Source organism: Rhinatrema bivittatum, chromosome 9, assembly GCF_901001135.1.
Source record: "Rhinatrema bivittatum chromosome 9, aRhiBiv1.1, whole genome shotgun sequence".
Taxonomy (NCBI): domain Eukaryota; kingdom Metazoa; phylum Chordata; class Amphibia; order Gymnophiona; family Rhinatrematidae; genus Rhinatrema; species Rhinatrema bivittatum.
The window spans coordinates 200521827-200810184 of record NC_042623.1 but is presented as its reverse complement, the minus strand read 5'-3'; the positions used below and the strand labels follow the sequence as shown (position 1 = coordinate 200810184).

General features: G+C 43.5%; 1 protein-coding gene across 5 annotated transcripts; it reads right to left on the bottom strand.

Annotated features, from left to right (window-relative positions):
* Window positions 1-48414: 48414 nt before the first annotated feature.
* On the bottom strand, window positions 48415-235306 carry U2SURP (U2 snRNP associated SURP domain containing). Of its 5 annotated transcripts, none has more exons than XM_029617276.1 (27): window positions 235165-235306; window positions 202656-202757; window positions 199157-199271; window positions 197727-197854; window positions 179248-179315; window positions 178896-178990; window positions 158718-158753; window positions 158537-158619; window positions 144113-144278; window positions 138425-138636; window positions 137504-137547; window positions 129658-129762; window positions 125542-125608; window positions 125287-125450; window positions 124411-124573; window positions 123426-123505; window positions 122561-122648; window positions 109853-109972; window positions 109397-109553; window positions 107933-108028; window positions 106626-106778; window positions 85034-85100; window positions 84054-84210; window positions 60888-60998; window positions 53893-54011; window positions 51571-51741; window positions 48415-50019 (listed from the first exon to the last, which is right to left on the bottom strand). In XM_029617276.1, the coding sequence occupies exons 1-27, from the start codon at window positions 235207-235209 to the stop codon at window positions 49881-49883; spliced, it is 3051 nt and encodes a 1016-aa protein (XP_029473136.1). In that variant the 5' UTR covers window positions 235210-235306; the 3' UTR covers window positions 48415-49880. The 5 variants fall into 5 exon arrangements, with proteins under 5 accessions (XP_029473136.1, XP_029473138.1, XP_029473137.1 ...); XM_029617278.1 differs by lacking the exon at window positions 235165-235306 and adding an exon at window positions 235080-235123; XM_029617277.1 differs by lacking the exon at window positions 235165-235306 and adding an exon at window positions 234589-235008.
* Window positions 235307-288358: the final 53052 nt, after the last annotated feature.

Genomic DNA, 288358 nt, shown 5'->3' with positions numbered 1-288358 from the left:
TATGCACCCTCGCCCATGGCACCACCTTGAGCACCTGTATATTAGGACCAACCAGTTGGGCATATTGTGTTCGACAGACTCATCTGCACCATCAGCTTCTGAATAATGTCCTTCAGAAGGAACACCTTGCCCTGTATTGTGTCAAATTGAATCCCGAGATAATCTAGCGACTGTGATTGCTGAAGATTGCTCTTGGCTAGGTATGCCACCAAACCTAGGCTCCTGCAACAAGATCATCTTGCGTGAGACTCTGAGGCTCTCTTCCAGACTCGGCCTAAATCAGCCAGTCATCAGAACAAATTTCCATACTGGGTCAGACCAAGGGTCCATCAAGCCCAGCATCCTGTTTCCAACACTGGCCAACCCAGGCTACAAGTACCTGGCATGTACCCAAATACTAAGTAGATCCCATGTTACTGATGCCAGTAATAGCAGTGGCTATTCTAATACAACTTGATTAACAGCAGTTAATGAACTTCTCCTCCATGAACTTATCCAAACCTTTACTAACTGCACTAACCACATCCTCGGGCAACAAATTCCAGAGTTTAATTGTGTGTTGAGTGAAAAAGAATTTTCTCCAATTAGTTTTAAATGTGCTACTCACTAAATTCATGAAGTGCCCCCTGGTCCTATTATCCGAAAGAGTAAATAACAGATTCACATTTAATTGTTCTAGACATTTCATGATTTTAAAGAGCTCTATCATATCCCCCCCTCAGCTGAACAGGCCTAACCATTTTAGCCTTTCCTCATAGAAGAGCTGTTCCACCCCCTTTATCATTTTGGTTGCCCTTCTCTGTACCTTCTCCATCACAACTTTATCTTTTTTGAGATGCAGTGACCAGAATTGTACACAGTACTCAAGGTGTGGTCTCACCATGGAGCGATAGAGGCATGATGACATTTTCTGTTTTATTCACCATTCCCTTCCTAATAATTCCTAACATTGTTGGCTTTTTTATTTTTGACTGCTGCAGGACACTATGCGGACGACTTCAATATATTAGCCATTATGATGCCTAGATCTTTTTCCTGGGTGGTAGCCCACAATCTGAAACCTAACATCGTATAACTAAAGCATGGATTATTTTTCCCTATATGCATCACTTTGCAATTGTTCACATTAAATTTCATCTGCCATTTGGATGCTCAGAATCTCAAAAGGTCCTCCTGCAATTTATCACAATCCGCTTGTGATTTAACTGCTCTGAATAATTTTGTATCATCTGCAAATTTGATTACCTCCCTTGTATTCCTTTCCACCGGTCCAAGTACAGACCCCTGAGGCACTCCACTGTTTACCCTTTTCCACTGAGAAAATTGACCATTTAATCCAACTCTCTGTTTCCTGTCTTTCAACCATTTTGTAATCTATGAAAAGATACCACCTCCTATCCCATGACTTTTTAATTTCCTTAGTAGCCTCTCATGAGGGACTTTGTCAAATGTCTTTTAAAAATCCAATCCACATGTTTATTAACCCCTTCAAAAAAAATGAAGCAGATTTGAGAGGCATGACTTGCCTTGTGTGCCATTAAACCATGTCTTTCTATATGCTCTGTGATTTTGATCTTTAGAGTAGTTTCCACTATTTATCCCAGCACTGAAGTCAGGCTCACTGGTCTATAGTTTCCTGGATCACCCCTGGAACCCTTTTTAAATATTGGGGTTACATTGGCTACCCAGCAGTCTTCAGGTGCAATGGCTGATTTTAATGATATGTTACAAATTTTAACTAATAGATCAGAAATTTAATTTTTTAGTTCCTTCAGAACCCTGGGGTGCCTACCATCCGGTTCAGGTGATTGCTACTCTTTAGCTTGTCAATATGGCCTACTACATCTTCCAGGTTCACAGTGATTTGGTTCAGTTTATCTGAATCATCACCTTGAAAACCATCTCTGGAACTGACATCTCCCCAACATCCTCATTAGTAAACACAGAAGCAAAGAATCCATTTAGTTTTTCTGCAATGCCCTTATCTTCCCTAAGAGCCCCTTTAACCCCTTGGGTACCTAACAGTCCAGGTTTCTTGCTTCAGATATATTTTTAAAAGATTTTATTATAAGTTTTTGCCTCTATGGTTAACTTCATTTCAAATTCTCTTAGCCTGCCTTATTAAAGTTTTACATTTAACTTGACAATATTTATGCTTTTTCCTATTTTCTTCAGATGGATCCAATTATTGAAGGATTTTTTTTTTGGCTAAAATAGCCTCTTTCACCTCACCTTTTAACCATGCCAGTAATTTTGCCTTCCTTCCACTTTTAATGCGTGGAATACATCTGGACTGCACTTCTAAGATTATTTAAATATACAATGTTCATACCTGTTGTACACTTGCAGCTGCACCATTCAGTTTTTTACTAACTATTTTCCTCATTTTATCAAAGTTTCCCTTTTGAAAATTCAGTTTTAGAGCTGTAGCTTTACATATTGTCCCCCTTCCAGTCATTAGTTCAAATTTGATCATGTTATGATCACTATTGCCAAGTGGCCCCACCACCGTTCCCTCTCACCAAATCCTGTGTTCTACTAAGAATTAAATCTAAAATGGCTCCCTCTCTCGTTGGTTCCTGAACCAATTGCTCCATGAAGCAGTTGTTTATTCCATCCAGGAATTTTGTGTCTCCAGCATGTCCTGATGTTACATTTACCCAGTCAATATTGGGGTAATTGAAATTTCCTATTACTGCACTGCCAAATTGGTTAGGTTCCCTCATCTCTCTTAGCATTTCATCATCTATCTGATCACTTTGGCCAGGTGGATGATAGCAATATAATATCATTATACTCTTACCCAACACACATGGGATTTCTAACCATATAGATTCTACTGAGCATTCAGTCTCTTGTATGATCTTTATACCCTACCGGACAAAGTGCTACACCCCCACCAAGTTGATCGTAACTATCATTGCAGTATAATTTGTACCCTAATATAGTACTGTCCCATTGGTTATCCTCCTTCCACCAGGTCTCTGGGATGCCAATCATGTCTATCTCATTATTTACTGCTAAACATTCTAACTCTCCCATCTTACTTCTTAGACTTATGGCATTTGCAAAGACATTTCAAAGTGCATTTTTTGTTTGTATTAGCAACCTTCTTTTCAGTTGATATGGATAATTTGGAATTCTTTAGCTCAGGTTATTCTTTACTTATAGGCACATGGGCAACTTTTGCTTTTATTGGAACCTCTCTGTTGGGATGCCCTAACTTTCCTGTTTCATTAGTACCCTTCAAAGTTACATTCCTCCAAACCATGCACTGCTGAGCCATTGTCTGCATTCCCCCTTGTTCTAGTTTAAAAGCTGCTGTATCCTTTTTGAAAGTTAGTGCCAGCAGCCTGGCTCCATTCTGGTTAAGGTGGAGCCCGTCCTTTCGGAAAAGTCTCCCCCTTCCCCCAAAAGGTTGCCCAGGTCCTTACAAAAAACGGAATCCCTCTTCCCTGCACCATTGTCTCATTCATGCATTGAGACTCTGCAGCTCTGCCTGCTTATGGGGGCCTGCATGTGGAACAGTGAGCATTTCAGAGAATGCCACCCTGGAGTTTGGATTTCAGCTTTCTACCTAAAATTCTAAATTTGGCTTCCAGAACCTCCTTCCCACATTCTATGTCGTTGGTGCCCACATGTACCACGAGAGCCGGCTCCTCCCCAGCACTGCCTTTAATCCTATCTAGGTGACGCGTGAGGTCCGCCACCGTCACACCAGGCACGCAAGTTACCAGGCGGTCCTCATGTCCACCAGCCACCCAGCTATCCTCATTTCTAATAATCAAATCACCAACTATGATGGCCAACTTAACCCTTCCCTCCTGGGCAGTAGCTCTGGTAGACTTGCTCTCAGTACAAGAGGAGAATAGGTCCTTGATAAAGGATCACTTCCTGCTTCACCAGGGTAATGCTCTCCAACTGGGAAACCTTTCTGACCCAAGGCAGCACCAAGGCTGTCAGACAGGATTAGAGACTTGGCTACTATGTCCCTGAAGGTCTCATCAATGTACCTCTGCCTGCCTCAGCACCTTCAGGTCTGCCATGCTAGCAATCAGAGATTGGACACATTCTCTGAGAGCCAGGAGCTCTTTGCAACGGGTGCACACAGACGATCTCTCTCAGACAGGTGAAAAGTCGCATGTGACACTATGCAAAAGACTGGAAAGCCAACCTCTTGCTGTTGGACAGCTGCCTTCATCTTAATTTTGTTGAGTTCCTAGTTAAATTTAGGTTGCTAAGGGAGTAGGAATTAGAGTACTTTAATTAGTGAATACACCTATAAATTTAATCTGCTAGTGTCCTACAAGGGGATGATTAAACTCTCAATAAAGGACTGGTGCATAGTCCGGTAACCAAGGATCCTATCTGGACAACAAGGCCTTTTATAAAGGGCTCATGTGCACTCTTGCCCAAGGCACCAAATCCAGTCCTGCTACCATAAAGCCCAACAGTTAAAGATAAAGCCACACTGTAGGACAATCACTGCTTAACCTGACTTTGTAGTTTCTGAATCCTCTGTTTCATTAACTGAACACAAATTCTTCCTGCGTCAAAACGAACTCCCAGATACTCCAGAGACTGAATAGGCTGCAATTTGCTTTTTGCAAAGTTTAACACCCAATCCAGCTCCAAAATAACTCAGGTGACAGATGTTTCATTCTCTTGAACCAGTTTGACCAAAATTAATCAATCATCCAGATAAACTATTTATTTATTTATTTTATTTATTTGGAAGCTTTTATATACCGATGAACGTTGGGAACATCTCACCGGTTCACAGTAAACAAAAATTCAGCTAACAAGCTTTACAGAGAACAATGAACAATCCATATAATGTTGAACATGGCAAGGGGAAAATAACATAGGGGCGTACCAAACTCCTCCTTGCCGCAAGAATGCCACCACTACCACCATCACCTTGAAAAAGGTCCTTGGAACCATGGCCAACCTGGGTAATGCTTGAAATTGGAAATGATCACCTATTACTGCATATTCCTTGTGGGAATATGGAGATACACCTATGTCAGATTCAAGGAAATTAAAAATTCCCCTTGCTTCATTGCAATCATTGACTGCAAAGTTTCCATCCTGAAATGAGATTCAGAACAGGACGAAAGGTACCCTCCATTTTGGGAACCACAAAGGAAATACTAGAATGCCAAACCTGACCCCATTGAATAATAGAAACTGGTATCACTGCTCTTATGCCAAGGAAATGGTTTAAGTGCCACCTGAGCAGCTTCCTTCTTCCAAGCAGAATGACAAATGAAACCATAAAAGCATCTATAATGAGATGGGAAAACTCCAAGGCATAACCATCTTGAATGATTTCTAAGACTCATAAACTTGAATTAAACTGGATCCATCTCTGGAAGAAATCTGATAACATCCCTATTCTAATCAACCCTATCTTCACCTCTGAAGACTGGGTTCTGAAAACTTCATCAGGGGTTGAAAGAGGTACCCCTCCCACCAAGTTCTATTCTTTCCTCCTCTCTTAAAGAGCAAAAGGATTGAAGCCTACTAATGGGTCTGAACCTGTGACCTCTTGAATACTGATGAATACAGACTTTACTTGCTTCTCTTTGACTCACGAAACAGATTTCTGGAAAGAGGATGACATGAAGTCCCTTTTGGCCTACATGCAGGAAGCCTGGGCATCACCCAAGCCTTAGACATCTAAAGATCCTCACCAAACAAGAGAATCCCTTAAAGGGGAGTTTGGTTAGATTACTCTTAGAAATAAGAGTCTGTTGAGCAATTCCGAAGACACAAATGCCTTGTTGCCACAATAGAGGCCATACTTCTTGCTGACATATGCACCATATCAAAAGGAATCAGCAAAACCAAATGGTTGTCCATGGTTCCATCTGAGCTACCTTCTACAGGATTGATCCAGAGCCTTCTATTGCACTTTTCTGAATTTGTTGTGACAAATGCACACAATATAGCTACATGCTACCACCTGTACATACTGGAAGCCTCAAAAGCTTGCTTCAGTACTGCTATCTTCCTATCCTGTGCATCCTTAAGTACTGCACCACCCCCTTCACACCAACAGTAGTCTGTGACTGCACACATCAGTGCATCCACTTTGGGAATCTCAATTTAACCTTTGGCCAGTGGTGTGATGGCCCCGCCACTGGCTGCACTTACCCCTGATGCAGACATTCACGCTGCGGCATGGATGCTACCATTTTGCCGACTCCTTGAGCCTCCTTAGGGGTACATGCATGGCACTAGATAAGGACCTTGCGACGGGAAACAGCAGCACCAGCAGACGTTTCGAGCTGGCACCTGAATAACAGGCCCTCCTGCAATAAATGTTGCTTCACTGCCTTCTTGCCTTGTCTGTTCTCACCATGTCCTGGTGCCTTGACCTTAGCTTGTCTAACTGTCTTTGCCTGACTTTTGGTTTTGACCCTGGCTATGCCTTGGACTGCCACCTGCCCTGATCTCAACCTGGACCTTGACACTGCCTGATCTCTGCCTACCCTGACCTTGGCCTGGTCCTTAACTCTGCCTGACTTCTGCCTGGACCTAAACACCGCTTGCTTGCTGTCTGCCCTGACTCCGGCTCTATACTCATGTCATCTGAACGCTCTTTTCAAGACTCTCTCCTAAGCCTTGCCGGCCCCTGGAATGCAAGGGCTCAATCTGTGGGGAATGGGGCTGGTATAAGTGAAGTTCCAGTCCCAGTCCTCGGAAGAGCGAGTCCATCTTCTGTCTGTGTGGGCCTAGTGGGATCGCCTACTAGGCTGTGTCAACCATGCCACCACCTAAGGGCTAACATCCATGACATTCAATTTGTTCTTTTCTTGGGAGATAAGTGGGTACAGTTTGGTCTGTGTACAACCACCCTTAAAATCTGCCTTCAGTGAATCCCACTCCAAATCAAATCCTTGATAGATATGGGCAAGAGAAAGGACTTTGAGGGCTTCTTCAAACTAGTCATAATGGGGGTCCTCAGAGGTCTCAGTACCCTCCTCCACCTTTTCTTCAGCAGTCATGGAAATAACAGCTCATCATTGTGAAACAGCCTAACCATGGACAACCATCTTCTTCACCAGGAGGGCATTCTCTATCCTCTAATTCTCTTTCAGAATCAATCCACCTCAGGACCTTAAAACTCCAAGAGAAGTATCAGACTTGGATTTGTCATCACCTCTGCTAGCTCTTATGTCCTGTCTTTCTTGCAGAAGTCCCCGGGAAAGAGAGACCATAGGAGAGGGTCCTGAAGCCAAGTCCTATCATAAACAAAAAAACCTGATACAGGCATTTTTTAAGAACTCTGCTGAAACTGAAGCCCAGACAGAAAGGAACAGCTTCAGAAATAAAAGTGGAAGGAGCTTCTTATTTAAAAACAACTGCCAGAGAGGTCACTGAAGACACAGCTGCTATATCCTGAACTGAGGGAAAGAGGATCTGGCTTCCCCACCATGCTGCAATTCCAAAAGGGTCACTATTCTTGCCACAGCAGCAAGCCTGCCAGCGGGAATAGGCAGAGCCAATAACCCCCACCAGTGAAGTCCCCCCTCCCCCACCAGGATGGCAAACTTGCCTGCTGCCCATTCTTCTGCTCCTCCGTACATGCTCTGAAAATAGCAGTACCTCCTCCCCCTTACTGACACAACCTGCAGGCAGTGCAGACAGCATTTCCCACAGTCAGAGGAAGTGGCCAACTTCTCTCTGTGTCCCTCCAACACCCAGGAGCTCCTCCTCAGGCTCTCTCTTTCCTATTTTTTTTTTTACTTTAATCAGTAGAGGAACAGAAAAGAAACAGGCTAAAAACATCCCCCCATCCCCCCCATTTTTTTTAAGAAAAATCCACAGGAATGCAGTAAACAAAAAAAAAAAAAAAAAAAAAAAAACAAGAGAAAAGGATATGAGAGGAAGACAGACCCAATGTCCAATCAATCCAATTCCAGCATCTGGAAGCCCTCAGGTCCAGAGCTGTGCTCAGAGGGAGGGAATACTGAACTTTCATCTCAAGAGCTGCCCTTCCAATTTATCCAGTCTCTAAATTCAGCCTAACCAGGCCTCAGTTCACAGCACAGGACGCTTGCCTCCCATCTCTGCTGGAGACAGAACACTGGTAGGCCGAGGTCAGCACAGGAGCCTAAAAAGGAGTGATGCCAATAAGCTTGTTAGTTTCTATCTCCATCTGCTGGTTGCTGTCTGGACTGGTCTGGCTGAAGCTGAATAAACAAATGAAATAAATGTATACCTTTAGTCTGTATAATCATGAACAAATAGCTTCTAATCCAAATAGGAAATCCTTCATCTTTTTTCTTACCAAGTCCTATTTGTTTGGAAGCAGAAACAACGTAGACAACCAGTCTGTGGTCTCTTTTCACAGTCATGACTTCCAGATGTTGGCAGTTGTTGATTCCCACTTCGTGTTCTTGTTCCCTTCCTTCTGACTTTTCCTCCTAAGAGAGCAATGATTTTGTTCCATTTTGATATCACTGTAATATGATTGGCTGTATTCTAATTACTTGCTATTGGTATGTATGATACTATTTTTTTTTTAAATTCTTCTAACCTGCATATTCCACGTTAAGTCACAGAGGCTTACAACGTACGTACATAGTAGACAAAAAAACTAAAAACAATTACATATTCAGAAAGAAAAGACTCAGAGCAGAAAGGACCCCCATTACTGAAATGCTTGTTCATAAAAATAGGTTTTTAGCGCTTTCTTGAAAGTTTTTAATGATGCTGTTTATTATATTTTGCTGTACACACTTTTGTCTATACTAGTAAAATGGCCTAGACATTTGACTACCTTGCAACTGTATTTATACTTTGGTATGTGGTTCATTATTTCTGATTTAGCAAGGTCTAATTTTTATTAATATTTGTATTTTGCTTCATTCAAAAAAGCCACCTATGGTACACAAACTACAAGAGAATGTAAGGTACATTAGTTACACTGTTTTCATAAGAGCATATGCCTGTTACAATTCGTGTGCCACCATCCTTCAAGCTTTCAATATTCATGTCTGTTACAAGCTTTGAACAGTTTCTGGGCCTTTGTATTTCTCGCCTTAGAATATTCTTGAAATAATGTAGAAATTCAGTTTCTCTTTGCAGAGGATTGTGGGAGTTTCAAGACTCCTTAGCAGAGTCTTCTGGCTGGGGGAGGGCTGGGAGGGCTCATGTATTCCAGGGAGGGCTCATGTATTCCAGGGTAAAACTGTATATACACCCCTCATCTCAACCAGTATCTTAACCAAAGTATTCTATATTCAGACACCCCCGTCATGTACACTATATCCACAACACCCTGGTCTCTAACTCTATACCCAGTTAGATATACCCTCTTGCCTTCCTCTCTCCACCCCCCCCCCCCCCAATAATGTACTTACTCAGATCCCTCCATATCCCCTCTTCATGTACTCATTTATTCTGTATCTCTTCAACACATTTATTAACAAGCATCCCTCCCCCATGAAATCCTTTATCTTCCAGGTCCAGCACCAAAATCAGCTTTTTTTTTCCCTAAACCAGGACTGACTTCTGGTTTGAAGAGAAGCCACGGTTGCTGGCAGGTATTTGGCCAAGCCTTGATCCTTCCTTCGCCAAAACCCTCCCCCTTCTACGTGGCTGAAATCCACTCCTCAGGAGTGGAGTAGCCACAGGCTACGAACCAGGGAAATCAGGGTTCAAATCCCACTACCGCACCTTATGATCTTGGGCAAGTCACTTTACTCTCCGTTGCCTCAGGTACAATCCCCAGAGGGAAATGCCTGCAGTACCTGAAGGTAATCTGCTCTGAAATATGAAAAAGCAGCATATAAACTGAATAAATAATAGAAAAGAGCAGAGCTTTATTGGAGGAAGAGAAGATCAGACCAGACCAAACTGGAAGGAGAATGGGGGTGGGAAAATTAAGCCTCCTAGGGAGGCTTGAGGTTAACAGAGATCAAACCTGAGAGATGGGGAAGGGTAGAGAAGAACTTGAGGGGGAGATGTAAAGTGGGAACTTGTGGTAAAGATAAATGGAGGAATCTTATGCATATTAGAAGTATGGGAAAGGAGGCAGGGAAAGAGAATGAGGAACCTAGCTGCTAGGAGTATCCTGGGATCCCCTAAGGCCTCAGCAAAGCAAGCAAAACACAGAATGTAGTGTGCAATCAGGGGATCCAGGTCAGAAGACAGACAGGCCGACACAGCTGTTTGACGCACGTCCACAATCCCTTATACCATAAGGGTTTAGCGCGTCCAACCTCCCACCTCCCCAAAAACTAACGGCGCTCATCACATGCAAATGCATGCTGATGAGGCTATTCGCTATTCACCCCAGATACAAAAAAAAAAAAAAAAGTGTGCCCGATCCGCACATTTTTACGCTCAGAAATTAATGCCTGTCCTAGAGTTAGTTTCTGAGCAGCCCAAAAAGGTATACAGAAAAGAAGAAAATACTGCTTTTCTGTACATCCATATTGTGGCGATATTAAGCTGGAAGAACCAAAAGGTTAAGAAAAAAGAAAAAAAAAAAGTGTGCCGGCAGTCAGGTTAGGAAAACGGATACTCAATTAATGAGGATCCATTGTCCTAACCTGTTGGCTGAGCACAGGTTAGGAAAAGAGACGATCATAAAATTGAGCGTCCATTTTCCTAACCCGCTGACAGCTCCCCTCTTGGGTGTCCGCTGTCAAGGAGGCGCGCAATTGTCTCTTTTGCCTCCTTTTTAGTACAACTCATTTAAATATCGTACTGCGTGCCCAGAAGAGGGGGCTGGGCGTGCATTAGGAAAGCAGGTGTTCAACACTGAGCCTTTATTGTATCGGCCTGAGAGTGAGCAAGTACAGGATCAGGGAACCCCCCTTCTCTAGACCCCAAAATTAAACACCAGTAAATGTAGCCCAATTAAAATAAATACTTCTATGATTTTGTACAGGTTTCCACGTGTATAGCACAGGAACTACACTTAGAAAGAAGAGCGATTTGTGGAGAATCCTGTTAGCACAGTTTGAATCTATATTGGTAACAGTATGAAATGTTTCACTATATATTAATTATACCTTCTGATTACTATTATCTAAACACCAACAACATAATCCACTCAGTGTCCGTTTTTGAACTCTTCACTTTCATGTCAGGCAATACAGATGCAGACTGCACAGAATAAGATTTTGGGACCGGGAATTACTGGATACAGAACTGCTATAGAAAGAAACAATGGTAGTTAGGTATGAAACATGTTCCTATTATTCAATGTATTAGACAAATGTTCAATGTATAATTAGACAAAGGAAACGCCTGATTTCCTGCAGTTTTTGCTTGAATGTAAACCGATGTGATATGTAAAATCGAACACCGGTATAGAAAAAGTAAATAAATATATATATAAATAAATAAGCTTGCAAACGTTGCTTAAAATTTATAAAATTCTATAAGCTGAACACCCAGTCAGAGGCCTCCTGCACAAGTGTGTTTTTCAACTAGTGTCTCCTTAATATAAACCTAGACTAACAGCCAGTGAACATTCAGTCTATTTGTACCAGGCTCATAAGTGGCCAGCTTGGATCGCAATGAAGTCTGTCTTTCTACTGCTGGCTGAAGAACTTGGTGGAGTTCTATCATCTACCTACAGTGAACAGGTGAGGGGTGTGGAAAAAGTAAAATCCTTCGGCCAGCATGTAAATGTTAGATCAGGCCAAAATGTATCATGCTTGTGCAAAATAGGGTATCTGATTTTCTCTGCTTTGTGTATTCACTTAAACCTGTGCCGGGCTTTGCTCCTGAATAAGCCTGTGTTAGCATACAGTACCTTCTCTCATAGAAACATAGAAATGACGGCAGAAGAAGACCAAACGGCCCATCAAGTCTGCCCAGCAAGCTACGCACTTTATCCATTTTTTTTTCCCCTTTTTCTCTCTCCCACCTGTTACTATTGGCTTCCAGTACCCTCCAGCCCTAATTCCCCTCCACCCAATTTAGAGAGCAGCTCTGTATCTGCATCCAAGTGACATCCAGCTCAATTAGGGGTAGCAATCGCTGTAACAAGCAGGCCACCCCCTTGCCCCATACTCTTACCCACCCCTGTTTTTAATTTTTTGTTTTGTTTTATTTTGTTTTTGGAAATAGCAGCCCTCCATCCTTCCGCTCCGTGAAGGTGGAACACCAACTACTGGCCACTGGCATCCCGCTCCGTGAATGCCTCTGTGACTACTGCCGCTCCGTGCATGATACCACTGCCTTTAGACTTTCCAGACAAGGTTTATGAATCAGAAGGTAGAAGGAAGGTTTGTTTTTTTCTGGTCTCCACAAACTCATTTTGAAATGTCTATGTGCACGCATCTTCACCACAGCCAGATACAGAATGGGGCCGATGTAATAAGCCACGCTAAGCCTACCACGGGTTAACTCATGTTTTAGCATGGGTTTTCTGCGTTCACCTTGCCCGGGTATGTATTTAGCAACCAAAAAACCCCTCACTAAAAAACCTGCAGCAAGCTTAGCACGTCTGATGCAAATTGCAAGTTAATAAGCCTTATTAGCTAATACTCTGCAAAGCAAGGAAGAACACTAATGAGGAGGCTGCCTAGCGCATCTCCTTTTAGCAAGAGAAATTTAACACCTGGTCAGAGGAAGATTTAAGCTTAGCACAGTAAAAAGGTGGGCACCAAACCTCATGTGAGCAGGCCAGGCCGGCAAATCCTCCCTCCCTAGCAGGCCAAACCTCTCCCTCATGTTAAAATGAACTCTGTCCCTGTGGGTCCAGGTTGGTCCTCTCAGTCCTCCTTTTCCACTTTAAAATGAAGTTGACCCAGGTCCAGATCGGTCCTCCTCCTAACCTACTTCTCCCCTAAAAAAAATTTAAATTGGACCTGGCCAAACTCACGAGTCCTCCAAAACCCCCTTCCCCACCCAGGAATCACTGCCAGAGACCTTACCACCCCCAGCAGTACTGTTCCCTCACTGGCAGTGGATTGGTCCCCCCTCCACTGTCACATGTCAGTGAAAGGACCAATCCCCTTTTAGGAGTGCCCAAACTTTCAGAATGAAAGGGGGATTGGTCCTTTCAATGGCATGTGACAGTGGAAACCACAATCCACCACTGGAGGGCTCAAATTCGGCAGGACTAAAATTAATTTTTTTAAGAAGAGGTGGCAGCTGAAAGGAGGGCCAATCTGATCCCAGCATGCAAAAAAAAGACGAGTCAAAAAAAAAAAAAAAAAGGTGCATTTTCAATTTAGCATGTTTTTTATTTTATTGCTGGTCTATTTGCAAGTGATTAGCTTCCTCCATTCTGTGGGGACCACTTTTTTTTTTTTTTTTTAATGCGCACATTAAATGAAACCCATTCTAAAATCTAACTCTAATTTTAGCATGGATTTTATTCCATCAGCCCCTACGTCTGCATCTCCAGCGCAGTCAGAGCCAGGCATACATGCTACATGCCTCCCTAGTCACAAGGCAACACTGTTGCCTTGTGACTAGGGAGGCAAACACTAGCCAAACACATCAATACCAAACACATCAATACCAACTCACCAGCGATCCTGCTAGGAGACTTCAACATTCATGTTGATTCCCCATCCCCTTCAGCCAACTGCGAAGCCCTCCTCTCCTCCTTCATGGCCATGGGCTTCAAACAAATCATTAACAAACCCACGCACAAAGCAGGACACACGCTAGATTTAATATTTACGAATGACCAGATCTTGACCACTTATCCTCCTACCTGCATCCCCATCCCTTGGTCAGATCACTCGATTATTGAAACTGAAATATCCATAAAGAAAAAACCCACCACCAACAACACCAAATCCACGATCCAATTTAGAAAAACATGCTCCATGGATGCTCTCAGCAACACGCTCACCAAGGAACTAACTAACCTGGACCTCACAAATGCGGACACCGCCATGAACTCCTGGTTAACTATCACCCACGCAGCAGCTGATAAATTATGCCCCTTGACATCCAAACATATTAATCCTGCCCGTACTAACAAAAAACCCTGGTTCTCATCAGAATTAAGAACACTTAAACAAAGCCTTCAACACAAAGAACAACAATGGCGGAAGAATCCCACCACCACTGCACGGGCCTCCTACAAAACCACAATGAGCTACTATAGGGCCACTATTCTTCGTACCAAAAGGGACTTCTACGCCAAAAAAATACACGGCTTCCTGTATGACCCAAAAACTCTCTTCTCATATGTTGCCACACTCACCACCCCTATTCCTCCAGCCATCCCGGAAGAAGAAGCACAAAACAAATCCTCCGAGCTGGCAGTCTTCTTCGACAACAAAATAAAAAATTTACTTATCCCGCTATTATCTTCCAACCCCATTCCCAACTCCCAGCCTCCTCCTGACCAAAACCATGCCCCACTGACACACAAATGGTCTCTAGAATCTTTTGATACTACATCATCCCTGGAAATAGAATCTATCATCAAGAAAATGAAGCCCTCTTCGCACCCTATAGACCAAATCCCGACCAAACTCCTTCTCACAATCCCTAACATCATCGCCAAACCTTTGGCCGACATCATAAACTGTTCACTCTCAAACGGTACTGTCCCGGATGCTTTAAAAACAGCCTCGCTGAAACCATTACTAAAAAAACCCAACTTGGACCCATCTAACCCCACAAATTTTCGCCCTATCGCTAACCTACCTTTCATAGCCAAGCTAATGGAGAAGCTGGTCAATACCAGACTCACTGACTACCTCGAATCCCACAACATACTATATCCATCGCAATTCGGTTTCAGGAAATGCAGAAATACAGAATCTCTCCTTCTCTCATTAACGGACAACATCCTGTTGGGTCTCGACAAAGGTCAATCATACTTACTAGCCCTGCTAGACATCTCGGCAGCGTTCGACACAGTTAACCACACAATCCTCATCAACCGTCTGATGGAAATAGGCATTTCAGGGGCTGCACTCCTCTGGTTAAAATCCTTTCTAAGCGACAGATACTATAAAGTTAAAATAATCAACAAAGAGTCTCACCCTGTAGCTGCCAAACAAGGAGTTCCCCAGGGTTCCTCTCTCTCGCCGACCCTATTCAACATATATCTTCTCCCCCTATGCCAACTCCTCAATAATCTCAACCTCACATACTTCATCTATGCAGACGATGTGCAGATCCTAATCCCCATCAAGGATCCAGTTTCAGACACCCTAAACTACTGGAATAGCTGCCTCCACACCATCAACCTCCTTCTCACAAGTCTATGCCTCGTACTCTATACGTCCAAGACCGAACTGCTAATCATTTCCCCTAATGATAATAACCCGCTAGCCTTCAATACCAACACACCACTAACAAGTCAAGTGAGAAACCTGGGGGCATTCCTAGACTCCAGAATGAACCTCAAAAAATTCATCAACAACACCACCAAAGAAGGTTTTTATAAACTACAGGTACTAAAACAGTTAAGACCTCTTTTACACTTCCACGACTACCGTTCGGTCCTTCAAGCCATACTATTCTCAAAGATTGACTATTGTAATGCTTTGTTGCTAGGTCTCCCGGCCTCTTCTACCAAACCTCTTCAAATGCTGCAAAACGCTGCAGCCAGGATCCTCACAAACTCTCGCCGAATGGACCACATCACCCCGATTCTAAAAATACTCCACTGGCTACCCATTCGCCACAGAATTCTCTTCAAGACACTTACTATTATCCACAAAACCTTATTTCAGGAATCCTCGCTCCAGCTTACCATACCCCTCAAACCACACGCCTCTGCAAGACCCACCAGATCTGCATACAGAGATTCCCTCCAGGTTCCCCCAAAAAAGTCCATTCTCCACAACACCATTGAAAAACGTGCTCTATCAACTGCCGGTCCGCATCACTGGAACTCTCTTCCGCCAGATCTCTCTTCCGCCAGATCTCCGCCAGGAACATTGCCATATCACCTTCAGAAAAAAATTAAAAACTTGGCTGTTCGCCCAAGCATACCCCTGAAGAAACCGCAGGATCACCCCCACAGTTACATACCCCGCGGTTGCGGCCTCCTTCAGCAACTCAAAAAAGGAACTATTTCTCGGCTAACTGCACTTTAATATAACTTGCCTTATATTACACACCACGTAATTTTGTATATAATGCTTACCATGTAAACACTCACGTTTCTGCTTATTTGCTTTGTTTCTCCAGTTAGAAATTGTTTAACCTATCCTTTTCTCTAACAACCAAGTTCCACATTCCCTGTTATAATGTAATTTCTTGCTTCCATTGTTAACTGGTTTTTTCCCCCTAGTTCATTGTAAACCGGTACGATAAGACCTGGTCTTGAGCATCGGTATATTAAAAGAATTTAAATAAATAAATAAATAAACTAAGGGAAAAAGAGACCTTAATTTCACACTGAAAAATACTAAAATAGGGAATGTTTGGGAGGCACTAGTAATGCTTTAACCAAAGTAGGAAAAACATGGCATCACTGCACTGAACAGCAGGAATAAAAACATATGTACTGTGCTAATCTCTTAAAACAAAAAACCAAAAAAAAAATGAAATGTGTTTCCATAGGACACCAATGCAAATTATAACCATATTTTTCACTGTAATTTCCAGCACTATTTTTAGGCTGTCCTCTGTTGTTCCAGCACAGTATTCTAAAAGCAAATTTCATTACCTGAGGCTTCGGTGACAATCCCGTTTTCCACACTGATTTAAGACAATCCTGAGGTGCAGGCTAAATGTTCTGAAAAATTACATTTATATAGTTAGTCATTTATTGACAGCTTGCTATGAAGGGACATATGTCTAAAGTGCAGGTTTAGGCTATAATCATTTCAGAGTTTGGATTATAAAAATGGTGCATTATTAAAATCCAGGTTATTTTTCCCAATGTATATAGATTGCTGCACCTTTTGAAGTATCTTACCGCATGGTATAATAGCAGCTACTTACCAAAACTGTTAAAACCACCCCATTTCTGTCACAAATTGATACATACTGACCAAACACACAATACTGCTCACTTGCATACAAAGTACTCAAACACCATTTTGTTCAATATTCACTTAACTGAAGTAGTGCTGTCAACACTAAGATATGAGTTTTTTTACCAAATGAAAATGAATTTTTATGTTTAAGACCACCCCACCCCACACACACACACACACACACACTTCCCAAGGATCTGCTTATAAGGTGAAATTACTACTTACCTGATAATTTCCTTTTCTTTCTTGAGGACAGGTTAATCCACACAAGTGGGTTATGCACCAGCAAATGGAGATGGAGCAACGCTGATGTCACGGTATATATACCCCTGCACTAACATTAGCCTGCCAGTATTCTCTGCAAAAGCCAACTGTGGACAACTAAACAATACATAATCATAACTATTAACCATTCACTCAGTTAACAAAAACTCAGTTCAGACAAGGAGTGTAATATCAATAATCTAGGGAATGGATTTGACACTTACCAGTAATTTATTTATTTATTTGCTTTCATATATGACATTTGATCAAGATATCACATCGGTTTACATATAACTGAATAAATAAGGCAAGATCTGCTTATCTTACATTGTAACATGGTAACTTGTATAAAAGATGGAGTGAAACATTTATATAGCAAATGTTGCTTACCTGTAACAGGTGTTCTCACAGGACAGCAGGATGTTAGTCCTCACATATGGGTGACATCATCAGGATGGAGCCCAATCACGGAAAACTTGTGTCAAAGTTTCCAGAACTTTGACTGGCCCCTACTGGACATGCCCAGCATGGCACTAACCCTGCAGCCAGCAGGGGTCCCACTTCAGTCTTATTTGATAGCTACAGGTAGTGCCGAAAAAATAAAACAACAAAACGTTACGAACCCAACACCGCGGGGCGGCGGGCGGGTTTCGTGAGGACTAACATCCTGTTGTCCTGTGAGAACACCTGTTACAGGTAAGCAACATTTGCTTTCTCACAGGACAAGCAGGATGGTAGTCCTCACATATGGGTGAGTACTGAGCTGAGGATATCCAAACATGCACCAAATGTACCCAACGGCGTGCAACAGGCACAACAACTGGGGTGGAATTTGGTAGAGGGCATCCAGAACCCCACCGGGAAGGCGGAAGGGTGTTGATACGTCACGTTGGAAATAGGTTACGCCGGACAGATTGGCCAAAGATGGAATCTTGTCTTCCAGCTTTGTCTAGGCAATAGTGGGCTGCGAAAGTGTGGAGAGAACTCCAGGTGGCAGCCCTACAAATGTCAGGAAGCAGCACTGATCGTAGTTGTGCTACTGAAGTCACCATGGCCCTCACAGAGTGTGCTTTAACACAGTCTTGGAAAGGAATGCCTGCTTGCTGATAGCAAAAAGATATGCAGTCCGCCAACCAGGAGGAGAGAGTCTGCTTACCCACAGGTTGCCCTAGTTTGTTGGGATGGAAAGAGAAGAATAACCGAGTGCTCTTCCTGTGGGCAACTGTACGGTCTAGGTAGAACGCTAGAGCCCGTTTACAGTCAAGGGTATGCAGAGCCTGTTCCCCTGGGTTGGAGTGGGGCCTGGGAAAGAAGATAGGTAGTATGATGGATTGATTAATGTGAAACTCCGAAACTACCTTAGGCAAAAACTTAGGGTGAGTGCAGAGTACCACCCTGTCCTGCAGTAGTTTAGTGTAAGGCGGATAGGTAACTAGGGCTTGTAATTCACTAACCCTGTGAGCCGAAGTGATAGCCAAGAGGAAAATCACTTTCCATGTGAGATATTTTAGGTCACAGGAGTGAAGAGGTTCAAACGGTGGTTTCATGAGGCGCCCGAGAACCAGATTAAGGTCCCAAGAAGGGGCTGGAGGACGTAAAGGAGGCTTGATATGGAGTAAGCCTTTAAGAAAACGAGTTATGAGGGGTTGTACTGATATAGGGACATCCCCGACACCTTTATGGAAGGCAGCTACCGCACTGACATGCATTCTAATGGAAGAGGTCTTTAGACCTGATTCCGATAGATGCCAGAGATAGTCCAAAAATCTTGGGATTGGACAGGAAAAGGGATCAAGGAACTGTGAAGAACACCATGATGTTATCTTTTCCACTTATAGGAATAAGACTTTCTTGTGGAAGGCTTCCGTGAAGCAATCAGGACACAAGAAACCGTATCTGAAAGGTTAGTTCTTCAACCACTTAACCTTTCAATATCCATGCCATCAGGGACAAGGCCTGAAGATTGGGATGGCGTAGACATCCGTCGTTCTGAGTGATCAGAAGCAGGTGCGTTCCCAAGGGAATGTGCCTGCGGATGGAGAGATCCTGGAGTATGGGAAACCACACTTGGCGTGGCCAGTGAGGTGCTATCAGGATCATGGTTCCCTTGTCCTGACGTAGCTTCACGAGAGTCTTCGAGAGAAGAGGAAGTGGAGGGAATGTATAAAGCAGACCGGTTGCCCACGAGAGGGAGAATGCATCTCTGGGCTGAGAGCGCTCGCTCTGAATGAGGGAGCAGTAATTGTCCACTTTGTGGTTCTGAGGGGACGCAAAGAGGTCTATTTGGGGATAACCCCATTGCTGGAAAAGAGAGGTTGCTACCGAGGGGTTGAGCGACCACTCGTGTGGTTGGAAGACACGACTTAGTTTGTCTGCCAAGACATTATGTACTCCCGGCAAGTAGGTGGCCCTGAGGTACATCGAGCGGGAGAGTGCTTCCGCCCAAATCTGTGCAGCTTCCTGACACAGAAGGAAGGAGCCTGTGCCTCCCTGCTTGTTGATGTACCACATGGCCACCTGGTTGTCCGTCTGAATCAGGATAATGTGATTTGATAGGGAATCCTGAAAAGCTCTGAGAGCATATCGAATTGCTCGAAGCTCCAGGAAATTTATCTGGTGTTTGGCTTCCTCTGGAGACCAAAATCCTTGTGACTGCAGATCGTTCACATGAGCTCCCCAGCCGAGGTTGGAAGCATCGGTGGTGAGAATGAGTTGAGGATCTGGCAGATGAAAAGGCAGTCCCTGGAGGAGATTGTTCTGATCTTTCCACCAGGTGAGAGACAGACCGAGTGCGTCTGTGATGTGGACAATGGTTGACAGAGGCTGAGTCGCTTGAATCCATTGTGACCTCAGAGTCCAATGCGTGACTCTCATGGCCAGGCGGGCCATTGGTGTGAGATGGACTGAGGATGCCATGTGTCTGAGAAGGATAAGGAATTGTCGAGCTGTTGCTGTATACTGAGACTGCAACTGGTGAGCGAGAGATACGAGGGTTTGCACTCATTGATGAGGTAGAAAGGCTTTTTCCTGTAAGGTGTCCAAGTCTGCCCCAATGAACGACAAGGTTTGAGATGGGACTAAATAGGATTTCTCGTAATTGACGAGAAATCCTAGAGAAATTAGAGTATGTAGGGTCAAATCAGGGCCCCAACCCAGCAGCTTGCTGGGTTGGGGCCCTGATTAACCAGTCGTCTAGATAGGGGTAGACGTGAACACCTTCTTTCCTGAGAAAAGCTGCGACAACCAGGAGACATTTGGTAAAGACTCGTGGTGCCGATGCTAGGCCGAATGGAAGCACTTGGTATTGATAGTGCTTTGGGCCTACTAAAAACCTGAGATACTTGCGATGAGCTGAAGCTATCACAATGTGGGTGTACACGTCCTGGAGGTCCAGAGAGCAGAGCCAGTCTCCTCTTTGTAGAAGAGGTAGAAGCGAGCCCAGGGTTACCATCTTGAACTTTTCCCACTGGAGGTACTTGTTGAGGGCATGAAGGTCCAGGATTGGACGAAGTCCCCCAGATTTTTTGGGGATCAAAAAGTACCGGGAATAGAACCCTAGGCCTTGTTGTGAAAGAGGGACAGGTTCTATTGCTCTTAACTGGAAAAGATGGGAAACCTCCTGCTCCAGAGGGACAGAGTGGTCATTTACTCTTCACGCTTGTAGAGGTGGTGAATCCGGTGGAAGAGCAAGAAAGTTCAGGTGGTAACCCTGAGCAATGATTGCTAGCACCCATTGGTCGGTTGTGATTGATTGTCACGTGCTGTGAGAATGGCACAAGCGACCTCCCACTGGTATGGCTGGCAGAGGGATTAGGCTGCTGCTCTCCAAGGAAATGTTAAAAACCTGAAGCAGGCCCCGGTTGGGGAGCTGCTTGTGGCTTTTGCTTCCGGGGCTGGCGGGGCTGAGATTTCTGATAAGGCCTCGTAACTCGGGTCCTTGTTGGTGGAGGATAGTACTTCCTTGGGCGGAAGAATGACTTCAGTGTCCTTCTTGAAGGGCTGTCTAGGAGGGAAGTCGGAAGGTATCGATGAGAGCTGTTTAAGGGTCTCATGATGGTCCTTTAATTCAGCCACTATTTGCTGAATCTGTTCATCGAACAGATTATCTCCTATACAGGGCAGGTCAGAGAGCCTGTCCTGTACTTCTGGGCGAAGGTCTGAAGACTTGAGCCAGGCCCAGCGTCTTACCAAAATGGCAGTTGCAGACACTCTAGTGGAGGTGTCGAAGATATCGTAAGCTGTTCTTATCTCATGCTTCGCTGCCTCAAACCCCTTGTGGACAAGGGTTTGAAGATGTTCTTGAAATTGTTCAGGCAGGGTTTCAGAGAAGTCCTGTATTTGCTTGAAAATGACCCTGTTGTATTGGGTCATTATACAGCTGGTAAGAAGCAATCCTGGAGATAAGCATGGCCCCTTGGAACACTCGACGACCAATATTGTAGAGGATCTTGTGTTCTTTGACAGGAGGGTTAGAAGAGTGTGGTTTTGTCCTTTTTGCTTTCTTTTGAGTTGATTCCACCACAACTGAGTGGTGGTCAAGCTGAGATTTTTGAAAGCCAGGGGCTGACTGTACCAGATAAGTAGTGTCAGCCTTTTTGTGTACTGGGGCAATGGATCCAAGATTTTCCCAGTTCTTTTTGAGGAGGTCAAGAAGAACTTGATGAATGGGAATAGAAGAAGTGATCACCTTAGGGGCATCCAGGAATTGGAGAAGCTCCATCATCTGGTGCCTATCATCTTGCTCCGTCTGAAGCTGGAAAGGGACCAATTCTGACATTTCCTTCACAAAATTAATGAAAGAGAGGTCCTCTGGAGGAGAACGCTTTCTACTTTTAGTAGGAGAGGGAGGTAAAGGTAAGTCATCGGTGTCTGTGGAAGTATCATCACCCCAGGTGTCATAAGGATCAGTAGGCTGACCTGTAGGACGAGAAGGGGGTTGGATACCTGAAGGCTCCGGCTGAGGCTCCGAGAAAATCTAAGGAATCGCCGGGGGCACCGTGGACAGCCTGGAAGGCATCGGTGCCGGTATCGAAGGCATCGATGGCGCCGATGTGCGTATCGCTCCCGATGAATGATCTTCTCCATTCTGGCTTTGCGACCTTTTGGTGTCATGAGGGCACATTTGGTGCAAGTCAGGACATCATGCTCACGGCCTAAACACATTAATAATATTTTTCCCCTATTATTCAGATCCAAGTTTTATGCCCTGTTCTATGTAATGGCATTCTTACATGCTTGTTTTCAGTTACAATGTAAACCGAGATATGTAAATTTTACATGAATCCCGGTATATAAAAATGTTAAATAAATAAATTACACAGACTCTGAGCGTCTGTGATCGACATGGTGCGAGTACAATCCGGGCACCGTCGAAAACCCGACGCCATGGCCATAGAAAAAAATCGAGCCGCGGTACAGTCGACGGCCAGTAGGCCGCGAGGGCCAAACTAGACTGTAATCGACAAAAACGGCGAAAAAAAAACTTATCGGAGTACTGCTGCCAGAGAAAAGTTAGAGGGGGGACCCCTGTGGGGCAAAGTTATTCTAAATAAGTCCGTGAGGAAAATTCCTGTCAGGAATGCGTTCAGAGCTCCTAAACCGTGAGGCTACTGCTGCGCGGAAAAAAGAAGACTGAAGGGTGACTCCTGCTGGCTGCAGGGTTAGTGCCATGCTGGGCATGCCCAGTAGGGGCCAGTCAAAGTTCTGGAAACTTTGACAGAAGTTTTCCGTGATTGGGCTCCATCCTGATGATGTCACCCATATGTGAGGACTACCGTCCTGCGAGAATATAACATTATAACATTTTAACTGGGGAAGATAAGTTATAGATTACAATCTAAATGAGGTCTTAGAGTGGTTAACTGGGGGTGGAGATATAATCCCCGAAGACGCAGCCACTCAGGAGGTCAACACCACTTATCCAGCAGCCAAGTGCAGGAAGATGGATTAACCTGTCTTCATTAAAGAAAAGGAAATTATCAGGCAAGAAGTAATTTCTCCTCTCTTAGCATTCCGACAGGTTAATCCAAAGTGAATCCTGAACAGGGTGGGAGGGCGCGGTCCAATCAACACTGCATGTGTGAAGGCTGCGTCTGCCTGGGTCTGCACATCCAAGCAGTAATGCCTGGAAAAGGTGTGTAAGGAGGACCACATTGCAACTCAAACCTTGATGGGAGACAATCTAATCTCAACCTAATACTGCCTAAATTCTAGTGGATTGAGCCCTCACCTGATTAGGTGACTGCTGTTCAGCATCCATATATGTGACTGAGATTACCTCCTTAATCCAGCAAGCTATCATAGCCCGCGACGCCGCCTCATCCTGTTTACTCCCACTGTGGAGTATAAAAGCTGGTCCATCTTCCTGAGATGCTTAGAAAACTCCAAATACCTCATGAAATGGCTCGACATCCAAGGTCCATAATAAGCATTATTCATCGCATCTCTCCACCTGTCCAGAGTCAGCAGGGAAATTGAATTAAGTGAAAATCCAAGACCATCTTCAGCAAAAAAGATGGGATAGTACATAGCTATATCGCCCCCAGAGTCCATCGCAGAAACAGCTCCCGGCAAGACAAGGTCTGCAGTTCAGAAACTCTATGTGCAGAACAAATTGCCATTAGAAACAGTCTTCAAAGTATTCTCAAGGAGAGGCTATACAGTGGTTGAATGGTGGGACACGCCAAAAAATCCAAAACCAGATTAAGACTCCGCAAGAGCATCTGTAATAGCAAAGAAGAACGAAGATGCTTCACACCCCTTTTAAGAACCAGGTCACATCCGGATGAACCGACAAGGGTTCACCATTCACCTGACCTCAGAAACAGGTAAGAGCCGCCACCTGTACCTTCAAGGAATTAAGGGCCAATCCCTTAATCAAGCCATCCTGCAAAAAATCCAAAATGAGCGGGATCTTAACCAAAACAAGGATGAACCCTTCGTTCCTCACATCAAGCCTCAAACATGCGCTAAACCCGAACATAGGCTAAGGAAGTGGAGAACTTTTGTGCTAGAAGCAAAGTGGCAATCACAGTAGTGGAGTATCCACACTTCAGCAACCGAGCCCTCTCAAGGGCCATACCATAGACAATATTGAGTCGGATCTTTGTGAAGAACAGGCCCCTGCTGCAGCAGATTACTGTGGACCGGTAATTGGAGAGTCCACCAGCTGCCTTCATAGATAGGCCCAGGAGGCCCTGGTATGCACATTTGGCACCACCAGAACCACCATCCCCTTGCGGCTCTCGATTCTCTGAATCATTCTGCCCAACAAGGGCCATTAGGATTAGAATAAGGAGAATAAGGGGAAAAAGGGTTAGAAGGGAAGGGGGGAAAGATGGGAAAGAGGGCGTGAAGGAGGAAGAGAAAGAAATGAGGAGGAAGGGAAAGAAATGATTGGGGTTTTACCCGTATTATTGTATTTTAAAATGGTTTTAGTTTATGTAAAAGTATTGTTTTATTAATTTAACGTTTTTGAAAAATGATGTAACGTGTATAACGATAGGTTCAGTATAAGTGTGTTTTGAATGTTGCTACTGCAAATTCTATCAGTGTAAACCGCCTTGAAATTAAGTTGAAAGCCAGTATATAAAGCTGAATGAATAAATAAATAAATTAGGGAAAGGCATATAGAAGTTTGCCTTTTGGCCACTCCTGCACAAGGGCATCGATAACCAAGGAGTTTAGATCTCTCCTGCAACTGAAGCAGCGATGAACCTCCGCACTGTGTGATGTCACCAGCAAGTCTAGAAATAGGAGGCCCCAGCAGTCCATTATGAGCTGGAACACTGACAATTCCCATTCTCCTGGATCCAGATTGTCTGCTAAGAAAGTCTGCTATTATATTGTCTTTTCCTGCAATGTGTAAGGCTGAGATCTCCTGAAGATATACTTCTGCCCATTTCATGAGTTGAGTGATTTCCTGTGAAACTTGCTGGCTCTTGGTTCCTTCCTGGAGATTGATGTAAGCCACTGCCGTCGCATTGTCTGATATTATTCGGACCGCTCGACCCTGCAAGCGGTCGACGAATCACAAGCATGCCAATATAATGGCACAAACTTGCAGCAGATTGATACGGAGACTCTTCTGTACTCCAGTGCCCCAGCGTTGTCAATTCCTGACAGCGAGCCCCCCAACCCTGGAGGTTCGCATCCGTCTTGAATACTAACCAGTCTGGTGTTCGTAGGGAAATGCCCTTCCTTATATGATACACTTGCAACCACCACTGCAACTGGATGAAGATCTCCACTGGTAAGTGAAGCTGTATCGAGTATTTCTGAGAGACTGTGGACTTCAACAAGCAAGCAGTGTGCATTGAAGAGGATGCATATGTACCCTTCCTTGCCCATGGAGCCACCTCTAGAGTGGCTGCCATCAACTTGAGCACCTGTAGATAAGACCACACTTTCGGGCATATTGTTTCTATCAATAGTCACACATGTGCCATCAGGGCCACGACTGAGCCTGAAGAAAAGACTTCAGCCCTTGAAAATTATCCTAAGGCAGAATACATACCAAAACCAGGTGTCAATCTTGTGCCCACTGAGCTGCATTCCCCTGCTGACGAACCAGTTATGGGGAGCCCCAAAGCCAGGCGAAACCTCTGGCAGTTCCCTCTCCCGTTCCATTCCCGCATCATGCTAGGAAGAACCGAACTTAGCAAAATCAGTCAGACACAACTCTCCCAAAGCCTCCAAGCAGCACTGACACATGTTAGAGGGGATGCCAGGCTCTGATTCCCGAATATGGCAAAAAGCATGAAGGCTAAGGCACTTAGGCTTCTTTGCTACTGATGCCATGGATAAACACCCACTATCAGTATACTCCCAAAAGCATCTCATATCTGTGCACCCAGCTGCATGGCCACCTAGGCAGGGTATCCAAAAACCAGGTCTGTCCAATAAGCATATACTACAGATCCCCAAAATCTAGGCACCCAATATGCTTGCTCAGGTAGGCACCCACCTGAACACCTACCTAGTAGCCCCTTTAAACACTTACCCAAGCGCACACCCAGGCGTGCAGGCAACTGTGTACAAAAAAGAACACAAAAGCCATCACAGCCTATCACGCAGTGTTTAAGCAAAGCCTGAGAGCGGGGCCTAGCCAAAGACTGTTCAACTCAAGCCACCCCAGAAATGGGAATGGCCATCAGATGTGCGCACCAAGCTCGGAGACCAGAAAGAGGATGGTATCCCTAAAATTAACTCCCCTCCCATTTTTTTTAAATTTTATTTTATACACTTTACCTTAGCTCAGCCCGTTTCAGCCGAGTACAGACTGTTTCCGGCTGTGGGAGGAAAGGGCAAAAGCCTTCACCACCGCACTTGGCTCCCTGCACCCGCTAGCCTCTCAGCTGTTTCTCTACAGACAAGTCCATGCCGGAAAATCAACTACCGGACTAAGGCACTCTTCTGAGGGAGGGGTCCGCAGATATCACCTCAGGAATACTCGACTGAGGGAGTGACTATAATATATCACCACAGGCGAGCAGAGCAAAATTTCCTTCTTTTCTCCTTCTACAAAAAAAATTATTTTAAGCAATCCCCAAAAGAAAATTATTCCTTACCTGCTAATTTTCGTTCCTGTAGCAGTGGCGTAGCCAGAATTGATTTTTTGGGTGGGCACAAGGTTAACATAGGTGGGCACAAGGCATGCAGGTCTACTAGTTGTTTTCTTACTGATAAATAATGCCATATACTGCACCCTAGAATGGCTTTCTAAGTAGTTTGCAACAGCCATTATGTGTCATGTATGAAACTTTAAAATAATTTACTTCAATTATTTCAAGTATAGAAAACAATCAAATCCAATCATATAATAAAACAAAAATTAATGTATTCTTTCATGAACCATCTTTGCAGAAACCCAGAAATCTTCATAAATACAATAAAATATAATTAATCATCAGAACAGGTGCAGCGCAAAGCTAGGGCAATTCACATTACAAGTAACATGAAAAAAAAAAATTCAAATTCTGGTGTAATCTCAGCAAAAAATAACCCTCCACTGCTATTTTGTGAAGTAACAAACTCTTGCAAAGAAAGAGGCATCTGGAACCTTGCCAAACAATCACAGCACTGACTCTCAGGATTCAAACAGCAACCTTATGAAAAAGCAGCAATGCAAACACTACACCAGGCCCTAGAACATTAATACATCACCTACAGGAATAACAGAACAGGCTGGACTACTACTACAGAGAAACTATATGCTAGAAATACTCATTTCTGTCACAAACAGGCAAAACTGAGACCGACCCTTACCTAATATAGAAATAAGAGACTATAAATTAGAAACAGAAACATGCAGATAAAGCCAAAATAGAAAGCCTGAGAAACTAAAATGTCTGAACAGTGGAATACTTAAGAAAGAGCAAAATACAAAAATATAAGAATGCACATTCCCAAAGATGACATATTTAAATTGCTAACATCTCTCTCTCTCTCTCTATATATATATATATATTTATTTTTTTTTTACCTTTGTTGTCTGATCTTTGTATTTTTCTAATCAGTTGGTCCTGGTCTCTCTTTCCCATTTTTTCCCTTGTCGCTCATTTCCTAATTCCTCTTCAGTGTCTTTTCTACTACTGTCTTCTTCCCTTCCACACACACACACACATATATACATAAATGCTTTCTCTCACAGACTCCCTCACACACTCAGGCTCTCACTCTCATATGCTCTCCTCCCCCCCCCCAGCTCACATTCTCTGCAGACACACATACAAGCTCTCACTTTCTCACCCCTCCCCAGGCTTATATTCTTATGCACACACAGACGCACATCCAGGCACCCATTCTCATCCACACACACAAACCCATTCTCCCCCACACATACACACATTTAAGGTCCCATTCTCACCCACACATACACACTTTCAAGCACCCATTCTTACCCACATATTCAAGCTTCCATTCTCACCCACACACACAAACCCTGGCTCCCATTCTCACCCATATATATACACATTCAAGCTTCCATCCTCACCCACATATTCAAGCTTCCATTCTCACCCACACACACAAACCCAGGCTCCCATTCTCACCCATATATACACACATTCAAGCTTCCAACCTCACCCACATATTCAAGCTTCCATCCTCACCCACTATTCAAGCTTCCATTATCACCCACACACATTCAAGACTCCATTCTCACTCCCATACACACCCAGGGTCCGATTTTCACCCACACACACACAAGGCTCCCATTCTCATCCTCACATACACATTCAAGCCTGTGCACAGTTTCCGCTTCCTCCCCCCAGAGCAGGAAGATCAGCTGGCCTCTCCTGCTGCCACTGGCCTCCTGCTATCTTCGGACCGTATGGCCGACCGATCTTCCTGTTGGGGGGGGGGGGGGGGAGGAGAGCGGAAGCGCCGCGCACAGTTTCCGCTTCCTCCCCCAGAGCAGGAAGATCAGCTGGCCTCTCCTGCTGCCACTGGCCTCCTGCTATCTTCGGGCCGTATGGCCGACCGATCTTCCTGTTGGGGGGGGGGGGGGGGGGGGAGGAGAGCGGAAGCGCCGCTCACAGTTTCCGCTTCCTCCCCCCAGAGCAGGAAGATCAGCTGGCCTCTCCTGCTGCCACTGGCCTCTCCTGCTATCTTCGGGCCATATGGCCGACCGATCTTCCTGCTGGGGGGGCGGGAGCGGAAGCTGTGCGCGGCGCTTCCGCTCTCCTCCCCCCCCCCCCCAACAGGAAGATCGGTCGGCCATACGGCCCGAAGATAGCAGGAGGCCAGTGGCAGCAGGAGAGGCCAGCTGATCTTCCTGCTCTGGGGGGAGGAAGCGGAAACTGTGCGCGGCGCTTCCGCTCTCCTCCCCCCCCCCCCCCCACCAGGAAGATCGGTCGGCCATATGGTTGTAGGACCGCTTCGCCACGTGTGCCGTGATGGCGCGCCAGGCATGGGTTCTCCTCTTCACTGTCGCGGGGATGGGATCCCGCGACAGCTTTGCAGTTCTGGTGTCAGTTGGGTGGGCCTGGGTCTAAATTGGGTGGGCAGCTGCCCACCCAGGCCCACCCGTGGCTACGCCACTGTCCTGTAGTACCATGGATCAGTCCAGACGGTGGGTTATGTCCCCCGTCCAGCAGATGGAGTCAGAACAGAGCTCGAGAGTGTCACCTCATATGCAAGCGCACCCTCTGCTGGAGCTCAGTATCATGAATAACAAAGCTGAAAATAGCAAGGTAAAAAACAAGTTGGATCAAGGAACCTGACGTAAGTGAAACATCAAGAACAATAACAGAGACGACCTGCAACTCAGGTCGTAACAGTCAACTTGTGAGGAGCTGTAACCCCAAACGAAAAGTAGATGAGGGAAAAGTAGCAAACAAGACAGCCATACAGTCGAAGACCAGAGCAGGAGCTTGAAATCCCAGAGTGGTGGGCGTCTGGACTGATCCATGGTACTACAGGAACGAAAATTAGCAGGTAAGGAATAATTTTCTTTTCCCTGTACGTACCAGGATCAGTCCAGACGGTGGGATGTACCAAAGCTTCCCTAAACCGGGTGGGCCCCTGAAAGCCCTGCTCGGAGAACCTGATCGCCAAAGTGACCAGATCCCAAAGGTGCCAGGTGCAACCGATAATGCCTGGCGAACGTATGCAGCGACTTCCATGTCGCCGCCCGACAGATCTCCTGAGGAGAGACGGAACGAGACTCCGCCCAGGATGTTGCCTGCGAGCGAGTAGAGTGGGCTCGAACGCCCCTGGGTGGATCCCGACCAGAACCTATGTAGGCCGCCGAGATGGCATCCTTGATCCAGCGGGCAATGGTCGTCTTTGACGCGGCGGAACCCTTCTTAGGTCCCGACCAGAGTACAAACAGATGGTCGGAAACCCGGAAGTCATTGGTAACCTCTATGTAGTGGAGGAGCACTCGCTTCACGTCCAGATGTCGAAGAGCTCGAGAATCCTCTGGAGAGAATGCCGAGAGCTCAACCGTCTGGTTCAAATGAAAAGGCGACACCACCTTCGGCAGAAAGGATGGCACTGTACGAAGCGAGATCCCGGCATCCGAAATACGCAGGTAGGGCTCCCTGCAGGATAGCGCTTGAAGCTCCGAGATACGCCAGGCGGAGCATATCGCTAAGAGGAAGACTGTCTTCATAGTGAGATCTTTAAGGGTAGACCCTTGGAGAGGTTCGAATGGAGCACCCGCCAGTGCCCGGAGTACTAAATTAAGATTCCACGACGGGCAGGGATCCCTGACCGGAGGCCGGAAATGCTGAACCCCCTTCAGAAACCGGGCGATGTCCGGATGTAGAAGAAGCGAGGTCGTGTTCCGTACCAGGACATTCAAGGCCGCCACTTGTACTCGGAGAGAATTATAAGCGAGGCCTTTATCCAGTCCGTCCTGCAAGAACTGAAGGATTAGTGAAACCGTCGCCTCCGTGGGCCGGGCCTCATGACCGGCACACCAGGACTCGAAGACTTTCCACACTCGAACATAGGCAACGGAAGTGGAAGACTTGCGGGCCTTAAGCATCGTCGAGATCACCGCCTCCGGGTAGCCTCTGCGGCGGAGGCGGCGCCGCTCAAAAGCCATGCCGCAAGACAAAAGAGTTCTGCCTGGTCGAAAAATACCGGACCCTGGTGCAGGAGCCGGGGAAGGTGACCCAGCCGAATCGGTCCGTCCACCGCCAGGAGTAGCAGGTCCGCGAACCAGGGACGTCGGGCCCATTCCGGAGCCACTAGAATCACGAGGCCCATGTGGTTCTCTATCCTGCGAATGACCTTGCCCACTAGGGGCCAGGGTGGAAAGACATAGAGCAACTGGTCCTCTGGCCACGGAAGTACTAGAGCATCTACTCCCTCCGCGCTCCCTTCTGCGACTGAAGAAGCGCGGGGCCTTGGCGTTGGAAGCCGTCGCCATCAGATCCAACCGCAGCATCCCCCAGCGTTGAACTAGGAGTTTCATCGCGGCGGAGAGAGACCACTCGCCGGGGTCCAGCCGCTGCCGACTGAGATAATCCGCCTGGATGTTGTCCACCCCGGCTATGTGAGAGGCCGCGAGCCGCGCGAGATGGAGTTCCGCCCATGCCATCAGCAGCGTGGTTTCGGCGGAGACGTGCTCGCTCCTCGTTCCGCCCTGACGATTGATGTAAGCCACGGTGGTCGCGTTGTCGGAAAGAATCCGCACCTCCCTGTTCCGAACCAGAGGGAGAAAGTGCTGGAGCGCTAGACGTACTGCCCTGGTCTCCAGTCGATTGATCGGCCACCGAGCCTCCTCTGGAGCCCACAGTCCCTGTGTGGCGCTGCAATCGCAGACGGCGCCCCAGCCCACGAGACTGGCATCCGTGGTCACCACCACCCAAGTGGGGACCTCGAGCGAAACGCCGCGAGCCAGGTGAGCCGGAACCAACCACCACTTTAGGCTGTCCCGAGCCGCCGGAGGAAGAGGCAGAATCACTTGATACGCCTGTGAGACCGGTTTCCAATGAGAAAGCAGGGACGCCTGCAGGGGACGCAGGTGTGCAAATGCCCAGGGCACCATGTCGATCGTGGAAGCCATCACTCCCAGGAGCTGCAGATAATTCCAAGCGGTGGGCTCCGACAAGGCCGCGAAATGCCATATGTGCTCCCTTAAGGAGAGGGCCTTGTCGGAACGCAGAAAAACCATGCCCTGTTGAGTGTCGAAGGTCGCGCCCAGGAAATCCAAGCGTGAGATGGAACGAGGGAACTCTTGAGAAGGTTCACGACCCAGCCCAGGGAGCGCAGGACCTCCAAGACTCTGGCAACCGAGGCCTGACCATGGGAGAAGGACTTTGCCCGTACCAGCCAGTCGTCCAGATAGGGATGCACTAAGATACCCTCCTTTCGAAGGGCCGCCGCCACCATGACCATGATCTTGGTGAAGGTCCGAGGAGCCGTCGCAAGTCCGAAGGGCAGAGCCCGAAATTGAAAATGCTGTCCGAGAATCTTGAAGCGAAGGTAACGCCGGTGGTCCGGACGTATGGGAATGTGGAGATACGCCTCCGTCAGATCCAAGGACGCCAGGAACTCCCCCCGGTGCACTGCGGCAATTACCGACCGCAGTGTCTCCATGCGAAAACGGCTGACCCGCAGTGACCGGTTGACCTCCTTTAAATCCAGTATGGGCCGGAACGATCCGTCCTTCTTGGGAACTACGAAGTAGATGGAATAATGCCCCGAGCCCACCTCGGCGAAGGGGAGGGGTACAATAGCCTCTATAGCCTGGAGTCGGTCTAGAGTCTGTTGAACCGCCATTCTCTTGAGCTCGGAGCCGCACGGGGAGAAAAGAAACTTGTCCCGTGGCGGGCGGGCAAACTCCAAGGCGTAACCGTGCCGGATGGTGTCCAGGACCCACTGGTCTGAGGTGATATTTGCCCACTCCTCGAAGAATTCCGTGAGTCGGCCCCCGATGGGCGGACTGGAGGAGTGGGCCGCTCTGGCATCATTGGGTGGATTTGGCGGGGGGATTCCCCTGCCCCGAGCCCTCTCTCGCGGGCCTCCGCCCGCGAAAGGAACGCGACCAAGGCTGTGGTCTGCTGGGGGCGGCGCGAGGGCCCGGCTGTCGGTACGACCTGTAACGTCGCTGTGCCCTAGCTCTGGTTCTGGTGGAGGCAAACGTCCGGTAGGGTCGCTGTCTGTCTTCGGGTAGACGATGCACCGAGTTTTCTCCCAGCGATTTGATGATTTCATCCAGATCATTGCCAAAGAGAAACTTCCCCCGAAATGGAAGAGATCCTAAACTCGACTTAGACGAGGCGTCCGCAGACCAATTCCGAAGCCATAGGAGCCTACGAGCTGCCACCACCGAGACCATGGACCGGGCCAGCACACGGAAGAGGTCATACAGCGCATCAGCCCCGTATGCAATGGCAGATTCTAGGCTGTCGGCCTGAGCGGCCTCATCCGGAGGCAACTGCTGGGACGTCAGGAGCTGCTGAACCCAGAGTAGACTAGCCCTCTGAGTCAACGAAGTACTCATGACGGCACGCATGCCTAAGGCCGAGACTTCAAACACTCTTTTGAGGAACGTTTCCAGCTTGCGGTCCTGAGTGTCCCGTAGGGCCGTACCGCCAGTGACCGGGATTGTCGTCCTCTTCGTCACCGCTGAGACCGCCGAGTCCACCTTAGGAACCCGGACGAGATCTAAGAAATCCTCCGGCAACGGATACAACTTTTCCATGGCACGGGTGACCCTCAAAGACGCCTCAGGGGCGTCCCATTCTCCCGTAAGTAGCTGCAGAAAAGACTCATGAACCGGAAAAGCCTTCGCCCGAGGTCTGAGGGCGGCCAGGACTGGATCCCCTTTTTTGGAGCACGTCGCAACTGCCAGAGCCACTGGTGCCGGAGGATCCGGCGGCGGATCCAAATCCAGCTCTTGCAGCGTCTGTTGAAGCAGATCCTGCAGCTCCTCCTTGTGGAAGATTCGTAGGGCGCGCGGGTCGTCTCCTTCCGTCTGTCCATCCGCGTGCGCCGGATCCGGAGGGTCCGAGGGGTCGAATCCCGTGGTGGAAGCCGCTCCCACAGCTCGAGGCGGGGATGGCAATGCAGAGGTTCCTGGGACTGCCCCAGCCGGAATCAGAGACCCGGTGGGCGGCAATGCTAGCTTAGGGATCTTTGGAGGAGCAGGTCCTGCTGTAGCACCCCCCGGATCTGCTAGGCCCTGTAAATATGCCCTGTGCATTTTTAAAATAAAATCTGGGGAGAAAAACGGCAGACCGGGAGGCGCGCCAGAAGTAGAGGGCTCCTGAGGCAGACGATTCGGCAAACCCTCCTCAGGGCAACACTGCAGGCGGGGGACGCCCCGAGCCGCAGCATCCTCCTCCTGGTCATTTGCCGCGCCAAGATCCCTCTCCAAAATGGCCGCCATTCCCGCCCTTGGCGAGGAAATGGCCGGCCCACGCTTCCCGGGCAGCGGGGAGGGGGGCGTCGGGAGAGAACCCGAGCCTTGCGCGGCGCCTTCCTCCTCGGGAAGGCAGCGCAGGCAAACCCCCTCCCTCGACAAACGAGACCCCTGCTCTCCGCAGGTCTCGCAACGAGAGAAACGCGGCATCGAAACGCCGTGACGAAAAAGACGCCTCGGGGGGGCCGAAACGGATCGCACCGCGGGGGGGCCGAAGTGGCCTTCACAACCCGCCCAACAAGTCCCCAGGCACCGGCGGGCAAACCCCCAGCCGGTGCGCCCAGGCCCGAGGAAGATGTGCCGGGCCGCGGGACTGTCAGTGACCACGCGCAGGAGCCGGCTCCACCGGCTGACACAGCTGAAAGGCAAAGGCGCAAACCAAATCACACTTACCCAAAAGCGTAAGGAGAGAACAGCAGGAGGAGGCAGAATAGAGCTAGAAAGGCACGCCTCCTCAAAAATCAACGTGACAGAAATTTGTCTTAAAAAACTTTTTTTTTTTTTTTTTAAACTAACTTGATCCAAACTTGTTAAAAGAAGAAAAATGACAGGAAGAACTCAAAGAGGAGCAAAAAGAAAGTCGAAAACCTGTCCCTCTGGGAAAGCCTGATTTCCCCAACTCATATCTGCTGGAGTCAGAAAGATACTGAGCTCCAGCAGAGGGTGCGCTAGCATATGAGGTGACACTCTCGAGCTCTGTTTTGACTCCATCTGCTGGGACGGGGGACATAACCCACCGTCTGGACTGATCCTGGTACGTACAGGGAATAGGGAGATGCACATCCACCATCTGCTGGAGACTGAGAATATTGGCAGGCTGATGTCAGTGAAGGGGTGTGTGTGTGTGTGTATATATATATATATTTTATGTTTATTATCTTGGATCTATGTAAACCATTGTGATGGAACCTTCTAAATGACAGTATATAAAATTTTCTAAATAAATAAATATCATCAAGTCAGCTTTACTCCATCTCCTAGTAGAGTTGCATAACCCACTGGTGTGGATTAACCTCTCTCTCAATGCTAATACAGGACTGTTGGCAAACCTATCCACAAGGTAGTTCAATATATGCAGAAAATATAACCAAAAGCCTAACCCATTTGCAGTAGCAATTCTAGGTTAACATGAAAAATCTTTTTTTTTCTCTTGTATCTTACTTCATTCTTACATAACATACACAAGTTGAATCTTCGGTAGGCTTTTTATTTTTTAAATTATAAGTGTTTTAGTCAGACAACCAGATGTCAAACAGTATGCCCTAATTATATCTAAGGAGCAAGTAAATGAGAACTCCAATTATAGCCTGATTTCAAGTGAAGTACTTTTCCAGGTCACCAGCAAGGACTGAAAATAAAACAGAAAAATTAAATTCTTAAATATATTTTATATATACATATGTATATATGAGCTAACTCAACATATGTGCTGGTCACAAAACATCCTCAGTGTAGACACACAAAGGAAAAGTGCAAACAATGGGATACATTTTAAAAGGTGTGTGCATGTTATAAAATCTGTGGGCCACGCGCGGGGGGGGGGGGGGGGGGGGAGATTTAGTAAATTACACATGGTGACGTAATCAGGCCTTCCCCAGATCAGCCCCCCGTTACCCCTCAAAATCAGCCTCTTCAAATCTAAAGCTCTACAAATCCTGCTGATTTATACCCCTTTGGACGTTCTCAACAAGGATCCCTGCCCCCTCCTTGAAACCATAACATCTTACATCAACACCAATCACCCCACCATCATCCTAGGAGATTTCAACCTCCACATTGACAAATCTCCCCATTCCCCATCATGCAAGCTCCTCAACACTCCAATTGCTATGGGCTTCAAACAAATAATCAACTCTCCCACACAAAAATCAGGCCACACCCTGGACCTGATATTCAGCAACAACCAAGTAACACTCAATTCCACACCCCCCCCCCCCCCCCCCCCCCCCCCCGGTCAGATCACATGTTAATACAAACCAAGCTCCAAGTGGACCACACCCATCTCCACTCCCACAAAGACAAAAAACTCATTGAATTCACCAAAACATGCTCCAGTGAAGTCCTAGAAAAACCCTACTGGAAGCCCTAAAACAACTGGATACCTCCAATACCATTACTGCAGTGAACTCATAGACCACAATCAACACGGAGATTGCAAAAAATATGCCCAACCATCAAAAAAGAAATAAGTACCTCAGCAAAACACAAAGCACCCTGGTATAACCAGGATCTAAAAAACAAATGCTGGTTAAGGCAAGCTGATAAAGCCTGGAGAAGAAACCCTACAAACCAACTATGAGACCGATACAGAACACTGCTCTACATATATACAACAGTCATCAACAAAGCCAAACGGAACTTCTACTCCAAAAGAATTTACGACCCGAGAGTCCAATTTGATTATGTCACAAACTGACTCGCCCCACAAACAACCCACCTCAAACAGATACCCCAACAATATCCAGTCTTAATTTCGCCCAATACCTTAAAGATAAAACATCCGAACTAAGTTCAAATAGCCCACCTATCAACCCTGAACCCCCTTCACCATCATCCCCTTACTACACCCAAGTGGTCACAATTTGAGACCGTTGCCTCCACCGAGGTGGAAACTTATCTGGAAGATAAACCCAGCAGCACACCCACTCGACCCCATTCCAACGAAAACTCTCAAACTAATCCCCAACTGCCTAGCAAGACCCATTGCTGACATCAACCTTTCCCTCGAACAAGGTTTCCTCCCGGATTCCCTAAAAGTGCTGTGGTAAAACCTATTCTAAAGAAGTCTCAACTGGATCCGACCATCCTGTCCAACTACCAACCCATCTCTAACCTGCCTTTCCTGGCCAAAGTCATTGAGAAAACAATTAACCACCAACTCTCAGAATTTCTGGAAAACCAAAATATACTTGTTCCTGCCCAACACGGTTTCAAGAAATTTCACAGCACCGAATCACTACTACTCACCCTCACAGATACCATACTTCGAGGTTTGACAAAGGTACTTCCTTCCTCCTAATACTTCTTGACATTTCTGCCGCATCTGACATGGTCAACCATGAGATCCTAATCCACAGACTACGAGAAATTGGTCTCAATGGCACCATTCTCCAATGGTTTCAATCATTCCTGTCCAACAGATCCTTTAAGGTAACCTACAATAGTACATTAGACCTAATACCCCTATCACAGGGCGTCCCACAAGGCTCATCCCTATCCCCCACCCTCTTCAATGTTTATATGCTGCCATTATGCAACTATTTGGACAAAGCTGGCCTTTCCTATTTCCTATACGCCGATGATGTATAGATTATGCTTCCCATCAGAGATAGCATCAATAACACACTAAGCCGATGGGAAACATACCTTACTGATATAAAACGTATCCTCTCCCAAATGGCACTCAAGCTCGACCAGAAAAAAATGGAAATTCTTTACCTTTCGAGCAAAACTTCAACTCCCCCCACTACCCTACATCACCGCTCAAATATAAACTGCTCACAACAGAGATCTCTGAGTCACCTTGGACAAGGAATTAAATTTTAAATATATCAACACTCTGATAAAAGGATTCTACAAACTACAAATCCTTAAACTCCAACCCTTGCTACATCCTCCAGATTACCGGACAGTGCTACAATCCCTCCTCTTTGCCAAGTTAGATTACTGCAATTCCCTCCTAATAGGCCTTCCCGCTGCTACCCTCAAGCCCCTCCAGCTCCTCCAGCTCCTTCAGAATGCAGCCGCAAGATCACTAATAACAAAAAAAACCCCAAAAAACACAGATCACATCACGCCCCTACTCAAATAACTCCACTGGCTACCTGCCCCATTCAGATCTCAATATAAAATCATCATGCTCATCCACAAAGCAATCCACTCTGACAAGACCAGATGGCTCCAAGAACCACTGCATCCCTGCATCCCGACAAGGAACCTCCGCTCATCCAACACAGGTTTACTTACAACTAACTCCCTCCATTAAGGAAGTTCGAGTCTCCACAAGAGAACGCGCTGCATCAATAGCAGGCCCCCACATCTGGAACAACCTCCCGGCTCCTTTCAGAACTGACTCCTCTACACCTTCCTTCAGAAAGAGTCTCAAAACTTGGCTCTTTAGAAAAGCATTCCCCTACAGAAAACTAACTCCCGGCTCCCTGTCCCCCTTCCCTGGCAATGCCAACTCCCCCCCCCCCCCCCCTGTACATAGCAAGTTTAAACTCAGAACTTATTTACTGTTAGTAAATTTATTATGTAAAGCCAAGTTTTTCTTTATATTTACTTGGTTAATTTGTTATACTGTAAGTCACCATAAGGCTCACCCTTTGACATCCTGTTGTCTGTAAACCGGTGTGATATTTCGAATTGAATATCGGTATAGAAAAATAAATAAATGTATAAATTCTCTGGAAAAGGTAGCAATGAATAAGGTGTTCACATATACAGATGACACAAAATTATTCAAATGTGTAAAAACGGAAGTGGACTGAGGAACAGTGGAAGGACCTTGCAAGACTGGGGAACTATGCTTCTAAATGGCAAATGAAATTTAATGGACCAGGTGCAAAATGATGCACTTGTGAAAAATCTTAACTGTAGGTATATATGAGGACTGCCACAAGTCAGTCAAGTTTTCAGGAGATCCACACTGAATATGCATAAGATGCATTTACACGCAATGGAGTGCATGTAAATGCATCTCATGCATATCCAGTGTGGATCTCCTGAAAACCCAACTGGCTTGCAGCACTCAAAGACTGGAGTTGCCTACCATGCATTAGGAGATATCACTCAGGAAGGACCTTACAGTCACTATGCGGACAATACATTGAAATTCTGAGCTCAGTGTGATGGTGCTCAAAAAAACTAACAGAACATTAGAAATGATTTGGAATGGAATAAAGAATCAAACAGAAAATATAATGTTGCTGCTGTGTCAAACCATGATGTGACCACAAAAAATATTGGGTGCAGTTCTAATTGCCCCATCTGAAAACAGAAATAGCTGAACTAGAAAAGATACATAAAAGGGCAAAGGTTAGTGCTCCAGTCTGGAGAAGCAATATGATAGATATTTATAAAATTACGAGTGGGGCAGAATAGGAAAATAGGGAACCATTAGTTATCCTTTCAAATACTATTAAGACTATAGGGACACTGTGAAACTAACAATGGAGAAATTACTCACCTGATAATTTTGTTTTCCTTAGTGTAGACAGATGGACTCAGGACCAATGGGTATAGTGTGCTCCTGATAGCAGTTGGAGACTGATCAGATTTCAATCTGATGTCAGCCCTAGTACATATACCTCTGCGAGATGCCATGCTCTTCAGTAGTCTCTTCGAAAAGCAATTGTGGATATATGTGTGACTGGATAACTTGATTAACTTGCATAACTTGGTTAACTTGAACTGGTTGATGTGGTATAGCTGGAGACCGCCAGTGTACTCAACTGAAAAACGCTGACACTCAGTAGGGTATGAGTGTCCTAATTAGAGAAAGGCTTGGCTTACCCATGTTTGTCTTGTTCTCGGGGATTGTCCCCCAAGGGTTCCGTGATTATCGGCAGCCGTGGACGGGATGCTGAGTCCATCTGTCTACACTAAGGAAAACTAAATTATCAAGTAACTAAATTATCAGGTAAGTAATTTCTCCATTTCCTAGTGTGTAGCAGATGGACTCAGGACCAATGGGATGAACAAAAGCTACTCCTGAACCAGGTGGGAGGCTGCCCGTGGCCCACTTAGTACTGCTCTTGCGAATGCTGTGTCTTCCCAAGCCTGAACAGCCAGGCAATAGAACCTAGAGAAGGTATGAATGGAGGACCATGTCGCCGCCCGACAGATCTTGGCAGGTGACAGCATCTTGGTTTCCGCCCAAGACACTACCTGGGCTCTAGTGGAATGGGCCTTGACTTGTAGAGGTGGAGGTTTGCCTGCTTCTACGTAGGCCGCCTTGATAACTTCTTTGATCCAGCGGGCTAGGGTTGCCCATGAGGCTGCTTCCCCTTGTTTCTTCCCGCTGTGAAGGACGAAGAGGTGGTCCGTCTTTCGTACGGATTCAGACTTTTCTAGGTATCGGATTAGGAATCTGCCGTTAAGATGGCGAAGGTGGTGAGATTCCTCCGAGTCCTTATGCTCGTCTGGCGATGGTAGCGAGATGGTTTTGTTTAGAAGGAAGTGAGAAACCACTTTTGGTAGGAAGGAGGGGACCATACGTAGCTGTATGGATCCCAGTGTGAACCTGAGGAACGGTTCTAGACAGGACAGTGCTTGGAGCTCAGAGATGTGATGGACTGAACAGACTGCCACTAGAAATGCAGTCTTGAAAGTTAGTAGTCGGAGGGATAGGCCGCGGGTGGGTTTGAAAGAGGCTCCTGCTAGGAAACCTAGGACTAGATTGAGATTCCATAAGAGTACCGGCCACTTTAGGGGTGGTCGGGTCTGCTTGACCCCTTTCAGGCAGCAGGAGACATCTGGGTGAGAGGCTAGGCTTCCGCCCTCCACCTTGGCTCTGTAGCAGGACAACGCGGCCACCTGTACTTTGATGGAGTTGAGGGACAACCCCTTCTGTAGGCCGTTCTGCAGGAATTCCAGAATCGTGGGGATTTTGACTGTCCGCGGGAGGATGTTGCGGTCTTCACATCAGGCTTCGAATATTCTCCATATTCGTATGTAGGTTAGAGATGTGGAAAACTTGCGTGCTTGGAGCAGAGTGTCAATCACCGCTCCCGAGTATCTGCTCTTCTTCAGGCATGTCCACTCAATGGCCAGACCATAAGAGAGAATCGAGTTGGATCTTCATGGAGGATCCCTGTCAGTAGTCTTCGCATGTCTGCATACCACGACCTTCTTGGCCAGTCCGGGGCCACTAGAAGTACTGGCTCCCTGTGGTGTTCTATCCTGCGGATGATCCCGCCCAGTAGCGGCCACGGAGGAAAGGTATATAGCAGGACTTCCTGTGGCCAGATCTGGACGAGGGCATCAATCCCTTGGGATTGTGGGTCCTGACTGCGACTGAAGAAGTTGGGGGGCGTTGGACCGGGTTGCCAGGAGGTCCATGGCTGGTGTTCCCCAGCGGTTTACTATCAACTGGAAGGCTGTGGCCAACAGCCTCTATTCCCCTGGGTCTAGACTTTCTCTGCTGAGGTAGTCCGCAGTGAAGTTGTCTTTTCCCGCGTTGTGGGTGGCTGAGATCTCCTGTAGGTTTGATTCCGCCCACTCCATTAGGGGTTCTATTTCCAGAGACACCTGTTGGCTTGATGTAGGCCACTGTTGTGGCGTTGTCAGACATGATTGACTGATTCGTTCCAGAGTCTGTGACTGAACCGCAGGCAGGCTAGCCTGACTGCCCATGCTTCCAGTCGGTTGATGTTCCATCCCGACTCTTCCTTGTTCCATTGCTCCTGGGTGGTCAGTTCTTGGCAGTGGGCTCCCCACCCTCGTAGACTCGCATCCGTGGTGAGCAGGATCCAGGTCGGTGGGGATAGCCTTATTCCCTTGCTCAGGTGGTCTTCTTGTAGCCACCATTGTAGCTGGGTTCGAACCTCCTCCGGAAGCTGTAGTCGAACGGAGTAGTTCTGGGACATGGATTCCATCGTGACAGCAGGGAACGCTGTAGGGGCCGCATGTGCACTCTTGCCCACAGGACCACTTCCAGTGTGGATGACATGAGGCAGAGGACTTGGAGATAGTCCCATACCTTGGGGCGAAGACTGATTAACAGGTTTTGCAATTGGTTCATCAGCTTTGTTCTCCTTGTAGGAGTCAGAATAACCTTGTCTTGTCTGCTGACGAACCTGACTCCCAGGTATTCCAGAGATTGGGAGGGCTGCAGACAGCTCGTTTGTGTTGACCACCCACCCAAGGTTCTCCAGTAGAGTTTTGACTCTGTTGGTTGCCTGATGGCTTTCCTCTGGGGATTTTGCTCTGATCAGCCAATCATCCAGATATGGGTGTACGAGGATTCCTTCTTTCCGAGTGTCGCCACCACTACAACCACAATTTTGGTGAACGTGCGGGGAGCTGTGGCTAGCCCAAAGGGTAGTGCCCGGAACTGGTAGTGGTGGTCCAGGAACGCGAAACGTAGAAAACACTGATGCTTGTGGTGGACCGGGATGTGCAGGTAGGCTTCTGACAGATCCTGGGATGTGAGGAATTCTCCCGGCTGTATCGCTCTTATGACCGAGCATAGGGTTTCCATGCGGCTGCAGGGGGAGAGGGAAAAAATACCTTCACCATCACGCTCGAATTTGCACCCACTGCCTCTCAGCCGCACCCGATGCCGGGGGCTAAGTCCACGCCAGGAACCGGCTGCCGGACTGAGGCCTACCTCTGAGGGATTGCGGAAATCACCTCAGGAATCTCGACTGGGGGAGGAACCCCGTAGGTATCACAGCAGAAGAGCGGGGCTCGTCTGTAGATGTAGGTTTTCTTCTTTGTTTTGGATTTCTTTGGTTAGAATACTCTAACTCTGTGCAAGCATGTATAGAGTCCCGAACTGCTATGGAGATGGAAAATACTGAAGAGCATGGCGTCTCGCAGGGGTATATGTACTAGGGCTGACGTCAGATTGAAATCTGATCCGTCTCCAACTGCTATCAGGAGCACACTATACCCACTGGTCCTGTCCATCTGCTACACGCTAGGAAAGTACAAATTTAAAACAAGTTGGAGAAAGTACTTTTTTCACAGAATGCATAATCAAGCTGTGGAACTTGTTGCCAGAGGATGTGATCAAGGGATCTAACACAGCTGGGTTAAAAGAGGTTTTGACAAGTTCCTGGAGGAAAAGTCCATACACAATTATTAGCCAGGTGGACTTGAAGACATCCTCCGCCACATATCCCTGGGAGTGGGCAACAAAATAGATCTACTCTTTGGGATTTGCCAGGTACTTCTTAATGAACCAGATTGGCCAGTGTTGGAGACAGGATGCTGGGTTCAATGGTATTTTGGTCTGACTAAGCAAAGCATCTCTTATGTTTTAACGTAGAGCTGGAGTTTATCAAAGAACATTTTTGCAGTTAGTTGGTGTTAAACATTTTTCACTGTGTATGAAAATAAAAATAGTGAATGGTCAATTGAGTGCATACTTAGCAGCAGTGCTACCATTTTAAAAGAAAAATATGTCTAGCAGTTAAAATTAAGAATTCCGATTTGATTTTACATTTTTATACTGTATGTATATAACACATGGAAAATGTGTCAAGAGTTCCTGAAAACTACAGAACTACTTGTCACAGTGAACCTGTTGCTCTTAGAAATCTGTGCTAGTACCATCCACTGTGCAGTATAAATAACTACAGCACAGATAGCTAAAGACCCATCTCAGGGAAAGGAATTTTTTAGACACACATTTAGCTTCTTTTCTTTTTACAATGAAAGTTTAACACATTTTGGCACAATATAAAACTAAATGGAACAAGGCCAAAAGGAAGAGGGGATCACATTTGCAAGAGTGCTGGGGATACTACTACTGCACTAAGCAAGGTGCATCTACTGCAAAGCAGAGAAGTTGTTCTTGAAGGATCTCCAAGGTGACACTCCTGAATAATCATTAAGAAACTGTGCTGCCAATATTTGTATTTTGTAGATTACATTGTTTCGGTATAGACTTGTATTATCTTAACTCTCTGCAAGGCTTTCTTGGCAAAGTATATTAGGCACGCATTTCTTGGCAAAAAGTGCATGGAGAAAGAAAAGTCACAGTTTGAATATCCCCAACAGCATTGATCAATATTGCAATAGTGCACTGACATACAAGAAGTCCCCAGTTTGATTCCCAAGTTGAGTCTTCTGTTACCTGCATCAGCTTGGGGGGGGGGGGGGGGGGGGGGGGGCAGTTGTGATCATCAGTCAAGAGTGACAGTTAATGGCAGGATTTAGGGCTCATAACTGCAGTATTCCAAGTATTCCAGGAGTCACCCTGGTGCATGGCTCCTGGCTGATGACTGTCACTGTAATGACTGAACTAGGCTGCGGGTGGAGCACACAAAAAAAGGGGAAAAATCTTCAGGTAGTTGCAACATGAAGGCTCATGGGGCTAGGATCCCATCCTTGCTTCCAATAGAGCTGAAGACCCAAAGGAGGAAGAAACAGCCAGGTCCAAAAATGAAAAAGCCCTAAGAGTGGGCATTTCGTCAACACTGAAAATTAAGAGGCAATAAATTGAACCTCCAATAAGCTTTGCACATTCTCAAGGTCACATCATATTCAGGTTTCATGCTACTCTCATCCACAGAACTAGATTGTAGGAGATTGCTACTTGACAAAAACAGGATCCAAACATGCAGATCTGAACTTTTAAAAAGAGAGTTTTATTTTGTATACTAAAACTGGTATTTGAAAGCTAATGTCTTTCAATTATGCTCTAGAATTCAGAGGATACTGCACAGCAGGTTTCAAAGTAATAAGGCCATAAACACATTATCTTCGAATGGTTCAATACTTAGGATGTCATGATTCCTGAGGCTACTATGAGAGATAGTCACAGGAATTTTAAAAAGATAAATGCAGCAGACTGCAAATAGCAAGGTTTTAGACCATTCTATTCATTACAAGGAACACTTTCAAGACTTTACTTATTAGAAAGCCAATTTTAATACAGAGCTGAAATACTTAAAATTTAAACAGTATTCAGAAATTGCATACACAAAGTATTTACATGTTATGAACACCCCTTTTAAAACAAACTGTGCAATATTTGAAAAGTAAATCAAATAGTAGCACTCCCCTTCTAAGTTACTTTCTAAATTAGTGAAACTGTTCCCCTGCAAGCCTTCTGAAGCACTGGTAAGCAGTTCTGTTTTACAGAGCAGCAAAGGCTGAGCACAGAAACCCGGCACATCCCAGCTGTCAACCTTTGCATCAAATACAGCACATGAGGACCACATGACCACACACTGAATAGGATTGGTCTGGTTCAGGAACTGAGTGCGATGCCGCTTGATGCACCGCGGCCACGCCAACCAAAAAGATTGTTTGGGGGTCATAATTTCAGATCCTTGCTGTTGGAGTGGCTTCCAGAGATTCAGAAATTGCTGGGGCACAGTTTAAATAAAATCAACATGACAACTTTTACAGTAATATTTTCGTTAAATAGGACTTACTAGTCATTCTAAACTCTCGAAATATTTGTTTTAATGGTCACAGTTTCTGTATTAGCTTTTCCACCATTGCAGATAACTAGGGTTATTTTATGAATCAGAACATATTGCAACAAATGAATCGATATGGCTTAAGACTGACATGCAAAAGCTTCGTTAATCAGCAATTATGAGAAATGAACCCTAGAAACACGTGCCTATTAGGTTTGAATAAACTGCTGCTAGGGTGGTGATGGTATTTTGTTCCTACAGCTGCATGTTACAGATGTGTCAGATGACAAATGCAGAGGGCAAAATAGCTATCATTTCCATATGAAATAGCTGTTAAACAGGACTGGCAATTATTACTATATGCCTTCTGTACAGAACTGGTACACAAAATGTGGGAATTCATCAGAAGAAAAATGCTAAATATTAACTATATTGTACATATACAGCTTATATAACAAAAAACCCCAAAACGAAATCCAACTCATACAGTAACTAATTCAGTTGTTTACTATAGCTTCTAATATAGAAGCTGAAATAAGGCCTATCTTTGACACAGCTGAAATAGGAGCAAATCTCTTGCAGTTTCAAGATTTACACTAATGTTTATGACTACCTATGGTCTTAAGAAAGGATACAGCATATATCAATGACAAACCCCACATATTTAGAATAGCAATACTAGATTAAGACTAACAACTTACCCATTTCTAGTCTCTCCTACTTTTCTGGCAGTCTTTTTTTTTGTCCCAATACATTTTCTTCTATTTTCACTCTGAATATAAGATGGGCACCTTTTATAATGGCCATACTATCTGTTCATAATGTCCTCTCTCAAGTATGCTACAGGCGTGCTTTACATGCAGCCATGCAATGCCTGTATGTGATTTGGAAGAGGATCAGCATCCCAATATAAGATGTAACATGATGGGAGACACTAAGAGATGTGTTAAAAAAAAAAAATAAAAATAAACAAAATACAAATTGGTATGAGAAACGGAGATCAATTAGTTTATTTTAACTGCCATCTGAACATTCAAGTTTTTCTAGCACTGCTGCTTTTACTGGAGGAGATAATAGTGCGGCATGGATAATCAGTAGATTACACTTTGTAACCTGCTTGACCAAAAAATAAAATGGGTAAGAAGTCTCAGAGAGCACTGTGCTTACTTCCCAGTAAATGACAAAAATACTGAAAGGATTGGACAGTCACCCCATAAATAACAGGAGAAAGAAACTTGTACGGCAAGACTTTAAATATTTAAGTGGAAGGCTACCTATCAATAATAGTTAAACTACATTTCATGAGATCTGACAGATACTGACTTCTTTAGGGTCTGCAAGCCTCATGAGATTTTTTTACTCCTCTGTTCTCAATGTACTGCCAAGCCACACATTATATCTAAAATCACAGTCTGCCAGGTCTTTCCAAAGACAGTTACTTTAAAACAAGCATGCACAAGCGGACAGAAGCTGGAATTTTAAATTGCGTGCGCATGTTTTAAAATATGCCTACCGTGCACAAGTGTGCTAATTTTAAGCCATTACTTAAGCAAATAATACTTTGCGTATCTTCCTTAGAACTTTGCCGGCATTAACGCTCGCAGGTAAACAGATTTTAAACCAAGTAGTCCACCAGTTTGCCCAGTCTCTCTCGAAGTCATCCAGACCCCTCTAGTACTTCAAGCCTGCACTCCCCCTCCAGTTGATCCGGACTCCTCCCCCTGTCATTTTAGGCCTAAAACATGGATTTCTGCAGACTTGCATCTACCTCCATCAGGAGCAGCAGTAAATATACACAGCAAACAAGCTATCACACACTGTGGCCCTCTGGTTTTAAAATACGGATTGCCATGCCATTCTGGAATGCCCATACCCCTTATTCAAAGCATCCAATTTCTATGCATGTAATCCAGCTGGTAGTTACAACCCTTAAAACTTTTCACTTCAGACTTTTAGTTAATTCCTGGTAGTTCACAGTTTCTGAAACTGGGGTACTGCTGTGCTGATCCTTATCAGAATCCAATACATGCGCCATACTGACATGTAAAGCAGGATTAAGTAAAATTAACTGGAAGAGTGAGCCTGAAAGATTTTATATGCTTTATTTTCCATTTAACAGCTTCAAACTGAATTATAATCCACTTTGAAGTACCCGAAAAGCAGAAAATAAAATAAAAACTTCCATAATCCAACATCCAATATCCTTTTAGTAAGTTTACAGACAAGAATTAAAATCTTATAAATCATTTTGCTTTCCACTCTATCCTACGCACAAACAGCTTGCAGGCAATGTACAAAAGGCTCCAAATCCAAAAGGTGAGGCCATAATAAAAAGGTCTGCCTTTCATTCCAAATTGTAAAAATAGTAGCTTGACAAAAAGGAAAGAAGTAGGATCAACGTCAGAAGCTATAAAACCAATAAACAGGCAAGTTCACATTTTGAAGAATGTAGTTAGTGCTGTTGCTTTAAATCTTAGAAAGTGCTCATTTCCTATGCACTTGTGCCTCAATCCTGACAAACATACTGGCTGCTTGCACTTAATGTACGCTTTGCAACTCAGTACATGTGATTTCTATTTTAAAGACTGCTGCCAGAAGCATCAAATTAGGTGGGGGAAACCTGGCAAATGTAATGAATCAATAGCACAGTTTACGACTTTTAAAAGGGAATACTGTTATCCTAATAACTAACTAATTCTATTTTAGCAGGTTAACAGTTTTGCCTCCCTACTTTCTAAACAACATTGGAAGATGAACCTACCAGAAATCAGGCCTGCTAAAATGCTCAAATGTGTAATATAAATTTCCACCTCTCCATATATACATAGACAAACGCTTTTTACGCTGCTTCTTTCAACTGAATAAATACATTTTTCCAGCACACATTTTTTTTTTCTCTCAGTCACAGCTGCTGGTTTGGTCTTTCTTAAAATCCTACGCCAATGACATTCTGAGCAGCTTAGGAGGCAAAGACATGAAATCATGTTCTACAAGCAGAGGCAAATATTGGTCATCCTACATACTTACCCCCACGTCAGATGGCCAAATTCTCAGAGTACTTTGTTCGGCATGCTTAATCACAGTACAGCAAAACCTCTCCTCCAAGTGAACACTAACCCACTGCTAAAACCAGATCTCTACTGCTTTCAACTTCAGAAGGGAGCCATTTACATAAAACAGGTATCACACTTTTAACTGTTGCTCGGAAAAAAAAATCCCACTAAAACAGTGGTCTCTTTTGCAAGAGATGGGTGATTAAACTTTATTCTTTGTACACAAAATGTTATTTCAGCTCCTCCAGCGTTCCAGGAAGCATATTCATGAATTTCCACTTGCACAGTTCATGAACAGAAACGAACTGCATTGGGGGGGGGGGGGGGGTAAGCTCAGAAGAGTCATTGGACAGATGGTTTCTGCTGAACAGGGCACAAAATTTATAGCTTTCTTCCTGTCCTCAGCAAGAACAATTGCTTTTATAAATGACATGAGAGCAATGCAACATGGAAATTGGTCACAAGAGGGTGTCTTTCCCTATTCCTGCTGTTTGGTACAAATACAAACAATTATGGAAATCATCCCAATTTTCTAAGACTTATAATTTTTTTTTTTCTTGCTGCATTATTCCTTGCCAACATTGTAAAACTCACTTTTAAATACTTGCGCACACTGCACATGATTCTGTGCAGGCTGCGATACGTTATTGGACCAACAGACCGTCATATCTTTGAATAAATTCTTACGCTGGTACAATAATAGCTACCTCTACCTGTACCGAATTCAGTTCTCTCCAGGACCAAAATGGCTACTAGAACGTCGCACTACAGTACATCACTTTTTTTTTTCTTTTTATTGCCAGTTTGCAGCACTGATAACTTTTCCAATTTTGCGCCTATAGGAAAATACTTTACATATAAAGATCAGTTATAGCATGTTATCAATCCTGATAGCACTGTAGGCACCGAAAGTAAAAAGAGCCATGAAGTTTGTACAAGTAAAGGCTGCACAGAAGCATGAAAAAAAAAAAAAAAAAAGGCAGAGAAAGTCACAAGTTGTAAATACAAGTGCTGGCAGAACATCTTATGCCAAAAAACCAAAAGATCAACAGCTCTTACCAGTGTGACATGATATCTAGTGCCATAGTTGGTCTTTCAAAGTTTCCTTTATACTGATACCTATACTATTAAGTGTAAGAGCAACATATTTATAAAAAGACACATGATTCATGCAGAGAAACTGAAAAAATAAATACCCAGGACCTCCATTACCAGCGAGTTAAGAAAACAACATCCTTAACTTTCTGTTCAGATTTTATTTGAAATCTAATTCAAGTTGTCAAAGCTACAAAAAGAGGGGGGGAAACATCTGTGTCATTTTTGCTATGTCACAACATCCTAAAACGAAATACCACTACTGCCAGCAGATAAGCTACACACATTTCTGACGACGTGTTTAAACACAAAATGTTTCATTTGGGGGAAAATAGCCACAATGAAGATATCTTTTTTTTTTTACAATATAAAACAATGACAGGTCTAGAGATGCAGTTACTCATGAGTATACACGTGCATTCACAAAAAAATTCAGGAATGCTTTTTTTTGTTAGATTTTCTTTTTTTAAAACAGACTGTTCAGGCACAAAACAAAACTGCATTTCCAGTAAGTGACAGCGTCATAAAAAAATGTGAATGAATGTTTTTGTCAGTGTTTGCTTTTCTTTGACTTCTTGTGAGATCTGTGGGGTGATCTGGACTGGGACCTGGATTTTTTCCCTGACTTTTTAGGGGTTCTGGATCGTGACCTTCGTGATCTCTTAGGTGTCCTTGAACCAGATGGGGATCTAAAAAATACAAATGTTTACATGTTATTGCACATCCAAAACTAGTAGGCAGTTATTCTGAACCAAAGTCACTTAAGGCACATAATTTATTTGGAGACAAGACAAAAGTCAATCTGTTATCTTGCTCTTATCTCCCTGGTGTGGGATATCAGGACGCGCCAGGCCCTAAGGCCAACATGCAACTCCTATAAGGAACTAGCCATGGTTTCAACTCAAACACCTTCAGATTTTTTTAAAACAGTTGTTAGTTTGCACGACATAGCTCAAACCAAATTCAGTACTGCTAGCATGAGAGCAGATCTAGAAGAAATGGCACCATGGAGTACTGCAAAGAGCACACTTATTCCTCTTCCTGTTTTAATCAGAAGGGGAAAAAAGTGAAGAGCATAGCAAGTTTCCATGGAACAAATTTTATACATTTCAAAATCTCAATTTCTGAATCCAATGTTTGGATGCTTAGCAAAATGTACTGTAAACCACAGACCATATCCATTGCTGCAACTATGGGGGAGTAAAGGTGGTCTAGGAGTTACAGCATTGTACTTCAAATTATGATAAATTCTGGGCAGTGAGAGACTTCCCTACGTTCGGTTTATGCTGTATTAACTGGGTAGCCAACCACATCATTCCTCATCCTTTTTTCCCCTCCAGTAATGAAACAAAAACCCAAAACATCCCGAAAATAGCTGAGGAAAAGCCTAGGACATGGTTAAAACAGGAAGTGGAAATCTAAGTCCTTGGAAAAAGTAGAATCATGTGGCAGATGACATTCTGCAAGCCATGTAGTCGGAAAGAATTCTACCCCAGGAAACCTAAGAGGAGGGTGGGCTACAACTTCACCCCATCTATAAAAAAAAACAACACATATCCCTAATTAAAGGAATTCAAAAGCAGTCCCCGAGTTGTGGCCTTGGCAAGCGGTAGCTTGATGTATGAGCTTTTGGCTATCCAGCATGCAGGCTTGATTTGGTCTGGCCTGTGGTCAAAACTATCTGATGACAATTTGATAAGATGTAAGTCTGGAAAGCTGTTTAGCCGTAGATCTTTGTGGGAATTACAACTACCCCTCGTGATTACACAATCTTAAGAGCCAGAAAGCTAAATAAAAACAAAAGAAAACAAAGCCTCAAGAGGGTTGCATGAAATAAAAATATAAACATTCCTGATATATAAGTCTGAAGTGTTCCTCGCTCTCTCACACCCCCTTTGAAATGAACACATTCCATGCATCAGAATTATAGTATTAGGTCATCTGCTCCTAAAATAAGTGTGTGTGTGTTTCAGAAATAGTAAAACTATAATGTGCCAGGTTTCTGCTCTGATGATGCATACATTCAGCACATTATTTCATCTAAACCTCAGATCAAGAATAAGCCGATGACAAAGTTTATAGTCCCACATCTCGTAAGTCTACAATCTACCATCTTCTTAATCACTCCTCCCACAGAGGACTAAATCAGTAAGATTTTTAAAACTATTGAACTTCATTTTGCTTAGTGATAAATGACTTTTGTTAAAATAAATAAATAAAAAAATCAATGGATATTTTACCTTTTGGATTTTTTAGTGACTTCTCTGGGAGAATCTTTATGAGATGACCGGGACCGTGAACTCTCCTTATGGGACCTCTCCGACCTCTCAGAACGCTCCGATTTTGGCGAGGGGGATTTTGCTCTTCTACTGCTGCGAGGGGGACTGGGCGATGTGCTATGTCGTCTTTTCCTGTGTGAAAAACCCACAAACAAGTCCACAATAGTCTCATAATACTCTTACAAATCAGTGCATGACCTGCTTTGCTGGGAATAGCAGTAATAGCTAAAGGAATCTATGACACTATAAATTGTCACTGCTGCTGTTTTAGGGCCAGATGTATTAGGGTGTGTTCAGCAAAGCATTCAGTTCTACCTCCAGTTGTGTATACAATTTTTTTGAATGCAAATATTACTCCCAATGTAGCAAGGAGTTTTGAGCACTAAAAAACATATAAAACTGTACATTCTGTTTAGCACCTTCACATGGAAATCCCCATGCAAATGAAGGCATTAGCAATTACCCTCCAATGCAGAGCAGTAAGCTGGCTTCACTTGGGTTTTGTTTTTTTTTTTTTTTTAAAGTGCTGGACATTTTGCTTCTGGTCAGTGGTTAAGTTTCCAGTGCTGGTGTCAGTCTATGGGCAGAAGCCAGAGTTCCAGTGCTACCTGTAATAGGGATTTATGCACAGAAAACATGCTTTGCACACACAAAGTATATTTTATGCACATATATATAATGAGCATAAAAAATGTTTTCAGCGCCAAAGCATTTGTGTGCATAAATCATGTTTTGTTCACATAAAAGTCTTGAAGTGCACAAAACACAGAGTTTTGTGCACATAAATCACTTATAAAAAAAACTCTCTTCGTTAAAATGTGCAATTAACCTGTGCAGAATGCACATTTTAACTCTGATTTAAGCACATTTTCCAATCAGTCCACTTTAACTCCCAATGTAGTAGCATCGGGGGAAGAAAATGTTTTTTTAGCCCACTCAACCCAACTATGTGCTGAGTTTCAGCACACAGTTTTAACCCATGTTATTTCATCGAGCCCTTAAACAGCAATAAAAGAAAGTCAACCATTTAATTACACAAATTTACACTACACCCCATAGTCAATACTCCACAAATACTGTAGTGATTTAGTATATGGACACTTCAAAAAGGGAAATCAGAATTCAAGGTTATGAGGACAGTGGATGCAAAATCTACAGCTAAAATTCTGAGCAGAGCTAGCTTATTATCAAGAGAATTTCTTTTAGTAGAATTGGATTTTCTTAAAAAATATTCTATAGGGAAATCACTTTACCAGTTCAGATTTCAACTTGTCATAACCAAAACATGATATAGTGGTGTGTCTAAAAAAATACACTACACTAACTAGTGCGCTTAGGACCCATACTACTAAATATTTTAACAAAAAACATATAACCCTTACATACTAAATGTTCCATTATCTGGCACTTTACCAACCAGAATGCTCTATTCACCATCATCTTGCCCAGGCAGCACTTTCTATGGGGTGAGGGGAAGGCAGGATGGCAGGAGGAGAGAGGTTGGACTGGGAAGTAAAATAGTTCTCTGACCTATAGGCTGTCTACTTTAGCCGTACCCGTTCCTATTCCCTATTGTCTGGGAGCCGGAAGCAAAAAGGTTCTCAGATAACCAGCATCTCGTTTTTCCCATGGATCCTGGATTATGGAGTTTTTAGTGTAACATAGTACATGAAGGTTGAACACAGACCAATTAGTCCATCCAGTCTGCCTGGTTATTCTGGTCTACACTGCTAAGATATATCCCAGCTACCAGGCATAGAAGCTTGACCGATAGTAGGATATCACTACTGATTAAAAAAGATCAAGACTATTTTATGACACCACTGCGTTTCCTGGCTATCACTCCTTATCCAAGTCATTTTTTGTTTTCTTCTTCCTTGACTCTCTATCATCCTAGATAGATGAGCATACAAGATCCCAATGCCCACCCCATTTGTTCCCATGGAGCTTTGTAAATCTAATCAGCTGTCAAAACTAGTGAGGCTGTTGACAGAACATCTAGCCTCCTAGGTCCCTGTGGCCTTCCAGCAAGGCCACATGGACCACTATCAAATCTGCCAACACCAACCCACTTGGTTTCTGGAGAATTGTGGGCTGCTGCTATCAAATGGTCTCTCTCATGACCCACAGGGCTGTCATCTGTGTTTCAAAACAGTTTCAGAAACTCATGTCTCGAAAGCAATGATCATGTGGAGACTTAGAAAAGCACTGCACTTGGGGGGGGCGGCTGAGAGCCAATCTTCTCTAGCAAGGCGTCATCTGCGTCAGTGAGAAAAGCATTACCTTTCTTTCCTTGTCGGCGTAGAATCTTCTTTCTCCTTCTTTTCTTTAAATCTGAATTCAGATTTCTCTTTCTCCTTTTTATCTCGTTCCCTCTCTCTTTCCATCTCTTTTTCCCTTTCCTAAATCATTCACAAAAACTCTCAGGGACTGCATATATCAAGTTACACAATTATGTATTATATTATATATATATATTGTGATTTTGCCCTTTTATGGCAAAAAAAAAAAAAAAAAGCTAAATTTTAAAACACTTTATATTAGCTTGCTCTGCATTATCCATCACTTGAGTAACATACAAATATAAAAAGGGCTCACTATGCTATGCAGTTACTTTTTCCTACCAGACACCGAGCTAGCAGGAACTTTAGTTGAATTTGAAAAAAAAAACAAAACAAAACACCAGATATATAAAGTAGATAAGCCAAGAGGAAAGCAACAACCAAATCTGTTCTCGGACTGGACCCTTCTACAAGTCACTGGGTATCTCAGTAGTCTGTTCTTAACTACATAAGCAGACTTGCAGAATGTGTTTTATGAGATTTTTTTTTTTTATTTTATTTTTTTTTTTTACCTGCACAAAATGTACCAGGAGAACTATAACAGAATTATACCTACATTTACAAGCTATAGGTTTTGCTTTTTTTTTTTTTTTTTTTAAGCATTATCTCAAAATCATTAAATTCAAAATATGCTTTCAGTTCAGAGCTAAACTCAGAAATCACAAAATGGAAATGCAGAAAACAAACAGTGGTAGCCACTAATGCAGTACTATTGAATTAATGGTCCACTATTCTGCAGCCAAGTCAGAATACATTTAGCACAAGCAGTGTTGTGTGCAGGAAGTGTATAACACAAAAACTGCTCTACAAAACACACATAGGGTTAAGATGGCATGAATTTGTTTACAAAATAAAAGATTTTAATTCAGATCTTTGCAGGTTGCGGTACCTTTTTCGGGCCAACGTAGCCACAGATAATGTACATGAGAGTTCGAGAACACAGAAATCTTTGCTTCAGATGACATTACACCACCTGCATGCAAAGCTCATATACATTAACATCTTCTCATGGTTTTCATGTTGGCTCAAATCAATAAAAGGCATCACAACCTGTAAACAATCCAGTTTTCTCCTTGACCAATAATGTAATATGACTGTCCACTGTATACATGATAAACCTGAGTTAACATCCATGATCACAGTAAATGATGCCTATAAACACCAAAATGGTCCATCCAGTCTGGTGTCAACTAACACTATATAGCGAGGTTTTCTTGGTTACATTTTTAATGAGACTATAGGCAAGATACTCTGTGAAAAACATGGTATCAAGTGTTCCCTGGAAAAAGATGAATTTAAATGAGACAGAGCAGAGGAAGGGCAAACATTGAAATATGACATCATAAAGCAGTAAGAATAAATCACTTAGCTGAATTTTCTTTCCCCATAAGTGGGTTATGCACCTCTGCCAGCAGATGGAGCAAAAGCTGACATCATGGCCATTATAGTAAAACTGTGGACAAAACTGATCAACATCATCATCAGCCAACCATTCATGTTTCTCCTCCAACAGGAATACTGAACTCAGACAGAAGAAGGAACATCTCTTAGCAAACCAAGGGCTAGAGAAGCCACTTGCCAGTTTCAACAAAGATCAGGAATCATATTCTGCACAGCTTGTCTGAAGAAAGGCTACCCACAAATTGGGCAGGTCAGTCCCAATGAGTGGGATGTACCAAAGCTAAATGCGAAAAGGGCAGAAAGCTGCCAGCAGTCCAGTCAATACTGCCCCCTCAAACATGGTGCCCTCTCTAGCCCTAACATCCAAGTGGTAACGCTTGGAGAAGGCGTGCAAAGATGACCATGTCACCACTCGGCAAATTTCAGCAGGCAACAACGAAATGCCACCTTCGATACCGCCTGAGCCCTCGTGGAATGCGGTCCAACCTACTTCAGTAAGGCTACCTCAGCAGCCACATAGGTTAGCGTAATGAATTCCTTAAGCCAGCAGGCAATCGTCCGCATCGCCAGTACCCTGCTTCCATAATGGCGCACACCCACGTGCTCAGACTTCTAAACAGCTTTAGTCATCTCCAAGTACCTTAGTAAATGATGCTTGATGTCCAAGGAATGCAAGAGATGGTACTACACTTCATCTCTGTCCCTGTCCAAGGCAGGCAGAAAAATGAACTGATTCAAATGAAACTCCGAAACCACCTTGGGCAAAAAAAGGAGGGCACAGTCCAAAGTTGAACTGCACCTGGAGTCATATGGACAAAAAAGGCTCACGGCAGAAAGAGCCTGCAGCTCAGAGACCCATCGTGCCGAACAGATTGCTACCAGAAAAAAAAAACTGTTTTCAAGGTAAGCTGTCACAAGAAAAGTACGCAACGGTCGAAAAGTTGGACCTGCTAAAAACTCAAGGACCAAGTTAAGGCCCTACAGTGGCACCAAAAGCCGCAACGGGGGGCAAAGATGCTCAAATCCCTGCAGCATCCGAATGGGAAGACAAAAGGTCGTCCATTGACTTTCCCACTAAAACAAGCTAGGGCTGCAACTTGAACCTTGAAGATGTTAAGGGCCAAACCCTTAAGCAAGCCATGCTGTAAAAATTCCAAAATCAAAGGACATAAGAACATAAGAAATTGCCATGCTGGGTCAGACCAAGGGTCCATCAAGCCCAGCATCCTGTTTCCAACAGAGGCCAAAACCAGGCCACAAGAACCTGGCAAGTACCCAAACACTAAGAAGATCGCATGCTACTGATGCAATTAATAGTAGTGGCTATTCCCTAAGTAAACTTGATTAACAGCAGTTAAAGGACTTCTCCTCCAAGAACTTATCCAAACCTTTTTTAAACCCAGCTACACTAACCACATCCTCTGGCAACAAATTCCAGAGCTATATTGTGCGTTGAGGAATATCCACTTTGAGCGGTTGAGTACCTTGCTTAAAACACCAGTTCTCAAAGACTCTCCAACCTCTAACACAGACTAGAAGAAGTAGAAAATTTCTAGGCCCGAAGAAGAGTAGAAATAACTGAAGGCAAAAAACCCTGCTTCAAGAACCCAAGCCCTTTTAATGGCCAGATCAAAAAACAGAATTGATCCAGATCCTCATGCCAAATGGGCACCTGACGTAACAGATCCGTCCAAGATGGTAGCCTGAGGGGACTGCACACCAGAAGGCTCTGGAGATCGGTGTACCACGGCCTTCAAAGCCCAAACTGGAGCCATTAAAAGGACGGTGTTGGTTTGACCTGCAATCTTCTGGACCAGCCCGTCTACCAGAGGCCAGGGATGAAACACATACAAAAGGGCACCATATACCCATCGCTTTTAGGTCCCGCCTGCAAATGAAGCAGCATGGAACTTCTGTGTTGTGGAAGATTGCCAACCAGTAGACCCAGCGGTCCACCATGAGCTGAAGGGCCTCGTCTGCCAGCTCCCATTCTCCTGGGGCCAAGTTTCTCTTGCTGAGGAAATCTGCTCCTATACTGTCCTTTTCAGCAATGTGAAAGGTGGATATGCTTAGGTGATACTGATCTAGCCACTCTGCGAACCACAGGCATGCCAACCGAATCGCTCGTGCCACCAGTTTGTTGACGTTCCACTGCTGCTCTGCCGCATTCCAGTGCCCTTGCATTACCAACTCCTGATCATAAGCCCATCAGTCCTGGAGGCTCACATATGCCATGAGTACCAACCAATCCGGCAGAGTCAAGGAATTTCCTTTCTTGAGACGATCCGCCTGTAACCAGCAGTCCAACTCTAATGGGATTGCACCTCTAATGGGAGAAAAAGCCTCACTGCTTAGTTCTTCGACCGCGGACTCCATCGGGAAAACAACTCACCCTGAAGAGGGCACATGTGTGCGCCCTCACCCAGGGAACCACCTCTAATGCAGCAGCCATCAACCCCAGGACCTGCAGATAAGACCCCACCGGACAAACAGAGATCCGCAGGGATCGAACTTGCAGCATTAATTTGAGACTCCAGAAGAAATATTCTTGTATTGAAATCGAACCTTGAGATAATCCAGGGTCTGAGACAGCTGCAAATTGCTCTTGGACCAGATTCACCAACAAACCTAGTTCCTGTAGCGAGGAAACCACACTGCGCAAAGCATGAAGACCTTTCTGCATTCCTAGGAAAAAGGTCCTGGGTGTCACGATTAGCCAGAAAGACAAGACCTAAAACTGGTAATGACAATCCAGAACAGCAAATCATAGAAACCGCTGATGTTCCCAATGGATGGGAATATGCAGATACGCCTCAGTTAGATTCAGAGGCATAAGGTACTCCCCTGCATGAACTGCCATCACAACAGAGCGCACAGTTTCCACCCTGGAATGCGTGACTCGTAAATGTCAATTGGTACCCTTGAGATCCAGAATGGGTCAAAACAACCCTTCCTTCTTGGGCATGATAAAATAAATGGAATAACTGCCTGCGATTCAGGAACGGGAATAACCGCTTTCAGGTTTAACAGCTGTTGTAATGTCGCTTCCACTTTTACCCACTTCTGAGGGGAGTTACATGGAGAGATCATGAAGGCATCCGGAAGAATGCGAAGAAATTCTAGTGCATAACCATCCTGAATAACTTCGAGAAACATCGATCCGAAATATGGACCCACCTGTGAAAAACAGGATAGATGCCACCTCTCCCCTGAACCAACAGGTGAGCCTGTGAATCTTCATTGGGAAGACTGAAGGGTCCCACATCTCCAAAGTCCGCATCCTTTCAAGGTCCTTGGAGCAAAAGGACTGAAACCTGCGGAAGGAACAGGACCTCTGGGAAGAACCTCCCCTAAAAGGCTGAAAACGCCTCAAAAGGATTTGCTTTAGGATAGCTTCAATCCTCCATTCCTGAGAATCCTTCAGTGCTACATCTCCCTCTATTGGGATGGTGGTATGTTTCATGACAGAACGCACCAAAGTATCCACCCCTAGGGAAATGCAACTGCTCTCTGGTCTGCGGATCCAAGGGGTATAAACCCAAGATGCTTCTTCCTTTAAAGGACACCAAGGTGCACTCCATTCCAGATCAAACAGCTCCTAGATTGCATCCAGGAGGGGAAGGAAATAAGAAGCCTTGCGTAGGGTGACCGAAATAGGAACCTTCTTCTGCGTCCCCAAGAAGTCAGGCCCAGGTCTTCAAGATCAAACCTGGCAACTCATCTCTATGAAAGAAATGGAGAAGAGTTCGATATAGCTCCAACTCTGAGAGAATGATGCCCACCACCATCCGTATCATCCTGATCCACCTGCATTTGAGCTTATTCAGGCTGCATTGCGCCATGGTGCTTGACCACAGAGACAGGCAGAGGAGCATTTGGAGCGCACGGACCAACCTTAATAGGCAGTGCTGATTCAGAAGACTGGCCCTATAAAAGCACCTGTAATCCCTGGAAGAATTTTACCCAGGAAAAGGACGAAGAGTCCATTCCAGGCCAGACAGGGCTGAACCTGATGTCCTGAGAGCCAGAGACTTGTGACTCAATCGTGGATCAATCATGGGAGGGGACACTCCCATCGTGTCTCTCTCGGCCCACTCCCCTCAGACTGAGGAGATGGACCATTGCCAGCAAAATCTGAAGGGGGTAAATCTCCAGGCAGCGCTGACAGACTTAAAGAAAGCTCTGGCTGAATGTGCTGCATGCTACATCAGGGCCAACCAGAAAGTGCTCAGGCTTCTTCGCTGTGGGCGCCATAGTTGTAAGCATGCAGAACAGAAAAAGCTCACGCCTAGAATATGCATGCATAAACCCATGTCCAAAATGGATGCACAAAGACTGCGCATAAAAATGGGCGTGCAAGTATACGTTCCTAGGCTGCACATCCAGCTAGGCAACCAATCTGGGTGCCCAGTACATGCAGGATGCTTAAATGGGTGCACACATGCGCACCAATGACCCATAGCATAAAACGCATGAACACACCTCGCGGCCTACTACGCACCCAAAAAATGAGAAGCCTGCAGCAGGGTCTAGCCAAACAGCTACTCAACCCACTGTGCCTACACTGCCTCCTCACCTCATGGAACTCCCCAAAAATGTGAACGGGACAGCCAAACGCCAACAGACCCCTTTCTCCTACTATTGTTCTTCTCTGAGCTGTTTCTCTCTTTTTTTTTTTTTTTGAAGCAAGAAAAACATTTACCTGAGCTCAGCCCTCCCTGGCTGAGAGCAGGAATGGGTCCAGACCACAGGGGGAGAGGACTAAAGCCTTCACCACAGAGACTCTCGGCCCGCAGTCGCTATTGAAATTTTTTGTCCATGCCAGTCAAGGCTACCGGACAGAGAGTACGCTACTGAAGGAGGGGCCGCACGGTATCACCTCAGGAGGCAAGAAGTGCTATACAGACGTCTCGTCTTTATCTCCTTTCAATTCCTTCTTTCTTGTTATTTTTTTTACTCACAGGTAATCCCCTGAAGGGTAATGCATGACTACCATCTGTTGGAGACAGAGAATACTGGCGGGCTAATGTTGGGGATGGGACTATATGGCCATGCTGTCAGCTTTTGCTCCGTCTCCATCTGCTGGCAGAGGTGCATAACCCACTCGTTGGGATTGACTGCCCAAATGCTTACGAAACTAAGCATAAGCAAGTGCTGCACTCTGTTTTTATGACTGCTTGATGTCAAACAAACAAACAAACACACACAGAAAAGCATAGACAAACAATAGCTTAGAAGATAAAAATGAAATGTCATTCAACTGATGCTTCTAGTTCTAAAATCAGAATTTCATCAGGGGTTTCTGACAACATGAAGCAGAGACTTTCAGGCCCAAATTCATACCAATTGCTGGCTTACCACTATAACTAAATGGGGCCACAAGAAATAACTGATCTATTACCAAATCTAAAACTTAACTGAAATTACATTGGCTAATAGAAGCACAGATGTAACCTCTCACCATAGCAGGAAACCAAAACTAAGTAAATCATAATCCTCTTTGGAAAGATAGAACTTGGTAGGTACATTTCTTACCCTTTGAAGCAGCTTATCCCTGTAGTGTTCAACTTGTTCCTGAAAGCTCTGACCTGCTTTCCTAGGCCTCTTTCCAGATTCCAATTCATCCTGAAACTTCATTACTTTTAACTGAAATTATATGAAGAATAAACATTATGAACAAAAACAAAAAGAACAAACCCTGAGAATTCTACACTGCTCAGTCAAACCAGCTATTGTAACTTACAGAGCTATTCCTACACTTTGCCAAGAATTCACAGAGAGCAGTAAAACTAAATTTCAAAGAAATTATTTAAATTTTTTTTTTAACCACACACTCCTACAATCATGGCAAATCACAAGCTTGAAACATACATAATAATCAATGTTTATGATCAAGCCAAACTATACATATGGCACAGAACTGAACTTAAAAAAAAACTTGTCATCTGCTTCCATCCGGTTCTCCATTAAAGCTTTTATATTTCCTTACTTATGGACCCAAAAGGTCATTGAAAAAGCCATGTCTAAGGCTTTTTTTTACTCGTGAATCAGTCAAATATTCTGGCATTGTGTTCCATAGAATCGGCCCTGCTATGGAGATTGCACAGGCTCTTACTTTGACTAAATGCAACTGATGGTCAGTGCAACTGATGGTCAGTGAAAAGAGAAAAGTTCAAAGTGGTATAGCGAAATTGAAAGATGGAAAGGATCAATGTGTGGAGAGAGACGAAGAAATGGCAGAAATATTAAATGAATACTTCAGTTCTGTGTTCACCTGGAGAAGGACCGTCACTAGTTAACAAGAAACTGGAGGGGAGTGGAGTAGATGTAACTCCATTTACAGTAGAAAATGTATAGGAAGAGCTGGAGAAACAAAGTGGACAAAGCCATGGGGCCTGATGAAATTCATCCCAGGATACTGAGGGAGCTCAGAGATGTGCTGGCGGGTCTGCTGTGTGACTTGTTCAATAGATCCCTAGAAACGGGAGTGGTGCCGAGTGATTGGAGAAGAGCGTTGGTGGTCCCGCTTCACAAGAGTGGGAACAGAGAAGAGGCTGGTAACTACAGACCGGTTAGCCTCACTTCGGTGGTGGGAAAAGTAATGGAGTCACTGTTAAAAGAGAGAATAGTGAACTATCTACAGTTGGGAGAATTGCTGGACCAGAGGCAGCATGGATTCACCAGGGGAAGATCCTGTCAGACAAATCTGATTGACTTTTTTGATTGGGTAACCAAGGAATTGGATCAAGGAAGAGCGCTCGATGTCATCTACTTAGATTTCAGCAAAGCTTTTGATACGGTTCCGCACAGGAGACTGGTGAATAAAACGAGAAGCTTAGGAGTGAGTGCTAAGTTGGTGACCTGGATTGCAAACTGGTTGACGGACAGAAGACAATGTGTGCTGGTAAATGGAACTTTCTCTGAAGAGAGAGCGGTGTTAAGTGGTGTACCGCAAGGATCGGTGTTGGGACTGGTCCTGTTCAATATCTTTGTGAGCGACATTGCGGAAGGGATAGAAGGTAAGATTTGTCTTTTTTGCGGATGACACTAAGATCTGCAACAGAGTGGACACGCCGGAAGGAGTGGAGAGAATGAGACGGGATTTAAGGAAACTGGAAGAGTGGTCGAAGATATGGCAGCTGAGATTCAATGCCAAGAAGTGCAAAGTAATGCATATGGGGAATGGAAATCCGAATGAACTGTATTCGATGGGGGGGGGGGGGGGGGGAAGGCTGATGTGCACGGAGCAGGAGAGAGACCTAGGGGTTATAGTGTCTAATGATATGAAGTCTGCGAAACAATGCGACAAGGCGATAGCAAAAGCCAGAAGAATGCTGGGCTGCATAGAGAGAGGAATATCGAGTAAGAAAAGGGAAGTGATTATCCCCTTGTACAGGTCCTTGGTGAGGCCTCACCTGGAGTATTGTGTTCAGTTCTGGAGACCATATCTACAAAGAGACAGAGACAAGATGGAAGCGGTACAGAGAAGGGCGACCAGAAAGGTGGAAGGTCTTCATCGGATGTCATACGAGGAGAGATTGAAGAATCTGAATATGTACACCCTGGAGGAAAGGAGGAGCAGGGGTGATATGATTCAGACCTTCAGATACTTGAAAAACTTTAACGATCCAAAGACAACGACAAACCTTTTCCGCCAGAAAAAAATCAGCAGAACCAGGGGTCACGAGCTGAGGCTCCAGGGAGGAAGACTAAGAACCAATGTCAGGAAGTATTTCTTCACGGAAAGGGTGGTGGATGCTTGGAATGTCCTTCCAGAGGAAGTGGTGAAGTCCAAAACTGTGAAGGACTTCAAAGGGGCGTGGGATAAACACTGTGGATCCATCAAGTCTAGAGGGCGTGAATAAAGTGGAGGCAGCAAAACACTGCACGGAGCGGCAGTAGCCACAGAGGCATTCAAACACTGCACGGAGCAGCAGTAGCCACAGAGGCATTCACGGAGCGGGATGCCAGTGGCCAGTAGTTATTGTTCCACCTTCACGGAGCAGAAGGATGGAGGGCTGCTATCTCCAAAAAAAAATTTAAAAAAACAAACAAAAAATAATAACAGGGGTGGGTAAGAGTATGGGGCAAGGGTGTGGCCTGCTTGTTACAGCAGTTGCTACCCCTAATTGAGCTGGATGTCACTTGGATGCAGATACGGCGCTGCTCTCTAAATTGGTGGTGGGGTGGAGGAGAATTAGGGCTGGAGGGTACTGGAAGCCAATAGTAACAGGTGGGAGAGAGAAAAAGGGAAATAAAAATGGATAAAGTGCGTAGCTTGCTTGGCAGACTGGATGGGCCGTTTGGTCGTCTTCTGCCGTCATTTCTATGTTTCTATGTCAGAATCACTAATAGCCCCTTATTAGCTGATCTTAATACGCGCTATGGAGTACGTATGTGTAGGGTAGATCCCAACTAGATCATAGCAGTGTTATTAATTTTGTGTATCAGCATCTTGTATTCAGTTCTAAACTGTATAAGTAACAAGTGTAATTTACATAGTACAGGTGTGATATGGTCATATTTTGAATAACCAGTGAGGATTCGTGCAGCTGAATTCCTTATTTGGAGGGATCTCAAAGTGCTGTAAGGGAGGCCCAGCATCAAGGAATTACAGTAATCAATTCCTGAAAACAGTAGAGTCTGCAAAACTGAGCAAAAATCGTTCGATTCAAGAAGCAGTTTTAATCCTCTTAGGATTTGCAGTTTGTGACAACCTGATTTAATCATTTTTTGTTTAGGTTATCCTTCATGGTTAATTTTGTGTCCAACAACATACCTGGATCACTTGCATAAGTCATAATCTGTATTTTAATGCCACCAAAACCAAAATGTGGGACATGCGCCAAATTAGGATGTTTTGCTAATAGCAAGGTAACAGTTTTAGAGATATTCATTGATAACCTACTGTAAAGCAACCAGGGCTGAATAGTAGATAAGTAAATCAACCTGCTTTAGTGCATAAATAAGTGAACAGTTACTGGCATGAAAAATTGTATGTCACCAGCGTATTTACCAAAATTTCACCCAAGACATCCTAACAGCTTACATAATGGTGGCAAGTATATACTGAACAGTGATGCAGACACTGCAGAACCCTGTGGAACTCCTGTTTTAATTGGATGATTTATAACCAATTTGGACTTGTTGAGCTCTCCCAGATAGAAAGGATCTAAACCAGTTTAGCACTGTTCCTGTAATGACGAATTTCCTCTAACTGCTTTACCAGTATTCTCTGATCGATTGTATCAAAGGCTGTTGATATAATCGATGAGAATCAGAAGGTAATCTTGGCCCATATCTATAACATTCAGATGTGCATTACGGTTATCAGACAAAAAAAAAAAAAAAAAATCAACATAGCAAAATCAAATGATGTCTTAAGATAAAACTGTGACCAGTGCCACCTCAATGCACCGGTGCTGGTGCAACATACAGTCACCAAAAGATAACGAAAAACAGAAAGAAGACTGAAAGGGGAAAGGGAGGACTAGAGGCATTACTATGTGGCTTCCCCAAGGCTCCAAGGGTCCTGACAGAAGTTGGTGAGGCCATCTGGGCGAGCCGCTGATTGATTTAAATATCTTAGTTTCAGACAGAAACTTAAGACATGGCTATTCACACATGCCTATTCCTGATAAGCACTCAGTTCCCTCCAATCGCTCTTTCCTCCTATCCCTCCTTTTATTCCTTAGCAGAGCTTCCCCTAGCCCTCCCTGTATCTCTCCTACTTGACCCATTCTTTATATAGACCTTACTTAATGTTTCGATCCTGTATACAGATTGTACTTTACCGAATGTTTCAATCCTGTTTATAGACTGTACTTATTGCTAGCTCGTTATCTGTATCCGTACATAAAACCCCATTGTTTTCCTGGCCCCTCCCCCTCCACTCCCCTGCCCTAGTTATATTATCAGTTACTATGTAAAGCCCTGTTGGCTGAATTTCTTGTTATCTGGAAACCGATGTGATGTATTGTACGAATGTCGGTATATAAAAAACATTAAATAAATAAATAAATAAATAAATAAATGTAAAGAGCTGAATCTAGCAGCATTCTGGGAGAGGGAGGACTAAAAGTGTCATCTGGCTTCCTGAGGTTCCGTAGCTCCTGGCACAAGTTGGTAAGGTCATCTGGGTAAGCCGCTGATTTAAAGAGCCGACATGCCAAAGGGGCAAGCCTCTAAGAACAACTTTACCAAGAGGTCCTCTTATGAGCTTCACTCTCGATATGGGCAAGAAACAAAAAGGCACTGTTCAGACTCTCCTCTTCTTCCATGTAATCGAACTTAGACGCTTTTCAGTTTATCACATAGAATTATTCAGAACCTAATATAATAGGGGCTTCTAGTCCCACTCTTCAGAAGACTGTAGAGCCTGAGTCCTGGTGGCCTCGCTCCTCTGCAGGTCATCTTTGAGCACCCTTGGAGAGAATAGGTGAAAGCTGGAACTTCTACACCAATTTCTCAGCCAGATAAGGTTGGGTCTGCTCCTGGTAACTTGGAATTAAGCTCCGCTACATCTTTCAGAGCACATTCTATAGAGCTCCAAAGGCCTGCAGAAGTCATACTTGATGTGCTGTGGTCAGCAATTACTAATTTGGAGAAAGAAAGGTTGCTTACCTGTAACAGGTGTTCTCTGAGGACAGCAGGATGTTAGCTTGCACACATGAGTGACATCATTAGATGGAGCCTGGATACTTATGACAAAGTTTCTAGAACTTTGACTAGGCACATGGAGCATGCCCTATACCACACATCCACATGAGGTCCCTCTCCAGTCTTGTATAATAGAATTATAATTCAAACAAAAAATAGGGAAACCCAACTCCATGGGGTGGCAGGCGGGATTCGTGAGGACTAACATCTTGCTGTCCTCTGAGAACACCTGTTACAGATAAGCAACTGTTTTCTCTGAGGACAAGCAGAATTGGTAGTCCTCACATATGGGTGAATCCCTAGCTACAGGTTGCTCTTCAACACAAAAGGGGACTAACAGACACCTAACCAGGTGCCGACGGGCACAACAAGACAACCCGAACCCAAACAACGGGCCCTAGATGGGGAGAGTTGGGTTCTACACTTCAAACAGGTTTCGAAGGACAGACTGGCCGAACCTACTGTTGCGTCGACCATCCCTATCCAGACAATAGTAAGATTTGAATGTGTGGAGAGAACTCCATGTCACAGCCTTGCAAATGATCTCCATGGGAACTGCTTGCAAGTAGGCCACCGACATTGCCATGGCTCTGACAGAATGAGTCTTAACATGACCCCCAAGATGCAGTCCTGCCTGGGCATAACAGGAGGAGATGAAATCTGCTAGCCAACTGGATAATGTCTATTTGGCAACAGCAACACCCAACCTATTCCTATCAAAACAAATAAAAGGTTGGGTGAACTGTCTATGGGCTTCTGTACACTCCTGGTAGAAGGCTAAGGCTCACTTGTATCCAAACTGTGCAGTGCTCATTCGCCTTGGTGCGAATGGGTCCTGGGAAAGAATGTTGGCAGGACGATGGACTGATTAAGATTGAAGTCCATCACCACATTAGGTAGTATGCATACGCAAGTCCACTCTGTCATGAAGAAACTTTGTGTACGTTGCATAAGTCACTAAGGCCTGGAGCTCGCTGATCCTGTGCGCTGAGGTGACGCCACCAAAAATATGACCTTCCAAGTCATGTACTTCAGGTCACAGGGGCACAGCGGTTCAAAAGTAGCTTTCATCAGCTGAGCTATCACCACATTGAGGTCCCAAGATATAGTGGGAAGCGTTAGGGGAGGCTTTAACTGAAGCAGGCCTCACATGAATCGTACAACTATAGGCTACAGAGATGGGCGTACAGTCTATACTTTGGTGGTTTGTGCCAACTGCACTGAGATGAACTCAACAGTGTTGTCTTTAAGCTAATCTCTGATAGGTGTAGAAGGTAATCAAGCAGTTTGTGTGTGGGGCAGGAGAATGGATCTAGGGCCTTCTGCTCACACCACACGGAAAATCTCCTCCACTATAGTCCATAAGACTTTCTAGAAGCCACCAGGACCTGAGTCATATCCTCTGAAAGATCAAGCGCCTGCAGGATTAACCTCTCAACATCCAGGCTGTGAGTAACAGGGCCTGCACATTGGGATACAGCAGCTTGCCTCGATCTTTCGTGATGAGATCTGGGGAAGTCCCCAGACTGATTGGTCTCCGAATGGACAACTCCCATAGGGGCAGAAACCAGATCTGTCTCAGCCAATGAGGGGCTATAAGGATCATAGTCCCCCTGTCCTTGCAAAACTTCAAGAGAGTCCTCGCCACTTAAGGTATCAGAAGATACACATACAGAAGACCCTTGCCCCAATGAACTGGTAAAGGCATCTGAGGCTAGTTTGCCATCTGACCTGTATAGAGAGCAGAACGGAGGCACCTTCCTGTTGCAAGGGGATGTGAACCCTTGAGATCTACGTCCAGGTTCCCATTTAAGTTTATGGATCGCCTAACACTAAAATAGGTCTAGGCGATGTACAAGGGTACAAACAAAATTCAATAATAAAACAATGAACATAAAAAAAAAGATTAAAACATCATACTGAAAAAGTCAAACATAATAAAACATACACAATAAAAATAACTAAAAACAGGCAAGTAAAATCAAAACATACTTAAAAATACATTAACAAAAACATTTAGAAATTTTCTGAAATTCTTTATCACGTCACACTGACAAAGCTCCAATCGGAAAGAGTTCCAAAGGGCAGGACCAGCAACTGAAAGAACACTCAACAGTAATGTGCAGTTGTGTGACTCTAGGAGATGGAACATCTAACAGCAGAATATCCGATTTGCTACTCCATAGTCCGGGGACCACTCGTGCTGTCTGAAGGCTCGACTCAAGCCTATCCGCTACCATGTTCTCCTCTCAGCCAAGTACCTGGCCCTGAACACCAGCCTGTGGGACAGGGCCCACGACCAGAACTGGACCGCTTCCTAACACAGGAAGTACGATCCCGTGCCTCCTTGTTGACATACCACATGGTTACCTGGTTGTCTGTTTGGATGTCAACTTTGTTGGCAGCCAATTTCTGAAAGCCCATAGCATATACCTGATTGCCCAAAGCTCCAGGAAGTTGATTTGACAAGAGCCTTCCTGAGCGGACCAGAGACCTTGGATGCTGAGCCCATTTATATGAGCTCCTCACCTCAAGGTGGATGCATCCGTGGTTAGCACAATTTGGGTAGGGAGACCACAAAATGAGATCCCTTGTTTCAAATTTGAAAGTACCCGCCACCAGGACATTGAGTCTCGGAGCGACTCGGATGCAGTCCTGGAAGCACTGAGTGGCCTGGCACCACTGCAACTTCAGGATCCATCGGGCTCTGCGCATGTGTAAATGTGCCAAGGAGTGACATGATCGGTTGTGGCCATATGGCCCAACAGCCTCAACATGTGCCAAGCTGACACCTGCTGGCTCTGCCATGATGGTCATCCCTCTGGTGAGGTAGGAAGGCCTTGGTCTGAGCCATGTCTAGCAGGGCTCCTATGAAGACAAATTGAAGTGATGGGCTGAGATAGGACTTTGGGTAGTTGGGAACTAACCCTAGTGACTCCAACACCCGCATAGACCGGACAGTCCTGCCTGAGATATGCTCAACTAGCCAATCATCCAGATAAGGGGAAAACATGCATTCCCAGCCTGTGGATGTGCGCCACCACCATAGCCAGACATTTTGTGAAAACCCATGAGGCTGACACTAGCCTGACTGCAACACCCAGTACTGGAAGTGCTGTTTTCCCTCTACAAATCGAAGATATTTCCTGTGACCAGGGAAGATCTCGATGTGAGTGTATGCATCCTTTAGATTGAGGGGGCATAGCCAGTCCCCTTTTTTGTAAAAGAGGGATTCAAGGTGCCCAGGGAAACCATCTTGAACTTTTCTTTTTTTTTTAGAAAAGTGTTCAAGACCCTCAGGTCTGGGATGGGAGGAGTGCTCCTCATTGGAATCAGGAAGAACCTGGAGTAGAATCCCTGCCTTCTTTGCGCTGGTGGTACGAGCTCAACCGCCCTGGCCATTAAGAGAGAGGAGAGCTCTGCCAGGAGTACTTCCTGATGCACTACCAGCCCCCAAAACGAGCATGGAGGGCAATTTGGCAGGACACTCACTAGATTCTAGTACTCTTGATGGAAGATGGAAATAACCCACTGGTCTGAGGTTATACTGGGCCACTGGTTTGCAAAGAACCGCAGCCTGAGCCTGGAGGGTCCAATGTCCCGGGTACGGGCGTCTGGCCTATGCTCACTACGACCCAGTCAAAACCCAGTCCCAGAAGTTGACTGAGGAGCTGTCTGGAGCTTAGGGGTTCTCTGCTGTCTGAGATGGCCACGGAAGCCCTGATGCTGTCAATGGGAGCGAGGGGGGAAGAGGATAAGACATCCTTTGGTGAAAGACTTCCTGGGCCCCTGTCTCGCCAGCCTCCTAGAAGAGGACAGGTCGAATGATGGTAGAGAGCTGTTGGAGGGTTTTATGGTTGTCCCGAGATTCTCCCCAGTACACAGAGTGCCAGAGTCGTTCCTGTACCTCTGGTCGGAGGTCCGAGGCCCACAGCCATGCCATTCTGCGGGCACCAATTCCCACTGCAGAGACTCTGGATGCCATCTCAAAAACATTAGGTTGCTCGGACCTCGTATTTTCCGCACTTCAGGCCCTTATGCACCACCAATGTGAGGGTGTCCTGCTGCTATTGAGACAGCTGCTCGGCCACCTCCTGCACCTGCTACCAGATGTCCTGTGAGAACTGGCTCATGTAGAGCTGGTAGGCAGCAATGCGGGCAACAAGCATGGCACCTTGAAACACCTTCCTCTCAAGAGCATCCATCGTTCTATGATCCTTCCTCGGTGTGCCAAGGAATGAGTCTGAGAATATTTGACCCTCTTGAGGGCAGATTCTCCCACCACCGAGTGGTGGGGCAGCTGACGCTTATTGAATCCAGCAGCCTTCTGGATGAGGTAGACTTCATCTGTCTTCTTATTAACAGGAGGCACTGTGAGGAGGTGTTCCCATATTCTCAGCAGCAGCGCCTTAAGGATCTCATGCACAATCTCCTTAGGAGGCTCCACGAACTGGAGGATCCCAAGGATTTTATGCCCTGGCATCCTCCTCTGTTAAAAACTGAAATGGTATAGCTTCTGCTATCACCCTTACAAACCCTGTGAACATCAAGTCCTCAGGAGGAGACTTCATTCACTCCTCTGGAGAAGAAGAGTCTGATGGGAGATCCTCTGAGGACTCCGAAGCATCACCCCCAGGGGGTCACAGGGTTCCTCATCCTCACTGTAAGCAACAGTGGCTGGGTCCCTAGGTGCTCTGCCTTCGTCCAGAGGTGCAGGCACTGGTAAAACTGAATGGGTACGGCAAGCCTCAGCATATCTGCTGGTTTCCGTGGAGCTTCCTCAGAGGAGGAACCAGCGACTACCACCATATCGGTAGGGGAGGCCTCTGTGCCCCACTGGGTATCAATGCTGTCCCGGGAACTGATGCCAACTGGATCGTAATGCACAGATGAGTACGTTGAGCTTCTACAGAGGCGGTATGAGGACAGGTGTAGCAGATCCAGTGCCACCATCGCCACAGAACCAAAGCCCTGCAGTGCCTGGTCCACCGCTAGCTGGAATTGGTGCTCCAGCTCCTCCTCAAGCATTGCCAATACTGACTGGGCGGAAGAAGGGGTGGCCACATCCTCTTCAGATCCACGAGATGGATCAGTGACTTGCAACAGGACCAATGGAGACTGTCGTGCCCCCCCCCCCCCCCGCCCCAACACAGATGGAGGATTGTCACTTCGCCATGGTGCATCCCCGTGCATAGACTATGATGAGGAACCCGAAGTTATCGGCCTGGAGGAGATTGACTGTGGTCGTCTCCAGCACCCCTATCTGCCGATGGCATTTACGGAACCAGCCGATGTCGATAGCTTGGTGTCCATCTGTGCAGCTCCTTGGTCCTTCGATGCCGATGCCAATGCCACCAATGCTGATAGCTCAGATTTTTTCAACCCGAAGAGCTCCTCCATCTTTTTGAGTCGACGCCAACGTCCCACTGGGGTCATCTGGGCACATAAACGGCAACCCTGGACGTCATGCGATGCCCCCAGGCAGAGGGCACATATCTCATGCGATTAAGTGATGGACATGGTCCTCTGGCACTGGGTGCATCGCCAAAAACCAAACATGGCCATGCTGGACAAAACAAAAGGGGCATGAACCAAAAATGATGGTGGTGGGGCATCTATGGCCGGCAGGCACAGATGCACTGCTACAAAGGGGAATCAACCGTGAAAGGAAACTTACCAAATTTGCTGAAAACCTTGATTAGGAGAGGGACCCAGCGACAGAACGGCATGGGAAAAAAATACCAAACAAACCATGAGAAAAAAAAGTTTTCCACAAGGCCAAAAAATAGCCAAAGTGAGCTCACTCATACCACGAGGTATGAGTGGTATAAGGCATGCCGCACTTGCTCAAGAGTGCCTAGTCAAAGTTCTATAACCTATGACATAGGTTTTCCGCATCGGGGCTCCATCTGATGTCACCCATGTGTGAGGACTACCATCCTGATTGTTCTCGGAGAAATGTGTTTCCTCTTAGATTGGCTTTGTTTTGGGCTCTGAGTGGGGTTTCTAAGCAGGTGCAGGAACATTTAGTACCAATTAATATTCAGAGGAAAGATATAGATATTGAGAAAAAAAATTTATATGAAAGTAATCTAGTCCTTTTACAAGATAATCATTTGATACATCAGAAATTAAGAGCACATGGGACATTATGAAATAAGATTTAAGGTTTCTAAATTTTCCTAAATGAGCTCTTATTCCTCCTTTAGAAATGCTGGAGGTTTGGTTTTTTTTTGGTTTTTTTTTTTTAAGAACATCTGAAATTATCTAAAGAGGCTATTCCTCAAGTTAACAAAGATTATTTGACTGATGAGAGGACTGATTCTTTTGATGAGGTAAAAAATTTAGAAGAGTACAAACAGATTTAATTTGACAGAGATAGTTAAGGCAACCCTATTGGTCACCTTCACTCAAGAATCAGATAAACAGATGACAATGTGTGTGTTTTTTGGGCTAAATATGTTCCCTTCATGGGGAATAAAACTGCTGTGTTCCCTGGAGTTTTCATAGAGACAGCATGGAAATGTTTCTTGCTAAAAGACAGTACTTGATTTGGGTGCAGTTTTCCTTGTAAATGTGTTGTGAAGTTAAGAGGAAATAAGCACATTTTCTTTGAACAGATCCAATTAGAAACATTTCTTCAAAATCAAAGTTGTCCTGTGGTTTTAGCTACCCCTAGCATTGCGAATCAGATATAAATAGAAAAGTGTGTTTTTCTTATTTTTGTTCTTTTCTTTTTTGTATTCTTCCTTGATGAGGACTAAATGGCAGTTGATGGATTTTTTTGTCTTTGTTTATTACATTGTATCTTCTAATATTTCTTTCCATTTATTTGGCTATGCTTTCTGCATATCAAGATTCTCTTGATTTGTGACTGGAAATTGAGAGAAATAGAAAAATAAATTAATAGAAACAAGGCCAAAAAACCTACCTAGGTGATTAAAGGGAGACAAAACACTTCTAGAACAATTGCAGCTAACAACCACCTGTGCCCAGACTTTTTGCAAGAAGCTAAAAGTATCTGTTTTTACAAACATTTGTTTGCATTAGCGCACACAGTTATCAGCGCCTGTATAATTCCAGATGACAGGTTAGTGGCTATTGGATATAAGTAGTGTCAGTATGAGTAAACTATTTGTTGTCTGTTTTTGTTTCTTTGAATTTCTATGAATTTTTTTTTTTTTTTATTGTACACCACCTTGAGCAGTGCATTATAAATGGGATACAAATGTTTTAAATAAATAAGACAAAACTGCAGGACTCCATGAAGAACAATTCCTGCGCTTTCAGGAAACAGATGATTACTTAGCAGTAGACACAAAGAATTGCAACCCTGTGGCTCAACACAAGAGAGACTGAAGGGCCCCCATGTGGACACATGGCAGTATACATGTCGCATATGTCCAGTACAGCATACTCAAAGTTCTAGAACAAGGATGGCCAATTCTAGTTCTCACGAGTCACCAACAGGCCTGGTTTTCAGGATATGCACAATGAATATACAGGACATATTTGCATATAATGGAGGCAGAATATTCAAATCTATTTCATGCACGTTCATTGTGGATATCCTCAAAACCAGGCCTGTTGGTGGCTCTTGAGGACCAGAGTTGACCACTCCTGTTCGAGAAAGTTTGAAGTCAAAATTTCTGTGCTGGGTGTCATCTGATGTTATCACTTATGTGTGTCATAAGTGTGTGTGTGTGCCATCCTGCTTGTACTCAAGAAAATCTCTAAATCAGTGCTATAATCCTATAAACAATTTCTTCCGATGTCTTACAAACACATTACTAATTGCAATTCAAACACATAGGGGCCCGAATCACTGAGACTTTTCTCTTATTCTGTGTTTATGAGATAAGACCTTGAAGAAACAGACATTTTGAAAGAGAAACTCCCTAAATTCAAACTACTAAGCCAGGGGTCGGGAACCCATGGCTCGCGAGCCAGATATGGCTCTTTTGAGGGCTGTATCTGGCTTGCAGACAAGTGTCGCCACACTTTCCCGCTGACCCAGCTGCTCCCCGGTCCTCCTCCGCCCGGGCTTAAAATGCTGTCAGCCCGGGCGGAACGTGGCAGGACAGCTGGAGTCAGCGGCACCGGAGTGCTCTCTTCTTCCCGCCCCCCCCCCCTCCCCGCGCGGCCCGGAAGAGGAAGCGGAGAGTACCGGGCGCGTGCGCGGCAAGAAGAGGCCACGCTAGTGCGCTCGGCATCGGCCCGAAGAAAAGAAGACTGCAGCGCGGCTCGGAGGAAAATGAAGAGCTTCAACCGCGGCCGATGGGACTCCGCCTCCGCGAGGGCTGAAAATGAAGAGGTTAGCGTTGGGAGGAGGCTGCTGCTGCCGCCGCGAGTTCCCGGGTTGGGGGTGGGGGAGAGAGTGAATGCTCTCTCTCTCCCCCACCCCCAACCCGGGCGCGTGCGCGGCAAGAAGAGGCCACGCTAGTGCGCTCGGCATCGGCCCGAAGAAAAGAAGACTGCAGCGCGGCTCGGAGGAAAATGAAGAGCTTCAACCGCGGCCGATGGGACTCCGCCTCCGCGAGGGCTGAAAATGAAGAGGTTAGCGTTGGGAGGAGGCTGCTGCTGCCGCCGCGAGTTCCCGGGTTGGGGGTGGGGGAGAGAGAGAGTGAATGCTCTCTCTCTCCCCCACCCCCAACCCGGGAACTCGCGGCGGCAGCAGCAGCCTCCTCCCAACGCTAACCTCTTCATTTTCAGCCCTCGCGGAGGCGGAGTCCCATCGGCCGCGGTTGAAGCTCTTCATTTTCCTCCGAGCCGCGCTGCAGTCTTCTTTTCTTCGGGCCGATGCCGAGCGCACTAGCGTGGCCTCTTCTTGCCGCGCACGCGCCCGGTACTCTCCGCTTCCTCTTCCGGGCCGCGCGGGGGGGGGGGGGGGGGGGGGGGCTGTGTGTATGTGTGTGAGAGAGATTGCATGTATGTGAATGATTGAGAGCCTGTACATGTGAAAGAGAGTATGTCTGTGATTGATAGCCTGCCTGTGAGAGAGAGAGCATGAATGTAAGTTTACCATTGGGAACCTGTATGTGTAAGTTTGTGATTGAAAACCTGTTTGTGTGAAAGAGTATGTGTGTATGATTGAGATCCTTTGTGTGTGAGAGAAATCATGTGTATGTATGATTAAGAGCCTGTGTGTAAGTAAGAGAGAGACCATGTGTGTCTGTGTGTGATTGAGAGCTGATTTAGGTGAGGGAGCATGTGAGTATGTGATTGAGAGCCTGTGTGTAAATGAGAGAAAGAGAGGACATGTTTGTAAGCATGTGAATGAGAGTCTTTGTGTGAGAGAAAGACAGCATGTATTTATGTGATTGAAAGCCTGTGTGTGTGTGTAAGCGTGAAAAGATAGACAGCATGTGTGTAAATGTGTAATTAAGAGCCTATATAAGTGAGAGAGAAAAAACATGTGTATATGTGAGTACTGAGAGCATGTGTGTATAGGTGTGTCATTGAGAGCCAGTGTGAGAGAGAGCGCTGGTATGTGACAGAGGAGAAACATAGAAACATAGAAATGATGGCAGAAGAAGACCAAACGGCCCATCCAGTCTGCCCAGCAAGCTTCACATTTTTTTCTCATACTTATCTGTTTCTCTTAGCTCTTTGGTTCTATTTCCCTTCCACCCCCACCATTAATGTAGAGAGCAGTGATGGAGCTGCAACCAAGTGAAATATCAAGCTTGATTAGTTATGGGTAGTAGGGGAAGTAGGGGAAGTAACCGCCGCAATAAGCAAGCTACACCCATGCCCATCTGCTTTACCCAGACCGTGCCATTCAGCCCTTATTGGTTGTTTTTCTTCTCCCCTGCCGTTGAAGCAGGGAGCTATGCTGGATATGCTTGTAGTATCAGTTTTTCATCTCCCCTGCCGTTGAAGCAGAGAGCCATGCTGGATATGCGTGAAGTATCAGTTTTTCTTCTCCCCTGCCGTTGAAGCAGGATATGCATTGAAAGTGAAGTATCAGGCTTATTTGGTTTGGGGTAGTAACCGCCGTAACAAGCCAGCTACTCCCCGCTTTGTGAGTGCGAATCCTTTTTTCTTCTCCCCTGCTGTTGAAGCAGAGAGCTATGCTGGATATGCGTGAAGTATCAGTTTTTCTTCTCCCCTGCCATTGAAGCAGAGAGCTATGCTGGATATGCGTGAAGTATCAGTTTTTCTTCTCCCCTGCCATTGAAGCAGAGAGCCATGCTGGATATGCGTGAAGTATCAGTTTTTTCTTCTCCCCTGCTGTTGAAGCAGGGAGCTATGCTGGATATGCGTGAAGTATCAGTTTTTCTTCTCCCCTGCCGTTGAAGCAGAGAGCTATGCTGGATATGCGTGAAGTATCGGTTTTTCTTCTCCCCTGCCGTTGAAGCAGAGAGCTATGCTGGATATGCATTGAAAGTGAAGTATCAGGCTTATTTGGTTTGGGGTAGTAACCGCCGTAACAAGCCAGCTACTCCCCGCTTTGTGAGTGCGAATCCTTTTTTCCACATTTCCTCTTGCTGTTGTAGCTTAGAGTGATGTTGGAGTCACAGTAACCATGTGTATGTTTATTGAATAAGGGTATTGTCTCCAGGCAGTAGCCGTCATTCTGGCTAGCCACCCACTCTTTATTGACGGCCTCTTGATTTTATGGATCCACAGTGTTTATCCCACGCCCCTTTGAAGTCCTTCACAGTTCTGGTCTTCACCACTTCCTTCGGAAGGGCATTCCAGGCATCCACCACCCTCTCCGTGAAGAAATACTTCCTGACATTGGTTCTGAATCTTCCTCCCTGGAGCTTCAAATCGTGACCCCTGGTTCTGCTGATTTTTTTCCTATGGAAAAGGTTTGTCTTTGTCTTTGGATCATTAAAACCTTTCAAGTATCTGAAAGTCTGTATCATATCACCTCTGCTCCTCCTTTCCTCCAGGGTGTACATATTTAGATTCTTCAATCTCTCCTCATAAGTCATTTGATGAAGACCTTCCACCTTTTTGGTCACCCTTCTCTGGACCGCCTCCATCTTGTCTCTGTCTCTTTGGAGAAAGTTCCAAGCAAACCACCCCACCTCCTGCTAATTCAGAACAATCTCAGGACACCTGGATATCAAACGTTCCCAGGTATGCAGAGCAAAAAAATTTTTGTATCCTAATTATTTTTCATTACTGGGTCTTTGTGTCTGCTATTTTGAAATATTTTGTTGGTATCTGGAAATGTTTTATATGAGTTTTTAATTATTGGATATTCCACTCATCAGCTGTTTTGAAATATGTTCTTTTTGTTAGTACAGTTTTACTGCTGATGATTTTATATTTCTTGATTTGTTTTATAAGGATGGGTGATGTTTCTTTTTTCCTTTGTTACACTGCATACAGAGACTCTGGCTTGTTGCAGTTTCTAATTCAGTTTTTTCTGCATGCTTCTTGTTATGCGTTTTGGTCTCTTTATTCTATGTTAGGTGAGGGACAGCACGTGATTCAGGTGAGGTTTTCTGCTGGCGTGTAGTTTCTGTGTAGGATTCTATAGCAGCCTGACTTGGTCCGTTTTCCTAATAGGAGATGTATTGGGTGTCTTAAGGCCTGGTGTAATATTTTCAGAGACTTATTGTACTTTAAAAGTGTGATCTTACATAAAATGCACACATTTACTTGTATTTAGTTTTAAACATATTGTATGGCTCTCATGGAATTACATTTTAAAATATGTGGCATTTATGGCTCTCAGCCAAAAAGGTTCCTGACCCCTGTACTATGCCCTCATATCACCAGCACAGGTTGAGAAAAGTTGAGGGACTGGCAGAAATGCTTGGCCAACAAATTTCACAGAGCACTTTGTTAAGCCACTTTCTAAACTCTACTATAAACTGGCATCACCGTCTCTTAACGCATGTTATCTTGTTCTCATTTCTAAAGTAAGCAAAGATCTCTCCCTTTTTTTCAAAGCATACAACGGAGGTGAAGGAAAGTACCTGTGTATGTAATTTTAATTGTGTATACTATTCAGAATGCAAAAGGTGTGAAATCTGTAAATAAACCTGCTGCATTCATAGCCAACCGCAAGGCAGAGCTGAGATGATCTTGTAATCTAATGCAAAAATGTTTTATTAAACAGACTTAACATAAGAATTGCCCTACTGGGTCAGACTGAGGGTCCATCAAGCCCAGTATCCTGTTTTCAACGGTGGTTAATCCAGGTCACAAGTACCTAGCAGGATCACAAAACAGACAAATTCCATGCTAACACCCGGGGATAAGCAGTGGATGTTCCCAAGTCTATCTGGTTAACAGTTTAAAGACTTCTCCACCAGGAAGTTGTCCAAACCTTTTTTTTTTAATCCAACTACACTAGAGCCTTTACCACATTCTTCTGCAATGAATTCCAAAGTTTAACTGTGCATTAAGTGAAAAATAATTTTCTCTGATTAGTTTTAAATGTGCTACTTTCTAACTTCATAGAGTGCCCTCTAGTCTTATTATTTGAAAGAGTAAACAAATTCACATTTACTTATTTTAATCCACTCATGATTTTAAAGACCTCTATCACATCTCCCCTCAGCCTTTCCTCATAGGGGAGCTGTTCCATCCCCTTTATCATTTTGGTTGCCCTCTGTACCTTTTCCAGCTCCAGATGTGGTGATCAGAAGTGCACACAGTACTCTAGGTGCAGTCTCACCATGGAGCGATATAGAGGTACTATGACACACTCCTTTTTATTTTCCATTGCTTTCCTAATAATTCGTTTGCTTTTTAACTGCCACCACACACTGAGCAGAGGATTTCAAAGTATTGTCCCCTTACACTGCTGACACAGAGAAAGGCAATCAAACCTGTTCTGTATTGCAGAAACTTGGCTGCTGGATTCAGATATTTATTTTTAATTTTTATATACCGACATTCTTGTATAATATACAAATCATACCGGTTTACATTAAAACAGGAGATGCAGGAAAAAAAAGTTACCTTTGTCAAATACATTTAAAATTAATGACAATGAAAATTGTTAACAAGGGATAACAACTATGAAAAAAGAGAAAGGTAAACAAAAGTGGAAGAAACATAAAAGTTAAAAAGAAAAAAAACGAAAAAAAGGTAGCACCAAGGGTTGCACAAAGGGGAGTGCCCCTTTGTCACGCCCCTTCGGCGCGCGACGCCAGGTGGAATGGCGCAGTTTACTGGCTCGACGCTGGGCTGGATGACATCACAGGGGGGCGGGTCTCATGCTCACTGTTTTTCTTCACAGCGATCTCCATTCACATTTTCAAGCTGATTTTTTTCATTTTTTTTTTTTTTAGCTTTTCTCTTCAGTGATATAGCCTTGTTGAATCAACTGTGTGCCTTCATAATGTTTTGTCTAAAATTAGACCCAAGAGAAGGGGTGGTAGTTTGCCAACTATGGTAAAAGATTGTTTTGGTATGTCGTTTGTGTCTGCTGATTCTCTCCCACAGGTAGACGTGCTCCTTGTTGCTTCTGCCTATTCGGGTGTATATTTCTATTTACCTTTTTGAACCTATGGTATTCTACTTTGATAGCATCCTTAGTGGCTTTTCATGCCAATGAAACATTTTAGTTTTAGGTGATTTTAATTTGCACAAGGACTTGATACCATTAACATTGCTGAGAGGATTTATTCCCCCCCCCCCCCCCCCCCCCAGAAATCATGTATTCTTTAGGATGGATGCAGATGATTCATTCCCCTAACATATACAATTGGCAACATTTTAGATTTAGTCCATCTTCGGGAATCTTGGCCTTGCATTAGTGATTTCAAGTATGCTCCTAGGACAACAAGCAGGATGGTGGTCCTCACATATGGGTGACATCATCAGACGGAGACTGGCACAGAAAGCTTTTGACAAAGTTTCTAGAGCTTTGACTGGCACACTGAGCATGCCACTAACCGCGCAAGCATGCGAGGCCCCTCTTCGGTCTTTTTTTCCGCCAAATAGTTGCCTCGCAGTGGCAGAGCTCTGCTCTGTAGTGTTTTTTTTCCAAAGTGTTTCCCGGTCGTTTTTTCCTCGACTTTTTCTGCGACGGGTTCCTCTTCTCCAGTCGGTGCCCCGTCCAGTGGCATGATAGGTGTTTTTTTCCCTTCACTGCGGTCGATTCCTGCGTGTCACTCCTCAGTGGCTGCCGGCCATTGACCGCTCGCCAGCTATTTTTTATGGCGTCGTCTGGTTTTCGATTGTGCCCCCAATTCCTGCGGACCATGTCTTATTACTGATCCGCATGAGGACTATATCCTCTGCTGGGGGCGTCATATGACATCTGTGGGTGCCATCTGTGCAATTAGCTGAACCCCAAAGGCTGTTGTGCCTGTGTGGACAAAATGTAAAAGCTTTTTGGGTCCAAAAAGTCTGATCCATCTACTCCAACACAGACACCTAGAGGCAGAGGGGAACCGTTAGATACGCTGTCCCTTTCCACTCACCCAGCGAGCCCATCTTGAGAGAGGAGCTGGAGATACGCCGTCCCCAGTGTTGTCGCAGTTCAAGATGTTTGGGTCTTCACCTTACTTGGTGCCAAGGAAAGATCGGACCAAGCATCGCAAAAAATCCCGCAGTCACTGGTCGGAGCTCAGAACTCCCCTCATGCGCAGAATTTCAATTTTTTATGCAGAATTTGGAGCAGGCCCCGGCATGCCACATCGCGGTGAAGAGGGAGACGTCCTTGGCGTGCCATGTTGCAATGAAGGGGGAGAAGGACCCAGCGTGCCATGAGTGAAGCTCCTCCCGCTCACAGCGAAGATGGAGCAGGCCCCGGTGAGACTGTGTGGGTAGAGGTTGTTTACGTGAGACACTGCGATCCTGTGTGTAGAGGTGTATGTGTGAGCCAGAGAGAGGGAGTCTGTGTGAGGAGATTGGGAAGGAATGTGTACGTGTGAGAGAGACTGGGAGCAGAAGTGCGAGTTTGTGAGGGAGTGAGGGTGCTAGTTTGTAAGAGAAGGAAAGTGTGTTTGTGTGTGCGAGAGAGCCTGTGTGTAGGAGTGTGTGTGACAGAGAGGGAGCCAATGTGCAGGGGTGAGAGAGAGACAGGCAGCCTGTATAAGGGTCTATGCATGAAAGAGAAAGGGAGCCTATGTGAAGGTGTGTGTGTGTGCGAGAGAGAGAGAGAGGGAGCCCGTATGAGGGGGTATGTGCACGAGAGAGAGGGACAGAGGGAGCCTGTGTGAGGGGACGTACTGAAAGAGGGATCAAACTCTGGGAGTGGAGATAGGGTGGAAGGCATTGAGCCTAGCGGGGAAAGGGAGAGATAGTGAAGGCTGGAGGATTTGGGGGGTCTGAGAAGGCAAAGTGAAAGGAGACTGGCCAGGGGAGCAGGGAGAGAGTGTGGAAGGGACATTCTTACAATCTACTTCTAGGGAAATTCTTCTCAAAATATTTTAAAAAATCTCTACCTTTAATAACTTTTTTGTATTACATTTTTAATTACTTGTCATGCATATTGTGTTATTTTGACCACTATAAAGGTTGTAGAATTTTCATTTTTTTGTATGCAGAATTCTCCCAGGAGTAGTTCATTAATATCTGCTTCTTAAATATTTTTAGATTTCCTTCAATTAAACAAGTGTGTTTAATAGAATCCTGTGAAAACCTTTTCTTTGTTGCTGGATCTCTTCTTTGGAATTCCTTACCTGCTACTCTGAAGGCTGATGGCTCACTGCTGAATTTTCAAAAGAGACTTAAGGCATATCTTTTGCACAAGCATTTAATGATCTTAATCATTTTATATTGGGAACCATTCCTGGCTAGTCCAAGGCTTAGGTAAAGTTTAAGCTTACTGTCCAATGTGGCTTATCAGGTATGTTTGATGCAATCAGTAGATTTTATTTTCTAATCTACTTTGTTGATATATATGTGAATGTTTTATTGAAACCCTTGTAGAACTGCAGACAGGAAAGCTAGAAATTTTATAAAATAGATCACCGTATTAAAATGAAAAAGTGGACTGTTAAATGATCGAGGGCGAGAGCCAAGATGGCTGCACGCTAAAGAGATATGCTCCGACTCCCTCCTCACATCCTATTTTCTTCGGCGCAAAATTCAAAATACATACCTTATGGGTAAAAGGAAAAGAAGGCCCAGAGTGTTCCCCGAAAATTCAGAGGGAACTCCTCATCAGGGTCCGATGGACCAACATGATGTGCGGAGCCAGGGGCCCTTGCTGAGCGCCGTGAACGAGTCCTTGGGCGGCCAGCAGAGAGGCATTCCTTCGTTGGCAACCCCGGATCTAGATTCATCACTATCTCCGGAGCAGAGTCGGGTGCCTCCACAACCTGCCCCCCGTGGGAAGTGCTGACGTGCAGCACATTCCCATCGCACCCCGAAGATGAGCAGCCGGCAGTGTCAGCGTCGGGTGCAGCCAGCCTGGAGTATCAGACCGAGGGAGCTGGGTAAGGGGACAGAACCCCTGCCGAATTTGCTTTCGATTTCTACAATGGCTGGACTTTCTGTAAAGGATACATCAGAGGTACCATCCGTCCCTTTAGCTAAACCTGCAAATATTACCTTGGACATAATATGGGAAGCTATTGCAACCTTGCCAACCAGGTCTCACAGTTACTTTCTCAGTGTCGGGACTGTTCAAATTCTTTAAATGCTTCTCAGTCACAAATAGTAGAAATAAGATCTTAAGTGGACTCTTTGGAGTCCAAGGAGTTAAAGATTCAGAACTCAGTTAATACAATTTTGGCTGGCCATTTGCATCTTCAGAATAAAATGGAAAATTTGGAAAATGTTGTAAGGCGCTGCAACCTTAGAATTTTAAATTTTCCAAAGAAGAGATGTAACACCAGTTGAAATGCTGCGTAGCTATTTCACAGAGGTTCTGGCAATTAAAGAAAATCTACTGCCACCTATTTCTAAAGCTATCTGCCTGGTATTAAGGTCCCAAATTTGAATATTATACCAACAGAAGCTGTTTCTACTGATTTGTCTCATCTTCTTTTCTTGAAAATTTCCACAGAAGAAAATGTTTCCTCCTCTACTTTGATCGCTACTTTTGCCTTGGATTCAGACCGGGACTTTGTGCTAAAAATTCTTTTTCCGCAAAAAAGATGTATTATTCTTAGGGTTTAAGATACGTACGTTCCCTGATGTGTCCAAGTTAACACAATCTATGAGAAAACGTTTCCTATTAATGTGCCCTGCTGTTGTGAGTTTGGGAGCTTCCTTTTGGTTATATTTCCCCTGTAAATGCATTATTAAATATAGTGGGGTCAAATGTTTTTTTTTTACCCTACCCAGCTAAATACCCTACCCAGCTAAATACCCTCCTGTGTTACCCTTCCCCCCTCCACTCCCTACCTCTCCCCCTCCCCTTCTCACCTCACCTCTCCCCTTCCCTGAACTATTGTTATTTTATATTATTCCCTATAATTGTACATTTTGTATATACCTGCAATCTTCGCTTACAATAATTTACTAATCTAATTTTATTCTTCTGTCACTTCTTCCCCCCTTTTCTCTGCTTTTACTATCTTGTAATCATGTTATTCTAATTTTAGTTTAATGTTTTATTTCCCCTTCCTTTCCTCTTGCTCTAGTTATTATGTTCCAATATTTTTTTAATTGTATTATGTTAAACCTGTTCGATGTAAAGCGCCGTCACTGGCACTAGTTTCTTGTTACGCTGTGAACCGATGTGATATCTTTGATGAATGTCGGTATATAAAACCGTTAAATAAATAAAATAAATAAATAAAATAATGATAAACTTAAGCAGGCTTCGTCTATCCTTACATCCAGCCCATAGGTTAACCGACCAATTGGAATTATTAGGGCTTGAATCTCTTTATGTTGTGGGGGTTTTTTTTTCCTTAATTGTAGTAAAGTTTCCTCACAATTTCATAGGCTCTCCTCCCAAATTGTGGTCTGACAGGGATATATTGAGATTTATATGTATAAGATATTTTCCTGATTATGTGCTCTCTATACACCATTTCTTGTCAAGTTTAACTTGTTAATTTGATTTAAATATTGATAAAGAATTAAAAAACTGAAAATGACAGTAAAAAAATAAAATAAAAAATCACATTTCTCCTAAGGAAGGTTTATTTCTATTCCAATACTGACCTCAATTTCCCGAAGTTTGGCACGCTTTTCTTCATTCATTTCTAAATATTTCATTGATTTAGATTCAGACATTTCATCTTTGATTGGATTTGAGTAAAAATGCTCTTCAGACTTGGAGCTCTGTGTATCGTCTTCATCTTCGCTTTCTTCTTCTTGGCTTTGAAATTGAACAGGCAAGGTTAATACCAAAGGCCTCAACTTAAGGAAGTAAATCCATATCTTACCAATTAAAAATTTGATATCCAACTATAACAAATGGGTTTTCAAATGGAGAATTTGTTTAAAAGAAAATATTACAATATTTGCAATCTACTGGCCCAGTAGTCCTGTTAAAGCAAAATCTTTATTGTACTGCAGGACTCTGAGTCCATTAGTAAAGTAGAAAAAATGTTGTGCTGAAAAAAAACTTATTCAAATGCAATAGAATATTTGACCATGTACAAGGTTGAACTCTGCATCTGAATTTTTGGTTTACACCATCATGTAACCTGTAATTCCTATCACATACTTTTACTTACAAATTCCAGAAAGCTTTTAATGAACTGGGTACACAGCAGAGAGAGCACAAACTACAGCTTGGGCTAAGACACTGGCTATCAGCTACATTAAAAGGCCTGCACCGCCACCACCAAAGACGGAAGAGATCAAATGCCTCATGTTATAGAAAATGCAGATCAGAATGAAACTGGTTTGGGAGAGGAAAAAAGACAGACCACAAATACTCAAAACTAATAGGAAAGCAACAAAAAAAAAAAAAAAAAAAAAGAGATATAGCAGCAATGGATTTCAAGAGTTTGTGAAGCAGAAAGTCCTAACCCTGCTGTCTCTAGTGGCTATTAACTGATACAAAATGCTACAGTGGTCTCAGCCTTCAACAAGAGTGAGGAACTTGATCTCTCTTCATTTGTAGGAACAAATTTACTGCAATTTCTTTTACTGCCTCAGTGGCAAAATATTTTTGACAAAGAAACACTCCTTACTTTTGAGTTTCTTCTTCTTCAGATTCCTCATGCTGATCAAACATCTCCCACTTGGAGGTAGTAACTGCTATGAAAGTCAAATAAATATAAAACATCTTCAGAGCTGCATGGCTGCTGCATTTAAGCATACAAATTATAGCAAACGTCAAATTCTACACACTAGGGCAGGGGTCGGGAACCTTTTTGGCTGAGAGAGCCATGAACGCCATCATATTTTAAAATGTAATTCCGTGAGAGCCATACTAACTACAACCCCCCACCCTCCTGACCCCCCAAGACCTACCAAATTAATTTACTACAACCCCCCACCCTCCTGACCCCCCCCCCCAAGACCTACCAAATTAATTTACTACAACCCCCACCCTCCTGACCCCCGCCCCAAGACCTGCCAAAAGTCCCTGGTGGTCCAGCGGGGGTCCAGGAGCGGTCCGGGAGCGATCTCCTGGACTTGGGCTGTCGGCTGCCAGTAGTCAAAATGGCGACGACGGCGCTTTGCCCTTACTATGTCACAGGGGCTACCGCCGCCATTGGTCGACCTCAGTGACATAGTGAGGGCAAAGGGCCGTCGTCGCCATTTTGACTACTGGCAGCCGACAGCCCAAGTCCAGGAGATCGCTCCCGGACCGCTCCTGGACCCCCGCTGGACCACCAGGGACTTTTGGCAGGTCTTGGGGGGGGGGGGTCAGGAGGGTGGGGGTTGTAGTAAATTAATTTTGGAGGTCTTGGGGGGGGGTCAGGAGGGTGGGGGGTTGTAGTAAATTAATTTTGGAGGTCTTGGGGGGCGTCAGGAGGGTGGGGGTTTTTGTTAGATTTTTACTTTTTTTTATTAAAGATTTGTCTGCGAGCCAGATGCAGCCATCAAAAGAGCCACATCTGGCTCGCGAGCCATAGGTTCCTGACCCCTGCACTAGGGTATGAAGTCAAGCTATTCATGAACACCCCCCCTCCCCCTCCCTAAAACACTGAATATTTTCAGTAGGAAAAAAAAGGTAGAAAGCAAAATCCCTCAGACACTACCAAATTCCAGGATTTGCAGTTTCAGAGATTCCTTTAATCATGATATCTGACAATTGGGTAGACACACAGACAAGACAACATTTCTTGCAGTTTAATGTGAGAGGGTCAAGATCAGGAAGAGTTAGGGTTTGGGGATTTAAAAGCAATTTTAATGAGGTGGGTCTTTAAGTGGGACTTGAACACAGCCAGAGATTGACCAAGACGCATCAACTCAGGAAGGCCGTTCAAGGCATGCAGTGAGGCAAGACAGGATTTACAGAGTATAGCGTAAGCAATGGAAAGGAGGAACACCTTGCCTGAATGGAGGTTATGAGATGGGATGTCCTTTCTATCAGATACTAAAGGATCCTACTCAAATTCTGGGCAAAAATGTTCGTATTTGACTACTGAAATTTCTATTTCTTTCACACTGTCTAATTACAATCATTATAACAAAAAAAAAATAATAATAATCAAGGACCTTCATCATACATGGGGCGGTCAATGACCATGCTCAGTCTGCTCGATTACTTTTAATAGCCCATAATATAATCATTGGTGCAGCATCTTTTCATCGGTGTTCTGGGAAGACCAATGACAGCGAGATATGTGCAACTATGAGACTGGAGGATTTGTCGGAAGGCACATTTGAAACTTCTTCCTGTTTGCAGAAACACTGTTGATGGAGAAAGTGACTAGTATACATCCCGCTGATGCAGAAACCAAGGTGGTTTTTGAAACACAGATCCATGTTGGGGTGTTAACAAGAGCTAAGTCATATGTATTAATAAGAGGAGGTCATGTTTTTATTTGTAAAGATACAAATTGAAGAGTTCAAAATCTAAAAAGACTAATGATTATATCATGGGCTATTAAGAGCAATTGAGCAGAATGAGCATGGTCATTCACAGTCCCATGAACGAAGGTCCTTGATTTCTCTCGTGATTGTAATTAGTGCGAAATAGGAAAATTTTCAATAGAGTTGGTATAGCTTTTGATTTCCCCTAAATGTATGGATTTTGACCATTTCAACAAATAGCCTGAATTAGGATTAAGACGACTGAACACATTAATATAATCTGCTACCTCATTACTGAACAGCACTGTATTCAAATATCTGCTAGTTTTCACTCTGAAATTTGAAGTGTTCTGGACTAATTAAATATGGATTTAGTTATGGAATCAAATGGGTGTCCAAACTTTTGTACATGCCATATTCACTGTTTTTATTTTCAATCTGTTAAAATCAGCATAAGAACATAAGAAATTGCCATACTGGATCAGACCAAGGGTCCATCAAGCCCAGCATCCTGTTTCCAACAGTGGCCAATCCAGGCTACAAGTACCTGGTAAGTAAAACTAAGTAATTCCCATGCGACTGATGCTAGTAATAGCAGTGGCTATTCTCTAAATCAGCTTGATTAATAGCAAGTAATGGACTTCTCCTCCAAGAACTTATCCAAACCTTTTTTAAACCCAGCTACAATAACTGCACTAACCACATCCCCTGGCAACAAATTCCAGAGCTTAACTGTGCGTTTAGTGAAAACATTTTCTCTAATTAGTTTTAAATGTGCTACTTGCTAACTTCATGGAGTGCCCCCTAGTCCTATTATCTGAAAGAGTAAATAACTCATTAACATTTACCCATTCTAGACCTCTCATGATCTTAAAGACCTCTATCATATCCCCCATCAGCCGTCTCTTCTCTAAGCTGAACAGCCCTAACCTCTTCAGCCTTTCCTCATAGGGGAGCTGTTCCATCCCCTTTAGCATTTTGGTCACCCTTCTCTGTACCTTCTCCATCGCAACTATATCTTTTTTTGAGATGCGACAACCAGAACTGTACACAGTATTCAAGGTGCGCTCACCATGGAGCGATACAGAGGCATTATGACATTTTCCTTTTTATTCACCATTCTCTTCCTAATAATTCCTAACATGGTTTGACTTTTTTTGACTGCTGCCGCACACTGAGCTAACAATTTAAATGTATTATCCACTATGACACCTAGATCTCTTTCCTGGGTGCTAGCTCCTAATATGGAACCTAACATCGTGTAACTACAGCATGGGTTATTTTTCCTTATATGCATCACCTTGCACTTATCCACATTAAATTTCATCTGCCATTTGAATGCCCAATTTTCCAGTCTCACAAGGTCCTCCTGCAATTTATCACAATCTGCTTGTGATTTAACTACTCTGAATAATTTTGTATTTGCAAATTTGATTACCTCACTTGTCTTATGCCTTTCCAGATCATTTATATATATATTGAAAAGCACGAGTCCTAGTACAGATCCTTGAGGCACTCCACAGTTTACCCTTTTCCACTAAGAAAATTGTCCATTTAAACCTACTCTGTTTCCTTCTTTTAACCAGTTTGTAATCCATGAAAGGACATCGCCTCCTATCCCATGACTTTTCAGTTTTCTTAGAAGCCTCTCATGAGGAACTTTGTCAAATGCCTTGTGAAAATACAAATACACTACATCTACCGGTTCACCTTTATCCACATGTTTATTAACCCCTTCAAAAAAGTGAAGCAGATTTGTGAGGCAAGACTTGCCTTGGGTAAAGCTATGCTGACTTTGTTCCATTAAACCATGTCTTTCTATATATGTTCTGTGATTTTGATATTTAGAACACTTTCCACTATTTTTCCCGGCCCTGAAGTCAGGCTAACTGGTCTGTAGTTTCCTGGATCGCCCCTGGAGCCCTTTTTAAATATTGGGATTACATTAGCAAATAAATGGTAATTTTGCATTAAAAACTGCAGAAAGATATGTTCAACTTTGTACCATGTAGAGGTTGTATCAGCTTCTGTTCACTTGTTCACTTAGATTCACTGAAATATACATTTTGACCCAGATACCTAAACTTTTACATATTGTATACAGTGGCTTGCAGAAATATTCAACCTCCTAAAAAGTCAGCAGATTTGTGTGCATTACAAATGACAATAACACAGATTGTTTCAGACAGTATGTTTATTGCAAATCAGTATGCTCTTCAAAGAAATTAATTTCTCTGCATGTTTTGTAAAATAAAATACTTGGCAGAACCACCTTTTGCTGCAATAACAGCTTTAAGTTTGTTTGGGTAAGTTTCTGTCAGCTTTGCACACTATTTGGGAGTGATTTTTTGCCCACTCTTCCTGGCAGATTTGCTCAAAGTGGTTCAGGTTGGTTGGATGACTTACGGGCTGCAATTTTCAAATGATGCCACAAATTCTCGATTGGACCGTGATCTGGACTTTGATTTGGCCACTGTAGAACATTCACCTTTTTGTTGTTCAACCCCTCCTGTGTTGCTTTGGCCTTGTGCTTGGGATTATTGTCCTGCTAAAAGGTGAACTTTCTCCCAAGTTTTAGTTTTTTTTAGCAGACTGAAGCATGCTGTCTTGCAGTATCCATCCGTCCTTCAATTTTAACAAGATGCCCAGTCCCCACTGAGTATAAGCATCCCCACATGATGCTGCCACCCCATACTTTACTACTGGGATGGTGTTTGCTGAGGAATGGGCAGTGGTTAGTTTTGCGCCACACAAAGTTTTGAATTTTGGCCAAAAAACTCCATTTTTGCTTCTCTGACCACAAAACCTTATCCCACATTTAAACTAGGTCACTGATGTTTTCTGGCAAACTTCAGACGTGCTTTGATGTATTTTTTCTTTAGTAATGGCTTCTCTCTTGCCACCCTCCCATGCAGGCCAGTTGTATGCAGAGCTCTTGATATGTTGACTGTTGCATTGCACCTCTACTCCAGTCTCAGCTACCGAACTTCAAATGGAGAAGTTACCTGATAATTTCGTTTTCCTTGGTGTAGACAGATGGACTCAGGTATGCTCTCCTGATAGCAGACGGGAGTGAGTCAGATTTCAAAGCCGACATCAACCTACATATACCCGTGCTAGTCCACGCCGGGATTCGGCCGGACTAAGGTTCGCCTGAGGGATATCGAATCGACCTCGGGAAAGTCTCGACTGGGGGAGGGACCGTTAGGTTTCTCCGCAGGAGAAGTGAGGCTCTCTCCTTAAGGTACATTTTTCTCTCTTTTTTGATGTAAATGTTACACTATTCTTGTTTGGGATAGTGTCCGCATCTTCTATGGGAGATGGAGAAATACTGAAGAGCTAAGCATGCTGCACGGGTATATGTAGGCCGATGTCAGCTTTGAAATCTGACTCAGTCTCCCATCTGCTATTAGGAGAGCACAATACCACTGGTCCTGAGTCCATCTGGCTACACGCTAGGAAAGTGATTGTTGGCCTCTCTGTGGCTTCCCTCACAAGTCTCCTCCTTGCTCTGATGCCAAGTTTTGAGGGGCAGCCTTGTCTGGGTGGAATGATGCAGCTTCACAGTGCTCCCTGAGATATCCAAGCACTTGGATATTATTTTGTAGCCTTTTCCTATCTTTGTATGTCTACAACTTTATTTAAAAGTTCCTTAGAATGCTCTTTGGTCTTCATTTTCACAGTACTGGAGTTAGTCAGCTTTTCTGGATAAAAGCCCCCCCCCCCCCTTTTATTTATTAAGATTCACAGGTAGAGGCCAATTGTAAGCTAATTGTTAGGGCAATATCTTTCGTGTTAACTTGGAGCTTCCACAGCACAGGGGTTGAATACTTATGCAAGCAGCATTTTTCTGTTTTTAATTTTATTTTACAAAAAATGCAGAGGAATAATGGACTGTGACTTTGAAAATTGACTTTAAGAGCACACTGTTTGCAACACACACAGTCTGGAACAATCTGTGCGTCATTTGTAACCCACACATCTGCTAACATTTTTCTTTTGGGGGGGGGGGGGGGGGGTTGAATACTTTAGCAAGCCACTGTGTGTGCTTGTGTATATATCTATATGGCGATCTCACTTATCAACATAAGATGTACAATAAGTTCAAAGGTCCATCAAGCCCAGCATGCTCTTTCAGGCAACAGCCAATCCAGGTGACTGGGAAGTAGATCCATTCCTTGTTGCTCTCTCCCCAGGATAAGTAATGGATTTCCCAAGTCTAAATGCCTTACAATTGTTTATGAACTTTTCTTCTAGAACATCTCAAATCTCCTGCTCCCCCAACCCTACCTCCAGCTTTTAAACCCACTCAGCAATACTAGATGCCTTGACCACAAACCTCTGGCAACCAATTCCACAGCTTTGTTATGCACTGGGGAAAAAAAAAAAAAAAGGTTCTCCAATTTGTTTTAAATCTGCTACTTGTTAGTTTCAAGAGGTATCCCTTAGTATATCAGTGCTATTTAAAAAGGGTAAATAAGTTTCCTATTTATCTGTTCCACCCCATTTATAATCTTAAATCTATCATATCCTCTTTCAGTCAACTCTTCTCAGAGCTGAAGGGCCCCAACCAGATTTGCCTCTCTTCACAGATTACATCTATATCTGTGACCTTAAATCTAGCCAGCTATCCTAGCACACCAGGACCCAATTATCCACCTACCTCCCAATGTCAAATATAGGTTTCCCCATCACTGAACCAGCATGACCCTCCCTAGGATGAACTTCAGTTTGATATCAGGCTTCAGTTTGGGCTTAGCAATTCATTTTCAATAACAGGCCAAGTTGCCAAAAAGCCAGGATCAATCAGCTAGGTGATGGCTGAAGATTAGCCAAATACAGCGCACTAATATTTAATAATGGGAGGAGGACATGCCATAAGGGCCTACCACCACCTCCTAAATTCCAATCCTTAAGCACAAACCCCAAGGGGCCTCCATACCCAAACATCCCATCCGCAAGATCAAGAGGCCATCACGCATCAAAGCCTCCCTTCCCCTGCCTAACCTTTCTGCCATTGGCAAAGGTAGATGGGGCAAGGCAGCACGACTCCCTAAAATCCTGTTACTGCCAAGATCCAATATGGCAGTATTAAAGTATTTTTCATCTGCCTATACCAATATAAACAAGCTAGACAAATTACAGCCAACAAAAATCTCTTGTGCACCTCTGCATACGTGAAAAGTTCAGCCGATGTCATTCTGGAAGCCAGTGGCAGCAGAGAAGGAGGGAGTCATGTTCGCGCCTGCCCCATCTTTGGCATCATTGGAAGTGAGTGATAGAATCTCAAAGAGGGCTAGGCCACAGCAGCCCCTTGTCCATGGGGAGGGATCTAAGATGACTGGGCCATGAAGGCACCTTGTACTTGGTGGTGGGGCAGGGGAGCAATCTGTCTTTATGAAGGGGTGAGAGCAATTAAATCCCTCATGCTAATTAGCCCCTTTCACAAGGGGGATTTTAGAGATATGGTTATTGTGCACACTACATTTGTTAGTGGGTGAATATGAATATTTAGTACATCACCCTTTAAGAGCTATTTTCGCATGCACACAAGCTTTTTTTTTTTTTTTTTTAAAGCATAGGTTTTAGTGTGCAGGCCCCTTTGTCTAGGTTTATCCTGAAGAACAAAAGCCTGAAGGTCTTAACTAGCTTTTCCAGTTGTGGTCCAAACAATTGTCTCCTTCAAATGGAATGCAAATTAAATATAGTTTAGATGAATAATCAGAAGACCACTTTCTAAGCCAGAGTGCTCTTCTGCTCTCGCAGCTGCTGTGGCTTTTGTAGAGTGATGATATCATATCTAAAATCTGGTTGATAAATCAACTGTAGATACAATTGGTAATAAGGATTGGGAACCAGGAGAGTGATTCAACTTCCTGTTCCAGACTCTGAATGCATCTAATAACGGCTCTGAATACATCAACAGATGATAATACAAACTGAAGAGATAGAGAATATATGGCAGAACAGTATAAATAGGTAATTTTGCAATCAATTAAATCTTCATCTATAAGGAGTGTGGACATTTTGCAGACTGGCAAGAGCTAAGGAGGAGATGTGGGCAGACTAGACAGGTCTATGTTTCTATGTTACAGAGGGGCAACTGAAGTAAATTGGAAGCTGAGTAATTTTGAAGTCTAGTAGAAAAAGCTTTTGGAAGATATCCTTTATGATACGGAATTTTCCACTCATTTTTGACCATTTCCAAAAACTGCAGGATTAATATGGAGAAGTCTTTCAGCTTTTTGCTGTGTACCTAGTAAAGATTCTCCAATAGAGGCATCTATTTTAATACCAGATTTGAAGTTTAGAATTAGTACTATGTTATTGATAAGGAAATAGATATTAGTTCATTAAAAAAAAAAAATCTAAGTCTCAGGTGTGCTAGAGAACATGCTGGCTAATAGCTCTGAGAAACAAGCAAAAAAGAAAATACAAATCAATGAATCATGCAAGTAAAATTGCTGTCTATTCTAAATGCTTATGAGAGCTAACAGATAAAAGTTGCTTTTGTGATTTCACATGTCTAAAGGTTCAAACAGGACCCTTCCATTACCACAGAAAAGACTGCTGGCAAAGAATCTGAAATCTCCCTTCCCATGAGCAGGCAGGAGCTGTACTCCTTAAAGATTCTAATGTCAAGAGAATCATAGTGCAATTACAGAAATTAAAATGGAGGTTTCTTCCCTTAAAGAGAATTTCAAGAAAAAGTGTGGATAAATCAGAGGAGAAGACTTCTTTTTTGAAAGATACAATGGCACGACTCCAGGACAAAGTCAAAATCATTGCTGAATTCAAAGAGGACTTTGAAGATATAAATAAGATGCATTGCAGAAAAATCACAGAATTGAGAATTCAGAAAGGTGATATAGTAAAATATATGGAGTCTTTTCTGCCAAAGTTACTGGAAATTTAGCTTATGAAGGCCTTTGAGATTGAAAGCTAGCATAAAGTGCCTTTTCATAACACCAGCAACAAAAAATACCCAAGATCAATGGTGCTTAGTATCTTGCCATACCTTTTTTTTTTTTAAATATTTTTATTACTGTTTTGAAGATGTGTATGTTTATATTGATTCTTACGATATTATTGCCTATTTTTTTTTTTTTTTTATAAATTGAAATGTATGTTTCTGATTTTAACTGTCTGTAAACCATTGTGACGGCTAGTTCCAAACATCGGTATATAAAAGCCTAATAAATAAATAGATAAATATTGGAAATCCAGTTTAAAAAAAAAAAGAAAAGAAAAGACACTCCACAGCTATATGCAACCCATGGTGTACACTGGGATGCTACTGCTACTTTTGCAGTCTCTTCAAAATTCATGTCTGGGTTACTGCTCTTCCTCCATCATTACAGTCATATAACCTTTAAGTCATAATATTGGCTCCCCTTCCACTTTCATGTACAGTTCAAGCTTCTTGTACACATCTACGAGTGCATCACCCATTAAGAATAACCTCACTATTCATCTCATTACCTCTCCTTTTCCCTCTGCACTCCTGCTCTCAAACTTCAGGCAAAATGCTTTTATCTCTGCCTCTCCCCTCCATCGCCAAAACCCAAGCCTGCACTTTCTACCCTGCTGCAAGAACTTGAATCTAAATGGATACCAGAGGCAACGGGGGAGAAAGGGACTTGCCCAAGATCATAAGAAGTGCTAGGGGAAGAAGTAAGATTTGAACCCTGGCTTCTCTGGTTCTCTTACCGTTATGACACCCTCCCAACTTGTCTACGCCGCATGACTAGATTATAAGTTCCATTGAGCCTGGACTGTCTTGGGTACACAATGCGCTCTACATGTTTTAACGCTCTATGTATGATTAACAGAAGTAGTACTAAATGTTGGCTTATGGCAAAGCTTTAAAATAAACTGTCAGATTGATGTATGTGGTTAGAAGTGTTCTGAATTTAATATGGCTTCAGCAAGAAGAAAATGTCTTTCAAAGTTCTATTTACTGTTATCTGATTTGGAAAATGTGGGCAATTAGCACAAACATGTGCTCATTCTTGACTTTGAACAAGCACATCTGCCTGACAGGAGAGAGCAAGGCAGATTGAACAGAAGTGCCAATGAAATTTAATGTGAAATTTACGCTCAGATGTAATCTTCTAATTTTGAGAATTTTAAGGATGTGTTTGATTACAGAGGATCTGCCTGAAGAATCTATTATATCTTATTCCTAACAGAAAAGACCATCATGCACAGGAGAAATGGTAAATTCCATAAGAAAATTATTCCTTACCTGCTAATTTTCGTTCCTGTAGTACCATGGATCATTCCAGACTGTGGGTTATGTTCCCTGTCCAGCAGATGGAGTTAGAACCAAAAATTCCCAGGGGAGGACCTATATAGCCACGCCTCCCTCGCCTCAATCCTCAGTAACTGGACTAGCAAAGCCAAGACGAGAAGAGACAGAACCAGAGGAATCAATTAATCTCAAAAATATAGAGAAAAAATAACAGCTGTAAGTGACAGCAACTAACTTGTACTCAAAAAACTGTAACTGAGAACTTGCAAACAGCACTGTGTTCAAAGACACAGCTCGCAATAACTAGAGATACAGAGTGAAAATATTGTGAAGACAGGAAAGCAGGGATGGCCCACAAAGAACCCCCAAAACCAGGGAGGGGTCTGGAATGATCCATGGTACTACAGGAACGAAAATTAGCAGATAAGGAATAATTTTCTTTTCCCTGTACGTACCAGGATCATTCCAGACTGTGGGATGTACCAAAGCTTCCCCATCATGGGTGGGTCGCGGACAGCCCTGCCCGTATGACCCTGTCTCCAAACTGACCGTGAGACGGCGCGCGAATGTCTAGACTATAATGTCTTGCGAAAGTGTGGAGAGACTTCCATGTGGCCGCCCTACAGATTTCCTGAGAAGAAACTGCAGAACTTTCCGCCCACGACGTCGCTTGAGCGCGGAGAGAATGCGCCTTAACAGCTAAAGGTGGAGACTTACCCACTCCGATGTATGCGGCTATAATCGCTTTCAGCCAGCGAGCGATTGATTGTTTGGATGCCATGCAACCCTTCCTGGGTCACGACCAAAGGACAAACAAATGATCGGAGAGTCGAAATTCATTAGTGACCTCCAAATAATGTATCAAAGAACGTCGGACATCCAACCGACGTAGGTCAGAAGAATCAGAGGATAAAAATGATGGAAGCTCTATAGATTGGTTGAGATGGAAAGTCGAGACCACCTTCGGCAGAAAAGTTGGAACTGTCCGCAGGGATACTCCCCCTAGCGTGAAACGAAGGTATGGCTCCCTACATGATAGAGCTTATAGTTCAGAGATCCGACATGCTGAGCTGATCGCCACCAAGAAGATGGTCTTAAGGGTGACATCCTTGAGTGTGGCCGAAGTCAGAGGCTCAAAAGGCGGTGCACATAGAGCCCGGAGTACCAAATTGAGATTCCAAGAAGGACAAGGTGGTCTAATTGGAGTCTTCAAGTGTTTTACCCCCTTTAGAAAACGTAGGATATCTGGATGTGAGGCCAGAAGCTCCCTGTCATTACTACGTAGGAAGGCTCCCAACGCCGCCACATGCACACGAAGAGAATTATAGGCAAGGCCCAAATCCAGACCAGCCTGTAGGAAGGAAAGCACATGTGTCACCGAGGCCTGCGTTGGTAGAATCGATTTTGACTCGCACCATTCCTCAAAAGCCTTCCATACTCTGACATAAGTAACCGATGTGGATGTCTTCCTAGCTTTCAGGAGCGTGGAGATGACAGATTCTGGATATCCGTGCCGTCTCAATTGACGCCTCTCAAAAGCCAAGCTGCAAGACAGAAGCGATCTGCCTCCTTGAAAAATATTGGTCCTTGGCGAAGACGACGTGGCAGATGACTGAGCCGAAGAGGGCCATCTACTGCCAGATTGAGAAGATCTGCAAACCATGGTCGACGAGGCCACTCTGGTGCAACTAGGATCACCGGACCTTGATGCGTCTCTATCCGTCGGATAACCTTGCCCACTAGAGGCCACGGAGGAAAGACATACAGGAGACACTGTCGAGGCCAGGGAAGAACCAGCGCGTCGACTCCTTCCGCGCCGCGCTCTCGCCTGCGGCTGAAGAACCGAGCGGCCTTTGCATTTGTTGTGGTTGCCATTAGATCCACATGGGGTCTCCCCCAACGCTGTACTATCCTTCGCATTGGTCCTCCGAGAGTTCCCACTCTCCTTGATCCAGGTGTTGTCGACTGAGAAAATCTGCCTGAACGTTGTCCACGCCCGCTATGTGCGAAGCCGCTAGCCGCTGTAAGCGTAGCTCCGCCCATGTCTTCAACTCGTCGGTCTCCAACGAGACTAGATGGCTTCTGGTGCCCCCCTGGCGATTGATGTTCGCCACTGTGGTTGCATTGTCCGAAAGAATCCGAACCGCTCGACTGCATACCAGTGGGTAGAACCCCTGCAGCGCTAGACGGACTGCTCTGGTCTCCAGCCGATTGATGGGCCAAGTGGACTGTTCCATCGTCCATCGGCCTTGGAGAGACCTGTCCTGACAGACCGCCCCCCAGCCGGTGAGACTGGCATCCGTGGTGACGACCACCCAATCCGGGTTCTGTAGAGACACTCCCTGAGCTAATTGTTGAGGGTCCAGCCACCACTGTAAGCTGAGCAAGACAACATCCGGGATGGGCAGTACCGCTTGAAAAATCTCTCGACACTGGGTTCCATCGCAACAGCAGAGACCTCTGGAGAGGCCTGAGATGAGCGAAGGCCCACGGAACCAAATCAATTGTTGAGGCCATGGTTCCCAGTACCTGGAGATAATCCCACGCCGTGGGAGCAACTAGTGCCATGAACCGTGTTACCTGAGCACGCAGAGCCCGAGCTCTGTCCGGATGCAGAAATACCTTGGCTCGGCTGGTGTCGAAGCGTGCTCCCAGAAAATCCAGCGATTGGGACGGTATCAGTTTGCTCTTTGAGAAATTGACGATCCATCCCAGAGACTGAAGAAGCTGTACCTACCCTGTCTACAGCACGGTAACCCTGCGTCCTCGACTTCGCCCGAATGAGCCAGTTGTCTAGATAGGGATGTACAAGGATACCCTCCTTGCGGAGCGCCACCGCCACCACTACCATGATCTTGGTGAAGACACGCGGAGCCGTCGCCAGACCAAAAGGGAGAGCACGAAACTGAAAATGCTGTCCCAAAATCTTGAAGCGTAAGAAGCGCTGATGATGGTGATGGATCGGGATGTGAAGGTATGCCTCTGTAAGGTCCAAAGAGGCCAAGAATTCTCCCGGATGCACGGCTGCTAACACTGAACGGAGCATTTCCATACGAAAACGAGGAACTCTGAGACACTTGTTGACCGTCTTGAGATCTAGGATAGGTCGAAAAGTGCCCTCTTTCTTGGGAACCACGAAGTAGATTGAATAATGACCTTTTCCCAGTTCGGAGGCCGCTACCGGTACTATCGCCCCCAGCTGTAGCAGTTGATCGAGAGTCTGTCTGACTGCTAATTGTTTGAGACGGGAACCGCAAGGAGAAAACAGAAAACGATCTCGAGGTTCGTGTACAAAATCTAATACGTAGCCTTGTCTTAAGATGTCCAGCACCCATTGATCCGACGTAATTTGGGCCCACTCCTTGTAAAAGAGAGTAAGGCGACCCCCCAGGTGGGGGATCCCCTCTTGGGTCCTTCTGGCATCATTGTGAAGCCTTCGAGGAAGGACCTGCCCCTTGAGTATCCTTACTGCGCCCTCGAAAGGACCGGTTCCAGGTGTGTGATCGTGTAGAAGGAGCCCGAGGTGTCTGCTGTCTAGTAGGACGCGACCTCCGTTGATTCCGGTACCTATTTCTGGAGGAATAAAAAGATCTAGAAGAACTTGGACGATCTTCTAGTAGCTTGTGCACCGCATTCTCATCAAGAGATTTGATGATCTGATCCAAATCTTCCCCAAATAGGCACCTACCCTTGAAAGGAAGGGAACTCAGGCGCGTCTTAGACGAAGCATCTGCTGCCCAGTTGCGTAGCCACAAAAGACGACGAGCGGACACCGCTGCCACCATGGAACGAGCGAGGACCCTTAACAGATCATAAAAAGCATCAGCTCCATAGGCAACCACCGCTTCAAGTCTATCAGCCTGAATAGTCTCTGCCTGTGGCAAAGATTGGGAAGTGAGAAGCTGTTGTACCCAACGCAGAGCTGCTCGCTGTGCTAGGGAACTGCAGATAGCAGCCCTCATCCCCAACGCTGAGACTTCGAAGATACGCTTGAGGTAAACCTCGAGCTTGCGATCCTGGACATCCTTCAACGCCATCCCGCCCGTGACCGGGATGGTAGTATGTTTCGTGACCGCGGATACCGCTGAATCAACAGCAGGAACCTTAAGAATCTCCAAGAAATCAGTGGGGAGAGGGTATAACTTTTCCATGGCTCGACCGACTCGAAGATTGGCCTCAGGAGTATCCCACTCCCTTCAAATCAATTGCAAGATGTTGTGATGCGTGGGAAAAGCTTTCGCTAGAGGTCGTAAGCCCACTAGGAGAGGATCCCCTTTCTTAATCTTCGGATCCTGAGCCACAGGATCCGGAGGAGGGTCAATGTCCATTTCCTGGAGGATGTGGGGGATGAGATCATCCAATTCCGCTGCTTGAAAAATACGGAGGACCCTCGGGTCGTCACCTTCTACCTGGGCCGCCAGGGAGGGATCATCCGCATCTGGATCTTGCCATGGATCCCCCGACGGTTGTTGCAGCGGTATAGGAACCACGGGGGGGGGGGCTGAGTGGACCCCGCACCCCCTGTGGGCAAAGAAGCCCTCCCTAAGGGAGGGTCTGCCGTCGAAAGCTGTGTCAAGCAGGCCAGTTTGGGGGGAGGGGGACCGCAAATTCCAAGATTCGGATCCCTGCTCTGTAAAAATGCCTTGTGCATTAAAACAATGAATTCTGGCGAAAAAGCGGGAAGTGCTGATGAGGGGCCCCCCGAGACGTCGTCCCCTTGCCTGCCCTGGTCCATTGCGCTCCGAAACTCCATACTGTTAGAGGAAACCTGGAGAGGAGCGTCGACGTCCTCCTCAGAGAGAGCTGCCTCAGAGTCAGTTGAGAAAATGGCCGCCGTTCCCGCGCTGAGGGGAAACGGGGCATGCCGCTTCCTGCCAGCGCGGCCCGACTCTCCTCCAAGCTGCCTACCAGGTAAGCTATACTCCCCCTCAGGAAAAGCTGAAGAAAATCCCTCTGAGGTCTGCTGAAGCCCGTGCCGAGCTCCGGAGCCGTTCGGCGATTTTTGCATCGCGGCCGGAGGAAGGGGGAGGCGCGGCTGCGGCGCGCGGCAACAACTGAAGCGGACCCCTCACTGTCCCCAAGAGACCGTCGGGGAAAAACGCCGTCCCGACGGTGAGCAGCTCCGGGGAATGGGTCGTCGCAGAGCTGCAGGGCGGGAACTCCAATCACTCCCTGAAAGGGAGGAGGGGAAAAGGAAAACTCCGGGGCTAGGGGGAGCGGTCGGCACTACAGACTTTCACCCCTCATAAATTCCTGTTCCTACCAACGACTGTAAATGAAATAAAAATAACACTTACCACACTCTAGCCAGGCAAGGAAGAGGAAAAAACAAAGAGATAGGAAGAGAGAAATAAAGTGACAGGCAAAAAACACAGCCTGTCAGCAAGTTCCTGACTGGAAAACAGTGTCTCTCTTTGAACGGAGTGGTCCTGTCAGAACACTACAGAACCTATCCCTTAGAAGAAAAACCTGTATCTAATATTATTTAATTGATTCCTCAAAGAGAAAATAAAACTAGAAAAGTGCTGGGGACCACCGTGTCCCCTGCTCAATCTGCTGGAGTTAGAACTATACTGAGGATTGAGGCGAGGGAGGCGTGGCTATATAGGTCCTCCCCTGGGAATTTTTGGTTCTAACTCCATCTGCTGGACAGGGAACATAACCCACAGTCTGGAATGATCCTGGTACGTACAGGGAATTCAAATTCCATTCTTGCGAGGCTGAATTACAAAGGTTTTCTTTCCTGGCAATTGATTCAGACAGAGAAATACTGAGAGACTGCAGGCAGCACACTAGGTTAAGTAGCAGTGTCCTTAAGACTTTGTCTCCATCTGCTGGCAGGGAGGCAAAACCCAGGAGTCTGGGCTGATCTGGGTACGTACAGGAAAGAGGATTATTTTTCTGCATGGCTTTTCTGTTTATTAGGCTGATTTACTGCTTAGTTGATAGAGGGAAAGGGCTGCTTTGCTGTTGGGAGATCTTTATTTTTCTCTGCTTTATGGTCCCTCCCACCAACCTCACCTATTTTTTTTTTTTTTATTATTCAGACTAACCCACTAATTAGGGGTTGGATTGGACAAAATGTTTTTCAACCAACCAGTGTCAAATTAAGTACATAGTTTAGAGTAATTGCTAGTCATGTGTAAAAACAAGCACAAGTTCAGGAGGAGCTTAATTAGCATTATAGTTCAGTAGTTCCCAATCTTTTTTCTGTCATGGCACATCTTGCACAGGGTGCACACCATCACCTTCTCTATCCCCCACCCCCCTCCCCGGCATCACCACTCTCTCTTCTCTTCCCTCCACTGGCATCATCACCTTCCCTTCACTCTCTCTACTCCCAAATCACCTTTTCCCTCCTCCCACCCCACCTTATCCCTTCCTCTTTTCCTCTACCCTCTACAGTCACCACCCTCTCTCCATAGAAACGCTGTCCTAGTAGATCCTTCAATTTATTTTTAATTGGTCTCATCTTTTTTAACCAAGACTACAGAATTCTTTACATATCAGATGGATACAAAAACATTTTACAAACTAAAAGATCCCTTTCCATATCTCATTAGATGTAAGCAAGCAAACATGGCTATATTCACAGAAAGGAAGCCAACTGATTGTACTTGCACATCAGCTGAGATACGGATAAGGATTAGGTAGGTCTCATTGTCCTAAGAAGAGCAGAAGGATGGCTAGAAAACATTGTGTCAACAAAGCTGTTGCAAGTTACTACTTTGGTCTCGTCCAGAGGGATAGCTTGATGCACAACAAGGAAATGGTTCGGTGTGAAAGATGCCTGGAGATTTGACTCACTCAGAAAATAAGTGGCAAGGCTTAGAAGCATCCACGACAATGAGGACTACATGGATGAAATGCTTCTTGAGACAACTAAGATGGAAAATTCCAGCAGAGGGGGAAGGAGAAATTGGACACAGATTACCAAAGCCAGTACAATCCTCATCCTGACCACCTTTACTCGGTATGCAGCCCTGGAAGAGGAAATGGAAAAACCATCCTAGGCTCATGTGCCCCAAAACCCTTACTTTTCAATATATTTATAAATGATCTAGAAAGAAATACGACGAGTGAGGTAATCAAATTCGCAGATGACACAAAATTGTTCAGAGTAGTTAAATCACAAGCAGATTGTGATAAATTGCAGGAAGACCTTGTGAGACTGGAAAATTGGGCATCCAAATGGCAGATGAAATTTAATGTGGATAAGTGCAAGGTGATGCATATAGGGAAAAATAACCCATGCTATAGTTACACAATGTTAGGTTCCATATTAGGAGCTACCACCCAAGAAAGATCTAGGTGTCATAGTAGATAACACATTGAAATAGTCTGTTCAGTGTGCTGCGGCAGTCAAAAAAGCAAACAGAATGTTGGGAATTATTAGAAAGGGAATGGTGAATAAAATGGAAAATGTCATAATGCCTCTGTATCGCTCCATGGTGAGACCGCACCTTGAATACTGTATACAATTCTGGTCGCCGCATCTCAAAAAAGATATAATTGCGATGGAGAAGGTACAGAGATGGGCGACCAAAATAAGGGGAATGGAACAGCTCCCCTATGAGGAAAGACTAAAGAGGTTAGGACTTTTCAGCTTGGAGAAGAGACGGTTGAGGGGGGATATGATAGAGGTGTTTAAAATCATGAGAGGTCTAGAACGGGTAGATGTGAATCGGTTATTTAATCTTCCAAATAATAGAAAGACTAGGAGGCACTCCATGAAGTTAGCATGTGGCACATTTAAAACTAATCGGAGAAAGTTCTTCTTTACTCAACGCACAATTAAACTCTGGAATTTGTTGCTAGAGGACATGGTTAGTTCAGTTAGTATAGCTACGTTTAAAAAAGGATTGGATAAGTTCTTGGAGGAGAAGTCCATTACCTGCTATTAATTAAGTTGACTTAGATAATAGCCACTGCTATTACTATCAATGGTAACATGAAATAGACTTAGTTTTTGGGTACTTGCCAGGTTCTTATGGCCTGGACAGGCCACTGTTGGAAACAGGATGCTGGGCTTGATGGACCCTTGGTCTGACAGTATGGCATGTTTTTATGTTCTTAAAGCTGCAGAATCAACAATAATTGTGACTAGGAAATGGTGTGTGGTGGTTGGTGACTCTTCAGATGGGCACAGAGGCATCCATCTGCCAACCAGACAATGTTCCAGAAGGTGTGCTGTCTGCCAGGTGCCAAGAACCAAGACATCATTGAGAGACTGCCAAGAATCATCAAGCCAACTATGTAATGCTCCTTATCCATATTGGCATGATTAATACTGCTCAATACCACACAGATCATATCAAAAGTGATTTCATGACTCTGGGAGAGAAGGTAAAGCAGATAGGTGTACAGTTGGTATTCTCAGTCCTCCCAGTCAAGGATAAAGGCTCATACAGGCAAGCTTGCATTCTAGAGATGAACAAAATGGCTGCATAGATAGCGTCAATGAGAGTGTTTTAGCTTCCTGGACCATGGAACAATGTTTCAAGGACTGCTGAGCAGAGAATAGGTCCAGCTGTTGAAGAAGGGGTGCAGCATCTTCCAGTGCTGACTGGCAAACTTACTGAGGAGGGCTTTGAACTAGGATAAAACTAGGATAAAACTAGGATAAAAGTCTTTAGGTAGGGGACTAGGGGACACTCCATGAAGTTAGCATGGGGCACATTTAAAACTAATCGGAGAAAGTTCTTTTTTACTCAACGCACAATTAAACTCTGGAATTTGTTGCCAGAGAATGTGGTTCGTGCAGGTAGTATAGCTGTGTTTAAAAAAGGATTGGATAAGTTCTTGGAGGAGAAGTCCATTACCTGCTATTAGGTTCACTTAGAGAATAGCCACTGCCATTAGCAATGGTTACATGGAATAGACTTAGTTTTTGGGTACTTGCCAGGTTCTTATGGCCTGGATTGGCCACTGTTGGAAACAGGATGCTGGGCTTGATGGACCCTTGGTCTGACCCAGTATGGCATTTTCTTATGTTCTTATGTTCTTATGTAGGTAAAACATTTAACTTGCATAGAAAATGGACAAAGGCAACATCTGGAAAACTATGTACACTCATTCTCATAGCATGGAAAATAACTCTAGGAAAGACTGAAGCCTTATGGTTTTCTATACAAGCTAGGCCCAATGACCTCTCTGGTATACCTATAAATGGTGTTATTACTGCATTTAAGGAGAAGGCTCAAAATTTTGGATTTATGTTGGACCCCTTCCCTGACAAATTATAGCTTCAATTTGTTTTATCTATAGTGCCTATTTTAAATTGAGACAACTCCATCAGCTAAAACCTCTACTAGAGCCATCAGATTATCAGACAATAGTACAAGTCTTCATTCTGACTACAGCAGACTATGGAAGCTCTGTCTACATGGATGTTCCAAGGTCAAGGTTGTGAGCTCTTCAGCTCCTGCAAAATTCTGCTGCCCGCTTGATTTTGAAGGCCTATTGTGAACATGTAACTTATGATTTTTTATCTTCACTAGTTCCTAGTTGAGCAAAGAATAAAATTCAAGATTTTAACCATTATTTTTAAATCATTGCATGGATTTGCTTTGACTTTTTGTCTGGTCTTTTTAAGAGGTATATTCCTGGAAGTGCTGTACAGTGTCTACCTTGACATATCTTCAGTAAGAAAATGTCCATCTTCAGGAAACTAGGAGGTACTCAATTTCTACTATTGGGCTTATGTTGTGGAATGATTTAACAAAGGAAATTCGGTCTAGATAATTATAAGGTTTTCCACAAGGTACTGAAAACTATGTTGTTGAAGGAAGCATTCCAGTGGTTTATGGTGTAATTAGTAGATTCATAATGGCTATTTTAATTGCTTGTTTATCTTTTGTTTTAATGCTTTGTATTATATATTTTAGATTATAATCCACCTACGTTGGCAGAGTCAATATAGGTGGAATATAAGTGCCTTAAATAAACAAACAAATAAATAATAAAGTCCTGGATCTAGAGGCAGTCATGGAAGAGGTTGACTTGGATATAGTGGCTATGACAGAGATGTGATACATGGAAAAACCATGACTCTGATCTAGTTATACCAGACTACAATCTATTCAGGAAGGAAGAAGGAGTGGTGCTATATATACAAAAATATTAAAGCAACAGAACTGCAGGGCTTGCAATGTAAGGAGGCAGCACTGTTGATTAATCTGGAAAGAGGGAATAGAACATCTATTTATACAGATGTAATATACAGACCTCCCTCACAGAGGAGGCTATTCACACGATTGCTATGAAAGGGGAGGTGCTATTGCTAAGGGATTTCAATCTGCCAGATGCTGTTTGGCACACTCCAGTAGCAGAAAGATCTAGATCCTTCTAAAAGCAGAAAGATCCTGGATTTTCTGTAGGGAGAACATTTCCATCAACTGGTAATGAAACCTACATGAGAAGGGGTGCGATTGGTCCTGGTGCTTACTAATGGGAACAGTGTTTCTGAAGTCATTGTGGATAATCATCTGGGATCCAGTGACCACTGGATGTTCAGTGTTAGAGAATAGGTGGTTATGGTTCAATCTAAGATGAAGGGCCCTAGATGTCAGAAAATCTAATTTTGTTAAAATGGAAGAGTACTTCAAGGAGTCACTGGCTAGATGGCAAAATCTAGGGGAAGTAGAAGAGCAGAGGGCAAAACTAAAGAGGCCACTATGGTTTTCTAAAGAAGTAACTGAAAAGGTAAGGAAGGTTAGCATTCATAAACTGCAAGAGAACACGGAAAGACGACAGACAACAATATCTGGAAAAGCAGTCAGAAGCGCAAAGATGCAAATGGAAGAAAAATAGCAAACAAGGTAAAATAGGAGGCCAGGGCATTTTAAAAAAAATATATATTAGTAATAGGAGAAAGTGCAAAAGTGGCATAATAAGATTCAGAGAAAGGGAGGAATATGAAGAGGCTGAGAAAGAAAAAGCAGAATTGCTTAACAAATACAGTTGTGATCATAAGTTTACATACACTGGCAGAATTTGTAAGATGTGTAGCATTTTAAGAAAACATGAGTGATCAGACAAAACATGTCTTATTGTTAATGTTTCAAATTAAACTATTATGCATCACAGATTTGCACAATCATTAAACAAACCATAGCAATAAAGGAAATAATAAAATGGTCAATTTGTGGCTGTCTGATCATCACAAGTGGAGGGACAGCCCTTGCTTTTGGTAAGAGGAGACTGTATCAATGTTTAGCCTACTTATGAAAGGGCAGAAAATGGAAAAAACTAGAGGCCTCAGAAATGACAGATTTCATATGATCAAAAAGCACAAAAGGCCCCACCCACCCCAATTTTCCTTTCATTTTTATTCATTTAACATTGATAAATTCCAGGGAAAAAGAAAATAAAAATTGAAAATGAAGATTCCTATATATATATAGCCCGGTCATTACAGCGACAGCCCTCTAAACACAGACAGTGTTTCCCTAAGCCAGTGCCCAGGAGAAACCACATAATTAGCTTATTGCTGCATATTTTACAATCTGCCACAGAATCAACATTCCTTAAAGCTTTCACACCTCTTAATTCAATCTTTTGAACAGGGCTGCAAAGCGCCTGCCTGCCTTCCTTCAGTCTCAGCTCTCTCTCTGCTTCTGGTTCAGCCCCTCCCCTTGCAAACAGCATGCAGGGAACCTTCTTCTTTTGTTCCCTCCACTCCCTTTCCTCCTGTCCTGAAGTGAAGAGGGAAGGGAGGTAAAGTTGGAGTGGAGAGAGAAAACAGTCAATGTCTGAGCCCTCAAAGAGCTCGTTAAATCCTCATCAAATCAAAGTTTACTGACACAATTCCTGGATGGAATTAGGTCCCTACAGAATTTTACCTTTATACAAAAAGATTCTTGAACCTGCACATGTGGCCAATCATACACCATCTACAAAGACCTGAATGCATTTTGGAGCTCTGCAACTGCTGGTGTCTCACAGCTAGCAGAGAGAGCGTTCATTTCAATTCATAAAAGCCTTGATTTATAATACTGCTGGCAGGTTTCAACTTGTGCTAATTCAACCCCCTTTTTTTTGGTCTGTCACCATATGTCCAAATTATGTGCACATATCTTTCTGTGTAATTAACAACAAACTGCCAATACTGAGGGCATTTTTAGCAAACAGCAGCTCATATATCTGGAAAGACAAGGACTTTCAAGAAAACATAAAAAGAATGGTTGCACTATTTCAATTCAAAACAAAAGTAACATCTGACAGTTAAAAGTTTGTAACTATATGCTTTAAAGTGACAAATTAAGTTTTGCAACTTTTTAAAAAAATTTTTATATAGTTTTATATTTGTTTTTTAAATAATTTTTTTATGTTTTTGCATATAGTCAGTGTGAATCTTTTTGCAAAATTATGCAAGTTTGCCACAACTGCTACAGAATTTTGAAAATTCTGCCACCGGAAACTAGAGACTCTGCCCTAAGGTTTTCAATATAAGGGCCTGATTTACTAAGCTTTTTTTTTTCCCCCATAGACATCGAATGGGAGAAACGCCTTAGTAATTTGGCCCTCCGTGTGCTCTTCAGCCAGCCTTAAGTGGTATACAATGGCTGGGACTGTCTTCCCCATTCTCTCCGCAATGTTCCCAATCCCTGCAGAAGCTGGTACAGTCTCTGGGAATTTAATCTTGGTCTTTAGAATAGCAGTACACAGTAAGAAAACGTAGGATTGGTTATACCATGTATGCGGAGTTTAAAGCTTTCAAAATGTGCTTCCAGAAAACCCATTCCAGTTGACGACTGATTCATAAAGAATCCCATGAAGCATACAGTCCCAAAATTACGCATATGAGTTATTTATGAAACTCTGGATACTAAGAAGTGTTTAAACTAACCCTGTGATTCCAGTTCTGATTCATCAACCGCTTCCCACTTGGATGGTGCAACCTTAAATATGGGCTCACTCTTCTTGGAGTCTTCTGACATATCCACTGTGTAAGACGACACGTAGTTAAAGCAAAGCTGTTTTATTAGATTATAGCTGAAAAGTAGGTTAAAATATCTGTTCTGTTAAAATATCTTAGGACTGTTTCCTTTGGCTTCTGTACACCCAGGGATGGATTTTCAAAAGGGTTAAATGGGCTAATTAAGGGGAATTTCCAGTTAAAGATTGCTAAATTTAAATTAGACCTCTCTGACCATCCCCAAACTAGGACGATGACACAGGCTTACCTCCTCCCCCAGCTCAGCATCCAGTGTTGCTCTGACTACAAACTGTCCCGAGCAACAGCTGGATGAGGACACAGCGCTGACAGATCAATGCCAAGTACTAAATCAGGAGGTGTTAAGCCTGTCTCCTCCTCCCAGCTGACCTTGGGGAGGGAAGGGGTGCAGGTTGTGTTTTTTTAAACGGAAGAAGTGAATAATTGGGTTGGAGCACCAGGCCTACTTGCATTTAAAAAAAAGGAAGAAGGGGGCAGGGAAATCAAAGCACAGAATAGATCTCTCTTTCCATACAGAGCAGAAGGGTGATGGGACTAAAGTGGCAAGACCATTTTGTTTTAATCATCATCAACAGAGACACAGAATTACTAGCTTTTTTTCTTTCTTCAGGGGAGAGGGGTAGTTAGGTGGACTTTTGTTTTTGGACTTATTTGATAGTCGCTGATTTTCAGTGCTACCCCCGGCTAAGGGGGTCATTTATCAAAGGCTTATCGCATGTGACAGAATGCAAATTAGGGGGAGGGGAGGAGTCGGCGGTGTCTTCGCTGCCGGCGATAATGTTACTAACGTTATCGTCGGCAGTAGTGCACCGAATAGCACCACCTTTCACAGTGCTATTCGGTGCGAAAGCCGGCAGCCGGCGCAACGCCGTGGTGCGAAAACTGCGGGCTTTCGCAGGCCCGACCCCTCCCCCCGTTTTTGCAGGATTCATCATTCTGCGAGGAATGATGAATCCAGGCCTAAGACTGCTAAATCTGGTCAAATTTAGCAGAATTTTCAGCTGAAATCTGGCTGATAATATTCAGCTAAAAATTCACCTGAAGACAACTAGTTGAAATTAACTGTTTTTGCCACTTTGTGGTTTTATGAAAATCCATTTTTTTTTTTAACTTTCATTAATACATTCATTCAATTTTTTTTTTAAAGAAATCTGACAAAACACGAGGATTATTTCTTTCTAAATTTAGTTTCCTATTGCCTATATTCAAAATCAAATTCAAGGCATTAAAGATTGCTTAATCCTCAACTTGCCAAATAATTTTATATAGGCCTTTGTGTGCGTTTTGTATTAGTGAATCAAGGAAAATCCCAACTCCTACTTTCCGAGCAGAGAACAGTACTGGAAATCATCTTACATGGTATGCCATCAAGGTCATCATCAAGTGTCTTAATAGGGACTCCGTCAATGTCATCAATAGGTGCACCATCAATAGGAATTCCATCTACATCTTCCAAAGGTGCACCATCTAACTCTTCCTCAATAGGAGCACCATCGAGGTCATCCGGGACATCCTGTAGGCAAGAATAATTCACAACTACCAAAAACTCATGTTTAACCCTCACTTTCTTCTGTGTCTTTCCAGGTTCCACCGACTTCCGAATAATCTACTCTATGTGTTGCTTTCACTCTAACTCAAACAATTGACATCCTGTCCGGTTTCCATACAAAAATACAAATGAGCAAGTATGTCAGTATCTGTGCAGCCATAGAAAGTGCATTTTAAATTAATGCAAAAATAACTTAGAATTATACAGGAAGTCAGCATCTGATCATCCAGACACTATTTGTCTGCCCCATTCTAAACACTTACCACTGGCTCTTTTTCCTCTATATTCACAAGTCCCAAGAAAATATTTTGTAGTTTGATCAAGAATGGCTCAGGATAAATTGCCCAGTCTTCCCACGCTCTGAAGCACGTCATCACCCGTTGCTGAAAGAATTAAAGAAAACTGCTATTACCAATCTGAAGACAAACTAAACAGTAGTGCAACAAAGTGATTACAATTTGCAGCAATTGTGCACAGCACTTGCAACCTATTGCAGAAATTTGTCTTCATGTTTGCCTGATCAAGACTAGCGCCAATGAGTCACAGCCCCAATCATTTTAAGCTAATTTGCTACACTCTCTCTCTACCACTTCACGTGACCAAAATGTCAAAGAAATGACATGGGGAGAAAGTCTTAAAAATGCAGCAAAGTTATATTTTCAAAACAAAATTCCAGGAACTTAATTCTAAAATTTATACATAGAAAGATACATGAGATAAAATGGTTACTGTACAAAGAATAAAAATGTGAAAGCATTTGCTCTATTAATAAAGCAGAGTTGCTTACCTGTAACAGGTGTTCTCCTAGGACAGCAGGATGTTAGTCCTTACACATGGGTGACATCATCAGATGGAGCCCGGCACAGAAAACTTGTCAACATTTCTAGAAACTTTGGCACACTGAGCATGCCCAGCATGCCACTATCCACGCGGGATCCCCTTCAGTCTTGTAACACAAAATTATGAAAAAATAAAACAAACATAGGAGAAACCTAACTCCGCGGGGTGGCAGGTGGGTTTCATGAGGACTAACATCCTGCTATTCTAGGAGAATACCTGTTACAGGTAAGCAACTCTGCTTTCTCCTAGGACTAGCAAAGATGGTAGTCCTCACAAATGGGTGAATATCAAGCTACAGGCTATTCCCGAACTTTTCTAAACCCACAGGCACCTAACCTGTATCAACAGGTACAACTACAGTGCCGTGTAGAACAGAGGGAGACAGCCTGAACCCAAAAAATGGGACCTAGGCCAGAAGAGTTGCTTTTACAGCTGAAAGATTTCGAAGAACAGATTGGCCGAAGCTGCTGCAGGCCAGCCATCTCCATCCAAACAGTAATGGGCAGTGAACGTGTGGAGAGAACTCCACGTCGCAGCCTTGCAAGTGGGCCACCGAAGCTGCCAAGGCTCTGACTGAGTGAGCCTTGACATGGCCTCCAAGCTGAAGGCCCACCTGTGCACAGCAGAAGGAAATATGATCCGCCAGCCAGTTTGATAGTGTTTGCCTGATGCGAATGAGGGGGAAAAAAAAAAAGGCAGGTGTGACAATTGACTGGTTAAGATGAAAATCAGTCACCACCTTAGGCAGGAACTTAGGGCGAGTACGGAGAACCACTCTATCATGAACTTCGTGTAGGGCGGATGTGTCACCAACGCCTGAAGCTTGCTGACACCGCACGCCGAAGTGACCGCAACCAAGAAGATGACCTTCCAAGTCAGGTACTTCAGATCACAGGAGCACTGTGGCTTGAAAGGGTCTCACATGAGTCGAGCCAACACCACATTGAGGTCCCAGGACCTTAAGAACGGGATAAGACCCGTGATTGCAACAATTGGCTGATAAATTTCTGAATCATCAGATTTTGTGCCAATACAGAGGTCTCCTCTTCATCAAAATGTAATAATTTTTTACAAAAAGATAAAATATAAAAAATCGTTTGATTGTTAATAAAGTGCATAATTTTGGCAACATCATCACATTTTCTCTAACAAGAGTTAGCCTTCAGACCAGCATCAGAAAGGTGCAACAAGTAGCCAAGCAACCTCGAAATGGGACAAGAGAACAGATCCAAGCCGTGACTCACCCAGACCGAAAACCTCTTCCACTTCAGGTTATAAGCCTTCCCAGTGGAAGGTTTCCTGGAGCTACCAAAGACATGCTGACAGAGAGGTCAAGGGGGCTGCAGGACTAGCCTTTCAACATCCAGGCCATCAGGCAAAACCCTGAGGGTGGGATGGCACAGCCTGTCCTGATCCTCGAGATCAGGTCAGGGGAGGTCCCCAGATCGCTCTGTCAGAGCGATCCCACAGGAGCGGGAACCAGACCTGTCTCGGCCAACGGGGGGCATTGAGAATCATGGTCCCCCCGTCCTGCCGGAGCTTCAGGAGAGTGTTCAGAGGGAGCGGAGGATACACATACAGAAGGCCTTTGCCCCAATGGGGCAAAGGCCTGTACAGGGAGCAGAAGTGCTCACCTTGTTGTTGCAGAGGGAGGCAGTCCACTTCCAGGATCCCCCAGAGGCGGAAGATGCGATCTGTCACTGCTTGATCCAAGGACCACTCATGGGGTAGAAAAGTTCAACTTAGCTGGTCCGCCACCACATTCTCCGTCCCGGCCAGGATTATGGCCCAGGGACGGAGCCCAGGACCAAATCTGGACAGCCTCCTGACAAGAGGAATGATCTGGTACCACCCTGCTTGTTGATGTACCACATCGCCACTTGGTTTTCGGTCCGTACCAGGACAGCCTGGTTGGATAAGCGATCTCGGAATGCCCAGAGCGCATACCTGATCACCCGAAGCTCTAGGAAGTTGATCTGGTATTGAGCTTCCTAAGCAGACCACAGACCTTGCGTGCGGTGTCTGTCCACGTGCGCATCCCAACCCAAGAAGGAAGCATCTGTAGTAAGACCACCTGGATTTTGGGGGGGGGGGGGGGGGGGGGGGGGGAGGCAGCACCCCCTGCTCCAGATTGTACAGACTCTCCCACCACGATAGGGAGGTCTGGAGAGGCGGCATGACACAAATACGCACATTGAGGTCTTGAGTGGCTTCCTGCCACTGAAACCGCAGGGTCCACTGAGCTTTCCACGTGTAAGTGAGCCAAAGGCGTAACATGGACAGATGTGGCCATGTGACCCAGTAAGCAAAGTAGAAGCTGGGCCGATGGACTAGACTCGCCAGATCAAGCGCTCGATTGCGAGGAAGAAAGGCCCAGGTGGGCACCAATAAAGGCCAGCTGAGGCGATGGAGTGAGATTGGACTTTGGATAGTTGACAGAACCTGAATGGTCAAGCATTGGGAGCGAAATGACTCCTCGTAGATGGTGCTCTTGACCAGCCAGTCGTCCATGTAGGGGAACACATGCAGCCATTACTGCCAGGCATTTGGTGGACCCGTGGGGCCAAAGCTAGGCCAAACGGTAACACCTTGCAAAGGCGTATGCGTCTGAGATTGAGGGAGCAAAGCCAGTCCCCTCTTTCCAGGAAGGGAATCAGAGTGTCCAGTGAGACCATCTTGAACTTTTCTCTTTGCAGATATTTGTTCAAGGCCCTCAGATCCAAGATGGGGCAGACCCCCCCTCCTGTTCGTTTTGGAATCGGGAAATTTTGAGAGTAGAATCCTTGCCCCTGCTGACACAGAGGAATGGGTTCTACTGCTCTGGCCATTGCAAGGGCAGAGAGCTCCAGCCAGATAATTTTCTGATCCCCAATAGGCAGGTTGGGGAGCTGGCTGGGGTCTGGAGGTCAGCTGCTGTCTAGAGTGACCCTTAGAACCCACTCGTGGTGTACAAGCATGCGAGGCCGGAGGGTAATATTTCCTCTGGCAACAGAAGGATCTCCTCTGCTCTGATGTGAGGACGACGGAGGGTCCGATGTACTGGCTGAGAGATGCTGGAGGGTCTCATGGTGATCCTTCAACTGAGCCACAGCATCTCTTACCTTGCCCTCAAACAGGTTCTCACCAGTACAGAGCAGGTCCGCAAGCTTTTCTTGGACCTCCGGTTGGAGGTCCAATGCTCAGAGCCATGCCATTCTATGGGCACCAATGCCCACCGCCGCCACCCTAGCTGCTGTTTCAAACACATCATTTATTTATTTATTTATTATTTTTATAGACCGACATTCGATCTCAATCGAGATATCACACCAGTTTACATTCAGGTACTGTAGGTATTTCTCTATCCCCAGAGGGCTTATAATCTAAGTTTTTGTACCTGAGGCAATGGAGGGTAAAGTGACTTGCCCAAGGTCACAAGGAGTGACAGCAGGACTCGAACCCTGGTCTCCTGGTTCATAGTCCACTGCTCTAACCACTAGGCTATTCCTCTTCCCATCATAGGTGGAACGTACCTCGCTTTTGTCACACTCCAAGCTTTGCTGGGCAAATGCGAAGAAGGCTTCCTGCTGTTGCTGGGGGAGGTGCTTGGACAACTCTTGAACTTGCTTCCAGAGGTTACGACTGTATTGGGTCATATACAGCTGGTAGGAAGCAATCTGGGCAATCACCATAGGTAGGAAGATGTACCAGGGTGCTAAGGCATCCAATGCTCGGTGTTCCCGACCTGGAAGCTCGGAAGCTTGGGTGCGGGAATGCTTGGCTTTCTTGAAGGCAGACTCCACCAGCACTGACTGGTGTGGGAGCTGACACCTCCCAAACCCCAAGGCCTGCTGTACAAAGTAGACCGCATCACCTTTTGGTTCACCAGAGGCACCGATATGGGGTGTTCCCAAATCCGAAGGAATAATTCCTTAAATATATCGTGAATGGGGACAGTCATTACCTCCTTTGGGGCATCAACGAACTGGAGAACTTCCAGCATCTTGTGACGGGCATCCTCCTCCATAAGGAGAGGAAAGGAATGTAGTGCCATAGCCAACACAAAGCCTGCAAAGGTTAGATCCTCCAGTGTGGACAGACGCCTCATTTGGAGGAGGCGGGTCTGAGGGAGGATCTCCTGAGTCATCTTGATACTTCAGAGCCTTCTTATCCCCCCAGGGATCATATGGGGTGTTCTCCTCACTGAAGTCCCCCTGAGATCCTCATGGAGGACCCCTGCCCAAGCCCCTCAGCTTTGGCGCTAAAGGCACAGACTGCATCGAGGGCATTGAGGTCCCAGAGGAACCGGACCAGGCAAAACTGGACACAGTACCAGAGTCTCCAACAGTGCCCTCGGCTGTGAAAGATCGTCCTCCTTTGAGGAACACACAATGGGAATGACTCCAGAGGGAGGAGGACCCGGTGACTGCTGGGGTATCAAGGGACCCCCAGGCACCGGTAGCTGCTGCGTGAGCAAGACGGCCAGGAGGACATCAAGGCACTTCAGCAGCAGTGCTAATATTGCAGGGGCAGGCTCTGACACCAGGGGAGGCTCCGGTGGAGCCAGCGGTTCGATGCCCTGAAGGGTTTGGAGCACTGCCCGTTGCACCCTGTGGTCCAGCTCCTCCTGAAAACCCACCAAATATAGGATGGCCGGAGGAGCAGGAGGAAGAAGAGGCATCACCAGAGGAAGCTCTGTGCCTGGCACAGATATCAGTGGAGAACACCCAGGACCTCTGGGTTTGATAGAGGTAAATGCCTCCACTCCGCGGGGTTGCTTTAGGGGCATCACGGTGGTCACCGGTGCCGACCTGAGCCCAGTATCGTGCGATGATGATGACAATGCTTCCGAGGTTTCCCCATGGTGCTCGGCCCAATCCCCAGCACCGAGGATGGAGATGATCCTGATATCCTGGAGCACAATGACACCGACAAGGGCCTATCTCTGACCCCTCTTTCCTGAGAGTGCCTCAGTGGGGGAGCAGACACTGATGGATCCAAGATCACATTTTCTCTAACAAGAGTTGGCCTTCACCTCCTGGTCCTTGGGTGACCAAGCGCCCGATGCCAGAGTCGAAGGTTCAGATTTTCTAGATCCAAAGAGCTTCTCCATCTTGTCTAACCAGGCCCAACAACCCAGATGTCATGCGACGCCACCAGGCAGAGGATACAGACCTCATGAGGATCTGTAATAGACAAGGTCCACAGACACGGGTAGGGGGGCATTGGCGAAACCCAGACGCCATGAAAAAGTCAGTGAGTGGTCGATGACCAGCGGCCACCGAAGAGCGATACTGTCGGGAATTGACCGCAAAAAAGGAAAAATTTACCTCGCTGCCCTATAGAAGCACCAACAGGGAAGAAGGGGGTCCCGGCAGAGATAAGTCACAAAAAGAACCAGGAAAAAACTCTAAGAGAGCAAAGCTCCACAACCGCGAAAGCTGCATGGAAAAGAAGAGACTGAAAGGGGGACCCCGCGTGGATAGTGGCACACTGGACATGCTCAGTATGCCAAAGTTTATAGTAACTTTGACAAAAGTTTTCCGTGCTGAGCTCCATCTGATGTTGCCACCCATGTGTGAAGGCTACCATCCTGCTAGTCCCAGAGCTATAGACCTTGTTACTTAAATCATCCTCCTAAAGTTTTTTGGTAGCTCAGTTTCCCAATCACATACTTCTGATCTCAAACAGTCATCCCAAATGTGCAAAACAAGCATGGTTTCCCCTTTGTATATTAATAGAAATAAAGAAGAAAGAAAAAAAGTAGTAGGACATCATCCATGGGAGTTACAGATACAAACTCCTATTAAATGTTGCATGCCGCCCATATAGGCAGGGCTATCATGGGGTGAGGAGATGTGAGCAGCAATGGCAGATTGCCCCAGCCCCTTATATGGCTAAAAGGTTAGCCGCATATGTTGTAGCGGGCAACGGTTGGATTGGGCAGAGTTAGCCATACAATATATGCAGCTAACTGCCTATATTTTGACATAGCCACATAAGATGTATGGCTAAGCTAGTTGTACCACAGAGCAGGTCTAAACTTAGCCGATTAGACTTATCTGGCTAAGCACTCAGTTATACGCATATATTCAGAGCCATACCTGTGTCACTGAATATACATCGTAACTTATCCGGTTAAGTTCTAACCAGCTAACTTACTTAAACCAGCCAGTTTTTAATATTGACACCCCCCCCATGTATAGTTGATATCCACCGAGTACATTTGCATGAGCAGGATATAAAAGGCCCATAAAGTATAAATAGAAAGATGCAGACAAAAAACTGAACTGGAAAGCATATGAAGTACAATAGTGCAAAAAGAGAATCATCATTCCCCATCAAACAAAATCAAGAAATATAATCATAAGAGTATACCATACAAAATAAAATAATATTTCAAAATAGACGAATAGAATTGGAGAAATTACTTATAATTTTGTTTTCCTTAGTGTACACAGATGGACTCAGGACTAATGGGTTATGTGCTCCCCTGCTAGCAGATGGAGGAGTCAGGTTTCAAAGCTGACGTCACCCTAGATATAACCCTGCAGTGACCTCAGCCATTCAGTATCTCTCTGTCTTCTAGTAGATGTGGACGCGCTATCCCCACACAGCAGTGGTGTTTTAGCGGGATTGCAGCTCTAATTGGAAGAAGAAACTTAAACTTACCTCTAAACTGGGAGAAAGGTATCACTGCAGGAGAGCGGGGCTCGATCTAAGGGTCCCTCCCCCAGTTGAGAATGCTTGAGGTGATTTCAGAGATCCCTCAGAGGGATGCTTTGGTACGGTAGCTGGTTCCCAGCGAGGACTTTGCTGCTGAAGCAGCTAAAAAGCAGCGGGTGCAGGAAGTGTAGCGCGGCAGTGACGGCCTGAGCCCAGGTAAGTAGAGAAGAACTTCTCCTATTCAGAGATGTGGAAGAGCTTCAGTCTCCTTGCTCAGCGTTGTTCCCGATCCCGTTAGGGCAAGAGAAGGCGATTTCCAAGTGGGCTGAGCAGCCCCTCTCCCCGACGGGCTAGGCTCTACCTTGCATGTGGTTTGTTGCAGCACCATTCCCCCCCCCCCCCCCCCCCCCCATTGTCTGTTGGTACGCGCGGTGCAGGTTGGCCCTTATGCGCCTAACACGCGCATAAGTGCACACACTCCTATGCACGTAACCTTGCACATAAGCACACGCATACATTAGCGCACACCTGGCCGCTTAAGATTACACGCGCCTAGCCGGGTTTGTACACACAAGCTACAGAGTACTATGGCCCCGGCAGCAAAGAAGCACAAGCAACACTCCCTTTGCGCTGCCTGCCCTATTAGGGCTGCACAGTCTGACCCGGAATCCTTCCTGTGTCAGCACTGTGAGGAAGCCCAGGGAGGGCTGGATTCTCAGAACTTTTCCAAGGCTGGCCCCTCCCAGTCGGAGGAAGGGTCAGCCACAACCTTATCGGGTAGCACACCGGACCTGAGCAATTCCGGGGCCGCGTCCTCCTCGGGAGGGCAGTTCAGCTGCCCTACCCCCAGTTCCTCCTGGGCTAAATATGGACCAGACGGCCTTTTCTTGGTTGGCGTTTTTTCAGAGCCTAAGTCTTTGCTCAGGTGCAGACAGCTACTGCCCCTGCTTGGTCTGAGCCCCAAATGGGAAAGCCTCGCCCTTTCAGCCCTACCAGCATGCCTTGGGACATGCCTCGCTTCACCAAGGGTAACCCTGACAGGGGCCCAGACACCACGGACGACAAAGGGGATGTGGACTCATTGGAGGAGAAGGAAATCCCTCCAGGCCTGGAATCATACAGGAGCATGCTTCGATTTTTCTACAGAGATGAATTACCAGCCCTAGTCTCCCAGACCCTGAAGACTCTGGGAGTTCCTGGCACAGACCCTATTGTCAGAACCCAAGAAGAATCCCATCCTGGTGTCTCTACGGAAAGCCTCTTGCTATTTCCCAATGCTGGAAGCCATCCAGGAGTTGAATGACCTGGAATGGGATGCACCGGAAGTCAGTTTTAAAGGAGGTCGGGTCTTGGAGGCCTTGTACCCTCTGGTCCTGGTGGCCTAAGAATGCCTGCGTTTCCTGAAAGTGGACGCCCTGGTCTTCGCCATCTCGAAACGAACAACTATCCCAGTAGAGGGAGGAGTGGCCATGAAGGATGCTCACGAGAGGTGGGTGGAATCCATCCTTAAGCAAGCCTTTGATGTGACAGCAATGACACTGCAGATCGTTTCCTGTTGTACCCTGGTGGCTCATTCGTGTCTGCTTCTTGAGAGAGAGGCAGATAGCTCAGGGACGCATACCAGAGAGGCGATTGAGCCCGCTGCAGCCTTCCTAGAGAATGCAAGCTCGAACCTAACGTGTACCTCGGCCAGAGGAGTAGCCTTGGTGGTGGCGGCCAGAAGACCGCTATGACTGCAAAATTGGTCAGCGAACGCAACCTCTAAGGCAAACCTCACAAACATGCCCTTTAAGGGATCCCTCCTAATTGGGAAGTGAATTGGAAAACCTACCCAGTAAGTGGGGTGAATCTCCAGTGCCTTGACTACTGGAAGAAAGAGAGGTTGCAGCGCCCCTCACCCATGAGGGGGGGGGGGGGGGTTTGGGCCAGGGGCTCCCAACGCTTCCGGCCCTACAGAAACTCGTTCTTTCAGACATCTCGGCCCTCGGGAAGATCTCAGTCCTTTCGAAGCACACAACCAAAAAGAGGAACAGGTTCGGGCTCAGGTTCAACCCGAACTTCCCAATGAAGTCTGGCTGAGGTTCGGGCTCAGGTTCGACCCGAACTTCCCAATGAAGTCTGGCTGACCCATCCAGAGGATGAGGAGATTGGGAGGCCAACTATCCTTCTTCTATCAATGGTGGGTCGAGATCACGACAGACAAATAGGTACTGGACATCATACAAGAAGGATACGCTCTGGAATTTCACGGCATCCCTCGGGACATGTTCATGATGTCACCTTGCCACTCCCAGCACAAAAAGCTGGCAGTGGAATCCACGTTGATAAGGCTCCTCAGTCTGAGGGCTATAAACCGGGTACCTACAACCCAAGTAAATATGGGGCGTTATTCCATCATACCCAAGGAGGAGAGTTCATTCCGACCCATGCTGGATCTCAAGAGCATCAATCGTCATCTGCAGATAATTCACTTCTGCATGGAAACCCTTCACTCTGTCATAATGGCCGTACAACCGGGAGAGTTCTTAACCTCCTTGGACCTCTCTGAGGCCTACCTTCATATTCCAATCTGTCAAGACCACGCTTTGCGGTACTGGGGCGCCATTATCAGTTCTGGGCGTTGCCCTTCGGACTGGCAACTGTCCCCAGAACATTCTTCAAACTTATGGTGTCGTGGTGGCGGCAATGAGGAAAGAAGGGATCCGAGTGCACCCTTACTTAGATGACTCACTGATCCGGGCGAAGTCGTTGCAAGAGAGCCTCCAGGTGTCCAGCAGGGTCAGGTCCTTCCTACAGGAACTCGGTTGGATCGTGAACATGGATAAGAGCAGCTACAAGCCCTCCCAGTTCTTAGACTACCTAGGAGTTTGGTTTGACACCAAGAAGGACAAGGTCATCCTCCCTCCCTCGAGGATAAGGAAACTAATGTACCAAGTGCGTCGGTTGACAAACACAATGTGCCCCACGGTGTGGAGATATCTCTAGGTCATCTGCCTGATGGCGTCAACCCTGGAAGTAGTACCGTGGCCAAGGGCACACATGCGGCCACTCCAACTCTTCCTGCTGTCATGCTGGAACCCACTGTCTCAAGACTACTCGATTCGCCTCCACCTACCGATGGAAGTATGTTCTCGGCTCCAGAGGTGGCTACAAGAATTTCACCCAAGCAAGGGTGTAAGCTTGTCCCCTCCGAACTTGATCATCCTCATGACTGATGCGAGTCTCCGAGGATGGGGAGCTCGCTGTCAGGAATAGACAACCCAGGGGCGATGGACTGAGGAAGAGGCACACTGAAACAAACTGCCTGGAAGCACACGTGGTCAGATTAGCATGCCTGCAGTTCAGCCACAGGCTCCAGGGACAGGCAGTCTGCGTGATGTTGGACAACGCAACAATGGTAGCCTACATCAACTGCCAGGGAGGAACCAAAAGCCATCAAGTATCTCTGGAGATAGACCCCCTTATGGAACGGGTGGAGTTAAATCTACAAGGGATTTCTGCCTCTCACATCACAGGAAAAGTCAACGTCAGAGCAGGCTCTCAGCAGGGAGGGTCGGGATCCAGGGGAATGGACGTTGTCGACTAGAGCCTTCCAGCTCTTAGTAGATCACTGGGGCCTCCCATCCATCAACCTACTGGCTATAGCTCACAATGCAAAGGTCCCTGATTCTTCAGTCACAGATGACATCAGTGCTCCCAGGGGATTGACACCCTTGTCCAGACCTAGCCAGAGAAGGACTTACTGGACAAGATCATCCACAAGATCGAACACCACAGAGGATTAGTCCTTCTGGTGGGCCCAGATGCCCATGGTATGCAGACATGTGGAGGCTTCTCATGGAGAGCCCCCTTTGCCTCCCCCTGTTCAGGGACCTTCTCCAACAAGGTTTGATTCTTCACGAGGACCCAACTTGATTCTGTCTTACAGTCTGGCCCTTGAGAGGGCTTGCCTGATGAAGTGTGGATATTCGGCGGCATAATCACCACCATGCTCCATGTGCGAAAGTTCTCAATGTCCCTGGCATACATATGGATCTGGAGAATATTTGAGGCCTGGTGTGAGGAATGCAGCATGCCCCCATGAATGATCAAGATCCCCATGATTCTGGAATTTTTACAGGATGGACTCTTCAGCTTGGAGAAGAGACAGCTGAGGGAAGATACGATATAGGTCTATAAAATGAGTGGAATGGAATGACTAACGTTAATCAGGGAGCACACAATTAAGTTACTAGGTAATATTTAAAACTAATGAGAAAATATGTATATATTTTTTTTTACTCAACACATAATTAAGCTCTGGAATTTATTGCCAGAGGATATGGTAAAAGCTCTTAGCATAGGTGCATTTAAAAAAAAAAAAAAAAAGTTTGGACAGATTCCTGAAGGAAAAGTCCATTAACCGTTATTAACGCAGAGTTGCAGAAATCCACTGCTTATTCTTGGGATAAGCAGCTTGGAATCTCTCGACCCCTTGGGATCCTGCCAGCTACTCATGACCTGGATTGGCCACTGTTGGAGAAGGGATACTGGGCTTGCTGGACCTTTGGTCTCACACAGTATGGCATGTTCTTATAATATTCTTAAGACTAATCCATACCAAGAAGGACAAGGTCATCGTAAGATCGTAAGATCACCACGGTTTAACTCTTCCGCCCCCTTCCTCCTTCTACACCCTCGCTACTTCCTTCAAAAAATACTCTCCTATACACACCTGCTTCTCCAAATGATTGTCAAAACAGTGACTCTAGTTCTTTCCAATGACAGCTCTATTGACTTCACATACGGGTCTTCTAAACTATTTGTATATAAGTTGTAATATCCCAGTTCTTTGTTAACTTTCTCCAAGTTCATCCCCCTGTTCTATGTAAGACATTATAAGCTATGCGTTATATTGTCATTGTAATTGTTGAAATGTGAACCGAAGTGATTAGTAACATTGTTACCTGAACTGCGGTATATAAAACTGTTAAATAAATAAATAAATAAATATACTTAGCCTTTCCCCCACCCCCCATGAAATTTATGGGGGTGGGGGAAGTGTTATGCAAGAGCAATTTATTTTGTTTGAGGGAAACTGTCCCACTATGTTAGGCCCAGAACTTGTTAAAACAGATTTTGAAAGATTTAATCTGTTTTTTTTCAGGACATATTTCTCCCACAGGTAATCTAAATAAAATGGAACAACAAAATACAGCAGAATACACAAAAGGATGCCAAACATATGTACACAATTTGGGGGCAATGTGAGGCAATTTCATCCCCCTGAGAAATTTCTATGTAGTGTTTTGTTTCTCAGACCTGACGATTAAAAATGAACACCAAGGTAAAAAAAAGATTTGAGAGAAAACCCCTTTCCACTGACATGCACTTAAAAGTGTTGAGGTCCAGTGTAACTGGCTTTCTGCACAACTACTGACCGAACCTGGTGCTTGTAAGCAAAGGGAGACTTTCTGCACATAGAGAGAGAGAAAATACTCAGTTACCTTAAAGTTTTCAGACTGTAAATGTCCTTGTATTGCTCGGTAAGCAGCATTAAGATCAGAGAAGATCTGACATAATTTTGTTTCAAAACTGAAATAAAAACAGGATTAAGGTTCAGATCATAGTGCTTGCTCAACCTTCTTCTAAACTGCAAATATGCAACAGTCATGCACAACAATTAAGCTATCGGTATTTCAAGGAATGTAGGTCAAGAGACAGCGTCTCACCAGTAGTAAATTTTTTTTCTTCTTTTTTTGCCCATTGGTTTTCCTCCTGCTCAAACTGGACCTGGCCTCTACTGGAGGTACTGCAATACAAGCTTTCATTCTTAAAACATGGAGTCCTTCGCATCCCCATCTAGACCAGCTGGTGGCCTAAAACTCCTGAACTAGGGGCCACACCACAGCAATCTTCGGGATCTGGTACATGTGCCTCTCAGGTTTAGCCTGCAGATGCTGCCTGTCGAGCAATGGCTGAAAGTCCCTTCACCAGAGGGCTCTGTAACACTGCCTCCACAGCATCCCTAAGTAGCAACCACACCACGGAACTGCAGCCAGGCTCAGGAATTGAAATACAACATTTCCTGCACAGCACAAAATCATCATCACATCTATTCATACATAAAATCTGAATGTTTTGCATTTCCAAGTTAGTATACATTAAGGCACATTTATTAAACATTTTCCCCCATTGACACAGACTGGGAAAAAAAAACAACCTTTAGTTGGCTACTGCTTTCCACAATGTACATGACTACAGACAGATTTACATCCAGCTATTTAATAATTTCAAATACATAATTTGAATTCATTCCTATTGTAATTCTACAAGATCGAAAGAGAAATATTTAAGAAAAAAAAAACTTACAATTTTCTGTAATATGAAGCATTGGCAACTTTAGCTGATGAATTATATAACACATCCGACACCAAGTACAATCTGGCAATCTACAGTAAAAAGCAAGAGTGAGAAACTGCTGTTGCACAATTTGCTTCAGGTCAATCGTTCCATATCATGTACGGGGAGAATTTCCATAAACAGCTGCAAAATAAGTTTGCATTTTCTGGGACAATGTAATTGGGTTCTCAAATCTCTACGCTGGCTTGTCCATCCGCTTCCGCACTTCTCCTATTCAGCTACAAGGGCCTTCACTCTGTAGCAGCTCGTTACCTTTTCCCCTCTCATCTTCCCCCCATGACACCTTCGTTCACCAGGGAACATGCTCTTATCTGTCCCCTTCTCTGTCGCCAACCTCCCAAGCTTCATGCTTTCCATTTTCGGCACTGTAGGCCTGGAATGGCATTCTTGAGTTGGAGCGTCAGTCTCCCAACTCTGGCCAATTCAAACCCTGTCTAAAACCCTACCTTTTTGAGGATTTTAAACCTTTCACCCTAGTCCTCCCTCATTAAAGCCTTGCTGATTTCAATCCCGCTTTCTAAACTTTCCTGAAGCTTTGCCCGTGTTTCATTAGACTGAAACAGTCCCTTCTCCTTGGAGCTTGTGTGTGCCCATACAGCGCTGTGCACATCTAGTAACTCTCTAGAAATAAGAAATAGTAGGTTAGTGCTATGGAAAAGTAAAGTCTTTTACTTGATTTACATCTATCCTAACTATGAAATTTTAATAATCACTGACTTTCTATGCCAAACAAGATTTGAACAAACTCTATTGTGAACCTTTTTTCTTAGGAAGGGAACTGGAGGAGATAAGATATCTTTCGAATAAAGTTTCATTTCAATACAGTTCTCCAGAGCCCTCGATAGCACCTCATTCAATTCTCATCATAAACATGTTTGGAGTTTTCTGTTGGAATCACACAATTAAGCAGAAAAGGCTTTGGCACTTTCTGTACCTTCTTTGGAAGTGGAGTTTTCAGGATGGATAACGACTCAGTAACGCAATCTACAATTTCTTCAGCAGCTTCAGCATGGTTAAGACAGAAAACCATGGCATCACCAATATCATTCTTCCGAGGCGTTAATCCTCGCAGGATTTCCTCCAACTTGTCCCTCTGTCTAAAATTTCAGAAAACATTTTCAAAATTATGTAAGTGCAGGGACTGTAAAATTCCTCCGGGATTTACCTGCCAGTGAAAAAAATGCACTCTTGTCTTCTGCCTCCCCCACCACAATAGGTTGGGGTTTTTTTTCAGGGTGGGATGGGAAAGATGGCGGCGACGGCAGCAGAAATGCACAGCAAGTTCATTTCTTCCCTACCCTTTGACCGGCCCCCACCATCCCACCCAGCCCTTTCACTTTCCTCCTCCACTCCATCTCATATAGCCCCTCTCTCTTATCCTCTACACCCCCTTCCTTACCAACTTCCATGCCCGCAGCCCTCTCCTCTCCCACCCCCTTTTTCTCACTCATCGCTACTATTCTCTCCCCACATGCATCTCTCTCTCTCTCCCCTCCCTTCCTCTCAAGCACTGGCACCTCTCTCCCCAGGATCCAGATCAAAGGCTGAAGATACCTCCTCCCCACCTTCCAGGGTTGAAGATCCTTCTGCTGTCTCCCTCAATGCCTAAGCCTGCCAGCTGAGAAACTGCACGCTCACTCAGTGAGCAGGCAAGTGTTATTTCAAAACTTTGATAACGTGGAAGTGTCTTGCTGTGCAAATGAAGTCAGGCAGGTTGTAAATACACAGAAGACAACCAAAAGAAACGTCTACTATAAGAAATTACTGTCCAAATAGGCAAGTAGTTTTGAATCTGCAAGGGCTCTCTTACTCTTCTTTAAGTGTTCCCTTCTTGATTGGCTCTTCTACAAAGGACTCCACCTCCTGCTCTTCTGACATCCCATGTAAGTATGGATTTAATGGCGGTGGCCTCCATAATGACCCATTTTTGAACATACGATAATCATCTGTCCTCCATTTAGTTGGGGAGTCTCCCTAAAGAAAAAAAAAATTTTTCTAAGCCTTAAAATTCTGGAACACCAGCAGAATGAACAAATACAGGTTTTTTCTGCTTAGCTTTACTTGCCTGTAAAATGGAATAAAGCTTCCATCTGTAGTATACATGGGCTGGAGTTTGGTTTTCAAACAAGAATCTGGAAAGGAAAAATGTTTACACAAATATGATTAGCTTTAGCTGCTAATAAGTATCACTATTAATGTAACAATACTGTCATCCACTCAAATTAATTCCTGCTCCTCTCTTGCAGGTTTCCCCTTCTTCTGCCAGGAAAGGAAGTTTTAAAACAAGGTGGTCATGATTTGAAACGCCAAGAAGGAGACTTAGGAGCAATGTCAGTAAATATTTTTTGACAGAAAGGATGAGATGTGGGGTGCCCTCTCGCAGCAGGTGGTCAAGGCTAAAACAACAGGCAGCAAAAGTACAACCTAGCAGTACATGTTTAAAGCGCCCTACACATATTGGGACTGCCAGAATGAATGACAAACTGAGTAGTACGGAATGTTAGAATTCCTAGGGGGAAGCACAGGGTCTGTCTGGCAAGCTACATACTCCATGACAACCTGTCCGGGGCAGTAGGCTGGCGGTGGCCACAGACCATTTGGGAAGACGATGGGAGCCTTGGAGGTCAGATGTTTGGGCAACCACTGGGGTTGGGAGGCTGTTCTAAAATTATTGCAGGTACTTGTGGTCGGACACTGGCAGGATGGGGTGCTTAGTGTGAATTGTAGAGAGAGGCCTGCATGCTCATCTATCCAGAAGGGTGGATTTCATGGAAGGAAGACAACAAATTGTCTCAGATAAAGAGTGAGATCTTACAGGTGACCACCCTCTACGGCTAGCAGTTAAGATGTATTATTTATTTATTTATAACTTTTCTATGCCGAAGTTCAAATAGCAGAGTTAATTATCACTCCGGTTTACATTGCAACCATAAAAAACAGTGGCAAAGTTGTCTTACATAGAACGGGGGGAGAGAAAAACTTGGATACAGCTTAAGCATGGGGAGAAACGTATAAGAACTGATAAGAGTTGGCTTTTTGGGGTAACAAGGTATTCCGAGGGAGGGGGTAGGAATGAGGGATTGGAAGGGGGTTGGAAGGTGGGGGGGGGGAGGGTAGATGAGGGTTACCATAGATTTAATGAAACTAATATACATATATTAAATAGCTTAGGCAGCGGAAGAAAAAGTGCTTAGGCATCTGAGCTTAGGAAGAGAAGGTCCGTGGAGGATGAGGCAAGGACGAGTGTTATGGGAAGGCTTGTATCCTTTGTAACGTGGACAGAAATAACTGTCTTTTTCTGCTATCACCTATAGTACTGAGAAAATGTTTTATGAACCCCAAGTATAATGAGAATTACAAGTTCTTACCATGATACCCTTTGTTTAATTGAAACCAGTCTTTTCTTATACAATAAAAGTGTAAATTAAACAATTCTGTTTCTTGAGACACAATGTAGGCACTGTAAGACTATTTTGGAATTAGGATGTGTGAAATAGTAAATGAACCTGGAGTTTCCTTAGCACAACTAAGGTTAATTAAAACCAGGTGCTTAAATAATTAGGTAACAAGTAAACCTGCACAACTGAGTTTGGACATTCTGTTCTATATAAAGGTCCAAAAAGGCTCTGCGTCTGGTCTTCAAAGTTCGTGGGAGCTCATCACACCTCAATCAAAATAAATTTCTATGAAAGAAGACTATGCTTGACTGTCCAGACAAGGTTACAAGACCATAGCTACACATTTGGGGCTCATCCACTGTCAAACAGATAGTCAACAAATGTTAAAAGCTGTGGGTCTACCCAGAAGCAGTCATCCTGCCAAGATCATCCCAACAGCAAACTCAACAAACATGCACAAAGAACCCCAAACTTACATCTATGGGTTCATGCATCAACCATCAGGAAAAAAAATGAATAGGAATGGGGTTCATAATAGGACAGCTAGGAAGAAATCGCTGCTCTCTAAAAAAAAGAAAACATTGCTGCCTGCCTTAGGTTCGCCAAAGAATATCCATAAGACTTCTGGAATAGTGCTCTCTGTAGAGATGAGTCAAAAATTGAATTTTTGGTCAAGACAAACATTTCGGCAAAAACCAAACATTGCCCTTCAAAAGTAGGAACCTCATCCTAGCTATGGAACACTAGTGGTGGATGTATCATGGTGTAGGGCTGCTTTGCTATTGCAGGACTTGGACAGCTTGCCTTCATTGATATAAAATTCTGAAGGAGAATGTCAGGCTATCAACCCATGAGTTGAAGCTGGGCCAAAAGGGGATCATGCAGCAAAACCACCCTAAACACTCAAGTAAATCTACTACAGAATGGTTGAAGAGAAGATTTTGTGTTTTGGATTGGCCAAGTGAAAACCCTAACCTAAACCCTACTGAAATGTTGGGGCAAGGCCTGTAGCGAGCTGCTTGTGCATGGAAGCCCTCGAATGTTAGAACTGAAACAGTTCTGAATGGAAAATGGGCCAAAATACCTCAAGGGCGACATGAGATTCTGATTAGTTACGGGAAATTTTTAGTTGAAATTACTGCTGCTCAAGGAGAGGCCACCAGTTACTGAAAAGTTCACGTACTTTTTCACACGAGGTATTTGTTGAATCATCAAAATATATCCTTTTTTGTCGGAGTTATTTATTTAAACATTTCTATACCGTCTTTTCACAGGCAAATAGCTGACCAAAATGGTTTACAATAAAATTTATAAAAATAAAAACAAGAATTAAACAAAAAATATAAATAATAAATAAAATAGGAGATAGGTATCAACTAATTAAATAAATAACCTGAAAAAATAATAAAAACGAAAACCATATAAAAAAAACAAAAAATAGTAAAGATAAGAAAATAAATACAATGGATTCGTTAAACCCTAATACTAATAATCATCTTCTAAATTTTTAAATTAACTTTACTAACTATTTTTACAAAAAACAGTAAAGTCAGAAACAATGAGAATATATTAAACTAATAAAAACAAAACGAATGTCATCTAAAAATATAAACTGCTATACCATGATATTAACAACTGTCAGTAAGCAATATATGAGACTTCAAGACAATTATTTACCTCACTCCACAAACGCTTCTTTAAATAGATAAGTTTTTACTGATTTTTTGAATTCTGTATGGTTAATGATTTGTCTCAAAGTATTAGGAAGCGAGTTCCAAAGTAAGGGACCTGCTACCGAAAATGCGCTCTCTCTGGTCAGATTTAATCTCGCAAGCCTCACTGTAGGAACATCCAGTAAATTTTTACTGGCTGATCTAAGGCTTCTTGTTGGCTTATATAGCCGCAGTGAGGAACATAACCAGGTTGAATCTGGGTCATATTTTAATGAATAGATTAATGATAGAACTTTAAATTTAACACGAAATTTGATTGGAACCCCAATCGATGGGGTTCTCTCTAAGGAAACGGATTAGATCTCTTCATGTTCTGAGTATAAACTGTGCTAATACAGGGGGTTCACAAACCTTTTCTCAGCACTGTACTACGATACTATATTATCTTTCTAAAGTACTTTACAAATGCTCTGGGCCTTTACAAAGACATCCTCTTTCATATTAAAATTTTACACTTGCTTCACATTTTAGTCATGGTCAATATGATTATCCAGGTGGTGTTCTTTTTTCTTAATTTCTGGTCCCCCCTTCTCTCTCTACCCCTTCTATTAGAACAGCCTTTCCACACAACCTCATTTCAGCTCCTCTAAATGTCCAACTTTAGAAAATCCATGCATCTTGCTCAGTGTCTCGATTTTACTCATTTCATTATGTACTATATACTATTTTTTTTTAAAGTAATTACTTCTTCTTCTTATGTTGCCATTTAAGATAACGAGTCAATCACATTAAGTTTCAGATAGTATTTCATCTCAACTGAATACTTTACAGTTCAGTACACTACTTTTCAAAAAGAGTCGTCTTTGGGAAGTGTAATCTAGAAGCATATGCTGGGTGCTTAGATTATTATATAAACAGAATTCTGAGGAGAAAAGAAACTTAACCATTATTGCCTAGGTTAAGGCACAAAAAAAAAAAAAAAAAAATCTTGTTTAAGATGTAATTAAAGGTAGTAGAAAGAATCCGAACTTACACTAGCAGAGCATACTATTCAAAATATTTTGCATATGAGGCGGCATTTTTAAAGTTTAGCACATTTAAGAAATATACCTAAACATTGGATTGTTGATTTCTCGATTCATGATCATGGCTTCAAACATGGGTCCTTCCCGCACCACGAACTCGATCATTCGATGGATCAAAGCGAGTAAATTCCTACAACAACAACACAGTTAAAGAAAAATGGATTCAGACCTATCACTATATAAAACTACACTCCACCTAAAGTACTATCCTCTGCACGAGAAGAGATTACTTGCTGCGCTGCTATAAAGACAACAGAGAGCTATTTGGAGCTTTATTTATTACTGTATTACACCAGAATAGAGAATATCTTCATTGTAAAAGCAGCAGCTATTGCTACTTTGAGCAAACTCAACTGGTGTGGTCTTGTCTTTTTCAGAACTCATCTACAATGGTGCTACAGAAAAGATCATCATCATGCTATGGTGTGCATACAAGACAAAGGTAACTACAACCCTATAAGTTGGCGGATTCATTCAAAAACAAAATACACTAAACTAAGATATCTATTACAGATATGTAGAAAGTGAATTAGGATTTACGACAAATACTGTTTCTCAAATATTTTTGAACACTAAAAGTACTATATTATTAATCAAGAAAACATAACTAAAGTTCCATTAATTCAATTATCACAAGGCAAAATATAACTGTGTGGAAAACCTCAATGAAAAAGGAGTATCCTTAGCTGTATGGCCCAAGTTTCAAACTATGCAATTTTTGATGGTTGGAAGATAAACAAACTTAAATTTTACAATTCAGTTTCAGTATGTCAGATATTTCTAATGTAACTTTATGAAAACTTCTCTAGAAACCTAGAATATAAAACATAAAACTAAAGAAAATCTGTCCCTATGTTTTTAAAACTTGAATGACTAAATTTTACAGGGATTAAAGGGCATTTTAGCTATATCACCTAGAATTCATAGTTTTCTTCCTGGCAAACCATAGTTACTTATGATACTCAAAATAGAAAAACTAAGCAAAAAAAATAAAAAAAAGCACTTACAGCTGCCAAAAGGCTATTTGAAAAAGTCTACTGGCTATACAAACCAACAGCTCTTAAAATACCTAAATTCCAGCAGTCTTTTACTAATTTCAATCACTATTTTGAAATCTTTTCTACTATCCCTCGAAACTGTGCCAAAACTACAGTACCACTGCAAGGACTATCCTCATTTTCTGTATGAAATTAGGCCAACATACTTATACTGTTGGTTTTGTCAGCTTATTTTAAATAAATAAAACATGGCCACTTTTTTCACTGAATAAAAACAGTGTAGTACAAATGGATGATAGTTTAAAGTGCATTAGTTTGAAAATGTCTATAGCCTTAAGCTGGCCAGCAAAACAAAATATCAAGTACAATAAAAAACCACATTTATTGGAGCCGATCGTACCAATGTCTGGTCAAAAAAATGTATACTTTCCCAATCCATCCCTTGATGTTTTCCTGGTCCCCCGCTGCCGCAGACAGTTCAGCTGGTGTTGCTCACCAAGGCCAACGTCAAAGGTCATAGATAATTTGGTAGTTGCTTGTGTTCATTTTACTGTTCAACCAGTGTTGTGTTCAGGTCTTTGGGAAAAGGCTGCAGCTCAACTGAGCAAGGGTATGCCTACAACTTCTCAAGTTCAACTAATATAATGAAAAAAGACTCCTCACACATTTCTAAACTACTCCTTGTAATAGTGTAATCAGAACTACAGGCTACAATTACTATTAAAATAGCATAAGAACACAAAGCAGAAATTTTAACAAGACTGTGTATATGTCAACAGAATTTGAAGGTTGTGTGTAGAAATCAGAAAAAGAGAGAAGAGAAAGATACACCCACCAGTCAAGCATAGCACTGTCACCTCTTCTAATATCATGAATGCAAAGATGGGCTTTTACTGTTTACAGAAACCCAAACTATACACCATGTATACAAAGGAAAATTGGTTCTTACCTGCTAATTTTCTTTCCTGTAGTACCAAGGACCAGTCCAGACCGCTGGGTTGTTTCTCCCTTCCAGCAGATGGAGTCAGAGAAAAAAAAACTGAAAGGCACCCCCCTCTTACACTGGTGTGCCACCTGCGATCCTTCAGTATAACCCATATCATAGCAGAAAGAAAAATATCATAACCTTTAACATAAGAACCAATGGCTGTATCAAACCATGGAGGGAGCATGTCTATAAGCAACCTGAATGCTACCTCGTTGAGAATATACTGCAAAAGGAAAACAATACCAAGCAGACTTTCCAGACTCCAAGGACGGGCGTCTGGACTGATCCTTGGTACTACAGGAATGAAAATTAGCAAGTAAGAACCAATTTTCCTTTCCCTGTACGTACCAGGATCAGTCCAGACCGCTGGGATGTACCCAAGCTACTCTAAATGGGGTGGGGACCTGGAGAGTCCCGCTCGGAGAACACTGCTGCCGAAGCAGTCAACATCCGGATCCTGGATGTCCAAACGGTAATGCCTCGCAAAGGTATGTAAAGATTTCCAGGTAGCTGCCCTGCAAATTTCCTGTGGCGAGACAAATTGACTTTCCGCCCAAGACGCCGCCTGAGACCTGATTGAATGCGCCCTTAGACCATCCGGTACTGAACGCTCAAGCCCGATGTAAGTCAAGGATATGGCATCCTTCAGCCACCCAGCAGTGGTAGCCTTAGAAGCTTTCTGTCCCTTCTTTGGGCCACACCATAAGACAAACAGGTGATCAAACAAACGAAAGGCATTGGTAACCTCCAGATAGCGAAGTAGGATCCGCTTCACATCCAACCTATGTAATTCGCAAGCCTGAGGCAAATCGCGATCCAAATGAGTAAACGCAGGTAACTCCACTGTCTGATTCAAATGAAACCCTGAGACTACCTTCGGCAGAAAGGAGGGTACTGTTCTAAGAGAAATTCCGGAGTCCAAAATCTGGAGAAAGGACTCCCGACAGGACAACACTTGAAGCTCCGATATGTGTCTAGCCGACGTGATAACCACCAAGAAAATCGCCTTGAGAGTCAGGTCTTTCAAGGTAGCCTCGGAGAACCAGGTTCAAACTCCACGAAGGACAGACCTGAATGCAGATGCTTCGCGCCCTTCAAAAAATGTGACACATCTGGATGAGTTGCGAGGGAGATGCCAACAATCTTTCCCCGCAAACATCCAAGGGCCGCCACCTGCACCCGAAGAGAACTGCACGCTAACCCTTTCTTCAGTCCCTCCTGCAAGAACGCTAGAATACGTACAACGGAAGCATGCCGCGGGGACACATTCACCCGAACATAAGCAAGAGAAGTGGATTTCTTGCATGCCTGCAGGAGGGTTGAAATAACTATCAGGGTAGCCTCTTAACCTTAACTGCCGCCTCTCATAAGCCAGGCCACTAGACAAAAGCGATCTACTCGATTGAAAAATACTGGAGCTTGTCGAAGAAGATTCGGTAGACGGAGTCAAAGCGGGCCGTCGACCGCCAGATTGACCAGATCCACGAATCACGGGTGCCACGTCCAATCTAGCGCTACGAGGAAAACAGCCCTGTGTGCATCTCTATGTGCCTTAGAATCTTGCCCACCAAGGGCCAGGGAGGAAACAAAGCAAGATGTTGCGATGTCATGGGAGGATGAGGGCATCGATCCCTTCTGACCAGTGCTCCCTTTGGCAACTGAAAAACCGAGCTGTCTTTGCATTTCTCTGGATCACCATCAAGTCCAGGAGAGGCACACCCCACCGACGAGCCAGGAGGCCCATGGCTTCCTTGGACAACTCCCACTCTCCGGGATCCAGACGCCGGCGACTGAAAAATCCACCTGAATGCTGTAGACACCGGCTATGTGAGAAGCCGCCAGACGGACTAAATGGTGCTCCACCCAAACCATCAGACGGTTGGCCTCTGCGGCTACGGGACGATTCTTGGTACCTCCCTGCCGATTGACGTAAGCCACCGCTGTTGCATTGTCTGACATCACCTGCACAGACAGACAGCGTACCAAAGGAAGAAAACGGCGCAATGTCAGATGCACTGCCCTGGTTTACAAGCGATTGATGGACCATTTCGCCGGTTGCCCCATCCAACTGCCCTGCGCCGCCTGGGATTGACAAACCGCTCCCCAACCGGAGAGGCTGCATCTGTCGTCACTATCACCCATTGAGGTTCTTCCAGGTCCATACTGCTCTACAGGTGGGCCGGAATCAACCACCACTGGAGACTGGACCGGGCAGGTTCCAAGAGCGGCAATCTGATCTGGATCTCTTCAGACTTTGGATCCCAACGAGAATGCAACGCTCTTTGCAAAGGCCTCACATGGGTGAAGGCCCAAGGGACTAGCTCCAGAGTAGACGCCATAGAACCAAGCACCTGCAAGTAATCCCACACTCGGGGTAACGGTAGGGACAATAGCCAATGGGCCTGCGCCACCAACATGGTGGCCCGCTCCTCCGTGAGAAAGACCTTGCCTATTTGTCGTATCGAACAGAGCTCCGAGGAAGTTCAGAACTTGGGACGGAATCAATTGACTCTTGGCGTAATTGATGATCCACCCGAGAGATTGTAACCGGCAGAGCACTGACTGAACCACTGCTTTGCACAGCTCCTCCAACTTCGCCCGGATCAGACAAATTGCCCAGGTAGAGATGTACCAAAATCCCCTCCTTCCTTAGCGCTGCCACTACAACCACCATCACCTTGGTGAATACGCGGGGAGCTGTGGCCAATCCGAACGGAAGGGCTTGGAACTGGTAATGCTCATCTAAAATCATGAACCTGAGGTACCGGCGATACTGCTCATTGATCCCTACGTGAAGGTAGGCCTCTGCCAAAATTTGCCCGAGTGGACGGCCACAATGACCGAGCGGAGGGTCTCCATGCAAAAACGAGGCACCCAGAGTGCCTTTGTTCACCTTCTTGAGATCCAAAATTGGGCGGAAGGAGCCCTCCTTCTTGGGGACCACAAAATATATGGAATATCTGCCGGTTCCGATCTCCTCCTGAGGGACCGGGACAATGGCTTCCAGCCGATGCAGAGTGAGTTACTGCCGCTCGCTTCGCGTGAAACCCGCAGGGCAACATCAAAAACAGGTCCCACAGAGGGTAAGCAAATCCAAAGCATAACAGTGTTCGATGATGCCTAGCATCCACTGGTCCGACGTAATCTTGACCCATTTCTTGAGAAAGAGAGAGAGGTGGCCGCCTATCACAGGGACCAAGGAGTGGGCCAGCACACCTTCCTTGTGAGGACTTACCCCCGGAAGATCCCTGAGGACCCCCGTCCCGGGGAGGCCTGCAGCCTCAAAAAAAGAAGGCCAAGCCTGCGATCTCTGCGATGGCTGCCGGGACATATAGGAAGAAGAGAAGACCCTGCCCCGACGAAACCGGCGCTGGCCCCTGAACCTAGGGCGAGCCGAACCAAAGGTCCTAGGAGTTCTAGGCTTGTCCTCCGGTAACTTGTACACTTTGTTTTCGCCTAGGGACTTAATAAGGGCCTCCAGGTCCTCTCCGAACAAGAATTTCCCCTTAAATGGGAAATTACCCAACTGAGTCTTGGAGGAAACATCGGATAACCAGTTGCGTAGCCACAGGAACCTTCTGGCCAAAACCGCGGATGCCATATTGGGTGACGACGCCCGCAGAAGATCATACAAGGCATCCGCTGTATAAGCCACCGCTGCCTCCATACTATCAGCTTGCTCAGCTTCCGCCGGAGGCAACTGCTGTGTGGTAAGCATCTGCTGTACCCATCTAAGGGTCGCCCTTTGCATGAGGCTACTGCACACTGCCGCCCGAATGCATAAGGCCGAGACTTCAAAGATGTGCTTGAAAAGGACCTCCAGTTTCAGATCCTTAAGGGCAGTCGCCCCTGCCACCGGGATGGTCGTATGTTTGGTGACAGCCGAGACTGCCGCATCCACTTTGGGCACCTTAAGGACTGCAAAGGCGTCGTCCGGTAAAGGGTAGAGCTTTTCCATAGCACATTCCCCCCCCCCCCCCGGAGGCTGGCCTCGGGAGTCTCCCACTCCTGTATCACCAGCTGCATCAACATCGGGTGAAATGGAAAAGCCTTCGGAGGAGCTTTAAGTCCTGAGAGAACCGGATCCCCTTTGGAGACCTCAGCGCTAGGTTGCGGTGCCTCAATATCCAGCTCCTCCAGCACTTTGGGAATCGGATGCTCCAGCTCTTCCTTCTGAAACAGCCTAACCCTGGGATCATCCCCCTCCACTGGGGCGGCCTCATCAATGTCCCCATCTCCATTCCCAAGGAGAGGGTCCTGCTCCCCAGGACCTGGTGGATTTGGAGCTGAAAACCCTGAGGGATTAATGGCATTCCAGCCAGACTGCCCCCCTAGAGGTATCCAACCCCCTCTGATGGCCTGGGGACCTTGGGTAGAGGAGGTACTGGCTCCTGCAACTCAGCTTCCGCTTCTAAAAAAGCTTTGTGCATTAGAAGCACAAACTTAGAAGAAAAGGACTGCTGTCTCTTTAAGGCCCCCCTGGGGGAGGTGCCGTATCGGAAGGAGAGACAGACCCTAGGTTGGCAGGCTGCACAGGGCTCAAATTAAGAGGAGACAGTGTAGGAGGGATCTCCCCCTCCCCCTGCAGCCAGCTCCTCTTCCTCCCCTCGTGGGGAAGGCAAAATGGCCGTCGTTCCCGCGTTAGACGGGGACAGCCCGGCCCGAGCGCAACCCTGCATCCGCCCCTCGAGAACGTGCCGACAGGCTTCCCCTGGCATTCCCCGATGGTCCTTCACCATCAGGGAGACATCTAGCACAGAGGCCATCGCAGGAGAGCTGTCGGGCCGGCTCTCCGCAAGCGGAGCACAAGGCACCCCCTTCAGCATGGCTGAAGGTAAGGTCAGCAATCCGGCACGAAAAACGCCCCTCTGGAGCCCCTGGAACCTGCACGGCAAGAAATTAAACCTCTAAAGGTTTCTTTTCCCCCCCCTCCGAAACGCTGTCAACCAGGGGAAAACCGGTGTCTCTGGGACCACTAGCACTGCAAGGCACACCCGAGGAATGCGTACATCTCAGGGTGAAGGGAGGAGAGGGACCGGCCCACCAGTGAATCTCCCCACTTACCAGTCGGCAGGGCTCCAGGAATTCGGCTATCGGAGCATCCCACCCCAGCCGAGCCTCTACCAAGGTGACTTGGGAGGCATATCCAACTTCAGCAAAGAACAAAAGTAACTAACTTTAAAAAATAAATAAATAGTTAATTAGCTTGATGTAGCCAAGGAATCCTTCAGAAAGAACAGTCTTTCTGGTAAATGTAAGTCAAAAAAAACCCCTTTTTCTTTTTCAAACAGGATCAGGACTGCAGGTTCTGTCACCCTCATCTGCTAGAGTCAGAGAAAATACTGAAGGATTGCAGGTGGCACACCAGTGTAAGAGGGGGTGCCTTGCAGTTTTTTTTCTCTGACTCCATTTGCTGGAAGGGAGACACAACCCAGCGGTCTGGACTGATCCTGATACGTACAGGGAACTGCCTTTTGCTAAACTTACTATTCCTGACTCTCTATTTTTATTTTTTTTTAAATCAGAAGAGACTGTGGGTTTTGCACCTCCACCATCTGCTGGAGACAAAGTAAGACTGAGGGACTGTGGATGGCACCTTGGTATATATGGCAGAGTTGTTTGAAAAAAAAACTTCTCTGTCTCCATCTGCTGGAGTGGAGGCAAAACCCAGGTGTCTGGACTGATCCGGGTACGTACAGGGAAAACAAATTATAACAAGTAGCAAAAATCTAAGGGGGAGGGGAGGGGAGATTTACATTCAGAATAAACCATTGCTCAGCAAAGCCACTGCCTCATCCCCAAGATCAAACCACTTTTTTTGTTTGTAATTCAGAAGGGGATATTTTCTATATTTATATCAGTAATAGTAAAGAAAAAAAATGTACCTTTCTGTTGGGATAACCACTTTGACTATGGCTTGCGACAGAGTCTGTATATGAAGTCACATCAGATAATAAACATAGAATATGTGAGTATTGTTAACAAGTAACAAGCAAAAATATACATATGCATTTAAAATACTACATATCTATCACAAGTTCTTCAGGCAATCACTGCTGTGAAGTTTTACTCTAAACAAGCATATAAAAGGCAAACTGTGTCCAGTGAACCCTAAACGTTCACATAAAGTGAAGTATCAGAACATTCCTCCTAGAATGCACATTAATACACCAATTACGTACTACACTGAGAACTACAATTAGGGTGTTTTAATTTAAGATACAATTCTAAACTATTTGCCCTGAACCATATCATTTTTTCTTCCACTTTCTCACACCTTGTAAAGTTATCCTGATTTTATTTTTTGATGCATCCTTTAATCTGCTGTATGTTTTAAATGCTCACCCTCACTACTTAACACAGAAAAACCTCAGACTGTACTAAATCCTAAATGGTAAATCCTCAAAAGTATCTTAACTGTAAGATTCCAGCAACTAACAGCCATCTAACAACATTAACTCTGTATTTAATATTAAAACTCAAGGCACTGGAAATCTAATTTATCCTTAAATTTTAGATACTGAAAATATGGCAGCTAACAAAAAGGCTAGAACAGCAGTTGGGAGAGGGGCAACGGCCTGAGACAACGTGGTGAAAACCACAATCAGGCCCAATACCTCAAACTACTTTTAAAAAACAGAAGCCTTCTGATCTGAGATGGAGAACAGAGTTAACATGCATCTCTCTTAGGGCCAGACTTAATTTGAAATAAAACAAAACTAAAATTCATTCTTCTTTCAAAAGGATTACCATAGACTTAGTATTTATAAATAGCTTCATCCCTGTGTATTTTTCTGTTTAATTACCTTCTCAAAGTCCTCCTTGTTTTTCGGTGGTGGTAACATTGGAGCATTGGGGTTCTTCAACCTCTCTCTGGGCTGGGCATTGAAAGGCAGACCTGATGGGGGTGGAGGGAGCGTATGTTCCATCATAGAAGGAGGAATGTATATCGGATGAGGTGGGATAGGCACAGCTTTGCCCCAGCCTAGTTTCATTTCAAAGGACATAATCATCTTTCCTGTTGATGAGGTAAAAAATAAAAGAACAAAAAACTTAAAATGTTTGTATGGAATATAAATATCAGATTAAAAGTGCATCTCAAAAGACTTTTTTTTCCTTGAGGTTCAAGGAGGTTGAAGTCACCTACAATTATTGTTTATTCAGTGTTTGGGAATGATTTAGCAAAAAGAGTTCAATTAAAGATGAACAGCATTTCTGTAGAGTTCCAGGTGGACTGTATATCACAGTGGTCCCCAACCTTGTCCTGGGGGCCCACAAGCCAGTCGGGTTTTCAGGATATCCACAATGAATATGCATGAGAGAAAATTTGCATGCATTACCTCCACATTTTCTCTCATTGGCATATTCATTGTGAATATTATGAAAACCCGACTGGCTAGTGGGCCCCCAGGACAAGGTTGGGGGACCACTGGTATATCAGGCCGTTGTTTATTTTTTGTGATTTAAGTATTGCCACTTCATTAGGAGGGTTTATTTCTACTTTATAAGATTTAAGTTCTTTTCTGCAAAATACCAGTAAACCTCCTCTTCTGAGTCTGGGAAAATGAAAAATCAGTCTGGATTGTCAATTTGGTTTAAGAGAACGTTGTCATTCTTTCAGCCATGTCTGTGATGCAAAATATTGAAGGGTTTAGTTCTAAGAGGTAATTTATGAGAGGGATATTTTTTTTTTTTTGATAGGGATTGAACATTGAGTAGAAGTAGTGTTAGTGAATTCTACCCAAGTTTCATACTAAGTGGGGGGTTTTTTGTTGATTATATTTGTATAGATTAGATTTCTTTCATTTCTTCTAGAGGTATTTTGTTTTCTCTTTTGAGGTCTTTGATAGGGATTTTTTCAATTGTAGAAGACATGTTAATGTTGAGATTTTGAGTTTGAAGATTAGGTACTGTAGCAGTGGAGTTTCTGTAATGTTGATGTTATCATAGTTGCCCTGGAATTGTTGCAGCAGAAGAGATTTTTGTAGTAGTCTGAATGGAGAGGATTTTGTTTTTCCTGCGGTTGCATTTCTTATGTCATTTAGAGTTGGTGATAGTATTCAGGCTGCACTTCAGGCGCGCACAAGGGGGACACACAAAGGGGCATGCCCCTTTGTTGCACTCCTTCATGTGTGCACCAGCCAGTGCTTCTCGGCCGTTTAAATGGCCAGTTCTGGTGGTGGGAGGGCTTCGGGAGGTGGGTGGGATAAAGGGTTGAAAACACTTGGATTCTCTAGCACAACACCTCATGTTAAAGGAGCACGGTATCTGCTCATCATCCTCCGGCAAACGAGGAACCAGTGATTCGCCCCACTTACTGACCAGTTTCTCCAACTCACTCCCAAATAAGAGCAGATCTGTAAAGGGCAACTTGGTGAGGTTAGCCTTGGAGGTTGCATCGGCTGACCAATTTCTCTTTCATAATTAACTCCTGACCGCTATTACCGAAGCCACCCCCTCTGGCTGAACTGCAGACAAAATCACAGCCCGCATCTGCTGAGAAGGCAGCTGCAGGCTCCATAACTGCCCTGGAGTTTACCCCAGAGTCAGCGACATCCTGGGAAAGAAGGAAACAATAGCAAGCCACCGGGGAACAAGACGCGATCTGCAACGTCACTGCCACTAATTCAAATGCTTGCTTAAGGATAGTCTCAATCCTTCTATCATGAACATCATTCAAGGCTGCTCCTCCTTCCGCAGGAATAGTGGTCCGTTTGGAGACTGCACACACGAATGCATCCACCTTAGGAAAACAAACTCTCTCTTACCACTGGATCCAGATGGTACAAGACTTCCAAAATCCAACCCCCTTTGAAATTAGTCTCTGGGGTGCCCCACTCAAGATCAATCAATTCTTAAACGGCCTCCATCACAGGGAAAAAAACTCAAGGAAACCAAAATGGGATTTTTCTTTGACTCAGACATGGAACCTGGCCCAGGAACCCCAAGCCTTTTCAAGGTCTGGGAAATCAGAGCTGGCAGTTCATCTCTATGAAATAACCATAGCATAATCTTATACGGTTCTAATACGAGAGGAATGTCACCATCCTCTATACAGTCAGGATCAGACATCATCCATGCCATCCGGATCCCTATCGGGCAGTCCTGCTGCCGATCTAGGTATAGGACCAGGCAATGTTCCCGCCTGCAACTCTGCCTTGGGAGCATTGGTCAGGGCTGAGAACTGCGCCTGAAGAAAGGATTGCAATCCCTGGAAAAATTCTACTCATGAAAATGTAGAAGTATCCATACCAAAACCAGGAGGTACTTGAGGCGTACTCACTGAGTTACCCCCCCCTGCTAAAGAACCAGATAGAGGAGTTCCAAAATCAGGCACTGCACCCGACATCTTTACCAAGGCCTACATCAAGCTGGGAAGAAACAGGCTTAATGAAATCAAAGGAAGACTATTCTCTCTGAGCTTCCAAACAGCATTGGCACAAGTTAGCGGGCACTCCAGGCTGAGATGTCCTTATATGACAAGCAGCGCAAAGAGAAAGGCACTTAGGTTTCTTAGGTATGGGCACCATTAGGCCCTCAGTGCGGTAAGCAGCAACTGAAGGTGTGCGTCTAGCTGATTTTTTTTTTTAAGGCGTCCCACTATGTAGCCGTCCCTAGGATAGGCACCGCAAAAAAACTTAACCGCACAGCAACGTTCAACTTGTATGCACAGGCAAAACGCAGGCACTAAAGGCGCTGCTTAACTTGGACACAAAAAACAAGGCCTGACTAAGCATTCAAAAACTGGACGCACAGCTAGACACACACCGAACAGACAACTTGAATAGGGCAGCCTATAGAAAGCGCAAGAAATGCTGTTGAGGCCTACCGCACGGTGAAAAAGCCTCAATAGCGGGGCCTAGCCTACAGAGGCTGCTCAACCGGCCAGGCTGCCCACGTCCCTTGACCACCCATGAATGGGACGAACACTGGAACAGTGTGCCAAGCATAGAGACCGGGGAAGGAGGAAGTCCTACACCAAAACACACTACTGCTGTCTCTATTTATTTATTTTTATTTTTTTTTTAATTACCTGAGTTCAGCCCTACCTGGCTAAGTACAGAGACAGTCTCTGGATGCAGGGGGGGGGGGGGGCATATGCTATCACAGCCACACTCTGCTTCCTTCACCCACGGCTTTCAGCTGCTTAAACAGCTAAGTCCACGCTGGCTGAAAAACCAGTTACTGGACCAAGGCACTCATCTGAGGGACCACGGAAATCACCACAGGAATTATCAACTGGGGAGAGACCATTTGGTATTACCGCAGAAGAGTAGAGCAAGTTTTCCTTATTTCTCCTTTTTCCAAATCAAAGCACTCCCCAGTATGGAGATGCATGCCCACCATCTGCTGGAGACGGAGAATACTGGCAGGCTGATGTCACTGCAGGAGTATATATACTGTGACGTCAGTTTGCTCGGTCTCCATCTGCTGGTAGAGGTGCATAGCCCATTTGTTCTGGATTCATCTCACTGGACGCTAAGAAATGGTAAAATAGACTGTGGCATTCATAGACTGTGGCATTCGTAGACTGCACAGCAAGTGTTGAACCTTCACAATTCCCCTACAAAAACACATCAATACTTCCAATATTTAACCTCTCTCAACACTACATACAAAGACAAATCAACTTCCAAATCTATCCAGCAGATCTCTGCGTGTAATTATACATGACAGCAGGACTCCAAGAAACTTAGTCACCACGCCACTAGATATGTGCAGGTGGGGTATGAGACGTGTGCACATTAACAAATATGACTGAGATATTATGATGTAGTAATGCTATAAGAATAAATGAGTTCCGCTTGCTAAAAACAGTGTAGCAACGCTGTACACATTGTCATATTCTTACAGACTTACAGGCTAATAGAGAACAGTGTGGGTTTAGCCTCTGTTTGGCCACGCGTTTTAGACCTGCTATTATTACCCCTTATACTGTAAGAGGTAATAGCGTGTGGAAAACGCGTGGCCAACCCCCCTCCCCCGAAAGCAATAGCGCTCATCACATGCAAATGCATGTTGGTGAGCCTATTAGTCGCCCAGAATACTGAAAGTAAAATATGCGGCCAAGCCGCACATTTTACTCTCAGAAATTAATGCCTGCCAAGAGCAGGCGTTAAATTGGAAGCAACCCTGAAAACTATAGAGAAAAGCAGAAAATTCTGCTTTTCTGTACACCCTCCGACTTAATATCCCAGCGATATTAAGTCAGCCAAAAATTTTTAAAAATCTGCCCAGTCAGTGGGTTCAAAAAGCGGACGCTCAATTCTGCCGGCATCTGTTTTCCGAACCTGTGGCTGTCAGCGGGTTCAAAAACAGACGCCGGTAAAATGGAGCATCAGCTGTCGGACCCACTGACAGCCACCCCTAACGCTAATAAGGAGGCGCTAGGGACGCGCTATTGTCCCCAGCGCCTCCTTCAAAAGAGGTGCCTGGGCGCGCGTTGGGAGAGCGAGCGCGCAACTTGGAGCGCTGGCTCTCCTGCACATTTTATTGAATTGGCCTGCTAGAGATCAGCAGACCCAAGGATATGTGTTGTGTGTTTAAGCATCTCACAGGGGTATATACACACACGTGTGTAGAAGTATTTGCAGGCATGTAAAAGTGTGTGGAGTACATATGCAAGTGAAGTGTTACCAAATGAGTGGAAGTGGGAGTAAAGCTGTGAAAAACTATATTCAGAATAAGATGAAACTATTATAAAATGGTAAGTGCTATAACCTCTGACGCGAAAAACAGCACCTACTGCTTCAAAAGCAGCTCAGTAGGAAAATGTAGTATTTAAAAACAGGGAAAGGTTGTTAATTTTTTTTTGGGGGGGGGGGGGCAGGAAGACAAGCTTCCTTTCCTTGTTTCATACAATCATAATCAAATTTTGTGTTTCAGGACTATCACCATAAATAGTGGAAACTTCTTGCTCCGACCATGCTCCAGCCTGGCGCAGAAGGAAATTATTTCAGACTGAGGATTGCTAGAGAAGAAAAGGCATATTATGTTATTTGAGTGAACAGATGTTTGCCAGCATGAAAGAAAGGATGTTAAAGGAACACTGGAAGGGGACTCCTGTGCATTCCAAATATCTGTAAGATCAGGATTTTTTTTAGCCAGTTACCCAATATTTTCCTTCAAGAAGTCAAAAAGATTTCGGGTGAAAAGGACCAATCCAAAGTAGTACGAGACGTAGCAAGAGGCCAAACAAGTCACAATTTAAAGAATCTTATCAATTTTGGTGTTACACAGATTCAGTAATAAGGATTTTTCAGAAGTTCATCATTATAGTAACATTCACTGAACAGTCAGATTCAACAGCTTCAGTGCTTAGAGACACAATCCTGGGTTTTTTTGGCTACCATTTAAAATGCAAAAAAAAGAGCTCAGGTTTCTGAAACATGCCAATTTTAAAAGTGGAACTGTCAAAAAAACTGTGAAGAGTCAGACCATAAAACATAGGCTCACTTCAGCAGCCTTTAATGAGAAAACCTAACCCTCCATACCATTTAGATTTTTTAATGCCCTTTCAGCATCCCGTCTGTTCATGAAGGCAACAAAACCACAGTTCCTCTCTCTTGCTCTTTCTTCATCTGTTCTTGGCCACATAATTTTCACACTGGCTAATGGCCCAAATCGCCCAAATTCTTGGCATAGCATCTCTTCGTTCATCTACAAGAAAGACAACAGTTATATCCCTATCCAAAGGTGTGAAAGTCTACGTCAATTTCTTTAACGTCCTATCTAAAAAATATTTCATCAGGTACAAAATTTTATTCAACCACAATTATCAAATAAGACGGACAAAAATTATGAATTTTTTTTTTTTTACTTTTGTTGTGATTAAGAGTTAAAATTAGTTTTCAGAAAAAAAAAGCAAACGAAACAAGATTAATGCTTTTCAGTTTTGAAAATATACAGCACAGATAATCCAATATTGTGCTTGAATGCCAGCAGTTCAAGGCAATAACAAATAAAAAAGTTTACAATATTTCATCCTAACACAGGAAGGATTTCCACAAGTCCAAGAGTGTTATAATCACAGCTTACTCGAAAAATCAAGTCAGATGCAAGAGCAAAACACACTAACCCAATAAGAACCACCAAGTACACTGCCATAAAAGAAATAAATGTGAAAATTATTCAACAGAAAGGCAATGCAAACTGCATCATTTTCAAAGACAGGCAGTTACCCAACTAATCTTTATATTGCTACAGTCTCAGTGAGCTTTAACAAAAAAACCCCCACACACTTAAGAAAAATTCCCTTATAAAAATATTGGAAATGGGATGATTCAGACAGTCCATACATGGTTATTAATGCTATATACTTTTTGTTTTAATCATAATTACTGTTTTAGTTTTTTCTGTATTGCTCTTAGTTACCATTGTCCTGAGATCCAATTTCACTGATATTTATATAAAAAAAAAAAAAAAAAAGTCTTAAAAACATGCAAAATACTTCCTAACTTTACTGTGATCATTGCCAGAAATGCAAGATGATTGCAAGCCTTGATACGCAAGAGCTGCATCAGGCCCAAATTAGTGATAGAATCTGAAGCCATCCCACATTTCAACAAGCGTCTCTACCTGGGATTAGGAAGGTTTTCGCAGGGCTCAATTTCCTGTGGCCACTCACCTATGGTCTACCAACTTGACTGATTATGGAATTTAATTCTATAGCTAATGCAGACATCAAAAAACATAACTACTTACTAAGGGGCTCATAATAATTGTAGCATTGCATCAGGAGCCTTTTCCTCAATTCAAATGTCAAATATCTGAGTTTTAAAAACATGCAGATCGCTTTCTCTTTGCCAGAAATGTGGAATGGTTTTGTCTTCCAGCAGGGATAAGGACGCAGCATCGATATGTACTGTGGCCATTTGTTTACACCAACTTTCCCTTTGGGGGTTCAGAGTTCATTACGCTCTTTTCCTACATCCAAGTTCAAGGCAAGTTACATATGTTCACTGCAATACTCATTCTGATACCTATTCCAATTAGTCATGATGACCTCATTTTAATGTACACTTTGTAAATAGCTCGTTACAAAACCTGTTGTGTTACCTGTTGGAATTTCTTTGTTACCTTTATTATTAACCTTCACTCTATTCCTTGTTCTTTGTAAAGCTTGTTGCTATTTTTAAGTTATCTGTGAACAGAGATGATGTTCCCAACGTATCCCGGTATACAAAAACACTCAAATAAGTAAGTAAGTAAATAAATAAATAAATAAATATCCACAGCTACTCCTTGCTCCCCCTCCCACCCACACACAATTTTTAGATTTTTCCCGTTTGCTTTTGAGAACCAAGCGTTTTTTCATAATTATCGGTGAAATCTGGTCACAGGATTCTGGTAACACTGTAAGGGCAGCACAAAGAAAAAACAAAACTAAAGGCACAATGGGTGACCAAGTAAAAGACGCAAAGCTAGATTTTAAAACCCGCATGTGTGCGTCCTTGTGCGCGCACACGTGGCTATGACATGCTTGCGTCACTGTGTGCATGTTATAAAATACAATATCCGCACGCATGTGCGCACGGGGGAAGAGGGGAATTTTGTAAAGTACGCGCGGCGATGCGATCGGGCCTTTACCCAGTTCCCTCCCAGTCTGCTCCATTTACATAGATACATAGAAATGAGGCGAGAAAAAGACCAAACGGCCCATCCAGTCTGCCCAACAAGCTCCCACACTTATTTTCCCATACTTATCTGTTTCATCGACCACCAAATTCAGGGCCCTTGTTAGTAACTGTTTGATTCAAATTTCCTACCACCCCCTGTCTTTGATGCAGAGAGTAAAGTTACTGTTATATAATCACTGAATATAGTCCACTGTATAATGAAACCATCAGTTGAACTGACCTCCTTCTCCCTGTAAGTAACCAAACTAAGGCCTAGCGAGTCATCCCATACTGTTACCCCTCTCTATCTCAACCTATCTCTATCTCCTCCCCCTGTTTTATTGTAACTTTTTGCCTCTGCATCCGTGTTAAGTTACCCATTCCATGTAAACCGATTTGCTATTTTATATGAATGTCGGCACAGAAAAGTTCTAAATAAATAATGTTGGAGTTGCATCAAAGTCGAATCATAAGGCTTAATGGTTAAGGGTAGTAACCACCACATCAAGCAAGTTACCTCGATGCTTGTTTACCCACACTGCACAGATCAATGCCTTGTTGGATGTTGTCTGAATGTAAATCCTCTTTTCCACTTTTCCCCCTGCCATTGAAGCAGAGAGCAACGCTGTATATGAGTTCAAAATGAAGCATCAGGCTTAATTGGTTTAGGGTAGTGACCACCGCAATAAGCAAGTGGAGGGAACTTTCCTATACCCCTACCTACCCGTCCCTCCCTTTTCCCCCTCTCCTCCCCAACCCCTAAACTAAACCTATCTACCCTGTTTTTTTTTTTTGTTTCAGTACTTACTTCTTCTTCTTCGGAGAAGTAAGTACCGCACACTGGCCGGCCGGCTGCCGGCATGCACTTCCCCGGGACAGGGCCTAATGGCTGCTATCCTGGTCAGCCCCTGCCCTGTCTCTTCTCCTTTTGATGGCCCGGCACTTCTGCACATACCAGGAGATACGCGCATGGCCAGGCCCTTTCTAACATGCACTCGGCATGTGCAGGGTATCCCCCCCTGTATTTGCACGTGCAGGCCATCGGAAAGTTATGCCGTAACTAAAAATGTGTTACTTTGTTTTTCCAAATGTCCAGTTTTTACGGAGAACAAAAACCAACAAAACAATTGAGAATGGTCATAAATACATCCCATTACAACCGTGAACAAAAAGAGCATCACACAAAAGGCAAACAAAAAAATCAAATCTATTAAAGCTTCAAGTTCCATCACCTAAAAGTGATGCACTGCCTTAAGGACTGAAGCAGAGGAAAGACAAGAAAAACCATGTATGCAAGGCCAAGCAGTACCCTAAAAAAGGATCTCCCCAAAACCTGAAAAAAAGGCCATCACATCAAAGGCTTCCAAATTGCAACATCAGGATAATTCTCCTACACCCCTATTAAAAAAATAAATAAATTCTTAACATAAGTATAATCCAAATACACCAGAGCCAAAAGGAGAAAAATGGTTTGGGGGGGGGGGGGGTGACGAGATTGCTAATAAAACGCTAGCATATGCCTTGCAGCAACAAGCATGTGGTCAACTACATAATACCTCTACCAACTTTGTGCCTGTGCTAATCTAATGTATAATAATACAATAGTGAGCTGTAAGAGGCATACATGATTCTATATATCCATGAAATCATCTCTGCCCAAAATACTTTAATCACTGGGCAAGCCCAAACATAAAAAGGATCCTCTTTCTCCACTATTCTACCAGCAAAGTCTGGAGGGTTTCTATCTGGAGAAACAGTCTCTCCAGAGCATACTGGCAAAGCCAGACTATTTTATAGCCATTCAGCCACTACTATTGTGCTTCTTCAGTCTATCAAAGTAATCCAATCATCCTCAATAAAATGTATACCTAAATCTGCTTCCCAGCTGAATCTTAATTTCTGGAAAGCAGTTGATTTTGAAACCACCAAGATCTGATAAAGTTACATATTAATCCTTTATTTTTTGAAGGCAGAGATACCAGATGTTCCAAAGGGGTAAACTGTGCTACATCCACATTTGCAAGGCTCCTAGTAAAGAAACCCTTAAGCTGGAGGCAATGGAATACAGAAATATTGTGTATATTAACACGTTTTAAATTCTTCCAGCGAGACAAGAGAGGCACTGTGAAATTATAGGGATGCTCTTATTTGGCAGATCACTCTCTCTGGGAGGTCAGAGTTGTGGTAGACAGGTAGAACAGGAAAAGGAAGAGTCAACTTCATCGTATACGAGATCAACCTCCAACATCAACAGAACTAGAGACACAAAGGGATGTGCAATGTTCAGGCATCAATTTAATTTGAATTGCTTCCGGCTCCCCAAAAAGGAAACATAAGAATGACATCTGCAGCCTAAGCACATTCCATTGATGTCCAATATATTTTTTGCCACTCTTCAAAAAGAGTGACTAATCCAGGTTAAAATCTGGGACTTTAGAACATTTGGTATTCAAATTGTGATAAGATTTCCTTGTAAATGCGTTATGCGCATAGATGGAATAAGGTATGTATATTATGAACCAGAACATTTAGAAAGGTTCTTGGAGGAATGTAGGAACCAGAGGGAGGAGAGTAGCACCTAAATACAGGTATAGTTGGAAATAAATATTATATCTGTAAACTTCTGTAATATAATTGGTTTATACTTTTTTGTTGTTTAACTGCCCAAAGTGCTCCCAATTAGTTTGGTAACAAAGAAATAGGTCAAATAAGAGGTTTTTCTGTTTCTTTGGGATATGTATGATTAAAACATTAATGAAAACCTGTTTCCCAGAAGAATATTCAATGTAAAATTGAAATGTAAAACTGAATTATTTACTTGATTGTAAATTAAAATTCATAAATAAATAAAAAAAAATCTGGGACTTCAAGGCCTCCCTCTTTTTTTTTTTGCTAAGCAAAACGATCTGGCGAGAAATTCTTTTCCTGGTTACAGAGAAACAGAAGCATATACTTGCTGAGGCCTCCAAAGAAACTCAGTGGGGTATGAAATCTGCACATATCCAGCATAAAAGTTGGACATGGGAGAAAATTCATCTTGACAGCCGCTATCTTACCAAATCAAAATAATTGAAAAAGGGACCCATGTGTTTAAATCAACTTTAACCTTACTAATGGTAGGATATTCAAGGAGAACGTCCATATCAGAAGAGAAAAATACTTGGATATTTTATAGAGAGTTCTTGCATTATTGAAAGGGGGAAAAAGGCCTCTATTTAGCTCGAGAGCTGGAAAATATGTTTATACCCAAAATCTGATTTCCCCTCAATTTTATACCTTGAAAAAGAGCACAATATATATACAACATTTTATTTTATCTAAAACAATTTCTGAATATAACATCCTGAACAGATTGCCCTAAGCAATATACAAGAAATACTCAAAACAAACAGAACACACACAAACGGGTCGATGCAATAAGCCGCGCGTAGAAGTGTGCGTCCAAACTGGGCACCCGTTTAATGCATGCACTGCCAGGTCTCCTGATGCAGTATGGTAATGAGGTGCTGCGCTAGGAATCGATTCTGCACCCCTAGCACATCCTTGGCATCGGGTGCCCAGGACATGTGGTAGTGCGCACAGCAGTGGGTTCCAAAAAGACACAGGTAAATTGAGCATCCATTTCCCTAAGTTGGTCTCTGTCAAAAGTCCCCGCCCCCCCCCCCCAATGTTGCTGCTTTCTGTGGTTCTTCCTACTTAGTATCCCAACAATACTAAAAGTAGGAAGAACCACAAAAAGCAGGATTTTTTTTTTTTTTTAAGTGAGCCCTTGATGCTCGGCAAGACTTTAACACCAGATCCAGGGCTATCATTACATTTCCGTCTTAAAAAGTGCATGTAGGGCACATGGCAATTTGTTTTGCATGGGGGTAACAGCTAATAGCCTCATCTACCTGGCATTTCCATGTGATGAGCACTGTTAGCTAGTCGTGTTTAGACGTGCTAATCCCCTTTTTGCATCGCATCTTAGCCTAGCAAGTCCAAAACGCGCGTCCAATCGCTGGTTAAGCTATACAGTAGCCTGAGCGCATAATATTGCATCGACCTGAAAAATCATAAAAATATAATAGCATACTGACCAAAGGCCCTAAACTATTGGAAAAAGCGAAGACCTTTTCCTAAAAATGAAATGTCTCCCCTTCAAACCAAGAGGCAGTATATTCCACAGCAAAGGGGCCATGATAGAAAACAGTTTACACTGAAGCCTAGACTGACATTTTACAAGTTGGAACACAGCAGCCGGATCGGAGCATTGCATCCAGTTAGGCACAAGCTGATCTTTCAGATAGGATGGCCTATTCCCTGCACCACTAAAAACAAGCGGCAAGAACTTGATCTGAGTTTTTTTGTTCAACTGGTACCTGACGCATTTGTTGTAATAATGGGCGTGCTGAAGAACCCCTAGGGACAGCTCCAGATGACCGGCCACTACATTTTGAATCCCCTGAACCTTACAAATTAATGTGCCCCAAAGAATCGTGCTCTCCCTTTCTTGAAGGAGACGTTGATTGTCATGTTCTGCTTGAATGACATGCTTCCCCCCAGTGCAGAGGTTTCCCAAACACGGGCCATCTTGGGGCGCGACAGCTGCAATTTTCAAGTCACTACATTTATCAAAGTTAAGTCAACAGATTTTATATAAATAAGACAAATTTTACACACAATGCATTACAAAGACTTGTTTTGGTCCTATGATTAAAAGGGTGAACTAGCAAATTTTTTTTTTTGTGTATGATCAGTTCTTATTATGATGGTCCTATTTCAAATTAATGAAGAAATTTCCTTACCTGTTAATTTTCTCTTTGAATCCTGCTACATCGCTTTAGACAAGTGGGTTGTTCACCCCTACCAGCAGATGGAGGCAGAGTGCAGGGATTTTTCTATGGATGTCATTCCAGCTACTTACATGTGGTGCAGTCCAGAAAAAAAACTTCCAGAATTCGACTAACAAAGCACTGAAGATAAATCGGAACAATAAAATAATATATACACTTACCTAATGAACTGCCTAAACAGAGGCACTTCCGATATTCTACTTCATCTGACAGAAAACACTTCCTCAACCATCTCATGGCCTAACATCCCGGGAGGGTTCTAGACTGGTGTAGCAGGACTCAAAGAAAATTTACAGGTAAGAAAGTTTCTCCTTCCTTATATTGCTACACCAGTCCAGACAAGTGGGAAGTACCAAAACCCAATTAATCCGGGAGGGAGGACACCAAGGCTACTTTAAGGACACCAGCACCAAAGGCTGCATTCTCCACAGCCTAAACATTCACTTTGCTAAACAAAGGAATGCTCAGACAACCAAGCAGCCATCTTACAAATGTCCTCTGGAGAAATAGCCACCATTTCAGCCCAGGAAGAATACTATGTTCTAGAAGGATGAGCCCAGAAAATTGCTGGGACCTGAAGACCCTTAAGTATGCATACATAAGAATCTCCTTAATGCAGCTTGCCAATGTCAATTGAAGCTGTCTCACCTTTTCGTGGCCCTCTGAACAAAACAAATAACCTATCCGATTGAGGAAAAGAATTTGAGATCTTCAAATACCTTAAGAGAACTCTGACATCTAAACATTTCTGAGATTTGCTAATCCCCTGACTCTCCTTCTCTGGAGAACCTGGATTTAAATTAAAGACAAAAATGACCTTCAGCAAAAAGGAGGCACTGTCCGACTAAACACAGCTCTGAGAAAACACCAAAAAGGGCCTGCAGATCAGAAATACACTTAGCTGAAGAGATGGCAACAAGAAACATGACCTTTAAGAGATAGATACTTATTAGACACACGTCTCAGGGGTTCAAATGATAACCAAACCAAGGTCCCACTAAGGAACGACAGGTCTCAAAATAGGACACTTTATCCCACAAAAGAAACATCAGGATGAGATACAACCAAGAATCCTCGCACTCTACCCCTGAAACAGGAGTCACAATTACCTAGACTTTTAAACAATTTAGTACCAATCCTTTATCCAGACCTCGCTGTAGAAAAAACTTAGAATGGAAGAAATATCTGCTCAGCACAGAGAAATTGATCAATCCTTGCAGTATCATCTGAAGAAAAGTCACCAGACCTTTAGCAGTGTGGAAATTACCAAAGAGCATCCTTTTTGACAGAAACTTAACCTTTCAAGAGCCAAGCCATAAGAGAGAATGGAGACAGCTCTATGACTACTGGATCTTGTGTAAGAAGACATCAAGACCCCGATAACCACAGAGGTTAAGTTATCTGTAGCCTCAGCCAGTCCAGAACCTCTAAGACCGCTCAGACCTGCTCTTTCTCTGGGTTCTCCCTATCGTGGGCCAGCAAGTAATCACATAAAAGGATCCCTTTTGAACGAGAACATCTATTCCTTCTCATTCCACTTCTCTGCAACAACTGAAGAAATGGCAAGCTTTGGCATTCTTTCTGGTCTCCATGAGATCTATTCGAGGAAGACACCACTGGTACACTATTATCTGCAATGCCACTTGTCTTAGCTCTCATTACCTCAGATGCAAAGGATTTCTGCTGAGAAAATCCACCTGAATGTTCTCCTGCCCTGCAATGTGTACTGCTGATAGATGCAAAAGATTGTGCTCCACCCTCTGGAATAAGAAACTTGTTTCCTTGGACAGTGCCAGACTCAGTACCTCCCTGTTTGCCGAAAAATGCCATTGCATATTGTCAATATGCAGTCACATTGCAGTCACATTGTCAGAAAGAACTCTGACCAATCTCCCTTCACCAAGGGAGGAGATTGCAACAGAGCCAACCTTATTGCCCTTGTTTCTGGACCAGGAAGCCTTCTCCCAAGACCAGCATCCTTGAGTAACCTCATCCAGACAGCTGTGCTCCCCAACCTGACAAAATTGCATTCATGGTGATTACGATCCATGAGGGTGGTTCTAGACTCACACCCTTCAACAAATTCTGGGCTGTTGTCCTCCAGGTAAGATTCTTGCTTTGCTCAGTAGAGCGGGGAAAGGCAGCAATTATAATCTTGGGACTGGTGCAACCAGTGAGACAGAGCAGCTTGCAGGGGCTGCATATGAGCTCTGGCCCAGGAAACTAAATACAAGGTGGCAGCCATGGACCTCAGTAGTTTAAGATAGTTCAAATAAAAATCTACCACTTCAGAGGGCGCCCAGAATTTGAGACAATCTTGAGGATTCTCTCTAGAGTCAAAGACTCAACCCACTTTCATATTGAACTGAGTTCCCAAATATTCCAGAATTTGAGAAGGAACAAGATTGCTCTTTGCAAAATTTATTATCCAGTCCAAGCTGGATAACTCTGCTGGAGGCTCTGATACCTTCTTGACACGATTTGGACCTGATCAAACAATCGTCTAAATAAGGATGAACCACAATCTTCCCTGTTCTCTGTAAGACATTATTCTATATGTCAATTTTATTGTTATCATGTAAACCGAATTGATTAGTAACTTTGTTACTAGAACTTCGGTATATAAAACTGTTAAATAAATAAATAATGCATTTCTGAAAGAAATGCACAGCTACCACTGCTATGACTTTGATAAAGGTCTTGGGTGCTGTAACCAAAAGAGAAGGGCCCTGAATTGAAAATGCTTGTTTAAAATGCAAACATTTAGAAATCTCCGATGGTTCCCCCTTATTGGGATATGGAAATTAACTTCTGAAAGATCTAGGGAGGCAAGAAACACCCTAATGAACCATGACTAGAACTGACCGAAGAATCTCCATTCTGAAATGGATGACTCAAAGACTACTTTTAGATCGGAATTGGCCTGCATGATCTGTCCCTTATCAGGAACAATTAAATAAATGGAATAGTAACCATGACCCTGATCTTCGCATGGAATTGGAACCACAGCCTTTAAGAGATGCAGCCTCTGAAACATTGAACTGCCATTTTTTGGAAGCTGAGGCAGGAGAGACAATGAAAGCATAGGAAACTGGATCGGCCAATTCTAGAGAATGTGTTGATCATCATCTAAGATCTACCGCTTTGAAGTTATGTGAGTCCATTCCTGGTAAAACCTCTGCAGGTGGCTACCTACAGATAACACCAGAGAGTGAACCCTTATCACTTCATTGTGAAGTTCATCCGATCACAGCAGCGGAATCTATTCCTGATCTCCTAAATCCATGAAAGGTTTAAAAACAGAAACAAATCCTAACAGACTAACTGCTTGCCCAGCCTGTACCTTCTGGAACCTTGAAACCGACCCTGGCCCTTGCTGAAATGATAAAAAAGTTTCAACCTTTGTATTCAGGAAGTCTGAGACTTAGGTACTCCTAGATCCTTAACCAATTGATTGAGATCCTCACCAAAGAGAAGCTTACCCTTGAAAGGTAACTTGCACAGGTGGGTCTTGGACCAAGAATCTGCTACCCAAGGTCTTAGCCATAGTCTCCTAGCTGCTTCTGCCAATGCAAATGATCAAGAAAATATTCTGATAAGATCATATGAAGCATCAGCTAGGAAAGCTGCTCTCAATTCCATATAAGCAGCCTCATTACCATCTGGAAGCTGATGAATCCAGCAAAGGGGGGCTCGTGCCATAAAAGCACTACAAATCACAATCCATGTTGTCAAAGCAGAAGATGTAAACATATGCTTCAACAGAATCTTAATCTTTCTGTCCTGGGGGTTTTTAAAGAGAAGTACCTTCTTTCACCAAGATAGTGGTTCTTGTGACTGCCAAAATCAGCGCATCCATTCTAGGCATCTGAAACAAACATTGTGAAGCATCCTGAGAAAGCAGATACAATTTATTAAAAAGCTTTACTCCCCTGAGCCCAGTCTCCTGGGATTCCCATTGTGCCATCAACATTTCTTCTACTTCAGTGTGTAAAGGAAAGCCCTTGGCAGATTTACAGAGCCCTTTAATAATCTGTTCCATGCAGGAGCCTCCTCTTCCTTTTCCTCTGTTATTCTGAGAGCGAATACCACTTGTTCAATAAGGGATGACATCTCTATGGAAAAAGGTGGATAACAGAATCATCCTCTCTTGCAGAAGGAATTTCCCCTTCTTCTAAAGGAGCAACACTGCCTGCAAACAAAATAATCATCAGGATCCTCCAACAGAGGCTCTTTGTGCCTAGAGGAAGAATCATCCCTTGATTCTGAAGGCAGCCAAAGTCTCTTAGGTGGCACCAAGCCAGATGAAAAAGATGTAGCACTTGATCCCATGCCAGAATATCCTGAGGTTGTAAGTGCTCTACACCAGGCCATTGAACAGCACAAAAAGGTCTGGTGGAAAAACCTAAAAAATTCTGGAGGAAATCTCCTGAGGAAGCAAAGTCAGGCACTAATGGAGCTTTCCTGATAACATCTTCAACTGGAGATAAAATGGAGGACAAAAAATGGGTAATGCTGCCCTGCGGATGCTATCTATTCTGCAGTACCTAAGATGGCCCCCATTCCCAGACATTGTCAGGTCAGACAAGTCACATGCCCTGCTTTCCAGGCGGGATGTCCCCCGTGACGGCCAGCCCTATCCCAACCTCTGTCAAACCCCTCCCCGGACTTTTCCCATTTTTCAGACAAGCCACACACACAAAGCGCCAGCTTTAGCAGAGGCCCGCCTGCAGCCACAGGATGAATAGCAATGGCTCCACTCCTTTTCGTGGGCGTGCATAGCACAGGAAGGCAGCAAATCAGGCAACTGCAGAAGAACCCAGCCCTCAGAACCAAAAAAAAAATAAAAATAAAAATTACCCTCAGACTGCTGCTACAATGAATCACAAGCTGTCCCAAAGAAGCTACTCAGCTTTCAACTTCTGCTCTCAAAACTTGTTTCCTCTGTGAACTTTAAGAAATAAAACCAAGAAAAAAAAAAAAGGGGGGGGGGGGGGGGCAAGCAGACTCAGAGGATCCTCAGTTTTGTTTTGAAAGGCTGCCAAGCAAACCCCCTCCCCCCAAGTTCAACCAAAGCCTCCTCTGGGGCCGGGAACCTCTTTAGTAGGGCACGCTACAAAATACATCTACATTAGAGAGCGCGACCAAAGTTTAGACCAGAAATTCCATCATGTGTTTAATTAGCTGTGAAAGCTATATACAGAATACCTCGTTACTTGATAAAACAGATTAGAAATATGGATTCAAAAGAAAAACAAGATTGGTGGTTATGGGGCCAAAGTTAAATAAATATACAAAAGAACAGTGTGGCCAGCCTGACTGGGGTTGATTCTATGACCCAGCTATAGAAATATGTTTGTTCACCATCCTCATCTGTGGAGAACTCTTGTTTTCCATAGCACCTCGGGTTCTATTCTGAAACACCTGTTAGCACCTAAGTAAGGTAACAGCACCTTATCTGCTCATCTCTGTATTCTGCATATACTTATAGATATAACAGCCCTTCAGCCGCATCATGTATATATATGTAACAGCATCTCAGGTCCTGCTCAGTTGGCCAGCAAGGGCTGGGGTTGCTGTAGAGACTATCATTACAACTTCTGAGGCTAGGAACCTTATGCCACAGTAACATCCATGCCCCACCCAGAGTACTGGTGATGCAACTGCTGGATTATAAAGACAGGAGCACTTACAGGCAGGGGAAAAAAAAAAGGAATACAGATAGCTATATATGAAGGATTCTCCCCTGGGTGAATGAGATGTTGCATATACATAAATCAGTCACCCTCGCTTTGATCATCTCAGTGTGGCTTGCTGCATATTCTTTCAGTATGGCAAGCTCAACTGCTAGAGACTAGAGAATGAGCCTTTTCTATAGCAGTGCCAGTAGTCTGGAACTCTTTGTCTGAAGATATTCGCCTAACCACCTGTGCTAAGACTTTCAAGGCCCTGTTGACTATTTTTAGCAAGCTTTTGATTATTTTATATTCATTTGATTTCTTTTATTAACCGCTTTATGATTGTTATTGCCTGTTCTCATTGTTCCTTGTTTCATTGGTGTCTGTTTCTACTGTATGAATATTCATGAATGTTTTACTTGTATGTCACCTCGGGCCTCAGTATTGGTGACTAATAAATGCTCAAACAAACTTTTGTTGGGTTACACGGTACCAAGTATTTTCTGCTTACAGTAGGATAATGATTTTGTAAAATAATGTATAGGCTTGTGCAGATGCATAACTAAAGAAATGATAGAATAATTTGTTTAAATGGGGAAAGGCGATTCATAAAGTCTCTGCACAGCAATTGCCTTCCACAAGGTATGAAGGAAATAAAAATGTACCTAATGCCCAGAACTTTTCTAAAGGTGAAATGTCCATCAACATTATCACAGGTATAAGAGTATTCTGTAAGTTTTTAGCCTTCTAGCTCCATCTTCCATCCTTCAGGCTCAGCAATAGTAATGTGTGACCCTAACTCATGTGGATTTTCTTATGGAATTTAAAAAAGCAGTGAAACATCTCATAGCTCTGCTCTACAAGATTTCCTTACATCCTCCAGTCCTCAAGAGCCACAAACAGGTCTGGTTTCAGGATAGCCACTATAAATATGCAGGAGATATTTTGCACGCATTGCACTGTATGAATTCATTCCACGTATATTCAGTATGGTTATCCTAAAAGCCAGGCCTGTTTGTGACAGGAGTTGGCCACCCCTGCCATAAGCTCTTTTTTGCACATTCCAAGTGAAACAAAAAAAAAAAACCAAAACACCCTTCAAATGTCAGATTCTGGTCTTTCCATTTCTTTCTTAAATGAGAAATGGTCAAAAAGCTATTTTAAGTTAGTAAAAGGTTTTTATGTTAAAAATCAGCATCTAGTTGGCTTTCAAACAGGAATGAAACTAACAGCTATGACAGTAACCCGCAACCATGTGAAATCATTGCTACACACAAAAAATAATTTTGTAAAAAAAAAAATGTTCCTTTTGCGTAGCACATCTTGGTACCAATGTAAAAGTCTCTGCTGCATATTTCTATTTCTGAACTGTTCCTATAAAAAGCTTTCCAGGTCCAAGGTTCATCCTTACTCTACTACTGTATCAAATGATGAAAAAACTATCTATACCTGGAGATTTCATTGTGACTACAGTATTGAATCTGCTTACAATAAGCCATCAAGATTCACCAACACCAATGGATCTCCATGGAAAGGCTTCATTTTAGACAGAGCTCACAAGGACTGATTTTCTCAATGGGTTCCCAAAGGCTTCCCATTTTGTGAAATTTAGAAGTCAAGAGAACATTACAAATGGGGTAGGACTCCAAGGGAGAGAGCCAAAAATATATTTTACAGTGTAACAAATACCATAGCAACATATCTCCAATACTGGCCATTTATCCAGCTCAGGACTTTCACAGAACTGAGGCCTAAGTGTTTTGGCTTATATTTATCTCCAATATTACCTGTGGGTTTATGTTTCCAAGATACAAATTTGTTGTGCTTGGATCTCCCACATCATGTGAACCTGGTGCATAATCATCTAGAGCTAGAACAGGAAGAAAAGAGATTAAGTTGTCAAAACAATAACTTCTTAATTCAATTCTATAAATGCATTATAAAACAAAAAAACACTAGATGTTTTACCACCAGATGATCTGTTTCTTCTGGAGGGAGCATCCACTGAAAAAATGAAGACAAATTCAGTCTAATCCCCTTTCCATGCTTTGCAGTAGTACAGTTCCAAAAATGATTTAATTAAGGAAAACTAAAGGTCAAGAAGCTGTTTAGTGATATTTCTACACGGTGCTTTCATCATCAACACTTCAGCTACCACAAAGTTTTACACCTCTCTTTCAAAGAAAGCAATGTGCTTATCTGTAACGGGTACTCAGTGGACAGGACGACAAATCAGCCATACAAGGGATCGATGTCATCGCATGGTGCAGATCCAGAGCATACTCTGAGTGCAGAAAAACTAAAAAAAGTCCTTCCAAGCATGTGTTGGAGCTCCCATGCTGCTACCACCAAGTAAGCTCCTCCAATCTAATAACTTACTAAAAATAAAAATAAAAACCTATACTTTGAGGGTGGGATTGTGCAGCTGGTTTGTCCTACTGTCCACAGAGAACACCTGTCTTTGTGGACACCAGGACGCGTTCAGCCACACAGGTGGGGACTCCCAAGCTGAGAGTTGCAATGAAATAGGGTTCCTTTTGGGAAGAAAGTAAATGCAAACCAATAAATAAGAGTCTGAAGGGAGAGCTGAGGATCAACAGGTTCTTCAAACAGTGCTTGTCCAAAGTTATTCTCCCTCAAGACAGTAGTGCTTTACAAAAGTATGAATGGAATACCATCTTGCTGCTTTGCAGATATCCAGTTTTGAAACTGAACGGACACGAGCTCTGAATATTAAAATTGCTCTTATCTGACGCACTTTAATTTTGGAAGTTAGATGATGCTGGGATCTCGGCCCCGATGATAACCCTATTTGGGACCCAGCGACCAGGTTTAATATATTGTGTGAACCATTACTAGATATATGGACTACGGGGCCAGCTCTGGAATTTGTTGCCAGAGGAGGTGGTTAGTGCAGTTAGTGTAGCTGGGTTCAAAAAAGGTTTGGATAAGTTCTTGGAGGAGAAGTCCATTAATGGCTATTAATCAAATTTACTTAGGGAATAGCCTCTGCTATTAATTGCATCAGTAGCATGGGATCTTCTTAGTGTTTGGGTAATTGCCAGGTTCTTGTGGCCTGGTTTTGGCCTCTGTTGGAAACAGGATGCTGGGCTTGATGGACCCTTTGTCTGACCCAGCATAGCAATTTCTTATGTTCTTATGTAGCAATTTCTTAAGTAAGCAGCAATGTGAAATGCAATTTGACAGCCAAGCAATTTTGTTTCTTACTGGAAAATCTTGCAATAGCATAGTATAAGAAATACATTTTCTAACGCCTTTGGTCTTTCAAAATTAAGTAATGCGCTTCTGCAATCTAAGGAATGAAGAGTTTGTTCCACTATTGTAGCGTGAGGCTTCGAAAAGAAAACCTGCAAAATGATGCATTGGTTCTAGTGAAAATAAGACACTATTTTGGGAGAACTTTAGGATTGCAGTATCATCCTACTTTTTAAAAATTTGCAAAATATAGAGCATGAATCAATAAAGCTTAGAGGTCATTCACTCTGCAAGCTGATGTAACTGCCATCAGGAACAAAAATCCTCCATGACAGAAATGTAAGATTCACCTAGCAATAGGCTCAACAGGAGAATTCATTAAAGCACAGAGAACAGTACTGAGCTCTCGCTGAGTAGAAGGGGTCTTTAACAGAAGAAGCCCTTTTATAAAACACTGTTACCATAGGATGTTGTGAAATTAATCTGCCTTCTGTTTTCAGGATGCTGCATTAGCACTTAAATGTAATCTTACAGAATCCAATTTCAATCCAGCTTCTGAGAGGCTCAGAAGGTACTGAAGTACTTCTAAATCACGGCAATCAAAGGGGTCTGTACTCTTCCTTGCACACCAAGTGAAGAACCTTTTCCATTTAAAGTTATATGCTCTTTCACCATGCTACTAGTAGCACTTCTCTTACCTCTGAAGGGAATGGTAACTTCTGTATTAAGCAGTTTTCAATATCCAAGCTGAAACAGCCAGGGAACGAAGATTGGGATGGAGGAGAGAGCCATCGTTCTGAGTGGACATTGGGAATATTGGAAGATGTACAGGAGATGCTACTGCTAACTTTGAAGCCATGGGAACCATGTTTGCAGCAGCCATAAATGGAGCCCTCCGTATCATTTTTCTCTTATCTCTTCTTAAGTTTTACTTAACTGTTTTGGCTTTAAGAGGAATTGGTAGATAAAAAGGAATTGATCTGACCATAAAATTGCAAAAAAGTATCCCTTGCTAGCGCATTTGGTTCTGTTCTTTTTGAGTAGTATAAAGAAAGCTTGCGGCTTGACAGCGTTGCAAAAGATGTCCAGCCTTGGAGTTTCCCAGCACTGAAAGAGATATTGAACTGTGTTGAGGTATAACTGTCACTCATGAGGCTGGGGAATCTGTTAGGATGTTGGGTTTCCCTAAATTGCTGAAAGATATATCTTGTAAGAGCTGAATTCCAAATTCTCACAAAATCTTGAGGACCTCATGCCTCCCTGTTTATGTAGTAAATAGCAACTTGTCTGTCCACCCATATCTGTAGAACTGACTAATAGTTGTTTCTTGAAATTTAGAAGACCTCTGAAAATAGTTCTCAATTTCAATCAATTTAAGTGGCATTGCATACCCAGATCAGACCAGGGCCCTGGAGAATAAATTTTGTTGAGGTGTGCGAACCATCGTTATAAAGATGGTGGTAATCTTTTGTGTATTCAAAGGCTGAAAGGTTTGACCACGAAGATTTAAAGGGAGAGTTCACCAGAGTATGTGAATAAGAGACTTGGTTATCTGAATTCTAGAAGTCAATGGACGAGTTTATGTTGATTCCATCAGAGCTTTAAGTGCCACTGAGCCTCTTTCATGTGCAATCTTGCTAGCTGAACAAGGACGGTTGGTGCCTTATGTCCTAGAAATTCTGTTCAGACTAGTCAAATGCAGGACTATACTGACCAGATTTTTTATCCTTTGAATCTGAAGAAAGGCTTTTCCTTTTTGTGTGTCTAGGAATGCTCCTATGAATTCCAGATGGTGTGATGGTATTAGCTGGTACTTCTGAAATGGAGAAATCACTTGCCTGATAATTTTGTTTTCTTTAGTGTAGACAGATGGACTCAGGCCCAATGGGTTATATGCTCCCCTGTTAGCAGATGGAGACAAAAGTCAGGTTTCAAAGCTGACGTCACCTTAGATACACTGCAGTGACTTCAGCCCTTCAGTATCTCTCAGACTCCTAGAAGATGTGGACATGCTTTCCCTTTCAGGATCGCTGTACTCTTTAGAAGAAATTCTACCTATAAATTGGAGAAAGATTGAGCCCCGCTCTCCTGCGTGATACCTAAAGGTCCCTCCCCCAGTTGAGAATTCCTGAGGCAATTTCTGAGATCCCTCAGAGGTGTGCCTTGGTCCGGTAGCTGGTTCCAGACGTGGACTTTGCCGCCGAAGCTGAAAGGCAGTGGGTGCAGGAAGCCCCCTCCCCCTGCAGCCAGAGACCGTCCTTATACTCAGCCAGAAAGCGCCGAGCCCAGGTAAGGGAAAAAAAAAAAAGATTTCCCAATTACAGATGTTGGAGGGGTTGCAGTAACACTTCCTCTGGACTCCTTGCTCGGCGCGCCCTACCTTCGTCATTCCCGATCCGTTGGTGTAAAAGGAAGTGGGCATCCGAGCGGCCCCCCGGTGGGCTAGGCCCTGCTTCAGACTTAATTGACACCATGTGGTAGGCTGCGTCAGCGCCATCTTGTGCGCCTTGCATTGCCCTCCATACAGTGTCAGTGTGCGCAGTGCATGCTGGCTCTGCACATGTGCCGTACGTGCACAACTACTTAGGAGCAGAATTCGAGGGCACAGCTGGTAAATCCTCCCTTTCCCAGCCCTATTGGCAGACCTCGAAACATGCCTTGCCTCACCAAGGGTGTTCCTGGCAGACAGCTCAGACGAAGAAGGGAATCTAGATTCTTTGGAAGATGGAGAAATCCCTCTAGGTTTAAAATCATATCAGACCATGTTACATTTTTTCCAAAGAGACGATTTGTTGGCCCTGGTTTCCCAGACTCTGAAGACGCTGGGTGTTCCTGGGATGGACTCCATGACGGAACCTAAGAAGAATCCCATTCTGGTGTCTCTATGGCTTTGAAACCTGACTCTTGTCTCCATCTGCTAGCAGGGGAGCAAATAACCCATTGGTCCTGAGTCCATCTGGCTACCCACTAGGAAACTGTATTATGAAACCTAAGGAGTGAAGGCTTTGAATTATGTAGGCTGTTGCCTGGTGAGTGTCCTCTAGAGATCTGTTGATTAGCAGCTAATCGTCCAGATATGGAAAGCTTGAAACATTGTTCTTTCTGATGTGCGCTGCCACTTCCGCTAAACATTTTGACGGTAACTTTCAAATGATTCCGTGCATCTCTGGCCAAATAGAGACCTATTACAGTATTTTATAATCTGCCCATATCAAATAATGCATATTTATAATCTGCATGTATGTCTACCTAACATACCTGTATATGTTTCATTACGCACAAATATTGGCAAGTGTGTGCTTTATTTTAAAAACATATGCATGTATATTTTACACACAAAAAAAAAAAAAATTTGACTTGCTCACATAAAACCCTGTTTATGCATGAAAGTCAGTATATTGTAAAACATGTCACTAGCTTACCAAAACCTCCACCAGTTCACTTGATCCTTCCTAGTTCTGAACTCCCCCCAGACCACCCATCCAACTAACAAAGTAGATGAGTCTGATGCCAATTGCACAAGGTGTAAAATTACACTAATACCTTGCCAAATGTATGCGCAAAGTCTTTTCTAAAACACCTCTTGGCCCCACCCCTAGACCGCCCCTTTTTTCACATGTAAAATGTGTGCGCGAGACTGAAAATACACGCGCTTTTGATGTTTATAAAACAGCATGTATGAGAGTACAAACTACTTACAGGCGCAAATGTTTTGGAAATGCGCACTGAAGGGCAGAATTTTGTGTTGATAACGACTGCTGTTATGAAGCGCAACCTGGAATGTGCAAATATACAGCTTTTAAATTCAAAGTTGTTAACTGAGCTCTAAAATGTGGTATACGGGCAATTCATCTTAAAATTTTCTTTTTTTGACAAATTTGTTTAATTTTATCAAATTAAGCACTGGATGCAAGTTTCCCAAGTTCTTGCGAATTAGAAAGGACTTGGAAGAGAATCCCTTCCCAATTTCCTGGGTCAGAATGGGCTCTATTGCTCCTGAGGTACAGTATGAATTTGAGGTTGGTTGTTTCCAGGAAGTTTCTGAAAACTGAGGCAATAACATGCCTGCAAAACTCTGATGTTTATAGTTATTCAAAACAATTGGGCTTGAAAATATCTTTCCCACACTGGAAGATCTTTTAGCAGAAGGTCTTTGGGGGCATGGGTGTACTCAAAAATTAGGACCATTTTTCTGTTCTGGTTGTTGAGTGGATTTTTCTTGTTAGAGCTCTCTTAGATATGGTTTTGCTGCTGTGGCGGTTGCCTATAATATAATGATTGTAAAAGTGTTCCTCAATTATAGTCACTGCTTCATTAACCTTCTCTCCAAATAACATTTTCACCTGTGCATGAAACATCTGCTGACTTTTCATGCACATCCTTACACAGACCTGACTTCCAGCCATGATGGTCTCCTTAACCCTAGAAGACCTTGAAGTAGTATCAAGTGCCTCAAACTGCTTTCACAAGATGTTTAGTGCACTTCTCAGCATCATTAAGTTTATTGGAATATCTTGTCCTAGATTTCAGAATGAAGTTTTTTTCAATGTTCTGCAAGGTATTGCACCATTTGAAACTGGTGAGCTGAAATTCTAGACTAACCTCGCTGCTTGAAATGTTTTATTTCCTGATGTATCCAATAATTTCACCTCTTTCCCAGAAGTACCTGAATGTGTTTTTGTCTCTCTCACTCTTTTTATTATAGCTGCTTCCACAATTATAGATTCATGCAGTAATTGCACTTTTCTGTGACCTGGATATTGGGCAACATTTTTTATGGACTGGAGGGGCAGTCAAAGGAGATTGCCAGAGTTTCAAAGGTAGATCTTCATGGACTGGTACTACCATAGATTGGGCAGTTGCAGGAATTTTAAAACTCTGGGCTGATTACCCTTTGTGGACTTTTCTTTCTCCCGTCTGAAAGGAATTGCCTGTGCCATTTTCTGAATTAATAAGGGGTATGAGATATCTTTTGGACGAGTGGTGCTCCTCTTTGGCGCCAATGATGGATCTGATGGTAATTCAAGAGACTCCTGAAGGGATATCAAAGAAGATTCACAGGAAGATTCATAGATTCTGCTTGGAGTCCAAACGTTGCTCCAAATATTCTAACTACATCAGAATCTTGCTCAGACTTTTACAGAATTGGGGACTGAGATTTTAACTATCTGAAGCCTCTCCAAAATAGGCTATATCTGCTCTATGTAGGTATAGCAGAACATTCATGTATTTGTAAACAAACTCCAACCACATCTTCTAAAAATGACTGGATGTTATTCTATGGTGAAAAATTGAGGACATATCTGATTCTGTGACCAATATTGGTGGAAGGATTGATCACTTTGGATTTTCCTTTTATCTGTACCGAACACCACTGGCACAAATTTATTCTGTGCCGATTATTTCAAAGCAGTGGAAGTCTTCTGCGGTGGAATGCTTCGTGTTTGTCTGCACGGGCATGGAATGGCATCTTCAGCACTGAGGCGGATTCTATGTGGTGCTTTTCCTTTTCTTTACTCTTACCTTCAGAATGTGAGAATGAAGACTTCTTGTCATGGTGCTTTGGGGAATCTGATCATTTTGATATCAATATTGGTCGACGCAAGCCCTCCCCCCCCCGTCTGAAAAAGCTCTGAGACCTTTTGACACAAGCAGCACAAATTACTATATTGTGATCATGGCCCAGACAATGCAAACAAAGTTGCAAACTGACCATCTTATGTCCATATTTATTGCGTAATGGAGAAATTACTAACCTGATAAGTTTGTTTTCCTTAGTGTAAACAGATGGAATCAGGACCAATAGATTATGTGATCCCCTGCTAGCAGAATGAGACGGAATCAGGTTTCAAAGTTGACGTCACCCTAGATATATCCCTGCAGTGACCTTGGCTATTCAGTATTCTCTTCAAAAGCCATTTGAAGAACTTGATTAAAATCCGATTTAAAAACTTGATTAGAACATGCTTAAAACTTAATTAAAAACCAGTGTCCATAACTGTACTCACTCAGATCTGAATCCCAGCAATATTATAGAAGCCCAGATCTAGGGATAGGGAGATGGTGTACCCGTAGCCCCTTTGGGATAGGGATTCACATGCGATTCTTTAGCACTGTTCATGAGCAGCCATGGGCGGGATGCGGAGTCCATCTGTCTATACTAAGGAAAACGAAATTATCAGGTAAGTAATTTCTCCATTTCCTAGCGTGAAGCCAGATAGACTCAGGACCAATGGGATGTACAAAAGCTACTCCCAGATGGGGCGGGACTCTGTCCATGGTCCAGTTAGCACCGCTCTCACAAAGGCTGAGTCCTCTTCGGCTTGGACCTCCAGGCGGTAGAACCTGGAGGTGGTGTGCAAGGAAGACCACGTTGCTGCTCAGCAAATGTCGACGGGAGACAGTAGCTTAGCTTATGCCCAGGATACTGCCTGATCCCTAATGGAATAAGCTTTAACCTGAAAGGGTAGGCTTCCCTGCCTCTACATAGGCTCTCGTGATCACTTCCTTGATCCAGCGGACTATGGTACCTCGTGAAGCTGCTTCACCTTGTTTCCTTCCACCGTGAACAACAAACAAGCAGTCAGTCTTGTGCACCGGTTCTGTACGTTCTAGATACCATACAAATGGTCTACTGTTGTTTAAGTGGCGTAGAAGGCAGTAGTCTTCCGAGTCCTTGCATCTATCTAGGGACAGTAAGGAAATGGACGGGTTCAGGTGAAACTCAGAGACTACCTTTGGTAAAAAGGAAGGGACAGTGCGAAGCTGCAATATTCCTGGAGTCAGTTGGAGGAACGGCTCCCAACATGACAGTGCCTTTAATTCAGAGATGCGACGAGCCGCACATATTGCCACCAAGAATACAGTTTTCACCATTAGCAGGCAGAGGGACAGAGCGAGCAATGGACAAAACGAAGGTCCTGACAAGAAGTCCAGTAATAGGTTGAGGTTCCATAGGGGAACCGGCCACTAAGTGTGTCAAAGGTATTTAACTCTTTTTAGGAAACGGGCCAAATCCAGATGGTTTAACAGGCGGGCTCTGTTCACCTCACCTCTGAAACAGGAGACAGCCGCCACCTGGACCTTCAAGGAGTTGAGAGTCCTTTGTTGAGGCCGCCCTGTAAGAATTCCAAAATCTTGGTTGTCCGAGGGGGTACCCCACGTTCCTTGCATCAGGCCTCAAATACTCTCCAGATCCTCATGTATGCCAGGGAAATTGAGAACTTCCACATGCGCAAGGTGGCGATTAAGGCCGCCGAATATCCACGCTTCATCAGGCGAGCCCTTTCAAAGGCCAGATCATAAGACAAAACAGAGTCAAGTCCTCGTGAAGGATCAGACCATGTTGGAGAAGGGCCTTGTGTGGGGGGAGGCAAAGGGGGCTCTCCATCAGAAGCCTCTGCATGTCTGCATACCTCGAGTGTCTGGGCCAATCCGGAGCCACCAGAAGGACTAGTCCTCTGTGGTGTACGATCTAGCAAATGACCTTACCCAGCAGAGGCCACAGAGGGAAGGCGTACAGTAAGACTCCTTGGGAAAATCCGGCATTCATCCACTGGAAGGAAGCAGGCCTAACTCACGTCTCTCAGCTACTGGATGCCTTGGGAACTCAGCTTTGTTCTTTCACCAACTTGCAGGTCACCTTTGGGATTTCACGCAGAAGTTTTTTTGCATATCTCCAAATAAGACATTGCATGGGTAACCAATCAAAACACCCTGGGGAAATTCTTCACGCCTAGAAAGCAGAGGATATCTTGCGCTGTTATGGTAAAAACACTTGCCACTGGAAAAATCTGACCGATCAGAGACACTAGCCTGCCAATGAACCCAGGATGTGACTAGACCCATCACTGCAGCCATCCTGACAGGATGCTTCAAGGACATAGCTAAAAACGTGGACAATGTTCAACTACGAGAACATAAGAACATAAGAAAATGCCATACTGGGTCAGACCAAGGGTCCATCAAGCCCAGCATCCTGTTTCCAACAGTGGCCAATCCAGGCCATAAGAACCTGGCAAGTACCCAAAAACTAAGTCTATTCCATGTAACCATTGCTAATGGCAGTGGCTATTCTCTAAGTGAACTTAATAGCAGGTAATGGACTTCTCCTCCAAGAACTTATCCAATCCTTTTTTAAGCACAGCTATACTAACTGCACGAACCACATTCTCTGGCAACAAATTCCAGAGTTTAATTGTGCGTTGAGTAAAAAAGAACTTTCTCCGATTAGTTTTAAATGTGCCCCATGCTAACTTCATGGAGTGTCCCCTAGTCCTTCTACTATCAGAAAGAGTAAATAACCGATTCACATCTACCCGTTCTAGACCTCTCATGATTTTAAACACCTCTATCATATCCCCCCTCAGTCGTCTCTTCTCCAAGCTGAAAAGTCCTAACCTCTTTAGTCTTTCCTCATAGGGGAGTTGTTCCATTCCCCTTATCATTTTGGTAGCCCTTCTCTGTACCTTCTCCATCGCAATTATATCTTTTTTGAGATGCGGCGACCAGAATTGTACACAGTATTCAAGGTGCGGTCTCACCATGGAGCGATACAGAGGCATTATGACATTTTCCGTTTTATTCACCATTCCTTTTCTAATAATTCCCAACATTCTGTTTGCTTTTTTGACTGCCGCAGCACACTGCACCGACTATTTCAATGTGTTATCCACTATGACACCTAGATCTCTTTCTTGGGTTGTTGCACCTAATATGGAACCCAACATCGTGTAATTATAGCATGGGTTATTTTTCCCTATATGCATCACCTTGCACTTATCCACATTAAATTTCATCTGCCATCTAGATGCCCAATTTTCCAGTCTCACAAGGTCTTCCTGCAATTTATCACAATCTGCTTGTGATTTAACTACTCTGCACAATTTTGTGTCATCTGCAAATTTGATTATCTCACTCGTCGTATTTCTTTCCAGATCATTTATAAATATATTGAACAGTAAGGGTCCCAATACAGATCCCTGAGGCACTCCACTGTCCACTCCCTTCCACTGAGAAAATTGCCCATTTAATCCTACTCTCTGTTTCCTGTCTTTTAGCCAGTTTGCAATCCACGAAAGGACATCGCCACCTATCCCATGACTTTTTACTTTTCCTAGAAGCCTCTCATGAGGAACTTTGTCAAACGCCTTCTGAAAATCCAAGTATACTATATCTACCGGTTCACCTTTATCCACATGTTTATTAACTCCTTCAAAAAAGTGAAGCAGATTTGTGAGGCAAGACTTGCCCTGGGTAAAGCCATGCTGACTTTGTTCCATTAAACCATGTCTTTCTATATGTTCTGTGATTTTGATGTTTAGAACACTTTCCACTATTTTTCCTGGCACTGAAGTCAGGCTAACCGGTCTGTAGTTTCCCGGATCGCCCCTGGAGCCCTTTTTAAATATTGGGGTTACATTTGCTATCCTCCAGTCTTCAGGTACAATGGATGATTTTAATGATAAGTTACAAATTTTTACTAATAGGTCTGAAATTTCATTTTTTAGTTCCTTCAGAACTCTGGGGTGTATACCATCCGGTCCAGGTGATTTACTACTCTTCAGTTTGTCAATCAGGCCTACCACATCTTCTAGGTTCACCGTGATTTGATTCAGTCCATCTGAATCATTACCCATGAAAACCTTCTCCATTACAGGTACCTCCCCAACATCCTCTTCAGTAAACACCGAAGCAAAGAAATCATTTAATCTTTCCGCGATGGCCTTATCTTCTCTAATTGCCCCTTTAACCCCTCGATCATCTAACGGTCCAACTGACTCCCTCACAGGCTTTCTGCTTCGGATATATTTAAAAAAGTTTTTACTGTGAGTTTTTGCCTCTACAGCCAACTTCTTTTCAAATTCTCTCTTAGCCTGTCTTATCAATGTCTTACATTTAACTTGCCAATGTTTATGCTTTATCCTATTTTCTTCTGTTGGATCCTTCTTCCAATTTTTGAATGAAGATCTTTTGGCTAAAATAGCTTCTTTCACCTCCCCTTTTAACCATGCCAGTAATCGTTTTGCCTTCTTTCCACCTTTCTTAATGTGTGGAATACATCTGGACTGTGCTTCTAGAATGGTATTTTTTAACAATGACCACGCCTCTTGGACATTTTTTACTTTTGTAGCTGCTCCTTTCAGTTTTTTTCTAACAATTTTTCTCATTTTATCAAAGTTTCCCTTTTGAAAGTTTAGCACGAGAGCCTTGGATTTGCACACTGTTCCTTTTCCAGTCATTAAATCAAATTTGATCATATTATGATCACTATTGCCAAGTGGCCCCACCACCGTTACCTCTCTCACCAAGTCCTGTGCTCCACTGAGAATTAGATCTAAAATTGCTCCCTCTCTCGTCGGTTCCTGAACCAATTGCTCCATAAAGCTATCATTTATTCCATCCAGGAACGTTATCTCTCTAGCGTGACCCGATGATACATTTACCCAGTCTATATTGGGGTAATTGAAGTCTCCCATTATTACTGCACTACCAATTTGGTTAGCTTCCCTAATTTCTCTTAGCATTTCACTGTCCATCTCACCATCTTGACCAGGTGGACGGTAGTATACCCCTATCACTGTAGTCTTCCCTGATACACAAGGGTTTTCTACCCATAAAGATTCAATTTTGTATTTAGTCTTATGCAGGATGTTTATCCTGTTGGACTCTATGCCATCCCGGACATAAAGCGCCACACCTCCTCCCGACTGCTCCTCTCTGTCATTGCGATATAATTTGTACCCCGGTATAGCACTGTCCCATTGGTTATCCTCTTTCCACCATGTCTCTGAGATGCCAATTAAGTCTATGTCATCATTTACTGCTATACATTCTAATTCTCCCATCTTACTTCTTAGACTTCTGGCATTAGCATACAAACATTTCAAAGTTTGTTTTTTGATTGTATTTTTATTCTGCTTTTTAATTGATAGGGATAAGTTAGAATTTTTTAGCTCAGGTGAGTTTTTAGTTACAGGCACTTGGACTACTTTTCTAATTATTGGAACCTCACTGTCGGGATGCCCTAATTCTAATGCATCATTAGTATCCTTTAAAGATACATCTCTCCGAACCATGCGCTGCTGAGCGACTGTCGGCTTTCCCCTTTGTTCTAGTTTAAAAGCTGCTCTATCTCCTTTTTAAAGGTTAGCGCCAGCAGTCTGGTTCCACCCTGGTTAAGGTGGAGCCCATCCCTTCGGAAGAGACTCCCCCTTCCCCAAAAGGTTCCCCAGTTCCTAACAAAACTGAATCCCTCTTCCTTCCAATATAAGTTACTACACAGAACTTACATCGCCCCGGCAGTAGCCTATAAATGGAAACTAACAAGTTCAGCGTCCTGTCTGAAATATAAAGCTGATATTGCAACCCTGTGTCATAACTTCTGGAACTGCGATGCCATTCAACAATTTTGGGTCAAGATTTTGGACTCTCTCAGTCAACTTCTCGTATTGGACTTACCGAGAGATCCGAGCTTATGTCTCCTACACTTAATTCGAGAAGTGGTTCCGGGACTTCGCAGTCAGGCACACCGCATCTTTCTTTGGAAGGCTCTCTTGTTAGCCAAACAAACAATCCTAGCGCAGTGGCTGGTTCGAGAACCGCCGACATTACTACAATAGAGACAAACTACACAGATTGGCTGTATATGAACATCTATCGGCGAGGACTTCGCCTTCTGTAAAAAAGATACAATCTGTTCCTGGACACTTGGAACCCATACTTATTATCCTTCAATCCTCGGGCCAGAAGCAAAATTCTGGACTTAACATGATCCCAGGCCCTATTCATCCTCCAGGACTTGCGCATGATATTAAGCCTGGGCTATGAGCTGTGCAATAGCTTTTCTCATTCCTCCTTATCATTGGGCACAGTGGTGTTTATGGCCCTCAATGTTACAGATCCCTCATCAGTCATATTGCAACCCTATGGATCTCATGGCTCCAACGGACTAGTGCCTAATATACCTGCACAGGATAAGAGTACACCTTTATACTCCATGAGCCACGAACAGGATACTTGAACTATTAGTGACCACTATAGACTCTAACCCCTAACCTGTGGACTGTGAAATTGGGATGGGGGGAAGGGAGGATGGCACAGGGATTGGCTGATCCATCTGTAAGTTTCTATGTACCTCAGTTCTGTCTTTTTGTCTTTATGTTGGGCTGATTTCTGGCATCTTAGTCCACCATGCCCAGTGCTACCCATCCTTATCCTCGTTGGGGTGTATTTGTATGTTCATACATACGTCAAGTTCTTGTTATTCTTGTTCATACTTGAAAATTTAAGAAATAAATAAGTTAAAAAAAAAAAAAAAAAAAAAAAAGACTCCTTTGGCCAGGTCTGAACCACAGCATCGATCCCTTGGGAGCGCTCATCTGCGACTGAAGAATCAGGAGCCCTTCGCATTGTGAGATGTGGCCAGCAGGTCAATGGATGGGAGGCCCCAGCGATCTACTAGGAGCAGGAAGGCTCTGGACAACAACATCCATTCCCCTGGATCCAGACTCTCCAAGTCTGCTCTGACGTTGTCTTTTCCCACGATGTGGGAAGCCGAAATACCCTGTAGATTTAGCTCCACCCATTCCATAAGGGGGTTTATCTCCAGAGACATTTGGTGGCTTTCGGTTCCTCCCTGACGGTTGATGTAGGCTACCATTGTTGCATTGTCCAACATCACGTGGACTGCTTGACCCCAGAGCCTGTGTCTGAATTGTAGACACACGAACCTGACTGCTCGGGCTTTCAGGCCTTTTTATGTTCCAGCGTGCCTCTTCCTTGGTCCATCAACCCTGGGTTGTCAATTCCTGACAGTGAGCTCCCCACCCTCTGAGGCTTATGTCCGTTGTAAGGACTAGCCAGTTTGGTGGGGACTAGCTTACACCCTTGCTTAGATGCACTTCCTGTAACCACCACTGAAGCCGAGAGCATATTTCCATCAGGAGGTGGAGGCGAATAGAGAAGTCTTGAGACAGTGGGTTCCAACGTGACAGCAGGGAGTGGTCACATGTGTGCCCTCACCCATGGTACTACCTCCAGGGTTGACACCATCAAGCCGAGAATCTGGAGATAGCTCCACACCCTGGGGTGCATTGTGTTAGTCAACCGACGCACTTGGCACATCAGTTTCCTTATCCTCAAGGGAGGGAGGGAGGAAGACCTTGTCCTGCTTGGTGTCGAACTAGACTCCCAGGTACACTAAGGACTGGGAGGCCTTGAGACTGCTCTTGTCCAAGTTCACTAATCAACCAAGATCCTGAAGCAGGGACCTGACCCTGCTAGTCACCTAGAGGCTCTCTTCCAACAACTTCATCTGGATCAGCCAGTCATCTAAGTAAGGGTGTACCAGGATCCCTTCTTTCCTCAGTGCCACCGCTATGACCACCATAATTTTGGAGAATGTTCGGGGGGGCGGATGCCAGGCCGAAGGGCAATGCTCGAAACTGATAATGATGGCAGAGTACCGCAAAGAATAGAAAACGCTGGTGGTCTTGATGGATTGGGATAGGAAGGTAGGCCTCCGAGAGGCCCAGGGATGTTATGAACTCTTCTGGTTGACTGCCATTATGACGGAGCGAAGAGTTTCCATGCGGAAGTGGATTGCCCACAGATGACTACTGATGCTCTTGAGATCCAGGATGAGGCGTAATGAACGCTCCTTCTTGGGTATGATGAAATAGATGGAATAACGCCCCTTATTTTCCTGGGATGTAGGTAACAGCCCTCAAACTGAGGAGCCTTAGCAGCGTGGATTCCAGTCAGTTTTTTGTGCTGGGAGTGACAAGGTAATATCATGAACATGTCCCGAGGGATGCTGCGAAATTCTAGGGCGTATCCTTTTCATATGATGTCCAGTACCCACTTGTCCAACGTGATCTCGACCCACCTCTGATAGAAGAGGGATAGTTGGCCCCTATCTTCTCATCCCGTGGATGGGTCAGCCAAACTTCACTAGGCAGTTCGGGTCAAACCAGAGCCTAAACCAGTTCCTCTTTTTGGTTGTCTGTTCTGAAAGGTCTGAGACCTTCCCGAGGGCAGAGATGTCTGAAACAGCTAGTTTCTGTAGGACCGGGGGCGCTGTGACCTCTTTTTCCTATCTTCCGGTAGCCGAGGCACTGGAGATTCACCCCACTTACTGGCTAGCTTTTCAAATTTGCTTCCGAATACATAGGATCTCTTAAAGGGCATCTTCGTAAGGTTTGCCTTAGAGGTCACATCCACTGACCAATTTCGCAGCCATAGCTGTCTTCTGGCTGCCACCATTGAGGCTACTCCTCTGGCTGAGGTACGCACTAGGTCAGAGCTTGCATCCACTAGGAAGGCTGTGGTGGGTTCTATCGCCTCTCTGTGAGGTACCACTGAGCTACCTGCCTCTCTCAAGAGCAGACAAACGAGCCACCAGGGCACAACAGGAGGCAATCTGCAGAGTCATTGCTGTTGCATCAAAGGCTTGCTTAAGGATGGCCTACAAGCACCTGTTGTGTGCATCCTTCAAGACTGCTCCTCCCTCTACTGGGATAGTTGTCCACTTCAAGATGGTGCAGACCAGGTCATCCACTTTTGGGAAACTCAGGCGATCTTTAGCCACCGGGTTCAGAGGGTACAGGACTTCCAAGGCCCAATCTCCTTTAAAATTGGCTTCTGGGGCACCCCACTCCAGGTCAATCAATTCCTAGAAGGCTTCCAGCATCGGGAAATAGCACAAGAATTTCCCTAGAGACACCAAGATGGGATTCCTCTTTGGTTCCGACACAGGATCCGTGCCGGAAACTCCCAAAAAGTATTCAGGGTCAGAGAGTAGGGCCAGCAATTCATCTCTGTGGAAAAACCGTAGCATGGTCCGGTACGGCTCCAGGCCTGGAGGGATTTCTCCATCCTCTAAACAGTCTGCATCCCCATTGTCATCCGTGGTATCTGGGTCCCTGTCAGGGATGCCCTTGGTGAGATGAGGCAAGGCATGTCCAGAGACATGCTGATAGGGCTGGGGGGGATGAGGTATTCCCAGCTGGAGCTCGGGCAGCAGCTGACTGTGCCTGAACAAAGACTTAAAAGGCCCTGAAGGAATTCCAACCAAGAAAAGGTCGCTGGGTCCACACCTAGCCCAGGGGTAGGGGCCGCTGAAATGCCTTCTCCCGGGGAGGACTCAGCCCCGGGATTGCTAGATCCGGGGCACTATCAGATAAGGTCGTGGCTGATCCGTCCTCTGACTAGGAGGGGCTGGACGGATAAGCTCTGAGAGTCCAGCCCTCCCTGGGCTTCCTCACAATGCTGACACAGGATGGATTCTAGGTCAGACTGTGTGACCCTAATACGGTTGCCAGAGCCATAGTTACTGCCGCTTGTGTGTTCAGCTGGTTAGCGCCTGAGCTCAAGCGCTCACAATTCTGCCCCAATGCGCATAAGGCAGGCATATCGTTGTGCGTAAATGTCTGTGCGCGGTTATGCGCACAGGAAAGCACTCGCACCAGAGTGCATGCACCTATGCGCGTTAGGAATGCACCGTGGCCGGTCCGCACTGCGCGTACAGACGGAAGGTGGGGGAAAATGGCACCACACAAAACTGCACCCAAGATGGCGTCCACCAAGTGGAGTGCCCACCGAGCCTGAAGTGGGGCCTGGGCGCTCAACCCACTCGTAACCCCCTTCCCTTGTTGCAATGGGATCAGGACCGTTGTCAAGACAGCTCACCAAGCAAGGAGACCAGAGGGAGACTTACCGAAACCCTACCAAGTCTCTGAATTGGAGGAGTTCTTCTTTACTTACCTGGGTTCGGTGCTTACTGGCCAAGTACACAGACGGTATCCGGCTGCAGCGGGAGAGGACATAGGCCATTACCACCACACTAGGATTCCTGCACCAGCTACCTTTCAGCTGCTTCAGCAGCAAAGTCCACACCGGGAACCAGCTACCGGACCAAGGCACACCTCTGAGGGATCTCGAAATTGTCTCAGGAATTCTCAACTGAGGGAGGGACCATTAGGTATCACCGCAGGAGAGAGAGGCTTGATCTTTCACCATTTTAAAGGTGGAAATTTGAAGGTAAGTTTTCCTCTTGTAAAGAGTACTGTGTTCCCAGTAGGGGAGACAATCCACATCTGCTAGGAGACGGAGAGATACTGAATGGCTGAGGTCACTGCAGGGGTATATCTAGGGTGATGTAAGTTTTGCAACCTGACTCAATCTCCATCAGCTAGCAGGGAAGCACATAACCCATTGGTCCTGAAGCCATCTAGCTACACACTATAAAATTTGAATGTGGCCTTACCCTTGAGCTCTTAGAAGACATTTTGTGAAAGAAACAAAAGTCTAAGGGAAAGTGAAACAAAAATGTATTTTATTTTTTCAAAGGGGAGAGGGGACTCACACAAAAAAAAAAAAAATGAACATAAATGCTGCAAACTTGGAAAGCCATGAAAAAAAATGCAGTGGCTTGAGAAATGAGAGATGCCTTTTGCTACAGCAGAAAAAAAAAATGACTGAGTAGGAGGGCGTTTTATGGTGGTGGCAGCATGGGAACTCCCACATATGCTCAGCCAGCCTTTCTGGATTCAGGGAGCATGCTCTGGATTGGTGCGTTGTGGAGATGTCTCCTAATTGTGTGGCTGGATTTGTCCCGCTTGCCCACGGAAGATCTTATAAAATAAATACTGGGCCTCCAATTGCTTTAAAAGAAAAGCCAAAGAAGGGCACAGAGTAGCAAAAAAGGCTTAAATGTAATTTTCAGAAGTTTCTTTAAATATAAGGATGCTGCCACATCAGCTCCCAGTGGTGTTCTGAATTACAAGCCACTGGTAAGCACATACCCACAACAGTCTTTGCAGCATTACAAGATAAGCATTGCTTTTATCCTGCCCTAAAACAGAAAAGCTCATTCTGGTCCCTGCGTCATTCTTCTGCCAGAGAATTTAAATCATGTATGCTGAAGTACAATAAATACGTCAAGGGGATCATTTCGACACTGAATCTGTGGGCAGTTACAAGTTACCCGAAGAGTTTCCACCAATTTTCAAAGGCAAAGTATGCACGCATTTTGCCTTTGAAAATTTTACCACACACATTTACACCTGCTAATTTGGGCAAAGAGTTTTTTTTTTCAGGGAAAAAATACATATACACTTGTGAAAAGGCAAAAGTATGCACAAAAGTGCAAACCTGTCCCCAAGCTCCACTCTGTGCCAGAACAACTTGTCACTGTGGGTAAGCTTAGGCACATAAATGTACCCACATATAGGGGCGGATTTTCAGAGCCCTGCTCGCCTAAATCCGCCCAAAACCGGGCGGATTTAGGCGAGCAGGGCCCTGCGCGCCGGTGAGCCTATTTTACATAGGCCTACCGGCGCGCGCAGAGCCCAGGGACTCGCGTAAGTCCCGGGGTTCTCTGAGGGGGGGGGCGTGTCGGGGGCGGGCCCGGTCATCGTGGTGTTTAGGGGGCGTCGGCAGCGTTTTGGGGGCGGCTACGGCCCAGGGGGGGGTCCGGGGCATGGCCGCGCCCTCCGTACCTGCCCCCAGGTCGCGTCCCGGCGCGCAACAGGCCCGCTGGCGCGCGGGAGGCGTAAATCCCCGGAGAAAGGTAAGGGGGGGTGTAGACAGGGCCGGGCGGGTGGGTTAGGTAGAGGAAGGGAGGGGAAGGTGAGGGGAGGGCGTTAGAGGATTCCCTCCAAGGCCGCTCCGATTTCGGAGCGGCCTTGGAGGGAACGGGGGTAGGCTGCGTGGCTTGGCGCGCGCCGGCTATACAGAATTCATAGCCTTGCGCGCGCCGATCCGGGATTTTAGTGGATACGCGCGGCTCCGCGCGTATCTACTAAAATCCAGCGTACTTTTGCTTGCGCCTGATGCGCCAGCAAAAGTACGCCTATTCGCGTTTTTTGAAAATCTACCCCATAGTGATGGCAACTTTTTTTTTAAAAGCCAACTTCCTTCAATAAAGAGCTGTTTTACCAATCGAAATGACTCAAAAGTTATTCTCCTTATGGAAATTTAATAAAAGCAAAGCGTACTCCAATAGCAATGAGGCATGCTAGAGTGTAGTTGGCCTCTAAATAAGTGGCAGTACCAGATGGTAGAACAAATTGATTTGGACTACACATGTATGGTTTTGCCAACACAGCACGGTCCATTCAGAACCTTGTGCCCACATAGAATTAACCCCATTTGAAAGCTACAGCAGCAATATTTTTGCATAGCTAAGAAATGGTTGACTTTTTTTTTTCCACTGAATGCATCATAGCCTTCCATTCAGCACATCCCAACCTTAGCCAATAAAAAAAAAAAGCCTTTCAATTCTGAATACCTGTGTAATATACTTCAGCTGTGGTATGCTAAAATGTTACATGTCTTCAAGACCAAAGATTAAAATTAAAATTTCAAAATAAAACAAATCATTTATTAAATCACATTTCCAAATCTATGAGACATCCCACACATGGCGAGATGCAGAAAGGCCTGGATCAGAACTCCTCATCTTGAGCAGCCACTCGGCCATCAACCTCACAGGCCTCAAGCTTCCAAGCACCAGCAGGTCAGAAGCACAACGACAGGAGGGAGCCACTTATTTAGAGGATCCCTAGCTGCTCTTTCCCCTTACATGCTTCCTGCTCAGAAAGGAAGCCCAAACTAGGAGGAGGAAGAGCAGTTTGGGGGGGGGGGAGGCGGAACTGGGCATGTGCGCTCACCTCCTGTCCCTCGCTGCTGCTGGTGCTCAGTGTAAAAGGTGAGACAAGACGGAGACAAAGAACTGTTAACAGGTAATGAAGGAAAAGGCAGAGCAGAGATTGAGAGAAGTGAGAGGAAAGAGCAAAAAAGATGGCTGGAAGAGTGAGACTACCCTCCCACTTTACGAACAACACTCCCTGCAACTACAATGAAGTGCAAAAAAGTTGCCAATGTCATCTGCTGAGGCTACAGAAAAGTCAGAAACCAATGACTTACTGGACCGACGCTGGCCATCAGAGTCCGACTGAGGAGGCTCAAACCGACTTAACCTGCCCTTTGTTTTATGACGTTCATCGCGCTCTTCTTGAATTCTACATAAAATCATACAAGGTGTTCAAATGAATGGCAAAATTTACAAACTTGTCAGAAAGGAGACCAAAAAGCTGATGCAGCGTGCATTAGTACATTAAGTCATTCCCCCCTTTATATTTCTTTAGCTAGGCAAACCCTTATGGAGAGAGATCATGTGAAACCTCCTTCAAGACATGTGGTCTTTTTATAAAAACAGTTGTGTCTTTTGGTACAGAAATTGCTCCATGGATGACAAATGCTTATTTGTCAAACTTACTGTTTTAGTTCTTCCTTGAAAAGTTCCAAATTGCTCTTCTTCTTTTCTTTCTCCCCTTTTTTCAAAGGCTTTGAAAGAGAAGTATAAGGCAAAAATTAAAAATAGTTTGCACTTTGTGTTCTTCTGTTAACGACCCTTTTATGTAAACACAATTGCCATTATGGGTCAGACTGAGGCTCCACCAAACCCAGTATCCTGTTTCTAACAGTAGCCAGTCCAGGTCATAAGTACCTGGCAGGACAGCAAACAATAAGATTGGTTTATTTAAAATTACATATAGCCTGCTCCCTCCAAAGTTCAGGGCGGAGTACAACTGAACATAAAACAAGAAAAATATTAAACAGGAACCTGATAAAAGGTCATTACAGAGTGCCATGTGTTAAGAGGTCTTAATGAAGCACCGGATGAAGAGCAGAAAAGAAATTTGTTAGGCTGGCTGGTGTAGATCCGTTAAGATGATTTGTTCAAGGCCTTTCTAAATTAGAGTCTTCGATGGTGGGTAGCTGTACAAGCAAGGAGTTCTACAAAGGGCCAAAAACAGAAAAGGCTCTTGCAAACCTGTGGGATGGGATTTCCAAGAGGTGCTGCCTTGTTGACCAAAGAGAGCAGCTGGAAGTATACATTTTCAATGTTTACAACCAGCCACTCCTAACACTCAGGAATAAGTAGTGGCTTCCCCCAAGTCTATTTGGTTATTAACAGTGTATGGATTTCTCCAGGAGCTTGTTCAACTTTGTAACATCCTCCGATAATAAATTCCAGAGCTTAATTGTGCATTGAGTGAAAAAGAATTTTCTCTGATTTGTTTTAAATGTACTATTTGCTAACTTCATGGCATGACCACTAGTTTTTGTATTTTTTTGTAAAATAGCAGATTCACATTTACTCATTCTATTCTGCTCATGATTTTATAGACCTCTATTATATCCTCTCCCAGTTGAATCTTCCCCAAGCTGAAGAGCCCTAATCTCTTTAGCCTTTCCTCATAGGGGAGCTGCTCCATCCCCTTTATCATTTTGGTCACCCTTCTGTGTATTCTTCCACTTCACCTATAACCTTTGAGATGTGGTGACCAGAACTGCACACAGCACTCTAGGTTCCGACCCACCATGGAGAGATACAGAGGTATTAGGAAAAGAATGTCATAACTTTTGTTTGCTTTTTTGACCACTGCCACACACTGAGCTGAGGATTTCAAAGCACTAGCCATGATCCTTTTCCTGGATAGTTAACTCTTAATATGTAACCCAATATCATGTATCTACAGTGTGGGTTAGTTTTCCCCATGTGCATCATTTTGCATTTTTCTACATTAAATTGTATCTGCCATTTGGATGCCCAGCCTCCAATGTCCTCCTGCAATTTCTCAGAATCTACTTGTGATTTAACTCGAAATAATTTTGTGTCATCTGCAAATCTGATTACCTCTCTCATATACCCTTTTCCAGATCATTTATAAATATATTAAAAAGCACCTCCACTGTTTATTTTTCTCCAGAGAGAAAATTGATCATTTAGTCCAACTCTGTATCCCATCATAACCAGTTTGCAATCCAAAATAGTATATTGCCTCCTACCCCATGACTTTTTAGTTTTCAAAAGGAGTCTCATGGGGAACTTTGAATTTTCAGAAAGCATTTTCAAATACACTATATTCACCAGCTTACCATTATCCACACGTTTATTAAACCCTTCAAAAACAATGTAACAGACTGTCAATGAAGACTAAGTGAGGAGGCTCACAGTCCTTAGACTTGGAGACAAGAGGATTAATGTTGATCTAAAGTTACCTCATCTAGAGCTGTGTGGGTAAGGGGAAGAAAAGAGAGAAGGAGATCTGGTAGGAGTGTAACTAGTGGAGGTAGAGAACAGATCTTCCTAGAGTGACAAGACAAAAAATAAAATGCATGCCAGTCCTGCTAATATAATCTATATTGTTTTATTTTATTTATTTAAACATTTTTATATACCGGCATTAGTTGTGGACATCATGTCGGTTTACATTAAACAGGTTAAGCTTGGTATAACAGGGAAGTCAAACTGGGAGAGGGGATAGTGAAAGGTAGGCGAGAAAAGATAGGACAACAAAACGTGGTTCCTCAAGATGAGGAAAGGGAGTATAACAAAATATAGTTCCTCAATATGAGGAAAGGAGTAAAGTATTGTGGTCTACTTTAGCACGGAGGGATAGCTTTTATTCTGGGTAGGCTTGGTTGAATAACCATGTTTTTAATTTCTTTTTGAAGTGTTTGACGTGCTTTCCTTTTTGGAAGGTTTGTTATGACAAAAAGATATCTGTGCTTCCAGTAGCACCTAGAGATGGTCCAAAGGCTCCCAGTTCTAATCCAAGATTTATTTTTTTATTGTGATCCTGCTAATTTGCCCATTTTCCACTACAATTTTAGTGGATTGGATTGGATTATATTGCTTTGCCTGTTTTCAGTTTCTAGGTTTTATCTTGGGTAAAATGTTTTGGGTTTTTTTTTTTTTTTTTAATAAGCTAGGACATAATATATAGTAGCAGCACATAGTTCTGCACTGGATATATCATCAACCGCATGAGAGATTCCTATATATAATGTACACCTTTAAGTAACCTGATGCAATCATAAACTGATTCACTTTTACCTTAGAAAAACAGACCTGTCAATTTAGACAGCATAGTCCCCGTACATAAAAACTTTTCCTAGATGGACCAGAAGATCATGAATCACATTTCAAAAAACCTCTCTTTCAGCAGTATTTGGAGTACAATCCACAGCAGAAAATCCAATCCACTAAAACTGTAGTGGAAAATGGGCAAATTCGCAGCATCACAAAAAAAAAAAAAATCTTGGATTAGAACTGGGAGCCTTTGGACCATCTCTAGGTGCTACTGGAAGCACAGATATCTTTTTGTCATAACAAACCTTCCAAAAAGGAAAGCACGTCAAACACTAAAAATTAAGCTGTAGTGGAAGCATGCAGAATGTTTAACATGTTATTCCATTAAAAGTCAGCTAAACAGAAATGCACCTCAAAATGGTTTATAGTAATAAAATACAGCACATTACATTTTTAAAAAGATAACACAAATTACTTCACAGTGCATTGTTCATCTCCGGCAGCTCTAAAACTCTCCCCTGAGAGTACTGTAGAGCTGCATCTATCCAGCAAGCTAAGCAGCAGAAGTGTGGATAGAAACCAGTAAGACTAACCCATACTGCAGAGAAAATAGCTTATAATAAAAATGTAATTTTACACTTTGGAGATAAAGTGGACTGGTAGGTAGAAGACTCAAAGTGATTTGAAGTCATCCAGTTTGAAACACCTCTTCAAAGTAAATGTTTTTTTTGTGCAATTTAGGGACTGGCACGTGCTAACAGGAAGTTTGCTCTTTCCCTAGCAGCACTCTAGGTCCAAGGAAATTTCAGGCTAGGTTAGAGAGCTAAAGGTTTATTTTCTGTTTAAGTAGATACACCACCATATTTCAGTGCTATGCACTCCTGGAGAACATGCCATCTTTGCCACCTCTGAGATTGATCAATTTCAAAATGCCACTTTAAAGCCCAGCAGTTGTTAACATAGCTCTCACCTTCTGTGAAAAAAACTATTCCATTTTATTTTAAAGCAATTTAGACAAGCCACATCTCAAAAAAGATACAGTAGAAACAGAAAAGGTATAGAAAAAGGCGACCAACATGATAAAGGGGGATGGAACAATTCCACTACGAAAAGGTTAGGACTCTTCAGCTTTGAGAAGAGACTGCTGAGGGGAGATATGATAGAGGTCTATAAAATAATGAGTGGAATGGAACGAGTAAACTTTAATCTGTTATTTACTCTTTCAAAAACTACAAAGACCAGGGGGGACACAATGAAGTTACTAGGTAATACATTCAAAACTAATAGGAGAAAATATATATATTTTTTTACTTAATGCATAATTAAGCTCTGGAATTCTTTGATAGCTGATGTGGTGAAAGCGCTATGTAGCTGTGTTTTAAAAAGTTTTGGACAAGTTCCTGGAGGAAAAGTCCATTAACCATTAAGATAGAGTTGCAGAAATCCACTGCTTATTCTTGGGATAAGCAGCTTGCAATCTATCTACCCCTTGGGATCCTGCCAGGTACTTGTGACTTGGATTGGCCACTGTTGGAGACGGGATACGGGGCTTGATGGACCTTTGGTCTGACCCAGTATGGCATTTCTTATGTTCTTGTGCCACAGTAGGAGAGGCCAGCTTAGATTTTTAGTACTTTTTTTCCTTGAATCTTGGCACACAGTGTATGAGAAGCCAGGGACAGGAGTTACAAGCCAGAAAGACAATAGCAGGGATAAGAGAAACCTGTCTCGTTTATTGATTCAAAAAAGGCTGGCATATTAGCAGACTAGGATATCCTTTAATGGAACAACATAATAATCCAAAGAGGATGCATACAACATAATCAAACCTTCTACAAAATAACTGAAAAATGTAAACAAAAGAAAAATGCTTCTCTAACATTTATTTTTAAATATTGAGACGGGGATAAATTAAAGCAGAGGCATGCTAGCCAGGATGCAGGCTGGGAGAAATATGTATTGGGCGAGGACAATGGAATCCGCAATGCACAAGAATTCATTTTATTATGTAACCCAGAATAGATTACAACTCATACATTATTACTAGAACACAGGTATTTAATTAATATTGCAATTTAGGAATGTCTCGCAACCCTAAAGTCAATCACTTATTTTAAAACGTAACATCTTGCCAGCCCAATCCCTGAGGCACTCCACTGTCCACTCCCTTCCACTGAGAAAATTGCCCATTTAATCCTACTGTTTCCTGTCTTTTAGCCAGTTTGCAATCCATGAAAGGACATCGCCACCTATCCCATGACTTTTTACTTTTCCTAGAAGCCTCTCATGAGGAACTTTGTCAAACGCCTTCTGAAAATCCAAGTATGCTATATCTACCGGTTCACCTTTATCCACATGTTTATTAACGCCTTCAAAAAAGTGAAGCAGATTTGTGAGGCAAGACTTGCCCTGGGTAAAGCCATGCTGACTTTGTTCCATTAAACCATGTCTTTCTATATGTTCTGTGATTTTGATGTTTAGAACACTTTCCACTATTTTTCCTGGCACTGAAGTCAGGCTAACCGGTCTGTAGTTTCCCGGATCGCCCCTGGAGCCCTTTTTAAATATTGGGGTTACATTTGCTATCCTCCAGTCTTCAGGTACAATGGATGATTTTAATGATAAGTTACAAATGTTTACTAATAGGTTTGAAATTTAATTTTTTAGTTCCTTCAGAACTCTGGGGTGTATACCATCCAGTCCAGGTGATTTACTACTCTTCAGTTTGTCAATCAGGCCTACCACATCTTCTAAGTTCACCGTGATTTGATTCAGTCCATCCGAATCATTACCCATGAAAACCTTCTCCATTATGGGTACCTCCCCAACATCCTCTTCAGTAAACACCGAAGCAAAGAAATCATTTAATCTTTCCGCGATGGCCTTATCTTCTCTCTAAGTGCCCCTTTAACCCCTCGATCATCTAACGGTCCAACTGACTCCCTCACAGGCTTTCTGCTTTGGATATATTTAAAAAAGGTTTTTACTGTGAGTTTTTGCCTCTACAGCCAACTTCTTTTCAAATTCTCTCTTAGCCTGTCTTATCAATGTCTTACATTTAACTTGCCAATGTTTATGCTTTATCCTATTTTCTTCTGTTGGATCCTTCTTCCAATTTTTGAATGAAGATCTTTTGGCTAAAATAGCTTCTTTCACCTCCCCTTTTAACCATGCCGGTAATCGTTTTGCCTTCTTTCCACCTTTCTTAATGTGTGGAATACATCTGGACTGTGCTTCTAGAATGGTATTTTTTAACAATGACCACGCCTCTTGGACATTTTTTACTTTTGTAGCTGCTCCTTTCGGTTTTTTTCTAACAATTTTTCTCATTTTATCAAAGTTTCCCTTTTGAAAGTTTAGCATGAGAGCCTTGGATTTGCACACTGTTCCTTTTCCAGTCATTAAATCAAATTTGATCATATTATGATCACTATTGCCAAGCGGCCCCACCACCGTTACACCTCTCTCACCAAGTCCTGTGCTCCACTGAGAATTAGATCTAAAATTGCTCCCTCTCTCGTCGGTTCCTGAACCAATTGCTCCATAAAGCTATCATTTATTCCATCCAGGAACGTTATCTCTCTAGTGTGACCCGATGATACATTTACCCAGTCTATATTGGGGTAATTGAAGTCTCCCATTATTACTGCACTACCAATTTGGTTAGCTTCCCTAATTTCTCTTAGCATTTCACTGTCCATCTCACCATCTTGACCAGGTGGACGGTAGTATACCCCTATCACTGTAGTCTTCCCTGACACACAAGGGATTTCTACCCATAAAGATTCAATTTTGTATTTAGTCTCATGCAGGATGTTTATCCTGTTGGACTCTATGCCATCCCGGACATAAAGCGCCACACCTCCTCCCGAGTGCTCCTCTCTGTCATTGCGATATAATTTGTACCCCGGTATAGCACTGAACCATTGGTTATCCTCTTTCCACCATGTCTCTGAGATGCCAATTAAGTCTGTGTCATCATTTACTGCTATACATTCTAATTCTCCCATCTTACTTCTTAGACTTCTGGCATTAGCATACAAACATTTCAAAGTTTGTTTTTTGTTTGTATTTTTATTCTGCTTTTTAATTGATAGGGATAAGTTAGAATTTTTTAGCTCAGATGAGTTTTTAGTTACAGGCACTTGGACTACTTTTCTAATTATTGGAACCTCACTGTCGGGATGCCCTAATTCTAATGCATCATTAGTATCCTTTAAAGATACCTCTCTCCGAACCATGCGCTGCTGAGCGACTGTTGGCTTTCCCCTTTGTTCTAGTTTAAAAGCTGCTCTATCTCCTTTTTAAAGGTTAGCGCCAGCAGTCTGGTTCCACCCTGGTTAAGGTGGAGCCCATCCCTTCGGAAGAGACTCCCCCTTCCCCAAAAGGTTCCCCAGTTCCTAACAAAACTGAATCCCTCTTCCTTGCACCATCGTCTCATCCACGCATTGAGACTCCGGAGCTCTGCCTGCCTCTGGTGAATGCTACCCTGGAGGTTCTGGATTTAATCTTTCTACCTAAGAGCCTAAATTTGGCTTCCAGAACCTCCCTCCCACATTTTCCTATGTCATTGGTGCCCACGTGTACCACGACAGCCGGCTCCTCCCCAGCACTGTCTAAAATCCTATCTAGGTGATGCGTGAGGTCCGCCACCTTCGCACCAGGTAGGCCTGTTACCAGGCGATCCTCACGCCCACCAGCCACCCAGCTATCTACATTCCTAATAATCGAATCACCAACTATGACGGCCGACCTAACCCTTTCCGCCTGGGCAGTAGGCCTTGGGGAGATATCCTCAGTGCGAAAGGACAATGCATCACCTAGAGAGCAGGTCCTTGCTACAGGATCCTTTCCTGCTACACCTGGTTGGTGCTCTCCCATTATGAGACCTTCTTCCTCCAAGGCAGCACCAGGGCTGCCAGTCTGAAGTTGGGACTTGACTACTATGTCCCTGAAGGTCTCATCTATATACCCTCTGTCTGCCTCAGCTCCTCCAGGTCTGCCACTCTAGCCTCCAGAGATCGGACTCGTTCTCTGAGAGCCAGGAGCTCTTTGCATCGCATGCACATGTACAACTTCTCACCAGTGGGTAAAAAATCATACATGTGACACGATGCAAAAGACTGGGAAGCCCCCCTCTTGCTGCTGGACTGCTGCCTTCATCTCAATTTTGATCAGTTCCTAGTTAAGTTTTATGTTGCTATGGGAGTAGGAATGTGTCTAACTTCCTTTAAATGTATTAGTGAATTCACCATGTGTCTGGTAGTGGCCTACTGGGGTCTGATCGAATTCTCAATAAAGTTTTTGTTGATGTATTGTTTTTTGGTTTTTTTTGTGTGAAAGTGGCACCTGCCTATAAATTAAGGGATGAGCTAGGGGTGGGTGGGCGAGGGGTGGGAGGGTTGGGAAATACAAACAGTCTAACTTCAGTTAGTCAGCCTGAGTGACTCACTGCTCCCTTGATTAACAATAGGTTAATTAATAGGTAATTAATAGGTAAATCAAGGGAGCCTCAGGGATCTGTAATGGGACCCTTACTGTTCAATATATTTATAAATGATCTGGAAAGAAATACGACGAGTGAGAATCAAATTTGCAGATGACACAAAATTGTTCAGAGTAGTTAAATCACAAGCAGATTGTGATAAATTGCAGGAAGAGCTTGTGAGACTGGAAAATTGGGCATCCAAATGGCAGATGAAATTTAATGTGGATAAGTGCAAGGTGATGCATATAGGGAAAAATAACCCATGCTATAATTACACAATGTTGGGTTCCATATTAGGTGCTACAACCCAAGAAAGAGATCTAGGTGTCATAGTGGATAACACATTGAAATAGTCGGTGCAGTGTGCTGCGGCAGTCAAAAAAGCAAACAGAATGTTGGGAATTATTAGAAAAGGAATGGTGAATAAAACGGAAAATGTCATAATGCCTCTGTATCGCTCCATGGTGAGACCGCACCTTGAATACTGTGTACAATTCTGGTCGCCGCATCTCAAAAAAGATATAATTGCGATGGAGAAGGTACAGAGAAGGGCTACCAAAATGATAAGGGGAATGGAACAACTCCCCTATGAGGAAAGACTAAAGAGGTTAGGACTTTTCAGCTTGGAGAAGAGACGACTGAGGGGGGATATGATAGAGGTGTTTAAAATCATGAGAGGTCTAGAACGGGTAGATGTGAATCGGTTATTTACTCTTTCGGATAGTAGAAAGACTAGGGGGCACTCCATGAAGTTAGCATGGGGCACATTTAAAACTAATCGGAGAAAGTTCTTTTTTACTCAACGCACAATTAAACTCTGGAATTTGTTGTCAGAGAATGTGGTTAGTGCAGTTAGTACAGCTGTTTAAAAAAGGATTGGATAAGTTCTTGGAGGAGAAGTCCATTACCTGCTATTAAGTTCACTTAGAGAATAGCCACTGCCATTAGCAATGGTTACATGGAATAGACTTAGTTTTTGGGTACTTGCCAGGTTCTTATGGCCTGGACTGGCCACTGTTGGAAACAGGATGCTGGGCTTGATGGACCCTTGGTCTGACCCAGTATGGTATTTTATGTTCTTATGTTCTTATGTTACACATTGCTATGCAGAAGACTTGGGTTGGACGTCTGAGGCGAGCTTCGGCTCCACGGATGCCATAGAGACAGTATTTGCAGCCCCTAGGGTGGGGCTTCCCAAACTATGGATTGGGACCACAAATGGGATCACAAAGCCTTCAGCTGGGATCACAAGTGCCTCAAATGGCAGTGCTCTTCATATACAAATATAGAAAGTAAATTTTACTACCCTCTGTACATATATGTACACTAATAGTAAAAACACAGGGGGTAACCAAATTACATCAATTATCCTTACAAAAAGTTTTTTTTTTACCAAAACTTTAATTTTTACAAAAAATAAGACTGAGATAATCAAAGTACATGTAACAAATAAGTCACACACACATATATATATTCATTCATAAGGTGCACACTACCAATGTAGCTTTTTCTAAACATTTTTCAAATCAAGAATTTAATATGTCACTTCATCCACCAAATCACACAACCTATCAATCATATCCACACAACCACATACAAGGCAAAATAGGCCTAATATAAAATCACCCACAATTTCCTTCACCCAAAACTTTCCCAAAAAAGGTCCCTTGTTTCACCTACTTGGGCTTATTCAGGGGAATATCTCACCCAATTTATGGAAACCATTGTGATCTACCTCTGGAACGACAGTATATAAAAAGCATAAACAAACTGCTTCACAATATATAATTGGTTCCTTGCTGGGACTTCCTTGAACACACATTAAACGCCATCCTTAGACACCATGGATTGGGGTCCTTATTTCACCCGCTAGGGCAGTTTCAGAAAAATCCTTCATGCAATGACTCTATATATTTAAAAAAAAAAAAAAAATACCCAATATAAAATATAAAAGCTCAAAGTCATCTCTTTGATAAATCCTTCAAGAAAAAAAAAATCTCACAAGTGCTCCTTACCAGCACCAGAGATATCCCAACGTACCGCTGTGCCCAGCGACTAATTCGAAAAAGAACTATTCCTTTTAATCCTCCAACCAGTAACGTCTTAAAATGCGCTTCATAGGTACACCTCACTGCAGCATTTCTTGTGCACCTACAAACAGATATATAGATACATGGGCGAAGTTTTAAAGGGCCATACACGTAAAAATGTGAGAAAGATAACAGGATAGCAGAGTTGCTTACCTGTAACAGGTGTTCTCCCAGGGCAGCAGGATGTAGTCCTCACATGTGGGTGACGTCACTGGACAGAGCCCTATCACGGAAAGTTTTTTGTTTTTTTTTTTTAGATGTATTAGGTTGGTAGATTACCAACCTAATACATCTAAAATGGGTACTTACACGTAAAAATGGGTACTTACATGTGTGGCTGGGCCCTGTGCACACCGTGCGCACTTTCAAAAGGGCCCGGTCCTGCGCATAAGTCCAAATACGTGCACAAGTGCCAGGCCCTGAAAAAGGGGCAGGCCGGGATGGAGGCCTGCTGGGTCAGCGGCCATTAGCCGCTGTTCCAGGGAAGCGCATGCCGGCAGCCAGCTGGTGCGCAGAAGTTGCTTCCGCTGCAATGGAGCAGTGAGTAAAAAAAAAAAAAAAAGCCAAAAATGGTGATAGTTAGGGTTAGGTTAGGGGTGGAAAGGGAAGGAGGTAGGAAGAGTAGGGTTAGGGACAGAAAAGTTCCCTCCCAGTCCACTCCCTAATTGGAACGGATTGGGAGGGAACTGGGGAAGGCCCAATTGTGTCACCGATTGTAGTTTACTAAAATTCACCCACCCCACTCCCGTGCGTGCCACCTGCATAAAGCAGGTGGCACGCCACTCCCGTGCGTGCCACCTGCATAAAGCAGATTTTAAAATCTGGCACGCAAGTTTGTGCAGCCAACAGATTTTATAACATGCGCGCATGTTATAAAAATCAGCGTGTCCATGTGTGTGCACTGGGAACTGCGCGCACATGGATGCGGGAGCGCTCCTTTTAAAATCTACCCCACAATATACAAACTTACCCGCTTATTTTAAATATCAGCATCATTTTCACATGAGGAAACAGAAATATTCACTGCAAGGTAAACACCTTATTCCCAGTGTAAAAAACAAACCAACCAACCTGTTAAACGCTGTCCTTCAATGTCCCAAAACTCAACACTCACAAACTGATTACCAAAGTCACCACCATCCGTCTCGTATCATAGGCATCTTCAAATACTTCAGTTAGCCAGAGTTCACTGATCCACCCACAAAAGCTTGCTCATCCAATCATATACTCTCACGATTCCCTTCAGAATGACAAGAGCAGTACTACCTCACACAAGTACTGCTCCAGAATCTCAAAAATGTATGAATGCTCCAAAAAAGTTCAATAAAATACCTCCCACTTGATCTCCTTATTCAATCCATATGGAATCAAAGAGTTCCACATATAGATGAATTTTTGTTCCAGCTGCCATAACTGATGAGCAATATCTCCCTCCAAAATTATTCTGAATCTGCTGAACAAAAAGCCTGTCCTCATGAATCTGATGCACGCAAGCCTTCCAATGATCAACAAGTGGTGCCCCTTCCTGTCCCACCTTTAAACAACTCCTGTATTCAAGGATACTTAATCTGATCTTCCGTTTAGTGTGTCCAATGCAGATCAGGTAACATGGACACACTATGGCATACACAATCCCAACAGACCGGCACAAGAATCGGCCATTGATACTGAATGGGTATTTCAACCGTGGATGAATAAATGTATGTAAATTCAGAACATCACATACTGAACACCCTGAGCATTTGAATTGACATATTTCACTATGAGGTGCTCCCACTCCAAAATCCAGCCTAGATAAAAGGTTTCTCAAATTCCTACTTTTTTTTTTTTTTTTTTTTAATATAGAAAAATATAGGGTTTTCTCTAAACCCTGGGAGAGAACTCAAAATAGGCCAGGCTGTTTCAAGACTATTTATTTAATATTAGATGATCTTGACGAGTAGGGAATACAACAAACTATACCATTGATCCAGGGGTGGTCAGCAGGTAACAGCAAGTCCTCTCTATTAGCATATAGTCCTCTCTTATATACCTATTTTACACATTTCTTCAAGTACCCATGAGAAATTAATTTTTGCATAAGGTATCCTGCTTTGATTTTATATTCCCCAACAGAGGAACAAATCCGACCGTATCGGAGAAACTGCCCAACTAGGATGTTTTCCTTTAATCTATGAGGATGGAAGTTCTCAAAATGCAGTACTGAATTTCTATCTATGAGTTATATCTGAACAGAGGTGTATATTTTATTACCTCCTTTGTATACCATCATGTCTAAAAATGCCAATTAATTCCCACTATACTGAATTGTAAATTCCAGATTAGGATCAATGGAATTAATCCATTCCTTAAATTCCATTAATTGCACGTGGCTCCCTGACCATATCCAAAAAAAGGTCATTGTTTCCAAATAGGGATATATTTAAACAATGGAGCTGGATAAATATATTGATCTTCAAATGCTACTACATATAGACATGCCACTAATGGGGCAAGAAGGGAACCCATGGGGATCCCCTTAATTTGTTTATAAAAAATTCCCTGAAAAGTAAAATGTGTGATAACCACCTCTGTCATCTGCATTATAACCAACCTTCTCCGCTGTTGCATCTCCAAATTACTCAAAGCTTGCTGTACAACATCTAATGCCCTCTGCTGAGGAATATTCGTGTACAGCAAGATGATGTCTGCTGATGCCAATATTCAGGAGGAATTCATACATGGTATGTACTTATTAACAAAATGTGTTGAATTTCGTACATATGATTTGATATTCTTAACCAAAGGCTGCAACAAACAGTCAAATTTTGCTAGACATTCAAAACAGAGACCCAATCCTGGACACGATCAATCTGCCCGGAGGATTCTCCATGGATTTATGAATCTAAGGAACAAAATATATATATATATGGGGCCAATGGAGATGAAAGAATCTTATGTCTCTGTAAATCACTACCAGGATCGACAGATAATTTTTGATAATAGTGTACATCATTCAACTGACAATAAACTTCCTGTTCATATTGGTCCTTATCTAAGAACATAAGAAATTGCCATACTGGGTCAGACCAAGGGTCTATCAAGCCCAGCAACCTATTTCCAACAGTGGCCAATCCAGGCCATAAGAACCTGGCAAGTACCCAAAAACTAAGTATATCCCACGCTACTGATACTAGTAATAGCAGTGGCTATTTTCTAAGTCAACCTGATTAACAGCAGGTAATACAGTCCTACCCCCCTCATCTGCTGCTCTAATAACCACCTTTTTGCCCTCCCTCAAAGAATGAATAGCTAACGACTCATCCCGGGAAAGATTATATTTAACCAGTTCTCTTAGAGAATCCAACTGTGTCAATTCCTGTAATACTAAAACTTTCAAAGGCAAACACCAAAGAAAAAAAAAAAAAAAAGGGACATGCTTCCTGATTCTTCTCCTGTAATTCAAAGTAATCTACCAACCTAATACATCTAAAAAAAAAAAAAAAAAAAAAAAACTTTCCGTGATAGGGCTCTGTCCAGTGACGTCACCCACATGTGAGGACTACATCCTGCTGCCCTGGGAGAACACCTGTTACAGGTAAGCAACTCTGCTATCCTGTTATCTTTCTCACACAACCGCATACATGGTAAAATAGGACTAATATAAATCACCCAAAATTTACCAATCGCCCAACACTTTCCGAGCAAGGTCCCTTGTTTCACCCATTTGGGCTTCTTCAAGGGAATATGTCACCCAAATTCTCAAACTACTTCACAATATATAATTGGTTCCTTGTTATGGCTTCTTTGTATACCCATTAAATGCAGTCCTTAAACACCACTGATTGGGTCCCTTATTTCACCCGCTAGGGCTGTTTCAGAAAAATCCTTCATCCAACGCCCGGGGCACAGGTTCCACAGCCCTGGTGCCCAGAAGGGTGGACAGGTCTGACTCTAGAAGACTTGTGTGATCTTTGTGTACCCACAGTAGATTGGGTGGTGAGTCCAGGAAGTTTAGATGATATCCCTGGGTTATGATGGATATCACCCACTGGTCTGTGTTAATGTTGAGCCAGTTGGTTATAAAATGGTGAATTTGACCTCCTACTGGCAAATGTGGATCTGGATTTGTGGAGCGGCTGCTGTTCTCTGGATAAGTTTCAAAATCCAGAGGCTTGGCCTGTTTGCAGTGGTGGCTGAGGCCTGGATGTCTTAGGCTGTTGAGGATGTGCTCTCTGAGACGGCCTAGCTGGCCTCACACGAGATGCAGGTGGGTAGTATCTACGTGGGCAATAAAATGGTTTTCTAGGGTCCCTTCTAGTGAATCTTCTTGCAGAAGAAGGTGCCTCGGTAGTCACTGTGGATAATTGCCGCAGGGTCTCATTAGGGTCTTTTAATTGAGCCACTGCGTCTTGTATCTTGTCACCGAATAAGTTTTCACCGGTACATGGCAAATCGGCAAGTCTGTCTTGGACTTCAGGTCTCAAGTCAGAGGCTTTTAGCCAGGCCCACCTCCTGGCACTGATTCCTGTCGCTGACATGCGAGAAGCTGCTTCAAAGGAGTCATAAGCAGGACGAACCTCATGTTTCCCAGCCTCAAGGCCTTTCTATAGTATGGCGTTGGGACTATCTTGTTGTTGTTGAGGAAGAGAGTTGGCTATTCCCTGAACCTGCTTCCAGAGATTCCTTTGATACTGTGTCATGTAAAGTTGGTATGCAACTATTCGTGACACTAGCATGGAACCTTGAAATATCTTGCAACCCAAGATATTAAGGAATTTTTGGTCCTTGCCAGGAGGTGTTGAAGAGTGTGGTCGCAGTCTTCTGGCCTTTTGTGCATACTCAACTACCACTGACTGATGGGGTAGTTGTGGTTTTTGGAATCCAGGAATATTTTGGACCAGATAAGTTGCATCTGTCCTCTTATTTACTGGCTGAACAGCACAAGGATGCTCCAACAGACGATGTTGCAGATCCACTAGCACTTCGTGTACAGGTATAGCCATAACTTCTTTTGGAGTATCAACAAATTGAAGAACTTCCAATGCTTTATGTCGTGTGTCCTCCTCTGTAATCAGATCAAAGGAATTGTCTCTGACATCTCCCTAACAAAACTGGCAAAGGAGAGATCTTCTGGGGGAGATTTTCTCCTTTCTTCTGGAGGAGATGGTTCTGATAAGATATCCTCTGTGGATGTGTCAGTGTCAACATCTTCCCATGTATCAGAAAAGTTCTCTAGTCGAGATCCTGAAGGAGGGAAGGTTGGTATGGTAGGACATGTTGGCACCGATGGATCCTTCGATGGAAGATGCGGTGGCACCACAGGCAGCGATGGAAAATGAGGGCCCCTCAGTCCCGAGAGCCCTGATGGACCAGGCATCAGTGAAAGTGGTCGAATCCGTGCCTTCGTCATCTGATGATCCCGGAATGGGAATCAGGGCTTTCAGAGGCTTTGCGGGTTGCTCTGGCATCAGTGGCCCGGGTTGTGTTGGAAGGGCACCGATGAGTGTATCCAGTTTGGTCAGCAACGGTGCAATTATTGATGGCTCCGGTGTCGGTATGGGGGCTGGCATCGATGGCTGTAGGTCTCTGAGAACATCAAGCACTGCCTGGCAGATAAAACAGTCCAGTTCCTCTCTGAAAGCTGGTGTAGATATCGCAGCTACACGGGGTGGCAGGCTAGACGCTACTGGCACCTCCACAGGGACTTGTGGGGGCTCAGTACCCAGCACCGATATCGGTAAGGATCGCCTTGGTTTTTCAGGTGGAGAGGGTGTTAAAGGCTCCTCTGCCCATGTCCTCTTCGCAAGCGGCTCGATAGCCATCGAGGCCGATGCAGTGTCGGTGCCCGGTCCGGTCTTTCTCCAGCACAGAGGTGGATGATATAGATGTCTTAGCTGGAGTCAGTGACGGACGGTCACCACTGCCCTGGTGCTCCCGGAGAGGTTTGATTAATTTCTTTGATGCTCCTGCCGGTGACGATTGTGCGGTCGTCTATGGAGTCAACTTGATTTTAAACAGGGTCTCCATCTTGTTGAGGCGAGCCTGCCTACCCTTCGGAGTCATCTGGGCACAACTTAGGCAGTGAGAAACGTCGCGTGATGAGCTGAGGCACAGCACACAGACATCATGTGGGTCGGTAATAGACATGGTACGGGGGCACTCTGGACATTTTCTGAAACCTGTTGCCATAATGGCAGAGGTTTAGGCCCAAAAACGGTCAATGACCTGCAGACACCGAAAAGAGGTGGGAGCAGGAACCGACCGGGGACAGTGAATGTTTACTCACTGAGCAATGAAAAACACTATTGCAATGGGAGACCCCTATGAGGGAACTTTTTAATGACGTAATCTTCAAGTTTTTTCCATGAGGAAAATTCTCAGAGCTCTTAACCGTGAGGCAAAGTGCAGCGCAGAAAAAGAGAGACTGAAGGGAGACCCCTGTGGCTACAGGGTTTATGGCGTGCTCAGTGTGCCAGTCAAAAGTTCTAGAAACTTTGACAGAAAAGTTTTCCGTAATAGGGCTCCATCCAGTGATGTCACCCACATGTGAGGATTACCATCTTGCTTGTCCTGGGAGAAATGATTGATTGGTTCTGTGCTTTGGTAGATGAAGTGACATATTAAAATTGTTGATTTGAAAAATGTTTAGAAAGAGAGTCTGTAGTATGCATCTTATGAATATATATATATATGACTTATTTGTTACATGTACTTTATGACTATTGCATAGTCTAATTTTTTGTAGAAATTAAAATTTTGGTAATAAAAACTATTTGTAAGGATAATTGATGTAATTTGATTACCCCCTGTGTTTTTGCTATTAGTGCTCTTCATGTGCCAAAAGCAGCAGCATTAATAGTGGAAGCCTGCATGCAACCACAGGCCCTGCAGCAGCTCCTGCCATCGCATGAGTCCCTCCTCAGACAGGGCTTCTTGGTTTGGGGTCATGTGAAATTTGAAGTGCTAAAATGAGGTCACATTTCCTAAATGTTTGGGTAGTCCTGCTCTAGGGAAAGGGAGTCTCAACCAACATGCAACAGAGTGGCCAGATTTAGGGTCCATATTAGCCCAGTTCAGTCAAAGGCTGCAAACTGTGGCTCCCTCCAGAAGACTGTTGTTGTGATGAGGGCACCGACTTAGGAAAAAGATATAAAATTAGGGGAATTGCCATAAGTAGTTGTGAATAAATGCTCATGGTACCATAGCTGAAGAAAAACAGATTCAGACTGAGTTAGAAATCCAAAAGAGCAAGAGGAAACTGTGGGCCAAAAACACAAATGTAAACTTAATAGTGGGGTCCAACGCCACAAATGGCTTCATTTTCAGAATAACCATTTTGGGGGTAACTCTGAAAGAGGAAGTCTAAGAGTAATTTTTGCCTTCAGGCTTTGTACAAATTTTCAAAGTGAAAATAAGAAACACACTTTCACTTGGAAAATTCTGAGAAAACGTGCACAAACTTCCTGGACAAAAGTTAAATCTGCTCTGGGCATGGCATAACATGTTCATCTGGATTTACATCCATGCTTCTTAAAATCCAAACTCCACCCCCAAACACCTTTTTCTGCATGAACAAAACTGCACATGAAATCGATTTACATGCACACTTTTTGCAAACAGTCTGGCAAATGTTCTTTTAAATGAGACATCACGTGTCTAAAACCACATTTTCTGCACATTGATGGCTTTGAAACTGCAGCTCTAATGTCATTTAACGCAATTCATTTTTAAACAGTTTTCAAATGCATTGTTCCCTAAATAATCAGTTACCCGAAACACAGCCCTTTCTGCAGTCTTGCACTGGGGTTTGCAAATCACTGCTTATACAGATATAAATACAGTGTCACCTGCAAGAAGCCTAAGGCAGAAATAGCAAATCCAATAAAATCATAATACAAGACGTTCACACAAAATACCTGGGTTCCAAAGTGAAATAGCAAGATATTTTTCAGTACTGTAACAATCAGAAACAATTCAGGGGTCTGCAGTAGAGCCTAACATGCATAAATATGGATGTTTTCCCCAAACAAAGCAGATTTTTCATTGTTTGCTAATATACAAAAATATCCTTACTAGCTCATTTAACGTTGATTGTGTTACTACAAATATGAATTTATGCTGCAGTAAATACAAAATAACTATACTTCAAGGGATGTAAAGATTGTTGCATTAAAAGCCCACAATCACAAGCAATTTTAATATGCTTTACTGCAGCACTTTAACACAAGTCAATGAAGTTACTGTACATTTTCAAAGTACTTTATTAAATAGGCTCCCAATATAATTAAACCTAAGCATTCATGGTGTGTACTTACTGGCTTTTTTGTTTCTATCACTAAAAGAGAGGGGGGCTTCTCGCTGCTACTTTGCTGACTTTTCTGATCAGCAAACCGTGATGAAGGTTTATATAGTTTACCTCGTTTTTCATCTGTTTCATGCTCCTCTGGAAAAACAAAACAAAGAAATAAAATGCCAAATACTATTACAGCACAGTGCACACAGAGGCAGGTGCAATATCACGTGTATAAAACGGGTGCTCAATGCTGAGCGCCTGCTTTCCTAACGGGCAGCCAACCACCTCTCCTGGGCGCCCAATGCAACATTTAAGCGACCTGCCATGCTAGGGATAATTGTGCGTCCCTAGCGCATCCTTGGCATTGGGCGCACGGTAGACATGGCTGGGTGCCCAGCAGCTGACCTGACTTAAGCTCCCTCCCCCCTCCCAAGGTCTGGCCTGATGGGCCAAGCAGTCCAGGTCGCACCAGGCCATCCTGTACCTGGAATCGAGAAGCCAAGGTCGGTCGGTATGATAAAACCGCCCTTGCCAGACTGCAAATCTCCTCCCTCGCGGCCAGGAACCCTGCCGGAGACCTTCCTCTGACAGAACTGTGACTAACACGTCACAGTGAATGGTCTAATCTGCATTAAGTGAAGGAGTGAATAAATTAATATTAAGTGCCAGAGATTTAATATTAATCTATTTACTTCGTCACTTACTGCAGATTGGTCCATTCACTGTCACATCAGTGAAAGGACCAATCACCTTTCAGAAAGCTGTCCTGAAAGGGCATTGGTTCTTTTCACTGACAAATGTCAGTGAAAAGGACCAATCGGGAACAACGCTGCCGGAGAAGGGTCTCTGGCACGGTTCCTGGCCGGGAGGGAATAGATCTGCAGTCCGGCAAGGGCGACTTTATCATACAGACCTCAGATTCCCAATTTCAGGTAGAGGACCCCTCTGGGTCAGACCCAGATCGCTTGACTCATCGAGCCAGACCTTGGGGGTGGTCAGAATTTTTTTATTTTTTTTTTAAACTTTACTTCTTTTTCTGTTCCTCCGACTTAATATCACCACGATAAGAAGTCGCCGTAAGTACAGAAAAGCAGTGTTTTTTCACTTATCTGTACACTTTTTGGCCTCTTCAAAAATTAACGCCTGCTCCAGGCTGGAATAGCTAATAACCTCATCAACATGAATTTACACATGATGAGCGCTAGAGATGTGCTTCGGGTCTAAATATCGGGTCTGGCTTCATTTCGCCCCTCCTCCCCCCAGCAGGAATTTCGTTTTTCCTGCGGTTCGAGGGTTGGTTCCCCCCCCCCCCCCCCCCGAGGGCCCTGATTTTTGGGTTACAAACAAAATTTCAACAAGTTTACCTCTCATAACCTCTTCAATCAAGAAAATGGTATCTTTCCATCTCTCACTGAAGCACAGCTGCAGGCCATGGATTCCAAGGTCACTTACCTTTAGTTGCATTAACAATTCCACCTCTTACAAATGTTTTCACTTTACTGACATCTCCTCCTTCAAAAGCAGCAAGGAATTCTTCATAGATCTCAGCAGCTGCCTTCTCGTCCTCCTAATGCACAAAATACCGGTAATTGCTTTTAGTATATACCCTTTTTTTCCCCCAAGTGTCTGTATACATTCCTGTTCTACAAATAGCAGACACTCACCATATCTTTTGTAAGCACAAGGGAAGCACTCTCACTGGTAAGAGTGCAAGCTACAACTGTACTCACCAAAACAATCTATTAAACCTTCTCATCTATCCGTTTCCTACTCAATGAGAAAACTTCAAAACTTGGTGCGTATGACAAAGCTGACTGTTTTGTGACCATGAGCACAGTCTGAGAAATAAGTATGCCCCAAGAAAACCATATAAGTTAAAATTAGCTTGAGCTCTTAACGCCACAGGTAGAAGACAGACACTGTGTGCCCAATTTAGCAAGTTTGCAGTATCACCTGCCTGCAGGCAAATACCATACCATATTCAGATCAAACAGTGCACACCCAATCAAACCTTACTGCTTAATTACATACAGCAATAGAAAACTACAACTCTACCAGAATTTTTCCAATTCTTACAGTTATACAAGGTCTTTTTTCTGTGGAAAATAATGCGCCACAGCTTTTCACTGTAATATCATTTTACTGTAAAGTGTCTAACTTAAAACTAAACTCATGGATAGGCCCCCTATCATATAAAATTTCAAGCCACTCATCCTGGCATATCAGCCTTGTTATATCTTTTGCATGGCCTTTTTACACAGCCTCCTTCCCAGCTTCAATACCAACACCCATGATTTAAACCATATAATCAATATCTCTCTCTCATATATATAAAAATGGTAATATCAAAATAAAATGTAAGGAACATAAAAGAATATAGATATATGTTCCTTACATTTTATTTTGACATTACCATTTTTGTTATTTTATGTTGATGTCTTATTCTAATTATGTATGTTACATATGTTCTCAGTCTCAAACTTTGTAGGGCTGTGGGCAATAAATATAAATATTCAAAATTAAGGGTTTTCTTTTATTATTTTCACACACAAAATTAAATACTGCCCATTTAAAATTCTTCTATCCTGCTGAAAGCCAATTTGCTTGCTTGTAAATGGGGTACTCCACAGACAGCAGAATGAATTAGCCAAGACTATTGGCTGATATCATCTGACACCACGCAAACCCTTCTCTCCTAGCTCATAGACCTTTTGCACTACTGAGCCTATGTAGGAGTTCCCGCATAGGCGCTGCCTCGTGAGCCTCGCTGTAGAGCTTAGATTTAGCTCGGAAGCTGGCTCTCCAGGGAGGCGGGCATTAAGCATGGGGAAACCAACATGATGTCATGTATAGAAAACCCTGATTTTAGTAAGCAAACTTGCTTTCTCCATCGACGAGTAGGGCTGATTTAGATAGGATTCATGCAGAGTCCCAAGCTAAGGGCTGCAGTGGAGCACAATGGGGCAGATTTTCAAAGGGTTACGCGCGTAACCCCGAAAACCCGCTCCTGCGCACACTGAGCCTATTTTGCATAGGCCTGGCAACGCGTGCAAGCCCCGGGACGCGCGTATGTCCCAGGGCTTGAAAAGATGGGCAGGAAGTAGGTGGGCCCGAGGCCTACGGCACGGCGGTCCAGCCAGCAGACGCAACTTCGTCAAAGGTCAAGGGGGGGTGGGGGGAGAAAGTTCCCTCCGAGGCTGCTCCGATTTCGGAGCGGCCTCAGAGGAAACAGGGAAAGCCATCGGGGCTCCCCTAGGGCTCGGCCCGAGCAAGATGCATAAGTGTGCACCCCCTTGTGAGCACCGAACCCGGATTTTGTAACATGCGCGTAGATTTGTGCACGCCGGGTTTAAAAATCTGGTCCTTTGTGAATAAGCAACCTGGACCCCACTGTGGAGAGTGAACTACTGGGTGAATAGGCTACGCAAAACTTCTTGTCCAGATTTCAGTCAAAGGCTCCAGGGTGACTTACAAGTGTCATAAGATTATTATTATAAATACAGAATAAAAATGAAATAGGAGGAAATAAAACATAGGTCATCTAAAGCAATGATATTGTCAACAAAGTAAAACAGATTACATTTTGGTGTCTGATTACCTATTCTCAAATATTTTCTCAAAAATGTCAATTAACCTCCTTTAAAAGCTTCCATAAAAAGCCAAGTCTTGCATTTTTTTTTTACTAAATGTTAAATAATCATTGATCAGTTAAATATGCTTGGGGATAGAATTCCATAGTAAGGGCCCAGCACCAGAGAATACCCTTTAACATTTGTCCATATACAAATTAAATTTTCAAAGGAGGTGTGCAAGTGAATTTAGCATACTATCAAGGTAATTTTCAATTGCCATTTACCCACACAAGTGCACTTAATTAATATGGGTAAAACCTACGGACCATTCAATGGCATATAATGTTGCAATTCAAGGCCCATATTTTATATTAGCTTTAGAAAGAATATAGTCATATTATGCATAAAGTGCAATTCTTTGATGAACCATAAATAAAGTTATGCTCTTTTACCAAAATTGGGCCCCCAAATGAAAGGACTTAAAAATTAACATAAGGACTTTAAACATCATCATTAAGACCACAGGGAGCCAATGGATGTGATCTAAACTATGAATGATATAGTCTAAGTTTTAAAGCCATACTTTTAAAAAATGTATGTTAACTAACAGGTCTATTTATTAAACCACATTTAAACCCAGCATTAATGCCTGGTTTTAAGGGAGGGTCAGTTCCATAGTCACTACACTAGAGTAAACAGGCACCACATTTTAGAGTGGATTGCTCTGTGGCTGGTAACAGGTGGGCTTTACCAATGGTGGTAACGTCCATTCATTACTCCCCAGGGGAAACTGTCTCTCCCTCCCCCCCTCAATACTTAAAGGAACATGAAGACTCAGCTTATAAAACCCCCTATGCATCAAATACCCGTTCTGAAAAAACAACCCTCCCCCAACATGCCAAAGGTAACATGATGGGGAGGGGAACTGTTTCTGTGCCAGGGAGTAGTGTGATTAGCCCCAGGTCATGCCCCATTAAACATTAATTTGGGGAGGGACAGAGGTCTGGGCAGGCAGGATAAGTCACCCTGAGAAGGTGGTCAGGCAAACTACATCTCTTGAGGTGTAGTAAACTATTACAGGTCGCAATGTTTAGCAGGATTCTCACTACTCCGTTTGTATATTTATGGATGCTTTATATACATTCCTATGCTATAAACCCATTAGGTTTTGATGCACATTAGGCTTGCTTAACACAGAAATGAGTGTTACCAACACTAGGCACGCACTGAGTATAGATTTCAACATATAACGCATAATCACAGTTCAAATCTCGGATTAGGCTTCAATTATCAGTATTAACGAATGCTGTTTTAAGACAAAATGTTATACATCTCTGGTTTTAAAAAAAAAAAAGAAAGTTCTTTAGAAATTACATTACCTTTTTTTTCATTTCCTCCTGCTCCTTTTTACTTAAAGTTCTCTTGGCAGTACTCATCTTGCCAATGCTGAAAGCTTTAAGTTTGGTTTCCAACAAAGGTGGCTAAAAGGGAGAAAACGGTGTTTAAATCAACGCTACACATGTTTCTGAGATAACACTACACTGACAAGTTTCCATTGCTTTCGATAAGTTAAGTTCCATTTCTAACGCAGCACACATTTTATGTATTTCATTTCTGTGCAAGAAGTCAAAATGGGCTCCAACTAGTCTGGCAGACAAGACTGGTCACCAGAAAACTGATCATTTTAGACAGCTACAGTAAAACTTAAAATGGATTTGCACCTTATTTTGCATGTCACCAAAGAACACCTTACACTAACCAAAGAGAGCATATGCAAAGTTCCTTACTTGTAAACAGGTGTTCTCCATGGCCAGCAAAACAAAACAGGCACACAAGATGGATATCACTCGACAGCACCGTTATTTTCTCTCAAAGCCCAGAGTGTGAAACTTTGGCTTTCTGAGCATCCTCACATGCGATTTTCCTCAGTCTTTTTCCAAGCCAGGTCAACATCCCAGAGAGGTGGGAGAGGTTGTGTGGATGTTTGCTTTGCTGTCTACGAAGAACTTTAGTTTCGCCGTGGACAAGTTCAACAGGCAGCCACACAAGCTGGAACTTCCCTAGCTGAGTGTTGCTTCAAACTAGTTTCAGGTCTGTGTCTTTTTGCAACCCATCTACTGAGTAACGGGTAATTTGAAGCGATTATTTCAACATTTTCTTAAGTACTACATGTCCAAATACACTCTTTTACAAGAGTCTTTGTCCAGACTGTAATGCATGTAAACGTGTGCATCACTAACCACATGCAGCCTTATAGATATCCTGCATGGTTGCCAAGTTGAGATGTGCCATTGTTGCATGTACTTGATGTGCCTTTATTCCCTTTCCAAACCAGTGGATTCAGAGCAGTGAGAAAAATACTGTGTTAAGTAACTTGATGAAGACTGTTTCTTGGCGGCTATGCCCTTCTGAGCTGTATCATAGGAGATGAGGTTTTCCCATGTGTCTGCATTCTGTCTAAACAGAACAAGAGGGCTCTATGTCAAGCCTACTCAATTGGTATGGTGTGTGGTTTCGGAAAGAAAACTGGAAGTACTCACTAATTAGATGGAAATTCAAAACCACTTTTGGCGAGTTCCAAGGAGTATTATATTTTTGAAAATTTGTGTACAGGGTCTAGATTACTAGTGCTTATAACTCCCTCACTCTTCTCGCAGATGTTATTGCTAATACAAATAAAGTTTTCCAAGCCAAAACATTTAATTTGCACAACAGCCATTGGTTCATAAGGTGCTTTCATAATTTGTTTAAACACACTAAGTCCCATTGTGGTACTGGTTCCTTTAGTAGAAGGTTTCGGTTATACAGGCCTTTAAATAAAGCTAGCCACTATCGGTTCTTGAAAAACTGACTTTCCTTCAACCATGTTTTTATAAACTTCTATTGTGCCATAAGTGGATTTGTTTTTAGAAGAGTGTGCATTGGAGTAATTTGGAAACGGAGCATATGAATGGTTGTTCTCCTTGATGGTTGAACCATCTCCATTGGAAGCTTCAGGATTTTCTTGTGGAAGGTTCCTTAGATGCTAGCAAAATTTCATTTACTCTTTGTGACTATTGTAACTGCTTGATTATGCTATCCTCAAAAGCCATTCCGTCCATGCTAGGGACTGAATCCCTTGTATTGAATGAACAGATTCGGAACTGTAGGTAACTATATAGGTGGAAGTGATGGTAGACTGTGTAATAAAGGAAACCAACTCTGGAGAGCCCAATGGATATGAGGCTCACTGTTAATTTGTCCTTTAATTTTAGAATCATTTTTACTAATAGAAGAATCTGTGGAAATATATATACTATACCACTGTTCCACAAAATTAGAAATGCATCTTTTCCTACTGCATCCTGTGAAGGTCTTTTTGAACAATACTGTGATAGTTTGTGATTGAACGGAAACACGAAGGTCTATTACTGGTGTTTCCCCGAGTCATGAAAAGGTCCTACAGCAAGAGTGGCCAACCTTTCACACACCATGAGCTGCAAAACCAGAATTCAAAGTCACCATGCGTTTCACAAGCGTTTGGGGGGGGGGGGGGGCACGGAAACCCCCTGCTTGAAAAAGAAGATCAACTCTCTCTGACACAGAGACACACAGGCACTCTCTTGGACACAAAGAAAGAGACACATATTCTGCTGTTGTACTGCTGCTCATGGGCTCCCTCAGTGAATACCCCCAGCCTGCGACTGCTACATTATATAAAGCTCTTGCTTGCTGACTGGCCATTCCATAGCCTGCCGCAGGCCCCTCCCATTTCCATTCCCTCCCCTTCTCAGTACTCACACTCTCCAGGAGACTCATGATGAGACAGCCAGTGCATGCAGCTCACAAGATGTAGGTTGGCCATCCCAGTAAAATACAGAACACAGATAGACCTTCACTAAACACAGACTCGAGAGACCATAAAGTATAAATAGAAACATGCTGACAAAAACAGAACTAGAAAATGCAACAAGCCCAATTGTATTGTGTAGTACAATAAAGGAAAAACAATCAAGCAGCAATAAGTCAAGAGATAAAATATTCATAGTATTAGAACCATACTAATAAAAAGAATAAATGTCAAAACAGCCAAGGAATAGAACATCCAATAATTAAAAACAAATTTGTTCTACTATTTCCCCCAAACACCAATAAAATATTTCAAAACAGCAGACACATGAAACACCAAAAGTTTAAAACTAATAAGGCTTAAACATTCTCCCACTCTCCATATCTTGGATCTTTTGATTTCCAGTCACCATATGAGTGCTATAGATTAGAAGGAGGGGGGCTGCACAAACTTTATCCTTTTTCTCTCGCATACATTTACATATGTTCATTCTCTCATATATTACCCTCATATATTCACACACACACAGGCTCTCCAAGTCATGTATACGCAAGCTCTCACACACACACATGCACACAAGACCTCCCCCTCTCTTCTGGGCTTCTTCTTTGGCAGCTGTGGGATGGGATCTTTGGCACCTATTGCTCCTATCTTTGGCCTGTCAGGTCCTTTGGTGTGGCTCAGGCTCCAGGGATTGCTTGGGGAGAGTATGGAAGGCAGACAAGAAGGCAGCTAAACGCTGCAATCCTCTCCTTTACAACTTGCACTCAAATTGGTTGCTGTGAAGAGGGAGAATCAAAGACAATATGGTCGGCTGTAGACTGAAGGATTTCACTTACGAACCACAGTTTATTTATTTATCGAGTTTTATATACCGTCGTTCAGTTTCGCCATCACAACGGTTTACAAAAGTTTCAATGTTTAACAGTTTCAGATTCATGTGATTGTCAACATAAATATTGTAGGCTTTATAAACGTAGATCAGTTTGTGCTCCAAAGAGCCGCATGCAGCTTGCGAGACAACGGTAGGCCACTTCTGTCCTATAGCATGTGTTCATTTAAAGACCACTCGTGCTGTTGTAATTAACAGCTTAATCTGTTGGCTATTATACTGCTCTACCCAGTTAGGGAAGAGCATTCTCCTTTTGGTTGCCCAGTTCCATATAGCTACGGATTCCTTGCAAAGGTGGTAGGATCCTGTTCCTACTTGTTTATATTTATTTAAAGCTTTTATATACCGAAGTTCATATGTACATCGCAATCTGTTTACAATGAACCGATAGAAAGGAAGAAAGGGGAAAAGGAATAGTAGAAGTTATAAACAACAAAATAACTGGTTGAATAATATGGTATCAAAAGATGGTTATATGTTTAGAGTTTAAGATAGTGGAGGAAGGATAGGCATAGAAAGGCGAACAGAAACAATAAAACAATAATCATATTATATTTGGGTTTTCTTCATCACCGATTCTATAATAATGAAATTATAAGGGAGTCGTACTCTCTCATGTCCTAGGCACATTTGTATTCTATACTTCAGCAGTCCCCGACCTTTTTTGCACCACAGATCAGTTTCATGCAAGACATTTTCCACAGACCGGGGATGGGGGGGGGTTTGTCACGCACATAAAACACAAGTGGATATTGTATAATTTAATTATTTTGTTTATAATGTAAATGTGACTCACCATAATGCAGAATCAGTGGGAGCACTGGGCTTGTTTCCCTGCAACGACACTGTCCCATCTAGGGGTGATGGGAGACAGTGACACCCGAAGTGTGTTTCTTATGTCCAGTCTACTCCATAATCTTGTTTTGGTTGCTGTCACTGCAGAAAACCCCATTTCACAAAGATAGGATGTTGGAAATGGAAGCAGGGTTTTCAGTGCTTTTGTGGCGATCTCAGGATATTCTGCCTTGACTTTAATCCAGAACATTTGGAGATTTGAAGTCTTAAACATACTTTTAAGACCACCATCATTTGCGATCTCAAGCAGTTGGTCTTCTCCAGCACGGACAAGGTGGATTCACCAGGCTTGTTCACAAATGGGTCGCAGATCCATTCCTTCCTAGTTTGCAGGTCTTTTGTTGTTGGAAAGTAATGCTCAAACTCTTCTAAAAGCTGAGCTAGGTGATTATGCAGCAGCTGGGAGAATGAAGGCCCAGGCTCAGTCTCTTCCAAAATCCCTGCTAATGTTTGAAACATGTCAAATATCCCTATTTTCACTCGCCGCCCCCACAATTCCAGTTTGGCTTTGAATGCTGCCACCTTACCTGCCAAACTTGAAAACAGTGGTCTTTCTTCCCTGAAGTGACAGATTAAGTTCGCTGAGCAAGTTGAATATGTCACACAAGTAAGCAAATTTTGCGACCCATTCTGTACTACTGAAATGTGCTGCAAGTGGTGATTGTTTTTCTAAAAGAAATCTATGAAGCGGCTCTCGTAACAAAACCTCTGGCCAGTGATCTACCTTTAGAAAGCCATCTCACTTGTGTGTGAAAGAGAAGACGTTTCTGCTCTGCATCCATCTCCTCACAGAGCTGCTCGAACAGGCGTGAGTTAAAGGCATGTACTTTGTGATTAATAAAACTTTAATCACATTTTGCAAAACGCTGCTAAGTTCAGGTGACATTTCTGTATGGATGTGAGTGCGTAGGCTCACATTCAGACGAAACCTCTTTGCCCCAAGCAGTTAAACCAGAAAGCCGTCCAGTCATGACAGCCGCTCCGTCTGTGCATACACGGACACAAATTGGCCAGTTTAGTTTCCCCAATATGTAATCATCCAAAGACTTGAATAGTTCTGCACATGTGGTGTTGGTTGGCAACAATAAACAACATAACATATCCTCATGCACATCCTCCTGAAAAATATTTCGCATAAAAATAAGCATTATTGATGATTTTCCGTACTCATCAATCTGGATTGCGTACCAGGGTGACACATTAATCCTCTCTAACAATTGTACCTCAATGTCCACTGCTATTTCATCAATTCGTCTAGTTATGGTGCTAACCTAAAGAGGAACCTGTGCTATCTTCTTAACTGCACCCCTCTCCTAAAAGTTCACAACAAATGTCCTTCGCAGCAGGCAGGATTAACTCTTCGCCAATAGTGAAGGGCTTCTTAGCCTTGGCAACATGGTTAGCCACTAAGAATGATGCTCTCACAGTGCAGACACATTCGATGATGTGGTGGCCTTTAATAATTGCTTCTATCCATGTTTTTTTCTTTCAAAAAACTCCAAAGGCTTGTCTTTTGATGCAGGGTGCTTAGTCTCTAAGTGGCAAAACAGTTTTGAAGGCTTCATGGCTTCGTTGGATAGCTGGTCGCCACATATTAGACAGAGCGGGCTTGGGGCATGTACTTCATCTGTTGCGATAAACACATAACTTAAGAAGGACTCTTGGTATTTTCTTTTAAATGCAGCTTTTTTTTTTTTTTTGCAGTCTTGGGGGTCTTCTTTTGTCTCATCATTAGATCTTTCCCCCTTTTCAAAGAAGCTCTCCAGCAATGTTTGCTTTTTATTCATTTTATAAGCCTTATAAAGTGGGTTAGCAGCTAACCGTTAGCTTGTGGGCTTAATTTATCTGTGCATGGAAAAAAAACCACGACTGAATACGCAAGTGCAGAAATGAGGCACAGACGGAAGTGGTCACCCTGCACACTACAACAGTCAATAAAGTGGAAATAAAATAAAATGAAAATGTTTTTATTCTTTTGTGCGGCCCGGTACCAAATGATCCGTGGCCCGATAATTGGGGACCCCTGCTATAAACTTTACATCAATGTTTTTTTGCTACCAGTGGTCCAGCGAAAGGCATCTTCCAGATTTGTTTGGACTTTCTTTAGCGCATCATGCATCAGTAGCGCTTTGAATTGTTTTGGTATTCGGATGAATCTTAGCACTCCTTGCAAGTCAGTCATGTCTTCTGCATCCTCCTCTAAGCTGAATTGTATTTTAGACATCTTTTGCAGAAAAAAAAATGGGTATATGGAGTCTTCCAATTGTGATAAAATGCCTGAATTGTTTTGGCATCAAGTGTGATGGATCTGAAAACAAAATTTCTGATTCTATTGTAATGGAGTCATTTAAATGGCATGAATCAGCAGATACAATTTGTACATAGGAAGTATTTCTGATTTGTGCTTTTATATTTTTCTCTCTCTTCATAAAAGAAGAAGATAGTTTTGATTGTACGTGCTCCCATAAATTCTCTACTAAGGTTGAGTTGAAAATTTCTGTTGAATAAATGCTTGCTTCATGTATGTGTTTATGAATCTGCCCATAATCTCTGTATGATGGCATAATATTCCTGTATAGGTTGCTGGGGTAGGATTTCTGGACTTGTAATTTTTATTGACTCCATTTGAGGTTCCAGTGTAGGAGGTGAAGTCATATAGCTTTAAGTTTCTGTATGTTCTCTCTTTTTTGCTTACGTTCTTCATACTTCAATAGGAAGAGCTCGATAATGAAGCTCTACCCTAGTATGAAAGCAAATCTGTGCCGTGGTTTTGGCTTTGAACTGGTACTTTTTTTCCTGTGAGAGCAATTCAATGCACCAATGCTTCAGTGTAGATTCTCTGCAGCTATGTTTTGGCATTGGTGAATCTTGGCACCCATGTATTTGTGCCAATAGTTATTTGCAATGTTTTTTCAGCACCGGTGCCTAATAGCTCCAAATCTGTACTGTGCCTCTTTTGCGCAACGGTGCTCAGCTCTAATTAGGCATATGCAAACCTACGCTTTTCTATGCTGCTGACGACTCTTGACTTCTTTGACCTGGAGTTGCTTTTGAACTGGGTTTTGATTTGGTCTCTTTCAATAAGCTTGGATGCTCATATCAGAGTAAGCTCTCAGTAAATTAGTACCCGCAGGGACACATGCTTGCAAGGATCACACTTGAAGAGTCATGATCCAGTCCCATGCATTTCAAAAAAAAAAAAAAAAAGGTCCGTAAATCTAGTATGGACATTTTGTGACTTACTGTTTACATTTTTTGAACACGCTTTTACCTTTCTTCTATATAGACATCCTGAAATTTCACAGTGATGCTGACACATTTGCTAAGTAGACAAAAATAGACTAAGGAGAATCGCTCATAAGGAGCTAGCACAGGAAGGCCCATGCATGCTCAGAAAACAAAACTGAACTTTGAGAGAAAATAATCCGACAGCACTGTCGGATGACAGCATCCATCTTGTGTGGCTGTTTGTTAGGCTTGTACATGGAGTACCTTTAAAATGTGTGCAAATAAAGTTTACTTTCTATACTTACAGAGATTGACAAACTAGTTAGCTTAATTCACTAGAAAGGGGTATTTCTGAATGCTAGAAGAGGTGAGAGGTGGAGTAAAGTTTCCAGGGCTAATTTTAGTCTATGGGACTGAAGCTGGAGTCTGGTGTCAGGAACTGGATTTCACAATTGTGAGTACAAAATGTGTTTTGTGTGCACAAATAATGTTTTGTGCATGTTAAGCATATTCTAAATGTACACTTTTTGTGTTAACGTGTTTTTATTTTCTTTTAACTCCCAGTGCATTAGTACACTATTAGTTTACTGCTCTAACTTTTTTTTTTAGTGTGCAAGTAAAGAAAGTGTGTGAACTTCAGTGCATTTTTATTCACATCTTATTATATTGGGCCCTTAGTCATTATCAGGTAAGTAGTAATTTCTCCATTTCCTAGCATGTAGACAGATGGACTCAGGACCAGTGGGATTACCAAAGCTACTCCCGAGTAGGGCGGGAGGCTCCTGTGGTCCAGGCAACACCGCATGTGCAAAGGCTGCATCCTCCTGGCCTACACATCCAGACAGTAAAACCTGGAAAAGGTATGTAAGAAGGATCATGTTGCAGCTCGGCAAATGTTGATAGACAATCTATCGTCTGCCCATGACACTGCCTGAGCCCTACTGGAATAAGACAACCTGAGTAGGCAATGGCTTTCCAGCATTCACGAACATTGCCATGACTACCTCCAGCCTGCGAAGTTGGTTCGCCCTGCTTCCTTCCACCATGAAGGTCAAACAAGTGATCTGTATTTCGGAAAGGTTCAAAAACCTCCACATACCACTCGACAAGTCTCTTTATATCCAAGGGACGCAGGAAGTGATATTCCTCCGTGTCCCTGACCTTATCCAGGGACGGCAAGGAAAATGACTGATTCAAATGAAATTCCGACGCCATTATGGGCAAGAAGGATGGAACTGCATGCAGCTGTATCGCCCCTGGAGACACCCGAAGGAACAGCTTCCGGCAAGACAAGGCCTGCGGCTTGGAAACTCGATATGCAGAACAGATAGCCACCAGGAACACTGTACTCAAGTTCAATAACTGCAAGGAAAGGCTATGCAGTGGTCAGGACACAGGGCCCACCAAGTTCAACAGCAAATTAAGATGCCACAAAGGGACAGGTAACCTCAAGGGAGGCCGAAGATACTTCTCTCCCTTCAAAAAACGGGCCACATCAGGATGAGACAACAAGGAATCACCATTCACCAGGCCCTGGAAACAGGCAAGAACCGCAACCTGTACCTTCAAGAAATTAAGGGTCAATCCTTTGTTTAATCCATCCTGCAAAAATTCCAGAATGAGAGGAATCTTGACCGAACAAGGAAGAAAATACCATTTCTCACACCAGGCCTCACTCTCCAAACCCACACATAGACCAAGGAAGTGTAGAACTGAGCGCGGAGCAAGGTAGCAATCACTACAGAAGAATATCCCCGTGTAAACATGCGAGCCCTCTCAAGGGCCAAACTGTAAGACAAACCAAGCTGGATCTTCGTGAAGGACAGGTCACTGCTGCAAAAGATTCTTGTTCAACGGAAGACAAAGGGGGTCTCCAGTCTCCACCAGTAGTCTTTGCAGAGCTGCATATCATGGTGGTCGGGGCCAATCTGGGGCCACCAGGCCATTCCCCTTGTGGCCTTCGATCCTGTGAACCATCCTGCCCAACAAGGGCCACGGAGAAAAAGCATAAAGCAACGTGTCTTCTGGCCAGACCTGTACGAGAGCATCTATGCCCAAGGACCATGTTTCTCTCCTGTGATCGAAGAATCGAGGAATCTTCGCATTGCGAGAAGTCGCCAACAGGTCTAAGAAAGGAAGGCCCCAGTGATCCACTATCAGCTGAAACGCCTCATCCGACAACACCCATTCTTCTGGGTCCAGACTCTCCCTGCTGAGAAAGTTTGCTCTTACGTTGACTTTTCCTGCAATGTGAGAGGCCGAGATCATCTGTGGATGTCCTTCCGCCCATTCCATAAGCTGAACTATTTCCTGCGACACTTGCTGGCTCTTGGTTCCTTCCTGTCAAATGATGTAGGTTACCATCGTTGCATTGTCAGTCTTCAATCGAACCATTTGACCCTGCAGTCTGTGGCTGAACTGCAAGCATGCCAACCAGACTGCCCGGGCTTCCAAGCGATTGATGTTCTAGAGGGACTCTTCGGCATTCCAACACCCTTGGGATGTCAGCTCCTGACAGTGAGCTCCCCAACCCTGGAGATTTGTATCTGTCGTATCAACCAGTTCAGGGAGGTCAAGGAAACACCCTCTCTCAGATGCCTCCTGCAACTACCATTGGCGCCGTGAGCAGATTTCCATTGGCAAGTGGAGCCAAACTGAATAGTCCTGAGACTGCGGGTTCTAATGAGACAGCAGTGAGCGGTGAAGACGACTCATATACACCCTCTCCCACGGCACCACTTCCAAGGTTGCCGCCATCAAACCAAGCACCTGTAGATAGGACCACACTGTTGGGCATATAGTGCTCACCAACTGACGCACTTGTGACATCAATTTCTGAATCTGAATTTCTGGCAGGAAAACCATATCCTGCCTTGTGTTGAACCGAACACCCACATATTCCAACAACTGAGATGGCTGAAGACTGCTCTTGGCCAGGTTCACCACCCAACTGAGCTCCTACAACAAGGCGATCACCTTGCAGGTCACCAGGCAGCTCTCTTCCTGAGACTTGGCTCAAATCAGCCAGTCATCCAAATATGGCTTACCAGGATCCAATCTTTTCTCAATGCCGCCGCTACTACCACCAAGAACTTGGAAAGTGTTCTGGGAGCAGTGGCTAGAACAAAAGGCAGCACCCAAAACTGATAATGGCACCCCAGTTCCGCAAAACGCAGAAAAATGTTGGTATTCCAAACAGATAGAAATATGAAGGTAGGCCTCTGACAGATCCAGGGAGGTCAGAAATTCCCCCAACCGCACAGCCATTATCACGTAGCGTAAGGTTTCCATGCGAAAATGAGTCACCCTCAAATAATGGTTGAGATCCAGGATGGGACGAAAGGCGCCATCCTCGGGCACAACAAAATAAATAGAATATCGCCCAAACTTTCTTCAGACGTAGGCACTGGAATCATAGCCCTCAACTGGAGAAGCCTTAGAACTGTAGATTCCACTGCCTGCTTCTGCAGGGAGTGGCAAGCAGACACTCTGAACACATCCCGAAGAATACTGCAAAATTCCAGCACATATCTCTGATGAGCGGCGGTATATAAAAACCAATAAATAAATTAATAAATATCCTCCTCGTATCACCTCCAGGACCCACTGATCCGATGTGATCTCGACCCACCTCTGATAAGAGAGAGGTGGATCACCAAAACCTTCATTGGAAAGCTTGGGAGGATCCGCCCCCACCGGGCTATCTGGGACAAAAGAACTGAGGCCTACTAAAAGTAGGAGTCCTCTGAAAGGTCAACCCTCTGTAGGCACGAACACACTTGGAACCCCAGAGGCGACCCCCCTCATACCACAAGGGTGCTGCAACTGCTTTTTTCCTCTGGCAACCACTTACTGGCCAATTTCTCCAACTCACTTCCAAAACAAGAGCAAGCCTTTAAAGGGCATTTTTGTAAGATTAGCCTTGGACGCTGTATCAGCTGACCAATGTCACAATCACCCTTGACGCCTGGCCGCTACCACTGAAGCCACTCCACTGGCTGAGGTACGGACCAAATCGCAGCCCGCACCAGCTAAAAAGGCGACAGCAGGTTCTATAAATCGCTTTGGAATTCACTCCAGAATCATCAACTGCCTTAGAGAGAAGCAGACAAGATCGTGCCACTAGGGTGCAACAAGAAGCTATCTGTAAAGTCATCGCTACAAAGGCTTGCTTAAAGATAGTTTCAATCCACCCATCATGCATATCCTTCAGGGCTGCTCCTTCCTCCACGGGAATAGTCATCCACTTAGTTGTCCACCGTCACCACTGGATCCAGGGGGGTACAGGCCTTCCAACGTCCGACCCTCTTTGAAACATGCCTCTGGGGCTCCCCATTCAAGATCAATCAATTTCTGAATGGCATCCATAATAGGGAAAAAACAAAGAGGCTTTACACAAGGAAACAAAAATGGGAATCTTCTTCAATTCAGATATGGAATCTGCACCAGGAACATCCAACATCTGCAAGATCTCGGAAATCAGAGCCAGTTCATCTCTATGAAAGAACCGTAACATAGTCTGATGTGGTTCCAATTACCGGAGGAATTTCCCCATCTTCCAGGGAATCAGGATCTGTCTCATCATCAGTGTCATCCGGGTTCCTATCAGGATTACCCGCAGTGAACTGAGGCATGCTCCGGTGCCTAAACATAGGACTGGATGAGAGAGGGGCCACCAACTGAGGATCCAACCTGACAGGAATGGGCAAAGCTGAGAACTGCACATGAAGAAAGGATTGCAATCCTTGAAAAGCTTCACCCAAGAAAAAGCAGCCAAATCCAGAAGGATCTGGAGTGGGGCCCACTGAACTGACATCCTCTTCGGAGGAACCAGTCAAGGAAATTCCAAGATCTGGCGTACCTCTAGACAGATCCTTAACCAGACCATCATCAGGCTGGGAGGATCCAAGCTTAGCAAAATCAGAGGAAGCCAACTCTCCCTGACCCTCTAAACAGAGATGACATGTTATAGGACACATCAGGCTGAGATACCCGAATATGACAGGCAACACAGACAGAAAGGCACTTAGGTTTCTTGCTCACCAGCGCCATCAGTGCACAGGCGATGGAGAATGTGCGTCCAACCGGCTTCCGTTGAAATAGTTTCTAGTGCACAAAATGTATGCGCCCAAAAACTAGGCGCCCCAAAAGTAATCACCACAAAAAACACACACACACACTCTACCCGTCAAGGCCTGGGTGCACTACCAGTGTTTAGAAATTTGTGCTCGCAAAAAGTGTGCCTAAAACTGAGCACACAACGCATGCAGAAAGCCAACAGACTGCGCACACAGATGTCCTGTAGAGGGCAGTAAGGCATGCAAAGAAGTGCACAAAAACACCGCCACGGCATACCACGCGACACACAGGCAAAAGCCGAACTGCAGGGCCTAGCACACCGGGGACGCTCAACCCGCCCGGCTGCCCAGTTTCCTTAACCCCTACAGAAGCGAATGTCAGAACGGCATGCCAAGCACGGAGACTGCCAGAAGTTCTGTAAACCCTTCTCTGTTTTTTTGGGGTTTTTTTTTTTTTTAAACACGGTAAGAGCTGAGTACAGAGACTGTCTCAGACGGCAGCGGAAAAGGGCATGTGCCATCATCGCCGTGCTCGGCCTCCTGCACCCGCTGCCTTTAAGCTGTACAATCAGCTAAGTCCACACCAGGAAACCCAGCTATCGGACCAAGGCACAGGTTTGAGGGATCACAGAAATCTCCTCAAATTCTCAACTGGGAGAGAGACCATTTGGTATCACCGCAGGAAAGCAGGGCTTTTCTTTTTCTATGTTAAATTCTCCTTCCAAATTCTGAAGCAATCCCCATAGAGAGATGCATGTCCAGCATCTGCTGGAGACAGATAATACGGGCAGGCTGGGGTCACTGCAGGTTTATACATATTGTGATGTCAGCTTGCTCTATTTCTATCTGCTGGAAGGGGAGCATAACCCACTAGTCCCGAGCCCACATGCTAGGAAACCTTTATTTATAAGACTGAATACATGTGTCAAGGTCTTGACGTAAATCCATAAATTTTTAAAACGTAATAAAATAAAAGGAATCAATACATCTCTTGGGTACTGCTCAGTCTCAAATATGGGAGATCAAAGAAAGAAAACCTTGGAGTGGGGACCATTAGAAGACAAATATTTCATATACATCTGGCTACATATTTAAAACCCAGAGCTCTATACCAAGTACTTTAATACATCTCTTGATTCTCATCATCCACTAATGGACTCCAGAACACCTCCATCTGCTCTAGAGAATTTTTTAGAATCTAAAAAAAATGTTAATTATGAAGGCTCAAGGATATTTCAAATACATTTCTGCATGATGTAACTGAATAACCAGAAAGATCTGGAAACACCCATATTCTTATGGCCCAAAAGAAAATCAATTTTTTTGTGAAGAAAGAAAAGGCAATCTTGTTTTAAATCGAAAAAGACCAGGTAAGTTGCAGAATTTCCCAACTGTTTGCTGTGGCAGAAGCACAAAATGTACCAGCAAATGTTTCCACTAGGCAGCCAGACCTGTTGGCAGCAAAAAATTAGGTCTGGCCACAGACACTGCCTGCCACAGCAAAACCTTGTCTTCTATCCTCCCCGGCCTGCACAATCTCTTCCAGCTTGCAGGGGAGCTGGCAAGCTGTGCTTCCTTGCTCACATTTTGCCTCCCCAACCGGCTTTACAAGGCCTTGTATAGTTCTGACTGCACAGGAAAGCCAGCAGAGGAGGAAGTAACAGCAGCACAAACCCCGCCAGTAGGAGGGGAAAAGTGAGGAGAGTCAATGGAAGGTAATTATGCCACAGGGTAGTGAAGAGGGAAGGGAAGATAATTGTGTGCCATGACAAACTGAACCCAGTGCCAAGGGTGCTACAACACCAAAAAGGCTAGGAACCATTGCCCCACTGGGATCTTCTAAAACAGCTGCCAGATCTAAACTGTCCAGAGAAAGCAGTGCTCCGTTTGTTCCCTGGATCATTCAAACATCTTCCCATTAGGACATCAAAACATTTATAAGTAAAACTTAAAAAACGTTAAGAGTCTTCCAAATTCCAGAAGGTTGTCCAAAATACTGTGCATAACCACATGAAATGCAATCATAGGAAAGTCAATCCCAAACAAAGCCAATAAATAGAACGTCAACAAAAAACATCAATCAAATATCTTCCACAGACAAAACCTAGATAGAGTATACTGAAAAACTATCTAAGACCCTGAATAAAAAAAGAGAAACAGTAGGCATCTACCAACCAATCTTGGAAAAAGCCAAGGCAACCTTCTTACAGAAGGTCAAGTAAGTAATTTCCAATTGAACATCCAGACAATGTTTATTCGCAAAGAAATGCCCATGATTAAGAAGAACCTGGCTCCAAACCTAGACTTCCTCAGTTTTAAATTGTTCGATTTTCCCAACAACTCTTCCTAGCTAGACCACAGTTCATGCTGGGGACTATACCATGACAATTTCTCCCTCAGCTAAATGAGTCCCTGTCTCTAGTTTTTCTGGTGTAATAAGGTACTTTAAACTGTATCTTTATAGCAAGCCAGTGAAGAATATGCAATAAAAAGTAGAGATGAAGCTCTTCTAGACTGCCTTAGCTCAGTTTTTGCTACGATATTTTGGACCACAGATCAATGTTCAGGCCTTTAAAGAGGTACAATTCTGGTCGCCGCATCTCAAAAAAGATATAGTTGTGATGGAGAAGGTACAGAGAAGGGCAATCAAAATGATAAAGGGGATGGAACAGCTCCCCTATGAGGAAAGGCTGAAGAGGTTAGGGCTGTTCAGCTTGGAGAAGAGACGGCTGAGGGGGGATATGATAGAGGTCTTTAAGATCATGAGAAGTCTTGAACGAGTAGATGTGACTCGGTTATTTACACTTTCGAATAATAGGACTAGGGGGCATTCCATGAAGTTAGCAAGTAGCACATTTAAGACTAATCGGAGAAAATTCTTTTTCACTCAACGCACAATAAAGCTCTGGAATTTGTTGCCAGAGGAGGTGGTTAGTGCAGTTAGTGTAGCTGGGTTCAAAAAAAGGTTTGGATAAGTTTTTGGAGGAGAAGTCTATTAATGGCTATTAATCAATTATACTTAGGGAATAGCCACTGCTATTAATTGCATCAGTAGCATGGGTTCTTTTTAGTGTTTGGGTAATTGCCAGGTTCTTGTGGCCTAGTTTTGGCCTCTGTTGGAAACAGGATGCTGGGCTTGATGGACCCTTGGTCTGACCCAGCATGGCAATTTCTTATGTTCTTAACATAAATCCTATTAACCAGGGAGATCACTTCTGATGGAATTCTGATATCCTCCACAAAATATTTCCTAAACAAGTCGATAAGGAGGTACTGCAGTGAATATAAATTGCCATACTGGGTCAGACCAAGAGTCCATCAAGCCCAGCATCCTGTTTCCAACAGTGGCCAATCCAGGCTACAAGTACCTGGCAAGTACCCAAACACTAAGTAGATCCCATGCTACTGATGCCAGTAATAGCAGAGGCCATTCTCTAAAACAACTTGATTAATAGCAGTTAATGGACTTCTCCTCCAAGAACTTATCCAATCCTTTTATAAACCCAGCTACACTAACTGCACTAACCACATCCTCTGGCAACAAATTCCAGAGCTTAATTGTGCGTTGAGTGAAAAAGAATTTTCTGCAATTAGTTTTAAAATGTGCTACTTGCTAACGTCACGGAGTGCCCCCTAGTCCTTCTATTATCCGAAAGAGTAAATAACTGATTCACATTTACCATTCTAGACCTCTCATGATTTTAAAGAACTCTATCATATCCCCTCCTCAGCCATCTCTTCTCCAAGCTTTACAGCCCTAACCTCTTTAACCTTTCCTCAGAAGGGAGCTGTTCCATCCCCTTTATCATTTGTCGCCCTTCTCCATCGCAACTATATCTTTGAGATGCAGCAACCAGAACTGTACACAATACTCAAGGTGTGGTCTCACATGGAGCAATACAGAGGCATTGTGACTTTTTACATTGTATTCACCATTCTCTTCCTAATAATTCCTAACATTGTTTGCTTTTTTGATTGCTGCAGCACACTGAGCTGACTATTTCGATATATTATCCACTATGATGCCTAGATCTCTTTCTTGGGTGGTAGCTCCTAATATGGAACCTAACACTGTAACTACATCAAGGGTTATTTTTCCCTATATGCATCACCTTGCACTTGTCCACATGAAATTTCATCTGCCATTTGGATACCCAATCTTATTTAACGTTTCTTATATACCGACATGTTAATAACATCACATCGGTTTCCATAGAACATAAATGCAGCGACAATGGCTTTACAGTCAAACTGATTTTGAACTGGTGAGGAGATATATTAAGCAAAAGGCGTAAAAACTAACAGGGTCTAGGAAGGGGGTACTATATTTAAAAAGGAGGATCTTCCAGTCTCGCAAGGTCCTCCTGCAATTTATCACAATCTGCTTGTGATTTAACTACTCTGAACAATTTTGTATCAACTGCAAATTTGATTACCTCACTAGTCGTATTTCTTTTCAAATCATTTATAAATATTGAAAAGTAAGGGTCCCAATACAGATCCCCGAGGCACTCCACTGTTTACCCTTTTCCACTGAGAAAATTGTCCATTTAATCCTACTCTCTGTTTCCTGTCTTTTAGCCAGTTTGTAATCCACAAAAGGACACCACCACCTATCCCATGACTTTTTACTTTTCCTAGAAACCTCTCATGAGGAACTTTATCAAACGCCTTCTGAAAATCCAAGTACACTACATCTACCGGTTCACCTTTATCCACATGTTTATTAACTCCTTCAAAAAAAGTGAAGCAGATTTGTGAGGCAAGACTTGCCTTGGGTAAAGCCATGCTGACTTTGTTCCATTAAACCATGTCTTTCTATATGTTCTGTGATTTTGATGCTTAGAACACTTTCCACTATTTTTCCTGGCACTGAGTCAGGCTAACCAGTCTGTAGTTTCCTGGATCGCCCCTGGTGCTCTTTTTAAATATTGGCGTTACATTAGCTATCCTCCAGTCTTCAGGTACAATGGATATAATAATTGAAATACCCCATTATTACTGCACTACCAACTTGGTTAGCTTCCCTGATCTCTCTTAGCATTTCATCATCTGTCTGATCATTTTGGCCAGGTGGATGGTAGTATACTAATCACTATACTCTTACCCATCACAATTGGGATTTTACCCAAATAAATTCTACTGAGCATTTAGTCTCTTGTATGATCTTTATCCTGTTGACCTCTATAACCTCCCAGACCTAAGGTGCTACACCCCCACCAAGTTGATCCACCCTATCATTGCAGTATAATTCGTACCCTAATATAGCACTGTCCCATTTGGGGAAGTTCAGAAGGTGCAAGTTTAACAACCTGGACTGGTTGATTTTCAAGAGCTTTTTGTTTGTTTTTAAATGATATCACCATTTTACCTTGGATTAATGTAGCATTAAAAGCCTGACTGACCATATGTTGTTCCAGAATAGTAGTTTCTCTGGACTGTGAGGCGAGATTATTATTTCTGTTCATGTTTCTCCAACTTGCCTAACCATTTTAATATCAGAGGAACCAGTCACAGTTGCTCCAGATGCACAATGGCAGACCAGAGACCAAAGTTACATTCTCAAGCTTCACCAGTGGGCTCCCCTATTTAAAACTCAGCCCCTTTCCCACCCCCTAGGATGTTAGGCATGGTAATAGTAGATTAACAGTTCTTACTGCCAGGCAAGAGTCTGCAGACAAATCTTCTCTGCACTCCTGCCACCCAGCCATGGGCAGAATCTGAATCTTCATCCTGATTCCGAACATCAGATCCACTCTGCTCACCTGAATGATGCCGAATAATGCTGGAATAAGAACATCGCCAGCAAAGATATGGGGGAGACTGAATAAGAGATCTTGGGATTGGCATTCAGTGGAAACACTGAGAGGAGAGGATCACCTTGCTGGTGGCTGAAAGGAATCAGTAAGTTTTTGCTTGGGACATTGACATTGACTTTAAAAGTATTGGGGCAAGGTTAACTATTTGGGAATATTATTTAGTGTGTTTGTGCCTTTAATAGTCAGGCAGTAAACAAACAAGTTAGACTGTTTGCATTTTTAAATAGTCAGTCAATAAGGTAGCAGTAGGTAGGCAGTGAATACACAAGTTAGACTGTATTTTTAGTCAGTCAATAAGGTAGCAGTAGGTTGGCAGTGAATAAACAAGTTAGACTGTTTGTATTTAGTCAGTCAATAAGGTAGCAGTAGGTAGTGTGTTTATTTTTTAAAAGTCTGCCTGACTATTAAAGTGTCCTCCAGACTTTTAAAGAGCTAAGTGTTTTATTTAATAATAACTGAGTGCATTGTATTGAAAAACAAAAAAAAAAAAAAAACCACAAACCCCCCCCCACAAAAAAGTAGCCAGAAGCTAGAAATAAGCTAGGAGCAGTATATACCAAAGTAAAAAAGTTGAATAGTTCAGCTCAGTTACTCACCTTGGAAAGGTGTTGAGGTAGTGTGATTAGGTTTGAATAGGGAACAACATTTGTTAATCAAGGGAGCTGTGAGTCACTCAGGCTGACTAACTAAAGTTAGACTGTTTGTAATTTCTAGTCTGGCAGTTTTTTCATCATAGGGACCTTGAGGAGGCTTTTGTCAATTGATCTGCTCTCTAGGTGATGCATTGTCCTTTCGCACTGAGGATATCTCCCCAAGGCCTACTGCCCAGGAGGGAAGGGTTAGGTCGGCCGTCATAGTTGGTGATTCGATTATTAGGAATGTAGATAGCTGGGTGGCTGGTGGACGTGAGGATCGCCTGGTAACAGGCCTACCTGGTGCGAAGGTGGCGGACCTCACGCGTCACCTAGATAGGATTTTAGACAGTGCTGGGGAGGAGCCGGCTGTCGTGGTACACGTGGGCACCAACGACATAGGAAAATGTGGGAGGGATGTTCTGGAAGCCAAATATAGGCTCTTAGGTAGAAAGATTAAATCCAGAACCTCCAGGGTAGCATTCTCTGAAATGCTCCCTGTTCCACGCGCAGGTCACCAGAGGCAGGCAGAGCTCCGGAGTCTCAATGCGTGGATGAGACGATGGTGCAAGGAAGAGGGATTCAGTTTTGTTAGGAACTGGGGAACCTTTTGGGGAAGGGGGAGTCTCTTCCGAAGGGATGGGCTCCACCTTAACCAGGGTGGAACCAGACTGCTGGCGCTAACCTTTAAAAAGGAGATAGCGCAGCTTTTAAACTAGAACAAAGGGGAAAGCCGACAGTCGCTCAGCAGCACATGGTTCGGAGAGAGGTATCTTTAAAGGATACTAATGATGCATTAGAATTAGGGCATCCCGACAGTGAGGTTCCAATAATTAGAAAAGTAGTCCAAGTGCCTGTAACTAAAAGCTCACCTGAGCTAAAAAACTCTAACTTATCCCTATCAATTAAAAAGCAGAATAAAAATACAAACAAAAAACAAACTTTGAAATGTTTGTATGCTAATGCCAGAAGTCTAAGATGTAAGATGGGAGAATTAGAATGTATAGCAGTAAATGATGACATAGACTTAATTGGCATCTCAGAGACATGGTGGAAAGAGGATAACCAATGGGATAGTGCTATACCGGGGTACAAATTATATCGCAATGACAGAGAGGAGCACTCGGGAGGAGGTGTGGCGCTTTATGTCCGGGATGGCATAGAGTCCAACAGGATAAACATCCTGCATGAGACTAAATACAAAATTGAATCTTTATGGGTAGAAATCCCTTGTGTATCAGGGAAGACTACAGTGATAGAGGTATACTACCGTCCACCTGGTCAAGATGGTGAGATGGACAGTGAAATGCTAAGAGAAATTAGGGAAGCTAACCAAATTGGTAGTGCAGTAATAATGGGAGACTTCAATTACCCCAATATAGACTGGGTAAATGTATCATCGGGTCACGCTAGAGAGATAACGTTCCTGGATGGAATAAATGATAGCTTTATGGAGCAATTGGTTCAGGAACCGACGAGAGAGGGAGCAATTTTAGATCTAATTCACAGTGGAGCACAGGACTTGGTGAGAGAGGTAACGGTGGTGGGGCCGCTTGGCAATAGTGATCATAATATGATCAAATTTGATTTAATGACTGGAAAAGGAACAGTGTGCAAATCCAAGGCTCTCGTGCTAAACTTTCAAAAGGGAAACTTTGATAAAATGAGAAAAATTGTTAGAAAAAAAACTGAAAGGAGCAGCTACAAAAGTAAAAAATGTCCAAGAGGCGTGGTCATTGTTAAAAAATACCATTCTAGAAGCACAGTCCAGATGTATTCCACACATTAAGAAAGGTGGAAAGAAGGCAAAACGATTACTGGCATGGTTAAAAGGGGAGGTGAAAGAAGCTATTTTAGCCAAAAGATCTTCATTCAAAAATTGGAAGAAGGATCCAACAGAAGAAAATAGGATAAAGCATAAACATTGGCAAGTTAAATGTAAGACATTGATAAGACAGGCTAAGAGAGAATTTGAAAAGAAGTTGGCTGTAGAGGCAAAAACTCACAGTAAAAACCTTTTTTAAATATATCCGAAGCAGAAAGCCTGTGAGGGAGTCAGTTGGACCGTTAGATGATCGAGGGGTTAAAGGGGCACTTAGAGAAGATAAGGCCATCGCGGAAAGATTAAATGATTTCTTTGCTTCGGTGTTTACTGAAGAGGATGTTGGGGAGGTACCCGTAATGGAGAAGGTTTTCATGGGTAATGATTCAGATGGACTGAATCAAATCACAGTGAACCTAGAAGATGTGGTAGGCCTGATTGGCAAACTGAAGAGTAGTAAATCACCTGGACCGGATGGTATACACCCCAGAGTTCTGAAGGAACTAAAAAATGAAATTTCAGACCTATTAGTAAAAATTTGTAACTTATCATTAAAATCATCCATTGTACCTGAAGACTGGAGGATAGCAAATGTAACCCCAATATTTAAAAAGGGCTCCAGGGGCGATCCGGGAAACTACAGACCGGTTAACCTGACTTCAGTGCCAGGAAAAATAGTGGAAAGTGTTCTAAACATCAAAATCACAGAACATATAGAAAGACATGGTTTAATGGAACAAAGTCAGCATGGCTTTACCCAGGGCAAGTCTTGCCTCACAAATCTGCTTCACTTTTTTGAAGGAGTTAATAAACATGTGGATAAAGGTGAACCGGTAGATATAGCATACTTGGATTTTCAGAAGGATTTTTGACAAAGTTCCTCATGAAAGGCTTCTAGGAAAAGTAAAAAGTCATGGGATAGGTGGCGATGTCCTTTCGTGGATTGCAAACTGGCTAAAAGACAGGAAACAGAGAGTAGGATTAAATGGGCAATTTTCTCAGTGGAAGGGAGTGGACAGTGGAGTGCCTCAGGGATCTGTATTGGGACCCTTACTGTTCAATATATTTATAAATGATCTGGAAAGAAATACGACGAGTGAGATAATCAAATTTGCAGATGACACAAAATTGTTCAGAGTAGTTAAATCACAAGCAGATTGTGATAAATTGCAGGAAGACCTTGTGAGACTGGAAAATTGGGCATCCAAATGGCAGATGAAATTTAATGTGGATAAGTGCAAGGTGATGCATATAGGGAAAAATAACCCATGCTATAATTACACAATGTTGGGTTCCATTTTAGGTGCTACAACCCAAGAAAGAGATCTAGGTGTCATAGTGGATAACACATTGAAATCGTCGGTTCAGTGTGCTGCGGCAGTCAAAAAAGCAAACAGAATGTTGGGAATTATTAAAAAAGGAATGATGAATAAAACGGAAACTGTCATAATGCCTCTGTATCGCTCCATGGTGAGACCGCACCTTGAATACTGTGTACAATTCTGGTCGCCGCATCTCAAAAAAGATATAATTGCGATGGAGAAGGTACAGAGAAGGGCTACCAAAATGATAAGGGGAATGGAACAACTCCCCTATGAGGAAAGACTAAAGAGGTTAGGACTTTTCAGCTTGGAGAAGAGACGACTGAGGGGGGATATGACAGAGGTGTTTAAAATCATGAGAGGTCTAGAACGGGTAGATGTGAATCGGTTATTTACTCTTTCGGATAGTAGAAAGACTAGGGGACACTCCATGAAGTTAGCATGGGGCACATTTAAAACTAATCGGAGAAAGTTCTTTTTTACTCAACGCACAATTAAACTCTGGAATTTGTTGCCAGAGAATGTGGTTCGTGCAGTTAGTATAGCTGTGTTTAAAAAAGGATTGGATAAGTTCTTGGAGGAGAAGTCCATTACCTGCTATTAAGTTCACTTAGAGAATAGCCACTGCCATTAGCAATGGTTACATGGAATAGACTTAGTTTTTGGGTACTTGCCAGGTTCTTATGGCCTGGATTGGCCACTGTTGGAAACAGGATGCTGGGCTTGATGGACCCTTGGTCTGACCTAGTATGGCATTTTCTTATGTTCTTATGTTCTTGCTCCTCAATCAGCCGAGAGTAGAAGGTGGGGCTAAGATACTTCCAGGACCAACTGGGTAGCTGTTCCCTTGCCAACACCAGTAATGGGCATCTTCACTGAGAAAACAGAGAGGTACCACACAAAGGAAACTGCCAGGGTAGGCTTTGGTGGACTCTTAACCATGGCTACAAAAACAAAATAGGTAATTCAGCATCCTCACACGGGGAGCTCAAAGTGCAGCCAGTCTTCAAATCACCACCTTGGATTTTCCATGTGCCTATTTCTTGTATCTTGTCTCCTGGACATTATAGAGTCTGCCTAATTTGTATTGCCCGACATCTCTCAGGTGATTTCTAGGGAAGCTTCCTCTAACAGTGCCCCAGGCCTATTCGTTGGGCTTTGATTCCCTTAAATCCTTCACCGGTTTTTCTTACTCATCCCCAAAGAGCAGGTGCCCTTTGGAAGACAGCTTAATCTGGCCTTAGACACAGTCCACTGATCAGCTTCTCAACCATATCAGATGTCTGGCCATCACGGCTGTCGTCACCTGTTTAAATGATGTTCTAATTAGATCAAATAGAAGGTATCAGCTAAAAATGCTGTCCCCTGCCTCCAGACAGGCTGTCTTCTTGCTACCCGTTTGTGATACCTCCTTTTCCATCTAAGACTAAGATTGCTGAATCCAGCGAATCATCTCTTGGGCCACATAACCCACATATATTGCCACCTGAAGCGAAAGGCTACCTAGCTCAAATGACTTGAGTAGGGATTCCATCTTTCTGTCCTGAGGTATTTCAATGCTGTGCTTCCCTCAATCAAAATAGCAGTCTTCCATGTTGGTGCTGCTACCAATATATCCACCTTTGAGAAGGATCTCTTATTTAGAATGCCATTCTGTTGAAGCGGATACAAAGCTTCCATAAGCTTTTTAAACCTCAGTGTTGAGTCTGGGTTATTCCACTCAACCCCAATCATATTCTGGCTAGTCAGATGTTGGGAAATGCCCTGGTAGGCTTCTTTATCCCTTCCAGGATAGGATCCCCTTAGGTGCCACATCCTTTGATTATTCTTCAATCAACCTCAAGACTCCCAAGCTCCTCTCGTCTAACTAACTTTATGGGTGAATCTTCCCCAAGTGAATAGGTTAGCTCCCCTTCCTCTGCTTCCTTCCATGAGTCCAACTCAGTTATCTTTTTCTCCCAGGTCACTGTGGGCATCTAGAGACAGCAATGACTTCCTTATTGAAGACTCCTGTCCTAATTCCAGCCAGGACCTCTTCAGCTGCAAGTCCTGGTCCAGCAGCAGCTTCCTAGGAAGATCCTCCCTCCCTTGCCACCTTTTATCTCACATCTGGAAAAAGATTCATAAATAATATGAAATAAGCAAGCCTTATGTAGAAGCTGCATGAATTTTGGAGAATTCCTGCCCCTAGGGTCCAAGGGTTCAGACAAGTGAAGGGACTGTGCCACAGCCACATTTCCCAACAGCAGGAATACAGGGAATATGGCTGCGTTAATTCTGTGAGGCTCAGACACCAAATGCTGCACTACCCTTCCTACATTGCACAGAATTTTGGTTCCCTCTCATGGGCCTCACCGCCACTGCAGACCCTACAGAAAGAGCAGACTATGCCAAGCTGCCAGTGTGCACCCCATCTCCCTCCCCCCCCCCCCCCAATACCTATTTCTTATTGGGGAACCAGTGGAGATGCAGTGGATGAAGCAGAGGTGGGACTGGGTTTAAGCCACAGGCTTGAAGACTCCGTTACACTCAGTGCAGTCTTGCAATATGGGAGTTTTGTATTTTTTTGTTTGTTACTGTATTGAGATTGGAAAGCTTTACCTTTTCTTGCTGTCCCCTTAAGATAGCAAATCCTGGGCTCCAAAGAGACTCTAATGCCCCAGGCAAGGAAGATCAGCCCTAAACACTGTTGCCCATAGTTTCCCCGACTCAGTCTTGGCTACTACTAGGAAATCCACTTGCCAGAGGCTATTGCCCAAAAAGTCCATTTAATTTTCCTGCTGAATCAGACCAGACTCCTACCACCTGCTGAAGGCAGAGGACTATTGACAATTTCCCTTGCCATACTAAACCATGAAGAAAAGAAGAGTATCAGTGCAAATTTTTGCACTTGCATCCCATAAGTCTGAACTAGTCTGGTGGATGAGAAATTGAATTTAAGTTCAAACCAACTTGTGATCTTTGGGCTAACAGCAAAACACAGCATTCACAGCCGGGGGGTATAGGGGGTACATCCCAACCTTCACACAATAGGCAACATTTAGAAACCAAACTAAGGTGAACATTTACCCCTAACCAAACTAAAGAGTAGAAAATCACCTGGACCGGATGGTATGCACCCAAGGTTCTAAAGGAACTCAAAAATGAAATTTCATACCTTTTAGCTAAAATTTATAACCTATCATTAAAATCATCCATTGTACCTGATGACTGGAGGGTGGCCAATGTAACCCCAATATTTAAAAAGGACTCCAGGGATGATTCAAGAAACCATAAACCAGTGAGCCTAACTCCAGTGACGGGAAAAATGGTGGGAACTATTATAAAGATCAAAATCACAGAGCATATAGAAAGACATGGTTTAATGGAATATAGCTTGGATTTAACAAGGAAAGTCTTGCCTAACAAATTTGCTTATTTTTTTGAAGGGGTTAATAAACATGTGGATAAAAGTGAACCGGTAGATGTAGTACATTTGTCAAATGCCTTGTGAAAATCCAAATTCCCTCACGAGAGGATTCTAAGAAAACTAAAAAGTCATGGGTTAGGAGGCGATGTCCTTTCGAGGATTACAAACTGGTTAAAGGACAGGAAACAGAGAGTAGGATTACCCTACTCTCCATTGTTTACCCTTTTCCCAGTGGAAAAGGGTAAACAATGGAGTGCCTCAGGGGTCCATGTGTTCCTGGACCGGTGCTTTTCAATATATATATTTCATCTGCCATTTGGATGCCCAATTGTCCAGTCTTGCAAGGTTATATCTATCTATATCTATCTATATATACAAGGTCCTGCATTCGTATTGGGGAACCAGTGGAGATGCAGTGGATGAAGCAGAGGTGGGACTGGATTTAAGTCACAGGCTTGAAGACTCAGTTACACTCAATGCAGTCTTGCAATATAGGAGTTGTGTTTTTGTTTGTTTGTTACTGTATTGAGATTGGAAAGCTTTACCTTTTCTTGCTGTCCTCTTAAGGTAGCAAATCCTGGGCTGCAAGGTCCTGCATATATATATATATATATATATATATATATATATATATATATATATATATAAATAAATAAATAATCTGGAAAGGAATACGACGAGAGAGGTAACCAAATTTGTAAATGATACAAAACTATTCAGAGTAGTTAAATCACAAGCTGATTGTGATAAATTGCAGGACCTTGCAAGACTGGACAATTGGGCATCCAAATGGCAGATGAAGTTTAATGTAGACAAGTCGAAGATGATGCATATAGGGAAAAATAATCTATGCTGTAGTTACACGATGTTATGTTCCATATTAGAAGTTACTACCCAGGAAAAAGATCTAGGCATCATAGTGGATAATACATTGAAATTGTTGATTCAGTGTGCTGCAGCAGTCAAAAAAGCAAACAGAATGTTGGGAATTATTAGGAAGGGAATGGTGAATAAAACAAAAAATGTCATAATGTGAGACCGCACCTTGAATACTGTGTACAATTCTGGTTGCTGCTTCTCAAAAAAAAAAAAAAAAAAAAAAAGATATAGTTGCACTGGAGAAGGTACAGAAAATGGAAACCAAAATGATAAAGGGGATGGAATTGCTCCCTTATGAGGAAAGGCTAAAGAGGTTAGGGCTGTTCAGCTTTGAGAAAAAATGGCTGAGGGGAGATATGATAGAGGTCTTTAAAATCAGGAGAGGTCTAGAATGGGTATATGTGAACTGGTTATTTACTCTTTCGGATAATAGAAGGCCTAAAGGGCACTTCATGAAGTTAGCAAGAAGAACATTTAAAACTAATCTGTGAAAATTATTTCACTCAACGCACAATTAAGCTCTGCAATTTGTTGCCAGAGGATGTGGTTAGTTCAGTTAGTGTAGCTGGGTTTGGATAAGTCCTTGGAGGAAAAGTCCATTAACTGCTATTAATCAAGTTGCCTTAGGGAATAGACACTGCTATTACTGGCATCAGTAACATGTAGTCCTGGGGGAATTCTGCGCTACTACGGAGCGCAGAATTGCCATTTTCTGCACAGAAAATAGCAGAGGACACCCCGGCATTATGCAAATGGAGTACGCAAAGACGAAAGCCTGCACTCCGCTCGCGGCGAAGATGAAGGCCCGGACGCGCTATTCGCAGCAAAATTGGAAGGCCCCCGTGTGCCGCGAACGGAGTGCGCTCTGCTCGCAGTGAAGATGGAAGCCCCCCCCATGTGCCGCGAATGGACTGTGCTCTACTCTCAGCGAAATTGGAAGGCCCTGGTGAGAGAGAATGCGTGTGTGAGAGAAGGAGAGGGGTGTGAGAAAGGGGAGGGGGTGAGAGAGGAGAGGATGAGAGAGAGCATGGGAGGTAAGACAGCGGGGGATGCTTGACTGTGGGTTTCAGAGAGAGGGAGCCTACATGAAGAGATTGTGAAGGAGTGTGTGTGTGAGAGAGATTGGGAGCTCGTGTGTATGAAAAAGGGATCGTGTGTATGTGAGGGTGCTAGCCTGTGTGAAGGGATTGTGTACGTGTGAGAGAGAGCCAGTATGAAAGGGTGCGTGAGAGAGAGCCATAGGTAGCCTGTGTGAGGCTGTATGAGTGAGAAAGAAAGGGAGCTTGTGTGGGTGTGTATGCAAGAGAGAGGGCCCTGTATGATGGGGATGTGTGGGTGCGAGAGTGAGGGAGCCTGTATGTATGTGTACTAGAGAGAGGGAGCCTGTGTGAGGGGCAGTACTGAGAAAGGTGTCAAACTCTGGGACTGGCGATAGAGTGGAAGGGGTTGAGCCTAGAGGTGGAGGGGAAAAATACTGGCAGGTGGAGGAGTTGGGGCCTGAGAGGGCAAAGTGGCAAAGAGAGTAGGGAGAGCGAGTGGGACACTCTTACAGTGAATTTCTAGGGAAATTCTGCTCAAAATATTTAAAACTCTGCATCTTTAAGTAATAACTTTTTTCTGTATTAATTTAAAATGTAATTACTTAGACTGTCATGTAAACTGTGTTATTTTGACCAATATAAAGTTTGCAGAATTTTAAGTTTTTGTGCACAGAATTTTACATTTTTTTGCACAGTATTCCCCCAGGAGTAAACATGGGATCTACTTAGTGTTTGGGTACTTGCCAGGTACTTGTAGCCTGGATTGGCCACTGCTGGAAACAGGATGCTGGGCTTGATGGACCCTTGGTCTGACCCAGTATGGCAATTTCTTATGTTCTAAGAATATATCTGTATTGGCTTGGCTAAGTGGGAAGTGGAAGAGATTAACAGAGGGGCGACACTCTGGACAGGTGTGCATGAAGACTCATAGCACCCTACTCCTAGTAGAGGTTGTTCCAACTAAGTTGTAAACCAATAGGAAAAATTACACCTAACCTAAAAATCCATTGCATATTGATACTTACTAGTATATTTCTCCAATTACCTTTCCTCTGAATGACGGCAGAAAAAAAACCATTGGATCCATCCAGTCTGCCTGGTTATCCTGGCCACACTTTTAAGGATGCATCCCAGATGCACACTGACCATCTGCAAGATTTCTCTGTCTATTCTTTGTCGACCTCCTCTGTATTCCATCTTGATCAGAAAAGCATACAAGACCCCCAATTCCCTCCAGCAACCATCTTATCCACGCTCAACCACAAAACTCTGCAATAATCTACAGCCAACAACACCAGTATGGTTGTTGCTCAAATATCCGGTCTCCTAGGTCCTACGCACAGCATGCCAGACAGATCTGGCTATGTGAGTGCCTTGGTTTCTACTATGATGTCTAGTCAATTACAGAATTTACAGCCTAGTGGACAGACCCAGCAGCTAGATTATACTGTGATGAATCAAAAGAAACAGCTACAATTACTAGTAAGCCACCTAAGTCCCTTGCATAGCCTGCCAGACAGACTCAACTACATGTGCGTCTGCATTTCCACTAGGCCCCAATTACTAAACATTAAATTTCAACATTTTATGAATAGCTATAACATTCCGTTAAATTACCATAACTATAAAATTTGCACGCCACAGCAAACTTCACATTCCAATAATTGCTCAAAGATGTCCCTGAATTCAGACTTTCATAGCTCTTACTGTACAAGGTAAACGTTCTTCTACATATACACAAACACCCACCTACCTACGAAATTTTGCTCGGATCTGGAAGCCAAACCAAATTCATAGGCACTATCCAGACCAGCTAGTCCCCATGTGAGCTGCAGGACAGTGGTAAAGGAGAATTTAGAGAGGCCTGCCTAAAAATTAGAGAAATAGGGCACCACCTCTTCTATCACTTAGGAAATAAAGGGCAAGGAGATGGTAGAGAAAAACTATTACCCAATGACAGAAAAAAATGATAAGCATCTAATCACTCAAGCCATAAAATTTTACACTTGGCACCTACAATGTCTATGGAGAGGAGAAGCACCTGTGTCATGTGGCCAAAGAAACTCTGGTACTGACTTGACCTGTCACTCGCTAGTCTCCTTGTGCCTCGGCAAGCACATCAGTTATACACTCAGCAACCTGATGACATCATGTAACCAGTGCCATGCTGCTCACTGGCCTCTCTATAGGCATGAGTTTTTTCAAACAAGAAGTACACCAGGGGTGGGATGTGAAGAATAGCTAGGATTAGAAGCATGTGATCTCATGGTGGTGGGGGGGGGGGGGGGCCTGATACAATAAGATGTGGGTTAAAACTATGCGCTGAATTTCAGTACAGTTTCTTGATACATAGGCTCCCGATACAGTTAGCTATTGGTACGCTAATGCATTGGGAGTTAAAAAATAAATAAATAAATAAATAAAAAGGATGCAGACTGGAAAATGTGCACAGAAAGAAGTTAAAATGTGTGCTCAGCACAGGCTGCCTGCACATTTTTAAACTCAGGGGGTGTCTCAACCATGAGACATAAATCATGTGTGCGGAAAGCAGATTTTTGCGCACGGATGCTTTCAACACAGGAAGCATTTTCTGTGCACATAAAGCATATTTATGCATAGAAAATATGCTTTCTGTGCATAAATAAGATTATAGGCCCAGTTACTGGAACTCCAGCTTCTGCCCATAGATCGACACTAGCCCTGGAAACTTTATTCCATCTGACCAAAAGTAAAATAAATTTCCAACACTAGAAAACCTAAATTAAGCCAGCGCCTCTCTGCAATTTGGGGGGGGGGGGGGGAAGTAATAGTTAAAGCCTTTATTTGCATGGGATTTCCATGCAAGGGTGCTAAGCAGGTTGCAGTTCTACATGCACCTTTTTTGTGCACAGAACTCCTTGCTGCATCAGGAGTAACATTTGTGCACACAACTATCTGCTATCATTTACTATGTTAAAGACCAAAGGTCCATCCAATCTGAGGGTAAAACTGTGCTCTGCTGAATGAACCTTATTGCATCAACCTCTGAGTCTCTGCCCTGCCAGCCCATTATCATTATACCTAACCCAGCCCAAAAGAGAAGACATATCTGAAAATGGAGATAAATGAAGGGAGAACCACATGAGGGAAATTGGCAGACAAAAGAACTGGAACACTGAGAAAGACTGAAAAAGAAAAAGAAAACCCAACCAAAAAACAAGCAAATTTCCCCAAAAAGCAAAATATAAATAGTGTAAAATAAAAGGAAAAAATATTGCCAGGTTCTTATAAAATTGACATCTTATTTTTCGACCTTACATCTTAATTTGATCAAGTCTTTCAATATCTCAAAAACCAACCTAGCAGTAATCCCAAGGAAAATGTGTACTAGTTGCCTACATGAAAGAATTTCAATCTTTTTTTGTCAGGTTTATTACAACCATTGGAAACAGATTCACATCTAAAAAGAGTTATTATTCTAATCCCTCAAGTACTTTAACCAGATTTTATGGTCAATGGGCTACTGGAGGTGCTTCACACTGTCAGCGAGTATCAATTATATATAATCCCTCGGTTTCCAGGCAGTGTTCATTTTAAATAATTGTTGTGCATTTTATTTATTTAAAAACTTTTCTATACCGTCGCTAAGTTATATACCATCGCAACGGTTTACAAATAGGCACATAGACTAAGGTAAGTAAATGTAGGATATCGTACATTCTAACAGGTGCCAATAAAGTTCGGTTACAATTTCATAAATAAAATCATTATTTGAGTAATGTTGGTCAAGTCCAGGTATATTATTGAGTTACTATCTCTTTGAGGTATTACTTCTTAAATGTAGGATTTAAGTCCACCTGTTAAAAAAAAAAAACAACACAAAGCATTTTGCTTCTTACTAAAGAAAGATCTGTCTTACTACTGAAAACCAGTTTTTAGTCCTAGTAAGGTATGCTATTGCTTTGAAAATGACATGCAAATTGCATTATAAATGAGTAGATCTCATATCAACAAAACCAATTAAATTGTTTTCCTTAAAGACTGCAGCCCGGGCTGCTACTTATGTTCAAATACTTTGTTTCACAAGAGAAATAAAGGGATCCTTCAAAGTAGGCACAAAAAGCTCTCTCCCCCACAGTAAGAATCTGTATCCACTTTACACCCAAGACACAGAGTACACAATCCATGCAAGCACAAACCAGATCTTTGATCAAAAATGCCAAACCATTGTAAATTCCAAAATGTTTTCCTTCAGAATTGCCATTTAACCCACATTAGCTTGCTGAAAAACGGTATAACTGTAGTATCCCCTACAAGCCATTTAGTATGTATGTCAGTCGCTGCATTCTTATAGTGCGATTTCATTAGTTTTCTACGCCGTGCTCACACAACAGTACCAACCAGACAGAGGTGGAAAACAAAATCTCACTAACGAACACACAGGGGTTATTTTAGTATGGACGCAAAAAATGTAAAGAATACGAATTCCTTCTTAGTGTAAACAGATGCAACAAGGAAAATAAATTACCAAGTATTCCTTCTACTGGTGGTTGGTACGGTTAAATCCTTGTAAGATTTAGTTTGAGGCCTTGCATAAGACGGCGAAGCGCATAAATCCAGTCTCTGCACGGAAGGCCCCCTCCGAGCTTCCTTCCCAAGGGAAAGACCAAAAATGCTGAAAGGCCTGGCGCCAGGACTATGTCATAGCACGGCCGAGGAATCCCGTGCACGGGCTGAGCCCCCGCGAGCACGGCTCAAGCACCATGCCGCCGCCGCCAGCAGCTCTCCCGGTCCATGTACTTGCCCACCTTTACCGGGAGGAAAAAAGGTCAGAGCGCGGAAGGGCGGCGCACCACGAAGAGCGCGGCCTCTCCGGCGGCACCCCCCAAGCACGTCCGACGGAGAGAGAGAGGTCCGGCCGGGCCCGCTGCACGGCAGGCCTCCGAACCTGCGCACGTCTCCCCGCCTACCCGCCCGCAGCCCAGCGCCCTCGGCCATCCGGGCCGGCCGGCCACCTGCCTCCGCTGTTCTCGAGAACGGGAGGCCGACTCCCCGGCCGCTCTCTCGGGGATCAGGAACCCATAAAGGAAAGCCTCTGAATCACCTTTGGACCCGCTTTCTGAGATCCGCCTGCCGTTTTGTCCGCCATCTTACGTGTAGCTCAGCTACAGCGAATCGAGCGCCGACTGTGGGATGTGAAGGGGGGCGGGGAGGACTAAATCGATCGCCGGAGCAGCGAGCGGACGGCCGGGCGTCGGTGGCGTCACCTTTGAAGCTTAAGCGGGAGTAGGAGGAGGGGGGGGCGCGCGCCACTTTGTGTGGAAAATGGTTTCGGCGTTCTGTGCTTGCGGCTTTCTAGGACAGGGGTTGTGGTAAGCTGAATACATAAGCTGGAAGAAAAAAAAAAAAAAGAGGACAGAAAACGTTCGTCTGTGTTTATGAAAGTGCTTAGTGCATTTTCTGGAGAGAGACTGGAGAGAGTCCTGGTGGTCGAACGAAAACCCTTAGGCGCGTTGTGATTGTTGTAGTCCTGCTTCAGTCTTCCTTGGTTTTCCTAAGAGAATAAAGTCTGTTTCTTAATGTTTCCGTTATGCCAAGTTGCAACCTTTTTATTTATTGTTTAAAAAAAAATCATACATTTCACCCCTTTTTTGTAGTACGGTTTGAAGGGCAAAGATTAAAAGCTTGACTATTCTTGCAGTCCTTATCGGAAACCGTATTGGCACTATATCGCTTGTTTAAAGAAAGGGCTTGGTGTCGATAGGTTTTGATTTTGTCCATTGCATCTATAGAGTTGTAGTTCCAAATTCTCCAAGAAAAAAACAGAACTATAAGGAAAACTTGGACGGATTTAGCTTCTGTCTGACCTCACTGACCTTTTAGCTGAGGTGTGTGTATTTCATTGTGTCAGGGCCTCCAAGCTGCTGTATACTGTCCACTGATGGATATAAAACAAGAAGTTCATGGCAGAACTAGGAGTGATGCAGCTCACTTTCTATAACATGCCCTGTCAGGATCCCTTGACATGACCTGAAGTAGGCTAAAAATGCAAAATGATTTTTTTCTTCGCTGGACAATTATTGCTGATCTAAAAAAAAAAAATCCAGTATAAAATAATAAAAAAGCTTTCTCATCACAAGGAATAAATTAATTGCAGTTCCTCTTTATCACAACAAAAATCCAATAAGAATCTTGTAGTGTTTCATCTTTTATGAAGTAATGCAATTCTCTACTATCAGCAGTAAAGGAGGTGATTTACCAGGGCTGATTATGTACTGAAAATCAAATGAATGGTTACTAAAAATTCTATTATCCCTTTTCTCTAGTAAAAATTATGTGGCCTTCCTGCAAGATTAGATGAATAACCACTGATTCCTTAATTTTGTTTTCGTGAGGGCAATAATATTAACTTTATCTGGCTTCTGTGAAGGACTGTGAGTTTTAGCCATGCTGGAAGGGTCTCACTTTCCTGGGGTTGCTCCATCTGAACAGATGAGATAGGATGATTGTTGTTTTTCCAGAAATTTGGAATCTGTATCTGCTGCTGTCAAATATGTAGTTGCTGGGAGCAGCATCATATTCAAGAGGTTGCCCTTCTGTGTAGGCCCTAATAATGAATTTCATTGGTGGCATTTCTCACTCCCAGTACTGTTCTTGCCAACCTTAATTAAATTCTTGGAGTGAGAAAATGAGAATATGATGACAGATAGACGATAAGGTCCATCAAGGCAAAAGCATAGGCCCCCATTTAATCTCTGGCTTTCCTTTTTTTCATAACTATGTATATCCCTGTATGGGATGGAAGAAGGATAGAACAGGGATGGTGTAAGCAAATTCTTTGAGCAGCAGCCAACCTTCCATTCATGCAATTGGTTGGGACCTCTCCAAATTGAGTTATTTCTTTAGCTGTGTATCTCTCTCTATTTGCACATATATACGTACAGACATAAGTAAGGTATTTTGGATTCCTGACCTGTTGTCAAAGATTGTTACCAGCCAATCAGATTTTGAACCTATTGCCAAGCAAGCAGGCAACTATACTACCAGCCACCAGCTCAAAGCCTCAGTTTTGTTTCTCTTCAAATTGCTGAAAGGCGCAAACATTCACGCAAAGAGACAACACCCAGAGAACCACAAACATAGACAAAGACAGACATATCACAAAGAGACTCCATTGTAATAAGACACTAGTAAAAAAAAATAGTGCACTGAATTTTCTTTTACTCATGCACTAAAAAAACGTTATCTCCTGATGCAGTAAGCTAATGCATTGGGAGTATAAAAAAGTGCACTAATCTGAAATGTACACACAAAGACCTGCTTAATGTGCATAAAACATGATTTAAGCACATAAACCATGTTTTTTGCACAGAACCTGTGTGCATAAAGTGATTTATGTACATATACATATTGTTGTGTGCAAACATGATTTGTGCATCTAAAAGTTGTGCACACAAAACATGAGTTAGGTGCATAAAAGTTATATATGCCTAAATCATGTTTTAGGCACACAATTTCTAGGAGCACCTTTTGTTCTCGTGTTTTTGTTGCACAACATTTATGAGCAGAAATACATGATTTCTGTATAAATGCTGAGTACAGGACCTCTGCACTGTGAACTCCAGGTTTAGCCCCACATATTAACACTTTACCTCTGACAAGGAGTTAAATTTCGAGTGTTAACTCTACATTGGGGAGTAATAGCTTATGCCTCAGATAACATAGGATTTGCGTGGAGGAGTGTTAATTTGAGGGCAGTTTTATTCATTTATTTGTTTTATTTAAAAAAAAATGTATATACATCTAAAGGCAAAGTTCATAGCAGTTTTCAATTAAAAACATTCACAATAAAATCATAATATCTTACGTATGAAATTAGATAAAGCAAAATATTGAAATCAAGGAGACATTCATCAAATGCTACCTGAAATAAGAAAGTCTTCAGTTTTCTTAGTTTTGTACATAAGGATACAAGAAGATGGTCCGGAAGACTATTCCAAAGGGTTGGAATGGCCACCCAGAATGCCCTCTCATGAATGTCTGTCCAGCGAGCTTAATTAATAGATGGAGCTGTTAACAGTTTGGACTGGGAAAGACGAAATGTTTGTTGATTATATATCCTTAAGAGAGCACAAATCCATGGATAATCCACATTAACCCTAAATTTATGGATAATGGATAATACTTTATATTTGATTCTATTGTCAACAGGAAGCCAATGTAATTGATGTAGGACAGAAGTAATATGTGATCTGATGTGCGTCCCAGTTAGAATACGGGCAGCTTATTCTATGCAACCTGTAGTACTCGCAAGAAGGACATCAGTAACCCCAAATAGTTACATTAATCCAGATCACAAGAGACTAGAATAGCACGTAAATCCATAGGTTCCGATATAGGTCTCGGATTTTGCTATAGCCTCAGCTTATAGAATGTGTTTTTGAAATGTGTTTACTTGTGTACATAAACAAACTGGAGTTTAAAATAACCCAAAGGCATAGAACAGGCAATTTTGCTAGTTGATATACTAAAAACTAATCTTCAGTTCAGCTCCATCCCACTACTATTACTACAGCTTTTCAATATATCCCCCTTTTGTGCATCCCTGTCATAGATTCACTGCAACTGATGTGCCTGCTTGCCAGATGCAAAGACATCCATCTTTGGTGTTATTTCATATTCAGCTACTCTGGTTCCACAGCCAGAGTGTGAGGGAGTCTATAGGAAACTCCCTCACACAGACAGCTATGCCCAGTTCCTTAAGGAACTGGGCATAGCTGTCTCATCTGGTCCTCCTTTAAAATCCAGACCTACAGGGAATCCTGGGTGAAGGAAGGAGCCCTTTACCAGAGTATAAGAACTCAGGGCCTAGAAGGGTTAAGGAGGTCCTGGGGAGCAGGCAGAGACCTGCATACTCCAAGATCTGTTATGTTTAATGACTGTGTGATAACTGTTAAGCTGCACTGATTGTTTTGATTTTGGTTTTGCCACTATAAATAATTGCACCTAAGGAACAGCCAGAATCTGCCTCCTTATTTCTCTGGCTGTTTCCAAGCCACTATTACCAAAGATACCATACCGGCATGATTACAGTTATCATTATCATTGTTAGTTTGGTGAATATAGTTTCTCACAGATATGTTGAAGCAAAAGCTTGTTCATAAAGTCCTGGATATTTTTTTATGGAGATCCAAAAGCTTGCAAGGTTTTTCTTTCCAAATTCAGTTTTTTAAAAACTTTTTGTTTTCTTGACTTCAGTTTTTACAAAAGTACATGCTTGCTTAGAAAAATCAAACATCATAACTCCATAGTACCAAAGCAAAAGAGTAGTAAGTAAATTCTTGAACACACAACTTGACCATATTGTAACTAGTGTCTATTTGAGACCACTAACAAATGGAGATCCAAGAAAGTTCAAAGCATGAAACAAATTAAAAAACCACAAACAGAAGAAATCTAATATAGAGAAAACAGCAGTATCACTAATTGCAGAAGGAACTAATTACAATTATCACATTGGAGTTCCTATGATCTTTTAGAATTGAATAAGAAATGATAAATGTACATTTGCATTTATTCAAATTTGTTAATTACTTAACACAAGATGGCCAAGTGATGTACAATAAAAACATTCAATATCAAATTTTATGATGTGAAGGCTCAAAAAATATACTTCACATTATTCAACTGCAATAAGTATTTACATGGAAAGCAAACTACAAACAAGACCTAAATCTTCTTGATGCATTGCCAAATATTTCTTCCTCCGAACTTGCGTAGTTCTGAAATATCTGTTAGTAACCAAATATTTTGACTATGAAATAATGCTGATCTGTTTTGAAAGGAAAGCTCTGTATTGGAGTCCTTAGCTCGAGAGAAGACAAAGGTAAAGAGGAGCATCCCTCTTTGTGTCTCTTCTTTGTTACTAGATTCTCCAAAATATTAGTAATCTGCAATAGGATAAGCAGAGCTGGCGTGGCCATTAGGCAGGACTAGGCAATCACCTAGGAGGCAGGGCACCATTGGGGTATGCGAGGGCACATCATTTTCAAAATGCCAAAGGAGGTATGAGAGCAGGCACAGAGCACGAACCAGGAGGTGGCGAGAGAGAAAATATGACTAGACAAGAGCCATTTTCAACTGAGAGTGAGTTTTGGGAGGGGGAGCAGGGGGTGGTGTGTTATTGGTCTGCCTAGGGCACTACAGACCCCTTTCCTGGCCCTGAGGATAAGCTTCTTTCTGGTGGGCTCCACAACCCAGTTTTTCCACTAATTCTGCAAGATAGTTAAAAAACAAAAAAAAACCTCACAGGCAGAATTACCTCAGATGGGACATGTAGTACCTCCAATAGATATTCTATAAAGATCTCAGTAGGAGTAGTAGTTGTAATTCTAGGAAAATATTTAGCGCATATGTTCAAGCATCTAGAAAAATTGATGAGTTCTCAATCTTGCAAACAATTACCAAATTACTTTGTACCATCTCAGTCTGAAGAACAGAGACTTGATCCACATGCTACACAAGATGTTCCACTTTCTCCAACTGTGCATAAAGGGACACCTCATAATTTCCCATTGATAGCAAGTCTGAATTAGCTATGCTGTCATGGGAACTGTCATTCAGGGTCCAGGAGGCGGAGCTTTACTAAGCAGAGGTTAGAGTTTTTGGTCTGCAGCTGCACGTGTGTTCCCACGCAGGAAAGTAACAGATTCTCCTCAGTTTGTTTTTTTCCGCGCGCAGGATCGCACGCGGATCTTTTTTCTCCTCAGTGTATTTTTTATATATTAGTGAGAAATGTCCAAAAAACAGAGCAGACCGTCGGGATTTAAGCCCTGTCCATGTGGAAAGTTCATGTCCATCACCGATGGACATGATCAATGCTACCGCTGCCTCGGACCTGACCACAATCAGGACGACTGCGAATATTGTGTTCGCATGTTGCCGAGGGCCCAGAGGCAGTGCGCTCACAAGATGAGAGATCTTCAGAGCGACGCGGGGGTTCTCCCATACCCCTCTTTCAGAACCGCACTCTTCGCCGGGGCCATTGTCGTCACATTACACCTTACCACAGTTGCCACATGCGTCCATAGTAGTTGAGTCCGCTATGCAGCGTTCTAAAAAATCAAAAACGCACAACTCTAACCCACCAGGACGGGATAATCGGTGTTTGGAAAAGTTCGCAAGACGAATATATCAAAACTCGATGTTAGCCGCTCGCATACAGCACCAGTTCTACATGGTGCAAATCATGTACGAATGTATTCAGGCGACGAAAGGAATGCTCACTTCTACTGGGGAGCCGATTGTACCTCCACTCCAAGACATGGAGGAGTGTTCTAGACATCTACTGCGAGCAGTGTACAAGGGGTTTGAAACCTCATCTAGAGCTTCAGCCGTGGCCATTGCAGCTCTCAGAATAGCATGGCTCTGAGCTAGTGCTATCAGAGAAGACCTACATGATAAGCTCGCCAGCTTACTATGTATAGGAGACAATTTGTTCGGGGCGTCCTTATAGGTCTTACCAACAGTATAGACCGACATCATATCCAACATACCAACGGCCACAGCCACATCAGCAACAGCAAAGGAGGGGCAAACCAAGAAACCAACGGCAACAGGGCCAACAACCTACAGCCCCTGTAAAATCAATGCAGTCTTTTTAAAGATACGGCCGCCACCACTACACCAAGCACCCCCAGGAAGGATCACATCTCACCTCCCAGATTGGGAAGCTATAACATCCGATCACTGGGTTCTCGATATTGTAAAACACAGATATCAGCTACAGTTTACAACCAAACCCTTACTTTCTGACCTCGCAATTCGATTACCACAGAAATCTCATCCCCCAACTCAGAGAGGAAGTTGCCTCACTCCAACAACAACGGGCAATCCGGCTGATTCCCCCGAAAGCCTGGGGCACAGGCTTCTATTACCCATATTTCCTCATTCCCAAGAAATCCGGTGGCCTTCGTCTGATTCTGGATCTCCGGGATTTGAACAAATTTCTGGTCCGAGAAAAATTCAAAATGGTGTCTCTAAAATCAATTCTACCACTCCTCCAACCCAACAATTGGATGTGCTCAATAGACCTGAAGGATACCTATACCCACATTCCAATCCACTCATCCTCGTGGCAATACCTATGCTTTCAATACAAGCATCAACACTGCCAATACAAAGTTCTTCCTTTTGGCCTATCGGTAGCACCCAGAGTATTCACCAAATGTATGGTGGTGGTGGTGGTGGCTTACCTCTTATAAAAAAATTAAATCCAACGAGTCACCCTTTAGATTCTATACTTTCGGTTGCTCTAAAAGCTATTGCTCATATTATAGCTCCCATATTTGCAAAAATTGTTAACCTCTCTCTAGCTGAAGGATATCTGCCAGAAGTCCTGAAGTCAGCTGTTATCAAACCCATTTTAAAGAAACCCACCTTAAACCCCGAAGTATTAAGTAATTTTAGGCCTATATCGAATCTTTCTTGTCTAGCAAAAATTATTGAAAAAATCGTTCATAAACAATTAGTAGAACACTTAGAATCCAACAATATTTTATATCCAAACCAATTTGGCTTCCATCAATATTTGAGTACAGAAACACTTTTATTATCATTAACTGATTCAGTTTTAAAAGGTTTTGACTCCGGACAAAAATATATTCTAGTTTTATTAGACTTGTCTGCGGCATTTGATACGATAGATCATAATATTTTAATATTAAGATTAAAAGAAATTGGCCTTAAATAAAACCCTGGATTGGACAGTATCTTTCTTACAACAAAGATCCTTTCAAGTGAAAATAGGAAATAATTGCTCTGATAAAATTCAACTTCAAACTGGTGTCCCACAAGGGTTCGCCTTATCGGTGACCCTGTTTAATATTTATCTTCTTCCAGTGTGTCATCTTTTAGCAGGTTTAGGTCTAAATTTTTATAACTATGCCGACGACATTCAGCTTCTTATACCTATCCTTGGCACTATTGAACAAACATTTAAATTAATAAACATCTATCTTGGAGCCATCAACCAATTACTATGCCATATGAAATTAGCTCTAAATATGGAAAAAACTGAAATGATTCTTCTTGACAGAAAATTAAAAGATAGCTTCGCCAGTACAAACAATACCCTTTTATTACCCAATAATATTAAACTAGTATTATCTGAATCAGTCAAAGACTTAGGAATTACCATTGATTGTCAGCTAAATTTCAAAAAACATATTTCTCTTAAATTACGAGAAGGATATTATAAATTGTTGGTGTTGCGAAAGTTGAAACCGCTTTTAGATGTTAATGATTTCCAATTGGTCCTGCAAGCTTTGATATTTTCATCTTTGGACTACTGTAATTCTGTTTTCTTAGGCCTTCCACAATCTAATTTGCGCCTTTTACAGGTGCTTCAGAACTCTGCAGCAAGGGTTTTAACAAATTGTAAGAAACATGAACATATCACCCCTGTTTTAATCAATCTGCATTGGCTGCCGATAACACAAAGAATACAGTACAAAGCTTGTATACTACACAAAGCAATTTATGGACAAAAAACAGACTGGCTGAATTTCCTAATCCGGTTATATGTCCCGCAGAGATCCTTAAGATCGGCGAATAAAGGACTGCTTCAAATTCCGTGAACTCTGCCCATCTTATATTAATCCGAGAGAGATCCATTTCAATTGCCGGTCCATGCATTTGGAACACTATGCCAGCAGCATTGCGTTTAGAGTCAGAGTTTAAAGCTTTTAAAAAAGCTCTAAAAACATGGCTTTTCGAACAGGCTTATGTTGATTATCTTGAAAAAAAGGACTAATTGGTAAAGAGATGCATTATTTTTATTTATTTTATTTTCGTTTTATGTTCATTTATTAATTTATTAACAATTTTATTTTTATCATTTTTTTAGTGTACCTTTTAGATATTTTATTTTGATTTTATGATTTTGTAACATGTAAACCATTGTGATGTATATTATGAACGACAGTATACAAGAATCTTTAAATAAAATAAATAAATATTCACCAAATGTACGGTGGTGGTGGTGGCTTACCTCCGTCAACAAAATATGACAATCTTTCCATATCTAGACGATTGGCTGATAGTAGCCTTGACTCCGGGCAAACTGTTCGAGTATCTTCAGCAGGTGATTGATTGTTTACACGGATTGGGGCTTGTGATCAATTTTTCAAATATTGACCTTGCGCCCAACTCAAACTCTACAGTTCATCAGAGCTCGATTGGATACCACACACCACAGAGCGTACCTGCTGGAGGACAGGAAGCAGGAGATGTCAACTCCTACGCTCTCTAAACAAGACACACAAACCTTCAGCATGACGAGTCTTGACGGTCTTATGCCATATGGCAGCAGCTATTTTCACAGTCCCCAACACCAGACTACATATGCTGTGTCTGCAGTGGGACTTGAAACGTCAATGGAAACAACACTCACAACTGTTGACAAAATGCCTAATGCTCACGTCTGAAATAAAAAGGGATATAACTTGGTGGCTCATCGAGTCCACACCATCCAAAGGAGCATTGTTCAATCTCCCCCATGACAACACAGTACTGACCACCGATGTCTCGCAATGGTTGGGGAGCACATCTAGAATTTTTCGAAACACAAGGACACCAGAACAAACCTTACAGATAAACTTATTGGAACTCAGAGCAATTTGAAATTCCCTGCAAGTATTTCAAAAGCACCTGCACGGCCGCAGAGTCATGATCTACAAAGACAACCAAGTGTCAGTGTTTTACATAAACAAGCAAGGAGGGTCCAGTTCATGGTCCCTGTGCAGGGAAGCCCTCCTAATCTTCGAGTAAGCACATCGAAATTCGATACATTTACAGGCAACTTTCCTGCCGGGAGTAGCCAATACAAGAGCAGATAGACTAAGTCAAATATTTCATCCACACGAATGGTCCCTTAATCAACAAGTAGCTCAAGGAATATTCTTGCAATGAGGGGTCCAGTCGATGGACCTCTTTGCTACAGAGACAAATGCTCAAGTTCTGCGTTTCTGCTTGCTTTGGCCCAGTCAGAACAGAGTCACACAAGATGCTTTCCTAATTCCTTGGACGGAAAGCCATTTACGGTAAGCAAACTTGCTTTTTTTATGTATATCCACAGTTAATTACTGTAAGGAAGACATGCTTGTTCTAAAGATGTGATTATATTCCACAGAGAATCTAGCACAATAGTATTGGGTTTAATCAGGGGAGGTTTTACTACCAGACTAGCATGCAGGTGAAATTAGCTCCTCTGGGGAATTCACAACTTCCACATCTCCCAAAAGAGCTTGAACCATTATCTCCCACTGCTGCACTGACTCTTTTCCCTCGGTCATCTGCTCTCCATACAAACCCCTGTTGGAGAAAGGGGGAGACAGGTTTATTAGGGATGTGACAAATAGTGTCGGTATATAATAATTCTAGATTTCTCCAAAGTTGACAATCCTACCACACACCCAGCAACCTTGCCCCTGTCTCCACTTGCCCCCAAGGGGAGTAGTGGGGGGATGCTGGAAGATGGATTGATTATGGGATCGTGTGTTTTGTGTGTGTGTGTGTGGTGCACCATCTCTCACTCATACTCCCGCATTCATTATTGCGCCCTCTCTACCTCCTTCCCCTTTTTGCATCTTTCTCCCACCCTTCTCTGCCATCTCCTTTCACGCCCTCTCTTGCAACATGCCAGATCTGTGGTATGAGCAAAAAAATCTTCTCTGGAGACCATTATATAGGGAAAGACATTCGTGTTATAATGAGGATTTCTGCACTGTGCTTCCAAAGCCTGAATACTTAGAGCAGGGGTGGGCAATACCAGTCCTCGAGGGCTGTAAACCAGTCGGGTTTTCAGGATATCCCTAATGAATATGCATGAGCGAGATTTGCATGCACTCTACCTCAGGTGTATGCAGATCTATTTCATGCATATTCATTAGGGATATCCTGAAAACCCGACTGGTTCTCGGCCCTCGAGGACTGGAATTGCCCACCCCTGACTTAGAGGATGTCTATGCCCACTCCTCCACAACACCAAAGAATTAGCAATGTGGTTGGGAGCTTTGAAGGTAGATAATGGCTACAGTAGAGTAAAAGATTTAACTGATAATCTGATGATACAAATTCATTAGTTTTAAGGGAGCAGTTGCTTACACTTTTGTGAGGTAATCAATTAGTTTTATTATAGCAGCATAAGTCTAATATTAAATCTAATATAGTACAGATATTTTCTTTTCTTTTAAGTTTCTAAAGTTTTTACAAAGCAACGCACTATTGTGAAAAATAAGCAGAACTCATCCGTTATCTCCAAGTCAATTTGTACTTGTCAATTGTGCAAAGCCAAACTAGTTAACTGTTATGTTTGCCGGCTCGCAGGTTGCCCCTGTGAGCCAGTGCACAGCTGGGTATTTAAACTCTGGCCGTACAACAGACAGATGCTTTCAGCAACGGGTCGCCTGCATTCCGCATTGCTGAGTTGCTGCTTCAAGTTCTTGTTCCTGCCTACCTCACCTCTCCAAGCCCAGCCTGCCTCATCATCCTCATTCTGGTGTCCTCTTCCTTCCAGAGTCCTTCATGCCCACTCTTGGGCTATTTACCGAATCTGACAATAGCATGTACCATGATTATTCTTGCCTGCCGCTTGCCTCTGACCCCAGCCTGGACCATGAACATCCTTGCCTAGTGCCAGCCTCTGATCCTAGCAACGGCCAAAACTCCCTTGTCCCTACTATTCATGAGACTCATGCCTAAGTCATGCTGGCCCCCAGAAACCGAGAACTCAACCTAAGAGGAAAGGGGCTGGTATAGGTGAAGCCCAGTCTCGCATCAGCCTAGTCCCACCAGCTGTCGGGAAGGACCTACAGGGCCTTCCCTGTAGGTTGAGTCAACCACCCCACACTATCAAGTGTCTACAGACCTTACAGGGTGCTGAGAGCATGGATCTGGCAGTCATGACTTCACTTCAGGCTATCCTGGGCCTGTCCCAATGAGTCCAGGAACAACAGTGTTGAACTAGGTCACCACAGCCTTGGAGAAGTTGGTAATCTGTATGGACACACTGACCCTAGCGCCAGCCACACCTGCTACACTCATCTACCCCCTAATGCCACCATAGTACTCGGACCAGTACCCCAGCTTCCAGCACCACCGCACATATGGGCGATCTCGAGGAGTGCTGAAGTTTTCTGAAACCATGCAGAATGCATGTTGAACTACAGTCCATTTTGTTCCCAACAGATCACTCCAAAGTTTTCTACATCCTCTCGTTCCTTGGTGGTGGTGTGCTAGCTTGGGCTTTCCCCATATGGGAGAGAGAAGACACCCCCCCCCCCCCCCCCCCCCCCCCCCCCCCGCTCCACAATCTACTGGATTTCCTGCAACAATTCAGACTTGTCTTTGAAGAACCTGGATGAACCTCTTCTCTGGCCATTGATCTCCTGTGGATGCTCCAAGGATTGTGTGCCTTAAGTGAATATGCCATAGGGTTCCACACCTTGGTCTCTGAATTACATTGGGGAGAAGACAGCCTTACAGCTATATTTTTACAGGGCCTATCGGGGAGGATTAAGGATGAACTAGCGGGCCAAGATGTCCTTATCTCACTGGATGCCCTAATCTCTCTAGCTGGCCGTAGTGACCACCACTTTCAAGAGAGAGCTAGAAAGAGTAAACCACGTAGTGCCAAATATCCCTAGCACCACGTTTCCAACAGTCATTATCTCCAGCACCCACTTACCAGAGTAACTCATGCAACTAGGCAGGAGCACTTTATCCAGAGGAGAAATTCCATAGAAGACAGATGGGCCTTTGTATTTACTGTGCAGGCCGTGGGCACATAGAAGCAGGGAAAATGTCATGTCTAGGGATGACCTGGGAGGCTACCTTAGGCCATACCTCTTCCTCCCCTCAATTAATTGTCTCATCCTGATCACCATAGGTGAGACCCAGTTCCATTCCAATGACTTCCTCAACTTCAGAGCTGGAGGAAATTTTATAGACCAAACCCTGGTCTGTTAATACCAGATCCCTACCATTCTGCTGAAGCAACCTGTGACTATTTCCTCTGTCTATGGGAACCCTCTTCCTGGCCAACTTTCAGAGTTGACCATCCCCATGTCTCTCCATACTGGACTTCTTCATTCTAAAACCATCTCATTCCATGTCATCCCACGAGCAATGAATCCCATTATATTGGGTCTGCCATGGCTCCAGCAGCAGCAGCCTGTGATTGAATGGGGCTCTCTGAAACTGACCCAATGGATTCCTTCTTGTTTCACCACCAGTCTGACACCATCCAGCCTTCAGTTTGTTTAGCCAGGGCTGCCACAGTGCCTGGACTTCCTCCGCAGTTCACGGATTATCTTAATGTGTTCTCCAAGCAGCAGGCCACTTCCACCACATCAACCATATGACGGTGGCATCGAATTTCTTCCTGATAAAGTTCCTCCGTGGGGAAGAGTTTACCTAGTATATCCACCCAAGACCAAGGCCATGAGTGAATGTATCAAAGAAATTTAACCAGGGGCTTTATTCGACCCTCCTCAACTCTTGCAGGAGCAGGCTTTTACTTCATAGCCAAAAAAGATGGAACACTCAGACCTTGCATCTACTACAGAGGCCTCAATGACCTTACCAAAAAGAATCGTAATCCACTGCCATTTATTTCTGACTTTTTTTTAACATCTGTAAGACACCTAATCTTCACCAGCTAGATCTCAAAGGAGCCTATAACCTCTTCCACATTATACAAGGAGATAAGTGGAAAACAGCCTTCAATCCTCCTGATGGGCACTAATGTTACTAGCTGAAACTTTTGTGGGTATCATAAGGTTTGGGGATAACTGCACAGAACAATAGTTACTACCCTTAAGGTAAATATGGAAATAACCTGCACAGAGTGGCAGAGTCTGCCTTGCTGCGCAGGCTGGATGGATCATTTGATCTTTATCTACCGTGTCTCATAATGCCCTTTGGGCTTTACAATGCTCCAGCCATGTTTCAGAATATGGTCAACAAAATCTTTAGTTCTCTGTCATGGTCTATTTAGATAATATCCTCATCTACTCCCATTCCTTGGCTGCTCACCGGTGACATGTGTGACAGGTTCTTCAGTGACTATGGTAACACCATCTCTATACTCGAGAGATGCCTCTTTGAACAAGAACAACTTCCCTTCTTACGCTTCATCATTTCTCACACTGGTCTCTTGATAAGAACATAAGAAATTGCATGCTGGGTCAGACCAAGGGTCCATCAAGCCCAGCATCCTGTTTCCAACAAAGGCCAAACCAGGCCACAAGAACCTGACAATTACCCAAACACTAAGAAGATCCCATGCTACTGGTGCAATTAATAGGAGTGGTTAGCTATTCCCTAAGTAAACTTGATTAATAGCCGTTAATGGACTTCTTCTCCAAGAACCCATCCAAACCTTTTTTGAACCCAGCTACACTAACTGCACTAACCACATCCTCTGGCAACAAATTCCAGAGCTTTATTGTGCATTGAGTGAAAAAGAATTTTCTCCGATTAGTCTTAAATGTGCTACTTGCTAATTTCATAGAATGCCCCCTAGTCCTTCTATTATTCGAAAGTGTAAATAACCAAGCCAGCAAAGCAGAAAGCCATCTTGGAGTGGCCCCAGCTAGGCGGCCTTCAAGCCCTACAACACTTCCTAGCATTTGCCAACCACTACCACCAGTTCATTCCTAGGTATTCCATCCTAGCGGCCCCATTCACAGCTCTGACCAGAAAAGGGGTAGACACCTGGAACAGGTCCCAGGAAGACATCGGAGCCTTTCAGGAATTAAAAGTTGCCTTCGCACAAGGTCCCTGCCAGAGACATCGAGACCCTGAATGTCCATTTATTTTGGAAGTAGATGCCTCTATCTTGGCATAGGTGCAGTCCTCAGTAACACAATAATGAAGGGACTCTGTTTCCTTGCTCCTTTTTCTCCAGGAAGTTTTTCCCGGCAGAGAGAGGCTTTGTGATTGGAGATCGTAAATTCCTGGCAGTAAAATTGGCCTTGGAGGAATGGCGACACCTCCTAGAGGGGGCCAAGCGCCAGATGACCATCTCCATGGACCACAAGAACTTATAGTACTTTCAGCAAGCCCAACAACTCAACCCCCAACAGGCTCACTGGTCTCACTTCTTTTGTCGGTTTGATTTCAGACTTCGCTGCCAACCAGCCACAAAGAACCTATGGGCAGATGCATTGTCCTGTTCCTTTTTAACAGAAGATGTAATGAAAGCTCCCCGATACATCATTGATCCTGCAATAATTATCCTTGCTTCTGCCACTTATGTCCCAGTTGGGAAGATGGTTTTCCCCAAGAGGATCCGGGAGTGTTAAAGTGGGTGCATGACTCTCGTGTGGCAGGACATTCTGGAATATCTCAAACTCTCAACCTCCTTCAATGCCCTATAGGTGGCCCTGGTTAAAGAGAGACATAAAAAACTATGCGGATTCCTGTCCTACTTGTGCACAGAGCAAACCTGTTCATGCCTAACCCTGGGGTTGTTACAGCCATTGCTAGCCCCCAGGGAACCCATATTTCCACAGACTTCATTGTTGATCTCCCCCTCTCAAACTGCTCCATTGTGATATGGGTCATAGTGGATAGATTCTCTAAAATGGCACATTTTGAACCTCTCGCTGGCCTACCTTCGGCTCCTGAACTGGTCTGTCTCTTCATCCAACATGCCTTCAAATTACACAGCCTGCCATCTCACATCCTGTCTGACAGGGACATCCAATTCACTATTCGCTGCTGGAGAGCTCTCTATTGAAAATTCGGCATTACCCTAGATTTCGCCATAGCCTGTCATCGTTAGGATCAACCAGGTTCTCAAAACCTTCCTTTGTTTGTGTGTGAATAAGAGACAGGATGACTGGGCAGAGTTTTTGCACAATAACCACGTGAGTAGTAACACTGGCTCCTCTCCATTCCAGATAGTTTATGGAAAACATCCCTGGATGCCATTGCCTCTGCCTCTCACAGTGGACTACCCCACAGCCTGTTTAACTGCTGAGGAACTCAGATACTCAGATAATGTTAATTATGTTATTACCCCCATATATCTTAATCCAAGTTAATTCGACCTGTTCATTGTAAGACATTTACTTGTCATGGTTGTTATTGTTTAAAATGTAAACCGAATTGATCAATAATTTTGTTATTGGAAAGTCGGTATAGAAAAATGCTAAATAAATAAATAAATAAAATACCTATGGATACAGACAACCCCAGCAGCAAGAGGGGGGCTTCCCAGTCTTTTGCATCAAGTGTCACATGTATGATTTTTTACCCACAGGTGAGAAGTTGTACATCTGCATGCGATGCAAAGAGCTCCTGGTTCTCAGAGAATGAGTCCGATCTCTGGAGGCTAGAGTGGCAGGAGCTGAGGCAGACAGAGAGGTATATAGATGAGACCTTCAGGGACATAGTAGCCAAGTCCCAACTTCAGACTGGCAGCCCTGGTGCTGCCTTGGAGGAAGAAGGTCTCATGATTGGAGAGCATCAACCGGGTGCAGCGGGAAAGGATCCTGTAGCAAGGACCTGCTCTCCAGGTGATGCATTGTCCTTTCACACTGAGGATATCTCCCCAAGGCCTACTGCCCAGGAGGGAAGGGTTAGGTTGGCCATCATAGTTGGTGATTTGATTATTAGGAATGTAGACAGATGGGTGGCTGGTGGGCGTGAGGATCGCCTGGTAACATGCCTACCTGGTGCGAAGGTGGCAGACCTCACACGTCACCTAGATAGGATTTTAGACAGTGCTGGGGAGGAGTCAGCTGTCGTGGTACATGTGGGCACCAACGACATAGGAAAATGTGGGAGAGAGGTTCTGGAAGCCAAATTTAGGCTCTTAGGTAGAAAGCTTAAATCCAGAACCTCTAGGGTAGCATTCTCTGAAATGCTCCCTGTTCCATGCGCAGGCCACCAGAGGCAGGCAGAGCTCCGGAGTCTCAATGCGTGGATGAGACAATGGTGCAAGGAAGAGGGATTCAGTTTTGTTGGGAACTGGGGAACCTTTTGGGGAAAGGGGAGTCTCTTCCGAAGGGATGGGCTCCACCTTAACCAGGGTGGAACCAGACTGCTGGCGCTAACCTTTAAAAAGGAGAGAGCAGCTTTTAAACTAGAACAAAGGGGAAAGCCAACAGTCTCTCAGCAGCACATGATTCGGAGAGAGGTATCTTCAAAGGATACTAATGATGCATTAGAATTAGGGCATCCCGACAGTGAGGTTCCAATAATAAGAAAAGTAGTCCAAGTGCCTGTAACTAAAAACTCACCTGAGCTAAAAAAAATTCTAACTTCCCTATCAATTAAAAAGCAGAATGAAATGGACGGGTTATGAGGGGATGGGAGGCTGGGGGGGGGGGGGGGGGGGGGGGGGGAAGCTCTGTAGGTTGTTGGGTCGGTTAATTCAGAGAGGGATCTGAACACACCCGTCTCTGTGTTGTTATCTGTTTTTATTTGACTAAACTCAATAAAATTGTTTTACACAAAAAAAAGCAGAATGAAAATACAAACAAAAAACAAACTTTGAAATGTTTGTATGCTAATGCCAGAAGTCTAAGAAGTAAGATGGGAGAATTAGAATGTATAGCAGTGAATGATGACATAGACTTAATTGGCATCTCAGAAACATGGTGGAAGGAGGACAACCAAAGGGACAGTGCTATACCAGGGTACAAATTTTATCGCAGTGACAGAGAGGAGCACCCGGGAGGCGGTGTGCCGCTTTATGTCCGAGATGGCATAGAGTCCAACAGGATAAACATCCTGCATGAGACTAAATGCAAAATTGAATCTTTATGGATAGAAATCCCTTGTGTGTCGGGGAAGACTATAGTGATAGGAGTATACTACCGTCCACCTGGTCAAGATGGTGAGACGGACAGTAAAATGCTAAAAGAAATTAGGGAAGCTAACCAAATTGGTAGTGTGGTAATAATGGGAGACTTCAATTACCCACCAAAAAATAGTGGAAACCAAAAAATAATTTTTAGTATAGCCTAGAAGGTATCAGCAAGCCAGGCGTTGTGAAACTTAAAAAGTAACCAACCGGTCTACTAATCATCCACCTTCAGTAACCGGTTGGTTACTTTTTAAGTTTCACAACGCCTGGCTTGCTGACACCTTCTAGGCTATACTAAAAATTATTTTTTTGTTTCCACTATTTTTTGGTGAATATACATTGTGTGGTTTACCACTGACTCTTTTGGATTTAGACTTCAATTACCCCAATATTGACTAGGTAAATGTATCATCGGGACACGCTAGAGAGATAACGTTCCTGGATGGAATAAATGATAGCTTTATGGAGCAATTGGTTCAGGAACCGACGAGAGAGGGAACAATTTTAGATCTAATTCTCAGTGCAGCACGGGATTTGGTGAGAGAGGTAACGGTGGTGGGGACCCTTGACAATAGTGATCATAATATGATCAAATTTGAATTAATGACTGGAAGAGGAACAGTATTCAAATCCACGGCTCTCATGCTAAACTTTCAAAAGGAAAACTTTGATAAAATGAGAAAAATTGTTAGAAAAAAACTGAAAGGAGCAGCTACAAAAGTAAAAAGTGTGCAAGAGGTGTGGCCATTGTTAAAAAATACCATTCTAGATTCACAGTCCAGATATATTCCACACATTAAGAAAGATGGAAAGAAGGCAAAACGATTACCGGCATGGTTAAAAGGGGAAGTGAAAGAAGCTATTTTAGCCAAAAGATCTTCAAAAATTGGAAGAAGGTTCCAACAGAAGGAAAAAGGATAATGCATAAACGTTGGCAAGTTAAAAGTAAGACGTTGATAAGACATGCTAAGAGAGAATTTGAAAAGAAGTTGGCCGTAGAGGCAAAAACTCACAGTAAAAACCTTTTAAAATATATCCGAAGCAGAAAGCCTGTGAGCGAGTCAGTTGGACCGTTAGATGATCGAGGGGTTAAAGGGGCACTTAGAGAAGATAAGGCCATCGTGGAAAAATTAAATGATTACTTTGCTTCGGTGTTTACTGAAGAGGATGTTGGGGAGGTACCTGTACTGAAGGTTTTCATGGGTAATGATTCAGATGGACTGAATCAAATCACGGTGAACCTAGAAGATGTGGTAGACCTGATTGACAAACTGAAGAGTAGTAAATCACCTGGACAGGATGGTATACACCTCAGAGTTCTGAAGGAACTAAAAAATGAAATTTCAGACCTATTAGTAAATATTTGTAACCTATCATTAAAATCATCCATTGTACCTGAAGACTGGAGGATAGCTAATGTAACCCCAATATTTAAAAAGGGCTCCAGGGGCAATCCGGGAAACTACAAACTGGTTAGCCTGCCTTCAGTGCCAGGAAAAATAGTGGAAATGTGAAAAGGTTTTGAATTAAGTATATATAGGGGTTCACCACTAGCAGAATTAGAAGTTATTACCAGGGAATCCTGCTTTGATGAAAACCCTTTACTTAAATCTCCCCTTTTACCCTTCTTGCCTTATAGACAAAAAGTTTATTATTTAAAGAGATGTGTTTTCTTATCTACTCCAGAACTTCATTTACCAATAATTCATGCAACACAGCATGCGTTTAGAATAAACCAGACAGTTTGTAGTAAAAAATATTTTCTTTATTTCAGATAAAGAAAGATATCAATATTAAAATCTCTAAATGATTCTAGGAAACATTTCTATGATCAAGCCTTAACTTTATCAGACTATACCCTACAATCAATGTGAAAACCATTAATAGGGTGACTGAAAAGATTAAAATTAGATAAATATCGACTAATGACATTATCTTTTAATTAATTAATGCATTTCTAATACATATGCCAATCTAGAAACAATAGCAATTAACAGTTCTCATATGCTTGAATAAAAGATTATATACCAGATATCTGAAGCAGCCCGCTCTTTGTCTCTCTCTTTCCACGTGTAAGGAAAAAAACCAGTCCCAGTTTTTCTTTCTTTGTCTGCTTCTTATTTTATACCCTAAAAAATCCTTTGATCCAAAGTAACTATATTATTTCTATCAATACATCTATCTTTAGCCTTTGAAGAAGTTAATTTTAAAAACCTTGAAAAAGGTTCAAACAATATAATTAATATCAGGATGTGGAAAATAGAATATATAGGAGTTTTTCCTACCCTGTTTAAAGCGTTGCCCATTTTTCAGTCTTTTATTTAATGCCAAGGTGTGCCAGGCAAAAAACACACTCTTTCAGTCAATTCTTTTTTTCTAATAGTTCAGAGACAAGAGACCACGCACTCCTCTCTATCCTAGGATACATGCCAGAGTAACAAAATGATTGAGGCTGTCCAAAGCCATAAAATTAAACATTCCTTTCCCACTATAGATAAGGGATTAGCTGTAAACAACCTTTTTCAAGGTCTGTAAAGTGAGGAGCTGAAATGTGTCCAGCAGAGCTTTGACTAAAGCCATAGTTTTTAAAAGAAGAAAAGGCATATGGGTATTAATGCTTACATGTCTCTTATGGCCTATTGATTACTGACTACACTGAATATAGGTAATTATCAATAAAGCACAAAACAATAAAATATTTTTTGATAGAAAGTGTTCTAAACATCAAAATCACAGAACATATAGAAAGACATGGTTTAATGGCACAAAGTCAGCATGGCTTTACCCAAGGCAAGTCTTGCCTCACAAATCTGCTTCACTTTTTTGAAGGAGTTAATAAACATGTGGATAAAAGTGAACCGGTAGATGTAGTATACTTGGATTTTCAGAAGGCGTTTGACAAAGTTCCTCATGAGAGGCTTCTAGGAAAAGTAAAAAGTCATGGGATAGGTGTGATGTCCTTTCGTGGATTGCAAACTGGCTAAAAGACAGGAAACAGAGAGGATTAAATGGACAATTTTCTCAGTGAAAGGGAGGTGGGCAGTGGAGTGCCTCAGGGATCTGTATTGGGACCCTTACTTTTCAATATATTTATAAATGATCTGGAAAGAAATACGACGAGTGAGATCATCAAATTTGCAGATGATACAAAATTGTTCAGAGTAGTTAAATCACAAGCAGAATGTGATAAATTGCAGGAAGAACTTGTGAGACTGGAAAATTGGGCATCAAAATGGCAGATGTAATTTAATGTGGATAAGTGCAAGGTGATGCATATAGGGAAAAATAACCCATGCAATAGTTACACAATGTTAGGTTCCATATTAGGTTCCATAACACATTGAAATCGTCGGTTCAGTGTGCTGCGGCAGTCAAAAAAGCAAACAGAATGTTGGGAATTATTAGAAAGGGAAAGGTGAATAAAAGAGAAAATGTCATAATGCCTCTGTGTCGCTCTATGGTGAGACCGCACCTCGAATACTGTGTTCAATTCTGGTTGCCGCATCTCAAAAAAGATATAATTGCGATGGAGAAGGTACAGAGAAGGGCTACCAAAATGATAAGGGGAATGGAACAGCTTCCCCTATGAGGAAAGACTAAAGAGGTTAGGACTTTTCAGCTTGGAGAAGAGACGACTGAGGGGGGATATGATAGAGGTGTTTAAAATCATGAGAGGTCTAGAACGGGTAGATGTGAATCGGTTATTTAATCTTTCGGATAGTAGAAAGACTAGGGGGCACTCCATGAAGTTAGCATGGGGCACATTTAAAACTAATCGGAGAAAGTTCTTTTTTACTCAACGCACAATTAAACTCTGGAATTTGTTGCCAGAGAATGTGGTTAGTGCAGTTAGTATAGCTGTGTTTAAAAAAGGATTGGATAAGTTCTTGGAGGAGAAGTCCATTACCTGCTATTAAGTTCACTTAGAGAATAGCCACTGCCATTAGCAATGGTTACATGGAATAGACTTAGTTTTTGGGTACTTGCCAGGTTCTTATGGCCTGGATTGGCCACTGTTGGAAACAGGATGCTGGGCTTGATGGACCCTTGGTCTGACCCAGTATGGCATTTTCTTATGTTCTTATGTTCTTATCTTAAATGATGACGGGACTGATAGAGGCATAGAGAAGTACATAACCAGATGGAGGATGGATTATGAATTAAGTTGAAGATTATTAATAAAATTTTGTATTGAATGCAATGTTCAATAGGTAACAGTGGAGATCCAGGAGGATGGGAGAGATATGTTCTTTCATTTTTATGTCTGTTGGGAGGCAAGCTGCAGAGTTTTGTATGAGTTGTAATGGGCAGATGTTTGAGGCTGAGAGACCAACGTATAGAGAGTTACAATAATCTAGACCAGATAGGATGAGTGCCTGAAGTACAGCTCTAAAGTCTCCTGGGAAAAGAAAAGCTTTTAGTCTTTTTAGAGGATTCAGTTTGTAGAATGAGGTTTTTACAAGTTTGGATATATATTCTGTCATGGATAGTTTGGAGTCAAGTTTCAAGCATGAGTTACTATTGGTATATTGTGATTATCAAATGTGAGATGTGAAGTTGGGCTGCATAAAGAGTTGGGGATGGTTGATAGATGGATTAATTCATTTTTTCCTGAATTTAGTTTCAATCTATTTGTGGGACAGCCAGGTTTATATAGTATCTAAATAGAGTATAATTTAGTCAAAAAGTGAGTCCAAGAAGAGTTATATGGAATAAGTAGCTGTATATCATCCGCATAGATCTTGAAATCTATGCCCAGTCCAGTTAGAATATGACATAGTGGTAAAAGGTAGATGTTTATCAACTGCCTTAACAGCTGAAAACTCCTCATGGCTGTGCTGCAGGGCCTCTCTTCAATTCAAATGGCTCCACCTGCACAAGCAACACTAACACCAGCAATGCATAATGCAGCCAATCGGTGGTAGATTTGCACCAGCATGCCCACACATATTATTCTGATTTGCTGTCACTTGCACTTCCAACTTCAGGTATCTGAGCTGGTGGTAATGGCGGAATGCACTCCTGCCACTGCAGGCCAGATGAAGCTCACTCTGTCATCACTGCTGTAGGCCAGATCAAGCTCCTTCTGATGTTCCTGCTGGAGTCTGGATGAAATTCCATAGTTTGGGGACCTCCGGCCTAACCTCTTTTACAAACATGGATGTATAGGAATAACACTCTGGAGAATTCTTATCTGTAAACATTCTCAAGACAATTCAGTAATCTATGTTAAGTTGAACTTATACTTTCATAAATAAAAATACAAAAAAGAAGCAATGAACCAATTAAATGTGGTTCCTGCCATTCATCCATATGCATTGACTATACCTATCTGGCTACTAAAAAATAAGTCAGACAAAAGATTAGCCAGCCACCACTAAGTATAAATAAATAAATAAGTAAATAAGTGCTGATGCATTCAGGATCGACATTGTCATCACTGACAATTCTGCTGCATCATGAGAGTATAAGTGTCATTCTGGGTCAGACCAAAGGTTCATTGTGCCCAGCATCCTATCTCTGATAGTAGCTAGACCAGGCCACAGGTACCTGGCAGATCCCAAAAGAGGAGCTCCTGTTACTTATTGCTCACTTCCAGGAATAAGCTGTAGCTTTCCCCAAGTCCACCTGGCTAATAATCGTTTATGGACTTTTCTTCAAGGAACGTATTGAAACCTATTTTAAACCTTGTTATGCTAAATGCCTTGATCACATCCTCCAGCAACAAAGTGTCGAGTGGAAAAAAATATTCTCCAGTCTGCTACCTACTAGTTTTATGGAATATCATATGGAAAATTCATATGGAATATGGAATAGTCAAAACTGGTAATGCTGAATCCTCACCCATCTATTTAACCCAAGGTATACCCCAAGGTTCCTCCCTATCCTCCACCCTTTTCAATATATATCTCATGCCCCTTTGCCAATTCCTCTCGGACCTTGATTTCAAACATTATATTTAATGTAGACAATGTTCAGATCCTTATCCTCATACAAGATTCCTTAGCCAAATCTCTCAAGATCTGGGATAAATGCCTCTCAGTCATAAACACCCTCTTCACTAATCTGCACCTGGCATTAAACACATCTAACACTGAACTATTAATCATATCACTGCAAAATAACATTCTGTCTCCTCTAAGCACTGACCCCTACCCCCATCATTTTCCCTTTCAGCGTAAGGGATCTCGGCGCTACCATCGACCAACAATTCAACATGAAAAAAACACATCAATGCTACCATAAAAGATGGCTTCTTTAAACTACAGGTTCTTAAAAAACATAAACCCCTGCTTTTTTGAACATTGTAGCACACTGAGCTAAGGCTTTCAACATATTGTCCAGTGACCCCTAAATCCCTTTCCTGGTCAATGACATAGCCATAGGTGGGCCATGGCCCACCCAATCAGCGTTGCTCGATGATGATAAGAGAGGTCTTGTGCAGGGCCATCATTGAGCTTATCACGTGTTCTGTGTGTGCCTGAGAGCATGGGAGTGAGAAGCTTGTTTGTGTGTGTGTGTGTGTGTGTGAGAGCATGGGAGTAAGAAGCTGGTGTGTGTGAGAAGACGGCGGTCGTCTTCAAGACGTTCCACCTCACGTGGCTCAACATCTAGTCTCGGCCACAAGTCCCTATCTCCTCCAAGGGATACTAAACGCCCAAGACAGAAGCTGGTGTGTATGTGTGGGAGCATGGGAGCGAGAAGTTTGGTTTGTGTGTGTGTGTGTGTGTGTTACGACTGTCGCTGCCCGACATCTCCACTCCGCCCTCCTTACCTCTTTGGCGGCTCCTCCTGCGGTTGATGGACGTCTGGCTGCTGCGGCGTCTGCCTGCTGTCCTCTCCGGCGTCCCCGGTCTGGCTTGAGCGCTGCATCCCACCTTGTTGTTCAGCTACCATAGGGTGCATGCGCCGCGCGGCCCTGCTTCTTATTCCTTCTTTGGCGCGAACCTCAGGGGCGTCCCCCTGTGATGATGTCACACATCCTGGATACAAAAGCCTACTCTGTTTGCTAGCTAATCGAGTTAGCAAGGGACTCCTTACGGATGGGATTCACTCTCCGTACCTAGCTACTCTGCCTCTCCTTAATTGGACTTACTCTATCGGGATACCCACGCCTTGGTGGCCTCTCTCTTTTCTTTCAGGTTGCTGTCTGGAACCAGTACTTGCTCCTCGAGGGCCCATGTTCCCGGACTTGCTGCCTGAGCTCACTTCTGCTTGGAAGAAACTGCTGCCTACACCATCAGTGAGTTACCATCTATATTCTCTCAGGGCTGTTCCCTGGAACCAGGTACTCGCTCCTCGAGGGCCTGCCTCTATTCCAACTTCTGTGTTACCTTCCAGGAGAAACCGTTGTGTGAGTAATCAACCAACGAGGCTCTATACCAGAACCCTGTGTATGCTCCGCTGTACTCACTATCTCAGTTTCTCTCCACTACAGCACAGCTAATGAGGGATCGCTGTTCCAGTGTCCTGAGGGCCTACAAGCCCAGCCGGGCTTCATCTCTATTCACTACTGCCAACTCTGGTAGCTTCTCAATCTGTTTAATAAAAGTTAATTGTGTGTTGTGTGTCCTAAAGCAGAGCCTGACCTGTGGCCCCTCACGGGCCTTCCCCCTGGGCGTGGTCATCTGCCACAGTGTCCAAGGGTCCACCCAAAACCTTACAAACAATAACAGTGTGTGCACCTGTGTGGGAGCGAGAAGCTTGGTGCATGAGTGGGAATGTGGGAGCAAGAAGCTTGATGTGTGTGTGGGAGCGAGAAGCTTTTGTGTATGTGTGCAAGTGTGGGAGCATTGGAGCGAGAAGTTTGGGGTGTGTATGTGCCTATGGGAGTGAGAAGCTTATGCTTGTGTGGGGTTGTGGGAGTGAGAAGCTTGTTGTCCGTGTGTGGGAGTGAGAAGCTTTTCTGTATGAGAGCATGGGAGTGAAAAACCTGTTTGTGTGTGTATGAGAAATTGCATGGGCGTGAGAATCCTTTGTGTATATGTGAGGAGTATGGGAGTGACAAGCCTGCCTGTGTGAGAGAAAGCATGGGAGTGACAAGCCTGTGTGTGTGTGAGAGAGAGAGCGTAATGGAAGTGAGAAGCTTTTATGTATGAGAGTGGGAGTGAACAGCCTGTTTGTGTATGTGTGAGGGAGAGCAAGGGAGTGAGAAGCCTATGTGCAAGAGAGAGCATGGGAGTGAGATACCTGTGTGTATGTGGGAGAGAGAGCATGGCAATGAGAAGTCTGTTGTATGTGTGAGACAGAGCATGGGAGTGAGAAGCCTGTGTGTGTACGTGTGTGAGAGAGAGTGGGAGTGTGATGCCTGCATGTGTATGCGTGAGAGAAAGCATGGGAGTGAGAAGCCTGTGTGTATATGTGAGAGAGAGCGTGGCAGTGAGAAGGTTAACAAGGGATCTAATGAAGCAAAATGTAAGCATTATAAAACCTGAGAAACAATTGCAGTTAGTTATTGAGGGTGTATTTGGCGATGATATTGTAAATGAAGAGCTCCGCCTCCTTCATGCTGATTCCTGGAACTAAGGAAACTATCTGCCTGATGACATTTTACAGGGAATAAGGCTCCAATTGATTTTATTCCATCTGGTGTTTTTAGATAACATCAGCCATGCAATCTCAACAAGGGGAGACAAAGAGAGAGGTGTATCTTAGACTTGACTGAAAATCCAGACAAGTTACATCTTTGAAAAAACTGGGCATTACCTGGTCCCTGTACCTTTTTGACAAGAAGCTTATTCATAATATATTGGATTTAAGGTTTTATATGGATCATTCTGTTTCATCAATGAGACTAACTTCAACGTGAAATTTCTTCAGCATTTTAACACTCTACTGATACAGAAATATCTTGGTCTGTGCTGTATTTTTGGCATTCATTGCCCTCGCCCCTTTGGAATCCCTTTAGGCTTTAACTGTAAGTTGCTTCTCATGGGGTTCTTTTTTGATTTACTTTTAATACTGACTTGATATCAGTCATCTCAGAATAGTATGTCTAATGTCCATCATGATTATAAAAATGTAATACATAAAAGAATGCAGATCACACTCTTCAGTGCAGATCACTAGAAGCTGTATATATCCTGAAGAAAACTGGATCCTTTGCATCATGTGATAACTTTTATTAAATCAATATCAGAATTATCCTATATACATCATCATCATCTTTGGATAACACCAAAGTCTAATTCTAATTAAGTTGGGTCATGTCTTTTTACTCATAGCACTTTGCACAGTATCCAAAATACCATAATACAGTACATCTTCATAAAATTCATTGTAAATACTTAATAAATTACAATAAATAATATAATGATTAAATGCATAATAATAATCCAGCAAACACCCTTACTGTGACCCAAAGATCCGACTCTCATTAGATGGAGCATGCTACAGATCATCTAAACATAATGCATTAACTAAAATAGGGATGATGAACTCCAGTCCTTGAGTGCCACAAACAGGCCAATTTTTTAGGATATCTACAATTATTATGCATGAGAAAGATTTGCATGCATTGCCTCCATTGATTTTCAAAGCAGCTTGCATGCATAAAATCCTACCTTTTGTATACAAATGGCATTTTGAAAATCAGGGGGTTGTGCATGTACGTGCAAAACCCCATTTTGCATGTACTTATACTCGTATTAGGAAGAGGCATCCCATAGATGGAGTCTGGGTGGGGAAAGCATATTCGCAATGCACATATTTTTTTTTTATTTCAAAAGTATCTTCATAAATCTACACGTAGAGCTGATGTAACTTCCAGCATGTAGGTGTACACACATACTGGGAAAATCTGTGCATTTTCGAAGTCTACAGGTACATTTTACCTGCAGATTTTAGCCCTGCCCACGCTGTTGAAAAATGACCCTCTGTAAGGTTAAGCTATGATTTTTCCTGCAGTGTAACCAGTTATTTCTCATAAAATATAGATCTTCATCACAGTAGCATACCCTTCAGATGTGGTGCTTTTGCTCTAGAGTTTTGTTGCTCCCATTCTTAGTAGTTCTTTTACATGGTTGTTGATACATGTTTATTGCAGCAGTTTGAGCCCACTGAATACAGCATATTGGCGCTGAATAATTGCAAGGGTCAATTCCATTTCCTTAGCTGTGGTGCTGTGGGACAGAAGACCCAGGTTCTGATCCTTGAGACAGTGAGGTGTGATGTCATCGCTGTAAGGATGTTGATGAAGCAAGATAGTGATTGCCCTCCAGAAGCAACCCTTGTGAGTGGTTGAGCAACCCTAAAGGTTCCTAGTTTGGAGGATCTTTCTTGGGAAGTTAGTAGATAAATCAGAATAAAAAGATTTATCAAGAAATTGTCATTTGCACTACCCAGGTTGAGCACTAGAGGGCATAAGCAGTATGCTTAAGTTTTCTAAATGCACACAAAGGACCTGCAGCCATGTATTATTTTCACAATACATGTAAAATTATCATGCCAATAAAGTTATCTGAATCTGCATGATTGATTCCTTTTACAGTTTTATGAATTTAGCATCTCTCCCCAAGTAAGTATCCTAGAAATTAAAAAAAAAAAAAAAAGTTTCTTCCCTAGCCATAATTCTGCCCCCCACCCCAGGCAATTACATTCCCATACAAACTTCCCTTCCCTATTGTTAAATGCCCTAATAGGAGCCCTTGAAAAACTCAGAGCTAATATGCTTAACTCTTCTTATTGATGTGTTGTAAGTGTAACTGAGTAGTTTGGGAGTGATAGGCCCAACTGCCTCCAAATTTCTTTACAGTCGATAGTGAAGTGGACTAGCAGGGTGACCATTGCACTAGGAAAATTTAACAAGGCTTCTCTGTAGATGTCATAGCTTCCTTTTAGCACCAACCTAGTATTTACTTTAAAGGAACCCACTATACCTACTCACTGATGAGTCAACTTCCAAACCATTCATTCAGGCTGACATCAGAAGTGGTGGTTCCAATAAATGACTGTTTGTTTTATGTACTGAAGTAAACATATTTACAAAAAAATCCACATTCACAGATAAGTTATTGGTTTTGATTACTCAGCTTTCCAAATCCGACCTCAAGGCAAGTTATATTTCAGGTACGGTCGGTAGAACCCTGCCATAGAAGGCTTACAATCTAAGGGTCTTTCCCATCGATAGCAGGGCTGAATTAGCCATGCTGTTTGGGAGCGTGTCGCGACTGGCAAGTAGGCGGAATTTTCTCAGTTAGTGACAGAGTTTTTAACTCTGTGCGGCTGCACGGTGATCTTCCGGCGCGATTGCCTTGCTACCTCAGTCTCTTTTTTTCTGCGAGCAGACTGCACGCGGGGTTTTTCTCCTCCTCGTCTCTAAGGAATTTTTTCGATTTTTCTCATTGGCAGTGATGGCTCCTAAGCCATCAGGATTTAAATGCTGCCAATGCGTGAAAATTATGTCCATAACAGATGGACATAATTACTGTTATATATGCCTGGGCCTGGAGCTTGACCGAGCCTCATGCCGAGACTGTGGTCGTATGTCCCCCTGGGCATAGAAAAAATTGTGTGTTTAAAGTCGCCATCGACCCATTCTTCACTGGGACCGGTGAAGAAAACCGCAGTGAGGGGATCTTCGGTCACTCCTGTCCTGTAGTTCCAGGTTTTCAAAATGGCTGCTGGTTAACCTTGTGGCCATTTGAAGAACTTGGGAGCTGTGGGGCAGAAGTGACTGGGGATTGTTCTTATGGCTGGGAGAACTGAGGATGGAGTAAAAAGATGATGGAGAGGCAGGGAAGGATAGAAGGGTCTGGGAGGGGCACCTTTTATTTTTGCAGGTTTGATGGGCAGGAGGAGGGACTCTGACAGGGTAGCTAATTTGTTTTTTGTTTTTTTTAAAGGAGCAGGTGGTGACTTCCAAAACAAAAGAAAATCAAAATCAAATGAAATTTTGTTTTTCTTTTTTTGTTTTGAAACAAAACGAAATGGGAAACTGTTAACACTTTCTGTTTCTTTTTCAACAAAAGCACATCCATAGCCTATCAGGCTGTACACCTTTTCAAAGAACAGAGAGACAGATTTGCTTCCCAGTACAATGATCTAGTCCACAGTGAATCTCTGGCTTTCCCCTCACTTCCTCCCTACTGAGGATCCTTTCTGTTTAACCCAGGCTTTCTCGCATTCCATTCCATTTTTTGCTTTCAACACCTGCACTAGGAGGCTACTCCATGCACCTACCACCCTTCTGGTAGAGAAATACTTTCTGATATTAACCCCGAGACTACCCTAGTGGTGGCTGGCGGCCTGCAAAATACCTGGTGCCACAACCTCCTTTGCTTTCTTTCTTTTATTATCCTTTTCCCTGCCCTCGCCTCTCTTCCATTGGCAGTTCTCTGTTATGTGTACTTATCTGCAGGTGCAAACTTCCTGCCAAGTAAGTATATGCAGGGAGTTGCAAATAAATCTTGCTGCCCTGGCCCAGACCCTGGCACTGTTCCTGTACCACCTCTTTTCCTCATAGGGAAAAAGCATGTGCACTGTGGATAGCGTGTGTACTTTTTCCTGTACTGGGGGAGGGAGGGCAGCAAGGAGAGAATTCCTTTGAAAAACTGCCCTCACAAAGGGGATGAATAAGCAAAAGTCTGAAACTTGTGAGCAGTGACATCAGTCATCAAGGTAATCAACCCTCCTTACTGTCCATCTGCACATCTTTCATAAGCAATAATTTAACTTAAATACAAAAAGAAAATCTATCAAAAGTAAAAGCAAATCTCATATTCACTCACCCCATGCTCTCTGCATTGTCACTGCATGCTCCAAAGCATTTTGGGGTTCCTGCTTCACTATAATCATGCTGTGCTTTGAAGCCTTTGCTGGTTATCTGGCAACTCCTCTGACTTGTGTGTGTGTGTGTGTGTATGGGGAAAGGGCTGGGGGTTTGAGACCTCTGGAGCAACCTCTCTCAACATTTTATCATGGAGGAATCCTTGAAAGAACTTTCAGGTCTCAGGGAACCCCTGCATAAAAAATAATATCTACAGCTCAAGGTACGTCAGCTTGATTAATAAGTTGCAGATAAAATAATCCAATAATAATTGTCACTTTTGATGAATTGATGGCAATATCCAGAAGAGCACTTTCTACAGCCATTTAACTTAAGTTTCTTTTTCACTTATTTATTTATTTAACAGCTTTTTTTATACCGACATTAAAGTACACATCATATCGGTTTACATTTCAACTAGGAAGGAGGAAAATTACATTAAACAGGGAGGGTGAAGATGGACAACTGGCAAAGGAAGGTTTGAGGCTCTAAAATTGGAAAGCTTCGCAAATAAATTGCCATAATAGAAAGGCGAGAAGGATAGCAAAAAACTGAGCTAACTTTGTGAAAGAACAGGATTAAACTTATTTACAAATTACATGAGATGATAAAATTACATATTATATGACCAAGACAATTACAGACTAAATGACCAAAATTTACAGTATTTACAGATTACCAAATTTCAAGAGGTCGGGGTTGGTCAACGAGGTTAAAGGGGAAGGACGTAATGATTAATCAGGGAAGGCCTGTTGAAAGAGCCAAGTTTTTAGGATTCTTCTGAATTTACGAGGGCAAGGCTCGAGGCGAATATCGGGAGGTAGGGTATTCCATTGCATGGGACCAGCAATGGAGAAGGCGCGAACCCTTGTGGCAGTGAGGCGAGCTTTCTTGAGTGAGGGGACTTGGAGTGTGAAATTATGATTCATTCTGGTGGGGCGGGAGGATTTTGTGAATTGTAGGGGCTCAGTGAGCCACGAGGAGTTATGTTGGTGGATGGCTTTGTGAATGATGGTTAGGGTTTTAAACAGGATATGGAAGGAGATGGGGAGCCAGTGTAGGTCTTTGAGTACAGGGGTTATGTGGTCTGATTTACGGGTGTTGCTGATAATCCTTGCAGTGGCATTTTGTAGTATCTGCAGGGGTTTGATGGTGGTGAGGGGGAGGCCAAGGTAGAGGGAATTGCAGTAGTCAATTTTAGATGACAAGGTATGACAGTTTTGAGATCGTGTGTATGGAGTAAGGGCTTGAGCTTTTTTATGATCATGAGCTTGTAGAAACCTCCTTTAATAACGGAGGAGATGTGGTTTTTTAGGCTCAATTGTGGGTCAACTAGGACCCCTAGGTTTCGAACAGCTGGTTGTGAGGTAAGGGCGCTGGTCATAGAGTCGTTGGGTGGAGTAAGTTTAAAGGTCTGTTGGTTGTGGATGAGGAGTAGCTCTGTTTTGGCAGAGTTTAGGGAGAGCTGAAGGGAGGTCAGAAGAGTGCTAATAGAAGAGAGGCATTTTTCCCAGAAGTTTAGGGTGGAGGTCAGTGATTCTTGGATAGGGATGATGATTTGGACATCATCTGCGTATAGACAGAATTTGAGACCTAGGTCAGATAGATGATGACAGAGGGGGAGGAGGTATATGTTAAAAAGAGTAGAGGAAAGGGAGGAGCCTTGGGGCACTCCTTGCGAGAGGGAGAAATGAGAGGAGACAGAGGTCCCTAATTTGACAGAGAAATGTCTGTGAGCTAGATATGATCTGAACCAAAGAAGTGCTGTGCCAGAAATGCCGATCTCCGCTAAGCGTGTGATAAGGATGTTGTGGTTTATTGTGTCAAACGCCGCGGAGATGTCTAGGAAGGCGATGAGGAAGTTTTGACCGTGGTCAAGGCCAAGGAGGAGGAAGTCCATGAGGGAGAGAAGGAGGGTTTCGGTGCATAGGTTTTTGCGAAAGCCAAACTGCGAAGGGTGAAGTATGTCATTGTCCTCAAGGTATTCCATAAGTTGTGTGTTTACTACCTTCTCCATAATTTTAGAGATGAGTGGAAGGTTGGAGATGGGGCGGTAGTTTGCTGGGTCTTTGGGATCAAGAGAGGGTTTCTTGAGTAGGGGTTTGACGATGGCGTGTTTGAGGGGATTGGGAACTGCGCCAGTGGAGAGTGAGCAGTTAATAATATCTGCTAGGGGTTGAGCAATGACATTGGGGATGGAGAGTAAGATTTTAGTGGGGATGGTTTCAGAAGGGTGGTAGGCAGGCTTAGATTTATTTATTTATTTATTTATTTTTAATTTTTATATACCGAAGTTCTTGTAGGGACTACAAATCACTCCGGTTTACATAAAACAATGAACTGCCCAACAGAGAGCGGAGCTTTACATAGAATTTCTTGAGGATGGTCTCGATTTCTTTGGAGGAGGTGAGGTCAATGGTGTTCAGTGAATTTTTCGAGGAAGGGGGGGGGCTGTGGATGGGCCGGAGTGGAGTGGTGGTAGTAGGGGGAAAGGTGAGGAGTATCTTGGCGATCTTATTGTGGAAGAAGCGGGCGAGTTCTTCGCACTTGTTGCTTGCTTCTTCATCAGTGAGGTTGCTGGTGGGAGGGTTGGTGAGAGTTGCGACATATGAAAAAAGCGCCTTGGGGTTGAAAGTGTATTGATGGATTTTAGTGGCGTAGTAGTCCCGTTTGGTTTTTTGGATGGCAAGACGGTAGGTGTGTAGATGGGATTTGTAGGCAGTGGAGCATTGTGGGGTGGGGTCTTTCACTAAGGAAATATAAAAAAATTGATATTTAGGCAATGAAAAGACATTGCAGTAAATATTGCAGCATTAAGCCTGTTAAATATGATGGTCATGCCTCTTCCTTTTAGATCAGTGGTTCCCAATCCTGTCCTGGGGACCCCCCAGCTAGTCAGGTTTTCAGGATATCCACAATGAATATGCATGAGAGAAAATTTGCTTGCAGTGCCTCCGTAACATGCACATTTTCTCTCATGCACATTCATTATGTAGAACATGGCGACCTAGTTGTCTGTGTACACTATGAGACTCTTGCCCTGAACTTGAGGAGAGAAGGTTTGTAGTCCTCTCCAGATGGCGTGAAGTTCCAGGAGGTTGATTTGGTGTGTGTGTGCATTCTTGAGTAGACCAGAGACCCTGAGTTTTTAGATTGGACAGATGGGCTCCCCATCCCTTTCTGGAGGTGTCCGCAGTGAGTGTGAGATGACGTGGAGGCATCCGAAAAGGATACTATACAAGTCCCTCAATATCATCCATAAATCCCTTCACACCAAAAACTTGCCCTGGTTCAATGAGCACCTCCAATTTCGCACCCTAGCAGACCCACCAGAAACCAGCATTTGGCAACCTTACACATATCCTCTCACAAAGCTACAAAGCTTAAATGCACCGCAGACCGTGCTCTCTCCATAGACGGTCCTACACTTTGGAATAAAATGCCCCCCAGTCTTCGCCAGGAACAATGCCCTAAGAAATTTAAGCAGAATCTTAAGACCTGGCTTTTCAAGCAAGCTTTCACTTCTATTACTTAATTCCCCTTCGACTTTACCTACCCTTTCCCCCCCAGCCTTTGCCCCTCTTCCACTTCCCCCCCCCCTCCACACAGTCTTCCTTTCCTATAGCCTTTGCCCCCCTTTCCTTCTTTCTGCTCCCCAATCCCCCTTTTCACCTCCCCTCACAACCTGTAATTGTAAATATATTTCAGTATTGCCTCTCGCCTATGTACATATTTTTTGCACCTTTAATTTGACCTACATTTCTGCATCCCATAGATAGCTCCCCTTCCTATTTATTTACTCCCACATGTATTATTATTCAATGTTCTATGTTTACTGTAAAGTCTGTTGCTGCATTACGTTTTCTGTAAACTGATAAGATGTTCAAAATGATTGTCGGTATATAAAAATGTTAAATAAACAAACAAACATAGGTTGGTGGGGGATATCCACCATCAAATGTCCGTGCGCATCTGTATGGTAAGTCGTATTCTGGTAGAGAGGGGTTGCAGGAACTGACCATTGAGTTTTGAGGCCCCATTGTAAACGGCGCATGAGCAGTCTCGTGTAGGGAACTACATGGATAGCTGCCACCATATGACCCAGCAGTTGAAGGACTTGACGTGCCGATGCATGGGATTGCTTGCATAGACTTTGAGCTAGGGAGGATAGAGTTTGAATCCTGTCTTGTGGAAGGTATGCTCTCTCTTCCACTGTGTTGATGAGTGCTCCAATGAACTGTAGTGTTTGGGTCAGTTGCAGGTTTGACTTCTCATATTTGATTAGGAAGCCCAATGTCTGAAGACATTTGATTGGAACGTGTAAGCTTGTAAAGTAGTCTGATCCGAGGCCATTAATAGCCAGTCATCCAGATAGGGAAAAATTTTGATCGATAGTTGTCTGAGGTGAGCCACCACCACCGCTAAACATTTCGTGAATACTCTCAGGGCTGAAGACAGGACAAAAAGTAGAACCCTGTATTGATAGTGATTGTTTTGAGCCCGAAAACAAAGGTAGTGCCACGAAGAAGGGTGCATGGGTACATGGGAGTAAGCATCCTTCAGGTCTATGGAACATAACCAGTCGTTGGGTTGTAGGAGAGGTAGGATACTCTTGAGAGAGGTCATTTTGAACTTTTCCTTTTGAATGTGTTTGTTGAGGTTTCATAAATCTAAGATGGGACGAAGACCTCTGGACTTTTTTGGAATGAGAAAATAATGGGAGTAGAATCCCTGATTTTGTTGTGACACTGGAATTCTTTGAATTGATTTCTGGATCCGTAGATTTTTTAACTGTTCAAGAAGATACAGTGAATGGGTTGATGTACTTCAGAGAGGAGGTACATGGGGGAGGGATGGAAGATTCATAAAATTTAGTTGATAACCTTCTTTGATGATGTTCAGTACCCAATGATCTGAGGTAATCGCCTCCCAACTGATATAAAAAAGTTGAAGGTGACCCCCTAGGTATGGTGGTGGAGGCAGCTCGGGATAGCTCAAAAAGATGGTGTCTGTTTTTGAGGAGCTGTTGGTGTTTGTTTCTGTGGTCGCTGTTGATGAGAGTGCCCACGGGATTGATGAGACTGAGATTGGTACCTTTGATGGGTATAATGTTGTGATCGATAGGTATTGTATGGTTTAAAAGGGGCCCTTGAATAGGATTTCTTCCTAAAGGAAGGGTAGAATTTCCTGGAAGATGTGTGGTGTTCCATTGGAGATGTTAGTGATAGTACAGCAGTACTCTGTTCTTTTAAATGGATAACAGTTTCTCCAAATTTATCTCCAAATAGATTATCTCCCATACAGGGTATGTTTGCCAATTTGTTGTGAACATCTTCTCTAATTGTGCTCGCTCTTAACCACGCCATTCGCCGGGCTGCAATAGCTGTAGCAGAAGATCTTGCGGAAGAGTCAAAGGACTCGTACACAGACCTGAGCAAATGCCGAAGACCCTCTTCCACGTCCGTAAAGGGCTGTGGTAGGGTGTTATCCGAGGCTAAACAGATGGGACGCAATCTCTGAAGACATTCAAATATGTATTGGATTACGTAAAACTGATGGTGCTGAATTTTTGTTGCTTATGGTCCTTTCCTGGGGTTGAATTGGCATGAAGTTTTGTTCATTTTGCCTTTGATAGTGCTGACTCCACTACAATCGAGTTGTGGGGTAATTGAGTAGAATCGTAGATCGCTGAATTACGCATTCGATATTTTAAGTCAGTCTTTCTCGATGCAGCTATAGTGGAAAAAGGCTTCTTCCACATTTTATGGAGAAGTGCATCCAAAGCCATATGAGGTGGTAGGGCCTTTGGCTCTGGAGGCATTTCAAAAATTTTAAGTATTCCTAGAACCTCGGACCTGGGATCAGGGACCTTTCCTTTTTCAACATTTAGAAGTGTTCCTACTTTCTCGATGAACTTTGAGTAGGACAGGTCTTCTGCTGGGGAATAAGGTTCTGGAAGACCTTCTGGAGGGTCAGAAGGTAGTCCAGTGGATGAACCAGGCGACGATGATGTCCATTGAGAATCCAGACTATCTGGTTGATTTGGGACTGGAGATGGTGCAGATGGCTGAATCGGAAGTACAGGACTCGGTGATGCAGGTGGTGAAGGTTGGGAAGGCGCAATTGGAGGTTGAGGATGCTCAAACTCCAGATCCTGGAAAAAAGTACTCAATGCTTTTGAAATTTGTAGCATTGCTTTGGATGTAAGATGCTTCTGTTGAGGTTGTGAAGGAGCTGGAGATGAAGCTGGTCTGGGAGGTAGTGCCGCTAAGATGAAATCCTGAGGAGGCAGGCATAGTTTATGTCCTTTAGGAGGAGGCGCTGCAAGACGAGGGGATTGTGGCCTACTATGTGAAGACCAATCCGATACAGATTCCCCACTAAGTGAAGGTTCCTTAGAGGTCTCAGAGTCATGGTCAGAGACGAGCTCCACTTCCACCTCGGAGTCAGTATCAGGTAATTTTGATGAACTAGAGTGACCCAACAGTATTGAGTGTGTGGAAGTTGCTGACTGTATATGTTTTGTTTTGTGTGTCTTCTTAAGATGTTTCTGGTTCTGCAGTGTGGACTGTGTCGAAACAGGTGTCATGTATGTCAGGATTTGAGGTTGGTAAGAGGAGTGCGTCGTGCCCTTCACAAGCGTCGAGAGCTTTGCCAGCTTCGTGTTGTCTAGCGTCAATGCACCGTGCACCATATGTGCCGATGCAGCGCGCTTCGATGCGCCGTGTTTCAATGCGGTTCTTTCAGGGATAGGAACGGACCCTGGTGGTATTTCAAACCTGGCCGAGGCGCCATCCAACGAAGCAGATCTTTTTGCTGGTGTTTTCTTCGGTTTTCTTTTTTTGGGGGGGGGGGCTTTAATTTTCATAAGTTTGGCGGCAGGAGGAGCAGAAGACGTTTGGTTTGGTTTTTCTCTTTTGTTTTGGGGGTTTTTTTATTTCATTTTGGATAAATGAAACAAAATATATGACTTGTTGCGGTCTCTGCCGCTTCCCCTTCGCTAGCCCTGAACAGTGCCTACCTCCGCTGCTGGAAACGCCACGTTCCGCGTGGCGGGGACTCCGGCAGCTCTGCCAGTTCCACGTGGCGGCCGCCATTGCTTGCTCGTCTCCCCGATGCCTCGCACGCGCGCGAGGACGCCCACTTTGGGTGCACAGCTCCCGGAAGTCTGACCCCGCCTGTGCTGATGACGCCACGCCCTAAGCCTGATATAACTGGCGTCCGGACTCCTTCTCCTTGCCTTGCAACGAGGTTCACTACTGCCTAGTAGTTCTGAGTTGCGCTTCGTCTGTTCCTCGTTCCTGACTTAATCTTTGGACTGCCTTTTGACTTCGCTTCAGCCTGCCACCTGCCTCTGACCTTGGTCCGTTCTCGACTTCGCTACAGCCTGCTTCAGTCTACAGCCTGCTTCAGTCCACAGCCTGCTACAGACTCCGTTCCAGTCTACAGCCTGCTACAGACTCCATTCAAGTCTACCGCCTGCTTCAGTCCACAGCCTGCTACAGATCCCACTTCAGTCTTCAGCCTGCTCCAGTTCCAGCATTCTACAGACCCTGCCTCAGTGTCCAGTTAGTTACAGTTCCCGCTGCCGCCCGCTGCCCTGTCATCAGCTGGCCCTCGGCCTGTACAGCCGGTCCACGGACTATCTTATACTCTTGGACTTCCTATACTACACTCCCTGCCTAGGCCTTACCTGCCACTGGACATTGAGCCTATTCCCCAAGTCCCAAGGTTCCAGGACCCTACAGGCTCCTCCTGGGGGGCTCCTGGTTCCCGGGTGAACACCGCCAGCCTGTGGCTCCGCCTCCCGGCCTGCCCTGTCATCCTAGGTGAGCCGGCCCAAGGGTCCACTACCTCGCCTGCAGTATCCAACTGCAACATGACTAACAAAACAAAAAAGTAAAACTAAACAGAATACAAAAATTTCTAATGCACACCCCTGTAATATGGTCCTTAGGGTAATGCCTGTGCAGCTATTTTGACATACAGCATTATTATGTCTTGGGAGAGTAGTCACTAAGGGGTATTTATTTATTTCAAGGTATTTATATACCATGCATGAATCAGCCATCTGTGTATGTTGTGGATTTTCAGCAGCCTAAAAATCTGCATGTCAGCAGACCATATGCATAAACTTACTCCCACAAGAAAGGGACACCCTGTAGGCGTTTCAGTGGGTGCGGGGAAAGTGTTGACAATTTCTGTGCATGAAAATGAACTTTTGCAAAGCTGTATGCATAAATAACATGCGCTCATCTTTGCACAATTACACAGGTGTACTTAGCCATGTAGCAGCTTGCTCTCCAAACTCAAGGCCTGATAAACATAAGGGGGAAAAAAAATTCTTGAGTAATTCCGGCCCTCAGTTTGTGGATGTATCATGTTTGAAAATGCACGCTTGAAATCCAGTGCAGTGCAGTTAGGGGAGTTCTCATGTTATTTATACCTTAGATAGAAGCGTAACCTTGGGTTGTCACAGGCTGTTTCACTGAACGGTTCTGGCACAGTGGCAGGGAGATCAAACACTTTTTTATATCACACCACCTCTTTATACTGGCAGCCAGAGCACCACGCAGCGTCTCCATTTACTTTCCTTTCTGTTTTCTTTTGTATTTCCAAATCGATCAGGGACTGTAGCTGACACCACTGCACATTTTAAGGGATTTTTAACTCGAGCCATGATTATAAGTTATTTGGTTGGTTGGTTAGGGCTGAAAGAAGACCAGACATCCATCAAGTCTAATCCTTCTGATTACCTTTCTGTGCATGGCGTTGTGGCATATTTATTTTACCAGGAACTGAATGCAGTACAGTGGAAACCCCTCATTCTTTGAATCGGCCTGAGGGTTAAATTCTGCAGCAAGGTAAACCAAGTTCTGCGGCTATTCTGTGGCACTACAGCCGCGTAAAATATTTCCATACATTGTTGATTAAATTGCATTGCTCACAGAAGCAAAGTGTTTCTAATGGGGTGAGTTTTCAATAAACTGCTAGCCACTGAAGTACACTAATGATCTCAGTCCTTTTAGTTCTTTCACTGAACAATAAAGGATATCTTGCACCTCGTTCAGATTATTATGACTGGATGGCTTGTTTGAACTTGAGACAGTCTCTAAGAATGCAACATTTGTTTCTGCAAATGAAACTGTTTGATTTTGTCCTATATTTGGTCATACTTCTTTCCATTCACTCATTTAATAATGTAAAAATGGAATGTCTCTTTTTAAATAAAGAAGACGTTTAAAAAAGAATTTTACTACAAATCCTGGATTTGTAATTTCTCCCTAGATCCTCTCCTCACGAACTTTATGTACCCAACTTGTCAGCTCAGACTTTTTTGTTTTATCTCTTTGCAATTGATCCACTACCGTTGCTTTGGAATTATCAAGAGCTTCTGTACCTTGTATTATAGTCCCTTGTATCTTGTATTATAGTATTTTAGCATGATACCATGTATTTAACATATATTTATTTCTGTTCCTTGTCTCATATAGTTGTTACTGTTCCATGTACCCTCTTATTTAACATATAGTTATTTTACTGTTCCCCGTCACATATAGTTGTTACTGCTCCATGTAAGGGCTATGCCTAAAAGTTCCTAGTTATATGTAAACCGATATGATGTGCAAACGGCTATTGGTATGAAGAAATTCTAAATAAATAAATAAATAAATAAATAAACAAATAGAAAATCGCAGAAAACTAGGAAACTTGATGCCCCCAGTAATTTCCAATCTGCCTGCTCACAAGATACAGGTTGTTGTGGAGCTCACAGGTCCTTAGTCCCTATTGTAGATATAACTTGAGGTAAAGACCGGTGAAAAGGCAGTGAAACACATTTTGATAGGAGAACAAGTTGGTTTTTTTACTTTTGCTCATAAGAACTTTATAATAGCTAATGAGTATTGTATAATATTTCTGCTTCAGTTTTGTGCATTGCTTTTGCTAGATAAACTGATGCTGCATGCTAAATAGAAAATGCTGTATTATCAAAAAGAACTGGGCTCCAGGACTACAGGAACTATGTTTAGAATCAACAAGGTCATACTGGCAATGTAGTTAATTGCAGGCCCATTAGCATACAAGATCCACAAAACTGGCAATTATAAAAAATATATCACATATTTTAACACATTATACCATAAATAGTGACATATGAATTAATTAGAACATTTTTATTGTGTACAAAATTTTTTATCAAATACTTCAGAAAACTTTACAATATTAATTTTTCATCGGCTACACAGAGTGAATATCAAATTTCCAAAAAAAATCACAATCATTAAAACAACCATTCATACACACATCCATACATTTTAAAATTTTATAAAGAATCTCTATAAGCAATGTTGAACTCAGTTTTTACACTCCCTCTTTACAACATTGTTTCAGCACGAATCAATATTTCCTTTTGCACTCCCAACATGTTTTCGCCGTTCAGTAGGGCTTCTTCAGGGGAGCATAGTGTACATCATTGCTAACACCAATCTGAAGAAGCCTATTGAACGGCGAAACATGTTGGGAGTGCAAAAGGAAGAATCGATTCGTGTTGAAATAATGTTGTAAAGAGGGAGTATATAAACTGGGTTCAACATTGCTTATAGAGATTCTTTATAAAATTTTAAAATGTACGGTTCCATTAGCATACAAGGCAAGGATGAATTTACAAGCAAAACGAGAACGAATCTACCTATGGCCATTCAGATTGTTTATAATACAAAGCCAAACGTAGAAACTTATGACAATTATGTAACCTAGTTTAGGGGTTGGAAATGTACAACTGTAAATCCTTTATAATGCCTTATTATCAGTAAAATCATTTGAGAGAGTTTTATACTGGTGCTTTGCGTAGCACTCTACCAGTCACTCACCATAAGGCCTTATTATGTGTAGCATTTAATAAGGAAACTTTTCTCCACAGCCTTTGACGCTAAGCAGCTATTTCAGAGAACCACATCAAAGCGTCATAGTTAACTAAATCTTAATTATCACAGCATCTGTTAATTGGCTCGCAACAATCTTCATCAGCATAAGATATTACCAAATAGTAAATCTGAGTTGTGCTAAAGTCCAACTTTCTTTTCAGAAAAGAAATACACATTATGAAATTGTGAGCGGCGTAATAAATGTATCAGTTTTTCCTATAGCAGGCAGCTTTTGAATGATGATGGAAGGAAGGAAACTAACAAACTATCAGTGGTGCAAGCTACTGACAAAAAACTTCATATCCTCTTGCAGTTTTATCAGGCAAATCATAGATCTGTAACCATATGGGGTACAGCTTAACCCTGGGCCAGATCCATCAGCATTATATGCTGAGATTTTGTAAGTAAGGCTCTTACTATGCTGTGGCCTGAACCCCCCACTGTGCTACGCTGCAGCTTCTTCACATTTATAATTCATGCAGGATGAGAAATGTGATCCAAATTGCATCCTGTGACAGAGCTTCAATTGGATTCTTAAAGGTCATCTCTAACAAAGTGAAGAACCTATGCTATTTATATCACTGGTCTGGTACCTCATGCTGAAGCTTTCTTCATTGAGCGACTGCTCAATTTAGCAAGAGGCAATCCCTCATGTATTAAAAATAGAAATGTTACGGTATGCCTTTTAAAATCACTGTCTAATAGATGAGCTGACATATGGCCACATGTGAATGCATCAGGCACATTATTAAACATGTAGCTCCCATTAACAGGCCCTTGGACCCAGGACATTATTTCATAACCATGTAAGGAATTCCTGAGTCTTTTCTCTGGTAAAAGCAATAATTCTTCATTCTAAGGAAACCCCAGGTCTTTATTTTTACACTTGGAAAAAGGAAAGCCCTATGCACATGCAAGGTTATGTATTCTAAGTCAGGTTACATAACAGAGAACAAGTCTGTCTTGGTCTTGTTACACTAAGAAATTTTTATCATCTACATTTGAACAGTTTTGGACACTAACCAGCAAATTTTATTATTTAAGGACTTTTTGTTACTTAAAATAGTGCTATTTTACAGTACAAACTAGCATGGGAAACTGTGTTGTGTGCCCATCTGCTGCAAACCTTGAGCTATATAATTTTTTAAACAAATTTTAAACAGTTCTATTGTTTTTTTTTTAATTGTGGCTGTAGAGAATTGTTCCTTGCATTACTGAATTATAGGGTGTCTTGTCTGAAGTTCATTTACTAGTCAAAACTGCTAAGAACTGGTGGAGTCGCACCAAAGGTCCATCCAGCCCAGCATCCTATCACTGACAGTAGACACTTAGAGGAAGAAACAGGACATGTCCTCCCAGTTTCTAGTAGTCATGGTTTAGGGATGTAGGAACAATTCTGAGATTGTGCTAAAATAGCTGGGGTGGGGGGCATATGCACAAACTTTCTCCTTTCTGAAACACACATTCTTACACTTACAATGTTCACTCTCATACACATGCTCATTTTCACACACATGCTCAATCGCATTTCTCTCGTTCTCCCTCTCACCTGAGCAACAGGTTATCTTTCCTTATTCCTGTGCTAGTAGTTCTGGTTGCTGGTTCCTGGTTTTGACCCTGCCTGACCAAGACTCTGCTTCAGCTTGTCACCTGCCTTGACTCTTGCCTGACCTTCACCGCTGCACAAGCTCCACCTGCTCATTCTCACATTTGCAGACTCTCCTTCACAGACAAGCACATACAGTTACAGGCTTAGGAAGTGGACCCTGAGGATGCTGACTGACAGGCCAAGGGACCATACCAAATAGTGAGGTATAGATGTGGTCAGGCAGGCAGAGTTTATGCAGAGTCGGAGGTCAAGTAAGAGGACAGGCAGCAAGCAGAAGCAGAACCTCCAGGGTAGCATTCTCTGAAATGCTCCCTGTTCCACACACAGGTCCCCAGAGACAGGCAGAGTCTCAATGCATGGATGAGATGATGATGCAAGGAAGAGGGATTCGGTTTTATAAGAAACTAGAGAACCTTTTGGGGAAGAGGGAATCTTTTCCGAACGGATGGACTCCAACTTAACCAGAGTGGAACCAGGCTGCTGGAGTTAGAGCAGCTTTTAAACTAGAACAAAAAGGAAAGCCAACAGTCTCCCAGCGGCACATAGTTCAGAGGGAGGTACTGTAACTTTGAAGGATACTATTGAAGCAAAAGAGTTAGGGCATCCCAACAGAGGATCCAATAAAAGTAAAAGCAGTCCATATGCCTATAAGTAAAGAATCACGTGAGCTAAAAGATTCCAAATTATCCCTGTCAACTAAAAAGCAAGTTGTTAATACAAATAAAAAAACACACTTTGAAATGTCTGTATTCTAATGCCAGAAGTCTAAGAAGTAAGATGGGAGAGTTAGTGTATAGAAATGAATGATGACATAGACTTAATTGGCATCTCAGAGACCTGCTGGAAAGAGGATAACCAATGGGATGGTGCTATATCCTGGTAGAAATTAGATCACAATGACAGAGAGGAGCATCTTGGTGAGGGGGTGGCGATTTATGTCTGGGATGGCATAGAGTCCAATAAGATAAAGATCCTGCAAGAGACTAAAAGCACAATAGAATCTTTATGGATAGAAATCCCATGTGTGTTGGGGGAGTATACCACTGTCCACCTAGCCAAAAAGATAATGCGGATGATGAAATGCTAAGAGAAATTAGGGAAGCTAACCAAATTCGTAGTACATTATAATGGGAGATTTCAATTACTCCAATATTGACTGGATAAATCTAACATCAGGACATGCTAGAAGGATAAAGTTCTTAGATGGAATAAATGACAGTTTTATTTATTGATTTAAAAATTCTTATATACAGCCTATACAATTTGTAGTGGATCTAAGCGGTTTACAAAGAACTTTATGGAGCAATTGGTTCAGGAACCATTGAAAGAGGGAGCTATTTTAGATATAATTCTTAGTAGTGCACAGGATTTGGTGAGACAGGGAATGATGGTGGGGCTGTTTGGCGATACTGATCATAACATGATCAAATTTGAATTAATGACTGGAAGGGGGACAATAACAATCTTAGAAGCACAGTCCAGATGCATTCCACGCATTAAGACGGTTGGAAGGAAGGCCAGATGATTAACGACATGGGTAAAAGGTGAGGTGAAAAACGCTATTTTAGCCAAAAGATCTTCCTTCAAAAATTGGAAGAAAGATCCATGTGAAGAAAATAGAAAAAAGCATAAGCATTGACAAGTTAAGTGTAAAACATTGACTAGACAGGCTAAGAGAAAATTTGAAAAGAAGTTTGCCATAGAGGCAAAAATTCCTAATAAAACTTTTAAAAATATATCTGAAGAAGGAAGCCTGCAAAGGAGTCAGCTGGACTGTTAGATGATCGAGGGGTTAAAGGGGCACTCAAGGAAGATAAGGCCATCGAGGAAAGACTAAATGAATTCTTTCCTTCGGTGTTTAACAATGAGGATGTAGGGGAGATACCCATTCCAGACACAGTTTTCAAGGGTGCCGATTCAGATGAACTGAACCAAATCATGGTGAACTTGGAAGATGTAGTAGGTCAGATTGGCAAACTGAAGAGTAGCAAATCACTGGACTGGATGGTATACACCACAGGGTTCTGAACTAAAAAATGAAATTTCAGACCTTTACAAGTAATTTGTAACCTATTATTAAAATCATCCATTATTCCTGAAGACTGGAATGTGACCAATGTAACCCCGATATTTAAAAAGGGCTCCAGGGGTGATCTGGGAAACTATGGACTAGTAAGCTTGACTTCAGTGTGTTGAGAATTTGCTAGGGAGTTAGCAATCTGTTGTGAGAGCTGGGAGTTAAAGATCTGTTAGGTATCTCCATGAGAAGTAGCAATCTGTTATATCTGTAAGAGAGCTGGGCATAGATGGGAAGAGCAATCTGAATGAATGGCTCCTAAGAAGGAGGAGTCAGCTATCTTGTAGAGTCTCAGATTCTGTTATTCCGCTATGCTGGTAGTTAGCAATCTGTTATGAATCTGAGATAGTAGTGGTGAATCTCTGGGCCGGTGGCAGATGACCACGCCCCCGGGAGGATATCCCAAGAGGGACCACCAGCTAGGCTTGAGTATAGAGACAGACACACATTATTTTTTTATTAAACAGGTTTTTGGAAACCACCAGAAGTGGCAGTAGTGAGCTGATATGCCCGGCAGGGCTGTAGTCCCTCAGGCACTGAAACTGCGATCCAGGATGGCTGAGCTGTTGAGAAATTGTAGAAAGTGAGTAGGTAGAGTAGACAAGGTTCATGAACAGAACTAGATGACAAAACTCACATAAGGTCTCAAGGAGGTTCAGGAGCTGGAAAGGTTTAGGCCCTCGAGGAGCGAGTACCTGGTTCCAGGGAAAGCTCTGAGACAGCGATGGTAACTCACAATTGTTTGTAGCAGCGATAGCTTCCAGGCAGTAGAGAATCTTCAGAGTGTCCAGGAACATGGGCCCTCAAGCGAGTACCGGTCCCTATCTGAAAGTAAAGAAAAGAGCGAGGCCCCCGAGGAGCGGGTACCTCTGGTAAGTCCGAGGAGGCAGAGTAGCTTGGGAGAAAAGCCGAAGCAATCCCCTTGCTAACTCAGTTAGAAAGTGAATTAGAGACCTTTAAATATTGGAAGCAGATGACGTCATTTCAGGGGGACGCCCCTGAGATTCGCGCCCTTGCTGGTACTTCAATCAGAGCACGCGCGCGCACACTAGGACATCAGGCAAACATGTCGGATCTGCAACGTCGAGCCGGTCCGGGGACGCCGGAGGGAGATGGCATGGAGACGCCACGGCAGCCAGCCATCCATCAGACCCGGAGGGAGTCGCCACAGAGGTAAAGAGAGCGGAGTGAGGGCGTCGAGCAGCGCCGGACGCAACACAGTGCTGGAAGAATCGTGGAAACTATTATAAAGAATAAAATCACCGAAAATATAGCTAGACAGACATGGTTTAATGGGACACAGTGAGCATTGATTTTCCCATGGGAAGTCTTGCCTCACAAATCTGCTACATTTCTTTGAAGTGGTGAATAAATATGTGGATAAAGGTGAACCGATAGATGTGGTGTATTTGGATTTTCATAAGGCGTTTGACAAAGTCCCTCATGAGAGGCTTCTAAGAAAACTAAAAAGTTTTGGGATATGAGGTGAAGACCTTTTGTGAATTGCAAAGTGGTTAAAAGACAGGAATCAGTAGGATTAAATGGTCTGTTTTTACATTGGAAAAAGGTAAACAGTGGAGTGCCACAGGGATCTGTTCTTAGACCGGTGCTTTTTAATATATTTATAAATGATCTGGAAAGGGGTACGACGATTGAGATGATCAGATTTGCAGATGACACAAAATTATTCAGACCAGTGAAATCACAAGCAAATTGTGATAAATTGCAGGAAGACCTTACAAGACTAAAAGATTGGGCATCCAAATGGCAGATGAAATATAATGTGGACAGGTGCAAGGTGATACATTTAGGGAAAAATAACCATTGCTGTAGTTACACAATGTTAGGTTCCATATTAGAAGTTACCACTCAGGGAAAAGATCTAGGCATCATAGTTGATTTTACATTGAAATCATCGACTCAGTGTGCTGCAGCAGTCAAAAAGGCAAACAGAATGTTAGGAATTATTAGGAAGGGAATGGCAAATTAAATGGAGGATGTCATAATGCCTCCATGGTGAGACCGCACCTTGAATACTGTGTGCATTTCTAGTCACTGCATCTCAAAAAAGATAGTTGCACTGGAGAAAGTACAGAGAAGGGAGACCAAAATGATAAAGGGCATGGAACGACTCCCTAAAGAGGAGTATGGCTGTTCAGCTTGCAGAAGAAACAACTGATAAGGGATTTGATAAAGGTCTGCAGAATCTTGAAAGGAATTAAACAAGTAAATATGAATCGGTTATTTGCTCTTTCGGATAATGCAAGGACTAGAGGAGCACTCCATGAAGTTAGCAAGTAGCACATTTAAAACAAATCGGAGAAAATTATTTTTCATTCAATGCACAATTAAGCTCTGGAATTCATTGCTAGAGGATGTGGTTAAGGCAGGTAATGTAGCTGGTTTTAAAAAGTATTTGGATAAGTTCTTGGAGAAGTCCATAAACTGCTATTTATTCAATAGAGAATACCTACTATTTGTTGCCGGCATTAGTACCATGGAATCTATGGGATCCTGCCAGGTACTTGTGACTTGGATTGGCCAATGTTGGACACAGGATCCTGGGCTTGATGGACCCTTGGTCTGACCCAGTATGGCATATCTTATGTTCTTATGGCTGTAGGTTTCCCTCAGCCAGCAATGATTGGCCCTTCTGAGCTGAAGCATCCCTAACTCCCTGAGCAAACCAGCAATGAGGTTCTACAGAATGGGGAGAGGGTCTGGGGGGGCTTTTGAGGCCTGAGGTTCACCTGCTGGGGGGCAGAGGCGTGGGACCCACTGCCACTTGTTCCTTTGGTGGAGGATGGGGTGGGGGAGGAGCAGGAGCTGCTGCAGCTTCCATGGGGTCTGGGTCCTCGCCACTGCCACCTGCTCCATCTTCTTCCTTGTCTGAGGATGATGACAATGTGAAGACAATAGCAAATGTGTGTCATGTTGTTTGCTCACGTGCTGCAGACCTTGATGTGCAGGAGGACAGAGGCACTTAGAGAGAATTGCCTTTTGAGGGAGAAGTAAAGGCAAAGGGAAGGACTGTAATATATGCAACCATCCTGTCAACAAGGTGCTGGCTTCCATAAAAATAGGTGAATGATGTGTGCAGATGACTGATGTGTGCAGGATGTAAATTGATAGAAGCTACTATGTGTTGGGGGGGGTGAGGGTAAGAAATGTGCAACAGGGTTGACAGTGACCGCTAGAGGTGTACATAGCAAGGCATGTAGAGCTGTGATGCTACACATTGTTCTACTGTATCAGGGCTTTGTTTACATGTAGGAGTGGGAGTAAAGTCCCTGAAAGTGTGCGAGCTAGGCTAGAGGGTGTCGTTCCTAAAAAAAAATCTTTCAGGATAGTAGAGCCTGTGACAGAGAGATGTCTAAAGGATGGTTACTGTAAAGGTGAAGGCTGAGTCCGCGTGTGGCAGAGCTGGGGGCCGATTAGTGTGGCACGTGACGCAGAAAGGACGTGGATGGAACTAGCTGACTATTCTCAATAGGCCTGGGGAATATCAGCTCCAGGCCCATCCCCTCCAATTGCACAGCCAGTCCATCCTGCTCCTCCACTTCCAAGGACAGCTCCTGGACTTCTTCTGCAGGTCTTCGATCTATGGAGGAAAAAGGATGATGCCCATTAATAGTGCACTATTACTGTCAGTGGGAGTGCCATACTGATATGTTTCTATAGATTGTTAGTCTTTAAGATGTGCATAGCTGTAGGACACTCAACACTCCCCCAGTAGCCCCCCTCATTCATTGATTAATCCTTTCCACTCCTCCTCACTCCTCTTCACCCCCATCACCTGGCTCCCTAGTTGCCTCCTCCATGCATGGCCTGACTCTCTCTCCACCCCTATTACCCTCATTCTACTTATACCACATGGGTAGAAGGCACCACGATTGAAGGTAGAGCGCAACTCCCACCAGGCATTCTTGCTCTGCTGCAGGTTCCGCCGCTCCTCCCGCAGAAAATACAGGTTGGCCTCATTGAGCACCATCAGGGACACCAGCCATTCGATGTCCATGGCGGTGACATTGGACCTCCAGGCAGGAGAAGGTATGTCTATGGCAAACACCCCTGCGGATCCAGAAGCTGTGCATCACTGAAGTGGGTATGTGACCCGCTCGTGTACACGTGTATGCGAGATGTGTTATGCTAACGCCTATGCATGACTCATACGCGCATGCATTTGTGTGCAGTCATATGCCCAATTCCTAAAGGACTTGCATAATTTGGCGCGCTATTGAAAATTCCTTTGTTTTTCCGCATGCGTCCATATAAGCGTGTATGTAAGCGAGCATACGCGCACGTTTTAAAATCAGCCTGAAAATGTCTGCATGCAAGGGGACCATCTGAAACACACCCACAGTAATATAAATATGTGATCCCAAAATAGAAATATAGAAGAAACACAACCCCCCTAAAAGTCGCAGTTGTCTGTGATAATTTGTGAGCAGTAGCTGGGGGCAAACCGCAAACGGCTCTAGGGAAAGCGGTGGCGTTCCTGTGAGCAGCCACAGTAATCCAGATCTTATTGCAATAGTGGTCTGAAGCATATGCTTTAAAAAGCCGGGTACCCAATAACTGAAAATTATAGTATATTGGTACTTTCTAGCTACTTCTAAAATGGTTTCTGGAGGGCAGGAGAGAGAGATGTGTGTGTGTGTTGGGGGAGGGGGGGTGGGGTTGGAAGGGTGTCCTTCCCCAGCAAGATTGCAAGATGATTACATCTTGCTGGAGCAGAAATCCTGGAGATTGCAGCTGGGGTGTTCAGCTTTCTCAGTGCACTGAAAGATGTTTAGCTTTCAGTCATTTCGTTGCATGACAGGGTAAGGAAGGAAAGGCTAAAAAAAAAAAAAAGAAAAGAAAGGAACAGCTGAAGCAAGGGTTTGAGAAGCATTCTTCTTTTTCCTTTCTCCGTTTTAATCTCTCTGCCTTTCCTCTTCCCTCCTCTTATCAAGTCACTATAGTCCCAAGGGCTCCTGCTGTCCCCAGTAGTCCTCATTCTTCTCCTCCTGCCTGTGCAGTAATGTCTTGCAAACCTTGCTTCCTTTTTCTTTCACAAATATTTTGCCTTATCTCTTTCTGACTCAATCATATGTAAGTAATTTTCGTCTGTTTTCCAAAGAAAGAAAAGTAGACTTATGAGATCGACATGCTCTGTGTGTGTGTGTGTGTGTGTGTGTGTGTGTGTGTCCATTTGTCCCACCCACCCCCACCCCCACCCATACCAATCCTTAGCTGATAAGCCTTGGTGCTTTTAATGCAACTGCAACATTGCTCCCCACTTCAACAACAGGGGGAAAAGGGAATTGGATTCAGACAACACCAAGAGGGCCCCGATTTCTACAGTCTGGGGTACTGATACGCAGACATAAGGGAAAAAGCACAGGACTGCTTCTACAGCCAAGCACAGCAGGTCAAGCAGCGCTGTCTGAATTTTCAAGCAAGCTGGTAAAAAAAAAAAAATGTTGCTAGCTGCAGTTTTTATGGGTTATCTTAAGGCTTGGGGATAACTGCCCAGAGCGGCAGTTACTACCTTAAGAAGCTTGCTGGGCAGACTGGATGGACCATTTAGGCCTTTTCTGACATTATTTCTATGTTAATAACGCTTGTGTTTAGTGTTCTATCCATGTCAGACAGGATCCTCTGGACATGTCAAAAGGCCCAAGAGGATCCTGACCGGGTGTTTCTTTTATATTGGTTCTGCATGGCACTTCTTGTATGAATTCCTACTCCTTGATTTTTTTTTACTTCATCTTCCACCTACAAAGCACCACTAGAGTAGCAGTGCTGTGTAAGTCACTATGCTGATTCCAGGTAAAGCACTGCCACAAGCTAATCGTATACTGACTTCATGCTACTGAAGAAGCTGGTACTGAGGCAGCCCTGAGACTAACAGGCTGACTCTTTCTTCACAGCTTTTAATTTGTGTGTAACCCCCTTCCCACAGGCTGACTCTTTCTTCACAGCTTTTAATTTGTGTGTATCCCCCTTCCCCCCAACAAGGGGGGCAGATTTCCACACACTGCTGAGCACTGACCCACTCATAGCAATGATAGGGACACACAGATTCTATGATGGGGATAGGATAACCTGTAGGGCCCTAAAGGGGATCCCTCTTGAAAATAACCAGCCCTCACTCAAAGTTGTTTTTTCACTGAGAAAGTCCAGAATTCATAATCAAGACAGTAAACAGTTCCTTTACTTCCAAACAGTCAAAAGGTGAACACACACAGTTTCTTACATAAGAACATGCCATGCTGGGTCAGACCAAGGGTCCATCAAGCCCAGCATCCTGTTTCCAACAGTGGCCAATCCAGGCCATAAGAACCTGGCAAGTACCCAAATACCAAGAAGATCCCATGGTACTGATGCAATTAATAGCAGTGGCTATTCCCTAAGTAAAATTGATTAATAGCCATTAATGGACTTCTCCTCCAAGAACTTATCCAAACCTTTTTTGAACCCAGCTACACTAACTGCACTAACCACATCCTCTGGCAACAAATTCCAGAGCTTTATTGTGCATTGAGTGAAAAAGAATTTTCTCCGATTAGTCTTAAATGTGCTACTTGCTAACTTCATGGAATGCCCCCTAGTCCTTCTATTATTCGAAAGTGTAAATAACCGAGTCACATCTACTCGTTCAAAACCTCTCATGATCTTAATTATTATTAAGAGATTTTATTAGATTTAGGGTTTAATTGAATTTATTGTATTTTCTTGCTTTTTCATTCTTGCTTCATCTTCTATTCTGTTTGTATAGATTATTTATATTTTAGTTTATTTTACTTCATTTATCTAATTTAGTTGTTAATTATTTTTATTTTTCTCTAATTTTTTATGTTTAGTTTTGTAAACTGTTTTGGTGAGCGATTTCGCTTTTGAAAGACGGTATAGAAATGTTTTTAAATAAATAAATAAATAAAGACCTCTATCATATCCCCCCTCAGCCGTCTCTTCTCCAAGCTGAACAGCCCTAACCGCTTCAGCCTTTCTTCATAGGGGAGCTGTTCCATCCCCTTTATCATTTTGGTTGCCCTTCTCTGTACCTTCTCCATCGCAACTATATCTTTTTTGAGATGCGGCGACCAGAATTGTACACAGTATTCAAGGTGCGGTCTCACTTTCCAAACCACACTGGACTACCTCGTTATTCTCAGAAAGGCCCCTGAATCTTCAAAATGTTAGAGAATCCTTACCAGTTGGAACTTCAGATTCCTTTATCCCTATTGGGGTTTCTATTCATGGATCTCCTATTGTGAGCAATGAAGGAAATTCAGAGCTGCTCCCTATCCAGGCAGGGCCCCTTATTGAATCTAGACTTCCAGTTCCACAACCAGTACATTTATCGCAATCAAATTTTCTGGTCGCTTCCTCTGAAGAACTTACAGAGCCATCAGAAATTTCCTTAAAAGATATTTGGTGGCAGATGTCACATCTGGAATTGTCATTAACCCAGCCAATGTTACAATTCTCGAGATTTTCATCTACAACATCCGTAAAATTGACCGAGATGGATCAAAGGCTGTAGGTGTATCTCAGGACACTTATTTCTGGCATACAATCTACTGCATTGGCAACTATTAAAGACAATGCTAGGCTTCATTATAAAATTAAGGTGATAGAGAATGTCTAGGTCAAAAAATCTACGATTTATTAATTTTCCTAAAACTTGATGGTTATTTGGAATTGAGATATTTAAAAGATATTGCTATAGATGTACTACAATTTTCTTCTCAAAAGGTTTTTGATTTCTAATTGTTACTATGTACCTGGCAGGGCTGAATAACATAGTCTGGGTAAAACAAATAAGCATGGGTGTAGCTTGCTTATTGCGGCGCTTACTTCCCCTACTACCCCTAACTAATCAAGCTTGATATTTCACTTGGATGCAGCTCCATCACTGCTCTCTACATTAATGGTGGGGGTGGAAGGGAAATAGAACCAAAGAGCTAAGAGAAACAGATAAGTATGAGAAAAAAATGTGTGAAGCTTGCTGGGCAGACTGGATGGGCCGTTTGGTCTTCTTCTGCCGTCATTTC

Coding starts and splice junctions, on each gene's coding strand:
- U2SURP (XM_029617276.1), bottom strand. CDS start 235,209: ATGGCGGACAAAACGGCAGGCGGATCTCAGAAAGCGGGTCCAAAG. Junction 138,637..144,112: donor GGCATTAAAAAATCTAAATG/GTATGGAGGGTT, acceptor CCTCATCAACAG/GAAAGATGATTATGTCCTTT. Junction 54,012..60,887: donor GGGATAAGCTGCTTCAAAGG/GTAAGAAATGTA, acceptor TGAATGATTTAG/GAAAGGGAAAAAGAGATGGA.